At 39.1% G+C, this 228,685-nt stretch overlaps 5 protein-coding genes and 1 long non-coding RNA gene across 23 annotated transcripts in view; 2 read left to right on the top strand and 4 right to left on the bottom strand.

Moving 5' to 3' along the window:
- Positions 1-794, bottom strand: part of LOC139814146 (uncharacterized) — a 17,401-nt gene extending 16,607 nt beyond the window's left edge. For 3 of the 4 annotated variants that reach the window (XR_011732344.1, XR_011732343.1, XM_071780216.1), the window contains exon 1: positions 483-762. Coding sequence is in view for 1 of the 4 variants with exons in the window: in XM_071780216.1 (XP_071636317.1) it covers positions 483-491 (9 nt within the window). In the remaining 3 variants the exon portion in view is untranslated. Of the gene's footprint in view, positions 123-482 lie in introns of all 4 variants that reach the window. The other variant, XR_011732345.1, reaches the window with a different exon arrangement.
- A 19,203-nt stretch (positions 795-19,997) lies between these two features.
- LOC139814144 (uncharacterized) lies at positions 19,998-159,745 on the bottom strand. 14 transcript variants are annotated; one of them, XM_071780203.1, is made up of 13 exons: positions 159,310-159,745; positions 140,203-140,266; positions 135,140-135,179; positions 103,534-103,663; positions 45,803-45,902; positions 28,799-28,966; positions 28,442-28,597; positions 27,963-28,196; positions 27,323-27,552; positions 27,048-27,200; positions 26,346-26,858; positions 25,851-26,225; positions 19,998-25,774 (listed from the first exon to the last, which is right to left on the bottom strand). In XM_071780203.1, the coding sequence occupies exons 4-13, from the start codon at positions 103,630-103,632 to the stop codon at positions 24,404-24,406; spliced, it is 3,399 nt and encodes a 1,132-aa protein (XP_071636304.1). In that variant the 5' UTR covers positions 103,633-103,663; positions 135,140-135,179; positions 140,203-140,266; positions 159,310-159,745; the 3' UTR covers positions 19,998-24,403. The 14 variants fall into 14 exon arrangements, with proteins under 14 accessions (XP_071636304.1, XP_071636305.1, XP_071636307.1 ...); XM_071780204.1 differs by lacking the exon at positions 140,203-140,266; XM_071780206.1 differs by lacking the exon at positions 135,140-135,179.
- On the top strand, positions 138,407-139,651 carry LOC139814148 (uncharacterized). The gene is made up of 2 exons (XR_011732346.1): positions 138,407-138,784; positions 139,064-139,651. It is a non-coding gene; the product is annotated as an uncharacterized lncRNA (long non-coding RNA).
- A 693-nt stretch (positions 159,746-160,438) lies between the features above and the next one.
- On the bottom strand, positions 160,439-162,018 carry LOC139815440 (uncharacterized). Its single transcript, XM_071782369.1, has 3 exons — positions 161,881-162,018; positions 161,237-161,449; positions 160,439-160,858 (listed from the first exon to the last, which is right to left on the bottom strand). The coding sequence occupies exons 1-3, from the start codon at positions 162,016-162,018 to the stop codon at positions 160,439-160,441; spliced, it is 771 nt and encodes a 256-aa protein (XP_071638470.1).
- A 588-nt stretch (positions 162,019-162,606) lies between these two features.
- On the bottom strand, positions 162,607-175,008 carry LOC139814525 (carboxylic ester hydrolase). Of its 2 annotated transcripts, XM_071780838.1 has the most exons (10): positions 174,884-174,981; positions 173,947-174,163; positions 172,689-172,960; positions 167,807-168,126; positions 167,377-167,576; positions 165,988-166,184; positions 164,515-164,680; positions 164,067-164,266; positions 163,563-163,849; positions 162,607-163,276 (listed from the first exon to the last, which is right to left on the bottom strand). In XM_071780838.1, the coding sequence occupies exons 3-10, from the start codon at positions 172,899-172,901 to the stop codon at positions 163,066-163,068; spliced, it is 1,794 nt and encodes a 597-aa protein (XP_071636939.1). In that variant the 5' UTR covers positions 172,902-172,960; positions 173,947-174,163; positions 174,884-174,981; the 3' UTR covers positions 162,607-163,065. The 2 variants fall into 2 exon arrangements, with proteins under 2 accessions (XP_071636939.1, XP_071636940.1); XM_071780839.1 differs by lacking the exon at positions 173,947-174,163 and having other exon boundaries at positions 174,884-175,008.
- Positions 175,009-198,899: 23,891 nt separating this feature from the next.
- Positions 198,900-220,229, top strand: LOC139814090 (insulin-like growth factor 2 mRNA-binding protein 3-A). Its single transcript, XM_071780073.1, has 2 exons — positions 198,900-199,222; positions 219,956-220,229. The coding sequence occupies exons 1-2, from the start codon at positions 199,048-199,050 to the stop codon at positions 220,021-220,023; spliced, it is 243 nt and encodes an 80-aa protein (XP_071636174.1). The 5' UTR covers positions 198,900-199,047; the 3' UTR covers positions 220,024-220,229.
- Positions 220,230-228,685: the final 8,456 nt, after the last annotated feature.

Consider the following 228,685-nt stretch of genomic DNA (forward strand, 5'->3'; position numbering starts at 1 on the left):
GTCAATCACGCAGACTACCTATGTTGCGCAGATCGATGACTTGCACGACGCAAGATAAAGTCATAATGCAACAGAGCGTTCGGCTATTTCGCTCTTGTTTTCCGAATAGCTGCGTCGCACGGCTGCAACAGATGATTCAGCGAAAATCTTACGTTAAAAGAATATGTTAACATTAATTGTACGCTTTCGACATTCCAAGCGATGTCCGCAGAACTTTATTTATAATCGTAATGCACTTAATAATTAAAAGAGAGCGCATGAAATAAATGACAATAAATTAAACCAATATATGTGCCACTGCATCGCAATAAATTTTATTCTAACGTTGCTACGTAATTTAATGGTGGTTTTTTTTATGAGAAATTAATTTATATATTTAAAACTTATACAAACGCTGCAATTAATTACTATTATATAATTACCAAATCGTGATCTGTTTAAAATCAATAACTTAAAACGTATCACCGAAGAACATTACATACGTGATTCATTCTTTTCGTTCACCAGCAAAAGACACACGGGCTTTTATTAACTTTTATTGGCTTTTTTTCGTTGTCGACAGGTCAATGTCGACAGTTGATCGACGTGCGGGGTGGTTCCAATGAGAGCGACATCGGCGCGCGATAGCTTTACGCACCTCACCACCGATAAACCGGTCGATACCGGAGACGGAAACCGAACGGGAGAGAACGATGCACGGGGTCGGTCAAAAAATGAGGGTTGCTTCGCGAGTCACGTCTGAGCACGGACTGGCGTGCTCGGCCTTCGGTGTGCGGCCACCCTCGCCCGAGCTCGTATTATCGAATGGTCTCTGTGTGCACACCTGCCTGGCATTTCGATATACCTATATATCCCGCCTGTACACGAATGCCGTTTACACGACCACAAACACTCGGGAGATTGACAAGGAAACTCTCAGACTCGCCCATTTGTGAAACTCCACGTTGCGCGCAATTTAAGAAATTAATGACATATCACACTATCTATTTACTTGTTCTCCATGCGCTGAAAAAAATGTCCCATTTAGTCTTGCTGAAGCGTCCTTGTATAAATCTACGTAATTCGTTTATTATTAATTATTACACGGTAAATGAAACGTTTATCTCCGTCAAATCATTCGTGAAAAAAGTACGAGAGTTTATTGATAGCCATCGCCGCCTCGGCGATACTTGAATTGAGAGATTGTCACGTCGCCTGGAACCTCGCGGGTCATTTGCCGGCGATGCCTTCCGTGTTGTCGACCATAAAACATAGCCACGACATCACGAAACCCGGCCGACTTCTCGGTCTCCCCTCGTCATCCGGCAGCGGGATAATAATTAGCACAATTAGGGGTGCAGGGTGGGACGCGTGCGCGCGTGCTGCAGCGGACCCTGTAAACTTTCGGCAATAATTTACGGGGCTTTTAGCGACTTGGCAGGAAACAAGCCGCTACCTTGAGACTTACGAAGCCAGGCTTTTCCCAAATTGCACGAGAGTCCATCGCACGATAGCCCTTTAATATTCCAGAATTAGCTTTGCATTATTCATGGCACCGTGATTTTTACTCGTCAACAATTTCTGACGTCTCGGACGTTTATTTGAGTTGTGCCGCAAAGAAATGCAACAAAGAAACGATAAAATTATATTAAATGTAATATGAACTTGGAAATGAAAGAACTTTTTTATTTGTATAAGAAAATTAAATAATTCTCTCTTTATCTTCTAGCAACAGATTAATACATAGCATTTAAAAAAATTATTTTTATTATTGAGACATTTTGAGTTAATATCCGATGTCAATTATTTTCCTATATTTTAAGTATCGTTGCGTACAGATACATAAAATGTGTTTTAAAAATTAATAACGTATGCACGTTAAAGAGCTGAAATTTGTCAGATTCCGCAGAGATTCGCAACCGGCGCGCAATGTGCGCATACGCACGTGAGCGGCGTCTCGTGTTCGCGAAGAGAAGGTCCCTGTACTGCTGTCTGCCACCGCATTATATATGTACGTATACACGATATTATGATACCCCGGACCCCCGGCAGACGTTGTTATGCCGAGAGACTGAGAGGGTAACTACCGTGCTTCGTGTTCCGCGTTTTTAGAACGCGGGACTCGAATACGCTGAAACACGAGTCGCGTGAGACGCCTTTCCTTCTTTCAATTCGATCGGTTAATTATAATCGCGCGAATGAGGGTCGGCGATGTTACTGTCGGAATGTCCGAGATGAGCAAGGAGAGAGGAGTGATTATGGCGCGCGTAATTGCGAAACTGAAGAAAATTAATGCCGACGTATGGTGTATACGTTCCTTGACGGAAACGGACTTAATTCCTTTTACTCTGTATGCGTTCTCGGTTGTTGGCGAATTAAATGAGCATAATGATAGCGTGAGAAAAACATTGACTTGTAAAGTTTCTCATTTCCCTTCACAGAAGTCAATTTACCGTAAATTTATGTTTAATTTAATTTAATATGATAATTTAATGTACCTACGCTATAACTAGAAAATATAATACGTTTATTTTCTCGCTTGTAATTTTCAAAAAAAAAAACTGCCTTTTGAAGGAACTATGTTTCAAGAAAATCTCAACTGTTCAGAAATTATCTCAGGCATCCTTTATTAAGGTGTATGGTGAAACATTTACAAGAATGAATGTGGAGGATAAAGGTAAAGGATGTGGAGGAATCGCAGCTAAAGGAGCGAGATAAAGGTCTTGGTTAGCGGGCTCTTATCATCGATCGTGCCGCAAAGTTGAACCGCGAAATGAGCTAAATGAGATCGATATAGCTAACGCCAGGCAATCTACGTGCTGCCAAGTGGCGCGATTCGCGCGATAATTGCTTGCGAACTGGCGAACCTTACCTCCCTTTCACCCACCTCCTCCCTTCCCTCGGCCGCCGCCAGCTCATTCGGAACAGCTTTTCGCTCACCCATCACTCACGCGCTCGTTCGCGACTGCTCGTTCTACTGACAATCCGAGCCCTCAAGAACCAGAGCCTGGCACGAAGAGCTCCATAACCCAAATCGCTTTCTTCTGAAGCACAGTTTGCTAACACGTCCGCGCGCGGATCCTTCTTGTCCCGATGCTCGGCGGAAACTTCGCCCCCGACAACAATCGATAATACCTAACGAACCGACGCGACGTGGCTTTTACTTAATTTGAAACAACAGTAGTATTGTTTGAGTTTTAACTAGAGTTTTGACTAGAGATTCCATCGGAAATTTTTTAGCTTGTAAAAATCCAATTGTGAGACGTTATAGTATATAATATTAGAATAGCAATACAACGATAATATTAAAATGATTGTAATGACATAATAACAACTCGTAATTCTCTCTAGGAGATATTCTTGTTATTTTACTAATTTGAAAAATCTGGAGAACTTCCAAGGATCCCTAATCTTCCTAGGGTCTACTAAGTTCTTTTCGAAAATGAGCGATTCGTATAATACAGTTACAGGCCATTAAATGACCGTAATCGTTGAAACGCCCTTGCTATCTCGTCGTAAATCACGGAAACGACATCGGATAGCCGGCCGGCTGTCGTTTCCGACGAACTCGCGAGTCCGTCGCTCGCGCTTCGTGCGAGTCGCGTGCTCGCCGATCGTAACGACGAGCGAAACGTTTTCAGCCGTGACGCGAAGTTATGGCTCGGCGCACGCGACGAGACTTCAGCGCGGCGATTTTCTTTTGTCACTCGTTATTACTCCGTGTCGTGCCGTCGTTAAAAGTGACGTGGGTGTCGGCCGTTGGGTGACTTTCTGCGTTCCTCTGGCTCTCCGTTTCTCCTAAACTTTTCAGACAATACGACGAAATCGATACCGGAACGCGACAATGGTGATAAACACCGGAAGAAAAGGGGAGGTCTCGTTTCCGCTGAGATAACGTGGAAAAATTGCAGAGAGCTATCGCAAAATTAAGAGTATTTAATTTTACTGTAAACATTTAGAATTTTCCCGTTCTCATCAAAATAGAATGGCGATGTTCTCATATACGCTTTTATTCTGATCGGCGATTTGTCGGCATTACTTTTTGCACGGAAAAGTGCAAGTTTGGCTGATAGTTTCTACCTTTTATCTTATTCGGAAAGAAGTACATTACGTCACGACGACAGAGGTACGATTTACATTCGCTAAACGCCGCATCAATTTTAATTATTCAGTCGAAGCCGAAGACATTTCTTCTTCTGCGGTGGTATCGAAACGAAGTCTCGAAACGAGAGGTCGTAAAGTCGTCCACGCGGTCTCGAGACATTTCACATGAAACTCTATGCGCCCATTAAAGACCAATTCCCAGAACGCGTTTTAACTAACGAACGAACGGACTGATCTCCCTGACATAAACTATTTTTAATAACTGATAATTTTCATTTTTTGTGCGCATATTGAGTGGCCGCGCCATCGGAATAAAGAAGTGCCACTTTCGGCCCAAATTCGAAACGCGCGTCGTTAAAAGCCGTTGTCATAAGAGTGAAGTGAATATTTTACCGTTCGCGCTTTTATGGCTCATCCTGTCCGAATAATTACCCGATCTATGTATCTGTCCGATAAGTGTATCATGACATTTATTGGTAACGCCCTCGAGAGTGATATAGCGATATCAGGCGTTGTGAGAAACGGAGAGACATAAAATTCAAAGTCTTTAATAATAAATCCCTTCTTAATGATGTATTATAACACAATACAGTCGTTTAATTAATCGATACTATTTTCATATTAAAAAAAATAATTAACTAACGTAAAGAAGTTCACAAAGAATCAAACTCAAAGAATATAAACTTATGTTAACGGCCCATGAAGCCTAATAATTAAGCTTCATGGCCCGTTAACATAAGTTTTTATTCTTTATATGTTTTACCATCGGATAATTTGGATTCTGTTTTTATATTTGTTACGGATCAACGTAGATCCGCTTTTAGCACTCACAAGTTAAGATACGAGACTTCAATAATTTGATGCTCATTTCTAAAATTTACTTGAATTATCTTCTTCGCAGGTAGCGTCGTTTCTCAAAACTTTCGATAAGAATTATTAAAATACGGATTTTATACGAATTACTCAATCCCAGGGCCGTGCAATTATTTTCTCGCACGTTAAAAAGTGACCGCTTGTTTCATATATTAACACAACCTCTTGACACATTTCGTTCGTAACTTCGACATTAGAATGACAGAAAGTGTTGCTGGTGCAAACACCCTGCCTTTTTTTTCGATCTTCCTGCTCCAATAATGTCGCAATTCTCTTCTAGATACGCAGACACATCGACACGTATTTCACATACGTGAAATAAAATCAATCAGCTTCAAAGAGGAAAGCGACACGAAAAAAATTACGTATATCGAGTCTTGTTTGTCCAAATAAACAGGATTGTATCTAATTCTTTAATAAAATCTCTCTCATCTTTTTATCTTCTTTTATTATCTGCAGTAATTCATCGTAAAAGAAAATTGTCGCAAACGTATAAAAAAAAAAAGAACGAGATTTAAATCGCAAATATTTCTGAATGTTTGACAAGCTACCGACACCGAGGCCCGAGGTTTCTCCCTTCACCGTGACTGAAATACGATTATGTAACTGTCGCATTACATTGACGCGATTTATTGGGCAAATTTATTAAGGAACGGGACACACGTGCGCTCAGGCGTTTATTGGATTATCGCGCGCGTGTGCATTTACGTAACGCGGGGGAGGAGTGAATTATGTTCGCTCTCAGCGAACAGCTTATGGCATTTATTAGAAGTCCGAGGGGTGCTTCAGAATTACGAGCTTCCAGTCGCGGTGCGCGGGACTCTCGCTTTTTCATTTATACGCCCGGTAAACGGCCGGCCGTTATCGGCCGACACCTTGGTCGGTTCTCAAGAATTTACTACCAACGAGGGGGCTGACGGGACTGTAACGATTACGGGGGATAATTTCCTACATAGATACCAGATTCTCCGGGATTGTCCGAGAGAGAGCTCCACGAAATAATCGTAGTACCATGTAACGCCGTTTTGTAAAGTTATCTTCTGTGACGACATCATTTCTTGCAGTTCTTTATATATATTTTTTGGAATGTATAAGTAAATAAAATATCTTGAAGAAAATATTAAGAAATAATAAGCAAGTCAAAGATGATAGACAGGGATATTTAATTTTACTAATAATATATGTATGATCATAATTATCAAAGTAATATGATTATTAATTAGAAATGAGATATTTATGACAAACAAGAAGGTTAATAAAAATAATGCAATAATTTGAATAAGGAAATTATTCACTGCAGTTAAATAACAAGTAGATAGTCGAATGGAAAAGTAGTCAAAGCTGAACTTATGAGTTCATACGAATTTGTCATAATTTATAACAATAATCGATCTCATTAATTAGAAAATTTCGCATATAAAACGAATCGCAGAACGACTCCGCGCATCGAGGACGTTCAAACGAAAAGTTGGCCATCGAGTGTAATGCTTTTGATCTGCCAAGACTTCGAGAGGGCGAAGAGGGCCGTTATCACAAAGAGCATATCCCTCCCTGTGTTTCCTTCCCTTTACTTCCTCTCTCCCTCGCGAGATCTCGCACAGAGAGAACCGTCTATAGTCAGCGATCGGATTGGCTCATTGAATTTTAAAATCTCAAATAGAGTTAGCGCAGACATCAGACGATTCGAGAGAGCTCGCGGTTGCATCAAAATGCAGAATGTCTTTTAAACGATTTACGGCGCGCACATTTTAAGGTCCTCGGATGTAGATTGTAAATACAAAGTAAAAAATCATATAATTTTATTCGACCTTTCTTTTATACTATTTTAATTATTATAATAAATTAAAAGAAAGCTTAGAACAGTAAGTCGATGCATTTTATTAAACGTAGTAACGACCGATACTATTCAGGCATATTTGTCGAAGTCGAAGCTGATTGTATAAACGAAATACTTAAATTTAAACGAAGAAACTTTTTTAAAAACGTTTCGCTTAAATTTTCTTTTAAAAGAATATTTATATAGAACTGTTTTCTTCGTAATAACTTGATAATTCCGATATAAATTATACAGTCTTCTTTTTGTATGCTATCCGTTTGTAACTTTCACGTTATTATTATAATTATTATTACTCATTAGTCATCACTACGAATTAACATAATTTGTATGGAAAGGAAATGCTTGGAATTAAAATTCATCGTGGTATCTGGAACATCGGTCTCGTAAACCCAGCCGTGAAAGCGTACCTGAAGTCACAATTATAGGGGTCAGTCCGGGATTCGTGATGTTGAAGAGTTTACCTCGTTAACCACGCAGTAGTAACGCATCACCATCGGCCAGACGGCATCAAATAAATCTCCCATCGACCTAGCTAACGACGCCCCAAACATATCTCTCGTTGGGGTAGGGTAGGTTCTCCTCCCTTTTTCTGCCGGTGTCAGGAGCGAGGGTGGCCTAATTCGTCATAACGTTCTTCCTATCCCGACAACCTCGGGACGCCATCAGGAAGCCTTATCTATCCCCCACCGCCGTCGCCGGACTTTATCGGCTGTTAAATTGCCGTTCCGTTAACGGCCGCGCCGCGCCGGAAGAAGAAGAAGAAGAAGAAGTAGAAGAAACAACGGGGCGCCCGGCGGGACGAAGGCGGGACGCTGCCAATGGATTTTACGACGCGATCAAACGCGTCCGACGCTAATTGCCTTCTTTTTTTTAACGATCGCCGACGACCCACCGCCGAACGAGTCGGCGGAATTCGCGACGCGGGCGCGAGTATCACGACGGTGCGATTCCTCCAACCGGAAGTGGCGGGCCGACTTTGTAGAATTTCCACTGAAATTCGGTTATTAATCGATCTTGTAATATTAACGAGCGAGTGTATTTAACCGCTGTCCGCGCCAAATGTTACTTTGTGCTCGAAACGGACCATCTACCTGCTGGATCGACGATCATCGTCGAGCAGTAAAACCAGCTAATGAATTCAGTAGTATCTCTAATATCGGTACTTCATAATATTTAGAGTGCGATCGTTAACCATTGAATAGTTCTTAATAGATTCTTAATGAGTTTCTAAAAATAATTATAGACGATTTAATTATTTGAGATTATGTAGATTACGACGAATTTTGTTCAAGTACACAAACTTACTACTATTAGATCACACTCATCCCCCGATTTATGCGAAACGTTATTCTTCTCCATCGCATTTGCTACTTGTGCCAAAAATCATACAAGGTAGTCAGATTTCAACAAAATTCACGGAATAATCCTTATCCTGACTATTTACACGAGAAATTTCGAACCGAATAAAGATAAAACCGAAAGAAAAGATAGCGTGTAATCCTTGTCACGTAAATAAACGTCGCGTATTCGTTTTAACACGAGATCTTTAAACAAATTTGACGTCAATAAAGCGCAGAAGAGAGATTTCTTTTCAGTCTTTCTTATAATTGAGAAACTTTTTGCCATTGTAGCACACAATGTTGCTAATACTATAAATGACGAAGAATCCAGGACAAAGTTACGACGTTTACGTTTGCGACATTCTCTCGATTCCGTCGTTAAAATCGACGCCGCTGCATTCCTAACATTCACGCGCGTATTTTGAGACCACAAGTGAGAAGTCTGGGCGCCGATGAAAGGGCGCTCGGCAAACCTCGCATGATTCGCCCCAATTATCCCAACATTTACCCGAACTACCACCGCATAGCCATACGCGCAACTTGCAGATGTTGGTTGGCCACACGCGAAAATTCGCGCGAAAGTGGCCCGCAACGCCGTTTAATTGCTTGCTAGAAGCAGCCTGCAACGAGAACACTCGCGGCTGCTTGCTCATGAATTTGTATATCTGCAGAGAAGTATACAAGTTCGCGCGATACAAGTGTGCGCGTTTCCCGGTTACAATGCACGTCACGAATACAGCAAAAGTTGGTGAATGAGGCTACGGAATTTGAATTAGATGGAATTGGATTACGATTCACGGGTTGGAAAGTATAATAATTATGCATATGGACTGCTGCCTGTTCATCGTATAAGTGGATAGAACAAGTTCAAATGAGTCGAAAATGATTAGTAAAATTCTTCGCAATTAATTTTTATCCAATTTTCACGTAATAGTTATACATCGAGAAAAATTGCATTTGAAACATTATATGTAGATCATCATTTTTTAAATAATATTTTTAATTGTTCATATGTCAAATAATGTTAGAATATGACAAGTAATATTATTATTACAATATAATAAGTCGATGTAATATTAGTATTATAGAAATTTTGCAAAGTTATATATTTTTTTCTTTCCGATATATTATGATTGTTACTTCCTGATTTCCAATTATTTCCGGTGTCCTGACTGGATTCTTTTTTTAATTTTAATCATTGCTTTTTTATAATACAATTGCAATTCTGAAGATTTAATAGAAGAAATAGTTTCTTGTAGAGAAACCGCTTAGTAAAAAAGAAGTACTGTGATGTATCCTGAGCTAAAGGAATCGAAACTGCCGATCTTCCGTGCCTTCCTTGAAATCTCAGGGGTGGTCGGTGGCCGAGAAAGAGAACGAGAGCCACGGGGTGGTTTTAGGTGGCGCTCTCTAGCGTTGTTTCTGCCAATCGATACGGGGTTTCGAGGGTAGACGTATCTTCGAGATGGGGATTAGGGTGCGGCGACGTGCGGAGAAGTCGTCGTCGTCGTCGGCGGTGGCAACGGGGATGGAGGAGCGACGAGGGTGGAAAGGAAGGAACGAACGGCCGTGGAATCGCGAGGGTGAGCGCGGAGCCAGGCGGAGGTTGCAAAGAGGGTCGATTCAGCGCTGGACCAAGGTCCACTCTCACTTGCCGGCAAGGGAGGGGAGAAGACGCCGGGACGAAGCGAGGGTTGATGTAGAAGGGTGCAACGCGGGGTGGCCTTAGCGGAGTCGTAGGGTGGCAAGGCAGGGGGAGGTGAGTGAGAGCGAATCGAGAGCGAGAGTGAGTCGGGCTGCCGAGCCGAGCCAAAGGGGATGAGACGCCAAAGGGTTCTCTCGCCCGGAGAAAGTGAACAGTGGTGGTCAATCCCCCGATATTGCCGAGAAAGTTACTCCCCCGCAAAACCAATTTTATTACTCAAATAAATAAATTTAATGTTTCTAAAATTCATAACAATGATAATAATAATAATAGAAATTATACCGCGTCATGCAATTATTTGCGAAATTTACGTTTATATTGTTATATTGGAGAACATCACATATTACATATATGTATTACTTAATGATATAGTTTATTTATTGCTTAAAAAAAATGGAATAGTTACTATTTCTATTTTACAAAATAATTTGATTAATATTTTTCAAACCGGTTATTTATATTTACTCTCAAGTCTTCTACAACCAGATTCAACGAGGAATGCGCGACTTCTCTGCTATTGGCTTGTCAGTATAAATTACAGAGACTCTTTTAATTTTCAAATGTGACTCGGAACGTGCAATTGCACGTCGCATAAATTGCACAAGTGCTGCAGTAACGGCGCGTTGCACGCAATTATGCTGCTCACGCCAGACACGCAAATATTCAGGGAATAGCAATCAACCTTTAGTTTTTCTCTACTGACAGTCGATTTTCACACTTTTTACTGTACGGAACAAACAAGTGTATCAGCGACCGGATTCTTATTTAGATGTTCTTATTTTTTATAAGTATATACTCGTATATATATATTTCTTGCTCATCTTAGCATGTCTACAATAAACAAAAGCAATTGCAATTTGCATTGCATTTACTCCTATTGAAACATCTTCCATAAATGATAAATATGCAAAATAACATATTACTAAAGTTAATATATATATATAATAATTATTCAAAATATCTTATTAAAATGTAATCAAACTTCAGAGTAAATTTGAGGTTAATCTCTTCTGAATAAAGATTTAGAATAAAAGATCTAGAAAGATTTTTATTTATATATCACCTTTTTGATATTTTAGTTCGCCAACTTCATGCGAGAAATTATTCAAGAAGCTATTTTCAGAATTAAATCTTTTCAGGTTCAAAAAGCGCGATGTAGCTCTTTGAAAGGAACGACTTCATAAAGACGTTTTCAGAATATAAGACATCAGCGTTCCAAAGAATTGACGATCTACAATTAAGCTTAATTGAAGTGGAAGGGATTGAGCTTTGGCGGAGAAAGTCCAACGAGAGAATCCGATGCTTTTATCGGGTGTGAATAATATTCGAGCACAGAACTACGCGGAGTGAATATCGGGACCTCGAATAAGCTCTCCGCCGCGAAACGAAGCTAAGGGTAAGGGGTGGTGAGAAATTTTTTGGTTATTGGACGACCACATCGTAGGCGGAATCCAAAAGGAGGGAATATCCGAGAGGGATCGGGAAAAGACGAGCATGCAAATGGACCGACCGACCGACCGACCGGTCGAATTTTCTCGAGGCACGTTCTCGGAGTACACACACGCGTGTGTCGCAGGCGTGTGTATGTGTACGTAAACACGCAGGGGGTGCGCGAACGCGAGTCTTTTTCTCTCTCTCTTTCCCTCTCTCTCTGTTTCTCTCTTTCGCGCTTCTTGCTCGGTCCTATCGTCCGCTCTCCCTCTTTTGTATTCGTTTGCGAACACGTAGAGCAGCGTATTCGAGGAGGCGAGCGAGCGGCCATCCTTCCTGTGCGAGGCGAAACTAAGGGGAAATTGACCGACGTGCAGTGGTTCTCCGTGGTCCAGGAAACTGCAAAGTGACCGGCTTTAGTACTTCCAAAGATACAGGGAGGGTAGTTAATTTAATCCTACATTCCGCCGAACGATATGGAAATTGTCGTATATGTCTTAAAAAGTGTCTTAAAACGTTCAACACAAATAAAGGAAATTTCGTGATACATTTTACTATAACAGCACATCTGTAATAATTAATAATGTTAAGATTCAATAATGTTAAGATTTTGTAAACTACATTACGTGAAAAATTAGGAAAAGATTGCTAAATCTTATCTTAAAAAAAAAGACGGATGACATTTAAAATTAAAATAGTAATTAGCACAGTACATTAATCTAAAAAAGCATTTTACGATTGACGTTGATATAATAATTTTCTTTATATTTTTAGATTAGAATATACATATAGTTAAAATCTCGGAATTTTATAAAAATATCCCCCATATATAGAATCAATAAATACAGATCTTTTTTTTACAAATGTTTTTGTTTTTTTAATCATTATTTATCAATACTATTTCGCACTTTGCTAAAACAACATTGGATCAATCGAAAAACGTAAGAACGCCTTCAGAGCGGAACAAAAAATTTTCTTTCCTGCGAAAGCCTCAGCTCCTCTCGACGGATGCAAATCGCGAGGGTTTGCCGAGAGGACTAGCCAAGAGGCCGCGGCGGGACGAAAGGAAGGAAGAAGGATGGACCAGCCGAGGGGGTGCAGGGTGTAGAATGGCTCGGTAGGGTAGGGTGGCTTGATATCGGCGAGAAGGTGAGCTTCGGAACGCGATGTCCGGCCTGGTCCAGCCGGCAGGAGATGCGAGTATTGATCTAGGCTCAGACCTAACCCCCGCGGCCCCCCCTTCTTCCGCCCTCCTCCTCGGCGAACCCCGACTACCTCCTTCGTCTCCTCTAGCCTCGTCGCGAAGCCACCCCTGCCTGTTCCTGGAGGTCGCCGAGACCGAGGGAGGAAGAGAAAGTGCGGGAAGACAGAGGGGTTGGGTGTGAGGAATGGTGGTAAGGTAGACACGAGGAGGGCCGAGGGGGCGGCACGAAGGAGGGTGGAGGACCTCGAAGTCCGGCTTGCCCGAGCTGGCCCCCTCGGCTACGCACGTTCACTCTCACCTCCTCCACCTCCGGCCGCCTCCTCTTACATTAGACACGCTGCAGTGGTGCTCATCCTCCCGTCTTAATCCTCGCAGGACAAGCTTGGAGGTCTTATGAAAATGGATTGCCAAAAGCATAAATAATTTTTAAAATGTTGGTAACTTTGTAAGTCGCGAGCTACAGAATTTTTAATACTGAAGAATAAATTTTGATGAAGTACCTTTACAAATTAATCCCTGTTTTCTTCGTTATCTTTTATAATTCTAGAATTTCTGTGCAGTTAATAACAAGATTTTATACGATTTTACTATATAGGTATATGAACAAATACTCTTCTTAACATTTCTTAATTCCTCTGAAGAATTATTCAAATTATCTGCTTGAAAATTGCAACATCAGCTTCTACATCGATATAAGATTTGCCGGGCTATAGAATGCTTTTAGCACGACCTTGAACGTGACTCTACAACTCGGAAGCACGATTAGCGACGGCGTTTATGGTCGGTGCACCAGTGGAGCGAGCGACGATAACGTCGCAGCGAGTTACTCGAATCCCAATAAATCCAACCCGCCCTTCGCGGCCTAGGAAGCCTGCATGAGCTCGCTCCGAGATTAGTATTAATTTATAGCGCTGGCAGATAGGATAGAATGCGGTGTTGGTGGCCGGCGCTGGCCGAGAATGGAAAGGGTGGAAAGTGAAATTTCGTGGGCGCCGGAACAGGACCGGGCCGCCATTTCCATTTTCCGCGCTGATAATTGCAAGCTGAGGATTCCGCTCTCGCGCGAATAGACCAAGTTTACCCTGCTTGCTCAACCGTGTATCGCGCGCAGGTTTCGTCGAAGTGATAAAGTAATCGAGATAATCGCGGCGTTCGTTATTGTTAATTAACGTTGATAATTTGGAAATTGCCCCAAGAAATTCTCTGTCGAAAAATCGCGCGTACTTGTCGGGGTAAAAGATAACTGACCGACAATGCACTCCTGTCGGTCGCGTGACATTTTCTATCCTTTGCGATTTCGTGGGTTAAAAGATTGCTTCCCCTAAGGTTGAGACGGGCTATAGTTGGCTTGCGGCTTTATCTTATTAAAGACGTAACAGAGACGCCTGTTAGGGATGGCACGCGGCGAGGGAGAAAAATGAAGAAAAGGCGACAACCTACCCCACGAACCATCGGTCATCGCCCAAAACCTCCCCTGTCGTTTCTACCCACCCTCTGCTCCGCGATATCACCCTGTAATGAATCTGTCTCAGAACTACGAGATTTCATTTCCTTCTTCCCTCTTCCTGGAGAGAATACAACGAAATCATTTTCGCGACTCTAGACTTTGCAAGATAAATGATACTAACTTTTAATATGTTTATCGATAATATAATATATATATTAGAATTTTATTTCTACTTGTTGCATAAGATTAATTGTAGCTCGGTACATTCGTGCTTTATGACATTTTTGACAAATTACTATATACAGAACATTATGAATCATCTTTCTTAATCAATGGAATTTTTTGAACAACAAAAACTTTAAGCATGAATACAGGAATCTTATCCTGACACAGGAATCTTGTCCTGACGTATCCGCTTGTCTCTAATCGCTGAGAGAGTGAAGTGGCATTCGCTTTCTCGTACGGCGATAAGAGAGAACTTGCTATCCCATTAATCGAATTACGACGAGTACATCCTCGAAACTTCCGGCCGCGGCATTCGGGAGGAGTATCGGAAGTCCGAAGTCGTCGTGGGAATTGAAACCTCTCCTGGGCGGGCGGCGGCGAGCCGTGGTCGATCCCGAAGAAGCTTGCAAGGGACTCCCGACCCACGAAGGAACCCAACGATGGCGACCCAGTCCCGAAGACTTTGACCCACATCATATCGCTCGTTTTTGCTTCTCCGCCTCCACCACCTTCCGAGTTCCTTCCCTCTCGAGACTATTATCTTAATCCCATACATCCTCTTTAAGAGACCCCGCTCTCTCAAAGACCGTCTTCTCGCCTCAGTGCTGATCTTACCGTCTCGCGTGATGTATGACACTCTGATTTTTCTTCATTTCTTCGCGGATCTTTAATTGAAATATGAGAAGAGGAAAAGATAGATCGATAAAGCAACCGTGCTAAACAACCGATAACTATTGATAAGTTAATTTAACCGTAATGATTTTATAATAACTAATAACTTTATTATTGAACACAACCACTCAGTTAATTCTCCGTTAATTTCGATTAATCCACTCGGAAATGTGTTTATTGTTAATTTTACAAACACAAACACTTGATGAATAATTAATGTTGTTTTCAACAAAGATTGGTGAATTAATGATTATTATTTCCACGGTAAACAAAATAATAACGCCGGGCTACAAACAGGTTCTCGAAACACGTGTTAAATTCGAAGTGCTGCATTACGCACCGGAATGGCATCCACCGTGAAATTTACATTCACACGATATCGTAGGCGGTAAAGAGGAAGTTACCGCAACGAGCGGTGTCGTTTTCAAGGTCGCGAAGTACGGGCCCCGAGAGCGATAGTCGGGGACCACCAGCGGTCCGCCAGGGGGCATGCACACTGACCGACATTCCTGCGGTCGCCGAGGTCCTTGATGGAGGAACCTAGATCAGAAATCACGGTCGTTTCACACGCGATGAGATCAAAAAAGACGGCAACAATTCGTGGTATTTGACAGTGGCGCCATTGTCGAAAGAATTTTTAATTTTTTTTTTTTACATCCGAATTATATCCGAAAGATTGGATTTGATCTCCAGACGATGAATAGTTTGTCCGTCGTTAAAATAACTTCTTATCTTAATACGTAAAGATTCATTGACGAAGGGACTCTGAAACCCGTCCGTCATTAATACTTGACATTTATATGCCGCTTATTGAAATGTTCACATGTTATATGTATAAAGAACGCAACAACTACCCCGCGCTTTCACATTTTTCTCGCGAAATGCGACTGAATATATGTATCCGCAAGTTTTATGACGGAATAATGCAAAACGTTATACATGCCCACTGTAAAATCGGCCTATATGTAAATGGAAACGTTTATAAGAAGCGACGTGCGTCGCGCCCGAATAATTTACGCGTTCTCCCGCGGACTTACGAGACGCTTAAAGTGTCAGACAAGCTCGGGGTGCGAGCGTCTTCCCCCCTTTTCTCCTTTCCGCCTCGGAATCTTAATTCCGGTAAAACGTCTCTCGTATCGGCGATCGTAAAGCCGGTGGCACTTCCGCCGTAAGGATGAAGGAGGCGCCGGCAGAGAAAGAGGGAAGAGAAAGAGGACGGAAACGAGAAGTGGCAAGTCGAAACTCCACATGGACGAAGATGTGCGATCGCGACGTCGGGAGTCGGGGGTGCCACGAATTTATGCTGATTCGGCTCTCACCGAACTTTCGGGTAATCAAACTTAATTGACTCCCGCTTGCCGGATATACAAACTCGTTCGCGAAGTCGATAAAATCCGGCGGAAAAATAGCCCGGGGCTCCTCCTCAGGTCTTTCCTAATTTCGTTATTTTGTTTTTATTAATGTAGACCCCGAGGGCTCTTTTAAACCCATGATTTATACAACTTGACAATTGAGTCCGGAGTAATTGGAGAAGTGTTTTGACGAATCAAGCTGTGCAGAAAAAGATATGTTGGAGTGAACATCAATCAAGGGAATGTTAATCCTCATATCCTGTACTAAATATTTGCTTTTGAAAGGATTATAGGATTAATGAAGAAAAAAACGTCAAATTTCTTATGACAGTTCATGATGTACAAGGCACTTCTTCAAGATTAGCAAGATTATACCTAATATCCTTCAAAACGCAAAATGGAATTCTTCAAAAATTACAATCCATAAATACCTGCGTAAACCTTTGTTATTTCTTTACTCGATTTTACTTGTTATTTTAAAAGACACTTATAAATTCCTAGCTATATCAGCTCTCAATTTTTTGTCAATGTTGTACATTCCGAGTATTCGGAAATAGGCTTTCAAGAAATGCGCCTAACTTTTTTCTTCAAAGCATACACCTCAAATATTCTAAAGAAGTAGAAATATGACCAAATTACTGCACCTTTCGTTCCCGATTTTTTTCAATATAAGAAACAAGAAATCGTTTTCCACTTCTTTTTCCGCTTGGAATATTTAGCGGAGATCACCTCGGTCCGCTGTTTCGCTAACGATCTTTCGCGGCGCGACGAGTTTGGCACGTTCTTGAGCAAGTGGCGCGATTACCAGTTTAAAGTAGCTAACTCGGCGTCGTCGTCGTCGTCGTCGTCGACGGCGGCAGCGGCGACGGCGGCGGCAACGGCGGTGTCGGCGAGCTCTACTCCTCGTAAAATTATCTGTAATAAAATCATGATTTACGCCCGCGTTCCTGGAAAGCGGGCCGCTCAAACGCTTCATTCCGCGCTGCGCTCCTCGTCCTCCTCGTTCTCCCGTCCACTCTTGTAGTTCGCGGATACGCCGAGGTCGAAGACGACGGGAACGACGTCGCCGTCAACGCCTTTCGGCGCACTTTGACCTTTCTCGAGGATTATATTATCTCTGTGAATTCATCGCATCGAGAAGCATATGGGGGCATCGCGTATCGTATTCACAGTTCATTTATAGTGATTTACGAAAAAAATTCGTTTATACTATCGTTATATAGCATCTTTCCTTATCTTTATGCGCAATAAAGTTTGAAATTTCATTTCCTCGAGTTTGTCAAGTTTGCGGTTTACTCGTTCAAAGCTCGTTTCGGCTCCTAGATTACTGCCCTTAAAATTAATTGCGCCGTAATACTTTTATTAATATCGGAATTCGCATCGGCGGATTTGATAGACTATAATAATATTTTATTAACGCAATTTCGACGCGCTGTGCGTCGCGGGGGTCGCGCCGAAGTTACAGCTCTCGAAAACGCCGGACGCAGTGACGCAACGAGGAGAAGGAGGAAGGGAGGGACATTTTATGCGCGCACGTGGGACACTTTTACAGAATTTGGAAAGCAAGGAAGACCGGGAATTTCGGAGGGAGCACACTCGATACCGACCGAGAAACGTATAACATCCTCCACCTCGAGCCCCCTCGATTCCTCCTTGCTCGCAACAGCGACGCGCGTAAACGCTCGAGGGTCGCGCATGACGTAAACGCAAAGTAGAACGCAGGACTGCCGTAAGTCGTAAAAAGAATCCCATAAAACTGTAACCCCCTTTCCTTCCTCGCTCCCGGCAATTTCATATATTTACGTCAATCTTCCTTATGTTATGAAGTAAAACGCAGCAATTCAGCAAATGTAATATGTACGTGCGATTGCCGTAATTTCACGGAAAAGCCGCCCCACATGCTGCGAATAATTGTCCATCGATTATTTATTACTTACAATATTGTTCGTCGAGTCCCTCGGTTTGACAGGCGATGCTTCATCGATAATACTCTCGCACATTCTTGAGTTGAGAAATATTTGGAGACTTGAATGTGAAACTCGACATGTTTGACACGTGGCACATTCGTAAGCGAGATAAGACGCATGTTAATTACATCGCTAATCCGGAAGATGATTGATATAGCCATCACGATTTAGCGAGGGTACCTAATTACTTCTGTAACTTATGAAATAGTTCAGCGTACGCATGCATGCAGATGTTCCTCGTCTTCCATTGAATCGCGACATTGAATCATTTTTATCGGAAACTGACCCAATGATAAGACGCGTTGCGAGAAGAAGGCCAGACTGTTGAAGGAAACATCAAACGTGACTTACCAGTTTTCTTGTTTTCGCGACTTACTTTTTTAAAAAGTTGAATTCAATTAGAGTACGCACAAGACGAATTTATATTATAGATCTTTTATATTTAGTCACCCAGTCGTTTTTCTTTTGTTCTTTCTTTCTTAAAAGAGTAAATATATAATTGTTTTATTCAAAGTGTAGAAAGAATAAAGATATATACAAGACTGAAAGTAATAGACTGTAAATCGAAACAAAAACCGAATGTAGCTTCAATCTCGTGTATTGAGCACCCAGTGATCTCATCCTTTTTTTAGAGACGACTTTATCCGCTTTACATGTATAGCAATGAGTATCTCATTTATACGAGCGAAATATTCCGTTTGCTAATCGATTTTTCTACGAAGCGACGTCAAGTGATTCAACATGGTGGCTCTTATCACGAACTTTTATCGGGCCAACTTAATTGCGGGCCGGTCGCGACAAAGAATCGCCAACAAAGAACGCGACAGATGAATTATGAATCATGCTCGGTGACGCGAGGGCTATCGTTAATGTATTAGAATAAAAAAGAGGAAAGAGAGAGAGGAAGAGAAAAAATATCGAAGCGAATATTCGTGCCGGCAGCCACAGCTTTACGGTGAACCTTGGCTTACGCGGCGAGAAAAGCTGGAAAATTCAATACCGCGCAAGTTTATGTGTATCTACGAGCGCGTCCCTCACACACGGCTTGAGAATATTAAAAACGAGGGCTTTTTATTAAGGCGCTTTTATGACCGGAAGCGCGCATCTTTTTGCCACTTATATGCCCGCTGGCAGAAGGGTAAGCATTCGGTTTGAAATTTTAAAGGAGAGAAGGAAGGAAAGAGAGAAAAAGAGAATCATGCTAAAAGAGTTTGCGCAAAAGACGAAAAAGACAAGATATGTAAAAAATAATAATCCTATATAAAATACGTATATATAATAGAAAATCTTTTAAACTAAAGAAGCAAAATTATTTCTCGGCAATCGTGCGCGTTATCTTGTAACGTAATAAGGAACTTATTCAGATATGATTTTAAAAATATAGTCAGATTAGAATTGACAAAAGCCATTAAGTATTGCAACGTGCAATTTTTATAAATATAAATATTTTTCGTAATATTTTATCATTGTTATATTTATAATTAAAATTAAGAAGCTTCTTTCTACTTCTCATGACCAACGGTTAGTATTACCGATGGTTAATAAAATTGGAAAATATTTTAAATTATATGAAAATATAAAATAATAAATACAATTTTTCTTTTTCATATGTAATATTATGAAATTATTGTGACGAAACGTTGCAACTTTTATGAAAAAGTTTCTACGAAATCTTTGCTCACACTGTCGGTAATTGAAAACTTACAGAATATTACAAAAATTATAATGAATAAAATTATAAGTATAATGAATAAAAATTGTGGTCTATCAACAATAAATTAAATTTCTATAATATAAACTTCAATAATAAATATCAAGCGTCAGATACGGCACAAGGGAGAGAAAAAATGGTCGTCGACCATTGAAATATACCAAAAATTTATTTACATAAAAACATGAATATAATACCTATAATATTTCAACTGCTGCGCATTTCTTTGTTCGCTCGGTACGCGTTATACCTAAACAACTGGCGTCGGGTCACGAAATAATGTCAGTATTGTCACAATTTTTTTAAACACACCTGCACAGAGCGTATCCGAAACAACCTGCAATACGACCTAGAGTCTAACTGTTAAGCTACATCGAATCGATCTGATAGCGATGAGAACGCAGCGTTCGAGGTCTCTCATCTTCGAGATAACTGACCGAAGCGATTTTCTCGAGGCGAAACAATTGATTGAACCAAACGAAACGCAGTGAAACTTCGTCTTTCGCAAGATTCGTTTCCCTTCCAAAACCTTCGAAGGCTCACACTTGCCTCACTCACTTCACTTCTCCTACGCAACAATGTATGTAAAACACGTTTGTATCATTGTTCGGCAGTGCGAACATCACCGACAATAATTTTCCCTCGTGGTGTACCACAATATTTACAGAATTATACGAACAACTTAGAGTATGCAATCGAAATAGGGCCGACTCAAAAAAGCTCCCTCCTATCTTCTACAAATATTCTTCGATGCGAAAAAGAAACATTTTTCTCGTTCGCTACTCGTGAAAATTGTTGTAATGAAGAAAAACGCGTTTCGCAATGAACGACTTCTTTGTTCCGCTTGTTCTTAACTTGGCAGATTTCGACATCGTTGATTAATCTTCTAAGCCGACCCCGTATACCATAATCAAAATGTTATAATTTCTGTTAGTAACCAATAAATCATTGTTATGCTTTCTCGCTTTCTTCGTTCCCTACAGATTCCTATTGCCAATTGCACTAATCTCAACGCGAAAGCTTCAATCAAATTATTGTTCACTGGAAATGGACGATCGATTAATTCATCCATCCCGAAAATTAAGCGATGGCCAGCACGCGTACATCGAATACTAAAGCTACCTACACAGATTGCCTGGAGTGTTCAGCTCGGCGAAAGTTCCTTAAGGAGTACGGATACAAAAGAAGTTTTTATCTCGGCACGCGCCAGCATTCCGAACAAGTCCCGTACCAGTCCCTCTTTCAATTTACTTGGAATAAGTCGGCGACGTGACCGCGCAGCGAATTCACGACAACGTAAAAAAAAAAAATCCATCAAAATAAAAAATAAAATTATTAGAACGCTAGTAAATCCATCTCAGATCACGATGGAAATACAATCAAGTCTAAAAACACAAAATGAAACCGAAATATGAAATCTTAATTCATATAAAATTAATATAAAATGTACTGACTGTCGAAATGTCTTCGACAAATTGCTTGAAAAATAAGATTTCGCGAGTCGCATTCCAAGCGCTGATTCCAAGAGGCACTGATACTCGCACTCGCGGGAAATATATTTTAGAAATTCGTATGAAAAAGATCATTAGTCTCTGTAAAGTCGACATATTAGTCTCAAAAATGCATTTATATTATTGGTTCAGTTTGATTAAACCGCGCGTAAGGCGGGGATATAGTTAAATCGACATCGACGGTTCCACTTTAAGTTAGTCTTTAGCTATTATTATTAAGTAATTCGATTGTGTTACAGTACGCAGATTCGTGCTCGTTTTCGGCGCTCGCTCGAGGGAGCACGTCCGGTGCGAGATCGTGCGGATCTCCTTGAAAATTGGGAAAATTTTCGCGCACAGGCACGGCGTGAAAAACCGTAAAAAATTGTATGGTTGCACATTAAAAAACGCAACCCTTTATAAAACTGGAAAATCCTCACGCACATACACACACGGCATTTTTTAGAAAATTTGAAAAATTCTCGCGCGCAGGCACGATCTGTCAAAAGTGATCTGTCGACCAAAGACTGGTCGATAAGTCACTTACATTAGTATCCCGCACACATACGCAGCATGAACTTTAGAAAAATTGTTTATTATAGATTATCGTGGATATGATCTTCTCGGAAATATCGAAGGATTAAAAATTAGAAATGGTTCGTTGGCTCGAAAAACTGGTCGATGAACTACTCGTAACGTTGAGTCCTGTAGTTCCCTATCCATATATTCGCGTATATAACTACGGCGAAATATATTTGTATCAAAATTTGTTGATCTTACAAAATACTTTCTACGTGTTGAATATCGCACGAACGGGCTTTCTCGAGCGGCTACCGATCTTCGTATATAAAAATTCGACGATACAGAATGCTCCGTAAGTCCGAAGAGTCGTTAACTTTCACATGTAAGTCATGCAAACGTGATACAAATCGAGATATAAAACTACATCAGCTACGCGACCTTCAAAAAGGCTCGGCTAGTCGTTGCTGAAGATTCCATTCGTGATCACAAACGGGAAGCTACGCACGATATTGTTCCTCGTCATTGGCTAGCGCGACGATCGTCGCGATCGCTCCGACGCATATTTCGCTTTCTCTCCGGTCGGCGACGTGAGACAATCGCACGTACCTAGATCGCATTTTTCTTCGTCTAATTCTAGGAATCGGATACTTGAAATAAGATAAAGAGAGTTAGTTAAATCGCCCACCCAACAGGTCCAGCGGATAACTAACACTTGTTAAATGCGTGTTCCTCTCAGCAGCTTCATTTAAAGAGTTATCCAAAGAATTTGTTATTATCTATCTAGCCTCCAGAGTTAATCGGTTCATCAAAGACTCGCGCGAATTTCGGCAATTCTTCTCATTTGATCCACCTGGATCCGTCAGAATGACGTCGTCAGTTTTCCTTCGTTATCCAACGAAAAAGAAACGGAAAATGGCATAAACGAGATCTCGCATCACGCGCAGTTCACTCTGACGACGGGCGAGTAAAGTTATCGTCACGTAGTTCTATTGGGTACAACCGATGAACGTACGGATAACCGTAAATCTCGTCATCGTGTCCACATCGTGAAGCGTGTTCCGATTGTATAATACAACTACACATACAGTATCCAAGTTGATATAACGATGTAAACGCGCGTACATAATCAGTTTATATACATATATACCTATGCACAAGGATGTGATCGAAAAAGACGCTCTAGTCGCATAGAAGATAAAGTTGTCTTCTTTACCGTTGAAATACTTGCGCTGCGAAAAGTCGGGTCGCTTCCAGTTCGAGCTGAGATCAATTTCGCTTCGCGGCGACTTTCTTCCTCGGCGTATCTTCGAGCGTTGCGGTTTACGCGTTATAGATTATGCGTTCCCTTCGTTATATTCTTTGGGAATACAGTTCGAATCATCAAGCCTTTTATTTTGAAAAATTCAAGAAGCGAAAACTTGAGACAAAAAAATATATATATAATATATAATATATTACATTTTTATTCAAATTTTTATTATTAAAGCACGTAAAATATTTTCGCGATACTCTTGAAGCAATATTCTCCCGAAGTGAATGCCAAATCAGCTTTTTTTTTAAGTGTTGGACAAAATTATTAAAAATTATATTCGGACACGATTATTCTTTGACCGATAATTATTTCATTGAATGAAACTTGAGAATACTTCAACAGATCATATTCGCACATATATATTTTTTATTTTATATTATTTATCACATCCAAGTATATTTGAGAAAATCGCAGACGAGGCAGTTAGCGGTTATAAAATTTACGCACAAGCAGAACTCCTTGATTCTGCATAAAATCATCGGTTAGTCCCTACGTCCTGCCTAAAAAAATCGTGCGTTCCGTCGCGTTGCTTCTCATCGTCTCCTCTCTTTTTCCCCCGCGATCCTTAGATCAAAAGCGCGTGGGCATAGTGCTTATGATTTATATCACATCCTTCGTATGTGCGGCAGTGTTCCTTATGTGTTGATCGGCCATGACGCCATCGAATCTCTGTCGCGGGCTCGAATTCAAGATTCAAAGGAGCGTTTACATCATTCATCTTTCGGTTCGTGTTCAGCTCTAAACGGCAGTTACGTTACGCGGGTCAAGAAAAACTTCCGGTAAGGACGGTTCGTCGACATTCATCCTCTTGGACTTGTAATTTGTCATAATAATCTCAAACTTCTTATAATTTTGTTGCTGGTAATTTGAACGGTTTCTTCTCATTAACATCCATATAAATAGATTCTGTCAATTCAGTTCTTTCCAAAACTGAAAGAGCCGTTCAGAACCGAAACTGACGAATATATTTTCCTTTTAAACTTCCGTGTGCGTGTCCGAACGATTTCTTCTCTCTCGTTTTTTCATTCGATTCTCCAGCACAGAGCCCGGCAACGAAACCATACAATCTATTCTTTACCGGAGAGACGTTTCTCTTCTCCCATTGACGATTCTCTCTAGCAGCAGCGATGGACTCGATGTACCGACATTCGCCTCCGTTCTCATTCCTTCCACCAGCCGCAGAGACAGCAGTACCATCGCCTCTCGGGATGGGGCTGAATTATCTGCTATTGTCAGTGCATCGCTCTGGTAGTTGTCAGATGCGTGGTCTCGGCCCTTTTGGGCGGCGGCGGTGGCGGTCGCCTCTTCCCGGCAATCGCGTTGACGATGTTCATGCTGCGATTCTCGTCGGCAAATCTCACTGTCGTCTGCCGGGCCGGGCTGGACGCGTACTCGACCGGCGCGTGAGGATCCGTCGCGTATACATTCTCATACAGATTATCCGCACCGTAGTGTTCCTGCACCCAGTTAGACACATTGGTTTCCCTGTAATCGGCCACGGCGGGCGGCGGGTCCCGAAAACCGAGCACCTCGTGCGGCGTCGTCGTCGAATCTAGCTTGCACTTCTGCGCAACCTGCCACTTTTTCCTCATTACCCTCTGGAGGTCCTTGAGGAAATCGCCTGGCGGCGCCTGGTCGGACGCCGCCAGCTTCTTCGGCGACGTGAGCCTAGTGCTGTCGGATCTTCTAGGCGGCGTCGGCTTTCGTTGCGGTAACGCAGGACTGCCGGGTTCCTGTTGAGGTGGTAGATTAAATGAGATCTTCTTTCCGGTTCCGGTCTTCGACTTGGGCGACGTCGGTGGTTCTTGAATGGTCACTCGTCGTTGCGGCTGCGGACTGGAAGCGGCCTTCAATTCGGCCAGATAAGGCGGCGCCGCGTAATGACCGGTTCCTTGTTTCATAGCGCTACGTCGGACGGTGTCCATATTGGGATTTGGCCTGATCGTCTGGATCGTGTTGTGATGACCGGACTGGTATATCGATTCGACCTTGGAATTTTGCCGGCCGAGACTCTGGGAATTGGTGTGTGGCGGCTGAGTGCCATAAGCCGGCGGTGGCACGAAGGGCGGTGGCGATGTGAAATTAGGCGAGTTCGGAGTGTAGGTCGGCGTGCTCGCCGTCGATCCTGGATAGGAACTGTGCGGTGAAGATACGGAATTGGCGGTGTTGTTCGCATTATGAACATTCGGAGATGCATTCGAATTGTAATTCTGGACCGAGTTGCTGTTCAGCGCGATACTATTTGTATATACTTGATTGGACTGCGACCTGGGATTGGGAGTGTGCGTAGGAGTGCTCTCAGGAGTCACAGAGTTCGTAGGGGTGGACTGCTTGGGTCTGGCACGACGTATCGTTCCGGTCTCGCCGACGAGCGGGCTGGGCGGTGGCGGTAGAGACGCGAGACTTAACGAGGAGCCCGTGAGCTCCGGCGTATTGCAAACCGGAAGTTCACCGGGTGCCGGCGGCGGCGGCAGAGAGTCTAGTGAGAGATTCGAGCGGAACATCTCGGGGGGTGGCGGCGGAAGCGACTCGCTGTCAGACTCGACTTCCTCGGCGACTCTTGATGGCGACGGTGGCGGTGGCAGTGAGGTAATTGAATCCATCTATAGGACACAAACTTGTTCGTTACATATCGGATAAATCTTAGGCTATGTTAAATTCTTTAGTAATATAAATTACCATGCACGCTTGTATCGGGCTCGTCGGTGTCTTCGACTCTTGACTTTCCGATCTGCTGTATCCCATAGGGCTCGCTCTTTCCCTCACCGGCGTGCCGGGAGGTACTGGACTAACGGGCGTCGCGTTTCCAGATCTATGATGTCTCTTCAACGTTCCGGATCCGTCGGAATCAGTGCCGCTTCGCCGACGACTGTGCCTCCTAGTCAGCGTACCGGATCCCGAGCTCGTCGGACTTGGACAGGAGTCCGGCTCGTCTCGAACGGTTTCGCCGACCTCTTTCAATTGCCTCGTAATCGACGTGAGGGGCAACTTCGGATTCATAGACGGCTTCCGCTTTATCGTGCCGGTTGGAAACTCACCGCATTCGAAAGCCACCTGCCAAACAATTAATAATTGAATGAGAATTAAATAATTGGAATTATGACGCAACAGTAACAGTCGCATATAATAATATTTTTTAATAAATTTATTTTAGCAATCAAAGTATTTAATCACCTCACAACTACTCGGTGCCCCATCAGACAGGCATCCGCTAGAGCTGGAGCTGCTCGCTCTGCTCAGCCTGCCGTCATTGTTGTAGCTCTGCCGTTGTTCCGGATTATAACTCTGTCTTTGTCCGTCGTATTGCCTCGTCGTAGCGACTACCGTTTCGTTGCTGTGCCTCACATTCTCCGCAAACTGCCTAGCGTTGTCATTCGTCGTGTTATACTGGGTCTGATTTGGCGGGGTAGCGATAGAACTGACCGAACACGATCTGGCGTGTGCTAACAAGTCCAGATCTTCCTGCGCCAGTTCGTCTACGAGCGCCCGATAGTTCTCCATCAGCTGCCTGCCGTACTTTGCCACGCGGATGCCAACCATCCATCGCTCCAAGGACGCGTTATCCTCCGCGCAGAGGAATTTGATGTACTTGGTGGATTTAGGCTGTTGCAGCCGTGGATGCTTCACGGCGAAGCAGAAATCTGTGGGCGCCTTGTATTTCTTTCGCCAACCAACGCCATAATAAACCTGGTTAACAGTTAGCGACATTCTTTATGGAATCGACTTGCATAATTCATGGCTGAAGAATTTTATAGTAAATAATTTAAAGAAGGAGATCATACAATCTTAAGGTAGAACGAGATATAATGGATATAGGATGCAACTTGTACAACCGCTAAAAATTATTGAGAAAGAATATATAAAAGTATGGCAAACCTGATTAACGTCGAAAGTCGCCAGGCAGATGAGATCTCGAGCGGTGCGCGCTTTTTCCTTGGGCCAATAATAAAGACCAGAAGCTCGTAGAATGAAGTGATACCTCTTCCAGCCCTTCTTGCTGTCCGATTTCAAGTACAGCGGACCCTCGACCTGGAACCGAATGGTAATCGATGCAGAAGAGAAGTGGGATGTATGTCAACGAACTCGTTACCATCGCTCAGTCCGGTTGCCAAGACGCAACGAGATCGTAAACACGTCATCCCGCCGCTTACCTCGGGCACGCCGACGTTGCTGCTCGAGAAGAACTCCTCCAGTAGGATATTTCTCGAGTGGTCGTCGTACTCGCCGCCGCCGCGATCTGTGGGACCGAGAAGGAATCGCTCGGGCGTGAGGAATAGCTGTGTTTTATCCGGTCTCTCGACGAAAAGCAACTTGTTTTTGGAATCCCTGGTCCACAGCAGTAGATTCTCCACCAACAATTCGTGGTCCTCGTAAACCCTCTCTGAAAGTTTTAATAATATCTCGTTCATTACGTATTCTGTTCTGCAAGTCAACGTCGATAGTGCAATAAAATCGTTTCTTGAAGCTTGCGATGGATTCTTTTCAGAAAAAGTTCCAATAACATGAAGAAAAAATTATAGATGTTATGTGTTGGATGTAATAACGCGCTGCTTGTCATTTAAAGTTACATAATACATATATTATATATAAAATATATCTATTCAATGCTATTTTTAGTAATAATACATAAATATAAGAAAGGCTTTTTTCAAGCTCTAGTAAATATCGATTAAAAATAAGAATGTCGGCATTAAAAATTAATGTTGCATGTAAATATTATCCAGCAGAGAATAATTGTTGCGCCACCAGTCTAGCAATTAGCAGTCGACAAATAGAAGATAATAGACTCACCCATGAAGAGATCGGGCAAGTGCTCGACCACGGCCCACTTTGGATCCATTGGCACGTGGTTTTTGTCCGCGAGCAACCTACACACGTGCGCGACGCTCATCCCTTCGTCGACCAGGAGGCTTTTACCGCTGCCGTCCAACGTAAACGCTTTGATGAAGAGCTTCTGTACGCTCGCCTCGCGCATCTTCTCCAGTGCCAGGCGGATCTTCTCTGCCTTCGCTCTACTCGCTGCATCTCAAGAGATAATTGCAAACAAATTTACTCATGATGCACGATCCCATCTGACATAGATATAAATACAAGTAAAAATAGAATATTTGCCGTTCAAGTATTTTAAACAGATAAAATAGCGCACGTAAAACGAACGAATTTAAAGAAATGGGATTAACAAAATTTAAATTGGTCTCAGTTAAATCGATGACTCAATTAACGATCTGTAATTATCGATCACGGCGTAAAGTAATAAAATAAAGACTCACCGACAAGTTGGTGTGGTTGTTGCTGAGGAGCTGTGTGCATGGCGGTCTGAGGTGGCTTGTGTCCGGAACCGCTACTACTTGCCGAACTTTCGCTGGACAGCATGGACACCGTGTCCGAAAACGCACTGTCGTTATCGGGACTATCAGTGCGCATACCTATAATAACAAGATCAAACATAAATGAGTATAAAGATAAAATATTTTAAGCTTTATTATGCACTATACATAATATAATATAATTTATAAAATTGCAAGTAATATAAAGTAGGTTGCTATATATAATTTAAGCAACAAATCAAATACAATAAATGCGAATAATATATCGCAAGAAAATTTCACTGATATTCAAGCCCGTACCTCCTTCATTTTTGATGTCAGTGCTGTCGCCCGGATTGATCCTTGCGCTGGTGGGTCGTCCTGGCCTTTGTGAATCTGCCGCAGGAGTGGCGGCGATGTCGCCGTCGCAACGTCGCTCCAAAGCGCACAATTCACCGAGAATCGCGTCCAGGTCGACATCCTGTGAATCTGTAAAAGTACCATTGACGTGTGTTACATATTTTACATTGGAAAAAAAGTTAAAAAATACACAGCACATTACTCTGCACAAAGAGAGCGATATATAAAATTTTCATCGCTAAATTACTAAATTAGCAATATATACATATTTACAATTTAAAAATTTATACGTTATTGGAAATAATGTGATATCTAAAGTCTTTGTTTACATATTTTCAATATATTCTGAGATTGCATTGTTAAATCTATGTTTAGAAGCATAAATTACGCAAGATACAACATTAAAATATTTTAATTCCTGTTCGTTATCATCTTATCTTAAATCTACATTTACATTAGCTTTTTACGATTATTAATCAAAGACTTCGCCACGGTTTCTTAGGAAACGGTAAAGGTAAATTCGAGTCCCCCCGAGTGTCTGTCCTTATGCAAGCTCATGTCATGTACACGTCATAATTATACCACGTATCACTATCAATATGTGATAGCACGCATACATGGAACTCTTCGCAGCAATTAGCGAAATTAGCAGTCGGCAATTCAGCGGAGTATCTCACACGTGAATGTTCCAGTGTATAATGCGACATATACACTGCTCGAAAAAACGGTGGGTATAATAATCGCAAAGTTTCTATCGAGCTTTTCATCCACATGATAACGTTATATCAGTTGAGCTCTTTTTTTAAATGCTAATTATTCATTACCGATGGTAACTTATAATGTAGAGACTAATTATAATTATCGATATAACAAAGAAAACAATGCAATTTAAATTTGCATATAATTACGGTCAACTGCCCAGTGGGGCAGTTGTGCAAATATTAAAATGTAAAATCGTAAAACACTTGAAAAAAGAAAAGAAAAATAAGAAATGAATATAAAAATCCAAAGAATTATTTTCTGATGATTTTCTCTGAACTGAAACCAAAACGCACGTAATCGTACTTACTTCGCGGAACGTTTCGTAATCACGTTGGATCTGAGTAGTAATATGAATTTGTACAATTCACGGTAGGCGTGACACTCCGTCGGGTCGCAAAAGAGCGAGCGAGGACACTGTTGGAGATGCCTCTCTTTCGCTTTGCTGATACCGTAAGTGAGTTTCAGGTCGCTAGGAAAAAGTGCGGCGCGACGTGATTAATTGATAATGTGCGAATTAGTGTCAAGACTGCTTTCATGACCAACATAAAGCGACGAGGCTTCTCAAACTTATCAAGAAAACTATAAGCATATCAGAATCTGTGTGTAATTTTATAACGATTAGTAGTCCAGACGATAAAAGATTTACGTGATATCGTAAAATTAATGACACAAAATATTTAAAGGCATTGTGAGAAAGTGCACGTTGCTGCAACTTTGATGACATTCTATTAGATAACAATACGATAATATAAAGTACAATTATACTATATTTTAATCGAATTATATATTTATGTTTGATAGTGAAATAAACTTCTTCTCTCAGCTTCGACTTGATTTCTTACTCTTCTTATTTAAATCCCTTTTAGTCTGAACATTCGAGATATCAAACAATGGCAACTTCTTGCTCTTTGACCGTACGTTCTATTGCGTTTTAATGATTACACGCGATTGTATAGGCGCATGCAATTTAGCACGCAGTTTTCTGCAACTTTTCAGAACGCGACTCCTCGGCCGACGACGCCGCGTCGGTGAGTGACGTGCACCCCGCGGAATGCGAACGATATCGCCGCGCGAATCGTCACCGCGAAACCGCCGACGTTGACGTTGCGCGAATGCGAAAGAGAAGCCGAGGAATCTCGCGAACGTTTATCATGCAGATTCGTGTGCCTCGCCGTCCGCCTCGAATTTCTCACGCGTTGCCCGCGGTGTCCGCGTTGTTCACGACGGAGAACCGCCGAGGGAACTTCGAATTAATTATGGGATGTAATATTCCAGCTGATTTGCATTGCATAGACGCGTATTTGTCATAGATATAGGAGAAGTTTCTTACTCCAATATGACGAACGGATTATACATGTTAAAATTAATATCAGTTTAATCCGCTTTAAATTTGCATCTTAGTTAAGTACAAGAACGGATGCATGCAGCCGTCACGCTTAAAGTTGTATCAGATAATCTTTATGTAGACTTTTTGCATTCGTGACGGTGAAGTTGCAATCGCAGTCGTATTGTAATACGAGGCTGTAAATGTGTCAACTTTGGAGAATTAATGGGATTGCAGAGATGATATACATGCATACACGCCGGGGATCGCGGTACGTGCTGTTCCTCAAACGAGTTACGTCGAATGAAAATGAAACCGGGGTGTGCGTGCATCGCACTTTCCACGAGGCGCGAACAACGCGCTAGTTGCAAGTAGCACCCGGCGACTACCGTTACGGCGAAGTTACGCGTACGCATCGTAACTTCATCGTGGCAAGCGAGCACCTCGACGATAAACCTAACCGGTCATCCGCATTCGGAAGACAACATGGACGGGAACGTGTGAGTCACGACTTTCCGACATGACCGATCTTCCAACGCTTCTAGCGATCGCTTTCGATAGCGGAATTCACGACGGAATAAAAAGAAAGTGGCGAAATCCGCAAGCAAAAGTTTTATCCGATACTTAACGTAAAGTTCAAAAAACAGACTTAAAAAAATGCAGAAGTACAAAAAGTTAGCCATTTTCTTTAATAATGCCAACTTTCCGTTAGGAAGTGACTAATTTGAATTGATAATAAAGGAATTATGCAAATTTTTTATAACTAATCTGTCGGAGTGTAAAGAGCGCGAAATTGTGTGTTAACTTCAGACTAACAAGTTCGTCTCAGGAAAAATTTAAGTCTTGGCTTAATTGCCAAGGTTCACCGTAGAAGGCGGACCGTCCTAGATAACCAGACTACATTCTCAGCTTGTGACGTTGTATTCGCGTGTAAAATAAAACAGAATCAAGTAAAGATAATCATCATTTCTTTCCTAATTATATGCCTATTATCAAGAATATTTATTTATTATTCTTTGTTCTTCATTACTAAATAAAATTGAAAGTAATTAAATAAAAATAACGTATTGACAAATAAAATGTGAGACTTAAATTAAAAAAGTTTCAAACCATGTCTCTCCCATAAATGAATTTTTCTGTTGTCTCAAAGGGCATTGAACTTAGTTCACGGACTTTGCCATATGCTATATATACTTATAAAACGCCCTGTAATCGTTTTTCACGGCGATAAGACGTGGCTCTTGTCGTTTTTTCAGATTTGTTTACACGATGGTGAGATTTGTAGTGGTAAGTCTGTTCAAAAAGAAATTCAGACACGTATCGATCTCCTTCTCTGCGATATGACAAGAGGATAAAGAAAAATGAGAAATAAAGGATTAGGGAAAGGCACAATGCCGGCTTTTACGAGTCTCGTGGCTATGCCATTATCGGAAGGGGTCGTCGGAAAAAGATAAATGTTGGGTAAACACGGGAATGGTGCGCAACGTATCTATCGGATTTACCTTATACTATATAATACACATATTCCGTGGAAAGAGACGAAAAAATTTGTAATAAAAGCGCTTTATGGTGTAGTAATAATTCACTTATATAATCTGAACTTAATATATAAATATCCTAAAGGGTCTCTGTAAAATTTCGAGTTTAAAAAGTTAACGAGAAACCTGCGGAATAGATTAATATTTCGAAGTTACGGAAAATAAATTAACAATTAATTAAAGCTTTCATACGCGAACTGCAGATTTTGCAAAGTTTAATTCGTTACGTAAGCTCAAAAAAAGAGATTAATAGCTCCCAATTATGAACAATGCAGTTTTAATCTAAACTACCAGCGAAATTTATGCGACTTTGATTTAATCATGAAGAGCTTATATATCGCTACGGAAGGTAAATCTCGGAAGTTAATTATATAAAATTTTAGTTGCTATTTAAAATTAAAGGATTATGGTGGTTCCAAGCGTTATCGCGCCAAAATGTTTCTTTGTCGAGATTTGCTTAAAAGAAAATGGATAGTTTCATATAAAATTCATGTTAAAATTCATGTATATTTAAACATCTCGATTATATGCAAAATATGTAAATGCAAATGGTTGTAAAAACTTAAAAATAAATAGATTATCGAAATCGCAACGAGCAAAATAGCAGTCCTGAAATTTTGCTCGCATCTGATGTTGTTTCTGCTGTAACAAGAATTGTTATAAAAGGCAACTTTCCACTGACTTTCGAAGTAAATTATCACATAGACGAATGCGTAAGTGTGACTCGGCTCGCCGCTAATTTACGAATTCTCGTCCGAGCGCGGCGCTAAATTACTGTAATTTTAAGTCGAGCACATTGTCATGGCGCGGTTGTTGAAGGCTGCGCTTTCCTTCGATCTGCCGAGCACCGTTTATCAAGCATCGTATAAATTTTTACAATACAACAAACGCTCAATCACCCTCCGCGTAATGAAATTGATAATGCGAAGAACACACGGATTGCTCAAATTCTCGCCATTATATATAATTAAGACAACTCAGGCCTTATCAACATTGTTGATATGATATAAGAAGCATCATTAATTTTACTGTTATTATTTTCTTTGCTGACCTCGAAAGTACATATCTTGCATTCTTGTTAAGAACTACAAGTCGATTATTAATCTATCTTCATTTGTTTCAAATTGTGAAGTTCAGAGATAATTTTGTTATCTGTACCTTTGACTGTGAGGTAGCCCAATATGCTCTCGTTACTACCGAAATGCCCGAGCATCTTCCACCCTGCCTGCCGAACGGGGCGTCGATCCTTTCGAGTACAATCCCGTTTCCCGTGCGATCGTCAATTAGCATCGCACCCCGATGAGCCTCTCATCGGAGCGAGAGAGCGTCGTCATCCGACCATCGCCATGAGCGATTACAACATTCGCGTTTTGCATAATCACTTTTCCATTTAAGTGGAAATCAATTTGCCGAATTATCACTTCATAATCGTAGACGAGTTCAGTTCAGCATAACGTAAACCTTTTGCAGCTACATCGAAGTCTCTACTTTGAAATGTCGATCGTTCGAGCGATCAAAGACGTCACTTTTAATCACTTTCCCACTATTATAGCAAAGTAATTATTGAATAAAATATCAATCGTTGAAAAAAGTTACATCGCGATGAGAAAGTCAGGTGGACGCGGATTTTTATAGGATAAATACTTTCGCGTCATGTTTAATTGACACCTAAACAATATCAAGTAAGTTTCCTACTCTATCTATATAATTACGATAGGGAAAATTCTTAATCAAAATTAATTAACCTTCTGACGAAAATTTTTATCTTGAATAATCTCGCAATGTCGCATAGGATACAGAAAAACAAAGATATTCCCGTGACTATATTTGTTTTTGTGAGAGCAGCCCAGAATAAAATAAATAAAGAGAATTTATATATGATAAGCAAACCGCACGACGTACGGGAAAAATTCAAAGCGCACGGTGGTTTTGACCTCCCGAAGGTGCATCGGAGGGTTAATCCCGGACCCCCGATCGGCTAGGCTTGCAACGATGCACTGTCGACAAAGGGATACGAGCCACACGGTGAACACGACGCGCACATCGCGTGCGACGGCACTAGACTAAAGGCCTTAAGGTGAATATACTCGCCTCTCGCCGCGAGTTTTCCGCGCGGACGCGCGTTGCGCCTGCGTGTGGGTGCCTCGTGTCTTTGTATACCGTGCATGCGAGACTTATGCACGTTAAAAAGGGTTGAGAGTGCACCAGTTGACTTACGCAAACGTCTATTGACTATAAATAAAGCCCCCCTTCGAAACCGTGGCGCCATTTCGCTGTTAAAAACGTTCCATCAATCTGATCGTGCTAGGTTGTGCTTTTTAATCTTCTCAAACATGCAACGATAAAATCGACGTCAAATTAACACCTCTTGTATTGGCTATTTTGCACGATAAAGGGTCGTCGATGCCTGAAGTATGAGAACCTCTGTAAAAACTTCAGGGAATTTGTGGAATTCCTTTGATCGGTGGAGATCCTGTAGATAGTACAGGATGAGTCATCAGAAATAGTGTCTAAATATTTTTACATAGATTTATAAAAATCCATCATTTCCGTACGTCGTGTAGTTTGCTTATCGTAGATAAATTCTAGAAATTTATTTATTCTGAACTACTCTCGCAAAAACAAATATAGTCACGAATCACGATCTAAATGACTCAGAATATTTCCGACATAAAACTTTATTCTCCTTAAAATTAATTGACGATATCTTGCCTCTTTGTTAGTTTAATTATCACTTGCGGACGAATTTTGTCGTCAACGGCCAGCAAAGTTTACTCGCTTTAATTAACCACCTCGCACTTTAAGTGTCGCATTTATGTCACGCGGTAGGTGCGTACGCACAATTATGCGTGCGAAAGGGTTGAACGCGCCATTGACTTACGCAAGCTTTTATAACGCCATAAATAACACAATATATCCCTCCGGGTAGTAAAAACGTAATTTTATATAACAATATTACGACGTTGCACATTGCACGCATATAAAAATAATATTTTAAATAATATTCTCAAAACGTATTCTCGAAACGTAATCGTGCGTATAATAATTGTGTTGAACTGTAATAATAGTCGAGCTTCGATTACGAAACATTGTTTAACGAGTTCAGCACAAATCGAGCATCGAGCCTATAACGCGATATCAGGAGGCGAGTATACACACGGAGCAGAGAGAGTTCGTATTGATTAAAGTCTGGGCGCCAGAGTGACGATTTGATAAATGGTAAAGACGACGTCGGCATATGAGAGTACACCAAGGCGTCCACTCCACTGATCCGCGTGTCACCGAAATGGGGGGAAAGGTTTGTCCATTAGGAGCAACGTATTACGCAGAAAAATAATGAATTAACGTCAATATATTTATCGGCGCCTCGCCAAAACATGATCATGTTAGTCTTGTATTCTGCGAGGGGATATTAAATGCGAAAGATACCGGATATCTATTGTGCGACAGACATTTCTATTGTTTATTTAACAACCCACTTTGCCGTATTACATTATATTATCATGCTATATCGTTAATACATCGCAACTTCGATACGAAGTCGTAAGTCCCAGAGGCGATGCAATGTCACTTTATAAATATGCATTATTTCAGTTCTCCCGAACAGCTTTAATTTCCATCTTTCAGCACTCGTTTCAACGTGTCGAAAAATCCTAATTTATGCACAAAACAACAGCCGCCGATCAACTGCGATTGGACGATCTGACACGCCGCAATTAGTCGAGTAGAACGAATCTCTCGCTTTTTACCGCAGGCGAGTTTCGCGCGCGCGGTGAACCTTTTTTACTTTCCCCGATCGCGATCGCGAACGAGGAAGGAAGGAAGGTTCGTTCACCCTGCCGATTATGCGAATACGCAAACGCGGCTCGATAACGCAGTAACCTAGATTAATCGAACTGCATAAATCAGCCGAGCCGTCGCGGCGCGACGCGGCCGCGGCGCGCTTCTTCGGTTGCAAATATATTTTCGCGCTATTTTCGCAAACGCCTCTCTCGCTCCGATAAGCTCGTGCATAAACGCCAGCTTAACCATATAAATCATACTTAACCTCTCCCCCTCTGACCCGCGTGTATGATGTAATATGATCGGCAGGTTCCGTCGGCGTTCAACGTATTAATTATAAATTGATCCTTACGCCGTATACTTTCTCGAGGTAGAATTACGCCCGTTTAATTCTTTGGATTATGCGCCTGTACTTTAGACGTGTATCAAAGGGTCAAAACAAGACTCAAGAGTTAGGTATAAAAAAGAGATACGTCAAACATTAGATCAATTAATCAATCGATTATGATATCGGCGTTTTGTTTCAATAATGCTTAATTAAACGAGTGATATCCTGTTCTCTTCTGCACCTCGTGGGAAATATGTATTTCAACGTTGTTGGGCTCCAGCGCGATTGTTAATTAAAATAGTTACTGTTTTCCATCGCGAACGTGATGACTAATAAATGTCCGCACTCCTGAGAATATTTCTGCAAAGTTCAACGAATGTACTCGATCGGAAATTTCTCATAATTAATATAATGTTTAAAATTATATTAACTAGCAAAACCATTTGCTTTTCCTCCAGCGATAGCAGAGATGTTAGAAAGATGTATTAGTGACTTCACGTTTACACGTGCTGTGTGCAGTAACTTTTTGCACGTAACCGATTGCACTGTAGCTGTTGCAGTCATTGCGCAACTTTACTTTCATTGCGTGCTTTCATCTCAGATTGCGATCTTCGCGATAACGCATCGCGAGAGATATTTCTCTACTTTCTGAAATTTATTATTAATTTCCAACTTTCAAACAAAGTTTCGTTCTCCCGTAAAAATTTAATTGCATGCGCAGAACCAGTTTCGAAAGGCTTTTGCAATCGCGAAGCTGCAAAGAAAAGAATAATATATTCCTCGTCCTCCGATTTAATCACTCCGTAATGCATCCGAAATACATCAAGATCAAACCGGGACACTTTCGAGCGCCTCCTTCTCCGCAATTAAATGTATAAGCGTAATTACTAAATTAATTATCCGGCGCGTCGGACACGAATTTAATCGATCGCCCCGACGTGTCTCGATCGAGTTTTCTGGACTGCGAAGAAAAAAGTGGAATCGATTGATTAACGCTCGCGCGTACACGTGAGAAAATGTAAGTGCGAGTGTTAATGAAAGTGCAGGGGGAGACGGGGGTAACCCTTGCGTATCTTTTATTGGCAGAGAATCCGATCGATGCGACGTTCGTATAGTTGCCTCGCATTTAACCCGATTCCGATGGTAGCTGGAAACCGGCCGCCGCGTCGTCCGAACGAGATGACGGATAAAAGCGATTAACCACTCGCGCGCGCGCTGCACCGGTTCGTTTTCCGCTCAGGCTGTTTTCCACGCGGCGTGAAATCGGAAAAGTGCCGGACGCCGATGCACGCACTCGCCTGTGGCTAATACATATTTACGCACTTCGTAAGCCTCGCACTTTCTACGAGATAGCGACCGCGCGCGAGTATAGTCGCTGTTTGCAGCGAATTATTATACCGCGACGCCCAGTGGAAAATACAACGTAAAGATTTGTGGAGAGATTCCACGAGGAGTCATAAATTTAGAAACTTTATACTTTGCAATTTGCAGTTTACACATATTGATTTCGCTGAAACAAATTGCGAAAAGATTGGCTGTATTTAATTTGTTACAATTAATGTAACGATGCCCCCGCATGTAATATTTTCAAAGTTCTAGCCTACAATTAATATCCTAATTTTTTTCGCGAGTAACTGGTCGACTTTGTATCTTCTCTTCTTTTTTGTATGTAAAACGCCCACGGTGAGATTTCTGCTCGTTCCTAATTGGCAGTTGATACATCGCGCGAAACGAATGACACTCGCAATGGACCTCGCGTGTCGTAATTACCGCGGCAATTTGTCCGAGCTGCCGGCGGGCAGATTGATTTCCGCCAATGTCGATGACGGTTCAATCGGCGTTTTGCCAGCAACATTTGTGATTGTATGAAGACAATCCTGTTTGCGCCCTGGATTCTACGTTACCTGCTTATCCGCGTCCATTCTTTAATGCACTTTTTTTGCATTTCTACACACAAAATGATATTATAAAAATATGTATTGTAGTCCCATTTACAAATCTGACATGGTTGATTATCTTGCAATTTCATGAATTTTCTTCTAACAATAAGTTAAATTTTATTCCAACTCACGCCAGTTTGATTTCTCCTTTTATTTAGCCATTCGTCTAAAATTGACTTAAATTAATTATTAAGAAACGACGATGTATTTTTATGTTTGAAAAAGGCACAGAAATTTCTACGACATGAAGCCGCATAAAAATGGAAAATATGAAAAAATAATAAAAGGGAAAGATAAAGAGGGGGAATCCAAGGTCGAACTACGATTGCGTGTCTAAACGAGCTTTGTTTAATTAACTAATGAGCCTCGCCTTTCGTGACGTGACTTGGCTTTGGTTCGGCAGATGCACCCTTCGTTGCGTGTCAAGTTTTGTCGGGACACGTGGATGCGCCGGAATGGAAAATCGCCAGTTAAACACGAAAGAATTATGGTAATTGAACCATTTGCATCTTTAACCCGCGGTCATTGCCGAGAGCATTACAATCTAAAGAAATATTAATAGATGACAAAAATTCTTCAATCAATATAAAGTAAAAGCTTTTATCACATTATTAATTAAAATTTCTATTAATTTATTGTTACATATATTAATAATCTTTTTTATTATTTATTATAATAAAAAGTTAACAAATTTTAAAACTTTAAGTTAGATCATATAACGCATGTCAACATACACAGAAAGATAGAATAAAACTGGGAACATTAATGGTCGGTATATGCCTAATTGCTTAATTTCAGCGAGAATTAATTGCGTGGTCTTAATAATTAAAGAAATTATCACGAAAATGTGTGTCGAACGCCAATAAAGAGAAGAGACATAATTAGCTAAACGTCAAGTAACAATTACTGCTGCGCGACGTACAGCTGAAGGCGCAGCTGTACACAAGCGTATTGCAATTATTAGAACTGTACCGTCGTGCGACTTCGAACCGTAATGGCAGTCGTTTGGTCTGTCGGGTCTGTCGTAATAATGATCTAATCTTCTAATCTACTGTAAGCATTTTTCACAATACGTTATTACTCTACTCTCTCGATAGAAAGAGAATAGCAAAGACATTAAACAGAAATATGAAGTACATTCTTGTTCTTAAAAGGAAGGCAGTTATTAAGAGGAGAGCATGAACGTATTTCATTATTTTCATGCATAACTATCTTCCGCTGGAAATATCTCAGAGTAAATCTTGTAAGTAAAAGCTACGCCGTCCTGCCGTTTCCGCGATGTCTATCTCGGGCGGAAGGACGTTCTCGGATTAGAAGAAACAATTTCTCGGAGAGAATATATTTAAGCGTTGAAAGGGAGTCTTCTCTCTCCATGGTAACGAATATTGCGGAGACGCGGCACTGAAACGGAGAGTGAATTCAACGGGCACTCGAGGAGGAGCCATCACGACAGCTCGAGCCGCGGCGAGATCCAAACAGGGGCATTAACGTAGATGTTGAATGGGGGAAACGAAACATTCGCTGTAACATTCGCAATCTCAAGGAAATCGACGGCGCCGTCGAGACGCTGAATTTTCTCGCGTACTTAATAAAATTTTGACAGGCGTGGATAACATGCCGTTGGATTAAATAAGAACATGATGAAAGAGGCACTGTTTTTTTTCCAGCGAGAATTTATGAGACCTTATTAATTTAAGAGGAGAAACTATCGATCAAGTTTATGAACTACGAAACGAAGTGGTAATAAACGATTTTCTTCAAGTTTTAATATTTCCAGAACTGAATTGAATAATTTCATTGAATCCATTATTCTATTATAAAATCTTACTTGAGCATTTCACTTAATTTCACATAATTTACATATTTCATTCTCATATTATTTCTGGTATAAATGTATTTATTCCTATAATATTAACATATTATATTATGTACATGTTCTCGATTAATAAGTAGCAAAATTGCTTAAAGCTTTATCGTTCAAAAAAGAAAGAATGCTGACAGGACAAAGAAGCTCAAGTCTCTTTCTTTTCCTCTTGAATTTTAAATCAAGTCTCACATGAATACTTAATCGTTCCGCACTTCTCAGTGGAAGAATCTCTTAAAGAATAAGTTATGCTTTAATCAAAAAATGACTACTGAACCGTTTGTTTCGTAAAATATGGATCTTTATTTTGAGTATTTTAACTGATACGCTCTTAAGACAAGATTCAGGTAACGTCTACAAATACTTGAATATCTTTTGACGAAAATAGTAAAAGAAGTAGCACGGTGAAGTCATCAAGGCGTCATACAAAGGAAGCGAGAAGGAAAGAACGAAAGGAGAAGAGAAGACGGAAAGTCTCGGTGAATATTCAGTGAGCTGCACAAGGAAGCGGATGATGCGGGGGTGGCTTAAAGAGAGATGACATTAAATGGGAACATTAGTAGGGATGTCAAACGAGGCAATGACATTCTCTGACTCGCCTATAATTTTCATGCCATCCGCTCTGGGTCTTATGAATTTATTTGTGACTTATTTACGCCCATCTCATTATATATTAATGTTTTCTGCTCATCTATATCGTTCATTGGCGTAAGAAATATTTATGTATAAATTTTAAGCTATTCTGTCATCGCTCGAAATAAGAAGCGTAGACTTTATTAATTATAAAATTATGTATATGCAAAATTAATTTAAAAATTCGTGTACCTAATATAAAATCGGAATATAAAATCGATTATTCAATTCATTAATAGATCTTATACTTACAATTTTAAATTAATTTATAATATTAATTCTTTTATGTTATAAAGTATAAATAAAAAAAATTCTATAAGAAATAGCAAGTAATAAGAAGGATTATATTTCAAAATTAGTTTCATCAAACGCCTCTAGCAGCATCGCGTTCAATCGACGAGAATTATCATCGCGTTGAATACCCTACGCTCGAATGAGATCGGAGACGTTTGACAGTCCGATATGATGATTTATGGGCGAGCGAGGAGGATTGATGCGTCCGTCGACATTGATCCCGTTAACAACAACGGTCGTTTCTATCCTACGAATTCCTGCAAATCGGCAGGAGCCGTTAAAATAACATCCGGTTGCGCTCAACACGACTGTGCGAGATGAAACAGCGGGTCGTTTCAATGGCGATCGCAAGCGACGTATAAAATTACGGAGCACCGAGACAGAATCGTGAATCTCCGTGGAATAATCGAGCGAACAAGATGGTTAGCTGGGTGAGTGAAGCTGCTTATTAGAGATCTATAATTTCAGCATGAATTTCAAATGTCGAGCCATAGACGACGAAGGAAATTGTAAGGAAGCGCAATCCTTTGCATTCTTGAAGGAGAGTTCAATTAAAATTCGCTGTTATATTAATTTTATTATCAATATTCAGCAGGAATTTTATAACGTCGAGCAAGTAAAATAATTATAACGAAGATATCTTATAATAATGGCGATAAATATAAAGAGAAAAAGATATGGTGAAAAAACATTGCATAATGGACAAGAGATTTTAAAATGAATTGACTAACTTACTTAACCGACACACTTTGCCTACTTTTACGATCAGAGACTGCTATCTCATTATCTTCGCATAATTCAAGATAACCGTTTCCTATTCCTACCTCATTCTGGATTTAATTTTTCTTTTCCTTTTTTTTGTCGGTGATGCACTCCGCCAGCTTTGTGGCCATTGATACTCTCGGCGAAGCCTCATAAATAATTAAATATTCCGCGCAGCACACCGCATAAATTACTCTTAGCGCGTTTAACGGATAATTAAGTCTTTCTGCGCGAATAAATTACTTGTCGCGCTTGAATTCGAGTTACCGAGTAGAGGCTAGAAAACCTGGAAAATATATCGTTTAAAATTCATTCAATTAATTAATTAATAACGAGAGATATAAAATGAATTCTACTGCAGATTTAAAAAAAAAACGGAGAAATTTCGCAGCAAATTTTGCAACAATCTTTTTAGGTATTGATAAACGGTGCAAATTGAATTTTTATAGAGGCGAGCGTTAAAAGCGCGAGTTAACGGCCGGCAGTTAACATAGCGCGGCCGCGGAATGCGCAGCGGTTTCATACGGCCGTCCGAGAGAGGAAACGTTGAAACGTGCACGAGCAATAAAACCCCCGGGCTGCGCCCGAGGTAAAACCAGCGAAAAGGAACCGTGAATGGCCCCGGTAATGCATTAAACATTCCCACCTCGTTTCCCGACGGCGCGGCGTCGTTCACTTTGTCGACGATTCGTACCACTAGCCCGCGCCCGTGCCCGTGCCCGACGCCTTATTGATATTCTCTCCCTAACGACGGTCAAAACTCTGGCAAATAGATTGAGATCCGATTACGCTAATGCACGCATTACCATTAATTTAACGACGTTACGTGGCCGGCTTCGTTCCGTCGTATCACTTCGCGAAGTCGCACGCGATACGCTCGTGCCGATTGTATGTATCTTCGCAACAATCGGAATTAAAATTCCACGTTGCAATTAAAACGATTTAATACGGTCGGTGATGCCGGTGGAACTCGCCTGATAACTAAATCTTTGCTGAAACTTCGTTTCCCGATCAATTTCGAACTTGAAGGAAAGTCGGATTTTAGACAGCGGGAAAATCTGTTCCAACGCTAATTTCTCAGATTTTGCGTAAAACCGCGCGACAATGCAATCACATCACGCTAGATCCTTCGGATTTTCTATTGCGAGCGAACGGTCGTTAGGATTTCGCACCCTTCGACGACGCTTTACGGTCGTCTGCGCGATCTCGTCTCTTGGATTCGCCGCGCCGGTGCTACCGTAATCGTAATGTTGCGCTTTACGGGCGCTTTATTGTGCGCGCGTGACTTCGCGTCGATTCGCCGTGATTTAAGGATGGCACTCGCGAGAGAATATTGCCGGTGGATCCCGGCCGTCTAGACTCGGTGTTGCTCACCCAGGATGCACGGGCTTGCAATATCGGTTTAACGATGGCAAGGTGGAGCGGAAGAATGTTCTCTTCGAGCTTGCGAAAGCACCGTCCACGATGGAGACCATAAAGAACGACGAGCGAAATTTCGTATTTGAAATCCGTGCGATGCAGCTGCGCTTGCCTCAGGTTGACGAAATTTTTATTTTTGTTCAACATATAAAATAATTGTTCTCTGATAGATATACGAAATATTTGGATAAAACTGAACGCGAATATTTTTTTAATAGAGAGATGGACCTCACAATATTAGTAAACAAATCGCAAAAATAGGAAAGACATCGTAGTTTCGCAGCGCGGATTGAAGCGACGCCCGTCTGGCGTGCTATTTTAATGCGGGAGATGATCGATTAAGTATTCCACGTGCGGCAAGGCGCGTGGCCGTAATTGAATGCACGTCTCAGGATTTTTCACGCATCGCGAAACCCGAGCATCACGCCCTGAAAATACCGTAACGAGAATTCCGATGGCTTGGGGTAGGGGTTTGTTTCATCGTGCTTTACGATCTACCGACCGTCAGCAGCTCTCAAATCGTCAGAGACAAGAATATTTCTTGAAAAACAAGAACGTCGCAATTTACAAACTTCTGAAACTTTAAATATAAAACTCCAATTTTTATTCATAATTAACTTTTCAGCAAATTTATTTCATAATAGGTATATTTATAATTTCTTGATAGAAAAAATATCTAATTTTTCTTATTTTAGTAGATTAAAGTTTAATTTTATATAATAACATTATAAATCCTTTTTTTGTGGCATGTACACCAAAGAAATAGATCAGTTTTCACAGATATTTTTATTAAATTGCAAATTTACGAAGATAAATTATTCGGTGAAAAAACGGAGTTAACTAAATTTTATACAAATTCTGGATATATAAATAGAATTGCAGCTCAGCGTATTAGTGTAAGCTCCCAAATGTTTAATGCGAAAACGGCTGATGAGCACCTCTATCGTACAATGTGTGAAATACTAAGGCCGTACGCGTGTCTCGCTTAGGGGCCGACAGTTCCCAGATGAATCATTAGCCGGGGAGGCAAAAATAATAATCCCACCTCTACGATAAATTCGCCGCATTATATATAACTCTCGATCTTTGCATCGCGCAACAACAATATATCACCGTATCGATTGTCCGCCCCCAGGTTCTGCATCGAGCGAGTCGAGTCGAGAGCTTGCAGGCGGCAGCAACGATGGAGAGATGAAGAGATGAAGAGAGATCGCTGTGGCCATCGCACGCACGCTCTTTCGAGAATCTTCCGGCGCGAGCCGGCCCGCCCGTTCCTCCGCTTATAATCGCGTTTCGCGCAGTTATACTCGTATGCGTGAGTGGGCGAGGGTAAGGTATATGAGAACAGAGACCGAGAGGGAGAATCGTGACTGTAACGGCGTGTATAATGAGAGGGCAATATTCATAACGATCACTATGAGGTGCATAAAGCAGAATATTCATAAATATCTTATATAAAAGTCAAACAAAATATGTATACACGTTTTATTTAATATCGTGGTTATATTTGTGTATAAATGCAAGATATTACAGAGAATATTCAGTTCGCGTGAGCTCAAATTATTTTCCAAATGAACAATCGGGTGAATGTTATTATCGGAACTGGAAATACCTCAAAGGAACGTATTGGATCATATGGACGATCAAAGTCGACCGCAAATTAATTTCCTACCGCTCGAGAAAGCAGCAGTCAATCGACCAAGAGGCGGCATAGAGTCGAGTCCCGGTAGTGGCCGCCTAAATCGGAAATAAATGGCCGAAATAAATTTTTGCGACAAGGAGATATGTATCGCGTCTCGTTAGCCGTCTCGTCGATCGATCTTTGTCACGCGATTAATGTCTCGACGCGACGGAGCGAAATCCGCGTAGGGGCCGCGCAGGAGAGAGCCGCACAGGAAGCGCCTGAAAAATTCACGCACTACGGGAGACGGCCGCTTCCTGCCTTTGCGAAATCGAGGAGGAACGAACGATAGAACTAGAACGCGCGTGTATCCGGGGCGACGAGATCGCGAGAGGAGCTGCCGATCGATTGAGAGGGAACGTCAGCGAGATTCCATCATTTCTACTTGACGGGGTGAGGAAAATCGGGCGTATGTGGAGAGAAGAAAAACGGCGGAAAATCGGGGAAAAATCATCAGGCAGGCCGGACGGCCACGAGTGGTCGACACACGTCGTTCAAAGCGACTTTTTTGCCCCACGCACTCGGGGAAACATCTCGAGTCTGGCACGTGTTAAGATCGCCGACAGATCGAGTGACTTTTCTGGGTGAAAAGCGAGGTCGATAAACTCGTGCGGGAGCGAGTGGTACGCGAGCTTACCTTCGAGATTCGCCATGGAGAATCTGTAGCTGTCGATCCTCGGCGTGTTGATGTCCGAGTTAAAGGGCCTGAGGGTCGCCGAGCTCACATTGTCAAGACCCTGCAACACGAAAGATAGCAAACACGTTAGCTTTACTCCCATTGCAATCGAGGAATGCGGGTTGCTGTAACGTGTTAAGCAAACAAGGGCAACGACCTGTCGCAGCCATCTGTCTTCTCAAAGGATTCCTGAGTTGATAGAGAAGATTAAAAGTCTCATTTCTATCCAAACGATTTAATGAATTTAATAGTAAATGTAAGATAGTAAAAGACTGCACGAATATTGAAACAATAATATTATAATAATTACACAATTATTGTAAATGATATTTTTCTAGATAAATTATGAATGTATAAGAAAAGTTTTATAAATATGCTATCTCTTCTTCTCTTATGATCAACACCGATTTTGATTTCTTTTAACACGTACAAATTTCGTGTGTGGATTAGATAAAGCAGACATGCCAATATATTCTTGAATATCTGAGTTGCCAGCCACGAAAAACGTGGTGTCACGTAACGCAAAAAGGTAATATTCAAATCGAATCCGCACTGAGAAGTAACTCCGGCATTTCTTCGACCTTAGAAACCCAAGTCGATCCGTAATCCGTTCGAAATCCTTTTACGTTTCCAATCCCCGATTGCGGATGAGATTTGTAAAATCGGAAGCACCCACAACGAAACTTCGTAATACATGAAATTTTCTCCGTTCTCCCACAGAACAAAATAGTTGAGCTATACTATTAATTACGAAAAAATACATTGTTTGCATATTATAGAGAAAAGTATTCAATTTTTTTTACATTTTTAGTTTTAATATTCTGCGGAATTATTTTACTATGCACAAATAATAGAAACGTTAGTATAACATATTAAAGTGTTAGTATAATCAAATTCATAGATTTGATTTTTTTTATGTATGGACATTGACTTGCAACCTATTTTTCATCGATATCGAGTAATATACAGAACATTTTCCATTACAGAAAACATCCGTGATATGTTCTGGTTGTCACTGTAGATCATCAGAAGATTAATCGAGAAAGAAGAGAAGAGAGACGAGATGTAATCTGTTTCGAAATTAGTCCCTGCCAATCGTGATAATTAATCTTAAGAAACTGGCTGCTCGGAATGTAAATTATTGATATCCTCGCGATAATGTGCCTGCAATGAATTTTTTAAAACAATAATAGTAAAATTAGTTGATTACACCAATTATGTAATAATATGTTATGCGTCTGTCCGCCAATTTTTATATATGTATGTATTTAAACACCTAACATAAATATTCCGCATTTTAATAAAAATAAAAGAACAGCGTTTATTCTCAAAACTGTTGTTACGGAAAATGTCCCACTTTAGATCTTATTATAATCTTTTAGTACTTTTATTAGGAGTAACTCTCTTATTAGAGGCAGAAACTTTATTTTTAACAGCAGCTTCCGTAAGATAAAAATAAGTAGCCTTTGTGTTATCGTTAAGTCGGTGATACGAAGTTGATTAAGCCTCTTCCTTTCAACATTTTGCGCGATAAAATCATGCCAGCGACGAGCGGAGAACGTTGCTCCTCAGCTTTTGAGGATAGGATCAACGAATAAGGTGCCTTCTATAATCGTGCGCGCGCGCGCGCGCGTGCTTTTACATGGGCAACCTGACTGGCACGCATCGATAACCCTAGAGAGGTACGGGTTATGGTGAACGACCTGGTGGTCACTACTGGGTCACTGAAGTTTAATGCGCGAACTAGGTAGCTCGATACAATGTAAATAGACCGCACGACCACCTTGATGTCAAAAGGAAACTGGCGCGCCGTAAATTGTCTAGAAGGATTTATAAACAGCGGCGATATAGAAGCGTGAATGCACAAGTACTCATTGTTCTCTGAGCGTTGCGAAATTATAGTTAGCAGTCCGGGAGTTCATCTAGGTGTAGATGTCCCTGAAGCTACGTGTGTGTTCGTCGCATATTTCAGTTATAGAATATTTGTTCCAATATGTGACCGCAGAGATATATTATTCGCGATATTATATTATTACAAATTACACGCGCAGTGCCACACGACCTCAACTGCGGTTTGCAACAGCATTGCACTTGACGTAATTCATAAAATATAGAGATGCACTGAGAGAGCGAGAGGGAAAGAGAGACTCTTTGGGTTAAATTTTCCAAATTATTAATCACGATTGTTTGTTACTGATATATACATAAATTTCACAAAGCTTTCTTTATGAGAAACAGTTACAAAAGAATTACAAAGAGAAACTTTTTAATGTCTTCCGTCAAAAAATTGCATTACTATTTCCGATGCGATCTCTCTCGAACTTCCAAATTTTTTACCGCATTCACGCACGGTCCGCGTTCGCTGGATGCTTCCTATCCGATACTCGTACCGTATCGGCGATGAACTCGGTGTGGGTGTGGTGAACGACCCGTTAACCATCATTCGGCCGACCGACGCAACAATTAGATCCGCACGGATAATGCCGGCTCTTCCTGTAACGCGAAACCCCGCGGACGTTACGCCCGTGTCTCGTTTCGTGCGTATTCCCGTATTCCGTATTATCAGCATAGTTGCATTAAACCCCGGAACACCGAGCTCGACATGAAAGCTATATTTGGTAGATTTTAACCGTAACATTTTATCGCGCCCTTATCTTAAGGCTCATTGACCTTTATTCCAACCTTCTTCCGACATAAATAAAATTGTATACATGTAAATGTATTATAATAGCAATAAATTTGAGTTTCCTGATACAAAATATTATCTGTACGTATTATTATAGTGTTGTAATTGTCATAAATAGGAAAAGTTTTAACGAGGTGTGCAATTAAAGAATTTCGTCGAATAATAAAAAAATCCACGAAGAACGTGAAAGAGGACCACACGGAAGGTTAAGACATTTTTCGAATGCTTTAAATATTTCATTTTCTAAGCATCGATTTCAATTTATCGCAATATTATTCAGCAGGAATAGGTGAGAACGAGGCGTCGTTTAACTTCAGTGAAACTTCAGCCAGGATCCTTCGGGAGCTTTTATTGCCGCACAGCGGTTTGCATAGCCAAGTGTGTAAATTCCGTGGGACGCACGTTGTTCGCATATTCCGGTGCGTACTCACATCTTCCTGAGCCTTATGGCTCTTCCATCGAAATAGCCTGTCCATTTGGCAGGTGGCGGAAGCTCAACGATTCCCTCAAACTTTGCGGAAGATCACTTGGCTCCCATCTCGCGCGACTTCATCGACACCCGGATGTCGCACGTGGACGGCTTCATTAACACTCGACATATTTCGATTCTGGACGGATCGAAACGCCCGAACGTACCGTCCTGCGGTCACCCTCTTTCAACACTATAAGAAATTAGCATGTGTTTCCAAGGGCAACAAGATAACAGCGCTATTATACCTAAACTGCCAAAAAATCGAAGACGGTGTTGCTAACACCGCACTGTTTGCAGTTTTTCTTAAAAAAAAAAGGAACTGATTCAAGTGCCTCATTATTTTTTAATCTATTAATAATGGCACTCATTATAATTTTCCATCGGTTTCGTAAATCTTTTCATAACAGACTTCTTCCGGTATATAAATATATCTAGACGTCTGAAATTGTAAAAAATATCTTTCTTGTGTTTCTTTTTTATGTTAGAGAATTGTCTTGCAGTCAAAAGCAATCGGGATCGATTAATAACAGTTTTGTGAAAAAAATCGCCTTTGAGCTACAATCTAAACCATACTGTCTACAGTTGCTATTATAGCTATAGTCGCTGCTGCAGTATTAATTAGATCGCAACGCACAGATTGAGGGGAACGGACGGTTGGGAACGCGCGGACGGACGCGGTATCGCGGCTGTCGTTGTGATACGAGCACTGGATGCTGATCCGCGAGGGATTCAACGTGGAGGCCGGTCGGTCCACATCCCACTCGCCCTCCCGATTCCCTCCGCCGCATAGAGGACGGCGCCGAGGACCTCTCTTTCTCTCTCTCTCTTTCTCGTTCTCGTTCTCTCAATTCCTGGCACCAGAAGCGCCTGCGCGTCTATCGATTCCGTCGGTTCCCGCAGGAACACCGGACGCAACGCCTTGCTTCCTGCGTATCGTTCTAGTCAGGATACTAAAGTGTCCTTGGTCAGCGATCCCTTTGCCGTAGATCGTGGAACTTTTTCTTAATCGACTCGAGAGATAGCTTTCCGAGAGCTCTGAATTGCAAAAGTTCTTCAAAAATTCATAGAGATATGAAACTTTCGATGAGAGTAAAGCTACTTCCGGTTTGTCGAAAAACAAAATGTGGAATAATATGAGCTTTAAAAAATCTTTGATTTTGTCAAGCTATCAGTATAATGAAAACAATATTGTTATTAATTTTAGATTATTTCTAAATTACACACAAGTTGTAGCTTTTATTTTATATTATACCTTAAATAAAAGAATATAAAAAGCTCTCGTCATTTAAATCATATATTATTCTAAAGGAATTAAATTCTTGAAATAAATTCATTAATTTCGTTCATTCATGAATATTATTATTAGATTAAATATATAATCAATTGGGCAAAAGAGGTTTTTTATAGCTGCTGTTAATTTACGTTTAAAACTCCATTAATATTGACTTTTAAATTTACAATTTTTAAATTACATATTAAGAATTCAATTTTCTCACCATTCAAAAATTGCTGTAATCCTCTACTCTATTAAATAACAAATGTTTTAGTATCATAGCCATGTATTTTATCTGCTATTTTATCCTGCAATGGCGCGTCGATGAACAAGCCGGTCGTCTTGTTTGCAACCACGATTGCGTGGATTCGCAGCCCCTGCAGCAATCGCGTTACAAGAAGGTATATGGGACTCGCGAGTTAATCCCCGCCGAGCTTGGATCGAGAGGGATGATGACATGTCGAACGAGGCGATTCGACAGTCAATCAAATGCAGCTTTGCCAATTAATACGATTAATAATACATATGATAACACATCACATATACATTTATTATTAAAATATGCGCTATACTTTTACATAATGTATATTTTTCTAAATTTTATACTGCACGATAAATTGTAACTTCCTAATTAATTTTTTGATGAAAGAACAACGTTTTTACTATCGATCGATTATTGATGAACTTCCGATTTTATTGTATAATTTGCACAATTAATATATTTGAGTTGCATGTTTATGCATGTATAATTTTAATTCTTTTTTTAGATGTTGGAAAACATTCTTGCTTTATTCTCTTTTGCTTTCCCGGATTATAAAACAATTTAATTGTCTCTAACAATACACCAAGGTTTGATTTTAAAAGAATGGTCGCATTGTGGAGACCATCCGCATGCATGCAGGCATCCACATGTACTCGATAAATGCGTTCATGGAAGTGTACGAACTCTCTCGCGTTGATCGCCAACGTGCAATCCGATTCTTCCACCCCGAAAAACACCGCTCGTCTCGCCAACATTTAACAGAACAAATCGCTTAAACTCGTGGCAAATTCGACGAAATCAACACAACATAAAATCGCTATTAAACTTCACGTTTAAATCTTTGAACGAAGTTAAAATTTGCTTATTGTTAGTTGAAAAGTTTGCGGAGCTTGCAAAGTTCGCGACTTTTCGCGTAATTTCGCAAAGTGGCTGAGAACGCGGTGGCGCGTATTCTGGTCTAGAAATCCCAGAAACGTGGCAGAAGCAGAGGATGCAAAGGGAAAGGGTAATTATAGACTCGTTGCCGAGGCCGGCGGTGCTCCCTACGGGACTCTCACACTCTTCGTTTTGCGAGCGACGAGAAAAACGAGTTCGATTCGAAACCGAGGCCGCATGTATCTTCCTCGCGCCTTTAATGCTAAATGTAGCTCTGATTTTTCCCGCATTGAAATCGAAATAATTCAAGGAGAAACTTTATTACCGTTTCTTTAAATATCTTTTAAATATAGGAAATGAAAAGGTTCTTTATCTTCGAATCGAATAAAAAGGATCTCATATCTTGCGACGACGTAAAATAACATTTTTAATTTGTACGCTATCGAATACCTAAAATATATATATATATATTATCATTTAACAATATTTTATTTTAAAAATTAAAATGTATATTTCGAAAATCTCAAATGTGCGCAAAGTCCGATTTAAAAGTAATACTGAATCTCATATCACATTTGTTAACCGCTGTCTAAGAGTAATTCATATTGAATACATACAATAACTTTGCCACAGAAGCCGTTGAACGGTTCGAGTGTACCTCGCGATCCAGGAAATCATCTTGTCGAACGTCGTTCTTCGACAGAGAAATATTCACCACGTCCAAGGGACGTCGTTGACCGACTACGAGACACGTTGAAGAATAAATATGCGTCGCGACGACACACTTGTGCTACCTCCCATCACGTGTTTGCATATCCGGTACGAAGATGCGTTCGCGGATCTACAAGACATCTCAAAGCTACTTGCGTAAATTTTTATCCAAGAATTTTTATTATAATAGATTCGAGATTGAAAAATCAGTTTACGTTTGTTCGAATTTGCGAGCAACCCTGAACTTAATCTATCTCCTATATAAACCGTAGAATTAAAAAATGATTGAAGAGAAAGATAATACATTTTTTTTCATGTTCCCGAGTCACATCGCATTGCTTTTAGCTCATCCATCATAATGAGGCTTTATTGATTTCTTCAGATTAGTATTAAGTTCAGAATTGAAATCCAACGCGGCGAAAACGGATCGTCCTGTATAACGATGTGCGCACACATATACACACACGCGTGTATTGATGGAGAAAACCGATCGTTATTTACTGGTCTCTCGCACAATGCGCGATGCACTAGAGACATGCACGTGCACGGACGATGTCATCGCGCCTCCTCGAAGATAAGATGTTACTCACGGCGCTTTTCAGCGCGCGTGGTCCTCCGCGCGGACGAGCGTGAAATCTCGACAGGCATCGCGAACAATACTCGCGTAATATATAGCGATGCCGTCCTCTCCGAGACGCCCGCCGGGAAATAAGCATTGGAAGAAATTCCGAGGTCATCTGTACGTGAAAAAAAAGAAAAAAAGAAGAGAACTGGTTGTCCTCCATGCTAAAGAGCGAAAACAAATTTCTTTCATTAAAAATGATAACAAAAGCAACCAAATTATTCGCGATGCTACAATTTAAGCAAATGACGAATTCAATTAGTACAATAGATGAAAAGGTATACAAGATTTTAAAATATTCTATTATCACTAAAAATTTATCGTTTATTGACGAAATTTACACTTTCCAGTCAAGTGTCTTTCAGATTAATTTCACTATTGTTTTATTACAGTATCTTTTAGATTAAATATTTCGAAATTATAATTTTACTTTTTTATAGCTTTCTTATTCCTTCAGTTTATCAGGCTGTGAATTACAGAATTGCTAAGTAGCAATTAGATGATCCTAATCACATAATTCTAATCGACCACCCTAGCGTCAAATTCACAGGAAGTTACGGTCCGGAAGAAGCGCTCCTTTCAAGTTCGCCGCTTATCACCGTGCGATCCTTGCGAGGGAACGAGAAACATCCTGCTAGTTTGTGCGGCAAATTAGATCGACCTAGTCCCTAAAACCGTCGCCCCGATGCTGGTCGAGACTTAACCGTACTGTTCACTTCCCTTAGTTGTACGTGGGTACCAGCAGAGATTCCGACGAGTCCCAATCAAAATAATTTGTTAACATCCGCATTCGTATGAGCGGCTAACTTTTTCGTCAGTACGCATTGCAGTGCCGACAACAGCTATGTTACTTTGCTACGTTACATTACTTTGCTCATTAAAGATCTCGTTTCGGAAACGGGACGTCGACACACCGACCAACATCTTTGCAACGATAAGTATCTTTGCTTTTGGTTATCGACTAAATAGAGATTATTAAAAAGCGCATTTGAAATAGCGTTATACATTTTGCTGTTACGCTAATACCATAACGTAAAAAATATGAATTATAAATTAAAAGTATAAATTAAAAGAACTAATAAATAAAAGCTAACAATAGTAATATAGCTAAGATACAGTTTATTTCTATCTTTTAAATTAATTGTGCCATTTTTAGTTTTATTCCTGATTACTTTACAATCTACTATTGATAACGACTTCCTTTTAATGGTGCTCGATAATGATTTTTTTATAGAACAACTTTATCGACATTTCTCTATTTCCATCCATTATCTCTAACGTTTCCTTTTCTATGTGTGGGGAGACCGGTTCTGAAGAATGAGATTGGATCTTCAGTTCCGGTAAAAGTACTACCCTAATATTCATCGAGCTGACTCGATGTCGTCTTCTGTTATCTGTCGCGACGAGGGTACCCGCAGTATCATCAATCGCGGGTACTCTATCAAGTGTATCAATAGCGAAAGGGCGGGCTTATGTGGATCATATTTTACAAAAGCGCTTGCTAGCAATATCGGATGTCATTAGCATGGCTTAATGATTATATCTAGATAAAGAATTATAATCATTTATTACCATTAATCGTGAAAATTATGTACTAATTAAACATGCCTGTTTATTAAATAGGAAACTAAATAAGAAGATATACGATACACTATAATAATTTACACTATAATATTGCATTTTGTGACGTAAAAATGCAAAATAATCTCAACGTGCGTCGCATTTAATTAAAAAATTTTTCAAAGTTTATAAGAATTGATAATACACGATAACCTGACAATTAATTAATTCGTTAAGAGAATCAGTAGATAAGTAAAAGAGATACTTTGTATCTATAAGGTTATCGAACGTAAAATTCAACATGTAAAGTTCAATAAAACACTAAGCATGTAATTTAATATCGCGCGTTGGCTAATTTCTTTCATCTATTTATATTTCTATACCTATTTTACTTGTGCTGACTACTTTTTATCGCTGATAAAAATGTCTTTCAAAATAACAAATGTTTACAATCAGCGATTTGTAATTTGAAAGTGGGCAGTGCAATATATACACAATTTAAGATCTCGTGTAGCGAAAAGATACTTTATGATGAATGCTTTGCACACGCATTTCTCGACTGGCGTGTGCCTTCTTGAAATGGCATCCGAATTTGTTCGATCACTCGCGATAACATGCGTTTCGGTCGAGCTCGTACTCGTTGATTCGTGCTTTATCTTTCGATTCACCGCCGCGACCGACCAGCCCGTCGAGTTCGCTCGGGTCGGGCATTCGTTCTGATAAAACGGTGTTTGAAGAACCGGAACGTACAGTTCCGGTAACTCCGGTTTCTGGATTTATCGGTCGTACCGGTAGCGGGCGATCAACGCGTTCTGCGTTTGTAAAATGTATCGGCAAGATTCACATCCGACATCGTGTATAAAAGTTTGCGAGCTCTCGAGCTTCCGTGACTTTATTTCAATGAGAAAATACCGTATTTCCTATTTCCTACTCGCGCGCATGTTAATAAAATATAGTTTTCATAATAAGATAAAGTTATACCATGTTGAATAAGCGATAATCTTACTGAAGCTAATTAATTTAGACAACGAGGCAATTAATTAATTTATTTTTATATAATAAAATTATGTCTACTTTTAATTTAAATATGTATTCAATTACGTGATTTCCGGATTCAAGGAATATGGCTGCTCAGATCGTCGACTTTTTGCTGTGTTTTGATACAAAAATTTACATTCAACGAGTAAAGCGTAGTTTAGTTTGACCGGATGCAATCATGGCCGATACGGAACCTTAATAATGCTAATGGACACGCGAATCCACCCACGTCGGGAAGAGATATAAAAAAATGACGGAAAAAAGAGGAGAACTCGGCGAAGTCAATGATACCGCTATGTTATTAAAACCATGCGAGAAGCTGTTTTTTGCCAATCCGCTGAAATATCTAACGGCGGGATATGTGAAGATAAATGCACTTACTAATCATGCCGTTCGCTATCATATATCCGCCTTTCACGATTGTACTCAATCGCACGAATTATTAATCTGATCCAGTTTGCTTACTCGAGCGTTCAAATCTTTGAGTTAATCTATTTAAATTCAAATTTCATCTAACGATTGAAATAATTTAACGATCATTAAATCGTAAAAGATGTTTGAGAATCTCGAGGGTCCTTAGCATGATTTTTAGCACCACTTTCGATCGTTCGCAAAAATATTGTCTCTTCTTCAAAGACCGAGACTTATACTGTTAGATTCTTGTTAAATTTTGTAACTGTTTCCCGCGATATCTCTTCGCCTGATTTTTACCAATCGTCCATTTGATACATGGGACGCAATTAAAACAAGATATATCAAGACGATATTTTTTTTCCAGAGAATAATTCACGCGATCGGCGATATTGCGCCGCTTCGACGATAGTCGACCGCGATAAAAAGCCGACGGAATCGTCTCGTTATAGAACGGCGTGATAAAGGGCCCGGTTGTCCCTTGAACCGGCAAACCGCCACGTCCCTTCGCTACGATTTAACGAGCCGAGCGTTAAGATTGGCTTCGTTGGACGCCGCTTTGCAGCCGCTGCATTTCTCGGTGCGGCGCGGCTATGCGCGAACCGTCGGACGCATCGAAAGAAAAAGTGCAAGCCGTAGTGCTATCCGACAACTCGCGTCCGTGTGCGCCTTCCCCCGATCCTTCTATAAAAAAGCGGAAAATACAGTCGGAAGATAGAAGCGCCGTTATGCCTAGCGATGGCCGACGGCTGCTCCGGCGTAACAATGGGCAAACAGGATGCCGGTTATCTAAGTACGCAGCGTAGTCCGCTGTGATAAAAATGTCTGCGAGTCATTGCGTCTACGCTCTAGGTCCGAAAGCGCACCCTGATAATCGATATTAATATTTATGTAAAAGGATGGTATCACAGCTGGGGAAGACAGGTGGAGATATTGGCGAGAAAAGTGCTCTGCGTGTTATCAACAGGAAGATGCAGAAGTAGAAAGCCAAAAGACAGTTAATTTCATAAAGACGTATAATTATAGCTAACGAGCTGCGTAGATATTTGCAATGAATGTATGTGTAAGATATCTCACAATATACGCAAGTATCCTGTAATGATATCAAATTCTTCGCATCGCGGTTTTAATGTCATCGTATATTAGAATTTAATATTGAGTATTCGATATCAATATTAATGTCGTCGTTCATCAAAATTCAATATTGGTATCACGCACAAATAATTTATGTGCATCCAAAATAGTAATATTAAATTGTATGCATTTCGTGATGTATCGACAATAAGTACTTTCAAAAATTTATGTTGCAATTTTTACATACGCACAACACTTTTTTTTAGAGCATTTGTTTCGCAGAGTATTGATTTTCTTTTATTACCGTTGAGTCTCTGCTCCCTAATATAAAAACTGAGTAACGTCGAGTAATAACGACAAAAAATGTCTCGGTTAATGCTGTTGATGTTAGCATTAGAAGGGTGGATTTATGACGGTTGTTTAATTAGCAGTGACCCGGTAATTAAGTAGATCGCTCGGGGCGAGTCGAAAGTTTTGCGATTCATAATAAGGGATACCGTTATAAAGCCTGTAGCTTCGGGGTATTCGTTGGAAATTAAACCCGCGTCTCCACGCCTATAACGTTGCACGTGGGTGTACCCCGTGGGTGCGCACATTTACGTAAACAGGGCCCTTCTTCGCTTCGTCGGAATAGGGGGCATCTCCGTAATCGCATCTCCCCCGCGCGCAGGCACAACAAAGGTGCCATTACCGCGGTAATTGAAGTCGTTAATTATTTTATAAACTACGTCAAACTGATTACCCGGGACCCCCGCCGCTTCCCTCGCGGTTATTCTCTCCGTCGCATTCAGGATCAACGGCACAAACCGCGGAGTGTAGACTCGCGCAAGCGAGGGCTGTAAGTTTGTCGAACTTACGCCGGCTTCGCTGGCACGCTAAGATAAAGCCGTGTTTTAGTTGTCGGACAGTTCTAATTTCAACGCCTAAAATCCTGCGGAGCAGCCGGAACGTCGCGGCGTCGCTCCCAACGAAGCCGTCTACAGAAATACTCTATTTTCGATCATGAACACTCGGGGGAAGATTTCTTCTGCCAATTAAAACTTAGATCTGATTTTGTCCGACAGTACCATGTAGCCACATTGTTTCCACGAAAGGTCAACAGGCGCGAACCTACATAATGACGCAAACGGTCTCTCGCAATTTCCCGTAGCTCTTCTCGCGACCGCCTTCGGCAATTGGACGATATTGGATCCGTGCAGGGCGTAGAATTGACTCGTTTCGCGGAAGTGGGTATTTCGCTTGCGACGGACTCGCGCTCGCGCATAGATGCTCCAATTCACTCGTGATTGCCTCGAACGTCAAGCAGCAAACCGTTTTTCGCCCGTACGATCTCCTCCAGCTTGCCGGCGGTGGTCTCGATGGACGCGCGCGTACTCGTTTTCGTACTCACGAAATGTCATTTGACATAGCGTGTTTCAGAGGAAGCGTGTAATAGAAAACTAACTCGCTTTCTCACGTTTCTGCGGAAAGTTAATTTTATATCGCGTTGCTAGATTCCAAATTGACGCCGAGAAATGTCCCACTTTATGCATTTGAAATTTTATGTACGTCGCGATTCCGTAACGCTAATGTAATCTCGAGCGACTGTTCCGTTCTCATTATCTTCATTTTTATAATGTAAAAATTACCATTTAATTTGTGATTATGAGCAATATGGAGTTAAAAATAACGGTACGGTCTTGTATCGAAGATTCGCGGAAAAAGTAAATCACTTCGAGTCGTGTCACCCACGACTCCCTGTCGCCTCCGCGACGCAATAGCTTACCGTCCCCCTCGCTGCAGCTTGCAATGAACTTCCGTTCGTCAGGCACGTCCCATCGCGTATCCACGCATCCCAATCATAGGTCTGTGGCCCGACGTTGGTTTAAATATAGCCGACTCCTCTATAGCGTCGCCTTACAAAAGATCGGACTTGTCGGAATACGACAGGAAGCGGAGAAAGACCTTACGACATGCTCACAGTTCCAATAATCGCAAAATGTTTTTCGAAAAATAGAGAAAACTCATTTTTATTGTGAATTAATTGCAATACTTAGATAAAATTTTATAGGCAAATTAATGTGACACTTTGACTATAAAAAGGCAAAATTTGTAAATATAGATAATTATAATTAACTGTGAATTGATGTAATAAAAATCATAGTTATTATTACATTTTGAAAATTGAGAAAAAACAATTTATTAATTTTTGCCATGCTTTAGGTTTCTTTCATTGAATAATTTTTGTATCCATGTATACATATAATGATACATGAGAAACGGTACAGCTGTTGGTCATACATACATAAAAATAGAAAAGGGAGATTATATATACTTTGTTCCCAATATACAAGGGACATATATTGAACTTATCCCTTAAAAACCAGGTGCCGGAACCAAAAGCGGAAGCAAAAGTATTGGCAGACTGATCTCGAATTAGGTTCACCGACGGGTGTGTGTCACGTGTCGTTTGTCACACGAAAAAAAAAAATTCAACCTACAAGCCGTCACGAAAATACGAGCGGATGGATTACAAAAATATCGAGGAGATGGTTTTCCATTTCATTAAAGAACGTTACTCTTTGGTGCAGCGGGGATTGTTATTTTTCCATTCGAAGTGCGCCTATATTTTTTCCTGTTATTACAAACGCGCCATTCTTCCTAAATATCGCGAAAACATTTCAAATGCATATTCACGTCTTTTTATTTAGCGAGCACCACGTTCAATAGTGTAAATGCGGATTGTAGAAAAGGCGCGACTAAATTCTCGCTCCTATCGAATCCAACGCTAGACCGGCTGGGCGATGCAATTACACAGAAGTTACAGTTTTGCGTACAATTACGGCAACAATTACGAGTCTTACATGTCGATCGAGGAGAGAACTCGCGAGGAGAACGAGAGAAAGAGAGATCAAAGTCACTGATTATAAATAGATCGTGGAGAGGAAAGAGACCGGCGGGAGAGTCGGCTTCTATTCTAGGCCGACCATAGGTTGGTCACCTCGCCGCCACCCACCGGCCCTGACCGTCAAAGAAACTCTGCATCCGTCATGGCGCGTTGCGTTTTTGCAAAAGAGACGAGGGAGAGAGAGGGAGAGAGAGAAAAACAGAGAAATTGCGTTTTTACGAGGAGATATAAAAAGAATGGGATGCTATACTTGTTTACGGCTCTCATAACTCGGGCATACGCAATAATGAAGATAAGACCGCTACACGAAGGACATTCATTCTGGGTCATCCAAGATAAATCGTCGCGGCTGGATTAAATATGACGATCTGTCCTGTGGACTTTATAGCAAGAAGATAAAGAAATAACAGTCACGGAAGCAATGATTAAACACATAAACAAATAAAGTTACAAAGTCACAAATAATTAAACACATAAACAAATAAAGTTACAGTCACAATCATAAAAATTTAAATGCGAAATATGCTTACAGCTATGATATAAATGTTTGTATCATTACTCAGCTTCGTTACAATTGACATTTCCACGATAAAAAAAAAATCGCCGCAATATAGATGAAGGTTCCAGCCGTTCCAGGTACACTATTCTATTCTAATACGGATTCTATCTCTATTCCATTCTATTCTAATGTTCCGTAGCGACGTCTTGAAATAAAGCGACGACCGTGCGCGTGGAGAAAGGGTGACGCAGCGCAGCGTCGCGAACGCGGATAAATCTTGGCACGGATCCGCGTAAATGTCCACGCGACGATGCGGCGTCTGGACGCTCAATGGCGGACTTCGCGCTTGAATCATCCTGGGCCCGAGAAAACGCCTACCTCGGCGATGATGCACCGTCCGGGAGTTGCAGAACGCACCTCTCGAGAGAGAGCGACTGTACGTATGTAAATAAGCGTCGGCACTCTTATATACCTTCGCCGAATAATAGACCAAACGCAAAAGGCGCGTTAAATAAGAAGTAAAAAATAAATAAAAGACCTTTACGAGAGTTGAATATCTTTTCTGCCAACTCCTTATTTCATATCGCGACTTCTTAATTTAAATTTCATATTTCCTTTTATCGCCGTTTCAGCTCTCCTAATTGCTTTTTTTTATCATTAAATTTTATTCCGCGCATAACGTGTTCTCAGAATTACAATTATTTCTCATTTATGAATTCTACGTGACTTAATTAATCAACCAACTGTCGTCTATCTTAAAAAAAAAACTTATGAAAATCTTTTACGTTTCTCAGAAATGCAGCTTGATTTACTTGTAAAGTTTCACGTGCCGCGTTTGACTTTGATGGCCGGAAATTACATTTATAATCGTCAGCTTCACCCTCTCTCTCTCTCTCTCTCTCTCTCTCTCTCTCTTTAAAAATATTTCCCCGGTTATCGTACGACGAAAACTCCTCAAAGAAAGTTTGTTTCCTTTTAACACTGCGGTATACGCCGTCTTACGTTGCTCGACCTTTGAGACCTGCCATAAGTTTCGCCAAGATACACCCTTAATTAGCTTTCTAAGAACTTCAGTATCATGTAGCAGGCGCACTCGAACGACGTAGCGTAATTTCTATGTCTGGGATAAGCGACATATACGAAAGTTATTAATATGCGAAAGGAGATACTTCAGAAATAACACTCGTTAGTTTTGAGAAAGTTGATAAGAACTATTTTCCCAGACCCTGTAGAGCAAGTGAGAAATTTATCAATGCGTTGTAGAATGTAAATATATGGCACGTGTTAGGTAGCGTTGTTAAACATTTATAATCGATTATTCTACTGGTACCTCGGGATTGTCGGATCGTAGACACGTATAATCATTTCCGCGCGTAACAAATGGTTCTGGCGTCGCGTCGTCAGGCTCCTGCAGCTTTCGCCGGTCTTCAGAACAGGGCCCGAATTCATTATCCAAAATAGCGAGAAACGACTCCCCGCGACGGACCCCCGACGAATCGTCCGAAAAAACCGTGAGGTTTCTCGAAAGTCGGCTCGCACAAAGCGCGAACCTTAAAAGCCGCGTGAATAAAACCACGGCGATGTAACCGGTGAAGCTACCGCTGAGTCATCGGAAGCGGTAGAAAGGATCGACAAAGCGGCATTTAACGAAAACGCGCGGGTGGCCGTCCATTTGCCGCGGAATCCGACAGTCTTCCTAGTAAGGAATCGATCGTATTCTGATGATGAGGAAGCGATTGACCGCAAAGACCTCCCGTGTCACCAGCCATTGTGGACCACCGCATGAATTCTTGTGTTATATTCTTAGTCCTTTGGCCACAAAAGGTAGAATAAAGATTTTGTATAATATGACGTAAATCTTGCAAATAAAATATCGCCTTACGAACAATATCGGTCTTTAAATGCTGCGACGACAGTGATTCAAGCAAAAGTATTTTTACTGTAACATTTAGAGGTGTCAACAGAGTAAAAGAATAAAAAATTGATATTTGTGTGATATCTGAAAAATATCTTTACAGCACAAATTGTACTTCGTCTGATCGTAAATCATTGTATCATGTTATACTCTTGGAGAGTGAAGTTGAAGTATAACATGATATATTGCGAGATAGATTGTCGGCGTCTTGAAATACCGCGCCTTTTTATTACCACGGCCCGCAGTGTTTTCAGCCGAGAACGTAAAATCGAGTGTTACGTAAAGCGATGCATCGAGTTTATATGCCCCGTCGTCGTTGAGCCGAGTGCATGGGTGGTGGACGTTTTTACTGCCACCGTGAAGGGCGAGGCCCCCCAAGGGTTCTACGAGCGGCGAAGGGTCCGGAAAAGCGCGATGTACCATCGCGTAAACGACCAGAAGGGACTTTCAAGCACTCGATTGTCTGATCGTTCCCCGAGATTCACGCCGAAAAAAAGCGCAACGTAAAAGGTGACGGAAAAGGGTTATGAAGAAGCACTAAATAAATCAGTATTTTTTATTCTCACGAAAAAAATGTTTCTTTATGCTTGTATTTTAAAACCTGCAATTTGTCGCATCACAGGCGTTTATGAAAATAAATAAATATATAGGTCTCAAAATCACATGAAGAATTTAAATTGCACTCTAGAGAAATATATAATAGTACGGCGGCAGTATATATGCGTGTGTGTATCTGTATTCTCATCGAAGCCATTAACGGAAAAATCCATTAACGTCGGGACGAAGTTACTGTAAAATGTATATCTTGCGTCCGCAGAATACAAACTGCGTTATATATGTGTAGCAGTAATATCGAGAATGAGAATAATAATGTCGCGAAAGTACTTTTTTATACGATGCGTAGTATCTGTGATCATCTTCCTTGAATAAAATGCATTGAATATTCAAAGAAGTGTCTGCGCTCGCTACTGCAACGTGACCGAGCTATCGATAAGGTCTATTATTACTTTCGATATTGAAACCCCATTTAATACCTCGTTGTCTTCTCTTGCATTGTATTTCAGGATCTTTTTCTCTCGTTCTTTAAACAAAACTTGAAAAAGAGAGATTCTATCACGCGTGCAAATAATACTCGATGGAATAAAATTAAAATATATAAGCTTTTATTTACACACTGCGTGTAATTGTAACCAGCGATTTTTCAATTTTCCGAAGCAGTCGACAAATAAATCAAAGAGTATTCTTTACGCAAGGGACTCTACAAATTTATTTCTTTAGAAACACTTATATATTCTGAATAGAAGAGATTGCGGGAGACACTTGCTCGGCACGATCCAGACGAGCCACTCTATTCATTTTCATTCTGATCGCACGCGCAGCACGGAGGCGACAAAAGCACACCTCGAAGAGGAAACAGCGACGGACTGTCTGGACAAGCGGAAGTGACCGCTGGCTGATGCGATACGGTCCTCTATCCGTTTAAACCGAGACCGTGCGATACAATCGCTGGCTCCCATCTCCATTAATCTTAACTCAACTATCTTAAGACAGTGTGTTGCAGTAAAAAAAAGCTAAAGATAAATTTTGTATGTGTAAACAAATTCAAAATTTTCATGTACAAATGTTGCAATGTAACTTTTGTAAAAGACAATATTCATAAAATGAAAAATTATTGCGAAAAACTGTAAGAGACGAGAAGTATGTAAAATTTATTCCAATCTTGAAAGTCGAGGTATATTTTAATTGTAAGAAAGAATCCGCGAGTCTATATGCGACGAGAAAATAAATACCATTTGACTGTTTAACTTGAATGTACTCGGGTGCTAATTTAGTGCTCCGTTATTTCAACTTGGCTCTTCTCTTCTACTTACACGCACGGAATAAAACCACGTGGCGCATTTCCCGCGAGGGACATACTAATATTGTCGCATGCCTAGCCGATGCTTACGGCTGCCGTAAAACCCGATATACCTCCTCTCACATGTTGCTCGCGCTCACTCCACACGACGCCGGGGACAAGAGACTCCGGTATTCATCGTCTCGTTTTCGAGGACTACTAGACGAGGAGCTGGCTCGCACGCCCACGGCCCTTTGATATTTTTACGCGGTTAGGCGTGGCCCTCCCGTCCGATCCCCTCGCCACCCTCGTCGTGACCCTCTTATGCGAGTCCACACGACGAGGAACGAGCAAGTAGAGATGCCGTTTGTTATAACTTATTGTGCCGATGCGCGTGGCTCGTCCCTCCGTGTTTACGTTGGCCGTCTCGCCCACACGCTGCCCTCTTCGCATTTTTCACCCAATACATACCGCCCCGTGTTGTTGTAACGAGGGTTGTTGGCCTGGACACAGCCCCGTTTCCCTGTCCCTCTCTCCTTTCACTCGAATTTCGATGTCCAGTTTTTATTTTCAGCGTTGATGATTTAAACGGTTCTAATGCCGAACCGTCTTGTTTATTTTTTAGGAGCGCACTGCCATTTTCGAGGAAAAAATTTTTAGCGAGTCGCTTTATCGGAAAATTTTATAATTCCATATTGTTAAAAGTAAATGGTTTTTGAAAGCCTTTCTTATGTAATATTTCAATACGGATATTTATTGCCCAATACTAAAAAATAGAAACTGATACTGACTAAAAATTTTCTAATCGTGAATTTTACTAAGTTTATTTTAATTTTATTTAATTTAAGACAAATAAAATATGTTAAAAATATATAAAAATTTCAAAATTCCTCCTTAATTGTGTGTGTGTGAATTAAAACAAACATCATCAATATTTTATTAGATTTATGTGACATAACTAAACAATTCCAAAATAAATCAATCGGCTCGACAACGTCTGATTATATTGATCGTCTCTTTTCGAGAGCCGCGTGAAACGGCCATGTTTCTCCTAAATTTCCAATTAATCTCGGGCACACGGGGGACACACGTCGACGATAAACTCGCATTATCTACCCCCGACAGAGACGCGAATTTATTCCGCCCGACGTGGTCACTTTAACGTCGCACCCGCACGCAGTCACCGAGGGAACGTTACAGACTAATCGCACTATCCTGCGTGCGCAGAGAAGTTGCGTGCCACCGGAATTTATGCACGAGCACGCACCAATGTCGCCGTCGTGCATACTGTCCCAACAAATTTCCAGAAACATGTTGTCCCTTATTTTTGTTGTGGAAAAGCTTTCTTCCCGCAGAACCAACAACCGTGCTGCTTCAAAGATGAGAAAGGGTGTACGTGTAGGATAAAATTTATAAAAATATTACATAAATTTGTATTTAAATTTGTCGTTTGCTTTGCGATAATCGTATTTTTATATCGAAATTGCCTCTTAGAGAATCAAAGGGTAAGGTAATTCAAGTAATACGCAATAGTTAAGTGCCTAAGAGTGAAACGTGCTCCTCGCGTGTCAACGCTCTCGCCGTCTAACAATACCGGATTATTTTCAGGAAACGTCGAATAATTATTCGCTCTTGAATTGTAAAGACCCCGGCGAGTCGTCTGTAAACAGACACCGTCTCGCTTCGAGTTCTCTATGCGCGAGCCTAACAGAATGACTCGTGACATGCCTGGAAGGCACTCCAGACCTTCGTTATGCGCCTCTAAACCCGCCTAATCCGAATATAAGATATTGTACTTTATGGCGTAATCCAGCGGACAATGCGAGCCTCGGACCGGCGCGGCGCCATTGTGAGAAATGACTCTAAGCCCGAAGAGAAAACTTTGTGGTGGAAGTGAAATAAAACGCGCGTCGTTCGTCTTAGAGAACTGGCTTCGCGCTAATAGCGTCATCGGCTCTCCTTACAATTCCTTCGCGCTCGAACGCGCCGCAACGAGATGCGAATCGGCCGAGCCGAACGTTAAAATCGCGAGAGCACAAGGGTGTGCCGAGATAACATAATCATGCATGGCACGCTCAATTATAATAAACCGAAGTATTCGCGCGTAACCGTTTCTGACTTTTATCTTACGATATGCAGAATCATGTATCGAACGTCAATTTCGCGTGATTGAACGATGTAGAAGATTCTTCGCAACTCTTTCCTCGTAATAAATTTCAAATAGATTTAATTGGTGCTTTAGCAAAAACGTCAAAGCACCAATAACTGTTGAATTGCAAAATGCGAAAAGCTTTGCAAAAACCTCGGAGGGGAAAATGGAATAGTACAATCTTCTGATAGGATTACATCAGGGTTACATAAATGAGGACGTTCAATAAAATTTTTGCTAAAAGATTCTGGATCGATCAAACGATTCTGCGAAAGCATCTTGTATACGTAGTGATTGATTAAACTATTGACGGGTGTACTAAATGAACGAAAATTAGATCTTCGCGCAAGACAGTTCCTGATGAGGTCAATAGGCAAAAACTGTGTCGACCATTGTCAACCCTGTTCCGAGACAGCTGCGAGACTTTCGGATAGAGCTCAGCCGATGGGGTTTAGAGCGAAGACAACCGATCACGAATTAAATGCAAGCCACGAAGGCAATTTGCCGCGGCAGCTGCTCGACATCTGCCGAGTGCATTCTGCTTGTAACCTTCGCGATCTAAGCGCGCAAATAGTTCTAGTTGGATGAGGCCGAGTGAGCTTGGTGCTCAAAAGGATCGTGCGTGAGGATCGTGTCTCAGCGGTGATCTTATGGCTATAAATAGACAGAAACAATCAAGATGAGCTAGTCAGAATTAACGATTAAATCTCTATCATTTCAATAAAGTCTCTCGTTACTGTTAGAGATTTTTTAATTAAATTTTAATTAAACTGCGCGGATCATTTATCGATTATATTGCATTGAGTTTACAAAGCCACTCATTTATATTGAGGACGCATAGTATAGATCAGAGAGAGATCTAACGAACGATAATCTGTGGATCTGTACATTCTCTTCCAGCTTACGGAGCTTGTAATTCTAGTAATCTATTGATCTACGAACAACGCCATAATAATTTATGGATCAACAAGTTTTTAGATCTATAAATTTACATATCTGTAGATAGTTATCTGTAGATCATACATATAGCATCTTCGAATTTATCGCCATATGTCTATAGATCCATGAACAAGCCGACCTAATAATCCACGAATATGTCGTCTATTACTTGCATATATAACCTTCTATTATATGCAAATATATAGGCAAAACCAATTTGATAGGCCAGCAATTAGGCAATCAATATTAAAGAGACTTACTTTCGTCTAGAATTCTTAAATTTACTATCCAAAAACAATGCAAATTTTATTTCTATTATAAAGAAAAATTTCTATTACTGTCAATTTTTCAGGATCATTTTAAACGGATAATTTCGAAATCGAAAATTGATTATGTTAGCGCATATAATGACATGGTTGACAACGATCGTGAAATCGACCGCGCCTACGGGCACGATAATGTAGTCGAAAGCATGAAAAGATCAATCGACGTTATGTAAGATATCATCAACGCGGACGATGAATATTTTGATATGAGGGGGAGACCTTTTTTAATTAGCAATGAGCGCGCGGATATCTTCACGCGTATCTACGATCGTAACGCGTCTGTAATGACATCAGACGATCTTGAGCTCGATGTCGGTCGGCAATAATTACTTTTTTATCTTTCTTTTAATTAAAGGATATAAATAAGAAACGAGCTTCAGCTTTCGCTATCCTGCACCGTTTACATCAAACGGTCCTGTTCTTATTCTTCTTAAATTAGCTGGTATCTTATTGCCAATTTTCCTGAAATGTTTATTGCGCTATCGCTCACATAAACATATGTATGTGGATGTGCTTGATGTACAAATACATGTGAGTCCGCAATGTGTTGAGCTCGGGTCCATGAGTTTGCTAAGCCCAAATGACGATCAGTCATCCCTGCGGGAAGGCAATAATTATGCCGTAAAGACAGCGCCGAGGGGCCAAGGGGCCCCCCGGTTTCGTGTCAATGAAACCGTCTCGCCGCCGAAAATAAAAATGCCCGCCGGCGATATATAGAGCGAGGACGATAAAAATAAATGCAGCCGGAGGGTGCCCGAGGTCCTTCGCGACGACAACAGATTGAGCAGTAAAGACAATCGCCAACGACTACGAAAAATAGATTTCATAAATAAAACAGTGTGAGTGGACGATATAATCTCGCGATATTTCAAACGTATCGGCAAATAATCGGGAAATATCGATGTTTTAAAAAATTCTAGAGAAAATTTGCGGAACGGATAAAAAACATTAATATTGGCTTTTAATTTAATATCCCGAAGCTGTGACCAAAGTAAATATATTTTGGTCCATCCTGTATATTCTCCCACAGGCCTACAATCTTTCCGGGTCGCGATCGGCCGGGCATCGAGGATAGCGATAGCTTATCGATCGTTCGATCTGCCCGAATCGATTAGTCAGGCTTGCGCTTGCGACAGCAGGAAGTAAGAGAGCGTGGGAAGCGAAAGCGAGCGGGATTGAAAACGCAAGCTGGCGTGCGGGAGCTTCGTGACTCTGTGCGAAAAGCTCGGCCCGCGGCAGCTTCACGTGACCGAGCATGGTCGACCAGATCGGTTGACCATGACCTCGCAAACCTTTCTATCTCCCGTCCGGCTACCTCGTTCGCTGTCTGCCCTTCCCTTCTTCTTTTTTATTCATTAGTTTTTATTTACCTCCGATGATAAATGCCACAGAATTTTTAATTTCCATTTAAATTTCCAAAATCCCGAAAACTATGAAAACTACTAGTTTCTTTTTACTTTTTTTTCAATAGTTGAACAACAAAATAGAATTTCGCGCAATTTTCTAATATTCTACGTGTCACAAACATGTCGGATAAAGTATTACACAAGTGCCTACTCTGTCACTCAAATACATAAATATACTTTCAGAAACAGATGCGCGGTATCAGTGGATCTGAACAATAGACGAACTGCGATATGTTAAATATCAAAGTGCCTTCGCTTGTACGGCACCCACGGGACGCGATTCGTCCTGGCACCCCGCGGAAAAACGCATCATGTAGAATGACGAGCGATCCGCGAGTTCATCGAGTGCCTCGCACCACTCGTTTCGGTCGATTAATCCGGCTTGAGTGCGGTACGTCGTCGGTATTTCCGTGCGAAAAAGCACCCCTTTGTCGAGTATGAGCACAGCGGCGGTTTGAATGACGGGCAGGAGGAGATCCTGTAATCCTCTCATTGTCTCTTCGTCGTCGTCTTCTTCATCTTTGTCTCCTCGCGATAATGTCGTCCTAAATTGAGCGATTATTCTGTCGAAGATGTTCGAGTCACCGAGTACGGGAAATGTTCGTGTATGAAACTCACTCCACATTCGCAAGTGATACCAAACTAATTTCGCCACGATAACATTTACTATACGGAATTAATCGCAGTAAAACGCAAAAAAAAAAACTTTGAGTGCCTTTCGTCGAATGAATCAGTCATTTAAGCGAAATGTGATATTTATAGTGGTTTAATTTAAACAGAGTTTTTAACGCAGTTTTTTTTGTCAATCGAAACAGATGTTTATTACGCCGGCCCTGGACTCGCGTCGGCGATGCAGAGGGACACGAGAGGGATCCCGGCGAGAGGAATCACACAAAAGAGCAGAGGGCTACGGAGAGATAAGTACTGCCCGTCCGTCGGCGCACCCATTAGAGCACATGTGGCTTTTCTGAACAACGGGTTCCGGGGCCCTCCGTAATGTTCCCGGAATAAGAAGAGACGACTCGAGAAGGATTACCGCTCCCAAAAACGCGTAGCGTGATCATGCGGAACAGCGCGTCGGTCAGCATTCTAGCGGTCCATTTAACAATAAACGCAACCCTTTAAGAATAAGAAAAAATAGCCTTTTCAAAAATGGACATACTTTTGTACTAATCAAATTCGTTAACTTTTAATGTGATTATCAGTTCAACATGTTCAACATGTATGATGATTAATATATTCTTTTAACGTGCTTGATATACAAATGGAAATTAATTATGTACATTTTTAGTATAAACTCAGAGGAAGATAGAGCACACATGGTTTCAAGAAGAATCGTTATCTCCGAAGAAACCTCGCGCTTCTTTTGCTGACAAATGCAGAAACGCAGAACGGCGAATGCAGAGAGCTAATGTATTCCAATGATACGCGCATTTTCATAGTTCGCGTTTTCATTTACGCTGGCGCGGCGTCTCGCGTTACGCTCTTATTCCGCGTCGGGGTTACAATGAGAAAGATGATACCCCCGACCAGCGAGGTTATCTTGGCGATTGTGCCGCACAATGGGGAGAGCACGGGCGCGAAGTGGCGCCCGTTAAATGCGAAATAGCAATACCGGAAAGAGAGACGACGGCGTTTAGCGTAAATTCTGTTAGGCTGTTTACGACACGCTCCTCGCCTTATCGGTGAATAACACTCTCGACGTATGTACATACGTAGAATCATGAATTTCGCGCGTAAGTGCGATGGACAGATTTGTAAAGAAGACTTTAGTTACTCTCATAAAATCCAGGAAGCTATAACAATTTCTCGTCCGCACCTGATTATTCTTGCGTGACAGTTCCGAATTACACCCTAGCTAGTTAACGTTAAGATAATCCTATAATTGCCAAAGATGATCCTATAATTATAAGCGGGCTTTCGGCCAGGTTCAATGTTACGGATTTTAATTGACATTAACGAGATCATTGGCATCAGCGAGAGATAATCACGAGGGCGAAGTTTTGCGACTCGGCTTCGCTAATGCGACATTTTTAATTGACCGCGATCGTTCGAAGAAACCTTGCGGGAGTCTTTGTGACGGTGTGGTCTTATATTGGGTCTCCTTGGGCATCGGTTCCTTGGGCCTCGGAGCAGTCTTCGCTTGGTGATAAATGGCATTCCGGAGCGAGGGGACCTAATCAGCTCAGGTAAAGGTTCTCCCGTTCTATATACGAATTCCTGAATAAAGCGACAACGGTACCTGTGATTGAATTTACGGCTTGTCGTTGTAAATTAGTCACCTAATGCACGAGTCGTCTGCATATGTATAAGGTAGAATCTTACTTCTCTGTTACGTCAACGCGCTATTACAGCTTTCGTCAATTATTTTTGATCGATTGGATCTGTCGCCATATAATATCTAATAAAACTAGTAAAATTATAAAACCCGCGAGAAACATTAGAGTGCGCTTCTTTCAAACCTGGTTATAATATGCGTGATGTGTTTAATAGGAAATTAGCGTTTTCGATATTGCGCTCACGTTCAAATGCAACAGACAGATGTTCGTTTAAGTGATCCGCCAGGCGAGAACAGCGTACGTGGAATCGATTCCCTGACTCGCTCGCATACATTTTGCGAGGCCCGCTCGGGAACTCTGCGAGGCTACTACGATGGTGCAAAAACTTCGTCGACTTGGCGTGGGTGAACGGTTATTATTGCCCGGCGCCAGACTTGAGGGATCCCCACGCCAAGAATGATTTCAAATGAAAGAGTACCAGAGCCGCGGAAGATATACGAATTACGGAACATCATACAATTCGCGAGACATGTAAGATGGGAGGAAGGAAACATTCTTCGTCAGTTCCATACGAATAATACGAAATACTCTTCTTTAGAGTTCGTCGTCTTCAGCGACAATAAAAATATTTTAATGGGCGAAATATAGCGAATAAACGCAGAAAGTATATTTCATGATTTCTGTTTTATTGAAAAAATAGTATAAAGAATAAAAATCAAACACCAAATCATTATTTATCGAAATTTTTCATCAATTGTCTCTATTTATATTAGGTACTTAAATAGATTATATTTATAGATATTTAAGTAGATTAATATTACACATGTGTGCGTCATATTAAGCTTTCAGTTATATAAGATCTTAATTATAAAACAACATATGTATTTAGATACTGGAATAAAAGAAATATTATATCCACGATCAGAAATATTTAAAATAAATAAATAACATGCACAAAAGACGAATGGGTCTCATTACGAGCTTACGAGAAGCTCGTGCCAATTCCCTATTATAGAAAATAAGATAAAAGCATGGGAGTTCCTCGAGGGGTAGCGGTAATTCCGGTCGTGCAACATCGATCGGTTAGACAATGACGGTAGATAACCTACGCCCCCGCGATTGCGAAGGGGTGGGCCCGAATCTCGGTCCCCTCACTGTCTCTGCAATAATGATCACCTGAAAGTGCATTCCCTCATCTATACGCGCAGCCGACACGAAGACATAAATCCGCCTTCGAGGGGACCGAGCCACGTAATCTCGTTGGAAAAATAATCTAAAGCCGTTCGTCAAATCGCACGAGGCAGATGTGACATTATGTTTTCTAGACATAATATTGAATAGAAAATATTTCATGACGAAATTCAGAATCGTACTTCAGCGATGAAAAATTGAATTCTCCTCGATGACAGTTTAATCGGACGCTGTCACGTCTTTGTAACTTTTAAGAATTCCTCTTTAAGTAATTCCAATCCGTAAATTAAATTTTGAATAAAAAATAAGTACAATTTTAAAATTACAAATTAAAAATTACAATTGAAGTAATATTCGTTTGAAATCGTGAAAAGTAAAATCTTGTTATTTATATCCTTGGAGTCCCGCTGAGAAAGAGCTGGCTCTCCAATTCTAGAACGCGTCACGTATGTGATGAAATACACATCCTCTTGCGAAGATGAAGGATGAGGTAAAAAGAATAAAAATAATGGGATTAATTCGTTCGCCAAGCGACCGTGATGACACCCGTGCCACCACATGTGGATTAGATCTTTTTCTTGTCTGCACCACGTGTGGATTAGATTGTGTTCTTTTTATTTCGATGCCAGCCAGTGACGCTGTCTATCCCATTTACCATGCTAACGAGGGATCTAACTATGGTGGAGAATACGAGAAATACGAATTTTTTACTTCCCAAACACAAGACAAAAGTGCAATGTGAATAAATAGAAGAAAGAAGAAAATTTCTATTTATACTTTGAGATTAACTTTAGTCTTTGTTGGAAAAATCATACTCGTATTTTTAAAATACGTCTTCATACAAGATTTACTTTAATTTTATACAACAAGAACTTCTCGTAAATTGTAAAAAAAAAACTAATATACTTTTACTTTTCAAGATTTGCAAAATTAGAGTTACTTGAAAACTAAAGAGTCTATATTAATCTGATAATTGAAAGAATCTGAGATAATAGAGAGTCTGATAATTTTAAAACTCTCGATTGAAAAACCAGTAAATTTTTACGCGTTTATAATGTAAAGTAAGTAAGTAAGTAAAGTTTATAATGTAAAGTAAATAATAAAATTGGAAATAAGAAATGTGCAATAAGAAAATAAAAGCAATAAAAGACACAAAATAGAAAATAAACATTTTTTACAGTCAACTCACCATTATTCCCAGGCACGTCGCAAAGTGCGACCTATCACCCATAACTCTTCGCCACCCAAAACACACAATACGTTCTTTCTTTTCTAAAATTCGACCGTGGCGGCACTGATCGTCCGTAACGACTCGTTGTCCTCGAAAGGTAATGGCGATTCGACTGTGGGATCATATTGAGCACGAAAAGTTACGAACAATGATGATCGGGCACCTGAACCGCACGCGCCTGATGGTGCATCTTTCTTCCCGCTGTCGCTACGGATTATGATAATGCTCGTTTACTCGCTGGCAACACGGTAGGGTCGACAAACAGATTCGGCGACCAGAGGGGAGTCAACGGGTGGCGAATTTCCCGACGCGAGAGACGGCCGAAAAACAGGGGTGGTGGCACCCGGATGAGTCATACTTCATCCCCGACGTGGCCACGGCCGGTGGGGTGAAATGGTGACTAGTCGCCTATCATCCCCCCCGTTTTCTGCCTGCGGACGAGCTCCGAGCAACAGACACCCTCGCTCTAGTCTCCTCTCTCTCTCTTTCTCTTTCCCTCTTTTCGACTCACCATCGATTCTATCTTGATATCGTTTTATCTCCACCTCTTTCTATTTCTGTCTACCTTTCCGATTGAAATTATATTTCAATCTCCGGGCAACCCCATTGTTTCGGTACGCACTGCTATTTGGCGACCAGAACAACTTCGCGTTCTGTGCAACGAGATACACAAACTTTCATTAGTTAATGTAAACTTCCAAAGGGTAAACTTTACGAATTTTGTTGAGTTCGATGTTGAGATAAACTTAGATTAACGCAGGAGGGGACTCAGATGTACGAGCTTTTGATACTTTGAGTATGCTTAAGGAAACTTCCAGATTGGTTTTCTTGTCTCCAAAAATTTGATGGATTGAATCATTTATTTAATATTGGCTTTTCAAAAAACTATCATTATTAACAAGAAGTTAATTATTGCGTCATGACGCAATGCTAGCATCCGTTGTAATTTAATACATAATTGCATTAGTGAGTATTTCTTGACACGATGTCACCGAATTTTACGTGATGCACGCGCTTGATAAGTCCAATCTTCGTAATAAACTTTTGAGGAAGCAATTTGCGATGTGTATCGCGCACGAAGCGTTAAAACGCTCGTGTTATACGGCGTATTATTCCCCGCTTTTGACAGCAAATATTCGTAACTATTTAGTCTACCGAGCTTATCTGCCGCTGCCTACGCTACCGCCTGTCCCCTGCGCCTTCGGCCGCGAGTCACTTCCGGCCGATACGATCGTCCAATAAGATAACAGGAAGCGGATTGACGAGATACCGACGAACACGCAGCGGAAGGCAAGGTGGAAAACCTCGTCGAGTATTCCGCTCAGGAGACATGTACATTTAATCCTGCCGAGGCGAGGGATCGATGTTTCGGTTTTGACTAACAAATTTCGAGCGCTACAGCCGATCCTCCTTTTCCTCCTCCTCCACTACCTCTTTCTCCTTCGAGGGCGCAGCTGGCGCTGAATCATCGTAGCCCCTCGAAAGCACCTCGGCGTTGCCAAGGTTTCCGAAGTAGCTTCGAGTAACTTATCACCTGCTCTTATCAAGACCGGGAAGGTAGAGAGAAGGAAAGGCGGTCACCGGCGATCATCGGAAAATGCGGAATTCGCGCGAGTTCCGCAAATGCCATCCAAACGCGATCCCGATAATCGCTGGACGAATCGACCGGCAACTTCTCCTTCTTCCCTTAATTTCCGGCCGAGTCGGCATGTCGCCAGGATCCGTCAGAAATTGCCCTAGACCGAGTGCCATTATCGCGTCCCCTTTCAGTCGCGGATTCTTTAAAGAGGACGAAGTTCGGTTTTCTTTGAGAGAAAGTTTAAAGAGAAGTCTGTCCGGTGTGACTTTTAATTTCTTGCAGTCAAATATATGAGTAAGTTAAAATTGCAAATTAAAAAATTCTCCCAGTCTGAAATCGTCAATATTAATCAATTTGTACTTGTTCCAGTTAAGCGATAAAAGCTAAAAATTTGTCAAAATGTTTGGCGATGTCCTATAAATAGATTAAATGTACTAATTACAAGCAGTTTGATAAGGATTATACGTGGCCCTAGCGATCCTTCGTGTCTCGATTTTCTCGCATAATTATCTGATTTATCGCCGCGGGCGGCTTTTTGTCCCCGTTAAATGTTTGCGCGTAGCGCACGCACGTTGGTTCGCATGCAATTTCGCCCCGAGCGAGCGGAATGACTCCGCCAGCGGTTAGTAATTCAAGCGGTCACTTTGGAGGCAACAATGGACGTAACAGTAGATTCGCCGTAATTTTACACTCGAGCCCATTTTCTCGAGCCCGGTTAAGTCCGATTCACGCAACGTTATATGTTCGTTAACGACACGTTACGCGAAGTATCCATATGTGAAGCAGCAGCTACATCTGTTTATACATGGCATATAGAAAAGTATCAACGTAATGTAAGTCAAAATAATTATAATTGCTAAAAAGAATGCTCAATTACTTTCGTTACATAATTTAGAATTGTGGACTTTAATATTTCCAAACGATTCTAATTCACGAATTTGTTTTCAAATAAGACAACATTTTTGATGTCAGTATAATATATAAACGATATAATAATAAATAAATAAATAAATATACGTATGTACAATATTAAAATTGTATTATAATGTTATAATAATATAAAATAATATCAAGATAACGTTGAAAAGTTATTGCGTAATATAAGCTTTAGACCTCATGCAGGCTCGAAACGAATGACAGGGGTTGGGGAAAGGGATAGCGGCGACACGTAACTGAATGCCCTAACGGTCAGCATCCGCCCCGGCAATTACCTGGAGAAAATTCGATGCTCTCTCGGAAACGCGATGCAATTCGAGGGCGCAGCCCTCGTGACAGATGCTGCGATAGAATTCGCGGAGAGAGCCCGGCAATCTCGCGGGGAGAATTCGCAAAAAACCGCGAGCGCAATGATTGTTCGCGTAATCGAAAGGACGCACGATATGATTGCGAAATTACCACGGACTCACGTACTATCGATATTCGCGAACGTCGGACGCGATATACGCATTAAACCAACCGCCGCCAACGATTATTGTGACCACGGCGAGCGGCCGATAACGGCGTTGTTATATTAACATTCATGGACGCGTCGGGAGATACGGCGAAGATCACGATGCTCGTTCGTGTACAACCGTTATTAAAGGAGAGTGCATCTCGAATGAGGGAGACCTCGTACTCTCCAAACCGGGATATGCAAATTTCTACCTTGACCGATGCAACGCCAAGCGGGGAGAAGTGACGATATTCGGCGATGTATCTTTAACCAATTTGCATTGTGCAATTGCTATAAATACTAATTTTACCCCGCCCTGATTGCTGTTTTGATCATGCGGTACATTTATATTTCAATAAGTGCGCATATATAATATACAATATAATTAATACATACATCAAGTCTCATTATATAAACAGCCCGATAAATATGTATGTATATTGACGCCGTTACCTCTATGCATACAAAGTGCCCGTGTTGCACGATGATTTATGTTAAAATTAAAACAGCGATACTTTTCAACAAGATGACTAAATCAATCCTTCAAACGATCGCAAATCGAATAAACGCAACGTGAAGTCTCACGTACCATTCCCTCGTCTATCGACACGTCTTCCTCGAAGTAACACTCGTCGTCGTCTTCCGGCGTCAAAGTGTTAGGAGCTTCTTGCGGCTCGTCCTTGACGTCCTGCCTCCTCATCCAATCCATGACGAGATATCGTCGCTTTCTTGGAATCCCAGGAATCGAAGACGTCGAGTCTTTTTAGCTTACAATCTGTCCTCAGAATCACGTGTCTCGAGCCATCGCTCTCGACGCGTCCGTCACTTTCGATACGTCGCGGAAGAAAGGGAACGAGAAACGGAATATGGCACGGTTTCGGCACGGAAAGCACGAATTGGTCTCTTATCGTCCATCAGCCACGCTCCGATTACGCGGAAGTTACGCCAGCGAGCGCGGTTGACATTTGCGAAATGTCAGGTCTCCTCCTATGCCGGCCGGCTGAATATCGCGCTAACGAGAAGGACACGCTCCTCGAGATTGGACGCGATCGATAGTCACTTCTCTTGGCCTCGCGGTTCGCACGTGCTCCGCGCAGTGCGGCTTGCCGGGGAAACAGCAGAAAAACAGCAAACACGCGCCGATCGCCGATACTCCGGTTTGCCGTGTTTGCACTCTCGTCTCTACGCTATCTCAAACTCGTCTTACAATTAGCTATCTCAGGGACCACGAGCTCGTCGGCGTCGATTCGAAGACCGCGTGAACCCGGATTGGAAAGGAATCTTGATCGATCTCCGAGAGCCCTTCCGCCTGCGAATTCAACGTCAGCGAGTTCGTCGACACTCGTCAATGTCAGTTCGTGAACTTCGGTAACTCGACACTCCCGCGGAGCTAAACGTTGCACGAAAGACGGGGTCGAAATCGATTTACGACTCATCTAATTACGAATTTACGTCGGCGAAAGTGTCGTACGTTTCTAATTGTGATTCACTACGATGAATTCGCTGTTTCCTTCAGCGATCTTCGAAAATCCAGCTGGAGCTTAATATCAGAAGTGATGGTAGATCCAATCTCGTCCAATGGAGGGATAAGCGAAGAAGCGAAGGAAACGGCGTCGTTAAAACTGCATGGCGACGACGTTGTTGCGCGTCACGCAGTATAGTTATATATTAAATATACGTATATATACATATATATACGTAGATACACACATACACACACGAGAGAATCGCGAGATTATGCGAGTGACGCGCGCGCAGTCTCGCATGTGCACACGAGCGAGCCACGGCCGCGGTGCAGCTGCAACTGTGTGTGCAGGCTGGGAATGCTGGAGGTGGTATGGAGGCGGCTCAGTGGGCGCACTCGCTGCCTGGTCTCTCTGTTCTCTTTCCCTGTCTCTCTTATTCCATTTCGCTCCCTTTCTCTCTCTCTGTCTCTCTTTCTCTCTCTCCCTTTCTCGTTCTCCCTCTCTCTATTCCGTTCACTCTTCTCCCCATCCCTCGTCTGTTCCACCGAATAGTCCCCCTTTCTTCTTTCTCCCTCTAACTCACCTCATCTGTCTGCTGCCTGCCCTGGCTTCTCTCTATTCACGTCTCTGTGTCTCTCTCTCGTTCTGCCTTCAAAACCCCCGCTGGGTCTCTCCTTCTCTTCCCTATGGGACCCTAACTCCGTCTCTATCGCTGTCACTCCAGAAAACCAGGCACTCGTTTTCTCCCCTTTGCCCTCTTCCCTCTCCTTCTTCTCGAAACGCCACGATTGTATTTTTAATCTTGGAAGATTAAGTTTCCCCCACCTTAAAATGACACCATCTCGTTACTTCTTTCTTTCCTTGATTCCTCTTGGCGATCTTCCCGCTTCTGCTTTTCTTTCTTTTTTGAAATCAGCGTCTTTCTCATGTATTTTGTAAAACTTCATTTTCCACTGATTTTTTTATTCATCTCCTTTACACCTCCATCCGACTCGCGTTCTCAGATTCAATCGTCTCCCAGTCATCGTTACAATCAGAATTACTCATTCTCATCTCCCTCTCTCTCTCTTTCTTTCTTTCTTTATTCGCCACCTTCTCTCTCACATCTGCGTCACGACTTTCTCTTTCCTTCTTCTTAAACACTCGCATTATCTCATTCCTTCTCGTTCCAACTTGCATTCCAACATTCCTCTTTCCTAGATCTATCTTCTCGCTCTACGCCTCTTTGTTCTTTCTCTCTCTTTGTTCGAAGCTAGTCGGAAAGCAGTGGACAGCAGATAAAGCTAAACAGAAAAGAGAGGAGAACGTAAAAGAAGAGTAAGGAAAAGAGAACGTCCCAATGAGGGGGTGATGGTCGAAGGTTCGTCGCGATTCTTCGTCTCTCTTTACGCAGCCAGCATCCCTTGTAGAAACCTCTCTCTCTCTCTCTCTCTCTCTCTCTCTCTCTCTCTCTCTCTCTCTCTCTCTCTTTTGGTGCCTCATCCACCTCCACCATGACGCGCTGCCCCTCTCTGCGAGTTCCATGACCCCTTCTCTTCCGCACGTCGCTGCCATGGGTTCAGGGACGATCCCTCTTCAGTGGAGACCCATGCGCTATCCTGGGAGATCCCACAAGCGGCGGCTTTGTTTTTACAGATTCACCCAGATTCGCATCGCTTGGGATCTAGTTAACTCGTTGATTTTAATCTTAAATATATAAACGGAGGGTTCTGATCGAGTAAACAACCGAGTAGTTTTTTTGAGAAGACATGTCAAGGATACTACACTTCAAATATTGTTATCTCACAAAATAATTTTGATAAAGTGATAGAGACTTCAATTTCATCACTTGATCAAGAGATAGATTATCTCTTCTAACACTGTATAATATCTTATATACCGTTATTTTCAGATAGACAAATTTCATGAAGACAAATTCTAATTAAAGAGTCAATAAATAGTTTTGTTAACTTCGGATGATTAAACATGCGTGCACAGCTACAAGCTACAAGAAATTTTTTATTCTTTCAAAATTCAGGTAGCGTTCTAAAATGGTATTAGATAATCGGCCTCGGAGACACGCCGGTAATTAATTACGCCGGAGTATGCAGCGTAGTATGCGTAGCTCTATCATCACGGTAGGTCGAGAAATTCTCTCTCGCACGGGAGACTATACAGCGTGTAGATACCATCTCGATGTCGCTCTTGTACACACGATACGTCGACATCGGAGATGCACGCGAATGTGCCTATCGTAAAATCGATAATCGACGTCGCTTCAGAGAAACATTGCGTAAGCGACGTTTCGGCGGTCACGCGTCGTTGCACCGTAATGAAGTGCGGTACATCCCTGAACTTGCTGAGAGAAAAGGAGCAGGGATGAACGTTGACTTCTGCCTGTTCCGTTTATCTTTGAAGAATCCCGATAGGACCATAAACGGGCGAGAGAAGTGTCTCATCAGTTCTCACGCTGTACAGTTTTTTAAAAATTGATAAATTTTTTCGGGCAAGATTACCACGCAGTCTTTTGAGGGATCAAGTCTCGTTAGTTTCCATAGAGATCCACTCCTGAAGGGGAGAGGACCAGCAAGCACGATGAGAACGTAAAGCGCTAACCTAGGGTACAAGGCATGTGAGAGAAAGACGGTAAGAGAGAAAGGAGGAGAGAACGGACGAGTGTCCCTGAGAAGGATAAACGTGTCGCATGAAACGAAGAGAGATGGTTTACAGTAACGTATCAAGTAATTTGTGGAAAATGCACTTTTAGGAAATAATTAGATGTAATGTTCCATTAACCGTCTGTGATATCCACTGATCTCTACATTTCTTATTTTCGAACTACTATTAGACAGAGAAAATATTCGCATATTTTTCTTCCTCAATTTAATGACTAATATGATAATATGTATACAATTTGACCGACATATGTAAAATTAGTTTATAAATTTCAACCGTGCTCCAAATATTCACACAAAATTCCACATAATTGCTCGAAAGCATTTCTCGTATTGTTACAGATGAAAAGAGACAGAATAAACTCATCATTCACAACTTAACAGTCTTTTCCTAATCGTGCAATCATGTGATGACGTGACGCTATGTGTGAAACCCGAAATTTTTCTCCCTCAAAATCGATCATTAGTTCTTGAGTTCCATCGCGGTGACTGTTACGTCACTGAATCCGATGCAAGACAGAAAGAGAAGAAACGACAAAAGGGAGATCGACGTGGAAAGAGAAAGAGAGAGAAAAACAAACAGAGGAGAGAGAGAGAGAGAGAGAGAGAGAGAGAGAGAGAGAAAGGAAAAGAGAAAAGAGTGAGAGAAAGGAAGGAGAAAAGGAGAGATAGGGTGAGACGAGAAGGGTGAGAGACGTGATGCTGGAACGTGTGTTAGTCACGGGTTGCCCATAGCAACCCACGCGGCAAATGCACGCGTTATAAGCGCCTCATACAGGCCACAATATACAGGGTGTCTCAGAAGTTAGTTTCTCTGAATAGCAGATAGCGAAAAAGCTATTTAAAAAAATGCGTCGATATCGCCGATATATATTTCTTTAATTATACGTGATTAAAAATAAATTTTTTTTCAATCGGAAAAAGAATCAAGATTTATCGAGAGATCGAAGAAAGGCCCACAATTTCTGTCGCACCTTATATACGTTGCGTATTACGCATACTACGCGCGTACGTCGCAAGCGCGCGTGCGAGACGCACTCGTATGTTACGCACGCATGTGTTGCCGAAGTTAATTGATTTCGCCTCCGTCAGGCGGACACGACGTTACCACTCGACCTGGCTACGCAACGAAACCGCGTTATCTACCAGATGCCCGCGAAACATATCTGTTCACTAGCTAAGGCTGCAGAGGGTGAGATCTTACGCCCATTCGATAATCCATTCTTTAGATCCGACAGGACAAGACACTTTTCGAAAGGAGCAACTAACCCACGTTATATCTTCCAATCTTAACGGTCAAAATTTTTACCTAGTTATGTTTTTCTCTAAAAATATTCAAAGAATGTTAAGTCCTCCTTCCGGCGAACGGTGTGTGAAACATTTCGATTGCGATTTCACTCGATATTGATAGATATGTACGAACGTCTGCGATATGGTGAAAATTTTACTGGTATAAACCCTTCGATACCCGCATGACCAGTACACTTAATGATTATGCATTTAGATATGAAAGAAACAGTATATGAAATATTTCGAATCTTCTTACCGTCTTCACTATGTTTCACTATGTTTCTTCCTAACGATCGGGTATCCCGCAGAAACGTGCGATTGACTTTCAACCGATTTTTCTACGGCAAATCGGTCGACTAATAACTAACATTATAAGTGAACGCAGCGTGAAGTCCGAGGTGACTGAAGTATAGTGAACGTATCAATGCACGCATTATGTTAAGCAGGCTCAGGTAATGCAGCGTTTTTTTGCCTTATCCCTTTTGCAAGCGAATCCCTTGCGTAATACAACTCGCTCGGTGAGCCTATATCGTTGGACAAAGGTTGATATGGTCGCAAGAAGTAATAAAATGACTGGTTAATTTCCATACCGCTGCATCTCGGTACCTTCTGTATTACGCGTGTTGTCGCGATATCTCGAAAATATCTCAAATTTTTAAAGAGAGAAATATATTATTTCTTTCATCGAACTGGCCGAGAATCATATTTCATTCCGCCAATAAAAATACACCGATACCTACGCGATATCAATCGTGCAACGAAAGTGTACAAAATATTTCAAGATACAAAAGTTCAGATTATAAAATTCTATTTGAATAAAGCCCACTTTGATCTAATAAATTGAGCAATTTTATGTAATCCTAAACAATTGTTCCTAAATTCAAACAATTTTAAACTCATTAGCAATTAACATATCTTTCCAGTCGCTCGACAGTTAAAACTTATTGATGACTCGTAAAATTTCATTCGACTTTTAACATCTAAAATGAGCAACGATTTTGGTATACTCTTTAGAATAAGAAACGCGAAGGCGGTAGCCGGAAGTTGAAAGACAATCCCGTTGCTTGGGGAACGGGAAAGTACGTATAACGAATCCGACAAAAATTTCCGAAGCCACGCATAACTTAAGTATACAATGGCTGTATTCGGCTCAACGTCTTCACGCTGACATTTCGGAGGAGGAAGTTTATGTCGCGTATAAAACTCCTTCAGATACTTCTCACTCGTATGAGTAAGATAGAGCTAGAGAGAAAGAGAGCTAGAATATCTAGCTGTTATTAACGTGGCGCGCAGCGAGTTGTCGATCGATCAAGCTCGAACCAAGGAAATGCATTAGGCGTTTCGAAAACCCGCGAACTCGTCGGAGAGAGGGAAAAGGCGGGGGGTCGTGCGGGTGGGCCCTCCTTTTCGACATATTGTTCTCATTCGCACCTATATGGGGCCTTGTACCACGAATCGTCTCGTTAGCTCCCACGTTAGCTTGCGAAAGAATTTCGAGGCTTTCGTATACCGGGCCCATTCTCATCCCACATTCGACGCTGCATCCGCATTTACATACGAAGTTAAAGTGTGTAATGTTATGTAGATATAAGATACTGTTGTTTTGGTAAAATATAAGAGGTCAACGGCACCTCGAATACGCTCGCTCGCACGCGTTTTGTACGCGTGTTTTATTTCTCAACCATTCTCAACCGTTATTTCGTTAAAATGAATAAATATATCAAATATATCAAAATATTATTGTCTTCAAAATACGCTGCGCGAGTTAATCAATCTATAATCAGCCCAAAAAATTATATTTAATATTTATTATTAATTATTTAATATTTTAAGATAACGTAGAAATTTTTAAAAATCCTATAAATAACATCACACAAATAATAAATCATAAATAGTTAAAATAAATTATAACATCAACGACGGTTAATGTTTGATTAACTGTTCATAGCTGGATCTAGGAAGACATATGGAATCAGTTAATTAAAGCTATCGATGCAACCAGAAACGAGAGATGCTCACTGTACTACGATGCTTATGTTATTCAAAATGCACAATTAATCAGGTCGTACCATAAGAAGCTTATGCAATGCGTTGCACCATCGACGATTATTTCGCCGTTATTGAACGCGCGAAAGCGTCTCATATCCCGCGAGGTACGAGCGTTATTTCATCAGTGTGTGATGACACTTGTACCCGTTTTCTCGTCTGGGCCCAATTCGGCGTTCGTCGCAATAAAATCGCCGAGTCAGTATCGCATTCGCGCCGATGCAAATTTTCCACGCATCAACTTGAAAAATGATTTCGTACGCAATTTTTAATTCTTTTACTATTAGCAGAAAATTAATAAAATTATTTCAGTATAATTAACAGATTTTTTTCTATATTCTTCGCGGTTACCTTAAACAGACTTTAATACTTTTAATCTGAGAATTTCTTTCCGCTTAAAAAAAATATGTTTTTCTTATTTCTACTTTTCTCAAGTTCTTAGAGGCGTGTCGAAACATAAATAAGGATTGCAATAAATTGCTCTTTTCGCAATAGTCCGTACGGAGCAAAATTGGTTCAAAAGACCGCTTATCTTGACGCATTGGCCGACTAGCAATTTCATTTCTCGGTCGACGATTTGTTTTAATCAGACCGTTATACCCACTCTCGTCTCCCCCGCCCCCGTTGTTCTGTCGTTCACACCGGTTTGCGCCGCCTTCAATTTGCTTCGCCGTCTCTCTACGGAATGTCTTCTAATAATCGCTAATTAGAGTTAATAGCGTACACGCCAGCCGCCCGCCGCGTCGTCGAGAACGATTCGCGATCGTCTAGTTTCCAAGAAAATCGACGGCAATTTAATAATAAGAAAGGAGATAATACGAGAAAGAGGGAGAAAGAAAAAGAGAAGGAGACTAAAATTATGGCAAATTTACGATCAAATAATGATATAAAATAATGATAGACTGTATTTGTGCAGCAACAACGTTTATAACTTCATCTCGTAAATATTTAAGTCTATAGGTAAGCGTAAAAAACAAAAAAGATAACTCATTATATCTGCTATGTAAAGAGATGGATATTTATAGGTGGATTGTAGGTAAAGTGTACTTTGTTTAACTTTTTATAACATTAACTAGTAAGCTATATTAGATAATAAAAGTGCAGAGTTTATCCATTATCGAGTCGTCTACTCATTTTTATTTCAAAAATAAATGTGCGATTTTTCGTGCGTTGGCTGCGTATTTTGCACTTCACATATAAATCGATATGCAACTCGTTATTACATAGCAAGTATGACGAGTTACCCTTTTTGTTCGTGACGTGGCGATACATGATACCCTGATGGTTATTTGGCTGATTAGCTGGAAAGCGGAATATAGCGAGTAAAATTATCAAATTAATTGCAATAAATACGAACGAAAGTAAATCGAGCCGTCGCGTCGGGCTGTAAATTACATCTGGCGATCGCTCACAGATTAATAATATAGTAACAACGTATTTATCGAAACATACCCGCCGTCAGGTGTAATTATAACAAAATTAACATACTAGATGCAGAACTAATTGCGCAATTCGGAGGAAATGTTTCGTATGAATGCAGTATGATTTTAATAGGAGGTTTCCAGCCCCGATAACCGGAAGGTGAAAAAAAGCGCGTTAAAAACGAATTGCGTAACGTTACGCTTAGATGTACAGGATGCTTTTTGCAAGACTCGATAAACCTAGAAATAATGTTTCCTGGACAAAAGTCTATTTCCTCCAACTTTCTAATTTCAGTCATTAAATACCTATATTTCGATTTTACTAATACTTCGCACGTAGCTTGCCGAGTGGGTCCTAACAAGGGCCTAAGGGCAAGGGCTATTGACTGGGAGGGGGGAGGCCTAAATCGCAGTGGCACGATACGCAGGAATGCGCCGGGATATCTCGCGAGAGACGAAGAGGATAGTGGAGGAGGATGAGAATCTCGCGGCGGCGCGGGAGGACGAAGAAGACGAGAGAGAACAGAAGGAGGAGCGGGTTGAAAACAAAAAAAAAGAGACGCGAACAAAGGGCGGCGGAGGTACACAAATTGCAGCGGCGAAAAAAACGCATGCACGCGCGTTCTCTCCGCAGCTCCAATTCTTTTTCTCTTCGTTCCGTCTCTTTCCTCGAAATCTCGAAGCGAAATTATTGTCTTTATGCGAACATCCTTAAAAATTTCTCGCGATTTGTCTAAAGGCCTCGCCGATTACAACCTCGCGGACGACCTGGTTTTCGCGAATGGCAGGATGTAAACCGCGCTGATTAACGCGCTGCTTCGCGATATTTTCCCTCGAGGAGGCAAAATTACGCTTGACAAACGGGCAAACGACTGAAAAGTAACTACTTGTCGATTTTTTATTATCAGTCAGAAAAAACTGGTTCGTTTAACAGTGCTACACAAATATTTTAGAGTCGAGGGTAATGACCATGAATTTAACAAGAACAGAATATTGCGAAGAATATGTAATGATAGAATAAAATATGATAAATATATAAATATATACAGTAAAATATTTCTCATTTCTTTTGATTCATAATTGATATAGAGATAAAGACTTCCGTATCTTCCGATGATAAAATTAAAATTCATCGCATACATAATTAGCGAAAAACATGGTTATAAGTCTTATCGGAGTTGCGTAGTATTATCATAATTACCGTGATTAATTCTAAACGAGCGAATTATAATCTATATTGATATTTCTAGTACATGATGTCAGGATTAAATATGTAAATCCTATCGATGCATTCTGAATATTGTCCGTATTACTTGCAGACTTGAACAAGTTCAACCGTGTACCCGTCAAATTCCTGCGAACTCCACGATGTCCTTGACCGCGGACAAAATTTCTTCCCTCGGCAAGGAAGGCGCGCTCGGTCCGGCGCAAACCGCGCAACGAATATTTTCGCGTTAACGTTCGAGAGTCCCGCAAAAAAGGCACCTCGCGCCCGTGCTCGTTCTCTATATTTATGTGCATATTCATGAACTCATCCTCGCCAGTTATGCATTAAAAATTAAAATTCTCTCTACCCGGAAAAAAAAAACCCCGTCTATGGATAACGGCCAATCAGCGGCTGGTAAAGAGGCTACTCGGATAATAGGAGTGAACGACATCGAATTACCGTGTTTACCGGCCATAATATTGATCGCAATTAATTATTTCTATGGATTTTGCGGCTACTATACTCTACGTTAATGGAATTAGTTTCGATTAAATTTTTACAGACTCCCCGCAATATCCAAATGTATCTTTGATCCGAGAGTAAAGTGATATTAGATTTTAGAGACAATTAAATATTTCCGGAAGAAAAGTTTCAATTCATCGAGCCACCGCTACGTCAGTTTTATTATGCTCGACAAGTCAATGTTAAAATTCGTTCTTTCACGTTTGGTATACTTTAAGAATACGATACGGTCCTTCTCGAAAAACGACACGCACCTTTTTCCGAATGATTCCGAAGGAACGAATGCCGCAGCGGTGAGGTGGCCCCTCGAGAGAATCCGCCGGAAAAAGAGATCGGATCCGACAAAAGGATTTCTAATGGACGCTGGGCATCCCGCGGAACACCTTATAAGGCGAACTTCGAGAGTCGGTCTCTGCCTTTCGGTCCAGGCAGGCACCACGGGAGAATCCGAGGTGGCGGCGCCGAGGCGCCTCGCCGATGCCGGATTTAGATCGAAAAAAGAAGCAACGCGATGCTTTCGGGAAGAACGAAAAGAACGAGAGGAAGCGTGAGACCCATCGCGGGATCGAACGTATCGATTACCAGAAGATTCGATGCAGCGATCTCTCAGCGCATTTGAATTCAAGATAAGTGAATTTTTATAAGACCTCGCAAATAATCGACCAAAAACGGTCGAATATCAGGTGCAATCGGGTTGCTGTCCTTGTCATCGGAGGTCTCCCAACGAGACAAGCACTAAAAATCTTATCTAATCAGTCACGCTATTGTTACGAGCTTTACTGTCGAAAAAAGAACACGAAATCGCTAATTAATCGGCTAAAGATGTACCCCTGGCGCATGACGTTTACGTCCGAGTTAAAGTCATGCGGCGTCGTAAATTATACGGACAAATGCATGCATACGAATACGGCGCGACGCCGTAGCCGACATACATATGCAAACTCCATGACGCATTCGTATTCATGTATGTAGATTTGAGACGGTCCGAATCCTTTGAGGATCAATCGGCTGACTAGTCTATGCGACGCGACGTTCTTAAGTCGATACGGTTAACAAGCTGTACATTTGTGTTTGCATTTTCAACATGTTATCGATTTTCGTAAATGTTATTTGGTATAAAAATTGTTAATGCACGACTGAAACCGTTATAAAACAAATGTAAAAAAAGAAAATAACAATCGTGCAATCACAGGCCTTGGGTCCCTGATTTTACTCATAGACATCATAAAATATATATATATCTGTTTCATTTCTTTACCAAATCTACGAACATAAGCGTCAATGCAGAGTTCTATATCTGTATCCCAAAACTGTCTTATTTTTTATAAAAATTCCGCGCGCAGCACATTCGATATAAATTTTCATGCAGCAGACAATCTCAATAGTTTTATCATCATTTTATCTGTTCCTGCCTTACCGTATGCAATAGGTCCTTGATCAAGGGTCGAGCGGCGGTCCTCGTAGACTTTGTTCTCCGCACAGACATCAAGTTGACGTCTCTCGGCCCCGACACTACTCTCGGCATGGTGTTCGATCTAACCAACCGATACTCGTCCCCCAGATGTCTGCTCCTCTTCTTAAACGTGCCGCACAACATATTCGTGATGTCGTCCCGTTTAAGCTACCGAAACCTTGTTAGATCCCCGCCAATGTCATCCAAGCGAGACCGAATGTGTTCAAACTATCGCACGAGTCTCAGATCGAAATCCCTCGATCGTGAAAATTGTAAACACTAATACGTTTTAAATATATTCGATTATTTGCGAATATATTATTGCTTAAATCACTATAGGATATCATGTACGAGACTATCGAGCACTGTAAAATTTAAGAAGGTCCTTCAGCGAGTCTTTAAGCGGGAGAATCAATTAGTAATCAATCTCGATAAGATTTGTCAATCACGAGATAAAAGACACTTTATTTTGTGAGCACTCGCGAATATCTGTCTTGATTTTCAGACGTGTTGTAATTGTTATTGGCGGCGATTAATTAGATAAAAGCTTCCAGCAAGTTGAATCAATACTTCTTCGCTAGTTTTCTTGTGGAAAAAAGATTATCCCTTATCGACGTTATAAAAACAATCGGAATTCACGAGCACAATCTGTTCGATCAGGAAACGTCCTTCGGGCACGTTCACGCGAGTTCCTTCGAGCATAGATATCTGATGTTTTTTCTCGGCGGAGTACGACGGCGCTGTCTGCAAATTCCTGCATCTATTTAACCCTTCCGGCCCCAGCCGCACCCTCTGCAAATCGACTGGTTCCCCCTTGCTTCGATTGTCCGTTCTCTTTCTTTCGCTTCTAGTCGCTCGGTTTTTGACGATTTTTTTTAGATCCTTTTCTCTTTTCCGATCCTGCAACCACGTTATTAACTATAATCGTGGGTACAGCACGTGGTGGGCTCCAAAATCGTGGAGGTGATCGACCTGAATCGGAGTAACCGGACTATTGGTCAGTCGCGATCGGTTCGAGGTTGTCGACTCGCGCCAAGTCCCGATCGCACTGCTCGAAGACTCGCGGGCAGGATACTTCTTTCCCCACTACTCCCTCGATTCCCTTTACTTCCCCTCGATAAGCCTTTTCGACGCAATTTTTTATCTTCTACGAGATTTTATCAGATCCCACGCAGTTTACTTCCCCGAGTTGCCAAGTATGTGACGTAATTGGAAAACTGCGAACCTTCTCTCTTTCTCTTCTTCTTCTGTCGTTGTTGTTGCTATTATTGCTGCTGTTCCTTCTGCTGAATGTGACGGATAGCCCCGCACCTGAAGCGAAGCGTCCAGGCGCGTTTTCGGGCTGCTCGATACTCAATTAATGGAATCTCAGTCGGCTCGAGTCGCAGTGAGAGCCGAGAGTCGACTGAAGGCATAAGGCTCCGGTTGTAGGCTCGTCGAAGGAACCCCACCACGTTGATTTCAACAACACCCGGCACCCGGCCCGACCGGACGACCCGGTCGCGTGGCGCTCGGCACAGATACGCAGTGTCTCTCAAAATCGTCTTTCGATTTTCGATCCTGCACGCTTCGTCCTCGTTCGTAGCAATCTATTTCCAAGCGCTTTATCGAGGATCTCAACAGCTTTTTTAAATAACATTTAGAGCTAATTAGATATGTGCTGATTGATTATATTAGTTCTTCAGTATTGGCCTGAGTAATTAGATAAAAAGTAGATTGTATACAAGAGAATTGTTTATCAATTTTTATGCTTCTAGAATATTGAGAAAAATTGTGTTTTAAGTATATATATATGTGTATTAAGTATATATATATATTGTGTTTTAAGTATAAATATGATTTCTTTCAAAGTAACAGAAGAATGAATCTAATTTGCTTGCATTTCATACAATAATATAAGATTAAAATAATTATTCTAAAGATTTAAAAAAATGTAACATCAAGAAAAAACACCTGTTATTAAAAAAAATAAATTAAATAAAAAATTTTCTAACATTATTCGCACTTTTTCGTTTGTATTTGCGAAAGAAATTCCGTAGTTGCTCACAAACATAATTTCATTGAGTACGGAAGTTAATTATAGTTTCTATTTCCCACGAAGGATTCTTCGTTGTATAATGTTCTCAGAGGTCTCAAGTATAAATAAGTGAACCTTGAAAGACTTGTTTTACGCGCGAGAATAATAGTTTAAACTATCGAAGCGTCTTACTTCCGCCCTTATCGAATTTCCAAATCGGAAGTTTCGCTCGAAACATTAAAGACCTTGACAACTAGCAAAACGAGACAGGCCAGCTGAAGAAACTCGATACCTATCGGTGCATCTGCCTTCTCTACTACGAAGCCGCATTTTTATACGACGAACACGAACCTCGGGATAGAGATAATAAATATCGAGGGTCCGGCTTTCTGAGAATAAAGCATGTTATAGATTATATTATAGATATATAATCTATAACAATACTGTTAAATGTAACATCATTACCTAACAAAAAACACGAAAATAATGTTAGAGTAATGCAATCATTGATAAAAGCACGTTTTAAATGTTAAATTTGGAAACTGATTGCGATATTATCTGTTTCGTAACAAAAACAGCCGCGTTGCGGAAACGAGAAAAATCTGTCGGTTGATTAAATTGCCGACGAGTAACCACGGATTCAAAGGGAAGCAAAAAAATACACCTGTCTACTTATGTAAGTTCGCAGAACTTTGTACATAATCCTCGAAGGTTCTTTTCGTAAAGTATGAATATATTGCGGTTTGCTCGGCCTAACTCGTTTCTCGTCGCGGCGAAGACGTGTCATTTTCTCGGTTTCTGCGTTTGATCACGAGTTCCGAACGTTGTGGAACTCGCGCGATTATCTGATGGCCTAATGGCATTGACACACGTATAAGTATTCAGCCGCAAGCATTTACACACACCTAAATGGAAACGTAAAAAGTTTGCTAACCATAAAAATTTAACTTTTTTAAAATCATGTTTAAACATAATCTTTTCCATTTTGAATCAATGGAATATAATAAAAAATACATTACGCACATATCATCGTTAACCATTTAAGAAACATTAAAATTTTTGTTCTATAATTTGTTTAAATACTTATATAAAAGAATATATATACAGCTTAAAATAAAATAAGAAGGTTATATTATTCGCTTAATCAAAAGTGCTAATCACTAATAGCTTAACCAAAAATGACGAGCAATTCATGATAGGAATAATAATAATGTTTCTACGTCTATTAATATTATTATTTAATAAAATAAGTAAGCTTCAACTTAATTGAGCGACAAAGGAAGAACTAAAATTACGAACTGGCTATATTATCTATTTGATAATATAGCCGGCTTTGATCGGGTTGAGTACCGTGTTTATGACTAACAAAAAACTCAGGTGAACGGTACATTTACATTAGAATCGATACAAGACCGTGCGATTATACGTATAGCGCGGCCGATGTGCATAATGAAGGGTGTTTCGCGGCATGGCACCCTTCGCCTGCGAAAATGGATGTGTAATTTCGGCATGAGTCATGCGAGGCCCTCAAGATGGCTAAATAAATGACGCGGCATAAGTTAGCCTGAACTTTCTCAACCGGTACTTGTCGAACAAACTTTTCAACATACATGTCTCGCAGATGTCAAGAAGTTCGGGAGGAAATGCCCTGAGAAGTACGAAGCGGTAAATTGTGCATGTAAATTATAAGGTTTGTATAAGTGCGAGAAAATTTAATTTTAATGTGCGTAATTATAATGGAATACTTTTAACCAGTTTTTAAAATACATTTCAGCATTTTCTAATTTTAATTGTTACAAAATATCTATCGAATATTAAACAGGAATGTACTGTCTATATTTTACTGCTCTTCTATTTCATTTTTACAATGTAATAAACATCAACTGACAAAAATAGATATCTCATCACCAGATTCCTTATAGCGTCGTAATTCGACGAATGTGAATTAACGGAACACATCGTTTTCCACGGCAAGAAATCGTTCTATGGCGGCAAATACGACGCATTTCAACCATCTCCGTTACGCTGGTCGAAAATCCAAAGTGCCGCACTTCGTCGACATCATCCGGTCTTAATTCTTGAGCGTGTCGTTTCTAAAGTTACATCGCTGGATATAGACGAAGGGAATTCTAATAAAACACCACAACGAGCTGAGTACGGGAACAGACAGCCTAATTTTCCACGTTTTGAAATGTTTTGCGCGCATCGCGTGTTTTACCATGTTATAGTTTCATTTTCCTAATCTTCAGATTCAACACCTCAAAGTTTAAAAAAAATATATGATGTCTCTCTATATTTGTAATATAAATTTTCCCCAATTTAATTTTAAATTGCAATAAATTATATATCTACTTTAAATTTATCTTTTTCCTCTCCTTTTCTATATAACGTAGTTGCATCGTACGTTTAGTTTTTTCTTTTTGTTAAAAGTATTAGCTCCATTTTTTATATGATCCAATATTCGCGAATTCAATTTCCGAAAATTTGAGAATCCCTGAACCCCTATCCTTCAGGTTTTTACCTGAAGGATACGCATGCGCTGCAACCGACAGATGTTTCCTCCTCGCCAACTGTTGCTCTTCGCGTTCGGGAGAGGTGAGAGGCGAGGCTGCATCTGATTTACCGAAAGAAAAGAAAGAAAAGAAAGAAAAGAAGAGAAACGGGAGAAAAAAGAAAGACGGAAAACTTCATTGCCCCCGCGTCCTACATCAGCTCGTGCTCGCCCTTTTTTTGTCGGAGAGCCTTCGAAGGGATGCCCAGTCATGCGTGGGGTTGGTCCACTCTTATCCAACCCACATTCAGCTCACATGTCATTAGGCTCGATAACGAGTCGCCGATAACGCGTACTCGACGCACTCGCGTATGAAACTGAAACTTATCACATCTTCGCGATAATCAAAGAGAGTATTTTCGACTTGACAAGATTCAAAATGATCGAACATTATTAAAAATTTAAAACAGCGATAAAAGATAAAGTCGTTTCTTAAAGTTTGCAATAACATCGAAAAAGTAATATGCAATGGCGTTGCAATCTTGTTAATTATCAACTTTGTGCGAATTGTGAAAAGATATTGCTAATGAAATGTTGCTGTGAAAACCTCCCTGTTTATCAAAATTCAACTTTAATCTCGAGACACGTGGTTCTTCCGATATTTTTCCATCTATCCTTTTTTAGAAGAAATATATAGTTTTATTTTAAAATTATGTTTTATAATTCCCTTAACTGATATTCTCTGCTCTCGTAGTTCTGTTTCTTTTTTCTTCAGTGTATTAAGCTATGAGACTCGAGAAAATGTTAGCAAATTGTTTTAGGTAAAAATTTTTGTATCTTCCTGAATTGAAGTATAAAATGCGAAAGGTGACCATACGCTCGATGTGACCTTCGTTTACTCCGTAAGAAGCCACGAGTCCGGAGGAGCCGCGGCCACCACCTGCTCGATCGCGTCGCAGATCCAGGCAATCGCGCAATTCGCATGTAACGTCGCCGTCGCGCGCGTTGCGCTACGAGATTTATTGCGCACGCAGTTAGGGCCCGACGGTAGGTCCTCCTCGTAGCGGCTTATTAAGCGGCGGTAAACCGCACGGCGGAGATTCACGCCGATCTTGGAACCAGTCACGACGCGCGCGTATATCAGCAGCGCACCTCTCGGCACCACCTGCCGGTCGTTTCGCCCTCTTCCCCCTCGCGTTCGCTTCACCTGATCGCGGTCCTCCTGCAGCGGGCATTCGCAGACGAACGGACACCTTCACCGTCCCTCTTTCGTGGCCCGGACCACATTATCCTCTCGTTATACTCTTTTTTTCGCGATTGGCCCCTTAACGACATCACGCGGATTGTTCATTATATTTGACAATCAACAGATATCAATTCTTAGAACACCTAGTAAGCCTCTTGTTTTTTGTCATATCGTCACACGATGGCAAAAAATGATCAATAATAGAATTTATTTATTAGATATTATAAGTGACAAAAAAAAAGGTAAAGAAACATGAAAAATATTTTATGTATTCCTGATATCACTTGCAAAATAAACGTAACTTATAAAAATTAAATGTTTCTTTAAACAGAAAATTCTATGTGCATTCTACAAATATTATCATCAATTGTATAGATTATTATGTATTCTCAATTTTTAGATTTTTCCATAAATAAAAAGTATACTTTGTTAGAAAAAATTCTGCTCTATATTTCCCCTTTCATCCCTATGTTTGACTGGTGACGAATCAATAACAAAATTAATTAAATTTTAATTTAATAAAGTCGTAATCGATCTTCTCCCTTGGACCCTTTTTCATACTCGATATGTTATCGTCCTCGTGACATATTTTCGAGAAAAAAATTCATATTTAAATATATGCACGATTATTGATTACCACGAACGGTTTTGCAAAAGGTGCAATAATCCTTTCCCTTCTCATCCCTTTCCCCTTCCCCATATTCTCTGGCAAAAGTACCACGAGTCCGCTTATAGTCACGAGCCTCGTGCCTGTCAGGCCTGTCCTTCTTTCTCGCTTTTTTTCTTCTTGCTCCTCGTCATCCTCTCCGTTCGCCCGCCGACGGGCTATACGGCGTTCAAATCTCGGTCCTCGTCGAGGAGGAGGCGATTGCTTAACGACGCCAACCACCTGCCCCGAAAAGAGGAACACGTGCTGCTACTACGAGACAGCTGCAACCCATAGGACGACGGATATATGCGCCAGGACGAAGCTTAAGCTGTTCGAGGTGTTGAGAGAGCGAAGCTAAAGGAGGGACCAGGCGGACGTAGTTCCTCTATCTCCAGCTTGATCAATAAATTTTCATTATGTCCTATGGCTATCTATTAAAGCAATTTGTCTAAAAAATTACAAATACAATGTTTTCTACTCCATTCTATTGTCTTGTGACAATTATGAATCATATATGCGAGCAATACTCAACTATAGAACCCTAAGTACGACTTTTACATTAACAAAGTTAATTAATAAATATATGGTTTTTATGTACAATATAATATGTAATGAAATATTTTGAAATAAAATTAAAGATCTTTTTTTTGTTCATTCTTCGAACAATCCAATGATATTGTAAAAATTCTTTATCTCTAAAAAAGCACTAACTTTTCGACAAATATGCTTGCATTATACGCAGACCTACTTACGAGGGTACAGAAATTAAATTTATTCATCCACACGGAAAGTGGTGTGTCAAAGATAATAACTCACGTCGCATGAGATTTATCTGACAAGATTAGAGACTAGCTCAACAGATGGCAAGCAGGACGCGTGGCTGAACCGCAAAATTTTTGTATTTCGCTCGCTTACCTCCACTCGAGATGTAAAAGAAAGTTAGAAAATTAATTTTAGTATCTACTACATTAATTAATTATAATGTTGTAATAATTTGTTCATTATCATGTTATTAATGAGATATAATACATTCAGATCATATTATTATACAATATAATAAATCAAAAGCAGATATTTATTATTAATAATTTTTAATCTCATGGTGTTCTCAATGCAGTTAATTGTTTTATACAATCATGTATCAGTTAACATTTCAGTTTTTTAAATATAAATTAACTTATTAATTAAAACGTTGAGAGAATAATCAAAAGTATTTTTTTTACGCGTCATTTTGTAGAAGATTCATTCTCTATTCTAAATTTTATTTAAAATTGTCTCTCCTATTGTTTCTCCTTACATACGCGTGAAGCATTGTTAAAAACGTATTTTCAAATCTCTCGGCAATATTTCGTCATCACCGTGCATAAAGATCCACAAGATACGAAACAATTTTTTTCCGTCTTTTTCTCGGTGCTCGCTTTTCTTCTTATTTTGCGAATTGCGAGTTTGATAACGGTTCATCTGACCCCGAGAGAGAAACCGAAACGAAAACAGAAGCCCCGAAGAGAAGACGCGGAAATGAGGATCGCTTTACGGCACACGATGCTCGAGAATGGACGAGCGGGAAGAAGGTCGGCGAAACTACAGCTGCCCTTAGGCACGTGCAGCGCGCTGCTACCTGAACGATCTCCCATTTCCCGCTCTCTTGGGGCTACCTGAAGAGGGCGAGCTAGTTTTCTCAATAGACAGGAAGAAAAGCGCGAGTGGTGTGCACTGCATGTCGGAATAGGCCATTGTCATTCATAATTTTACAGCCGAGAGAACACATCTAACACAGAACTATACAATTTCAACGAGCAAACAAGAAAACTAATTTAACTAATTTTTTTCGTGTATTAACGTTTGTTTAATGAAGTTCTGTTATATACGTAGTACAATTGCACAGTATTGTTTAAGTAAAAAAGCATTGGTCTATTTTTTAAAATTAAAATTATACTTTGAGAGAGAGAGAGAGAGAGAGAGAGAACAAATTCAGATTCATAAAATAATACTATTCTTCATAAAGACAAACCATGTTTTACAAGCTCGCAATTTTGCCACTTAACGATTGCGATTCGTAAACCTTTAATGAGGATGGAACACGATCTTCCGAATGCATAAACGGATCTAAAATAGAGAACATTTTGTTTTAATGTAATCCTCTTTCACTAATTTAATGGCATCGATAAGTGCTACTTATTCGTTTCACCGAAACAAGTTACTCGAATCGATCCTATAGCGAAGTATATTCGTTATCATATATGATGGAGTCTTGGAAGCACCAAGATCAAGAGGTCACCTAATTACCTTCTCCAGGTGATGTTTAGGTTGCTCGAAAGGCATAATTGCGGCCAAGGGTCATCGCTGAAGGATCTGTACGATTTGAAATTGACGATAATCTCGTAGGCCGCTCGTAATACACATCCCCGATTAATAATCTGATAATTAGTCTTTATCTTCTTAAATGGATGATCTTTCGCGTGTGCTTAAACCTTCGCCCCATAAGTGGGCAATTATTAAGAATTCAAAAATGTAACGGAAAAATTATGGTCTAAAGCAATACGCACTACACAATAGAAAAATTATTTAGGTTAACATACTACGAGATTGTTAAGAGCAGGATTAAATTAAAAGATCCGTTATAACAATTGACAAAAATAGCTGCAGACTCTAAACTAGGTATTCTAAATGCAACGCGCGCACGAATCCCTAAAGTTTCTCTCGATCAACGAAAGAATGGTGAACAAGTACCATACCGGATACAGCAATATTACGGAACAAAAACTCTCATTAGCCCCGGTCACGATTAAAGATGGCCACGAAGTCCCGGCGCGGATGTGGATACTACGAAGCCCGCATGTTAATAGCCACCGGAAGCTCTTAACCATTTGTCTATTTCGCCGCGAGGCAGGGCTCGCCGTTCGCGCTCGCTCCGATTTGCCCTCATTATACGAACGATCAAATGATATAATGAACGATTTAGCCTCTTGAGCCTTATCAGTCTCCGTAATGGGACGTAGCTTGTCATGTCGTACCGTGAATTCGATAATTACAAGTTTGGCATGGCTGCCGCGGGATTGTGAGACTTCAATCAAATTAGTGACTAAAGAGCAATCATATTGCGAATCTCTATGGGTTTCTGATAAAGATACATTTTTCGTTTGTGATACGTTATGTAAAAAATAAATAAATAAATTACTTCTACGTTCTTTTCATGAAAAGTTCGTATTTGTGCGATATTTTCCACATCATCAGAATGATCTCATCAGAATCTTGCCCATTTTTCAACATTTTAACGCACAAAATGTCAATTCTGCGAATCCTTTAATAAATATTAATTACTTTTCATTTGAATACTCGACATTATTACAATCTCGATAATCTTTGTATTAAAATATTTATCCTAAAACGCCTCTTTAAAAAATATCTGACGATTTTGAAATATTTTGATTAATTAAAAAAATGTATAAAAAGTTAGCCTTAGTTTTTCCTTCATCTTATTTTATCTAAAAAAATTAGTATAGGATCTAGTTTTCATTTTTATTCTTCTTATTATTCTTAAAAAGTTTGGTTTTATCTTCCGCAATATTTATTACGTTATTATTCATAAAAGATTCTATGTGTCTGATGTGTAAATGTATGTAAGTGTCCACAGTATTAAATTCGGGTTCATATAGGTTCACTAAGCCCAAATGACTGTGTGAATCAGTCATGCTTGCGGGACCATCAAGAATCCAATTCTATAATGAACATTTCTTCTCTGATGAAGACATATCAGCTCCACACGTGTTCCAACCATGAAACTATAATGAAAGAGACACGTTAAGGCTGAAACCTGCATTACCAATGTTGAAGCAAGGAACCGCCTGTTGTCGGTAACGTATGCAGCAAAGATAGCATAGTTCTCAAGATAATCGTTCTTCATGAGAACTAGATGACGTAAGAGATAATTTACACAATCGTCGAAGATAAAGCGAATAATTTTTAAAAATTATTTTACGACATATACCGCCAGAAAGTCTATACAATCAATTAACTCTAGGCTAAATAATTTCAGCTGTTTATTTAATTTATTGATTGAAAAGAGATGAGCAAAAGCTTTTTGCAAAATTAAAAAATAAATTTAAAAATAAAAAATATTCATTGTCGCAGAAATAATTTTTAGTAATAAAAAATTCATGAAACAAATTTCAAGTTAATTAATAAATCTGAAACTTCACTCTTAATATTCGTTGCAAAGGAGTGTTGCAATTAAAAATACATTATAATAAAAATATACTAAAACACTTTCATAAAAGAAGAAATAAAAGTTAGTTATTCGTTATCTTCATTGTCTTCTAGATCGTTACAAAAATCCAAATAACACTATTTTTAATCATTGCCAAGTTACTATCTATTTAAAATAAAAGAAATTCATAGATTCTTCTAATTAAAAAATCAACCAATTATCTAGAGGAAAATGCCATGTATCAGGAATAATTATAAATTCGTGGACAGATGAGTAAGAGACAACACGATTGCGCTGTGCGCGTATTCTGAGAAAAGCTATTATGTAATTTAGCGGGGCAGACACACAGTAATTTCGTGTGTGACGCCCCGCGCAAAATGCTCCGGTCCCCGAGCGGAATCTGCCTGCAAATTGGACACTTCGGTGCTCGCGCTACAGTACGTCCGCGACACGCGAATCATCCCGACGCGCGTTTCGCGTCTCGATGGAACGGCCTGCCAATGTGCACGATGATGCTCAGCACCGTAACGCCCTAATCATCGCGAATAATTCACGGAGTGTAATTACGTAGCAAAAAAAAATAACGAAAAAAACATTATTTCCGTAAATAGGAGAAGGAAAAAGATAGGTATTCTGTATTTTATGAACCTTTTCCTTCCGTCTAGTCTAGCGCATTCTATTCGATTTAAATGCACATAGTTTAATAGTTAATTCTTAATGCCACTGAACTTTCCGTCTTTATTGGAAGTAGAAAATGGCTAGCTATATTGTTTACTCTTCTGCTGGCCTTTACTGAATTTTTTTATTTTATATTAAAGATGCGCAAAGACGTAGCTATACATTTTACGTTCTTACATTAGTTCGAAATTTTCGAAGATTAATTTTGCTTCTCGGGTTGGTTAGAGGTACTTTATCAAAAGCGCAAGACAAACGTGACGGTGACCCGGATTTGACTAATAATATTTCGCAAGATGTTTCAGCGTTCTGTTCCAGCGCTCTCTCGAATGTTCTGTGGCCACGTAGGGGTCAGCGACCACAGTTGCAACGTTATCCGTTCCGCGTTGCCAGGCTATCGATCTGTACACAGGCGCCTTGACCGACCTCCGATGCATCGCCAAGTGCAAGTGCAAGCAAAAGCTCCCTTTCTCCCTCTCTCTTTCTCTCTTTCTCTCCTTCTCTCTCGCCTCTTGCGTTATATCCCGGAACGATCTCGAAATAAAAGTGAAAGAAATAAGAAGAAAGCAACAGGGTGAAGAGAAAGCCCAGAACGGGCGATTGCTTGTTTATCGTTCTCAACGCGATGCAACTCGTGAAACGCCACGCGTTTACGCGCGAATAAGACCCATAGGAATTTCATATCTCGTATATCGATAAAGACTTAGCGCTGCAAGCGTCATTACTCATCGAAATGAGCGTTCAGCGATCATATGATCGCGATGACAGTTCAGCTAACAAACTACGGAAATACCAAACAAGTAACATATCATCTTTCTAAAGATTGCTTCAACCATCTTCTTCTATGAATTTTTAGCAACTTGTTCGTAAACGACTCGATTTAAATCTCGAGGAACGTCGACGAGCGATAGATGCAAATATGTATGAAGATGAGGCATACGTCAGAATTTACTGAGAGGCGTTATTACCTGTCAATATCTTCTAATCGGTCATTCACTTTACATTTGCCCGATCGTCGCGATTTCGACTTCCTGTCCTCGTGAAGTAAACATCGCGTGATGGCGGGGCAATGACATCCAATTGCTCTGCTATCGATTCGCCGAACGTTCGCCGCGAAACGGCCAAGTAGAAGTGCTCGTGCATTTCTACTCATCCATCTTTCACTGACTAGACTCGATTCTCGAGTGTCCATTCGTCGTGCCGGCGGCTTGTAGAAAGGTTCAAGGTTACTCGTCACGGTTTCACTTTCAGTGAAGACTTTTACTCCTCGAGAACGTCGCGTTTGCAATCAGATCTACTGCGATTGTAATTAAGACTCGTCCCGGTTCGTCAGAAATCGCGGGTGTCGTGGTAAGATTTAATTAAGATATAATTCGTACCAGGAATTATTCTATTTTTATTTTTAAATCACGTTAAATTAAACTAAGCCGTTGATCCTGACTGCGTTTAAACTCTGTTCGAGAATATTATCAAAGATATCAAGAGATAGCGACTTAAACTGACTAGCTCCAAATTTAAAATAGATGAAAAAAACAGTTTATCTAATAAAATATTTATTAGAACACCGCCGTCTAATAAATCTGACGCACGTGACATTTCCAATTTAATAATTTCCCCATTTCGTGAAATGGAGTTGTAGTCTTTAAAATACAAACTATGCTCGAGAAGACCTATAAACTCATCTGTATGCAAAATAGGAGATACTCAACAGGTATCTCGAGAAACCCCGAGAAAAAACGGACCCGCTATACAAGTTGACAATATTAAAGTTTTTAAGACAAGGTAATATGACAAAGATTTATTTCAAGTTCCTGAAAATCTTGTTACGGCAAACAGCAAAAAGAAAACGATGTCGAAAAAAAAGAGGTATCCGTGGAATAACTTGCCAGTTTTTACAGATTAATCTAAAAATTTCGCTATTGCTTCGACAAAGCCAACCAGGGGAAAGTTCTACAAAGTAAATGCGTGAACTTTTACCGGAACGAACGACAAAGGGGATTCTCGAACTTCGTAATGACGTTTCGCGGATCGCGCAGATCCGTAGACTGTCCAGTAAAATCGTGCCTGTAAGCGCGCTGAAAGTCGCTAACACAACTAACAATGTAACAGAGGATCCGTCAGGAAAGCGATTATCCGCGATTTAATGAAATTACAGATAACCACGCGTCAGACCGCGAGCCTCTGGGCAGGAAGTGCTAAAAGCACTCAGCAAGAACGAACATTGGTCTATTCGCTGGACAAAGTTCGCATCGCAATCACTCGGACACGTCAATTGTCGAGAATTCTGTCGTTTCGCTTTCGTTATTGCGCAAATCGCGAAAGTCACGAGTCAGAAAGATAAAATTAAAATTTTTACGATTAAATTTTTAAATATTGAATATTGCAGTAAAGTGTGATATTACTGTAGTAATAAATAAGTATGTCGCAAAAATTATGCGTAATTATATAATAAATTAAACTGGAATGACGGTTGTAAATATAAATAATGATATAATACGATTTCGTTCAGATTTATTCATAAAATTTATATTTTTCGATTTTATTTATGACCCGATTTTATTGATAATATGGTTCATTAATACGTGAGACCGTTATTATTAATGAACCGTGTTTTTATTACGTAAAACTGACTTGCCGGTATATACTCCATAGTCGTTGACGGTATTTAAGGCCTCAAATGTAGAAACACACACGCATGGAGACACGTGCACGCTTTTCAAGGAAGTAAACTCGCGTCAGCGGCTTCTCGTGCGACTAGCGAATCATTTAGACCACGCGTTAATTGACACCAATTGAGAAGCGCGTACTCAAGAGAGGCAGTTAGTCAGCTGCCTCTTCATTGGATCGCCTCGTCTTTCAAACTAATCAGATCGAAATTTCTTGCCTGACATCGATTCTACTTCAGTCTTTAGATGTCGTCTCGTATGAGAGACGTCTAATTAAAGACATCAAATTTATATCACCGTCTACCGCTTTATTTAACGTTTAGTCATTGCTTAAATTAGATCCGGCACGGTATATTTGTTGTGAACATAGATATTGTAACTACTCTCATCGTATAGCCTAAGATCGTGTTATTTATAATTTCAAAGCATATTTAGTTGTATATTGCTCTATATATCGTTTACGATTAATATTGTGCCGTAACATACAATATTATTTGCAATGTCGAGTAACTTAGGTAGGTATATGTGTACTGTCTATAATTAATTGGCAGTATTACTTCAATATGCCGTCTATGTTTACATGCAGCGTGTTTGACAATGCTCCGATGAATTAATATTACTGCTATAGGAGTCCGTTCTTCAGCTCCTATTATTGTACAAACCGTTCGTGAAAAGATAAAATTTATTTTTCCAGTTTTCTTCAGACATTTGGAATATTTACGATTGTTCGATTACGATGGAGCGATTGGCTGCCTTATAGCTGCCTTATATTATCAATAAAATCGGGTCATAAATAAAATCGAAAAATATAAATTTTATGAATAAATCTGAACGAAATCGTATTATATCATTATTTATATCTACAACCGTCATTCCAATTTAATTTATTATATAATTACGCATAATTTTTGCGACATACTTATTTATTACTACAGTAATGTCACACTTTACTGCAATATTCAACATTTAAAAATTTAATCGTAGAACAGCTAACGAAGAAACCACGTGAAGAGAAATATAAACTCACCACAGTCAGGTTGTCCAATTCGCCCAGCCACTCGTTCAGAAGCTGTTCAGGATCTGTCTCGTTGTCGCTGTCCTCGGCTTCTTCCTCGTATCGCTCCATGGCGAGCCAATCGTCCGTCGAATCGTTTTACCTGCACAGAAAAATTGTATAATCGTCAAATTTTCTATCGAAGAATTTTTATCAAGATATTACTTTATATTTTAGAATATAAACGATTTCTTATGCATATACCTACAGAGAGAGCGATAAACAAGAAATTATATATCGCAGTAATTTAATTGCATCAGTTTAAAATCAAATGCGATTGCAAAATATCGCCACAGTAAATTTGTGGAAATTAAAGCAACTGCGAGAAATTCGATAAATGTAATAGGAAATCGCTGATAAACGCGACGCTTTCACCAAAATTGGATTTATTTTATGAAACAAAGAGTTCTAATAAATTTGGGTTCTTTTATTTCTTCAAAGCGTACAAATACGTTATCGGCATATATATACCCAATACCAGATACGTACCCAATTAGTGAATATAGGAATAAGTATAAAAAATTATAGAATTGAAGAAATAATTATAGAATTATGAAAATCTAGGAAATAGCGTCTCTCGCATAATTCTACGTCGATGCCATATGTCGCCTTCGCTTTGCATGCAAGTATGTCATCGACAAATATGTACCGTCTACGTAATATAGCTTTGTTCGCTCGAGGGTAACTTGCGGTTACCAGCTGCGATGGCGCAGAAATGTTGACGAAACATTTAGTAGTAGTGTTGAACGGGCCTTGGCCCGAAATTCCCATTAATGGAACCGCGAAACTGTGATCGTAGAAACGCGAGCAGCGTAAATGTCGGCGTTTGTCACAATTCCTTTTCATTAACTCGAATAATTGGATATACTCGTGTCGCAAATTGAAACGTGGAGTTCCGCTTCGTTGTAATTAGTTAACCCCGGAGCGCGCTTTGCTTAAGTTCGGTAAAACGTATCTTACATCTAAACATGGTACTAATTAAATATACAGGTTATCCAGTTAAATAATAGTCAAATTTAATTAGGTATATATAAAAGCAAATAATAAGTAAATAAAAATATTTCATAATTGCCTGAATATAGAAATATGAATTTAATAATGTATGTACATAAGTGTTGCAACAAAAAATATACAACATAATTCATAAAGAAATAATGTTTTGTTACTATTAATCGCTATAGCAAAATCAGATGTATTTTGCAGTAATAAACAGTAGGCATATTATTTTCTACCGAGTGCGATACAAATGTGCAAAATAGGTTAAGGTAGCATATGTATTCCGGGATTAAAAACAGCAATCGCGTTAAATGTCAAGAATTAAGCCGTAATTACAGACGGTGCTAACGAGACATTAGATTAATTTGTCGCCGTACATCGCGGTCAAGTGCGCACGATGCCATTACCGGTAATGAAAATTAATTTAATCGCTCGATTGTCTCGAGAGAAATCAACTCGTTGTACCGCGTCCTCTTTCCATTTTGCACTATTCCGACAAAACTCATCCCCGGTTGCGGCATGCACTTGCGCACAGACCGGTCCACCCCTGCGTTGCAACGATTGCAGGTGGACCGTATCGATTCCATTAATTCGATTCTCGTTAGGCATCACTCCGGGTAAATGCACGCGCGCGATTGTTAATTATTTCGATACCGTCACGCCGCAGTAATGCAACCGTTTGCCTCCGCCGTCTCCCGTTGAAGGACCTTCGGTGAGCAGCGAGATCTTAGCTCAGCGGCATAGTTCTGTGATTAGCCAATCGCAGTTCCGCGATTAACTGATAATCAATAAGAATGTCTATCGCGGAATACACTTCCTATGAAGGACTTCAGACTAGAGAAGTTTATAAAAATATTCTTGTTGTGAAAACGCAAAATTTCACGACAAGAACGTGTTTGGACCATTTATAATTATATTACACTTTGGCTGACAAACGGCTAATAATGTAATCTATAATTCTTTACTTCTTGGATATACGTGTTAGAGATTGATGCTGATATAAAATTGTTCGCTACAGCGGAATTCTCATTTCTAGCGTGCCGTCATCACGTGACAGCTTGGAAAAAGGCTGATACTTCAAGTTCTCGTGGTAACGCGTGTGGGAAAGTAGCAGCAATCCGTGCGGGTCACTTTTAGATAGAGCAGAACACCCGTGGGTGCGTACCCGAGCTGAAAGCGCATCGCCGGACAGCTTTACATAAACACGCCACGCCATGCCACGCAGGTGCGGTGTAATCGTCTCGCGGTCGGGACGGAATAGCGTTGCATTCCACCGAAGTAGCGCGAAACTGCGCTGCTAATTGCGGCAGGGAGAAGGAGGAGACGGGAGCGAGAGAGGAACGGGTTTACGGTGCACTGGACGAGGTGTCCTTGCAAGGTTTACATCGCGATAGAGCGAACATGGTAGCGCGGATCGCGGAACACGCGTAGCAAGGATGGAAAATGCCTTGCGACGCGTCAGCTTGTCAGACGATGCAACTTTCTTGCCGCCGCCGGAACAAGCGTAGAAAATGTCATGCTCGTGGCACTGTGCATTCGTTTCGTATTTTTTATTCCGAAGACATGTAAACGCTAATACGATTTAATAATGACTTCCTCTTCTGATATACTATCTGGTAACAGTAATAAATCATCTAACTATCGCTCCTTATTTACATAATAGGGAGGATGAAATAAGACACGTGAGAGGAACGAATCCTTCAATAAAGTGTTGAAACATGTTATAATATGTATAATATCGCATGAATAAATTTTTTAAGACTTTTAAAATTCTATTATAGTAATGCATCTGAATTTTATACATTTATATTAACAATTTATATATAAGTGCAATAAGAAATTTAATAAATTTTATCATGTTTTTTATTGTTTTTTCGTAATATCGTAATTCCTTCGAATTGTTATAAAAGTATAAAACATAGAAATAACGTAGATCACGCTGTTAAATTATCAAAAATTAGAAAAATTTCAACTTCCTGATCTTGTCCATAGAAAGATTACAGAAATTCCAGTTGTACAGAAGGGAAAATATCGAATAAAGCTGAAAAGTTGAGAAAGTAATACACGTTGATGGAATAACGTAATACGTCCAGCGACAGGCTAGCGTCATGGTGTGCGCGCATGAAACATAGACCGAGATATCGATTGCTCGATTAATAATGCAACGAGCAGACAAAGCTCTCCCGTTTCTCCAGCAGCGGCGACATAACCGATGTTGCAGCTAGACGGCTCACGACGGCTTGTCTTTCAGCCGAAGAAACGGGTTCCTACATCGATAACGAGGCGCCTCTTTGACTATGCACGGTTCATCCCTCATGCGACCAGAGTGATCGATCGTGTCAGAGCAGCAAACAACTTTATTCAGACTCCAATGAAGTAATCATGGAATGGTTGAATCTCTAACGCAACTCGCACACTTTTCCTCTTATCACATACGATTCTGTGAAAGAATGACAAATGACAGCTATAATAACACCAAGAGTTCAATTATAGATATTCTGATTCCACAACAGTATAGAGTAATTCAGGTTAAAAAAAGATAACGTCAGTACCCAGGATTCCCTTGAACCGTCCAGATACGACGGCGTTATCAATAAATATAAATAAAAACCAAGATATCGCCGCGATGCTTGTAAGCCGCGCCGCTAGCAGCTCGACACTCGGAGCGTTTATCGTCGAATTAACGATATCTCCTCGTTCGCGAAGGGTGCAGCAGATATGAGTTACCAGAGATCCCTTCACGAAAGTATACTCGAGATATCGTGAGGATCAACGCGAGGGATGAGCTTCTTGGCGAAAATGCCTCAGGGACTTACAGGCAAGCGAGGCAGTAAGGAAAGGAAGAGACTGTCGTCGAGTCGACATGTCGGCATGCGATGAATCATAATCGAGTTTATAGCAAAGCCGATGCAACACGGAAACATATCGATATTGATCAAGTTAAAAGATATCCGAGCCGATACCATGGAACTGGAACAGCCTGCAGTATCATTTAGCCTGAAGGTAAGAAGGAAATACGATATGACGAGATATGGAACGTTTCGTTATTCATCTTCATTCACAAAATGCGCAACTTCTTTTAGCTGTAAAAGGTATGTGATACAGCATAAAACTGAAATAATTATTATGTGCTCCGACATATAACAATCGAAAATATGTATATCTAGATTATGCAAATATGCTGAGTTATAAAATAGATAAAAAATTTGGTGATAAAGTTCATTCCTCATGTAATTTGATTAAAATTATATCTACGTAAATAAAGCGCACAAATTATATATAACGTATAAATTATTAAGGTATATGATTAAATGATAATTCTATCGCGAATTGATGAACAATTATATTAGGCGATAAAAATACAAGCGGTGTTTGTAGAAAGATTGCGAGCGTCTCGCGTTCCTGTCGGCAATGGCGGAAGTCACCCTCGGGAAGGATGCACCGTCTTTCCTCGAACCTTATCTCCTCTTTCACGCAGAGTCCTCTCCGTGCAACGCCCTGATTCGATCGATCCTCACCTTCTAGCGTTCGCGTTCAGATCTGCCTTATGGAACACAAGCTTGCCCCGCCGCAAAGAAATTCCGCGGACACGGAAACGAGGGTCGAGAAAACCCGGAACGATGGATTCAACGGATCTCCTTCTGAGGGTGCTCGAAGGGTGTCCGATGACTCACGTGTATACTCGGGGAAACCCTCCACCGCCCATTCAAAAGTTTCTCCGAAAAAGGATTCTTCGGGAGGGATGTGCGAAGCCCCGACAAACTGCATGGTCGCAAAATTAGAAAAGTGAAATAACGCACCAAAAATGCTGTCATTGCTAAATTGCTATTAAATATCTTAGTCTTAAATAACTAAGTTTAAAATTAAAATCATATTAGACCAAGTTTACTTGAAATAAAAATTTTGATTATATGCACCCTTACAGCCACTAAATCACTTTTAATTATTTATAACTTGAAATTTAATTATATCACAACATTCTCATTAAGGAAAACTTTATTGCGAACCATTTCGCACAGCTTGTTTTACTTTCAGTCGTTATTCTTGGAGTCGCAGCTCTGTAGTGAAACTTCGCATGTGCGTCATCCCAGAATAAAACGTTGACGACGCTATCGTTTTTATCCGGTGGGCCGAATCAATAGCCGCCGCGCTCCGGAATAGCAGCGTAAGCACCAGTTATGCCATTGCTAAAATATTCACGACCAACTCTTTACCGTTCAGACGCAGAAACTTCTAAAAATTCGTTTACTCAGCAAATACATATATACATATACATACGTAAAAACTCGAGCAATGCACTATGGGCGCTATTTCGACGACAGTGTTGCTCGGTAAGCACCGTCGTTGCCCATGGCGATGCTAAATAATACCCCAGCGCAGTTTCGTACCACCTTCGAGAAGCTACCGTGGTCCGCGTCGGGAGAGCGATTAAAGACAATTTGCACGGAGCGACGCGATTGTCTCAGCACGCGAGGCACGCGCCCGGAAACAGATATTAAACCTTCCGGATTGTTGCGTGCCGTCCGCAAGAAAAGGGACGCGTAGTTCAACGTAAATTAACAAATGATTTCGTTTCTATCTATTGGATCATTAAAACGGCGTCAGTTTTACGGCAAAAAGTTCAAAGAGTTTATATAAATAATCTGTTAAAGGAAATAATTCAATTATTATTATAAAGATATTATTATTTCTCTTATCAACTTTTCTTTATCAAAAAATAAAAGTTGTTTCTTTTCCTTAATATTATAGAAATCTGCTTGCTACTTTTTCTAATACTTCTAATATCTTTACAAAGAAATATCTAACATCTTTGCATCGTACTTGCGAATATACGTGGCTTTTGGAACATCCTATACAACAGCATCACCGTAGAGTAGACAATGACGGTATCCTTAATACGATAATGCCATCTTATGCACAACTAGTACTATATATTCAATATTTCACCTCACGCAAACGACGAGCGAAAGATTCTGGCGTGTTAATCCACGAACAATGTTGCGATATTTGAATTACAAATGCGCGACGCATGCAATTTGGCTAGGAGGTATCTCCTCGCATCTCATTCGCATTTTCGCTAACAACAAAGATATATCGTTTATTCCGGGGTTATACATCAGCGTTCATCGCGGAAGTATTGCCGCTAATTATTTCCAGGTAATTATCAAGCATTGTAATGATGTTTTTTATTATCATCGTTTATTCTAGCAAATAGGCTAATTAGGTACTGCGGGCATCCACAAATTATATCCCTAATACATATTTATACACGGAAAAAATGATATACCAACAGCATTAGCTAACAGCAGTCTAATTAAAAATAATCTTATTAATTTAATAATAGTATTAATAAAACAAATATCATTTTATTAAAACAAGAGCATAACGTATTTCTTTCATTAAAAATGGTGTTAAATTAACAAGATTGTTTTTAATTAGTCTCTTGTTAGCTAATCCGTGTATGTGGAAATACTAAGTACAAAAAAAGAAATAGAAACTGTGCATTATATTAATTTAACAAACCAAGCTTCAAAATGTATTAGCATATAACATGAAAAACTGGAAATATTTTTTGAAAAAATTATAGGCAATTATATAACAAAAAATAAATATTTGCTACTGTTTTTGCTGCGATCCATGTGCGCCAAAATATAAAAATGTACCGAACAGTGAAAGTAAACAGTGAGGATATAGCTTCCTCCTTCTTTTGCCCAAAAACGATTAATAACGTCACGTTTTTTAGGCCTTGGAAACTTTAAATGGCGATAAATACATTGAAAACTCTCAAGCGTCATGCATCATCGACAATCTTGGCTGAACGAGACATTTGTCGTTTATCAAATTCACACCAAGAATAGTCAGTTATGATGTAATACGTACATAATAAATATAAAATAATTAATAATGTTAACAGAGATACATTGAATAATATTAATGGCAATATTGAAAGTTATTAATTTTTTATTAATAATTATTTAGAAAAGTTTTAAACTTCTTAGAATTATTTTAATGCTTAGTAAACTACAATACTTAATTGGAAAGTTTATTATTAACGATGACGACGTTGTTTATCAAGAATACATCCATCACTTGTTACAGTATTTCTATGTGTGCGTGGAGTAGAAATGATATGTGCAATTCTTGCGCAATGTAAGAAAGTGCATTAATTCCAGAATTGAATAGAAAAGTTGCAACTCTAGACTTTTACAGTTACAGGAGGTAATAGAACATTGATATAAATAAAGATATGTGAGATTTTCGTGAGAAATCAAAACGCGTTAAAATTTCATCGATGTGTCAAACTGTTCGTGGATACATATTTCTTTAGGTATAAAACTTTTTTAGGATTTTCTTTCACAGAACTTTTACATACAAAACTGTTTCCATATACAGACAGAATTAAGAGGGAAAAAGAACTAAACAATTAAACGTCAATTAATGTCCATCTAATTAAAGTTTACGAATAAAGACGGTCCTAAATAAATTTTATACAGATTATACACGTCTCTCGTACACTCTCTTCCGTTCTCCCGTCGTTTCGTTTCGATGCACTCCATATTCGTTCGTTCTCCGCCGACTTGTTACGCTCTTCTTCCTTTTGTGGCGCCTTCGACGCCGCGTTACGCACTTTCGCGATTCTCCTCCTCGACGGAGGACGATCTCGAAAGAGAAAGAACTCTGCCAAGTTCGGTAACGAGAGTGGGACAGCGATGAAGTGAAAGGAGGAACTACGGGAACAAAGGGACAGAACAACAGACTTAACTCACGGAAGTACAACGGAATAAACGTTGGTTGCGAAAAAATCGACCTCGAACTGCTTTAAGTCCCAGATTGAGGACACGCAGTGTTTTGGACTGCCTGCACGATCGATGCAAATTGCAAGAAAATTAGCAGATATAAATTTCCCACGACTGATACGCTAAATTTTAAGCCACTTTTTTTACATAAGCAATACTTACTATAATAAAATAGCTATGAATTTTTTTGAGCAAGTAATCCGATATAAAACAAAATAATTTTCCTTAACAATATACTTATTAGATATTATTTTTCCTTTAATTTCTTTATAAAAACCATTAAGCGAACCTTTCAACAATTGTTAATTATAATAGTGATTATTAATTACAACGTAGGGAAGAGTTTGCGACGTTGAAATTATTCGATGCGAGACTCGTGTGTTTTTTCAACATGGCAATGGCTGATATAAAGTTGCTTTCGTGCATCACTTCCGAAAGGCACGACTCATTCATATTTCCTCTTGTTAATAAGTCAGCGGGTATCTGGCTCATCGGAATCGGCATGAATGCCAAGACTGTTCTACATCGCGCGTTCCGGCTCGCCAGGCGATGACGTCGAATAACGGCGGCGTCATGTTTGCGCTCATGCTGCACCGCAAAGCGCGCTCTCGCAAAATGCGACGCATACGATATCCGGTTTCAAGGATCGATTGCATTCAAGCGTTTTTCCCTTCAGATTTGCTTGTATTCTGTCATTAATAATCGTACGTACAAACTCCAGACCTTTTTCATATTTAAGTAAAATATTATTGACAAAGTTTTGAAAAAAGCTTTCCAAACTATTGACCGCGCGAAACTGAACGAAAACTAACTACAAAGTGTAGAAAATTATCGAAATAATGATACATAATAAAATCGTAACTGTAAAGTAAAACGAACACTTTATACTCTCTCTATTTTTGTGATTCCATAGTCACACGGCAAAAAAAATCTTCTATAGACATTATTCGGGTGTCTCAAACCGACGAATGAATACCTATCTCGATTTCCGTGATTCATTTGAAAAATAATCCGGTCAGGCGGTTGCAAGGCGTTTCGCGGAAAAATCACACCGTTGCAGACGGTTTTTCAGCAGCCATGCCTAAACGTCGATCCAGAATAAGGCACATGCGATATTTCCACGAAGAATAAATCACAGATCCGATCCAGCCTTTACTGAGAAAAGCGTGCGAGATTCTATAACGAGAGCAGCGCTTTACGTTACGCAAGAGCGACGAAATAATCGCGCTAACTGTCATCGCCGGACTTCCCATCACGTCACCATTGATAGGGATCATATAGTTTTAAATGAGCTGTAGTGGCATATATAATTCCAAAATTTGACAAAAACTTAAAGTGAGATGGAATCAGACTATAACAAGATAAAACAACTCTAGACAGTTATTGCACTATTTTTACATGTATACAGATCTAAACGTAGCAAATTTATTTATTTTCAGCGAGATATTATCCTGACTTATTCTATAAAAAGCTGAAACACATGGCGACGAAAATTATTTACATATACATCGCTTTCCACGGCTCATCTGCGTTTGAAGATGGAAAGTGGTAAATCTTTCACGAGCTTCAAAGCAGATGCGATAGTGGCGGGTCGAAAGAAGTCACGCATAAGGCGAAATAAACGTAAAGTACGAATACACGACTCAGCAGGTCGTGAATGAACGATTGTCGAGACACATCGCGCGCGCGCGGGTAACTCAATATACGGACAATCGAGATATAACGCGCCGAGACGCGCCGCCAATCGTGAATGACTCTTTGTTCGAGGTAGAGGATCGTTCTGATCAGCGATTAATTTCTAGGAGGAACGATAGAAATATTTCTATATGATTACTTTATCGTTGTGCAGCATTTGTGGAATAATCACCGCGCGTTTCCACCTTTCGGTATAAAAATCTTTTCAACTTTTCAAAATAAATCATATATAGATGCATTCGTAAACAAATGTTTTCAAAACGACACGTTGAAAGAAATTCATTCGTGATATCAGTCCACTATTACAAAATTTGATTACAGAATCAGTGCAAACACTAAGTATGCATATTATAGTTACCAAGATAGTTAAACCGACTTTTAAGTGCGAGATAGCTTTGTGAGAGGAACGTACCATCAGAGGCAGCGTGAATATTTAATCCCTCGAGGGGGTTAAATATCGCGAGAACGATGCCCCAGCTCGCGGAAAGCCGCGGCTGTATTTAATTGCGAGCAGGGACCCGCGGGAGATAAAGGAAATATCTCAAAGCGCGCCAGCGCGGCGGGTCCAATGTCGCGGGGAACGCGATTCTGCATTCGCTCGGCGCATCCGTCCGCCCTCGAAGAATTTCCCCAGGCGGAGCGCGGCGCGGCAGACGAAAAACGAAGAGAGCGATGGCGCGGGCGAAGGAGAAGATCGTGGAATACAGGAATAGCTGCGCCATACGCGGACTACCGTCCGCGCTGTACCGGGTGTTACCGCTTCTAAATATAGAATTTCGATCGCGTTACCCGCGACTTGACGAGAACCGCACATCCGGCCCGCGGGTATCCTGCGCACGATTGCCTGTTCTCGAGAACTCCCGACTCCTAGCTAAGATGTAAACGGGGATCTAAATCTTATCGGGGATATGGGGGACTGCGGCACTGAGTGTATCTGATGTGAGTATATAAAACACGATTTGTACTGGATTTCTCGGAGAGCACGACTACTGATACTCTCGGAAACGTCGGTTTTTCATCGTTACTCCGATATCTCGTCATACATACGTATTTAGCGATATCAGGTAGATACCCGATTGCTTTTATTGCCAGTATCGATAACGAAAGCTACACGAATAGTATTCTCTTATTTCAGGAAAGTTACTCGTAAGAGAGTTAAGTCTCTTCGTAAGAAGCCATTTAATTCATTTGTAAAACATTCCGTGTTCGTTCTCATCTTTAATGAGACCAGAAGTTCTCATCGACTCGTTCTTATTTAATCGACTTATACGTGCATGGAGATGCAATAGATAGTATCAAAAGTAACCGTATTACTTTAATTTTTATTTCTAATGAACTTCTAGGTATAACTAATGATCCTTCCCATGCAGTATCCACATTTTTCAATTATCTCAAATAGCTCCAAAGGTAAAAGCAAAAGAAATCTAAAGCATAATCAATTCTTGCTTCTTTGTGACCAAATTTTCTCGAAAGGGAAAAAAAAAAAGAAAATCCTCTTTCAGTGCTTATCGTATGCGACCGCGACGATGTTCTTTAAGAAGAATTATGCACGAAGTACAGAGGTATCGCCGCGAGGTGCGTTGACCCTCGAAATCGATATTTCTATTAGGCTCTGTATCAGCGTCCGTCCGTAAAGCCGACGTTTGTAGTCCTGCTCTTCTCCTTTTCCGTTTCCCCTATCGTTTCATCTATCTCTTTCCTCCTTCCCTCTCTCTCTCTTTCCCTCTTTCTCTCTTTCTCTCTCTCTCTCTCCGCTCGTCTGTCTCTCGGTCTCTCGCTCGCCGTATGCGGTGCGTTTGCACGAATGCCCGTGTTGCGTGACGAGCCGGCTTTGACGCAGCCGCAGAATCATAGCCGCCGTAGAAAACTCTTCGGCCAAGACCACTGACCTTTCCTCTCCCCGCGAGATTCAGGATATGGAAACGTTTCGAGATCGAGGACTTTCTAATCCGCGGATATATCGCCCGCAATTTTCCAGCAGCCATAGAAAACAATCGATTCTCGATCAATATCGAGGTAATAAACTCTTATAGACGTTCTCCTTTCGACCGAACTCTACGTAACGATAAACATCTAATGTAAAATTTTAAAAAATATTTTTTTAATATCTTCGAAACAAATTTCACTAAATGATAGTTTGACACCAAACTGTTGAATTTACCGTATCTCTCTGCACTTCATCGTACTCAGTCATGCGATGCCAATATTTCCTATTCCTTTACGAGCGCGCATTGCATATAAGTACTTCGTGCTTCGAAACGCGATTGATTAGCAATATGCGGAGTGCACACGCATAATACGCACTAATATACGTAAATAAAATCTGACTGTGTAGGTACGCGCACCGCGGAAATGACCTCGTGTATAACCGGCAATATTATCCTAGAGCCGCATTTTCACGCACTCACACACGAGAATGCACGATACGCACGGCGCGGCGCCAGGCACTCTTAATGCATGTACGATTTTCGAAGCGTATCAATCCTGCTTCGCGTCCAGAGCCGCGTACATACACCTCTTCACCAGATAATGGAATCGACATTCGATCCGTACTCGAGAATGGACGCTCCTCGAATCTGCGATACATTTTTATCTAACACGATTCAATGAGCTGAGATCTGATTCGAAAGTGTTGAAGAGTTCGATATACACTATTTAGATAGCGTTATCTATAACTCCCTTTCTCGAATTTTTTTATACACACATACGTTATATGATTCTATATCGCCGTGATCTATATATATTATGTAAATTTACGATAAAGTCGTAAACTTGGAAGAGCTTTTTGAAATACAGAATTGTTAATGTTGCCTGTGCTCTCGCTGATTTATATTTATGATGATAATATAAATTGCTATAAAATTATACATGTATACAGCAACGCATTTTTTATTTTCGTATTCGAATCTAAAAAGTTTCACTATCGAATTTTCTGCTACGAAGAAACATAGGAGAAAATTTTGTTAACTTTCCTTGTACACACTTGCATCAAAATAATATTTATTTTCAGAATATATTGACACGAATTACTCGTAATCTTCAGCGTATCAAAATATGCGCGAAGAAATTCGGTTTGCGAGAGATCGTCCTGCGGGAATCCTGCGACTGCATAGAGGCACGTTCTTTCAGTTTCAATCAATGTTCGGGTGCATTCCTGGCCTTATTTGGCCATCATTGCGTCTCCCAAGGGGTTCTACGGTACAAATAATATATCCTCGTGAAAATTCCACGCAACTTCTCTTAAATAAATTATTTCTTCGTTCAAGAAGAAATGGAATACAAATAAATGAATCATGACAAATTGATTTTGAAAAGAGCTCACTATTATTATAGTCTTCGTTTTCCATCTTTTATCATCCAACGTTTAATCATTTTATAGTTATCATTTAATTTTCATTAAAAACTAATCGATACCAAATTGATAGAAGAAAATGCATGCAATTTGTATGCAATTGTATGTAAAGTTGCAAGACTTTTGACACATTTTATCTATTGTGACTGACAATTCCGTGAGCATCCTATAAACTATACAAACTGACACTCTAATTCTTCGTATGGAAGTAACAGTGGAGATCCTCATCGAAATGTGAGTGTCAAGCAAACGCGAAGTGGGTCATTGTTATAAAACGAAGAGGCGCTCATACAACGGAGAGTCAGGGTCGCGTAAAAGATCGAGGGGATCGTCGATCTCTCCTCGAGCGAGCATTTACGCACGGACGAACCTGTAATAGCGTGGAACGTTCTCGGGCAACCTGCGGCGATCGGAGTGGAAGACAAGAGGAACCTGGGAGACAGTGAGAAAGAGCGGGATGAATAGATATACGTACATATCTGTACATTTAAGAAGAGAGAGAAAGGGAGTGATAGCAGGCAGGGAGGCACCGTTATATACGTAACCGCTCTCCGAGTGCATCGATTGCGGTGCAAACGTCATAATCGGATTCCCACGCAAATCACAACTGCCTCGGATATTACGTGAATGGAATTAGCAACGCAAACGATCACACAGCGTTTCCGCCGGTGCGAGAGCACGCATGATGTTAAGGATCTCTTTACGCGATAAACGAGACGCGTAAACACAATCCGATTCTCGGCTGCCACGTAACATAAAAATAAATACTTAAAACTCGTAAGCGATTCGCAGACTTTGCTTTCTTGCATACAACTCCTGGATAGTTGAATACGCATTTCTACAATCTAAATCTTACTAATTTCTTCAGAAATTCTATAGGATTATAGTCTTCGATTTTTAACTATTATTTCACGTATCTTGAATTATATAACAGTTTATTTTAATGCAATAGATAATACTTATTTTCTCTACACATGAATTATTTTTATACTGACTTTAATTATACAAAAACATATGAAAATGAGTAAAAAGTGACTTTGCTTGTTAGCAAACTTTTTAAATATGGAGATTCTTCTCTCCATATTTATCATTTTATTTAAAGACTGCAGCTGATGCTAAAAGATGCTCATTCTAACTCATAATATATTCACAAACTGACATGATAGTACTAATGACTCTAAAGTTACGCATTTGCATATTAAATGCAAAAATTTAACGTGGAAAGAGAGAGTAAAAAAATTAAAGTAAACCTTGATAAATTATAATTTCCTTGAAATTTGCGTTCCCTAGAAAGTTGACATAGGAAAACTGCGAAAGCTTCGTCAAGATCATAGACTTGCAAATCCCGGCTATTGCATTACGTGCTCATTAATTCCATCGTGCTCGTGGCAGATTTTCCGCTTAATTCACTTCATTAATCTCGCTACGATCGAACAAACGGTATAATTAATATACTACTACATGTATTATTCATTGTTGTAGATCGCCGAATCGTATACTCATGTCTACACGCTCAGTCGCATCGATCATAGACACGAAAAGTTTTATAATCCATTGTATACAAGTTTTTGCGATATGTATATTTTACGAAAATAAAGTGTTTTATTATAAGCACATGTAATCAAGTGTCGTTTTCTCAAATAACTTTTTCTTTAAACAAAAGGAAATCATTCTAAATAAAGACTTAAATATCTTTTACGATTATTGCTCAATCACCCTCGTTGAGTCTTCTCGATTTCCGGTGTAAAAGTTGCAAAATATAAATATCACTCGAAGCTAAATGTCGCGCGTTCGGATATTTATTCTTCGAATGAGTCAAATGTGGCACCGAGGGTGATCGAACTTATAACGACCGTCTGGTCGATGATGTCAGAGCGAGATACCCCGAGCGAGAAACAAGAGAGCGCTGTCGCGACGGTAAGTGATCGCGATTCCGGACGGGGAAAGCGCCGCTACCTGCGGCGAAACGCGCGGTGCAACCGCGGTTGCAAGTGTACTCAAGATAAGCGCCATGGATACAGAAAATAGTCGTCGAGCGACGACCTTTATCAGTCGCGACATCGTACGCGGCAGGTTCGACGAGGAATCGAATGTGAACCGAACCGGTACGCCAACTTTTAAAGGTGCGCTTGTAAAGTTTGATTCGTGTTATAAACAAGAAAATATAATAAGCTCAATGATGTCATAAAATGTCACGAATACGTCCAGAAGACATAGATTTGCTGATAAAGAAATTCATTCGCATCGATCTAAACTATTCTGCCAGCGGTGCGAAAAGGAGGAATATATAGCGTTCATTCATAGACCTCGATATATCGTTCGTTCTCGCAGCGTAAGTGCATCTTAACGGCGAACGCTCCGGTACCCGAGTACTCGTTTTACGCGCGCACCTGATCCACGTGGGCGCCGTAATCGTTTCACTGATCGGTTTCCGCCCACGCTTTCTACATCTTGTTAAAAATAAGACCCGAACGACTCGCGCGCGTGTCGTGTACGATCACCATGCCAAAATTGGCGGGAGGCCAGATTTCTAATTTTGAAAGCACATGGACTCCGGTGTTCTCGCAGATTAACAAGTGACCTAAATAATGTATATTAATATGATATTATATTTTATATAAATTTTAATACTCCTTGCGTTTGTCTGCCTATCAATTCGCTAGTTTTTAAATCAAATAGTTTACTAATCGAGAAATTAAGAATTTTCTATTTCTTATTTCTGCAAGATTTCTTATTATGATCGCAAGATTTACTTTAGATTCCTTTCGTAACGTGAAACTTCGCATTATGAGGAAAGGTGTGGTTCTCTGGAATGACGGTCGGTGAAATGAGCCGCTTTGTGGCGTGTACGAAGCCAATTTCTGAATAAGGATGAGCACGCACTCAAAACACTGATCTTCGCAATAACGATGAGTACGTGTTCCCAGATTTTCCAACTACGGTTGTATTGCATTCTGCATGTTGGTAGTTAGAAAAACTGAGGATCGGGATGAAACTATTTCCTCTCCTCTTTTACTCTTCATATAAATGTAGATTTCTCTATTACAAACATGCGGAAATATGATCCCTAAATTTAATCATAATACTATCAATGTAGTATTTTTAAGATAAGAATTATTTCACGATGTCTGAAAATAAAACTGGAATTATAAAAATTTCGTCGTTGTCTTTTTTTAAATTTCGATTCTAGAAAAAAACAAGATAACTTTTCCATTGAAAAAATGTTTTTCCACCTCTCAATCATTCCATCTCTCAACCTGGAATTTCGAAATCAATATATACCTGCCGGCGGCGTGACGAATGTCCAGCGATGTAACACAACGCGTACCATTGACCTTTTACACCGGCACCAAACCGGCGCGGCGGGAGTGAAGTAACGACGAAGCGAATCGCCGTCACGGCTCCAATTCAGCCGATAACGAAGCACTGATTATCGTGGGACGGAATGCACATCGCCAATTGTAAATCCCTTCCCCGCAATATATACATATAATGCATGTATTACATGAGAAATCGATGTGTATAATCATGAATGAATATTATACTAATCTAATTTACCCTGTCAAAACGTTTGTGACGTCGATCAAACAAATTTTAGTTTAAAAGATGTAGAATTGATCAACAAATTATATACGAAATGTATTATAATTCGGAAATACAACATTTAATAAATTACATTTTTTCTTTTATACTTTTCTATAAATCCTTTCTTAACCCGTTATTATTAAAAAACAATTATTATTTTTGACGTCATTATTATGCCAAAAACCGTTCCGAGTATCGCAATCATGCTATTAGACGACGCTTAATTTCGTGTGTTTATTGAGATAGGAACATTTATTTACTGATCGCAATGTTCACAATCGGTAGAACTGGAATATTAAGTGCGGTCGTCCCGGTTAGCCGCAGTCACTACGTGTGCAAAGAAAACAAATAAACTCAAAAGCCATAAGGCAATCGTTACTGGTGTGCATTGTTAGCTGACGTGATCTGTCTGTCGCCTCTGAGAACGTTTGCATTATGATAGCAGTCGCATTCTCATGCTTGGAATATTGTAATCCGGGGGATAAACCATGCCGGAATTTTCGCATATAAGCTTGAGGTATTAGCAGGACTTAGTATACGTGCTGCTTAATGGAAAATCAGAATACAGATAACTGCATATAATTACATTTCAATCTTAAGCGAAAAGTTAATTAAAATAGAAAATACATATAATAAAAATGTTAAAAAAATCATACTACTATTATTATAAACATTAACGCATAAAAATCAGGATATACTTATGATCTAGCTAAGAATTGCTAGGTTCAATTTCTCAACATTTCAATACCGACTCTTGCAGAATATGATCATCTTTTTATGATTGAGACTGATTAGAAAATTATCGTCATTCATATCTGAAATATCTGTCTCTTACTTCTATATACTAACGACCTATAGTTACTAAAGAATAACAAATTTCGACCACTTTTTTGTACGCTTATTTGATAAATTTGATGTCGATTTTTGTTCCGTAAAAAAAACTAAATTTTGCTGAACTATATAAGTAGAGGAAAAAATAGCATTAGGAACCACTCTATGATTTCCACTATTCCCTGTGATAGTTAGATATATCATTACGTATTTGCGTGTTTGTTATTGACGGATTATTTGCACGTGGCGGACAACGCGCGACCGAGAAAGCGACGTGTTTGACGATCCGATCGATGAAAGACCGGCCACCATAAATGGTTTAACATCGGTACGGCAAACAAATCACCGTCGGAAGTCCGATAATGCCGATTGACGGCATCGGCGCAGCAAACATTCGTTCCGCGGCTAATGGTCGCCCGTCGACGAACGTCGGGGCATGAAACGCGCGCGCGTTTGTCGCCCGCGATATTTAATCACTGCTTCAATTTAACATTGCGCTTAATTATTCCTGAACGACCTGCGTGAAGTATGAACGTATTTTACGTTCGGCTTTCTAAACGCATTCAACCTCCGGCTGCAACGTTTCGAAACTCCAGTCGCGCGTACGCCAAAAGATAAAAAGACAACAAACCAATTAATTAATCCCGCGTCGCACGCGATCCGTTTGACAGATATACGACATTGCGCGTTTCTCTGCCCCGATAACTTGAAAAATATCTGAAAATTAATTCATTTATCTGAGTGGTTTACTAAATATTGTCGCGCTGTCATATCAACGTCATTATAGTGAGAAGAAAGTTGGCGTGTTTGTTAAAAGCGTATAATACGATTAAATTCCTTTTCAGACTTCATATACGGGAACACTTTCGAAACTAATGCGGATCACCGTCATCGGGAATAAGTGTTTGAGAATTTTCAAGATTTTAAGTTTAGAATTTGACGAATGTATGTTTTAATCGTATAAATTATATTTTTTTATTGTCACTAATCTATCAATAATTCATTCGAGAAGTGCGAGAATTTCAGCCTACATGCATATTTCACTGGACGAAGGGAATGCAGGTAATGCGAAGATAGAAATATCGTTTACTACGTGGATGCGTCGTGACATATGCAACCGAAATAGAAATACGAATATGAGGCGTCACGTTAATTACGTTAATTGGAGGTGGCATCGTTCCGCATCGACATTTCGCACATTTTGTTTCATTAGACGCTGGCGCGATCCTTCCCGAGTCTATAAATGCAAATGCGACCTAGCTCAGTCGAGCTCACGTCAAAGAGGACAATCTCAATTTGAATTCTCCGGCGTGAACTCACGTAGTTTCGCGCTTACGCGTGCGGAACATTAATTTCGCTTGCAATACAGCGTTTCCCACGCACAGCTGACTACGGGCATTACACTTGTCATACAATGGTACGAATTGAAACTCGCTAAATGTAAAAAACGACGCTGCGTCTCTCTGCAAAAATAAATTGTATTTGACTCATCCACTTCCTGCTACCATTTTTGGGAGTACGGGTATAATTGTGACATCACCGGGTATGTCAAAAATTCAGAGAAAACCTAATGGCAGGCCTTTGAAATCCTACCGTTCACAATCAACGAAGCCTTCGTAACGAAGATATATCATGCGACATGGTACGTCATATATTGCATTAGGGTAACTTTATTAATTAAGCGCTAGGGATAGACGGTGTGTGTGGGAGACACGTATTTTCCCTACGTCCATTTGTTCCCTCGCTCATTCGCGCGGCCGAGGAATGTCATCGGATATCCCTATATATCATCGTAAGCTTCCAATTTACCGGAAACGGAGATGACACGCGATACCATCGGAATTTCTCATTCCATTTTCACTCATCGATATCGGACCTATTACTTCCGGTGAAAAATTTCAATTTTTCCGTGAGAAACGTGGTATTCGATATTAATTCGGGAGCTCCTTAATTTATTGGATATTACGAAATCGAATTTATAGTCCGATGTGAACGAGAAACTGTAACGTGAGCAACTGAAAGCACAAGGCTTCGAAGTAAAAAAATAAGATTTCTTTCTTCGAGAGTTTACACAATAAATTCTCTCAAAACAGTATTTCATCGAAAATACGAACTTCCTCAAAATATTTTCTCGGTTGAATAATAGCGATGGCGAAACTTTCACCGAACGAAAACGAGTCCACATTGTCAGTAAAGATGACGTGTGTTCTATGTCGTAGATGCACGTTTTACGAATATTAACGTTACTATCTCGTCTCAGCATGCAAAACAGCAATCGTCTTAAGGTACACGTGTACATACGCATGTGTAGTCACCGCTCGTCCGAAACGACTTCCCCTCTCGGCCCTTTGAAATGCAGATATACAGGCGCGCGCCGTATGAACCCGTTCCTACACACATTTTACGCAGAAGCGCGCTTTTGGCGCGAGCAGACGTCTTTGATGTAGCGAGCAACTTTTCTTTTTTTGATTGAAGAATATAAACAATTTTTCCTATTCTGCGCTATCTACATTATGTATACATATATGGGTCCTGTTTTTATTCTCCTTCCTGTCCTTATTCTTATTCTTAAATTAGGTTTCATTTTGCTACCACTTTTCCTCAAATATTTTATCACTCGCAAAAACGTATATACATGTGGATGTACGTGATATGTATAAATGTATGTGAGGGTCCATAATATATTGAGCTCGGGTCCATGGGTTCGCTAAGCCCAAATGACTGTGCGGATCAGTCATCCCTGCGGGACAGCGAGTAACATAAAAAGCGATATTAACTCTATCTTCAACAAAAGTTATATTAACAATTTTCACAGTCGCGAAAAAATATATCGCTTTTTCTTTAAATTATGTCAAAAAATGTAACTCTCCTCAAAATATCAAACAAATTTTTATAATACAGATGAGAAATATTAGGTTGGCCAATAAGTCCGTGCGGTTTTTTACTTATAAATGTTACTTATAAATAACCGCACGAACTTATTGGCCAACCTAATACATACAAGAGGATGGAAAATTCTTACTACGCTTTTGTCAAAATGTATATTTTATATTTATGTTAGTGCCATTATATTTTAAATTAGATGCTCGGATTTTCTTTAGTGCTTTCCTCTTGAAATTAATAAATTTCTGACAACTGAGAAAAGGCGAAAATATTTCATTTTACTCATTTTACATAAACCACACAAACACACTGGCCGAGTTATACAGGCGTGAACCTTTTTACTTGTCAGCGTCAACGTCGCGCGACGACTTGAGTGCAATTGCATCGCTCGACTCGTGCGGGCGTCACGATGTTTGCACACCGCATTCCGGCGTTCTTTCAACACTTCGTCGACTAACGAGCGGCGAAGGGAAACCGATAATTCAACGAGGGCGATATATCCCGATTTACCTACTAACCATGGCCGGTTTTTTCCATATTAAGAAATCGTCGCTTTCACGTCATCACGATGTGTGCATCAACTATCAATTGGTGTGAGAATTCAGAGTATGATTCTTACTTTAAAGAAATCTTAGAATGTAAGATATCGATTGTTAATTTGCTCAAAATCTAATGTTTAAGTAGTTGAAAAATTTTGCTTTTGTTAAGTTCCATATATTCTTAATTTTAAAATATTATAGAATTAAAGACTTCACAAATTAATAAATTTATTTTTTTTTATATTTCAAAAACATTAAAACCAGATTAAGAAAATGTTATATTTGGAATATCTTATCTCGGGATTACCAATCGCGAAAATGGACCGTTATGAGAATTTTTGATGGAAAAAGCTATCGACTAAAAAGATCAAGAGGTTAATCTCCCAGTCATCCAGACGGGGACGGAACTTGGTCTTTTATATAGCTGATAAAACGTCGTCGGGCAGCTTCAGCCCTCCGATCGTTCCCTGAAGCGTAAAGATCTCTTTGACTCCTGCTAATCTCGTTAATTGTCGCATAGACTTAACGCATCGGCGAGATTTCCCATGGAAAGTATTATCGCCCGCTTTCACGCAATGATACGCCGAGTATCTTTTGCTATCACCGCGTCGACATGTCATTAACTCTGTCTCGCAATTTAGTTATGACTGTCTATACACTGCAAAGTCTTGTCGTTTGATATGAAAGTAAATCACATAAAATGAATTCTTATAATATTCGATATATCTATACATAATTTTTATAGATGAAGATAAAACGTTTCCATTTACCGAATTAATTTATTAAAATATTATTTAAATATATTAATTATATTATTGTAACATATTAAATATATTATTGTAGCTTCTTTCTCACGATAATTTCTTTTAATCTCAATCTATTTTTTATCGATATATCTTAGAAACTCTGTTGATTTAACATCATGAAACACAAAGATACAGATTACAGAAGACCGAGAATCAAAAAATAAAACCATCAAGTACAAAAGCGCGACCCGTATAGAGTTAAATCATCCGGAAGAGTAGGTTATCTCTCAAAGAATAAAACATTGATCGCGTACGACGGCGCTTATACTCTGCCCTTGTGCCCTTCGTTTGGAGAGCTCCGTGGTACCTAATTGGTCGAAAGGGAAGAAGGCACTCGAAGCTCGGGGTACTCGATCGCGATTTGCGGTAGCAATCGTTTTAATTAAGCCCGATAATCGCGTTCCTTGAGAACGACGAGAGCTCGCGCTTTCTTCCTTCGCATACTCGACCTTCCTCCCTTCTCCCGAGTCGTTATCACAGTGCGAACATTGCTTCATTCCAGAATAGAAATACGTATGACTGTATGTCGGCCTGAGACCGGAAGGGACAGCCGATAAAAAATGATTATGCGTCAGCGTCATGATTATTAAAACGACACTTCATCGTCGCTTGACATTATATCGTTCTAGAAATAGAACAGATCTTAAGGAACTTATCGGCGATTTTTTAAAACTGTATAATTATTTTGTTGAACTTAATTAATGCATTATTACGCTATTAAATTTACACGACACAAAACATCATTGAACTGTTTTCTTTAACCGAATATATGTTTCTTTTTCACGTTTCATAATTTTTATTTCAATTATGATTGAAAATGGACGGCGATAAGTTTGAAACGCTCTCTAGATGAAATGATTGTGCATCTCTAGCTTGCAACATGACCAAAGCTGGTCATGTTCCCTAGGATTTACGATTTGTTCAGCTAGTCACCCTAATCATACGTAACGTTTATGAACTCCGACCCGCGTTTCCATAAATTGTGCAGGGCGATGTTAACTCTGGACACAAGATATTCCTCTCAACATCGTAATAACGGTTCATGAATCTACCTGTACACACCTACGCAAGCGCAGACGTGTGGGCCCGCAAGTTTCCGCCTCTGCGTTTCCTTATCAGGCAAACTGTATAAGTTACGATACGTTAAAAACGTATTTCTTTTACATTGAATAAGGAGAAAAACGAAGTTCAAATAACGAAATAAATCTAAAAGAAGAAAGATAACTCTTTTCCAGATCCATATCTTTATATATTACAGGAATCAAATATCGAATTTAGTATTTACTAAACAGACTAATAATAATTGAAATTATTTCCAAAGCATAAAGATTTTTAAAGTATGTTTAATTAAAAGTTAATTAAAAATAATTTTTAATTCCTTTAATATAAAAGAGCTGAAAAAACTAATATTCAATTCTCTTTCTTCAATCTATTATTAATCAAGAAAAAATGTTTGATAACGAAAAATTCCCTCTTTAATCCTTCTACAATTTCTAATTATTTAAAAAAAAATACATGTTGTTATACGTATAACTTATCCACAGTGTTTATGATCACTTGTAAAAATTAAGAACTAAAACACGGAATAGAATAATGCGAAAGTATATGACTGATGTAGTGGGAAATCTTGGACAGTGACTGACAATTAAAATATCACGATGCCGAATTAAAGCTTAATTAACGAGCCGTCGTCGATAAAAGCGAATAAAAGTGAAAGTGGCAACGGAAGTGGAGATGTCGAAACGTCGATGTGGAGTGCCTGTCAATCGGAATTAAATGGCTTAATACCGCCTCCGATGCGCCTACCCATGTACACACGAGTGCAGAAATAACGTCCCCATGTGCTTATACTAAACAATTTTTTTTATTAATACTTAAGATTACGTACTTTTTCATTTACATAATTAATTGCATGGCATAATTGCTTTATACTCGCAAAGAATAACGAAAGAAATCGGCAAGCTCTGAAACGTTGCTGCTTGTGAATGCAGACGCAGAGAGAACGTCGTTAATAAACCCGACTGTACTGTCGAGCAATACGTGCAACATTTAGTCTCAGAGCTATAACTGATGCTTTTTGTTCGCGACTGCGGCGAGCATTTGGTATTGTCTCTCTGTCAACGTAAAATAATTACGAGTACCATACAACCATTCCCTCTAAACGTATAAAATATGATTAAATAACTTTCAGCTCTAGCTTACGTATAATTAAAATTGCTTTTGATGAAGATAATTTTGAGTTTTGAGTAATTAAGATAATATATATTGTTGTACACGTCAAAGTGGGCGCCTTTGAATTAACTCGCGCGTGGCAGATGTTAATTCTATATCATGTATCCTACTCGTAGCTATCTTTATTTCATCACGTTGGCAGAACGTGAATAAATAAGGAAAAACGTGGGTGAATTAATGTGCCAAGAACTTCCGGTCGTTGCGGAAGATTTTTAACACCGGAAAAAATATTAAAAGTTTCCAGGGCAATACTCTCACACTACACAAAATAACAAATTTTTCAGTTAAAGAAAAAATTGTGACTGCTAATAAAAAAAAAACACTTTATTTTCACATAGCTCTTAGTATAATTAAAAATTAATATTAAAAATATTTATTACACTATGTCGCATAATTTTCCGTTGCATCCTTAACGTGACTCAAGTTTCGAGCAAACATCTATCCGAGGTTAATCTACCTTCACACTCTTCGTTATCGCAGCTTCCGGACAAACAACGCTTAAGCGACTACGATCATAAACGCGATAATAATTGCGACAAGCAAATGGTAATTTGCTCGTGCACCTTCATCCTTATCAAGGGAATAACAGGACGACAGCGCTACTATCTCAGGCGGCGTTTCCGCGCAGAAATGATTCTTCGTTTCCACGCTGTTACACGTTGCATTTCGCGGCAGACAACGGGCGGGACAAAAACGCCGGTGCAGCAATCATCGCCGCACAAGGGAACCACGCGAAAATGGCACGTCCTACCTCCGCCAGCTTTGTTTCGAGCCCTCGCCTCGAGTTTTAGTACCGACCGCTTACCAAGGGCAAAGGAAAGAGCCACCGAGTCAGAGAAGTAGCTAGCTAAGACAGCGAGAGAGACTAAAGAATATCTCGCTCGGGTAGTCTCGCTTTTTATACACTTTCTACATGAAAAAATAAATCTGTCACTTTGCTATGATAATTTATCATTGTGTATTATTATATCTCACATTTTAATGTGAGAATTGATTGTTGTCTAGTCACGAAGTTATAAAGTAGAAACTCTTTGTTCGTCAATTTAATCACAATTATCTAAACTAAACGTAATTCAACGATCACTAAGCGGATTAAATTGAACCCATTTGTATGATTTATACGATCTCGCTCTATGGATGAAATATTCCGATCACTCAAAGCAAACGGAGCTAAGTATCGACTTGTTTTACCGCGGACGATCATTTTGATGGGGCATTGTTTACTTGTCCACTCCTCTTTCACTGTGAACGACTCGTCGAGAGCGAACCCGTGTAAACTCGCCTTTAATGGAATAAGGAGGAACGATCCTGCTTCCTCTCGCTACCTCTCCTCGTGTTCTCTCTCCTCACCTTTCTCTTCGAGCGACCACGGGGGCGAAGCATTGTGCTATCGATCGTTTTCTCATTCCCGAGGCACGGGAGAGCTCGAATCGCGGCACGACGTGAATTCGTGACTCTCGCGCGAGGATCGATCGATCTCGGTTCCACAAGACGCAAAGGCACGCGGGTGGACAGGGGAGAAAAATCGATCGGGAGATCGCGACTGAAGGAACGAACGAACGAACGAACGAAAAGAGCGAGCGAGACGATCTAATAATAGGGCAGGCATGTACATTAACGTACTTCCGTGAGAGCGTCGTTAAGGGCGCCGAGAAACCGGAAAGTCGACAACAGCAGAGACAGACGGAGGGGTGGGAGAGATGTGGAAAGAGGGCGAGGAAGGGCGTGAAAGAGGAGGCTCATGAGTAAATTTAGACGGGCGCCTTCTGGTCGCGGCAGCTGTGGAAACGCATCGATGAATCGACACTCTAAACGCACGCCTCCAACGCGAGCGAGATATCGAGATATTTAACCCTTTCGCGGAAAATTAATTGAGTTTGTTAATTTCGCGTGCTTAGCACGGGAATTTGTGAAACTGTCTTCTGTTTGCTTAAAAATCCGTGACCTAAAAATTGGGATCTAATTATGTAAATCTGTACAGAAGGGAGAACTAAGAAGTAGTCGTCTAAAACACAGTTTCTATTTTTGTCTTCTCGGAATAAACTTGTAAAGACACACAGCGTGGAATAAATATATAATTTTCCTAAAATAGGAACTTCGCGGAATACGAACGATTTAATAAATGTTTTCTGGTGTTATTGAATTCGTTGAAGGTATCCCTACTGACATTATTATTCGCGAATAAGATCGCGAGAGAAATTTATACCTCCATTAAATATCATGAATACTTTATATCCTCCATTAAATATCATGAATACTTTATATCACGTTTTCACACTTCGAGAAAAGATCGAGAACGAATGCAGACGACACCGCTGAAATCATGCTTTTACAACCATGCGGCCGATATAATCGCATTCCATTTTCACCGCGACAAGCGTTCGCCGAGTGCAACATCGACGCGAGTGCATAATAATCGCCTCACCTCCCGTTGCGAACAACCCTATCTGACGGTAATTTCGCAGAATGAGGTGCATCATTATGGAGCGCGCGACGCAGCCGTGCGCATTGTATAATTCAATACAAGCTCCGAGTGCACAAACTCCGAACGGCGTTCGTGAAGTTTCCAAATTACCGAGCCGACGGACGTGACGAGAGCAGAAGTGATTCAGATGAGAGCGTGCGGTGCGCACCGACGTTTGCAAAATGGAATTTTGCTGAAGCCTATCAAACGCAAATTACCTTATCACGATTAAAACAAAAAATGATTTATGCAACGGTTATAACATTTGGATAGAAACTCTTTTTGTTAAATGCTTGCAATCTCTTAAATAACTTTGCAACGTAATTTTAACATTATAAAGGATTAAAGTTATTATAATTTCGACGTTAACAAACACAGAAAAATATCTAGCAATAATTATATTAGCGACAATTAACGAAAAATAAATTTTTTGCAACTGTACAATATCGACAAGATTAAACTTATCAAAATTTTAATTTTTCTAAGCATCTTTTACGAAGCCACATTTTGTACTTAAGCTAATTTCTTATACATTCTATCTAAGATTGATCTTGTTGAAAAGATTAGAAATTTATGTATCGCGCGTTTGAATCTTTTCATAAATCCTAAAACCGTACTTTAATAAATTCCTGAAGAGACATTTCTGTTTGCGTGGGAAACACAGCAAGGTAACCGTTTCTGATATTACTTATTCATTTCTCCAAATATATAGTTCGAATATTGTTGAAGCTAACAGCTATATAATTTCGTGATTTAAAAAAATTTTTTTATTTATTACAAAATTTGATTTTAACAATGCGAGATAATAACGACCAAGAGTAATTAAAATTAGCTTAGTGTATAGAGCGTAAGTAACAAGTGTAAGTAATTTAATTAGTTCAAAAATTAATTTAAAAATATGTAATCATAAATTCAAAGTAAACCGAATTAAATTCTACAAACTTTAAAAATAAACAATGTTTAAATTTACGCTCTATTGTTTATCTGGAAAATTTCGAAGAATGGTGATTAATAAAATATAAATTTAGACACGATTCATCGGAATGCTGATCGGACCTGGCGATTTTCCAAGCGTAAAGTTAGCGACAAGTTCATGAAGACACATGGCAAATTATAACTCGCTTACCTAAATGACGCGATTAAGGAAAAATATGGAAACAGTGCACGCAAATGCAGGGGGTCGTGGAAAGCCGGGCACGCGAAATAGGAGGGGGATACGTCAGCAGAAGTTATCGCGGCACGCGTGCGACGTGAAATTAATGTCGGGATCGCGTGCAGACCGCCGAAACACGAGGGTTGCACCTGCACGTCACAGGTCTAAAAAGCAGTGAAGGCACGCGCTCTGAACGAACGCCCCTTATTTCTTTATCTCCGTCGTCCTTTACAAGAACAACTACGGTCGTTTCTATCCTCGTGAAGCGCGAATTACATACTTACAGCAATCAGGGGTTTCCGACTAAATTATCATCATGTTAGACAAACTAGCGCTTGGACTAGCGGCGATAAATTAAATGGTCCCGAACAATGTCCTGAAAATTGTATCTCGTAAATGCGCAATTTTGAAATGCAACAGAATCTAAACTGCTTTTATCGCGTCAAATTCAAAGACTAATTCTATACAAGTGTACGAGTTTTCAGGCAAGAATTAGTTTTCATAAAGTGTCCTCAATCTCCCGTTGCTCTTTATTTGTCACTCACAGGCAAGAGTCAAAATTCTTTTCATGAATAGGACTTCTCTCAAAGGGGCGTGCATTTTCTTCAAAGAAAACCTTTTAGTCCTGGACCTCGAAGAAATAAAAAACGCCACACGAAAAATCTCGTGCTTCGCAGGGGTGCAACATACGCGTTGCATGCCGGGTACGTTACCGAGGGTTGCAAACGTAAAGTGACTCTGGTGGCAGAAAGGGTGCGCAGATAAACCCTGTAAACATTCGCGATAAAAGCGTCCCCTGGGAAGAAACCGGACGGGAAAGACGAGTGCCGCGAGATTGCCGTCGACAGCAATATTGTCTCAAGATTCAAGACAACCGAAAGAAAAAGAGAAAGCAGTCAGGGATTTTGCTTTGCTCGATATATAAGCCCGTATGGAGGGTTCGGTCGAATAACAGCGAAGATAAAGAGGCCGAGTTTTGCGAATCCTTAATGCGGAGAATGCTCAATTAATCCTTTAATCTCACAAGGAGGCTTTAATCAAGGGTTCACCGAAAGAGGGTAGCATTACGCACATCACGGAATAGAAGGATCAATAGACAATGGGAGTAATGACGAATAACGTATATATATTGTATATATACACACACACACACACACACACATACACATGCATATAGTATGGAGCTTCGTACAGCACGTGTTTGGGTCATTCACGCCAGAGAAATATCTTTATATAAAAATCACCGATGAAAAAAAATTAATTCTTAATCAATTGTTTAATATTCAACCGCGTATTATTTTGCAAAAATATTATTAAATTATTTTCGATAAACACTTCAAAAATTTCGATCAGAAATAAATTCTTGTAACATATAAAACACATGATACATTTGCGTGTTAAAAATCGAAGCGCTACGCAACGATGCAGGAATTATTACTGTACATTGAACTACGTATGTGTGATGTATTTGATATGTTACAATATAGAGAGGTAACACCGGGATGAAACAATAATCTGCTGTCGAAAATACAAGGAATCGTTATATCGGCGATAGAATAATCGGTGCGTTTATCATCGTGTGCAGCAGTTGTGCGATTCATCCGATATATGTTTACGTATTTCATGTGTGTGTATGTGTCGGTGTGTTTTACAATCCTGATAAAGTAATATTTGCAAACGCAGTGCACGATAAGAGCCAGAATCCTCGTCGTGCTGATCGTTCACTTTGTATATTCCAAGGTTTACATGACGCGACCATGACTCAAAATTGATTAATAAATGATTTTATCTAATCAATTAGCTTTAACCTTTCAACTAACTTTTTGTCTTCTCATAAACTAAAAGAAATAAAAGATCGTTGAATTAACAAAATTAAAATTAATATTAACTGCCGAATCGCAACTATATATCAAGAAATATGAATTAAAAAATCTAAATAATTTAAATAAATTTAAATAAATAAATTTTCTTTTTTAGTAATAACAAAGATTCTATACAGATTTTTTTCTAAAGATTAAATTGCTGTAAAGTGTAGCATCCGTCAAGGAAATATGCGACGCGAAGAATACGTATCCGATTATCATTCATATGCCATTTTTTACTTATTCTGCTCACGGAGACAGCTTTCCTAACCGTAATAAATTAGACTTTTCAGTCAAAAAGCTGACAAGAGACGAAACGAGACTGTTGGAACCGCTTTAAGAGTTATTTTTATTGGGCATTTTTTTTCTTTCTGTCTGGGTGCTGAACCAAGCGCCGCAGAAAAGGGTGTGTATATCCTACACATGCATTCACACGCTCATTCGCAAATACATATATGTTACTTTTACACAGCCAAGCCAAATAGAGTTTCGTACAAATGTACGTACATAAGACGTACCGAATTTCACGCACAGAAAATAAGTCAGTTTATATACACAGAAAGCAAGAGAGCGAATTTCATACACACGTTCACGTGTAAATGTGTACGTGTGTGAAGGAGCGCAAGTATTCGCGATAAAAAGGTCCTTTCTCGTTTCCGCACCCGAACCGAAGTATTTCGTTGCTAAAGAGCATCGTCGCGGAAAGAGTGAACTCTATTAATAGACGATGTACTTATATAGTGTGTCTCGTGTACGAGAAACAAGCCAAGAGAAATGAGAAAAGTTACGGTAAAAAATGTACAGCCATCGATATATGTCGATCCGCAAATGGTTCAAAATTACAAGACTGCGGCAAATTGAACTTTGGCAGTAGACATATGAGTAGGGATTTCTCAATTCCAACTTGAGAAAATTTTAATTTATAACGTAATTGACAAAATATTTAAGTTGCAATGTTCATAAAATCATTTGCCAATCTATTAAGACATCTAAAAAAAGATGTTCAATGAATTCGACATCCCGCATAATTCCGAAGAGAAAGGAGAATGCAACGACCGCGATGGAATTTTTTGATGAACTACGAATATCGGAGCATCGAGAAAAGCGAGAAAAATGAAAAATAAAAAAGACGCCGCGAGAACTTCATCGATCGGCGGTAACTCAATATCCTTGAAGAGCGCACAATGCATCGTAATTGCGAAAATCGTCATGGGGATCACGAGCAAGTTCAATGACCGCGTGCAATCCATGTCAAAATGGTATATTTGTAATTTTTTTTAATTACACTTAAACAAAGAGATATATAACGTAAAATGTCTCATAAAAAATTAAAAACAAGATCTCATTAAAAAGACATGAGATAATATTTCGGGACAACTTCAATATAGCTAATTTAAATAAATATATAAAGTGATCTACCCGTATTTATATCGTTATTATATATTGTTACTTGAAGTCTGAGTTAGTCTGATTTCAAAAGCATCAGCTGACAATGAGACACTCAGAGTGAAATTTCATATCTGATGACAATGAGATTGCGAGCGGTTAAATAACTACGTTCTGATTTGAAAGCAACTGAGAATCAAAATAATTATTCACGTATAGCATTGTGAAATCAAGTTAGCAATAAATATAAAAAATATTAAATAGGCTATAATAGATTCAGAATTTGCGCGTTATAAAGATAAGTATATTATGTGTATAATATATATAATAACTAATAACATGCTTTTAATAGATAAATTGTAATACGGATATCTTGTAGTACATTCTACGTAAATATGTACGACAGAACTTCTATAAATCTATTATAATACAGTCCAATTCCAATTATAACACAATACGATTTGTCACTCATCGATCCGTTGCGCAGCGGCGGCGACGGAATTGCGATGCAAATTTCGTTGAACTTTATACAAAATACAAATACGTCGAAATTATAGCGATGTTCCAAAGTAATTAACATTTCGGAAAATAAATGTTGTACGCACGAAATAACTATAAACCACTAAACGAGCGCCAGGCTAAGCGCGATTCGTGATTCGTGATTCACAGCGGATTCACAGAAATTCATCGTTCGCTAGAACAAACACCTCTTCTAAGCTAGCAGGACCAAATCGGCAGAATCAAACCGGACCTATCAGAATATTTAGTACCCATTTTGTACTAATTTGTACCACGAATAACAATTTTGTATCCCGTGCCATTTCGGAGAAAATCGTGGCGGTGCTACCTTAGCATTAAGCTAGAAAGACCACAAGAAAAAAAAAGAAAAAAAGAAAATTAAATACAGAAATTTGAAGGACTGAATTTGTACTAATTTGTACCATACAAATAAACTTAATATACATATATTTATCCCTTCTGCTCAAAAAATAACTCACCGGCCGATGCGCAACAGCGGAGTTGTAATTCTGCGTTGATCTGTAACAAAAGAAATATTTTTATATTAAAGCTACGTCCAAGATAATCGACAGTAAATAATTATCGAAGTAAATAATTATTGCCCGTTTTTAAAACATTATTTTAACAAATATCTGATTTTAAAATGTAAAAAACAATCGCGGCCGCCGGCGCCGCAATAAGCGGCTGGATATTTCCGTGTTAACTAGTTCGCATAATTCATCCGCGAAAAATTGTGCAAATAATACTGCGACCGTGCGAATAAGAGAGAGACGCGACGTTCGCGACGTAATATCTCGCATACGCCGGAGATCAGACTCGACCCGAAATTGCACCGTAGTTAAAAACCACGAAAGTGGCGGAGTCCACCACAGAACTGACAGGACGGCAAAATATAATATATAAGAAAATTAACAACTACTCACCCCACGGTCGCTCCGCCGTCGCCCGATGCCTCCCAGGCCCCGTTCTCCTCTCCTAGATCGTCCTCCGTTACTCCGTTGGTCCATTGTCGCACTCACTCACAACGCGACGACGTTCACGAGCGAAAATCGACGATATCGTCGATATCGTCTCCTCTTATGATCGCGCGACACTAAAGGCACACGGCACTCCCGGTATTAATCTCGCGACGCGGTACTAAGAAACTTAGTTACACGGCGACAGAAGAATTACGTCGCGGTCGAAGAAACTACGAACGAAACTATACGATCCGCTTGACGCCCATGACGCCATGACGCCGCACCGTGACATCCCGCGATTCCCGCGCGCAGGTAGACACGACAAGTGAAGCGAAGGTGGCGGAGAGAATTTCGTAAATCGCGCATGGCCAACTTCACTCGCCCGGAGCAACTGTCTCGAGAACGCGATTACGCGACTTTGATTAACTACGGATTATCCGAAAAAATGTAATCGAATGCGATATACCTCGGTATCCGTATAAATTCCTCGAAGCACATGAATTAAATGAACTTTCGATATATGTATCACAGTTTTTCGCAAGCTAAACAATCGGACCCGGCGACTCGGGTATTTACTCCGCGATATATGCGATATGGGAACATTGGGAACGGGAACTGGGGCGCGTCTGACGTCAGAACAGGTCACAAGCGTCGCGGTAAACATGAGTAGTGGGGATAGAGTGGGGGTAAGGTGAATACACACGGTGCGCGCCGCGCGGTCGCCGCCTCGCCGCGCCGCGGTCGGTTAGTTCGGTATGCCGGGTATGCGTATCGCATAAAGCCTACCCCTCTCTATTCCCACTGCTCATGTTACCAAGGCGCCCGCGGCCCGTTCTGATTTCTGATGTCGTTGCTCGCGGATCGCACATCGCAGAGTAATATAAGTACGAATCGCCAGGTCCGATTATTCAGATTACAGAAAAATGTGATACATCGAATGTTCATTTAAGGCCGGTTCTAATACAATCAGTCGGATGGCCCAATGAGAGAATTTCTTTTTCGATAACGAATTTTTCTCATTGGACCATCGGTTACGTTCCGACATCCGAGGTATAATGCTAAGACTCCATAGACGCGGAAACGCCATGCGGCAGAGTGCGTTGACCAATCACAAATTTTGATTTTGCCGCAGGCGACTTGCGGCAGCCTTCTGATTGGTCAACGCACTCTACCGCACGGCGTTTCCGCGTCTATGGAGTCTTAGCATAAATCGCATTCGATTATACATTCATTCGGATACGCGGTCTCACTTTTCTCTACCGTCAACTTGACTCGCGTCTTGCGTTGTGTCGCGCAGCTTCAGAATAGAATTTCCGTCGTTTTCGGAACGGATAAAGAACCCGAAATCAAGGCAATCACACACAAAATGCATAGCTTAGCATAAGACCAATGAGCATCCAGCATAAAGTCGCCATATTGATTTACATAAGATGTTCATTGGTCCGTCCAGCGCGACGCGCCCTAATATCATATATGTCGAATGTTTATTTAATACATGTGCTTCGCGGAATTAGATACGGATGCCGAGGTATATATCGCATTCGATAATAGTGACTTTCGCCGGGGACGTTAAAGCGCGGTCGTGCGCGCCGCGGTAAACACGAGTAGTGGGGGTAGAGGAGTGGTATCGAGGCGTGCTGACGTCACGCATACCGTGCGCGCACCGTGCCTGGACACTTGTAGCCCCCACTTTGTCCCTACCAATCGCGTTGACGAGAAGCCGTTAGCCGCGGCGCGGCGCCCGCGTCTCGCGACTCCCGCGCTCCATGCATCAGTGCAGAGTGCAGAGCGCGGCTTCTTCGTCATAATCAGTCGTAGTTTTTCCGTTGCCGTGTAACTAAGTAGGTACGTGCCGCGTCGCGAGATTAATGCCGGGAGTGTCGTGCGAAGTGTTGGAAAATATCGCGGAGATCGCGCGATCATAAGCGACGATATCGGTCGATTTTCATGAATGTCGTGAGTGAGTGGACGCGACGCCACGGTTGCTTTTGGCGAGTGAAGTTGGCCGTGCGATTTACGAAATTCCGCCATGTTCGTCTACCTGCGGGACATCGCGGATCGCGGCACGGGTGCGGCGTCGAGCGGATCGTACAGCTTCTTTGCCGTAATTTTTCCGTCGCCGTGTAATCAAGTACTCGCCGCGAGATTAATGCCGGGAGTGTCGTGCAAAGTGTCGAAAATATCGCGCGATCTTATCGTCGATTTTCGTGAAAGTCGCGAGTGAGTAGTGACGCGACGCCATGGTTGCTGTTGGCGAGTCCGCGAGTGAACCGTGCGATTTACGAAATTCTCTCCGCCATATTGTCGTCTCCCTGCGGGACATCGCGGCACGGCGTCGAGCAGATCGTATAGTTTCGTTCGTAGCTGCTCCGCCGTAATTTTTCCGTTGCCGTGCAACCAAGTACGCGCCGCGAGATTAATGCCGGGAGTGTCGTGCAAAGTGTCGAAAATATCGCGCGATCATAAGCGACGCGATCTTATCGTCGATTTTCGTGAAAGTCGCGGTTGCTGTTGGCGAGTCCGCGAGTCAAGTTAACCGTGCGATTTACGAAATTCTCTCCGTCATATTGTCGTCTCCCTGCGGGACATCGCGGCACGGCGTCAAGCAGATCGTATAGTTTCGTTCGTAGCTGCTCCGCCGTAATTTTTCCGTTGCCGTGCAACCAAGTACGCGCCGCGAGATTAATGCCGGGAGTGTCGTGCAAAGTGTCGAAAATATCGCGCGATCATAAGCGACGCGATCTTATCGTCGATTTTCGTGAAAGTCGCGGTTGCTGTTGGCGAGTCCGCGAGTCAAGTTAACCGTGCGATTTACGAAATTCTCTCCGTCATATTGTCGTCTCCCTGCGGGACATCGCGGCACGGCGTCGAGCAGATCGTATAGTTTCGTTCGTAGCTTCTCCGCCGTAATTTTTCCGTTGCCGTGTAATTAAGTACGTCGCGAGATTAATGCCGGGAGTGTCGTGCAAAGTGTCGAAAATATCGCGCGATCATAAGCTACGCGATCTTATCATCGATTTTCGTGAACGTTCGTGAATGAGTGCGGAGTGCGCCAACCGGCCAACGGAGTACGGATTAACGCTGCAACGGAGAAGGACCTGGCGAATCGTGGAGAGGAGGAGGAGGCCTGGCAAAGGCATCGGGCCCCGACGGAGCAACCTTGGGGTAAGTGTTATTTCTCATTTTTAAAATTAATTGTTCTTTTCTATTTATTCGCGTCGATTTATCTCGGATAAGCAAGAAATAATTTGAGAAACCGAACGTTTATCTGAAATTTTATAAAAGTTTATATTCTCATAAAGGTTTTTCTCAGGAAATAAGTAAATTATATATTAGTAAATCTAATTAAAAGACGACGTAGACGTGACGTTTAAAAATTATTTTTTGAAACATTGATTATTTTGAGCGTCTATTTAATATGAATCTTTCATTTTTGTGTTACAGAATCATCGGAGCAACGTGGCTGACTAACTCCGTCCGTTGCGCATCGGTCGGTGAGTGACTTTTTTTATAATGATCACTTGATATCTGAGGTGAGATTGGGTGAGATCAAATAATGTTTGCGATTTATTTCGCGGTTCGGTTCGTGGTTCGCGGTTCGCGATTCGGATTGTACTAATTTTTTTCCAACATTGATTTATTTACCTATTGATTTATTCATCGTTTGATTTTTTAATTTCGGTTACATATATATATATATATATGTCTCTTTTTTTCTTTTTTATTTTTTGAATTGATAGCAAAGCAAAGAATACAACGACCATACCTACCGGTCCGACAAAGATCAAGGGAATGAGTTCCACTGCGACGATGCGATTTAATCCCGGCGATTTTTGAACAAGATTTTAATTTCTATTATAATTAATCATAATTGTTGCAAACGTACAAACTTGTTAGCCATGATAATTCGATCGTATAAAACTATTTGAAATTTTTTTTTTTTTTTTTTTATAAATAGTTCCCAAGACTGCTGGCGTTCGGTTCTTTTTTGTAAAGATTACATATTTGGAATTTTTTCTTTTTTCTTTCTCTCTCTCAACGTATCTAAAAGCCATGCTTTCGTCGCATTTTTAATGGCGAAATTTTCGTAACTTACCGTTTCTTTGCTGCGCTGGCTACAGACGGCTCTACAACGAGCGAGGATCCGAGATAGGTATATTTATCTCGTTTGCTATACAAGATTAATCTTCTAACATTGTTTCCTTTAAAGTGTGCTCTTTTAGTAGCCGTGTAAATTGATCGTCAATTAACGATAGGTATAATTGAAAGAAAAGACAAGTCTTGAAGACTTTGAAGAAAATATCATGCATTAAAATTCACTGACACAATTGTATAATGTGCTTAGGAAAATTTATTCTCAGGTTTTTTTATAACGTGTAAAAAACCATGTCCTTTATTAAAATATAATTTGAAAATATCTGTATCGGATATACGCACAATTAAACGATTTTTTATTACGCTACATACTACATTGTAAAGATTACATATTTGGAATTTTTTCTTCTTTCTCTCTCTCTCTCTCTCAACGTATCTAAAAGCCATGCTTTCGTCGCACTTTTAATGGCGAAATTTTCGTAACTTACCGTTTCTTTGCTGCGCTGGCTACAGACGGCTCTACAACGAGCGAGGATCCGAGATAGGTATATCCTGTAACGAAAACGAAGGAGCTGGTTTTTAGGTGTGTCTTTAAAGAGGCGCACGAAATTCATGGACACGTAACAACACAACGGCGCGGCCAGTAAATAGAGCGATTACCAATCTCGCGGTCCAGGCCTTGTTATTGTAAAGGGTGTCCTTTCATCTATTCACATACTATAGAAACCGAACTGACGAAAGTTAAGACGAAAGTGCCGACCTTAAAATATTTAATAAAGGTTTCGGTTTCTCTGTTTCGGTTTTCTAGCTAACAAAAGTATCGGTATTGCGCAAATTAGTTTTTTCGGTTCCGGTTTATCAAAATTTTTTTATTTGAAATTTGTATTAAATTAAATTATTTACATATTATCAGTTTTTTATTTAATGATTTACTTTTAATACGTAATTAGGATAATAATTGTATCAATATTTATGTGCAAAGCATTAATGGACTTTAATTTAAAATTATAGATCTATTTTTCACATATATGTTTTGTATTTTGACAATTAGTAGTCCTGAGAAATGAGGAGGGGAGGGAAGTCGCTGACCACTTTCATTTACATAAATTACAAAAATATTTTCTATTAGGCTCTAGAATCTATCCATTTCCGAGCCTATTCTTTTCAAGGCAATAGATTATAATATATGCGCAACTTAGTTTTTTTCCGGTTCCGTTTTGTTAAAATTTTCTTGAAATTTTTATTAAATTAAATTATTTACATATGCATACTGCGTGTGCCACTGTAAAGTTGGCACCGCATTTTCAAAAATCGTCTGGATGTATCTTTTCCAGAAGAAACCTTTCCCCAGCTTTTTTTCTTTATTTGAATGAATGAATAATTCTTTAAATGAATTTTTGACTCAATGTGTTCCGTACAGAACATTGCCAGCTTTTTTTATCCGCGGTTCTATAGTACTATAGTTTCGTGATTCATGTCTTTTATGTTTACGTGGCTTGTTCGTTTTTCCGTCATGTTTGTCTCAAGCATTGCCGGGAAGGCGCGGTTTTGTTCGGCGGGAGTGCGCTTGTGCGCCTGAGTCTCCCTTCCATCAACGGAGGTCGTCACGTCGAAAAATTTCGAATTTTTAAAGGACCGTTTAGGGACATCAGCGGGTTTACATTCCGGTGCTTCGTGTCGACGTGGTGTCTTGGATGTTGCATTGTTCAGTGTGACTTTGACTTCGCAGAGTATCGTGAGTTCGTCTGGCGGCGGGTCGTTGACCTGGTCCGGAGAAGGGTCTCTCCTGGCGAAATTTCGACATCCCCAATTCTTATTTTTGAGGGTGTTTCTGTATTAGTGCTCTCCATTATATGTTTTTTCCTTTTTGGCATTGGTGATACCGGATTGGAGTGTTGCATTTGGCATTTGTGACTCCCTGCACGAGGTGGGAGTGAGAGGTGGCGACGGGTAGTTTTTGGTTTCTTCTGTGCCCTTGGTGTGCGGTTCTGGGCGCCACCTTACTTTTTGGTTGGCGCCTTCTGAGAGGGGTGGAGGCTTTGATTTTGTATTTGATTCGCAGCTTGGGGTTTTCGATTGTCCGTTCATGCGACGGTTTTCGTATTTGGGATTTCGTGCGGCTTCTTGTAGCGTTCGACGCGCCGATACTGCGGGTGACCGACGGTCCAGCAGACATTTTTCACACTGATTACACACTTGTGTTAATTTCTCGACATTTTATGAAGTTGAAATTATCGCAGCTTGACGAAATTATCGCAGCTTATTGTACAATAGCCTTTGGGCTAAAGCACAAGGATTGTCATAACCGTTTACGACAATCTTTGTGCATGGGCTCTTTCATGACTTACTTTTACTCTGGCTGCGTTCTGATTTTCAGTACTTGCAGTGACTCTCTGCAATGCTCTCCATTATATGTGTCTTTTTTTTAGCATTAATGATACCAAATTGGAATATTGCATTTAACATTTGTGACTCCCTGCACGAAATAACTTACGCAAAGCTTATACGCAAAAACCCAATCATATCCGCGTATAACGCGGCGGGAGAAAAATAGCGTCACGTAGCGAGCTCTCGGGTGTCGCATAAAATTCCGGATCGACGACAGGGATTTTCGTCCGATCGAATGACTGAGTCGCGGATTTATATGTTATAACTTAATGGTGACAACGAAGCAAGCATCGATCGCTCGCTCTTTATTGCTTTATTTTAATCAGGTGTTTCTGAGACGCGACGAGCGCGTGATTCATCTACACGCGTCGTTGTGCGATTATAAAATTGTTCTCAACACTTTCAAGCAGAAACCCGGACCGGATGAAAATATCGGTTCGATTTCGGTTTCGGTAGGCATTAAAATACTTAATAAAGGTTTCGGTTTCTGTTTCGGTTTTCTAGCTAACACAAGTATCGATATTGCGCAAATTACAGTTTTTTCGGTTTCGGTTTATTAAAATTTTTTTATTTGAAATTTGTATTAAATTATTTACATATTATCAGCTTTTTATTTAATGATTTACTTTTAATACGTAATTATGATAATAATTGTATCAATAATTATGTGCAAAGCATTAATGGACTTTAATTTGAAATTATAGATCTATTTTTCACATATATTTTGTATTTTGACAATTAGTAGTCCTGAGTGATGAGGGAGGGGAGGGAAGTGGCTGACCACTTTTATTTACATAAATTACAAAAATATTTTTTAGGCTCTAGTAGAATCTATCCATTTCCGAGCCTATATCCTTTTCAAGGCAATAGATTATAATATATGCGCAACTTACAGTTTTTTTCCGGTTCCGTTTTCTTAAAATTTTCTTGAAATTTTTATTAAATTAAATTATTTACATATGCATACTGCGTGTGCCACTGTAAAGTTGGCACCTCCATTTTCAAAAATCGTCTGAATGTATCTTTTCCAGAAGAAACCTTTCCCCAACTTTTTTTTCTTTATTTTAATGAATTTTTGACTCAATGTGTTCCGTACAGAACATTGCCAGCTTTTTTTATCCGCGGTTCTATAGTACGGGTAATGCTCAATGATATACGAATAGATGCCATTCAATACTGAATAAAGGTTTCGGTTTTCTAGCTAACAAAAGTATCGGAATTGGGCAAATTACAGTCTTTTCGGTATTGATTTAAAAAAAATTTTTAATTTGAAATTTGTATTAAATTAAATTATTTACATTTAGATTTATATTTAGAATCGGTATTTTATTTGCCCCAAGGGGCCTTAAAGGGCGTTTTTAAGGAACGTACCCAAATTTTTACATATTCTCTATTCCCATAAAAGAAACACCTGGCCATTGTGCGACCTCACAAATTAACACCCACCCTCCCTTTCCCTTTATATATTTCTAGGACCTAGACCGAACGAAAATATCGGTTCGGTTCCGGTTTTGGTCCATTAAAATACTTATTTATAAAGGTTTCGTTTTCGATTTCGGTTTTGTAGCTAATAAAAGTATCGGTATTACGCAAATTAGTTTTTTTGGTTCCGATTTATTAAAATTTTCTTAATGAAATTTTTATTAAATTGAATTGTTTATATAATAAGTGATGATATTTCGACTTTATTGTTTTCTATGTTTTCATCTTCGGGTCTTAATTTTTTTAAGATATAATGATTTTTAACGGTACTGGTTTCGATTCCAGTCTTATTGGCTTTACAAAATTTCCATACGGTTTTTGTTTCAGACAATGCGTTTTCATTATTTTAATTATTTTTATAACTTGATTTACACGATGCAACACAAATAAAATATTTTATAAAATTATTTATTTAATAATTGTAGTTGTTCACCAATCAATTCCGATTATTATGATGTAATGGTATCAAAATATTAAATATGCAAACAATTAATTATATAATGTAATAAAAAAAATTTACTCACCAGCCGTTGTTTCGTCGCAGTCGGTTGGTTCCGCCACTGCTTCAACACCACACGGCTAACCATATTCGTAATGTTGTCACTTACGACAGTCTATAGTCGATTTCACGACACTTCTAAATTTCACAAACACGTTATACTTTCACAAGTGCAAAGTACGATTATTCCGATCGAATGATTCTGATCGTGACGAGCGCGAAATAAAATTTTACGAGACGGTTTTGTCGAAAAAACTCGACGTTGGTTCGACGGGACGCCGCATATTTTTTCGAGAGAAAACGACGTCGCGTTTTACGGCGCTGGTTTTGATTTTTTGCACAGTCTTCTCTTCTCGTCTTTCCAGTATTTGGCGAACACGAAGCAGTTCAGATTTTCTGTGCTTTCATCTAAATCTGACTGATAGCTTGCGATCATTACATTTTATTTTTTCGAAATAATATAATTTGACCCAATTTTATGACCAATGGCAAAAGTGGTTTTCAAAAACTCAAATAATAACTTAAAAAACAGAAATCTACAATAATATCATTTATCTAAATTATTCTAATATCACTCTTAAGCATGTGTCGCCAAAAATTGGAGGTACACGTTGAAATAAAAACCCTACGTAATTACGAGGGACATAATTACCATAAAAAAAAATAGAAGGGAAGATGGTACCTCGAAATACATTACGTACCTACAATTTTTGGCGACACATGCTTAAGAGTTTACATACCTGCATTACTTGTATCTTCCAGTTTTTTATCAAATACGGATACATGTTTTGTCGGTGGATGACCACATTATATACACAAAATAAACGATTCTGCTGCTGCTGCTGCTGCTGTATCACTGTCTAATTTGCGAATGTATTCCATGCATTCGCACTGTGACTTCCGGCACGCACCGCGAAATACTCCGCGAATGTCACTGCTTGTGAATATATTCATATTTATGTTAGTTGCGTAAATAATATAACAGTCGTATAAAACGGTCTAAGAATCCTTTGTTCGAGCAACGATATGACACGTCCGCGTCGATGCCACCTAGTGGCTATGCCACTGCTATTCGCGAATGTTTTTTGTTCAACAAATGTCGCGATCATGCATGGTTGACGCCGAGTACCTCGTATACGAGGTACGTATGTAGGAGGTACATTTGTACGAGGTACATATGCACGTACGAGGTATGTATGTACGGGGTACATACGGGAAGCCCCCTAAAAAACTGTACCTCCTAAAAAATTGTACCGTGAATTTATAAGTGCGGTGCCTCCAATCGGTACCTCCTCCTTTATCAGTACCTCGTGTGTATTCCGTACCTTGTGCTACTGTACCGGGAAAAGTATCTCCTAGCAGTATGTAACTCGAAATGTCATTTCCATTTAGAAATTAGTACCTCGAATTTGGAGATACTACGCGGTACATGCTTAAGAGTGTAATTTTGTGAGGTCTCTGAGATCCCATCCACATTTGTCATCGTAACTTCAGCAAAAATTCAATTTATTTATTTATTTATTTTTTTAATCGATTGAGAATCGATCCATGAATAGGCCCATAATGTATAAAAGTCGATAGAATTAAATCGATGCGTTCCGTTTCACGCATGATGCGCATAATGCATCATTTATCCTTGTTGTTCACCGAACGCACTCCTAAGAGTTTCAAGATATACGAGTAAAAAGAAAAGAATATAGGGGACAAAAGTGCAGAAACGCGAAAAAAGGAAGTTGAGCTGGGGTCTTGGAGACTTCACTGTGTATACCTAGGGTTAACAAGCAGCATTGCGCTGCTGCATTCTCGATGCTGCATAACAAGGAAGAAATTGATATAATTCATATTTTTATTTAAAAAACCGTATATATGCAGCACACGGAAAGAATGGTTTTGCTGAAGTGTCTAAAAATTTAGCTAAATACAGATCTAAAAGAAATTTTGTTGGATCATCAAAATAATTATGTAGAACACCTAAACTGATTGCTAAAATGTCAAAATTTTTTACAGCATTATCATATTTTAGCGACTTACTGTAATTATTTTGATGGTGCAACAAAATTATTTTTAGATCTGTATCTAGCTAAATTTTTAGATACCTACAGTCGTTTTGGTTCGACCCAACTGGCTAAATTAATATTTTTACATATAATAATAATTTGGCCAGTTGGGTCGAACCAAAACGACTGTTGTTTTGAATTATTTACTGGCGACGAAGTTACTTGTTTTGTTTTTAGATACCTACTTCAGCAAAATCGTTCTTTCCGTGTACATATTTTTATCAAGGTCTAAATATTGTTAATATATATCACTAATGTAAAATGTATATAAAATAATTTTTTTATCTGCGAAAGTTGTTGGAATATTATCGAATCATTAGAGAATTATAAAATCTTGAGTTTAAATTTTTCACGATCTAATAAATAAAACTGTACGTATGAATTTACAATCATCCACAGTAGTATTTAAAGGGGTAAAACGTTTTGAAGACTCGACCATTGAATTTGAGTCTAAGGATGAGAAATCAGTGAAATTTATGGAGAAGAACAGTATGTTATATCAAAAGATTTGTTGTACGTCACCAACAGTAACTATTTTAAGAATAATATATTTTACACATGAGGGAAAAGAGAAAGTTATGATAAATGGATTAATGACGCGAAATGAGTTAAGGGGATCCTAAAGTGAAGGCTGAACTTCCTCGACGTCGGTAATGTCAACATTTCTGATTCTGTTTTCTTGTCATATATCTATATCTGTCCTTGTCTAACGAGAGGCATCTGTCTTTGTTCGATTATTGCGCCATCTCTTGCCACACGCAATATTGCTTATCCTGTCAACCTGAATGTGCTTTTGCACATATAAAAGTTATATAAAGTAATCTTTTTTTCTAGGTTTTTAATCTTAGATCTAATTGCACGATATTGTTCTTAAATGTTGTCCCTAGGTCATGCCGGTCTAATTTTGTGGATATTTATCGTGGAATTTTTGTACAAAGCAAATATTGTCGTCACGTATACCAAAAATTAACAAAAATATTAATTTTTTTTCGTTTTCGATATAAATTTGACCACCATGACCTAGATTTTGATGCGTACTTTAATTCTAGACCAGAATTTTGCATTTCTATAAAGTCAATTAAAAGATTAGTGCTAAGAAAAAAAGCCGGTATTACAGACAGCTTTAGGATCCCCTTAATATTTATTTTAAAGTAGATTAGTGTAAAGTAGATTATGGCATTTAAAATTATCATGTGAACATTATTTGTTACACTTTGTGAATCGCTTATTACCTTTTGTGAATTATGGCAGAAAGGATAAAAGGTTTATAGACATATTATAGTTATCTCACGAATCTCACGTGTTGGCGCTGAACGACCCTTCCAAGCTCATTGAAGCATGCGATTATCTATCACTTTAGCCGGGGTGTCGAAGTTGGCCGGCCTTGCAACGTGGGAGAAGCGGACGCGATTCCCGCCACCGTTGCGAATCGAGCCCCGGCGCCGGGTATGCTTGAAACGCAATGCCAGTGCACTACGTTTAACACACATGGATATCCATTCACGAAATAACTTATTACTATTTATTTCTAATTTAATTTGACACGGCTACTGGGGGCAAATCTCGTGGAGACCGTGGACATATTCGGACGTGTTTTTTCCTGAATAATTTTTGAAGATTGCTAATGCAATCAGCGCCGAGATTAGATTGAATCTTTCGAGTCTGTATTTATTATCTTTGACTTGTTCTTGGCCGTTATGTGATCCCGAGGAGGATTAGGTGCCATAAAATTAAAGAAGAAGAAGAAGGCTACTGGGGGCTACGGCACGAGTCTCGTGCGTCAAGAGGCGTAATTGTTTCTATACCCGATAACTGGCTCCTACTCTCGAGGGACCAGCTATGCACTCACTGGGTGTCTCCGTACTAATCGAGTCACCACTCTCGCATCGTGCGTGCAGCATCCGAGAACCCGGGCATGAAGATTCATTCTTGACTTTTTTATATTTACTACGTGTTGGAGAGCAAACGGATTGACAACCGAGAGCTCCCTAGATAACCGTGCCCTTTCTTGGCCCCACAACTCACCATGGACAGTGGTACTTGGGCCCGTATCACTACAGGACCTTAGTGGCGCGTTCAGATCGCCATTGACGTCGCTTAGTTACTGCAGAGCGCGCCGACTAGTCGACATCAGATCTTGTGATCGAGCCGTACTGAATCAGAACAGCCCCATTGCAACGTTCCAGTAAGACCACTGGGAGGTGGGCGCATGACCTGACTGGGAGAGGCTATATATTCGCGTCACCAGACCAATTTAAGCATGCGATTATTTTTTACTTTAGCCGGGGTGTCGAAGTTGGCTGGCCTTGCAACGTGGGAGAAGCGGACGCGATTCCCGCCACCGCTGCGAGTCGAGCCCCGGCGCCGGGTATGCTTGAAACGCAATGCCAGTGCACTACGTTTGACACACATGGATATCCATTCACGAAATAAATTATTACTATTTGTTTCTATTTTAATTTGACACGGCTACTGGGGGCAAATCTCGTGGAGACCGTGGACATATTCGGACGAGTCTGTATTTATTATCTTCGACTTGTTCTTGGCCGTTATGTGATCCCGAGGAGGATTAGGTGCCATAAAATCAAAGAAGAAGAAGAAGAAGGCTACTGGGGGCCACGGCACGAGTCTCGTGCATCAAGAGGCGTAATCGTTTCTATACCCGATAACTGGCTCCTACTCTCAAGGGACCAGCTATGCACTCACTGGGTGTCTCCGTACTAACCGAGTCACCACTCTCGCATCGCTTGCACGTGACCATCCGAGAACCCGGGCATGAAGATTCATTCTTGACTTTTTCATATTTACTACGTGTTGGAGAGCAAACGGATTGACAGCCGAGAGCTCCCCAGATAACCGTGCTCTTTCTTGGCCCCACAACTCACCATGGACAGCGGTACTTGGGCCTGTATCACTACAGGCCCTTAGTGGCGCATTCAGATCGCCATTGACGTCGCTTGGTTACTGCAGAGCGCGCCGACCAGCCGACATCAGATCTTGCGACCGAGCCGTACTGAATCAGAACAGCCCCATTGCAACGTTCCAGCGAGACCACTGGGAGGTGGGCGCATGACTTGACTGGGAGAGGCTATATATTCGCATCACCAGATTAATTGACTTTAACCCTAGGCCCAAAGGAACTCGTGCAGAGAATCAAAGGCCTAAGACAGCCTAACTCGGTCGATACAATACGACAGTGCTCGCACCAGCGCAGTTTTCGAGCCACTCGGATCGCCGGATCCTAACACGGATCCGCCACTTTTTTCGCGCTCCTTTTTGCTACGATTCACAAAAGGTAGTAGCCTTGCCACTGTTAACAATGTGGACGGGAGCGAGGCCGCCGTGGCCAGCGTGATTACCGGTAGTAGGTCCGACGCACGTTGCACGTAACTTTTAACTTTTTAATTCGTCATGATTATTTGTACTTAATGCATTAAATTATGCGTTTTACTCATTAATATTGTTTAACAATAATCTTATCGTTGCTTATTAAAAATGCAACGATAATTTTATCATTGCATCTTTAATACGCGTATATATCGATGCTGTGAGATTTATATCAATATTACTCGTATAAAGCCGGGTACTCACTAGGACCGTGCAACGTGCAACGCAACGGTTGCTACAATTTTTTCACAATGTGTTTGTTCCGGAATAAGACGTATTCACTAGTTGCAGCAACCGTTGCGTTGCACGTTGTACGGTTCTAGTGAGTATCCGGCATAACAAACTCCCTCCGTGATTATATCTCCGATTTAAGATGAGCTTAGTGTACTCTCAACGCAAATACGTGTGTTAGAAATTCGCGGTTGACTTATGGCCGCTGGACATTAGTATACTCTGCCTGTTGCGTTTCGCCGCAAAACCTAAGGCCGGGTACTCACTAGGACCGTGCAACGTGCAACGCAACGGTTGCTACAATTTTTTCACAATGTGTTCCGAAATAAGACGTACTCACTAGTTGCAGCAATCGTTGTGTTGCACGTTGCACGGTCTTAGTGAGTACCCGGCATAAGATGGCTAATAGAATGGCTGGCAAAAAATGATGTTGTTGATACATCATTTTTTTTCCGTGTATATTTCCCTTATTACCTGTAGCATAGCGTGACCTTGCGATCTCGTAATATCAGGAATTGAGCGCTAGTCAAGCGAAAAGCATTAGAACTCGTCAACATAAATCGTGTAGATACTCTTCGAAAAGAAGCTGAAACTCTCTAATCAGAACTATCGAATTTTAAAGTAGGAGTGCCAGCTTCACACACCCGTCAGATTATATCCTTTCGCGAATTTTTAGAGCTATGTCAACGACAGGAAAAATAAAATGAAATAATTGCAAGCGATCGGTTCCGATCGGTCAGATTCAGATGAAAGCACAGTAAATCTGAACTGCTTCGTGTTCGCCCCAAATACTGGTAAAACCCCTGTTAAGCTGGCCCCCCCCACCTTGCAGAAATTAAAAAAAAAAGCGCAAAATTACAAGCTATTTGTGAGCTTTTATATCCTGCAGATTAAAATTTTTGAGCTCGTCACACTGAACAGGAATTTAATATTTTTTATGGGGGGCTGAGTCAACGTTTAAAAATAGATATTGAATTGATTTTTACGGCAGAATTAGGAGCTATTTATGAGTTTTCAAAATGATATAGTTTCGATTTTTGATCTCATCCTCTTAACCCCGAAACAACCTTTTAATTGATTCAACTCAAGAGAAAAATGTTGAGAAAAATTTAAATATATTGTATCGCGGATATAATTCGTATAGCGTATAAACTCTAAGAATAAATTCTTAAAATACGCGCATTTTGATTATTGAGCTACAACCCCTTCGCAAGAAAACCATCCCATCTTCCTGGCTTAAGAGAGAACTGTACTTAAAATGAATAAAATTATTTTACGACTAAATATTGTTTACTAAATTTTGAACACTAAAATAAAAAGAAAGAGTACTTTACTCTTGAGACTGTTAGGGATCGGGGGTAGTTTTCCATCAAACGGCTAGGGTACAAAATCTGAAACTTCATATTTTTGTGATACAAATTATCCTGAATCGAGTCTACAAGTAGCAATTGATTCTGCTGATGAGAACGAGTACTTTACTCTTGAGACTAATAGGACTGAGTTCTATTAGGAGCTGTTTGAAGCAGAAGGGATGAATATATTAAGTTTATTTGTATGGTACAAATTAGTACAAATTCAGTCCTTCAAATTTCTGTATTTAATTTTCTTTTTTTTTTCTTGTGGTCTTTCTAGCTTAATGCTAAGGTAGCACCGCCACGATTTTCTCCGAAATGGCACAGGATACAAAATTGTTATTAGTGGTACAAAATAGTACAAAATGGGTACTAAATATTCTGATAGGTCCGGTTTGATTCTGCCGATTTGGTCCTGCTAGCTTAGAAGAGGTAGAACAAACTCTCCACGCTGTTCGCAATTCGTTCATCGTTTGTATGATGCAACTCTATACGAACCGACACGGATTGACTGATTTGTGGTGATTCGCGCTCTTTGATCTCGTTGAAAAACTGTTCCGCTCGCGTTGGCACAAATGATAAACGACAAATGTGACGACGGATCCGCTGTTATTCGCGAATTTTATATACGAAATGGCGAAGAGCGAATCACGCGTATAATCTAACTTCAATTCCACGATCACACATGTCAAATACAATAACAAATAATATAATAAATGTATGTGTTTTTTTCCCCGAAAAATCATTCAAATTAATGTAGAAGTTATTTAAATTTCTATAATGAATTCAGTTTTGTTAATAGATTTAAATCTCAGCTACAATTTATTATTTTACATATCGTGTTTAATTAATTGAAAATTGCCTCATTTTACAAAAATAACAGCACGAAACTTTCACAATTCGCTCTTCTGATGCCCCGGGGTGCGCGAATTCCGCCCTGTTCGTGAAATGAATTCAGATCCAAGATCGACCGTGACGCGACAGCAAAATATCGCGCGGAAGAATGTATATATTCGCGTTTATTTATTAAATATTTGGTTAAACAAAGTCTTAGATCTTTTGCACTCTTACCGGGAGTGCCGTGCAAAGTGTCGCGCGCCGCGGTCATAAGCGACGACGATATCGTCCATTTTCGCGAGCGTATTGGTAATTGGTATTTCGAGAAATGATAACGACACACGGAGCGGCCCGCGTCGCTGCCTGCCAGCACGACTGCCGTGGTATACGAATTACGAATGCGGCAAGGGCGACCGAGTGTAAACAGCGCACGGTGACGTCAACACCTAACGGTCGCAACCAAGTATTTGTTGTAAATAAACGCGAATGCTTTATAGCTTGTGTTTCAAATTGATATTGACGAGCGGGCATATAGCAACTTAATCTTGTTTTTAATTTATTAAAGTTTTAAAGTAAATAAAATAATCATGTACATTAATTTTTATAAATATATTTCTCAAATCCAATTTCAGATAATTTTCAATTAAACATTAGATTTACGTCTGTCATATTTAAAAAAGATTAAATTTTAAACAGGCGCGTATCGCTGCCTAATATTAATTAATGTGAAGTACAAAAAAATTATTGCCCAGAAAATTATCATTTAAAATACAAATATAAACATTATATTATATAACTAAATACTTAAATTATTAAAAGGCGAGTGTAAATAACAGCGCGCGTTGTTAAGGCTAAACGACTGCAAGAATTTAAAGGCGTATTCGAATTCTTTTGTATTTAAATTATTAAACGCAATCTCTTCTCGTGTTGTTATCTTCAAGGTATACTTAAGAGATATACAATTGTTCTCGACTCAATAGACACTCGACTGATATTAGATTAAAAAATTACCAGTACATAACATATACAATTTTCTTTCAAGAATTGATCATTAAATGTCGAAAATTTAATATAAAAATTCCAAATGTCAAAAACAATAAAATTAGGCTAACTCTTAAAATCCTTATGTCCAAAAAATGTAAACTTGTATATTTCTAAATGAGAAACATTGATTAAAATATCGAAATTCTTTGCATACAAGTATTTTCTTTTTTTTTTTACGGGAAAATTCGCACGGATACCTCCTCCTCCGGGGCGGGGAGGGCGGTTATGTGGGACTCCAACCCACTAAAAACCCCCCGGTTATCTCTCTCGGCACGTTTTACCTGACGATGGGGGGGCAGCGGGAAACGCGCTGATTCGTCCGCCACCCCCCCCCCCGCAAGTTTTTCCTGATGTGCATAAAAGTAATTTGATGTTTTTACCGTTAGAAATTATTGAGATACCAAGTCAACAACATTCTATATCGAATAAGAAATGTCTCTTAAAAATGTCTATCGGTAACGATAAAGCGAGGGCGAGGAATCGGGACACTTCACTATGTTACTTGTCGGTATTTTATCGCTAACTTTCGTAATTCACTACTTGAGTGACCGTTCTCCACACGAGAGTATTCTCACATAAATATGCTACTCGATGCACATAAATACACTACTGTTCTCTCATCTCTCGAAGCGTGAGAGAACACACGCGTATACATATATGATTTGCCGCGTGAAATTAACTTTCAAGCAGTCGCACCTTAAAAGCGACACCGCTTAGATATATTGGTGTATATACTATATACCATAAATACAGCGTATTACTACCAATATTAGTAATAATATTTATTAGTAATTAATAAAATTAATACTTCTTATATATTTATCGAAATAGTATCGATATATACATTAATTTGAATAAAAATATAAGGATTTATCTATCTACTTAATTTGGCAAAAACACTTAAGTTTTATCTAGTCAAAGGATTATCGAATAAACTAATCATATAATTGTATTTTATTACAATTAGGTAGGTTTTAAATAAAGGATCAAACGCGTTTCGTCTCTATGTATTATCGAGCAATGTAACCACCCATTGCCACGCAATAATTGGAACAGAGCCATATTGAAGTCCGCTTCGAAATCGCGTTTTGTACCCACGATTATTACGAACCCGCCCAGCGCTATCGTTATTAATATGATTATCATTATCGTCATTAGCGCGGATGCTCCATGCAGCGCACGAACGCGCAATCTCTTCGCGAAACCATCGACGACGCATGATCGTGCCTCGGTAGTGACTTTCCGCTTCCGGTATACGACCGTAATCGGCAACAAAGATTCTCCCCGGGTTACCGTTCCAAGCACGAACCCGCGCGATAAACAGCTACATATATCTAATGGCTCTCGATAAAAAGCGTTTGGTAACATGAGGGGATGATTTCCGGGTCGACCTTGCTCACGTTACTGACACTCCAATATGAACTTGGAGTTTAAAGAAATTTTTCAGTTAATATTGGATATAAAAATTATTTTTGCCGAGACGTATAATTTTACGTCGCGGTACTTGAAAACATAAAATTTTAAATCGAAATTATATAATTAATATATTTTATTATCAAATGCATAAATGCAAGTGTCTGGATATTCTAATATGTTCCAGGTATCTTTTCATCTTTATACGTGAGCATAATTAAATACCAATTTTTCTACATCTATATCAAAATGTAAAGAAACTTGTGCGTTCTACTACCTGTTGTATCCGCGAGTCTTACACACACGCTCGCGTATTTGTAAAATTTTATTCTTGATCGACTTATTTTTTCGCTCGAATCTTTCACGAATTGCTTCCCCGAACATTTTCGTAATTCCCGGCGACTGGATTATATCGTACTCCAAAACAGCTTGACATACCTTTTCCGTACATCGACTTCTGTACACTATACACGTCATCGCGCACGTCTGTCGCACATGTGGCAATGTCAAAGTTAGCCTTGTCCATTTACACTAACCTTCATGCCCGATTGGCTGAACGTGGCAACGCGAAGGAATCGCGGTCGCAGGTTAAGGAAATATACAATACTTTACGACTTTAAAACATATGATTTTACTCAGACCCCGATACTTATAATTTCCATCCACTTTTCAACAAAATTCCGTAAAGTCTTATTTATTAAAATATTAAAATTGCGCGGTTTAGCTCAAGATAATCTTCGCTTCAATTTTCAACATTAAATACGGCTTAAATTTTCAATTTTATTTCACGTAAAACTTACGTAAAACCAAGTAAAAACCAGGAACTAAAATTATTTATTAATCGTTTATTCAGACTTCAACGACTTATTCCCGAGATGAGTAAAAAAATAAAACGGTGAGTAAAAAAAGAATAGAAAAGTTCTTTATATCGGAGTGTTATTCAGCGCTAGGTGGCACATTGGACCGAGACAGTTTTCACTACGATTATAAAGAAGTTAATGACGAAATAAAGACATGGGCATAGATACACTCCACAGGCTGTCGCCTTGCAAGTAAATCCCCCCCGAGCGTTTTCCGGATCGTTAAACATCGTGTCGAGCAAGCGTGTCGCTCATTGACCCTCGTGTTCCAAGGATAGTCGATGGAAATCGACTAGCGGACAGACGTCATCGCGCAAAACGATCCCGTGAAATAATTGCCGTTTCGAAATAATGATTCGAGGACTCTCGGGACCTTTTCTCAGTAAAAATTAAATAACGTGCCACTGTCAACTGGACTGCTATTTTAGACCTCGGATATATTCCGCCAAATCTTTCTCCTCTTCGCAAAAGGAGCAAGTTAAGTGCGCGTTAGCCGATTCTCCCGAAAATCCAGCATCGCTGCTTGACAAAATTTCTACAAAGATATGAATGTCCCTCGTTATACTCGGAGGCACGCGCGAGTGTCACTTGAGACAAGATGAAAAACTCGGCGATTTCCTCGCGATGATACACGGACTAGACGTGCAACAAAGTCCTGTAATTTCGTTACGCTTACATGAAATTTACTCATTATTCAATAATTAAGTTATAAATTCTCCAATGTCCATTTCTACCAACGCAGATTAACTTTAATCTCGGTTTAACTTATTTTTATCTTTTTTCAATTAGAAAAAGAAGCAAGTTAAACCGAGATTAAAGTTGATTTACTTTCGTGGAAATGTAATTTATTTGTAATTTCCTAATTTTAAATATATTTGACTTGAATTTTTTGGAACCTATGTACGCGTAATATCTGTTTTATTACGCGATTATTAATTAAATAATCCGAATTTTGCAGAAAATAATTAGTTACCAGTAAAACATCGTTACGTTCCTTTTCTGCAATTACGCGATCCAATATTATTAACTCTAATTCTTTTTAAACAGACAACGTCCTAAATATTTTCCGCGACCTTTAAGCATTTTTTTTCTAGATTATTATTGTCGTGACTGACGTTCCAATCCATTTACCTCTATTTTCGTAGAGAATTCCAATATTATTCTCGATATCAGATAACACAAATATCTCTCAGACGTCCTAATCTCCCAAATACTTTTAAACGTTCAGATAGCGAGGCGCACAAATAAAACACATCGAGAGAGTGAAACACATCTCTCTCTCTCTCCGTCTTCGTTACGGAGTCGAAGCGGGGGACGAGGCGAGTAATAATAATTAAAACTTGAGCATATAACGAATATAATCAGATTACATATTCGAGTAATTTTTTAGTCACGCTATACCGCTGCCGAGCTTCTTCTAATCGAGAAGAGACCATGTTTGTCTTTTACTTCATGCAAATTCGCAGAAAAACGGGATGTGCGACGGGATGTTGCTATATTTCTTGCGACAATTCAATCTGATTGTCTCGATATATGAAAATCATACCCTTCTCTTTGATAGAGTAAAAATTTGGAAAAAATTATCATTAATTTACATAAGGATATTTTCTATTTTAAGACGAAAGTACTTTTTATTCTTTACATTAAATTTAATAATTCTGTTCAAACGGAGTAATTAATTAATTAATTATTCGCATAAAAGAATGAAATGTGTATAATACGCTCGAGCGTAATCGTTCATCGATCGACTTGCTCCTTTCGCAAGCATGCGGAGCTGCGCTTTTCGCGATTTGCAAAAAGTTCACGAGGCCGCGCGAGAGCGAGAGCGAGAGGTCTCTGTGAAGTTGGCACCTCACTTTCAAAAATCGAAAGATTTATCAACAGTTCTATTTGCACCCGCAATAGTTCTACAGTTCCTGCTAATTTTTAGAAATAGTTCCGTTGATTTAGTTAAAAAAAATGAATTTTGAAAATATGAGGTGCTAACTTCCCGTAGCACCTCATGTTTCGAAAAAAATAATTTTAACCATGACATTTTATAGTTCTCGAAAAGTTTTACAGTTCCTGATAGGTTTTAGCAATAGTTCCGGTCAATAAGTATTTTTAAACAAATTTTTAATCTGACCACGAGCACCTCAAGTTCCAAAAAAATTGATTTTTACCATGAAATTCTATAGTTCTCAAAGAGTTCTACAGTTCCTGATAGATTTTAGCAACAGTTCCGGCCTCCAAATATTTTTTTAACAATTTTTTACTGTTACCGCTGGCACCGCACACAAGAGTAAAGTCATGAATCGCAGGCAGTTCCGATCGACTTCTTGACAGTTCTCGATAGTTCTCGCATAGTTCCAACAGTTTTTATAGGTTTTGGCAACAGTTCCGGCCTCCAAATATTTTTTAAACAATTTTTTACTGTTACCGCTGGCACCGCACACAAGAGTAAAGTCATGAATCGCAGGCAGTTCCGATCAACTTCTTGACAGTTCTCGATAGTTCTCGCATAGTTCCAACAGTTTTTATCGGTTTTGGCAACAGTTCCGGCCTCCAAATATTTTTTTAACAATTTTTTACCGTTGGCACCGCACACAAGAGTAAAGTCATGAATCGCAGGCAGTTCCGATCGACTTCTTGACAGTTCTCGATAGTTCTCGCATAGTTCCAACAGTTTTTATAGGTTTTGGCAACAGTTCCGGCCTCCAAATATTTTTTTAACAATTTTTTACCGCTGGCACCGCACACAAGAGTAAAGTCATGAATCGCAGGCAGTTCCGATCGACTTCTTGACAGTTCTTGATAGTTCTCGCATAGTTCCAACAGTTTTTATAGGTTTTAGCAACAGTTCCGGCCTCCAAATATTTTTTAAACAATTTTTTACTTTTGCCGCTGGCACCGCACACAAGAGTAAAGTCATGAATCGCAGGCAGTTCCGATCGACTTCTTGACAGTTCTCGATAGTTCTCGCATAGTTCCAACAGTTTTTATAGGTTTTGGCAACAGTTCCGGCCTCCAAATATTTTTTAAACAATTTTTTACTTTTACCGCTGGCACCGCACACAAGAGTAAAGTCATGAATCGCAGGCAGTTCCGATCGACTTCTTGACAGTTCTCGATAGTTCTCGCATAGTTCCAACAGTTTTTATAGGTTTTGGCAACAGTTCCGGCCTCCAAATATTTTTTTAACAATTTTTTACCGTTGGCACCGCACACAAGAGTAAAGTCATGAATCGCAGGCAGTTCCGATCGACTTCTTGACAGTTCTCGATAGTTCTCGCATAGTTCCAACAGTTTTTATAGGTTTTAGCAACAGTTCCAGCCTCCAAATATTTTTTTAACAATTTTTTACTGTTACCGGAAAAAATTGTTTAAAAAATATTTGGAGGCTGGAACTGTTGCTAAAACCTATAAAAACTGTTGGAACTATGCGAGAACTATCGAGAACTGTCAAGAAGTCGATCGGAACTGCCTGCGATTCATGACTTTACTCTTGTGTGCGGTGCCAGCGGTAACAGTAAAAAATTGTTAAAAAAATATTTGGAGGCCGGAACTGTTGCTAAAATCTATCAGGAACTGTAGAACTCTTTGAGAACTATAGAATTTCATGGTAAAAATCAATTTTTTTGAAACTTGAGGTGCTTGTGGTCAGATTAAAAATTTGTTTAAAAATATTTATTGACCGGAACTATTGCTAAAACCTATCAGGAACTGTAGAACTTTTCGAGAACTATAAAATGTCATGGTTAAAATTATTTTTTTCGAAACATGAGATGCTACGGGAAGTTAGCACCTCATATTTTCAAAATTCATTTTTTTTAACTAAATCAACGGAACTATTTCTAAAAATTAGCAGGAACTGTAGAACTATTGCGGGTGCAAATAGAACTATTGATAAATCTTTCGATTTTTGAAAGTGAGGTGCCAACTTCACAGAGACGAGCGAGAGCGACATCGACATCGACATCGACATCCTAAGGTCAGCCGCCTCGTGAACCTCTCGCGCGAGCCGAGTGCGTACAGAGATGAATTCGAAGGTCCACACGTTACTCACCGGGATGACTCGTCGCGCGCTCCCTCGTCCTCTCTTCCTCTCCTCCCTCACTCTCCTGCCGGATGTAGCTCCGCCGAATCCGTCTGGCGTCGTAAATTCGGCGATACCTCCGTCACACACCTCTCCGTCACGGCCACTGCGCGTCCCGCGTCCCGTGCGTTCCTTCTTCCGCGAAACGGCGCGAATTTTCGGGGCGCGCGGGGACGACACGGCCACGAGTCACGACGAACCACAACGATCCGCTCGCGTCGTAATTCGTAATATCGTCGCGGAGTCGCGCGGCCCCCGGGAACCGTCTCTATCTCCCTTTCTCCCCTTTCCCTCACGCGAGAGCAAGCGGACCGTGCGCGGAGATACGATATCGATACAAACCTCGGGCCGTCATGCACTGACTGCCGGCGCCCGCCGCCGTGCCGCCTGCCGCCACCGCCGCCGTGCCGCGCGACCGCGACGGCCTTTCCTCGCGTCTCGCGAGTCGCGCTCCCCGCGCATGTCGTCATCGGCGCGCACACATCCACCAAGTTCAAACGCTCGTGCCGCGCCAGCGAACCCTGCCGCCGCGTCGCCCAAAGATTTGAATTTCAACGTCGATCAAAGCGTTTACCGAACTTTTTCCTCGACCCTCCGTCTTCGGCCTGAGCAGATAAACGCTTGTGTATTGCTATTCGTCACGGTAAATGTATTTTCATTTCGGAAACTATAAATAGAAATGTCACAATCTTTCTATCTTTTTTGTAATATCTGCGAATTATCGAGCAAAACTTATTGCGTTGGATACGTTATATTAATATTAGTAACAATAACTTATTATTACTTATTAATAATAATTTATTATATTAATATTTTTATTAAATTTATGTATAATTAATAATATAATTAATAATAATAATTTATTATATCGTGAGCTCTTGGAAATACAAGCTTTATTTGGATAGCAATGCGTTTTTCAAATTGCAGGGTGTCTTTTCAAGACGCAAACGTTCGGATTTTCTATTTTATCTTCATGAGGTACTCTCGCGTCTCTCTCGCGAGAATTTTACCATCAGAAACGTACATACAATGTAACTGCAGTCGTTATCCGTGACTTCGTACCGCGATATTATCGACGCACGATGTATGGTCGCCATCGTTATTTCCCGTCTCCGAGCTCGTTACGCGATTCCTCGCAGTCCTCGCGAGGTATTCGCATTCCCATGAAAGCGGCCGAGTAATTTCCCTTGCCGGAATCGTCGAACACGACTCTGTCGTCGACGACCCAGCGACTGTAGCGGACCTCCGCGACGAGACGAAATCCCAATTTCAGGGCTAACGACTGGCTCGAACCCGACGTGAAGACGCCACCGATCGCCGGCATGCCCAACGTGGATGCGACTTGAACGCAGGCCTTCAGCAGGGCCGCGCCGACGCCTTTCTTCTGATGGGACGGATGAACGCAGAGAACGTGAACCCGAAGATACACGTCGCAGTCGAGCTCCCTGTACGCGTCCGTCCCCATTATCAGGGCGTTGATCAGACTCATGATTTTCTCCAAGGCGTCGCCCTCGAAATTCTGAACCAACCGAGCACACGTTCCTAACGTTGCGCAATTTACTATATACTCGATCCAATTTATATAGAACGAAGCTGCTTATCTTGGGACGGTACTATTTCGACTTTATAAGATCGTCTTAAGCACGATCTCGAGATACTACTACAATCGCTTCTAGATGAAATCTTAATTCGGGAACGGGCTTGAAATAATCTTAAATATATCGGAATCGGAGTATGAATGCTGCCTTCAGATTTTCCGTTTGTACATAAAAAGAAAAATCTCTGTGTACAATATGTAATTGCAACATCAGAGCATATGTCGAAAGATTTAATTGCTCGCTATTCTCGTTACATCGAGCTCTCAGAATTTGATACTGCAACGAAGTGCCACACGTACTTGGACTCGATTATACGTGTCGCTCTTGTCCGAATCGCTGTTGATTCGCGTAACGGCAACTCCAACGACTCGTCCCGATGCCAAACTAAGCGCGACCAAACTAGTGGTGTCCTTCATCCACGTTCTCAGAAGATTTAGGTACTCGCTGACGGATGTCTGATCTTCCAATAGAGCAACTGCTCGGCACATCGGCTCCTCCCGGAAAAAATGATGCTGCGAAAGAGTCAATAACCTTGATTTTTATGTAACATTCGGGGGAAATGATTGAATCTTTAACTTTCTACTATTCTGTGATCTTTAAAATTAAATTATTGCTAGAAAGTGAGCCAGAGTGAGCTGAAATGAAATTACGAATCCATTTGATATCTCACGAGAGTTCTCTGAAATAGTTTCAATCGAGCTTGAGTAATCATGTTACAATCGCATGACGATAACACGCGAGCGATAAATGAGATAAGCGTGATTTCCTAACCGGATTTCGTCGGAAAAACATTTTGCAAATGAGAGGAATAGATAAAGACGGAATGAGGAAAAGTCAAAATAAACGTTGTTGATGCGTTTTCGCAAAATCAATGGTTGTGATTAATTGCTGTTGAACTATTCAACGCAGGCGTGTACGTTCACAGGTTTTCCCACTGCTGAACTTTTATCAGACGTAGAGCTTCCTCGTACTGCGCTTCCTTGAGATCCTGTATTTTGCATATCGCCGGTGAATCCCACTCCAAAGGCGCGTACATTCTCGCTTCCATCCCAATAAAATCGTTCTTTTTTTCCTCATCCATGACGATACTTTCAACTAAAGATTAAAACTCTTCAGTCTTGTGAAGTTCGTAACAATAATTTATTTTATTTGCAATAAATGGACATAACCGTTAACTAAACAACGTCTCGAAATTTCTTCTGTCAATCCGCAGTTTGAAGTGAGTTGAAATGAGGTTTTCGTATCACACTCACATCTTTTTAAAAAAGTTTAAAAATCGATTAGTGTATTTTGATGATCGTATACCTTAATTGGATTAATATCAAAATCATATTAATCAGACTCCGTGTTTAACTGAAGAAGTTTAAATAAACATGTAAATATCGCGCATTCGAGAAAATGGAAAGTTGTAATCTGTTTTATATAATCTCACTTTTATATAATCAACTTTTTTTTATCATATCAGAAATATCCTGCAGGTACTATAAATACTATGCAACATAGTGATAGTCTTACGTGAAAAGTTTCGTACGTCAAGTTAATGATATTTAATATTGAATTAGATAACTGAAAGATTGCTATACGGAATTGCGTAGGGGAATTTCGTAATATGGAAAGGTAAGGAGAAACTCGGTGAAATTCTGAACTATGTTACTTTATAGCTTGTATATTAATATTACCGATCGTAATCTTTATTATTGAATCCACGCTCATCTTAACCGTGAGATAAAAATATATTTTTAACTAAAGTTATCTAAAAAATTTATTGTTATATTATGTCAACACTAAAATAATTATTGCAAATTATACAATCCCGTAGCGTAGTGTTATTTTGACGCTATACTTTGTGTATTACATATACGTATTTATATAATATAAATATATTATAGGTACTCATCTTGTTTATATTAAAATATTGCGCGTTTCGTGAATTTTACATGTTATTAAAATAAAGTTTGCGCAATTTATTGCTATAATTTAAAAAGTTTTTGGAATAACTAAAATTAAACTATTATTAATTAATTCTATAAAATGAATGAAAAATAACCTCTTAAAATTTCAGCATTTTAAGATTCTTGCAGTCACATTCAAATATCTTTGTCTTATGCGCAAATTACAAATGTACAAGTTACAACTCATCCTTCAAACGTCTAAAAGTATTGTCATGGCACTTCAACTGGTGTGTTAAGGAATCCCAAAATAACATTCTTTTTAAAAGAAGACTATGATCCATAGCAATCTTCGTTGAGCTTTTTATGCGCAGGTATTCCGGTGCTTCCTCTGTTTTCACAGGTTTCCACTTCAATGGAACCACGTTTGTCACTTTTGGCGTAGGATTTCTAAAAAAATATTTATTTATATATTATGTTGGTGAATTTTATGGTTTTGTTTTATCAAAAAAATCCATAATCGCGAGAATAAAAATAATATCCAATGTAAAAAATGCAGTCTAACAAAGATCATTGAATGAAGTAGTTAATTTAATAAATAAATAGCTAAACCAATTTTGCATTAATTATTATTCCAATGTTAATTATAATTAAATTTTATTATAATTCAAATTTTCAATATTTTGTATGGATTTTATTTATAGTTTCTTATCTTCGATTTGACATTAACACTTACCCGGAATTTGCAAAATTATACCAAAGATAAGTCATGAGATCGATCATTTCTTGATCTTTCTCGGACAATGGCGTGTCCGGAAACAACTCTTCTCCCACAGGGAACAAGTACTGCAAATCATCCGCGTGCGATACTCCATAATCTTTTACGGGATCGCCGAATATCGAACTGAAGGAGGCACTTCCTCTGTACGCGAAGTAATAATAAAAGACTGGTGAAGTTCGGTTTACAATAAAATCTTGCACAGCTTTGTGGGTACCGTGATTAAACCACGAGTCACTATACATCTATAAAATCACATTATTGTATAATTCACTTCATTTTGTTACATTAATTAAGTTATAAAATTTACTAAAACAATTCAAATATTAAAATTAAATTGACATTGATTATTTAGAACATTCTTATGACATGTCGATTTTAGTTGAATTAAAATGTAAATTCGTATAATAATTTCTACTTCAAATATTAATTGTTTCAAATAATACAATTGTTTAAACTCACGTTGACGACTTTGACCCTGGAATCCTCGGTGTGGTCGATAGAATTATAACCGAAATAGAAATTGCGAATGGAAGTGCTTATCTCATTTAGCAAATTCTCATTCGTGATGTTATATCTCTCGTCATAAAATAAGCTTATAGGCGCAATTTTGTTGAAGTTATTATCCAATTCCTTCACACGGTTCTCCCGTCCGTAAATACCTGAGAAATATAATGCACATATAAATTGGCATCTTATTTGCTTACATAATTTATAGAGAATTATTAAATCTAAAGTCTTTATTGACGGATTTTTGGGACTTCTATCTAAAAATTACTTTATAAGAAATTGATAAATATTTTGAAAACAAAATTATCTTACAGAACGTTCTGATAGTTGGAATCTTAAAATTGTTACATAGATTTGCTTCTATTGTTACTCAAACTGAATTCGAGCATATAACCCCTACCTGCTACTCTCAAAGCTCCTTCGTCCGAAGTAATTCCCGTCATCCAGGGTATGTCGAGAAGGCGGCCTTCTCGTACGGAAATTAGAGGATCCTCCGTCAGGAAAGCACCTGGATGCTTGGGTTCGATTACCGGTCGGAATGGTATCATCGGGCAGTAACCAAATTTCTATGATAAAGCAATTAATAAATTAAATTATGGAAAACATATGGCTGCATTGAAAACATATATAACTCATGGAAAAACAAGAGCAAATTATTTTATTAAATGATAATTATAAAAAATGTATGATCACAAAATACAAAATCAAATGGTGTATTAAATGCGTAAAAATTCGAAAAACAGCACAAAGGCATTCAAACGCTTTCTCATCGATATCATGATCATCAGCTATTACAACGATTAATTTTGTAGAAAATCCGTGCTTGTGGTACATGCGTCTTGTTGCTCGCTATATTTTAATATCAGCTGATAGAGATACGTGATACACACGCGGAAAGCACGTAATCGGCACGTTCAAATCTTCAAATATGCACGCGCATATTTACAAAACTGGTTTTTCTTATATTATCATCAGAACTTCGATGAATGTTTATCCATTATCTCAATCCAATATTTATCTTCGAAACATAACACGTTTTAAAATTATCTATCGTGGCGCTGTTTTAAATGAAACATTATTATTTCTTTATCAGAAAGATGTTTATATCTAAATTTTTACCGTAATTAACAAATCTGGTGAACAATTTTATTATTAGAAAATGAAATAGAAGATAAGAGAGTTTTACAGTATTCGTTGATCACCTTTTAACCTCGTCTTAATTCTTAATTTTACATAAGACACACCTATTCTAAAGTGGTAAGCGAAACTATTGCGTGACTGTTCATGGGCAACTTACATGCACCCGTATCGATAAAATGTCCACCTGTCAGTGCACATAATTTCTGATACTGATGCACGCGCAGATACGGAATTTATCTTGCGGTTACACTTTTAGTCGCGCATGAATGCATTCAATATATTTTGAGTAAGGAGTTAATGTAAAACGTGACTACTGTAAACCAGGCGTGAAGCTTTTTAAATACCGAGATTACATCAGAGATGATAAGTGACCCACATACATAAATATACCTCAGACACACCGAGTTCCCTTTCACATAAATTTATTAATTTCACGCGATTTGACGCGACGAATAACGTTTCCACATCAATTTACGATCGATTGAGCACTGATTGGCAGTCAAATGGATCCTTTTAGATAGATGTCAAAATAGATACGTAATAAAATACATAAGAAACGTGCACACGGCACACAAGAAATCATTTAATTGACAACATTTGAAATAATTTAGCATTTAGATCGAATAGCAGCAACTATTTCACTATTGCAAAATGCCATCAATTAAATGCGATTGCAAATTTGTCAATAAGTTGATTATTTACGTATCTTTTGATATCAGATGAATTTCATTACCTGGAAAAGATGGTCAGTGCCAATAATCTCCTCCGCACTCTTTGTTCGTAGACATTCAATGAGTTCCTTCGAATTCTCGGAGCTACATCCTATATGCTTACCCAAAGTCAGGGCTCTCTTTCTGGCAAATCCTGGTGACGTTAAAGTCCACGGGTTGTAAAAGTTGCCACTCTGCGAAATACCGCGATGGAAAAGTCCTGCGTGATTGAGAAAAACGTAAACAGTTCCCGGTCGTAAAAACGAGTTATGCCAATTAAAGCATGATGCTGCAAAAGATCACATTACTAATACCCATTGCACCATTAGTAATACAAATAATACACGCGGAATATATTGTCTGCAATAATATTGTCTGCGGAAATGTATAAGTTAGTAGTTTTTAATAATTAAAACTTTTGGAAAGTATTTTTTGGAAAGTATATTTTGTAAAATATGATATTCTCGATTTGACAACTTTCGTTATATTTTGCAAGAAAACTTAAATTAACAACATGTCATAATAATTTGATAATCAACTTGATATACGAGTATTAACTTTCATTTACATTACGATACACCTTTTATATTTCTATTATTTAATCAGCTCCGAATTCATCTAATTTAATTACATATAATACTTTTTACTGATGCTGCATGAAACATGTAATGTCAACAAACGTTAAAAATTTATTGGAGCTCTTTTTAGATTACATATAGATATCTTATTTCAGTGATAAAAAATGATAAAATATTAATTGATCTTGAATGCGATTCGTCGGGCTTTAGATTTGCAGTTCAACTTGATTTTATTAACATTATTAATCACTTTCAGGAAAAAGATATGCCAATACTGTGAAACACATTTCTTTGTACACTGATTGAAAATTCGCGTTGTGATTAATTCGAGTTGTGATGTAAATTGAAACTGATATTATGCATGCACATCAGCACGTGTATGAAATAATATTATGCATGCGATTACGAATCACTTAATGACGGTGAAACACCCGATGAGTCGCAGAATCGAGAATTAGTTTTTGCAATAAATCCTGCCAGCACTTGCTACACACTCCGTATCAGGAAAAATTCGTAATAATCCATGTTTTCCGAGATAAATAATGCAAATCAGATTAACCTCATATTTCAGCTGCAATAATAAGAAATATAACAATCTATTTTCTTTTATTTATTTCAGATAAGTTACTTTCATCTATACCTGCTTTCTAATTTTTTGCTGCAAAATATCTCTACATTCTAATTAGCACTTATTTTATAGTTTATACGTAGTACTTACATTTTTCAGCATATATATATTTACAATTATGATTTGTAATACCGCGTTTATTTGCAAACTAATGTGATTTACTTCAAGAAACGTGATTTATCGTAAAGATATTGCTAAAACTTTACCTGCTGAAAGAGGGCTGACCATATGATAGTGAACACTTGCACCGCCTGCGCTTTCACCGAAAAGGGTCACTCTATTCGGGTCACCGTTAAAGTAAACAATATTCTCTTGCACCCATCGGATAGCTTGCTGTTGATCTTTTAATCCTAGATTTCCTGGACATTCCAGATCCTCCGTACTCAAGAAGCCCAGCGGTCCAAGTCTAAAATAAGAAATCTATGTAATATCGTTACGCAACTACAACGCAATCGTAAAGCTTTTACTTCTACGTGTATAAAAATAAGTGTATCATTTATACAATATTTCTACCTGTAATATTTATAATATAAAAAAATCAAATTGCATCTGCGCGTACGAAAGATAAGATTTGCACAGGGAATAAAAAATGTGATGCCCAACATCAGACTTAAATTATCAATCAAGCTTTATTACCGATAGTTCACGGTGACGAGGATGAGGTCGAAGTCCAGCAGGAACTTGGACCCGTAATATTCAGAGTGGCCGGCTCCGGCGATCCATCCGCCGCCGTGGAACCAAATCATGACCGGGAAGGCTTTCCGTTGTTTCAAATTATGATTAGAATTCGAGTGTTCTTCGGTGCACTCTATGCAAGGCGTATAGACGTTCAGGTAAAGACAATCCTCGCTGCCGACAATCTCTTCCTGATGGACGTAAATGTTCCGTTGCGTGCATATCTCGGCGTTTGTCGTAGCATCTAGGGTACCGTTCCAAGCGATCGGAGGTTGCGGGGGCTTTGAAGGAAACATATCGAGCAATTAATTGCGTGTATTTAATTCGCAATGACTTTAAGTCATTGAGACATTTGTAAAACTGACCGTGCAGCTTCGACTAAGCGGAGGCTTATTCGAAACGACAGATTGACGACGTATGACGAACAAAACGAATGACGTACTCTTTAGATAATGTACAGTTGCGATATAGCGAATTTCCGAAATGTTTTATCAAACAGATATTTGTCGATTTATTTAATAAAAGTAGACAGAAACAACGATTTAATAAAAATGGCATCTGACAAATTTGAACAAGAGATCCAGAAATTTTTTTAATTATTATGTGCACAATTTAATAATAATTTGTTTTTATTAACAATTTGTTTAAATAATGTGAATTACATTTATATAAATTACACAAGAAACATGAATTATAGAACCATAAAACTAAGATCAATCAGGTATCTTTATAAAAGAGTAATAGCATTTACAATATTATTCTTAAAAAATTAGATATTCTTTTATCTTTAACAATTTTCAAGTTACTCGATAAAATCTCTATTAGAAAACTAGTGTTTAAAAACCGACGCTTCGTCTAAAAATGTATTGATAAAAATTATAAAAAATTATAAACATACAAAACGAAATTAAAAGTACTAATTGCAAGATTGTTTGAAAATTCTGCTTACAAGCAATAGCGAATTATCGAACGAGCCATGTATTAATCGCAATTATTAATCAGATATTAATTAAGGCTCAAATTAATCAACAGGATACTGTTAATCGCATAAAATGACGTCATCAAACGGCATGTAGAGTTTCTAACAATTATTATAAAGAAAACGCTAAATTAATGTACGATCCTGAAGGGCGATTCAGGCGTGGTTCGTACCAGGTGCGTTCAGGTTCGTTCAGGTGCACACGGAACGACGGCGACGCCGTCTTGCTGAAAATGGACGGGCGAGCCGCGAGCGAGCGTCGTCGCTCCGTGCTGTCTCGTAAGTAATCGCGTCGATCGTGCGATCAATCTCTTTCCGGGAATCCACGAGACGCCGGTAACGAGCTGCGAACTGTCGGGCATGTATTCGATCAAAAAGCGTTGCCCCTTGCCCCGTCGTTCGTCAAGGTATCAAATATATCCCGCGACATGTGTGTCTCGCACAGATCGTTTCGCTGGGCGAGTCCATTCCGGCCCTTTTTGCATTGCGAATGGCGAACTGCATATATTGGGAATATTGAGCATCGAGAGGGAACGAATTATCGGGAAGTATCGAGGAAAAATATGCGTGGATAGCGCATGGCGCGTCGGCGAAGCGCGATAGTTTTGCTAATTTCCGAAAATCCGCATAATTCCGCGTTAGTCGCGATCGAGCGTCGATCGTGACGAATCAAGTATCTCGCGAATATCGCGAATTTGTTAACGACTGGCAACGATAATTATCATAAGATCTTATTCGCGTTATATTCGCATTCGCATTATGATATATGTGTATCATTTCGTGAACGTCGAGTTTGACGAAAGCAGCGCCCGATCGACGCGCGACGTGATAACCATATTTAATTCGCGCTACAACGTGAACTCGCCCCGTTTGACTCGCACGGTACGACGCGACGGCCATATTTGATTCGCGTAGTACAAATTCGCGGAAACGGTAACGGACTCGTGGGCCGTGACCCGTGACCAGTGCACAGTGGATAGTGGATGCCTGGAGGACCAGGAGGACGCGACGCAGGGCGTTCTTCCCTCTCTGCACTCACGCATACAAAGACGCTCTGTCTATTCGTGTGACGACTACTCCCGCAGGGGCAATTCCTTGGGCCTAAGGCCCGGTCTACAATGGATGTCGAAAGTCGGAGTCGTAAGAAATTGACCAATCACAATCTATTATATTCTCCTTGCGGTCGAAGAATAATGAACTGTGATTGGTCAATTTCTTACGATTCCGACTTCCGACATCCATTGTAGATCGGGCATATGTGCCGCGTCTATTGTATATCTACAACGACACTGTTCTCCGTAAACCGCGTCCGCAGTCTAACATACGTGACGTAAATGGAGTTGGCAGTTATTAAGTGTTTCACGATCTTCGCTTGTTCACAAGTGCATAATCCGCGATTATTTGTGATCATACGGACACCCGTGGTGCGGATAACCCGATCGAGCATCGTGAGCATCGTGAAGTGTAAATCAGTCGAACGCTACGATCAGTGCTGTGATTGTTATACGGTCAGGATGTCAGGACTACTTGTCGCATCCTATTTGAATCATAACTTGATCGGCCGAAGTAAGATTGAGTAAAAGCGTAATATTGAGAAAAAAGTATCGGGTGACTGATCGGCGAATGGAAAATTCGTCAGCGTGCAGGGTTGCGTTCCAAAATTCACTCTGGGTAACTAAAATCTATAGTTTACGTCACGTACACTATAGCATTTTAGTTAACTAGAGTGAATTTTGGAACGCAACCCAGGACGACCAGCGACTGGTGAGTGAATCTATTCATATCATATACTCGTGTACTTGTTCTATGTGATTAAATTGAAATCATTTTACTTGGCAAGCTTTAGTGCGCTAAATTGATTTGAGAAAGATGATAATATGAAAGATTTCTTAAAGATTTCATATTAAGTAAAGGATTTTAAAATATCGGTTAGTACAGTTTTTAATTCAAATAAAATATTAAAATAGTTATATATTTTAATCGTAAATAAGACATTATTTAATTGGTGAACGTCGAAACGTATATTGTGCTAAATTGAAAATAAACGTTCCATTTAATTACATAGGGCAAGAATAATTATTAAGTAATTAAATTGATTGATGTACTTTGATTTTCTTCTATTTCTGTCACTGGTTTATAAGTACGTTATAATTTGTTCTATATATTTATCGGAGATAAGTGTCATATTTTCTGAACTCGAAAAATTAGCGAAATAAAATAAAATTATACGCATCGTTGGACATGCGTGATATTACGAAATAGACATCCAATAAAATGCAAGAAGCATTTTCTCGTTAAATGACGATAGCGGTCGACTAGCAGAATATCTAATGCAAGCCAAGTATGATTAGCATGATTTCTGTGATACGTCTCGCTTGAATTCAAAATTAAATTCCAACGATTATTAGTTCCGCATGATTTCCCGACACATTGCAGCATTATAAAATCTATATAAACTTCCACAAAGCAATCTTTTACCACATACACTTTCTCAGTTATAATTAAACCAATTACGTTTACGTTTGCCTTATCTCTCAGTTTCGTCAAATTTTCTTACTTCTATTAATTAAATACAAGATGATTTTTTGGTATTCTGTATTTTATCCAATGTAGGATAGTTTAATATTGAATCAACAAAGCAAGCTGTTTTAAATATAGAACAATTTTAAAAACATTTTTAACTACGCTCAGTTTTGTGTGGAAGACTTTCTAATTTAAATTTATTTTTTCATTTGTTTTTATAAACATTTTTAAACAATTTTCTGGTCGAATAATAAATGTGACTGAATTATCTCTTATTTATTATCGTTTCTAAAGAATATAATCTATAATGTCAAAAATTTACACATATTATAATGTAAAATTGATTTGATGTAAAATAATATTAGCAACGCGCGCAAAGCTAAGCGCAAAATACACACACGGTGACATAACGTCACGCGAATACAAAGCGTCAATAAAAATGCGCTCTCGTGGCATCCTGATGTATCTATTTGCCGAGGCTGAGGCTCCTTTTTTATAGTGAATTCGTGCTCGGAAAGAATTATCACGTTTATCCGATTGTAACGCAGTTTTTTTACTTCCGCGAAACAAAAACACAAAGTATGTCACGTACAATAATATTCAGAATTGACTTAGGAAAGCGGAATGCCGACGTTCGAATTAGTTGCAACAGCGGCGGCGCGCGTAATTGCATGGAAAAAAAGTGAACGATGCGTAAACTCAAAGGAAAAGGAAATTTTTGTTATTACGATGCGTAATTGTTGCATACTAATTGCCGCGAAAGTCCCTGATGCCTCTTTTTAAGTGATTGCGCGAGGCGCGTAGCCCATTAGGAATCATTAAGGACACAGCAGGCAGGATTAGTTAATTAACTCCGGATTCTAATTCCATACTCTCTTCTAAATTATAAGCCATAACTCAGCTAGCTATGATGCGCTAACCGAGCTAGCTCAGCTCACACGATTTAGGCAATTACTTTTTTATAAACTATTAACATAAATACTCGATACCACTTATCTCTTTGACGTGTGTTGCAAGCACCTATTTCATACCTATCATACGTATCATATTTCAAAGATGATTTCTTAAATAACACATTTATCAGATGAAATATTTTAACCGGATATTTATCTCCACTCGTGGAAAATATACTTCGAATTGACTAGAAATATGTCTGTCTACAGATTCCAATCAACTACTTCAAAAATATTTCCCCCTCGTTTGCGTAATAAACGCAGCATAAAAATAAACGTTTACAAATTCCGCAAATTCAGATTACAAATTAATCGAATTAAATTTAAGGATGGAATCACTTAATCACTTCGCGTTTATGTCTCACAAAAAAAAACAGGATAATTTTACCTTGAATCTGAGTTCTCCAATTGGCGGTGCAGCATAAGGAATTCCCAGGAATGCATAAATATTTTTTCCAAATCGGGTGGGCATTGTCTTCCCAAACAACGTACCATTTGGAATTTTTGTAACTGGTGAATCACCACAGACAATATTCGCATTAAGCGTGGTGATGCAAATAAAGCTTAGCTGGATCAATACGTTATTTCGATATTCCCTCATTTTGAACACTCTTGAAGTACCATACAGCGTCAGATTTTTGAGAGATTTCGCGACGATCTCTGTAATGTTGTTAATATAATATTAATTATAAAAAAGTGCAGATATGCGAAATAGAAATTATTTAGTTGGTACAGATGCAAATATAATTATGGACGCGTGTATCTAAATAACTACATATATTATAATTAAATTATATTATAATTAAAAAACAATATTAAATTTATTATAGCTTTCATATAAAAATTTCTATTGCATATTGCTATATTGATGCGGTTATATAATAGGTACATAATAATTGATTATTACATTATATGTATATAACTGCCTTTGCATTTTTTTAATAATAACCTGCAAAAGTATCTTTTATCTATGAAATAGCAATAGTCGTTCTGTTGATGATAGAACTTTTGTTTCGACAATTTAGAACATTAATGTGGAAATAATCGCGTTTACATTAGACTTAATTTATGGTCAAGAACATGATTACAGAGGAAGTGAAATTGTATGTCTACATTACGTTTGAGAGATTTATCATTTTTTATTAGCCGTGACTAGGTATAGATAAACTACGGCACGCATTAAAAAAACACGAAACTGGTTTCACGTCGTAAATGTAAAGTAGTGTTATGTAAAAAGAAAAAATTTCAAGATCAATGACGAAATCTAGAATTATGAAATATAATGAGAGCAACGCGTATAATTGTAAATGCCACGTTACAGAGACTTCAAAAGTTTTATTTTTCAATTTTATTAATAAAAATAGTAAATAAACAAAATATTACAGTTGTGCATGCATTCACATTTTGTGACATTGTAAATAATTTCTAAAATGATATTTTGCAAAAAGATTTCTCTTGACAATCTTACATGGAAAAAACCAGTTATTTTCGTATAATGTCACCAATGTCCAAATGGTGCTAAGACAAAATGTCGTAACAGCAAAAAGCTATTGGCAGATTATGAGAATTACGGTGTCAATAATAGCTCACTAAACTCTAGACAATGGACCGTGAAGCTGATGTAATGATAATGACAGGGTATATACCGTGCGGTTTCGTGAGTGCCGAAGAACGTGTTCGTTTGGCGAAGGTAGGATTAAGACTGTCGCAGGAGAGAGTCGCTCGTTGGATTATTATCGATGATGGTAATTGACGTCACTGACAAACGGCACAAATGTTTCTGGCTAGCTTATCCTTTTCGATTTAACCTGTTTATCTCGAACGACTATATTTCTTTCGTTGATCACGTCTTTCGGAATTATGCTGATTAAAACGAAACACGTTTAAGTGGATAGGTAAATAATGTTGCACTTCTCAACGTCGTAATTAATATAAAATAAATTACAATTTTTCAAGCTTTAAGAGTACGTAAGAATTTACGAACACTTATTTCACAACTTTAGCAAAATATTAGAAAAAAATAATTAAAATGTTACAATTAAACAAATAGATTTTGATCACGTTTTCTTATATTTTTAGATAAAACATGGTATGAGGAATATGTAAAGAAATGAATCGCAATTAGAAACGTTGTCCAACGACAATCTGGATATTTTCATGACCAATATTTTCATTATCCCTCTCTAATATTAATAAAAATACATCTTTTGATATGTATTTTTGTGCATTTTTAAAAGCTTATTTTGCATGCATGCAGCTTTTAGTAAATTTTTTTTATAATATGTTAAATAAAAATTTATATCACTATAAAATTTACATTAATGTAAACAGATTATATTATATATTGTTGAATTTGTTTTAATCTTGACTAAATGAATTTTATTAGAAAAAGTCTAGCTCTATTTAAGGAAAATATAGTTATCACAATTTTTCGAAAGTGATGGTGACATTATTATTACTATAAAATAATTACTTAAAAAAATTTATCACAAACTTTATATTATGTAGTAGGATGGCTTTTTAATGATTCGATAATATCAAGAGTACTGTTACTTTATTTCGCGGAAATAATGAACAATGTACTTAATGTAGGGACGGACGCCGGACGCTCCGCTCCTCAGGTCAACTCCGTATCGCTCGTCTTCAGGTCCGTGTCTCGATGCTCTTCTCAGGCGTTCTCGCTTCTCTGCTTACTGAGAGGATTCTATTCTCGCTCGGCAATTAACGTTCTTATATATTATCTCGCAACGTCCTGGTGCGTTCGTCTTATTCGAATTCGTAAACACTGGATAGGTCTAAAACTCGTCAAAAACAAACAGGACCGAATCAACGATATCGCCCACTCTACTCTCTCTCTCTCTACCGACGTCTCTCCAAATATATATTATTACAATTCTACAATTAAATTATCGCTTACAATTAAAAAAAAGTGTTTCTTTTAAAATTAAAAGAGAAACTAATGTATCATGCCTTACATGTTTTATCTTATGATGAACTACTTTTAAACACATGAGAAATATAAATAACTTGCAGATTTATACAACGATGTGAAATCTTCTTTAATTTAAAGATCGTCCTGAACAATTAAAATAAATAATTAACGTCCAAACATTCTGTAAACCAACCGATATATTCTAAGATATCCCCAAATACAGAATTATAAAAATTTCAATTGTTTGGTGTGTTTTTAACTATTTAAATTAAATCTTTACTTTAAAACATGCAATTATAACACGCAATTGAACGCAATACAATATAGCCTCATCAGTGCAAATGCGATGTTGGAAACGGAACCAGCGATCACCTCTACCGATTGATTTTTCCAACAGCACGTTTGCATTTCACGTTGCCAATCCGTTAGTACCATCGGTCGGTTTCAGTACTTTCTACCTACCTATGTATATTATCACAGTTGCGTTAACAGTCTACGGTATTCTAAAATAGCATTATTGGTTACCGACGAAAATTGGTAGATGGTACTACAAATCATAGTGAAACAATTTTCCAGAAATTTTCCGAGGAGACCCTTTGAATAGAACTTTACCTTTGATATTGTACCTACTCCCACAAGGATGACTGATCCGCATTTCGGCTTACAATTAGCAAACCCACAGGCAAGCTCAATATACTGCAGATTGTGAGAATATTTACGTGCAGCCATTATATGTATATACTCATACTCACATTTTTGCGAGTGATAGTAATAAACATTTTAAGAAAAAATGGAAGATGCAATATGAATAAGACTTACATATACATGAAATTGAAATAGATGGAGAAAGCTAAAGCTCATTTTTTATTTACATCTTTTAATTAAAAAGAAGTTTCATCTCGTACCCTAAAGTTATTTTCGAATTCACCGTATCGGAAGCTGACCCTATATGAAGGGAGGCTTTGTGGAATGGGGCTTTACCCCTTATACAGAGGGGTGGAGGATACCATGATGCCGTCCAAACTTGGACGCGCCATTTTGTAAAGAGGCGAAATAACGCAATAGATATTCTTAAAATTTTGTAACCGTCAAATTGTTAAAAAATCGAGAATAAATAAAATATATTCCAATAAATTCTGCGTTTTTAGATGTACAAAAATAAATAAGGAAAAAGTACGTAAAGGTGTTACATTAACAATATTGAATCAATCTTGCATATAAAATATCGAATACCGAAAGGTTTAGTTTTATGGATTATTTTTATAAAATATGATTTTAATAACCTCTCTCATAAATATTCCATCTTATATTAAATAAATTTAGGTTTTTAAATTACATTTTAGTTGGTAGATATCTAAAGAATATATTAATTATACATAAAAAGAAATTTTTGTTTTTTGATATAAAAGTAAGCAGCAATTATTTCCCTTTTTTCGAAGTTCTTCCAATAATTTATCGCTAATATTTTAAAAAATCTTTGATATGGATAATTACGGATACACTTTATAATTTATAATATACTAGATTAGAGTATAATTTACTTTACTAGGAAGACTAATTACATGTAAATTATTAATATTCCCATTAAAAATCAAAATGTCTTATGCAATATTATAATAAATTAAACATTTGCAATTTTTGTGTCCCAATCGGTGGCGCCGTCTGCAGTTCGCAAGATTGCATTCCTTCCCACCATTTTCCCTATTGCATGATATGAACTTACTATCGGCACTTCAATAACAGATAATAAAACATAAGATACATATTTGTAAAATTTTTCTATCTGGTTATCTTATCGAATATGTCTACTCTGTGTGCAAAGTCATGTGTTTAGTCTTCTTTAAAATAATTAATGTTAATTCTGACATTAAGAAGTACGTCAAGATATATCATTGCATTTGGATTAACGTCCGATTCTATAATTTAATTTTTATAAACTTTAATGAGTCTATTTTTTTTTGGAATACTAAATAAGAAATGTATTAATTACATGCATTTGTTATCCGTTCTTATACTTTAGAGCATTAGAATTTAAAATTATTGTAGTTGCGTTTTAAATTTAATGAATGTTTTATTTTTTTACAAATAAATAGAAAGAATAACAAGAAAATAGAATTAATAATCGTCTTCACTATAATTAACGTACCTATGTATACATACACGGAAAAAGCGGTTTTATTGAAGTATCTAAAAATTTAGCTAGATACGGATCTGAAAATAATATGGTGCAACAAAATTATTTTCAGATTTGTATCTAGCAAAATTTTTAGATACTTCAGCAAAACCGTTCTTTCCGTGTAACAATTATCCAGCAATTTCTTTTTTTTTTGTTTTTTAAATGTTTTTTTGCAAGTGCATTAAACTGTGCCAAGTTAAACGCTTAAGTGAATTTTAATTAGACGACTTTTATTGCATTTCTGGGCAGGATTACATATGCTTGTCGGTATCGGCTTCGAAATACCATAGAACATCGCGGCGGCCATATACGATGCCAGCAAAACGCAAAGAACATTATAGCTTTTATGTATAGAATTACAATTTACAATGCAATAAATTTTTATAACTGTAAATTAATTAATATAAATTAAGGGCCGGTTGTTTCAACCTATTGGTAAGCTACCTGATAGTTAAATCACATGTCTATCTTTGTCCAATAGTAAAGGATAAACAAAGACATACATATGATTTAACTATTAGGTAGTTTACCAACAGGCTGGAACAACCAGCCCTAAGAGAAATAGATTTTTTTACTGCAAGTCGGATTTAAATATTATATAATAATAAATAATATATATGTATATACAAATTAAGATGAGATAAAGAAGATCATATATATAGCATAAAAATTGCTTATTTAACACAAAGAACACTAAAAATTTTCGAACTCTTTGTAATTGTTATAATAGTTTTTGTGAAAACAAAAAGTTTCCCATTTGTTATAATTCCTCAATAAAAAAAATTGCACTTGAATTTTAAATTAAAAATTAATAAAAAATCTAATAATACTTTTTAAATATAAATTTTTATATTTATTTTATTCGCATACTTCGAAATTTATATACTGTGATACTTTCTTTACAATATATAAAGAAATTTAAAAAGATAAAAAAAGAAAATTTCTTTTAATATATAAAATTCTATTGAAATTTTCAATCGTATTGCAGTTTTTCTATAACACACAATATGGAAATTTTTAAAATTTCTAAAATAACTTATTGTTGATAGATTGGATGAACATTTACCTTACCGGAAACTTCATAAAATTTAAAATAATTTTAGAAAAGATATTCTTATAATAGGAAAACTTTTATTAGTTTTATCTTTATTTCATTTTCTGTCAAATTATGTTGCACTAAAAAAAATATATTTCGAATGATAAGCCGATTATATCTCATATATAATTTCACAATTATTTTTAGAAAAAGTTATGTAGAATCCGGATCGGTTTTCTAGGTCTCCTTTAAAGCTAATCCTACGCCTATGAATTCCTAGAAGCCGACATGCCTGGGATTGGTTGGACACGTGTACGTGTGCATGCATATATGCGTGTATGAATGCGTATTTCAGCCTTTAAGTTAACAGCACTTTAGAATAGTGTTGTAGATATGCGCCGTTTTCTTTTCTTTTTCAGAACCGAGTTTCCAGGGCCTCGTCAAACAATAGTTGGAATTTTCTAATACCGTCTATTTTACAGCTTTTCTTTTTCGACAATTAAAGTAGTCCGTCGCTACCTGAGCGATTTGTAAGTATAAGCTTTGGCCGTACTGTGTGACGTGCTTAGAAATTACAATCCAGTCTTGAAAGAAAAGCTGATCAATAGTATGAGATAACAAAAATTTCTAGAAAAACTGATTTATATTTAAAATCAGGTAGTAAACGTAGTCGAGCGAGTAAAACTAATGTTTAAAATCATAGATAAGTTTTTATTAAAGTATTCAATGATGAAATTATAAAACAAAATTTATAGGATACGGGCAATAAAGATAACGAAGAAAAGTTTCTACTTAAAAAAAAATAAAATGAGTATTCTTTTATATAAAAATTAAATAATTTAATTCTCTCCTATCTTCTTTATAGTGACAATTAAAAACGCATTTTAGTTTGTTTTTTATTCTATTAAAAAAATTCGGTTTTTCTCTCGAGTTTGAATTCTAGTTTCGATGCCGCATATACTATGCTTTTAAAATTTTGTTATATATCTTCTAATAAATCATTGCTTAAATAGCAAAGTTAATTATTTTACTGAAAAAAATCAAATAAAGTAAACGGTATTAGAAAATTGCACTTATTATTTTATTATAATGCTATTATTTCTTTCAGGGGAAATTAAGAGAAAAATATTTATCTAATCGTTTGTAAAGAATACAAAATAATGCTACGTCGATACTAAAAGATTTAGGAAAGGCTATATTGTAATCTCTGATTTCCAAAAGAAGTTTAATTTTACGGAGAAATTGTCTGTTAATCTCAACCTATTGTTTATTTCTTGCAGGCATGTGTGATAAATTTACTGTGATCCTATGAGAATAGAGAGTATGTAAATAAGTAAGTAGACGGTTATTTTTGATTTCTCAACGGTTCAGCAAGTTAGTTTCCAACCCGGAAGTACTCTATGAGGAACTTTCTTTGAAGGTATTGGTGAGGGGGATGAATGGGCGTGCCAAAGAGAGAGAGAGAGAGAGAGAGAGAGAGAGAGAGAGAAGTACAGCTGAATGGCTAACAAGATCTTCTCTAGTTTCACAGGCACTTGCACGTGTGTTACGCCAGCCGTGTGCCTATATCTACGTGCACGCGATTTATTATCGTGTGCTGGAAATGCTCTAAACATGCGCGTACGGCAACAGGATCGTATTTAGGTCATCCAAGATTCTGCGGTGTGAATTAAGTATGGATGAATAATATCATCTAAAAACTGCAAGAATGAATGGCTAAAATTGTAAATTAAATTAAAAAATATATTGAGAAAAGAGAAAGAGAGGGAAAGAGAGAATTTAAATCATCTTTCAATATTTGAATTTACTCGTTAGATTTTATTGACAATGTTACTTACAAAACTCGATTTCTATTGGATAGTTTTCGAACGTATTTGGCTGCCCCTGCTAGATATGACTAATATATCCTTATGAGTCACGTTATGAATTAAAGCCTCATAGCGGGAAAATAATAATAGTTCTCACGATTATAATTCACCATCTCGCTCGCGTGGGAGAATCACTAAAAATCCGGGACACGCGTTCATAAACGAACGAATTTTCCCATCGATGATACGGAAGCACTCTTGGGGCGGCGACCTAAATCCGAAAAGGGGTAACGACCCCGAAGAGCGGGGAATCGCTCCTGCACGCATCGCGCCGCGGATCCGTTTGTTCGTCATTCGTTCCCTTCTCCTTTTTTTATGTTCGATTGTAAATGGCGTGCCTTCTCTTTGAATTTCGACTCTATATGCTCACTGCACGCACGGTGGATGTGTCCTTCCTGAACTCGGGGATACGTTTCGGGAATGAGACATGTGAAACCTATCGCTAGTGGCGCGGCGCGACGTTGACATTTATAGATTATCGGCCAAATCTTGGTAATAATGTTGTAAAATTCGACATTATTAACGTAACTATGATCAGGAGAATGAATTTTATAAAGTGTATAAGTGATGTCAACTAGCTATAAAACCATAATAAAGCATGAGCTTTATAGTTTTATTTTAAAGGTATATATGTATATTTGTGTACGAATTAATTATTATATTACTGTATAACAAAAAAATTTTACACCCTTATGATTTGTTTCGCCAATAAAATTTAGTGTAATGACTCTATAAGAATAGTTTCTTCGCGTTCCTGTTTCGGTCGCGAAATTTTTGTGATTATGTTCACGTCCCTCGTGGAAAACTCACGAGACATATTAGATCGGGGAGTTAGTCCCCTTTCCTTCTCAATATCGACCCCGTTTGTATTTTCCCGACCCACTGCAAGGGGTCGATGGCTGCCCTTCTGATGCTTCCGGGAATCGTGGTTTATGTCTTTCGAAAGCGACTATCACACTGAGAAAAAAAATTTGTTAAGCCCAAAAAATATTTAGTCCGATACGTTCAACTAAACATTTTAGTTGGTTAGCTAAACATTAGTTAAATAAATTAATTCTTGATTAAAGAAACTAAATAAATTGTTGTAACAACTAATATTTGGTTAACTAACTAAAATGTTTAGTTGAACGTATCGGACTAAATATTTCTTGGGATTAACAATTTTTCTTCTCAGTGTACAAATTAAAAAAAAGTACTAACAGTTCTAATAGCACTTTTTATAGTTCTACAGTTCCTGATAAAAATTAAAGAACTCTGCATTTTTTATATTAAAAAATTAAAATTGAAAAAATGTGCTAATTTCGCGAATCTAGCACGACACTCTCTTTTCTAAAGTACCAAAACACGTTGAATAATATAATATTTGACAAGAGTTCCCGATAGTTCTAATCGAATTCATATACAATTTCAGATCTCGATATTTCACCCATTAACAATTTTTTAACAATTTTTATCCGCATTCAGCACGACGCGACGCTTAGCGAGAATAAGTGTCGTGCTGAGCGCGGATAAATATTTATTGTTAAAAAATTGTAATTAAAATATCGATCTGAAATTGTGTACATATGTGGAATTCGATTAGAACTATCGGCAACTCTTGTCAAATATTATAATATTCAACGCGTACTTTAGTAGAGAAGAGAGTGTCGTGCTATATAGATTCGTGTAGTTATATAGCACGAAATTTTTTCAATTTTGATTTTTTAATATAAGGAATGTGGAACTCTTTTTAATTTTTATCAAGAACTGGTAGATCTATATGAAAAGTGCTATTAAAACTCTTATGGCTCGTCTACAATAGCCGTAAAAGTATACAGTAAAACGTGGCAGTAAACTATTGACTAACCACAATCGATTATTCTTGAATTGTAAAAATCCCATTATAGTCAACAGCTTACTGCAATGCTTACGTCTTACTGCATACTGTTGCGGTTATTGTAGACGAGCCATTAGTATTTTTTTGAATTTTGTAGAATGTCGTGTCAACTTCACAGATCCATACGCAATTGAATAACAACATTTCATTATGTCTAAGTTTGTTTTTCGAAGAATATTTATTGTGTGTTGCATGTTTGAATAAATATGTGAATTAGAAAAAAAGATTGGCACTTTTATTACTAAAATTTAACACTATGAAGTACGAATTTAATTTTCTTAATTATTGCTAAATTTAAATTAATTAATTGATAACACACCTATACTTTACTACACTTTAGAAGTAGATATTTTAAATAAAAAATAGGTATTTTGAAAAACATTCCGGAAACATACGCATCTATAAAAAAATTCTTTTACTTTTTTTGCGGTAAAAACAGAAAAGGGGAAAGCCATTTTCGTCGATATGTTTTTAGCGATTCTAACGGTGTTCGATCGTTCTTAATAAGCTCGCTCAATAACTGGGCTGATCGGGAGAAATTCCTGGCAAGTTTCTTTGAAAGGGGATCAGGAGGGTCTTCCGCAGTTTTATCGGTTGCCACTGGCAACGCCTTGAGCAACCTTTGCCGTTCAGAGGACCCGCGTGCCGGCTTTCCCGACGTGCTGGAGAGACGCTTATAGCAAGAAGAAAGGAAAAGGGGGGGTTTACGCAAGTGGGGTGGGGACGAACCCTCCTGGATAATGGAGCCGACACTTTCCCTCTCCTTTGCTTAAAGTCGAAAGAAAACTATGGAAAGAAACGAACATTCAATTGTAAACTATATATGAACATATCGCGTAAGATATACATATTAACTTTTCGTTGCTCAAACTTGGAATTTTTCAATTATAGTGATTACAATGAGTTTCTTTTTAATTTATATGATTTATATAAAGAAAATAATACATCTTGTTTCTAATTTATTATTACAATTATTTCCTTATGGACGGCAAAAGTTAGAAAAGTTATATTAAAAATGGTAGAAGTGGTAATTCTTTAGCTGCATTAAGAAATACGGTCTATCTGCTTTATACAAAAAACTTGTAGAAAAATTATCATCGTGCTGATTGCACAATAAATTAGAATAAAAATAAGAATAATATTTAAAGTTTATATTGTCCACTATACGTAGTATATTTTTGGGTAAATTTATATTTATTTTTGTTTCTGCCTATCTAATCTCTTTCAATCATTATTCTATCTACTCTTATCTATAATGTACTTTGTTCTCTCGATTAGTTTTCTTCGCACAGCCATTATTTGCACAACCATCTTTTTTGAACGATTTAAAATTATGCTTTATATAAAACAGATGTCTATAATAAAAGAAAATTACTTTGGCAACTACCATTCTACGATATTAATGGTTGCTCTAATGACCTCCGTTAAAAGTTAAAAATGAAAAGACAGAATATCGTTAAGTATCATGCAACAATACATTATGTTAAACTGGTCAGCTTGAAGCTGTGTGCTTTTGGGAAATGAGTCTTTTTTAAAGAATCTCTTAAATTTTTCATAAGGTGTTGAAGGTTTCATACGATGCGGCGTTTTCGCTCAGTTTAACACAAAAAACATTGTCGCACAACACTGGAAAAATGTTCTATTTTAGCGGTAACAAATAGATATAAAAAATTAAAAAATTATGTAAAGTTTCATATGCTTTTCTAGTTTTTAGTATTTTTCAAGTACTTTTAGTATTTTTCGTCAAGAGACGTCTTTCTCGTGTAGCTTCGCCCGTATAATTAAATAATAAAGCTCGTTTTGAACATCGCGATACGGGTCCTCTCTCTTATTTACCGAGCACGGCAAACCGATATTTTCATTTAACGCGGGCGTCAAATCCGATCGACGTTTTTACGAGTTATAGCTCGCAGGTCGTAAACGTTAAAACGGCCGACCGTAGTTATGAGACTCGACTCGAGCCGGGCGCCTTAAGGATATTTCGGCATGTTGCTGCCTGCAGACGGTCTCCGATAATTGAAGGCCGAGAACCCTCGTTTAACCTTTACAGCCAGCAGAATTATACTATTTCTGCGAAATAGTCGCTCAACAGGCGCTAGCGTCCCCTAGAATTCGGGCCCAGGCCCTATATGAATATTCCGCGGGGCCGCTCTTATAAATATAATTTTTTATTTAATTCTTTTTATTGCAAAAAGCTAACACTCTACGACCTACATAAATATTATTATACCTATTAAAAATATATTATGTACACAAATTACATATTATATATACGATTAGGAGATTTATAAAATTTATAAAAATTGTTTCTTCAATAAATCAGGGTTAGACAGGAAACTTTTGGTTTCTATTAATTTTGCATCTATTATTGCATCGTGACTAGGATTATATTATCGGGAATGAAGTCTGCGTTTCCCGCGTCGAGTTTTCATGACGAGGAAAAAATGTGGGGAGCTGATGGAAGGAAAAAGAAGAGTCAGAAAGAGGAGACGTGCAAGGGTGGGGGAGCGGGGAAAAATTTTTTCACGATTTGGACGTTGTGTGGCAGAGCAGAAGCCGAGAGAGAAGGTAGACGAGTGAGAAGCTGGGAGGGACAGAGGGGTTGAAGTTTAGGAAAAAAAGGAGAAATAAATAAAACCCCTCCTCGGTGACGTTCTTCGAGGGGTGGTCAGATGGAGGGTGCGTTAGCCCGCGCTTTTTCGGCACGAGCTACCTCGCAGGTTCTAATTGGTCGATAGGTAGGCAGCCATCTTCCAAATGGGCGTAGCCGACGGTTAATGCGGGGTGATTCACCCTGCACACCGAAAAGTGCCTATGCCTCTCGACCAACAACTCCCTCTCGCTCCGTCTATTTGTCTCTCTATCTAAACCTTTCCCGCAAATAACGCCTCCTCCTTTTCCACGCTTGTCTTTCTCTTTCTGTCTCTCTTGATTTTGTTAACGTTTCGATCTCTGTCCAATCTGACTGATGTTTATCTCTTTATTTATCTTTATTTATCTCAAAACACCGATCTATTTTCAATTGAATTACATTTCGTATTTTAATTTTAGTTAGTATTAATCACCTCTCTTTCTTATCGTCCACGATTAAGTTTTCACGAAGTAGTTTCCGATTAAAAATAAAAGTAATTCTTTTCACTGTACACAGATATACGTCTTTATTTATTCATATTATTTCAGAAATATTTAACTGTTAAAGTTTTTAATTTATTACCTATTTTATAGTTTTACTGAAAAATACTTTTACTCCGTTTTTATTTTTTTCTCATTACATTATATCTATTATCAGAAAATTCAAATGACTTAATGCTATAGTTTTCTTGTGACATATGTGATTTCTTACACAAAAGCAAATTTACTAGCACTAAGATTTTTTTAATAGTATTCTGTTACTTCGAGATTTTATTTTTATATCTATATCGGATGTATAGATATATTAATATCGTTTCGTACTCGCAAATACTCTTTTCCAAACTTCTTTTCCATTTATCATCTTTCTTCTTTATATTTTATTCTCATTTTTATTACTTTTTTTTTTTACTTCCCCATTTCACCTAATTTTCCTTAATTGTTCTTTAACCGCGCTGTACTGCCCGACTTTCCATCGGATATTTCGACACTTTCGCCTATGATTCAGCGCTTTTCCCTTTCTGCTTCGATGTCTCCTTTGTCGTCCCTGTTCTTCATCTGTCTCACTCGACTCATTGCCTTCCGTCCCCTGCTATCTCCTGCTACCCTCCTTCGGCGCTCACGCTGTGCTCACTCCCTGAGACTTTCACGGTCGCCACCACCCTTGAAACATCTACACGACCGTGATCGACGCGCGGGAAGGAGGGTCGCGTACCCAGAACAACTTTCCCTCGCCGATTTTCAGCATGTGCATGGATAGGGATGGGAACATAGGACTGGCTTACAACGCCACCGATTCTCGCGACTGTCGACTACGATCTGAGTTTTTCTATAGTTACGCCGTATTTGCTGTCCCTCATTTTCGGATAAATCTTTTCCGGGATTGTAATTTCGGGAGGGATACACAAATCTTGTTTTAATTGTTTTTAACGACATTAGTCGATGAAGTTACGGTTTGCTCGTTTCGTATGCCATTTCCATTCGTTAATTAATAACCACCTTTTCGAATAATATGCTATATATCAAATAGAATACAAGAAATAAAATAGAACAATAGAAGAAATACAAAAAAATATCTTCTAATAATATTTAGTATTATTTCGATATCGTATTTATTATTTATATTCGTCTCGCACATACCAACGCAATGCGTAACATTAAAGAAACGTTATTTAATCGTGCTTCTCTTATGCATGTATATATTTATGGAACGTGCAAATGTCGATTGCACTCCGAATGCATCATGCGTGAACTGCATTATCCCTAAACGAGGCGGTATCGCTCCACCACGAGGCAGTATCTCACCAATACGGTAACAACCATGTACGCCGCACACGATGCTCAGTATACGTGTGCAGTATACATGAATGTGCATTGCCCTCCCCTCTTTCCCACCACGAGTGCATCCGCCAATGGATGGAGGCAGCAAATGAGCGATCCATACAGGTTCAGGATGTCCACCGCGTCTCGGAATATTGCATGACCGATTTAACGCAACATAATTTTTATTTTATGCATAAATACGAATAGATAGATTAATTCTTGTAAACGGGAAATGTCTTATTACATTTCCACTATTTTATTAGGGAGTATTTATGATTAGAAACGCTTGATTTAATTTATTTTGTTAAATAAATTTACTGTATTACGTATATTTAAATTATACGAGATCGAGCTTAAAGTTAGATTTTTGTTACAATTTAACTAACGTAAAAGGAATCACGTACATAATTTTTAATGAAATATTTGAGAGAATAGTTATTTAAATATATCTAAAATATAAAAAGAAAAGAGTGAGATCAAAATTATACGCGTATAAACAATTTTATACATAATCTCGAACTACAAAATAAAGATGTCACTTTTTATTCATCTACAAATCTACATTGATAGCACGTGAAACGATAGAACTTCACGTAAATATTCTATAGGCAATTAACGCCCCGATTACATTAGTTCTCATCTCCTAGAAAGCAGAACAACTTTCGCGCAATAATAAAGCAATGAAAGACATAATAAAACAATAAAACAGAAAATAACTGAAGCCCATTACTATTTATCTCTGCGTAAATGTATAGATAATCCGATAGGGACGAATATAGCCTACACGTGGCTGATGCACTGATGCCCGGCACTGCTATAAAGTGCATTATCCCCCTTCTATCCCCACTCGTGCACACCATCTCCCTCTCCCGATGCAGCCCCTCCAATGATCATGAAACCACCACCATCGCTATCGTTGCACGGCGCTTGTTGGCTCCCCTCGCGGTGCCAGCAACGACGAGTTGCATGCGACATGCAATTTACCGATGCACGCCGTCGATTCGAGGACAAAAGAGGGGACCGCCGCGAGGGCGCCTCCCCTACTCACTCCCTCTTTTTAAAGCGCACTGTCGAACAACTACAACTTCCGGGGAGATGGAGGATTATGTCCGTCTCCTCGCCGCGATTTCCACCAATCAAACAACGCGATATGTAACGATAATTCGACGTGTGTGCGCGTGCATCACGTTGCATCACCCGGCATCGGGTGCATTTTGCGGATTGGCGCTATTAGTCTTGATCAAAATCGGTTACAATTTACATTGTGAATTATGAAGAGGGAAATGATATTTTTCATCAGATTTTTCCACATAACAATAAGAAAATATTGTATACAAAGACAAGGCTATGATACTATATTCTCTTTTACATTTTATTTATAATAATTATAATAAATGAGAAAAATATTTATACATTAAAAAAGGTCATACATTTTTGTAAATTTAATTTTATTTAAAAAAAGTAAAAAAAATTATATTTAATAATAGATTTCTGGGAAGATATATGTATATCACACACAATAGAAACTCACATCTTAATTTTTGAATATAAAGTTAACATTTGTGATTAAAAAATAGCGAAAGAATAAACAATCTATTCCTTTTGACATTGATCCCTTTTAATGATACAAGATACAATGCATAATTTATGTCCATATAAAAAAATACTTCTAGCATTCTGAAAAAAATCACACATAACAAAATCATATTCCACTTTTAGTACAACAGTACAGTTTTACTTCTAGTGTTTTATAAAAATTTATAGTATTCTATAGAATAATTTTAATTATTAATAAACTTGGAAAAATCAAGATACTTTTGAAAATTATATTATATTTCTATGGTGAAAATTACCAGCCTTTATATAATAGAAAATAGAACTTTTTTACAAACAATCTTTATTGAATCACAATGACTTTGTTAGTAAAAAATTATATATAACGATTTGTATGAATCATGCAAGTATTTCTACGCAATTTCCTTGTGTTCGTGTTCTTTATTCCTGCACTTTCTGCAGTTATTATCTCCTTTTTTCTCTCTAAAGCATCGGTCTTTCTGAAGCATGGACAGTTTATACATTGAAAGTATAAATAAATATAACTGAGAAATAAATTCGTTGAATATATTTCATTGTAGTAATCTTTAAATTTTCAATTTGCATTTTTTTAATTTCTCAGGTTTGATAAATTAATAATACAGCAAGTTTTTAATAAGATCTTGGTAAAGTAACATTCGCGATCGCGAATTTTAAGCCGCCATTCGTACGCTGCATCCATAACTGGCGCTCCAATCTGCCCCTTTGCTTAACATATGCACAGAAGCGCATGTACGTGCATATACTCACACATAAAATCGCCGGATATAACGCCATAACCACAGTACATGTTATTTTAAAATCGCTTTTTTTATCAACTAAAAATCTTTCAACTAAATCTTATATCACTTTCTATTCTTTGTATCAGTTGTACATGACGCATTAATTTTAATATATATGATTAAGAATAATGATATAATAGGTATAAGCTTTTCCGCCCAAGTCCCAACAATTAATATGCAAACAATTTGAATTATACAGGAAAATGTATTAGAAATAATAAAATAATAGAGGTATTAAAATTAATACATGATCAGAAGACATGCGATCCAAATAGTCGATTTAATTTTTGCAATGCAGTTATGTCAGTAAATGCAAATCTATTTTTATTCGATATCTCTTATTTCAACGGAAAGAAAAAAGGAGAAGCAACAAAAAAAAAGAATTTACAAAAAAAGAGATATTTCCCAGAGAATTATATTATTATTTAAATAATAATATATTTTAATATACCTCGAAAAATCTTAAAAAAATATTTTTCTTTTAATATTCTCTATCGCGGATATGGATGTCGCATAGATATTTATTTCAAATGTGAGTTCAATCTTTTGCTCCACACGCAAAATCAAGAAACGTTAACCGTCGGAATCGCAAATTGCCCCAATCACGTGATTATGTCGTTTTAACACAGCGCGACCACAGAATAGATTACAAAAGTCTAGCCATTCTCCATCTGGTATAGGACATTCAGGAAAGGTGGCTAGGAGCAACGGCTATGGGATGCAACGGTCTGGCAAAAAGAATTCAAATGGATGCAATAAAAGTTCGAATTAAGAGGCATTAGCAACGCGAGTCTCACGCAAGGAAAGATTAACTGTCGAGAGACAGAAGCGCATCGTCGCAAAAGCGTCGTCATTAAATTGAAACGTCCCTTCCGCACGTATGAGTAACAAAACCTTAAGGGTTAAGATTTTTGCTAATAAAGATGCCCCTTCAGAGTGAAATAAAAAAAAAGAGATGTCACTGTTTCTGAAGGAGAGGACAATGATTAAATTTAAATACGCTCAGAATGTAACTTATTTAAAATTTACATTACAATTGTTCTTTTATTACATTTATGTTATCTAATTTATATCGACAGTTATAATAAGTAGTTAACTGTCATTATTATACAGAATACCAGTAAAAATAATGGAAATATGTAAATGTAATATATTTAACATCTAAACATAGTGATGATAACATAATAACTAAAATATTAATTATAAAAATGCAATTAAAAATATTAATACCTATAATTATCTATATACGTAAATTATTCTATAAAATTTTTATTTGATTTTATTACTATTACTACAAATTATACTATATTAAAATCAATATTTGTATTATTAGTACAAATATTTATTTTAATTTAAAATACATTTTATTACAATCATAAAAAGATGCAATACTTACAGTTAGAGGCTACAGAAGGGAATTAAAAACATTTATTACATATTTAACCGTTTATTAGTATATTCTTATATTCTTGTAAATCTTCTGAAATGTTTTTTTGGATTCAGACATTTAGCTTCAGACATTTATATTTATTAAATGCTATGGAAACATTGTATAATACTGCAGTAGAGAGAGTTCATTGAAGAAATAAAAAAAGAAACTTCTTCGCCAAGTGCAACGACCGTCCAATAAAACTCTAATAAAACTTAGTAGGTAGCTTGTTTTCGCGAGTCCTTCCTCATCCTTGGATGAGTGCCTTCACGGTAGTCGAAGACAAGGTGGCGGTACCTTCGCTCGTAGAAAAAGGGCGAAGTAAAAAAAGGACGCAGAGGCGAAGCGAAGTATAAAGGAGCGAGCAAGAGAGAAAAAGAGAAATAGAGAATAAAAGTGAGAAGGAGAGAGAAGTAGATAGGAGTAGGTCCTTCAAAAAGGGAACTCCCGGCAGCCTCTCTGAATATTGTCATCGCGGGATCCATCCGTGAGATCCGCTTCTTTTGTGCACCGCCAACTTTTTTCTTCCGATTTCACGGCGGCATAATGGATTCCCCGATCCTTTGGATGCGCTCGTTACCACGGCATTCGTAACGGCCGCAGCTGCCTGGCTAGAACGCGATAGCGCAATATGTATATATAAATACATAGATCTTTGGTCATGTATCTATTACTTTGGCGTACATGAAGTTTCGGATTGACGATTGCGTGTTCATCTTCATTGCGAGAAAATTAAATGCTGCTGTAATAAGGAGAATCAAATCTATTGAAATTCTATCGTTTTCGTTTGCCAAAGAGAATTTTATATTCGTTTTTCAAATTTTATAGGTTTGTAATCTCATCGCGATAAAATCTATTTCAAAGATGAAATCAATCAAATATTTTACAAAGAATGCATAAATGTTACGATCTTCTTTAACAAAATTAATCGACAAATCGAATTAGTCCATATTTAATCGATAAATTTTCTGTTTAATCACTCAATTTTGTTGAAACGAATATTTCGAAACTTCAATGACATATAGATTGTACAATAAAATGCATGGATATTTGTACTTTAATATATAATAAGTTAAACATGGAAATTTCTATTTCACATAATTTACCTTTTTAATTCAAAACAAAAATCAATAACGTCATCCTACTCGCGACATTTTTTCTTTCATTAATATATTCATAATCTTATTATACTAATTGTTTTCTTATGTACAAATCGTATTGTGTACATTCGTAACGTACAAGTCATAATTTAATTTGTGAATTGTGCAATATATGCACAAACGAGTCTGTTACAATTACTTCTGCAATATCCAACTCGCACTGCTTTATTCATGAAGATTTCAAAAATTACAATCATTAAGTGAATGTTGCAAAAATCGATAAGTTCAGTTTGACATGAACTTCGTGAAGCAAAATGATGAACTCCAAGGTAGGGGCGGCTTCCATAAATAATGTAGGACGGTTTCTGCGTATATACGGAAAGAGAAAAATGCATCGACATACGCGTGCTACGGCATATTTTGCTAGGGCTAGATCCGCTAGAGAAATAGGCAGGGACACGATGGTCGTTTAGGAAAAAGGGGTGTAGGAGAGAAAGAGACAGAGAGAGAGAGAAAGAGAGAGAGAGAGAGAGAGAGAGAGAGAGAGAAGGAAGGAAACCGAGGCAATGCCAGCTGCGCTACCATAACATAGCGAAAGGTCTAAGCACAGGAACCTACTACCAATAGGAGCCAACTGTTCATTAGTCTGTTGGTACAGGCTGTTCCAAATTGTCCCCGTCGTTGAGCCTGCGAGGGTGTGCTTAAGTCATGCTACGTTTAAAAATCGTAGAAACGCCCGCGTACCGACAATTTTGCGGTGAAACCGAGTTCCGAGGTGACGTAAAGATGCTACTCCCTTAATACATTTGTGGTCACGCTGCACGCCACTATACAAATTGTCCTCGAAAACGATTAAAGTTCATCATCGGTAGCGTCGTGCTAGGACGACTTCTGTCTCGTTGAACGTTGGTAAATTTTTAGTGCTCGCTTTTAAAGCGACGGTCTTAAATATATATTCTAAAAGAAATGCACAAGAATTTTCCAATGGTCAATGAAAAATGAGATTTGCTTTCAATTGATATAGATAGATAAGTGATTTAACTCGAAGTTAAAAAAGAAATAAGAAAAATAAAGTCTTGTTTATAAAGAGAAAATAATTTTCTTATTTAAAAGGGCACATTTGTTCATTATGAATAAATATTGCGTTCGAATAAAAACTGATTTGGATAATTCGCGCGCAAAAACTAAAATCGCTAAAATCTGCAAGATAAAAAAATTTGTTTGTTTATCATGGCAAATTTGTAAAGCAGTTTTAAAACATTTGAACAATTTTGACTCTTGTGGTGTAATTGCAAGTAAAATGTATAGATTTATTCTCAATGTTTTAAAAACGACAAGTTTAACAGCGAAATATTAACTCGTTAATTCATTAATATACTTATTGTCGTAGACAAGAAGGTAAAAAATATACTAATATCAATTATCATTGCTGTAATCATAAATATTCGATATGAGCAAATCGCATCAGCGATGATAATTATGATGACAAACGCGGAATTTCTTCGCTTTCGAGTTGGATTTAATTCTCTCGATATCGTATTTAATGTTTTGCTGCGATCAAGTAGAAGTGAAGTAGAAGTTTAATGGACTGATTTCTTTCTCCGCTGTAGCCGGAACGAAAAACGTTATTAGCGCGACAATACGGACGCGAACTTGTGCTAAAAAAGCCTCTAGCGACAGATGCGAGACGAAATTGCGTTCGCTGGAAACTGCTATAGAAACGGCAGCTGCTTCGCTGGCAAGTTAGAAATCTCCTAAACTCTGTCTTACCGATTGCTACAGCGTACTCCAATAATTTATTTTAAAGAATATAAAAAATGAAAAAAACGATATTTCAGAAAATTATTTCAATTACAAGTTTAGTTTGTCATGGCGCGATGCCATGATAGTTAACAATCGTTCATTCAATCTATCGAAATTTGCATTACAAGACAATAAACTTATTTTTATATAAACATAAAATAGTTATCTCTTTATAATTAAAGTTTCGATGTCAGTTAATAAATGTCATCTTCATGATTGCGAAAAATCTTGCGAGATATTTGGAAGTTAATTCAATTAAAAAGACATTTTACCGATCGGTACATTAAAAGTTACGATATGAAAAATTAATAATTAATAATTCTTTGTTTACAAATATACATATAATACTTACTTGTTAAGTAACACTTAACAAGAATATTATTGCATGTGTATAATATCGCCATAAGTTTATAAAGTTACTTTATTCAAAAAATTTGAATGCTACAAGATTATACACAAATTATACTTTTAAATTATTCTCACAATATAAAAATAACAAAATAATTAATAATTCAGCCTTTAAAACATTATTTATTATGTTTTAACGAATATATTAATTTGATACAACCTGCATTTAGAAGTTCTATTTGACTAGAAAACGCGAATTAGTAAAGCCGCCTTCAAAAATCAATGTATCAGCAAATAGAAATCGCCATCAGGAATCAGTACTGCTTTTCAATACTGTTTGAACAGTTTTTCAAAGGATCATTTCCCGAATTTTCTTTCTTTTCCGAATCTTTCGGGAAATAGCTACTCCCTAGGTGCATTTTGTCGAGAGCAGCCGGCCTATCGTGGGGGCAGATTGCACTCTTCGGAAGACTCGGCTGGAAACATTTGCCACATGGCGCAGCTGCACGACCCACGAGACCGCATTGCCGGTTTTCAATTCATTTTCCGTTGGTTTTTCCCTCGTCTCTTTCATTTGATCGATCGAAGACAGAGGACGAATAATATATGCTGCAATGCGGCCTTCGAAAAGCAAAATAGATGGGCCAACAAGTAAATACAGATAAATGAGTATAATTCGTTAAAAAGATTTATTTGGAAAGAAGAAATTACAGCTATTTTTTAACATTCCTCTTATACATTCTTGAAATTTGTTTCATTTCGTCATTAAGTTTTGGATACCATTTTTGGGACTAACGCGCACAATTTTTTGAAGATTTAAATATTTCGTATAGATATTTTTGTGCACTGTTTCAACATCATACTTACAGCATCCGAAAATATCAATAATGATGCTGCGATACAAAAATTATCTCTTCAACACGTTTTTTCCAAATCTGATGATATCTCGATAAATCTCCCTCTACACGGTTTATCGTCGGTGCAACTACTTTTTAATTTTTCTACTCACACATAAAAATTCGTACAATTCATATAATTTATATTATATTCAGCACATATTCTTTAAAAAATTTCAACGGGTTTCGTATCATTAGCTAAAAAAAGATACAAATGATAGCACGCTATTCTACTATGCAAAATCTTCCAATAAAGCGTCCACTTTTACAAATAAACTACCAGAAACATGTGCAACAATAAGTCTTAAAGTAAACGGTGTTTAATAGTCAACTGACATTACTGTATAATGACAGCACACGCGCAGCCTGTGTATAGATATAATATTACATATAGTTGTTCGCCCTCTACTCATATTTACTTACTGAACCATCCTCGTGTATAAGGAATCGATCAAATTCGTCAAATCGCCTCTGTAAAGTCGTATATAACTGTTGCAAATCCGGAGAATCAAAGAGAAAATTGAGAAAACTAGTTACGGGGTAAAAATTACTAAATATTTCTAAAACATCATAGTAATTTTTAATAGATATAGAATATAAGATTTATTTAAATGATTTATTTGCAATATCCAATTTGTATGTTTACAAAGTCACTATTAAATCCTTAAAATTTACTATATGTTGTTTCGATCATTAGTTTCGATAAAAATTACAGAATTAAATGAAGAAAGATGGAACGATAAATTGAGATCTTGTGTTAAAATTCAATAAACGGAAGAAAATTGAATTTTGAATCTTGCATGAAAGCTCTTATTGGATAAAGTTAATGAAACGATTTCTATCGAAAATCATTACAGGCAAAATAAATTATTTCAAAATTTAGTAATATACAAAAAGGTTTCTTACAGCGCATATTTGTCAAGATAGAGAAAGTATTTTTCTAATAAAATACTTTAATAGATAATTAAAATATTTAACATTTATTTTTTGGTTTATAAATTTACAACATAAATATACAAATAAAAAGAAAGAATATAAATAAAATATAGAATATAAAATGTATATGAAAATTTATAATATAGGTAAAACGTTTATTACACAGAAAGAGAAAGAGAGAGGACGATAGTTTACAAATAATATTATTTTTCGACTCTCTCATGTGTTTATTAATAATAATTACTTTATATTAACTAAATAGAGATGAAAAAGCATTCAATAGTAACCGCAGGGATAACTGATCTGCACAGTCATCTGACTTACAATTAGCAAACCCATATAGACCTGAGCTCAACATGTGGACACTCACAAATATCTCTACTCCACGCACACTTATACACATATACTTTTGCGAATGATACAGCATAATAACACATGTGAAAAAGTAAAGATAAAATATAACCTGAGAACGAGAATAAAGATTGCAGGAAAAAACGTCGAGAAAACATGTGCCGTGTAATGTTATTCCGTTGACGTTGGAGTTGAAGGGATTTTTCCCGAAAAAAAAGCTCATTGCTATTACCTAACTCTGATAGTAAGATAAATGTACCGAGACACTTAAGACCTACGTCTGGACACCTTTATTATTTTAGTTCTTAAATAAGTATAACGCGAATTAAAATCAAAAATAAAAATATAATACAAGAAAAATGTTTTTATCTTTGATTCTTTGATTTTAATTCGCGTCATAACTTATTTAAAGACTAAAATGATAAAAATGTTCAGACATAGGTACGTGTCCAGGCATTGGTATGTACATTTACCTTACTGCGAGCACATGACGTTATGACGCGTGCGAATGTAAATTGTACAATACGGACGTGTCGTTGACATCGCAGTAATTAAACCGCGGTCGCTAGCGGCTTCGCGTTCTCGCTTCTCGCTAATTAATCGTAATTTATTAACGACGTCTTTGCTCGGCGCTCGAGCACGGGCAGGTGAATAGAAACAACATGGGCGCGGTTTCTTCCTTTTTTCGTCCTCTTCCATGGCTTCGAGCACAGCACCCTGACCCTGGGTACACGGCCAGCTGTCTCACTCCACCCCTTTTGTAAGAGGCACACACTACTCTAAGAGTGGGATTTGTCTATCCCTGCTCAGGCAAAGAAGGAGAAAGAAAGAGACAAAGAGAGAAAAGGAGAGAGAGAGAGAAAGAGAGAGAGAGAAAGCTGTATGGTGCGCAAGGACGGCGGGATCGTCGGGCGAGAGAACCAGGGCGAAAGAACTTTTGTGGAGCCCGCGGAATAATTAGCATGCTCTCCTCGGCAGCCTAATTTTAATGGAACACCGACATACGGCGTTTCATATTGTAATTCGTCCTACATTGTAGCACGCTCGCACGGTCTTGAATATTATTATCTACCGCGTTTCCTCCAGAGAAATTCTTACACACGTCGAAGAGTATCGTGGTGTATCATGTACATGCACTACTGCTCGAGTAAATCCGAACACCCTGAAGAAACTTTGACGAAAATCCCTTCCGTGAAACATTAATTTCGTTTACGTCTTTACATTACTGATTAGAAGGTTTTCGAGATATTGTAACACTTATATATTAAAATTAATTTATGCGGCATTGAAATGAAGAATGTCGTGAAAAGTATTTATAGAGAAAAATCTTTCGTGAGACTTAATAAGATATTTTGAATATTTCTTTTGAAATGCTTAACGAAATATGCGTTCTAGTATTTAGAAAAATATTAGATGTACCTGCACTATTTCTCACAGTTTTTCAAGCGACGATTTTGCATGCGACAGACCTGCGTAAAATCTGTCAAGGATCTTACAGTTTTCCAAAAACACCCGGTAGATTTCTGCAGGCTTAGCGTGGAGGCACGAGTGAGTACACACATGCGTAACGCATCAGTATAAACGCGCGTTCGCGGTGTGTGCGCGATTGGCGCGAGGCGAGAGGGAATGAGAGAGAAAGGAAGAGGAAAGCCGCGAGAGGAAACGAGCGAACGAGCACGCATGCACGTCACGCGCTCGCGTGCACGCATGGTAGGTATATGGCATATGCATGCACGCAGAGAGACGGAGCGCGTACTCGTCTGCGAAACCGGCGTGCGAAAAGTAGCCAATAGCGAGCAGAGGCGGGAATCGGTGGGGTCACCCACGTGGTTAACGAACGGCCAATCCGCGCTCCATCACCGGCGGATTTCGAGTTGGTTTCCCGCTCGGTACGCCGCGTTGCGTTCACGCTCACGCACGAGAGAGACGAACGAGGGAAAGAGAGAGAGGAAAAAAAGCAGGAGAGTGCACGCGCGAGCAAAGAAAGAGCTACGAATTCGCGAAAGAAGGAGAGAGAAAGGCTAGCGATGGCAGAAGAAAAAAAGAAGAAGAGAGACGAGTTTGCATCGCGTCTCAACTGCCTCCCCCCTACCCTGAGAGGCAAAGGGGTGAAGGAGAAAGACAGAAAGAGGGGCACAACATGCCGAACGAGAGAGCCCCTTGGACGTTGCGTTGTGGTCTAGCCGAAGAGAGGAGAGCCTGGAAGGAAGGTGCGTCGCAAGGAGAAAGAGAAAGAGAGAGAGAGTGAGGAGGGGGGAATTCCTTGGACACGCCGCGAGTCGACGCGAGGGAGAGAGACAGACTTGGCGAACGCGCGCGTCCCTTAAACTTGGAGCAATCGGGGAGAGCCATTTCTGCGAGGACACGCCGGCCGGTCTCCATCGTCGTCGGTTTCTGCGATCGAGCTGCTGACGGACAGCCACCGGAAGCGCGTCAGATTCGCGCAACAGCGCCGCGTTTGAGTCGTCGGAGAGACAGACGGAGAAAAGTAGAGAGAGAGAGAGAGAGAGAGAGGGAGAGAGAGAGAGAGAAAGAGAGACCGCACACACAGTCGTCGCCTATCCGCGGATCGAGCGGCTCGCAGTCGGCCAGTTGAGGCGCGAGGAAGCCAGCAGCGGAAAACAAAAGAAGGTGCCAAGCCCGTCGAGGACCGATCTCGTCGCAGAAGTCGTCCAAGGACCCCGTGCTCTCTCACCCCGTGCATTTTGTCTCTCGCGTGTGCAGCCCGTGACCCACACGCGATTCTGATCCACGTCGTGTCCGGGATCCAGCCAAGAGTTACACCCGCGTGCCGTCCTACCAAGGATATACCATCGGACGCCTCCAGGTCCCATCCAAAACCGATCTAACCCGCGCGATTTTCTCCACTTATCGCCGGTACCACATACCTTTTTCCCTCCCGCTCGTCGTCCACGTCGTTCAACCGCTCTGTGATCGTCGCGATCTCCGTCGTGATCCCGTCGTGTCGTGTCCGCGTTCAAACCAAACTTTCCACCGGGTCCACGTAGACCCCGAGTCTACGACGAGGTCAGTACTCGGGGAATCGGGTACGCGAGTCCGCGCGCACGCGCACCGAAACGTCGTTTTCGTCGAGCCTGCTACACGTGACCGAGCCGCGTACTCGGTGAAAGCCGGCATCATAGCGTCGAGAAGCGAGCAGCCAGCCACCATGTCAAAGCTCTACGTGGGCAATCTGCCATCAGATTGCAACGAGAACGCTCTCAGGCAACTCTTCCAGGAGCATAGCCTGGCATGCACCACGATTCTGGTGAAACGCGGCGGTTATGCCTTCGTCGACTGCGCCGATCAATCCACGGCCGATCGGGCGATCGACAAGCTAAACGGTGAGTTGCCAACATAAAATGAATTATGCTAACGCTGCCTTTAATGCTTCTGATAATGCTTTATACATCGCTTCCCATCACAACGACGACGACGACGGCGACGACCGGGAGAGGAGAAAGGAAGAGATTGGAGAGGAATGTCCATCCGCTTCGTGCCGCTTTGCCAATTATTTGTATAATAATAAAACTATTTTACGCTTTGCCATCTATGCTACTGCTTTTTTTCCCAAGCTTATGCAACTTATGAGCTTATAAACCTTTCTCATAAATATTAGTCGACCGATTAATCAACTAATATTTACAATACTGGCTTTATAAAAATCTCAGCGCAAAGATGAAGGTTTTAGTGAGATCTTCAGGAGTCGTCTGGATGATCGAATTAATGTTGAATCCTCCGCTTTATTAATCAAGCTATCCTGATCCTAAACATCCATATCTTCCTGTTTGCTTAATACTTGTACTGCTGAAAATAAAGCTTTGTTTTTACAATGGTATGTAACACGCTATGCTTCATTTAGACGCTTTTTGCTAGATCATAAGAACGCCGAGTAGATGTAAGAATCTGCGTAGCATGCTTCCAACAGATTTTCTAAATGCTAGAGCGAGTGTTTCGTTAAGCGTTTCGAAGGAATAGCCAATATATCTTGACAAATCCTTCGAGAGATTTTTTTGTGAAATTATCTGTCAGGTTACTCTGTCACATCGATAGTTGATCGTCAATTGTTTCCTTTTTTCCGCCGACGCACTTTGATGTGAAATTGGAGAATATCGAATGTTTTTCCGGTGTATATAACAAAATAATGACTATCGATATGACAAATAAAACTGTCGATATTACCATCATATAATTATTTAAAGATAAAATTTCTTATGTGCAAATTGTAAAATTCCACTTACTTAAGAAACATCCGACATATATTAAATTCGCAAAATAATTAGCACGACACTAGAGTGATCAACAATTGACAGCTGTTTGTAGGAATAACCTCTTGTATGTAAAAAAAAATTAAGGGGCGGGATCATTATTTAATCATTAATATTTAAAAATACATAAAAATATAAATTTCGTGATTAGTGAGAAAAGATTTAATTTAAACGACTACCTATAGGTCGTGCTGGTGATAAAATGGATAAACAGTGATGTGTAAACGAGAAAAATGTTCTTCGATGACACTGGACATATTTAAACCTCTTCAGCTTCAGTCGTCGACCGGAGGAGATTGAAGCTCGTGCGACGAGCGAATTTATGGTCGTGCAGAATCAGGATATCGCCGCGGACACGCGCGAAATTGACGTTATATCTCGCACGGCCACTCACTTCCTCCGTGGCTCAAAGATTGCTCCATTCACGTATGACGAACGCGAGATTAGGTTCACCGAGAGTCGCTGTGTCACCGATTTCGGTTTCCGCCAAAAAAAAGGCAGTTTCTGTCACAACCATGAAATTTGAGCTCCTCAATATGCGGCACTCAAATTCCTTTTACTTTCAAATCACGTCATGTGCTCCGGCTCGCGCTAAAAAATTCCATGAGAGTAGTTGTCAGATATAGAAAACGTGATGTACCTTATCTCGTTAAAGCTTATTCCGAAATTCAGCTGCCTACGATTAGGACTAGTGATAGCATTCCAAAAGTCAACTCTCTGAAAACATTGCTACGAACGTTCTCTCTCTCTATATATATAAAATATGTATTAATATCAAATATAATCTCGAGAAGCTCGAGAATCAAAACAGCAAAGTTACACAAAATAATCTCATTGAATTACATAAAAATTACTTTTAGAGAATATATGTAATGTAATACACAGTGATTATATATTTCGATATTTATTTAATTCTGCTTCTGAATCAAATCGGAGAGAATTGTCGAATTGAGATAATTTGTCAGTTATCTTAATTTTTCCCAAAGTAGAGCGGGACAATTTCGTCTGCTCCACTTTCGTGGAAAACTTATCCACGTGGTAGATATCGCATCGCAAAATGGCGCCAGTTACGACAAGGTCACGTTTGTGTGCTCGCCTTCGCGATAAGTCGCTGATAATCGCCTGCGTCGACCAACCGTTGTCGATCGCTCCGATTACGGGACTGGCTCTTCCCGCCAAAACGGAGGCTACGTGCACACTCGAGGAGTGCCTATCGCCGGCAAGACAATCATTCTCGGGCTGCACAACGCTTGACGATCATAGAAAAACGCTTTCTACTTTGTATCTAAAATTTTTGTCTAGAACAATTGTCTCCAGGAAGCCACAACTCGAATCTATACCTGAAAGAAATTCCGTAAAATTTCTTTCGTATGCCACGTTGAAAAAAATATTTATTTGAATTTTAAACACTGAGAATAGCTTGTTTCGACGCGCTTGTCGCTTATACTTTACCATAGCAAATTTCTATAAAGAAATCTAATAAAATATGTAGAATATTAGAAACAAAAATTGAGAACTTCGTTAAAACTTCTTGAAATAAGACTAATGTCTTGGCTTCTGTCCATCGATGTTACTTTTCGAGACATACGACGCGCAAAAATTGTCTGCCGAGTGGAAGTTAACTATGCGTGACGAAACGTCAGGCGGCTGAACGCGTCCGTTAATCGTTAGACTGTCGGCGACTATACTAGCCAAAACGACTATTCTACACCCCCGCATTCGTTCAGACCTAAATGGTCAATTTCAGTATGGTATAACTTTGTACAAAAATATTCTCCATCAAAAATCATTTTAAAAAATTTAACTCGTAACAGCTATTTTTAATATTTCTTATTGAAAAACATCACTTTTCCATGCAAGAATTTATTGACAAAGAAATAAATTAATAATATAGTGATATTTTGTGGACAACCAGTTTAAAGGATTAAAATTTCAGAAAATTTCTTACTTAAGGATGTACAAAAGGTATACGTGTTGACGTGGTCCAAGAGAGAAACGTTTCTCTGAAAATTATCCTGAACAATTAGAAATGAGAAGTAGACATTGTATACGTTTGGCAATCTATACGTTTCGTATTTTCGCATCGACCTCTTCTCGTTATCTCGGTATGGTCCTGACCTAACGTTCCCGACTTATCCCGTCGATCGTGAGAATTTGGACCGGCACTTGACTTCGAGGCTCCGACTCACGCCCGTACGAGTAGTAGTCAGTTGGCGGGTTCTCCCGCAGCCGAAGAGAAGAAATGTGGTCAAGGTCGCGAATGGTCGTGCGCGCGCCCGAGCACGCGTGACGTATGGAGCTGCCTCGATCGCCCCCGCCGCCTCCACCGCCATCGCGACCGCCTGCCGCCGTCGTCTCCTCCGAGGTTGAAATTTACATCGCGAATAGCCGCCGATCTCATCTTCTCGGCTCTCCTTCGCCTCGCCAGCCGAAAAATCGGTTAGTCACACTCGTCACGTTCCGGCAGCCATGCCTGGTATCCAGATCATAAATTCCATTGACAACTCTGTAGTTCTCGTGCGCTCTCGCGCCCATATCAGCTACCTCATTAGAGCGTGTTAATGCACGCACGTGCACGCATCGCACCGAAGCGCCGTTTGAGGCCACGTTTCATCCTTGAACTTCTCTGATGAGGAAACAATCGAAACTAATCCTCGTCGACACGAGAGAGCTTCGAATACGTTGGAAAAAAACTTAAAATCACATTTTTTTTTTTTTTTTTTTTTTAAACAGTCTTGCGAAGTTAACATGTTCGATTCTGACCGAATATCTATTGGAAGAATAAGATATTGGAAAGACGATTATTACTGCCAAATAGAATTTTTATGGTTATTATTAGGTGGAACTGTTTTAGAGGGGGGGGGGGGAAGAAAATCTTTAAGAAATCTAGAAAATTTGTGCAACAAGTTGTTTGTAGATAGATTTTATTCTTGTTGGGGAAAGAAGAGCGTTTTTCTTGGTGCATATAATCGTACTCTTAGCCGTATAAAGCGTGCAAGAGCTACTTAGAAGTGAGCTACAGGAAGGAGAGTCGGGAGAGCCTCTTGGAGCGATTCATGGCGAACGCTTTCTCTCTCCCTCTATATTTCGTTAGCAATACGGTCGTTGCTTCTGCAACGTAAGGGCCGATCCTCGGATACAATGCCGCGCGAAGAACGTTACCGACGAGCCGAGGCCAGAACTAGTTTGGTGGGTTGTTGAGTTAGGTTTTAGAGAGAACTCTACCAAAGCCGCGGTCTAATCGGGCTTTAGGAGGCTCGCACGCCGCTCTGTCTACCGAACGATTGAGCTGTGTGCTCATTCGCGTCGTTTCAGAGTTGCTAGTATACCGAAACGCGAATTATAGATATTTGGAATCCATGTTTCGAAGTGTCTCAGCACGGCCATTATTATATCAGATATATGAATATATACGTTATAAAATTTGATTTTCAGTCTGATTACATACATATGTAATAATCAGAAGAACAAGAGATGTTGTTATAATAATATATAATTATAAATAATGTGAAATTAATACAAATTAATTAATAAATTAAACAAATTTACTTTTTACATTTATTCGGCCGTTTTTTGGAAATTATGATTATCTCAAAATTATTATCGACAGTGTATTTTTATATTTTAAACGCAAAGATACATGCAGTATTATAACATGGAGAAATTAATTTTTTCTAACATTAATATATATTTTCAATTATTTGCCATAATCTACAAATATCATCTCGTTTAGTTTCTCTTATGCAATAGTCTTCTGGCAAACACGAAAATCTTATCGAGAATTTTCTCAAAGGTCGCATTTTCCTTAAATTCCACAGACGACGCAGTAACGTGCTATGCCTGTTTGTGCGTGCACAGCATGCGTCTTCCTCTTTCACAGCCGGCGTTCGTGCACGCCATTCTCTTCAGCACGATCTCGAAGATACGAAGCCTAAAAGTCGGTGCCGAGACGCCAACAGGAAGCTGCCACATTCTTCCATTCTGGCTGCCTCCTATCGCTTTCTTCTTTCCTCGTAACACGCCGGCTTGTACCGAATTGATCAGCCGCTATCCATTATATCTTCTAACCCTTGCCACGAGATTCATTATTTATTAAGAAGACTCAAAAACCACACTCGAAATCATCTTATGAACTAAATATTTTATTCTGTATTTATTTCTGTACGTACATATTTTGCTTACTATATTCACGCTGAACATCTCACCGCAGTATATCTTAATTTCATAAAAAGAAAAAAGTATAGGATAATTTGAGAAAATTCAATTTTTTGAATTTGATAAAGTTTATATAGGTATGTTTAAACGAGAATACGCCGCAGTTGCTAGGATGGGGTGCGAGCGGCCGCCAAGTGCGAGGGTTTACACCCACCAGTGCAATTCTCGACAGCTAGAACGAGCAGATGCTCCTAGGAATACATTATTCGCATCCAAAACTGCCTGTACTTAATACGCTCCCTTTTCAAACGTCTGTAGGAGACGTCCCATTTGCTCGAGATGTTTCGCATTTCTCTTCCTTCTATCGAGACCGTATCTTAAACAGGATTGCCTCAGTCATTTCAATATTTGTACTATAATTTGTACTATACTTTATGCCGTTCCCAAATATACAAGTTGATAAAAATCTGAAATATGTTTGATAAAAACTTAAAATGCATACGTTTATAACAAACTATCATAAAATATCTACACTTCATAAATAAGAGAAATCTATGAAAAATTTATGAAATATATGAAATATACGAGCTCTCTATTTTTTCTGGAAGTTATTTCCATTTTGAGTCACGTTTTTAAAATTGTTATTAAGATACATCACATCAATTCGTATCCGTGTCCTGCTTGATTTCAGCGTCACGCAAAAAGCCCATCATACGCATACCGTAATTCGACGCACCTCGCTTCGAAAATAAGTCGCTTAAACGTCTCCTCGCCTCGCCTCTTCGTGGAAGCGAGGATTTCTCGAATGAGAAAAAAGTGCAGTGACTCCGTATTATTTCTCGCACCTTTTCTCCCAAGCGTACCGCGTACCTCCGCGTACGTGCGTATGTTTATGCGGCCGAATAAACATGTCCGCGCAATCTCTTCCTTTTTTTGTAATCGCTGCCCGCGGCCCGGCCGGCTTGATTTGTCGCGTGCCTGCTCGGGACCACCTGCCCCCGAAAAAAGTTACCTGTTAACAGTGCACCGGTAACCGACACTGATGGGGCCTTACGATTCGCCTCTCCTCTTCGCACAAGCCCGGGCAGCCCACGGGCGACTGATTCCACCGATCGCAACTCATACAGCGGAGTAGCCGCGACCGTCGTAAGCCGAAAACACGACGGAGGCAGAAAGGAGAGTGCCAATTATTATAATAAGGGTTTTTCCAACGGTGACGAGCGCGATCATTATTATTTACCGTTTTAATCTGCTGCACCTGATCGATGTATATCAATTATTATATCTTGGAAAATAAAACCTCTTTAAGAGCGCCTTTTAATCTCATCTAGAAAAATGGCAGATTCAGATCGATTAGCGATATTAAATACGCCAGGAACTTATCTTCTCGAATAAGCGGTTCAAGTAAAGTGAACATTTTGGAACTCACAATCATCAGATTTAATCTCTCAGATAGCTCTCTCTTTCTCTCCTCTTTTTAATTGTTTCTCTCATAATCGTGAAAACTTGTGCTTGCATTGCGGTGCAACGCGCTTCTCGACGGTGACTTTGCCACGTGTCGTTATCTCGGCGGTGCATAGGAATTGGTGCGGGCAAGGTGCAACCGTGACCGGCCGCGCGTTTGTCCACGAGGCTTCTTGTACAATGTGTCACCGAGACAGAGCCGCCCGGGCACGCGATATCGACTAGTATAAACTGGTATCAGCCAGCTGCGGCATTACTTCGAAATCTGAATAGAGCAGCCGAAAGTCTGCTAACTTGTCGCTCTCCTGCGATATGTCTAGAGACACATTCCTCCGAACTTTTTTATTGCATCGACATAATACGCGCCTTTATCGGATCTTTCTTATTCGCACAAATACCTAACACAAAATGTTCTATCTAAGAAACCATTATGTGATATCTCAGGTGTTTGCGATAACTTATTTCTTGAGAAGAATATGTCATACTTAGAAAACATTTTATTTCTTTACTTAATCGCAAGTGGAAAGTTACCGCAGATTTTATACCTAATCAGAATTGGAACAGAGTTGCAGATATTATTTCAGGAATTAAAGAACTGTATTCAATTTTAATATAGAGTTTTCGTAGAAGAAACCTCAGCGTATTTGAAAAGAGAAACAAAGCGCTATCTTTAGCCCCATGTACAAAGACTGCGATAGTATATCTTTCTTTACTTGTCTTTCTTTTCATCATTCCTCTGTCACAAAGTGACTTCACTTCATGGTATTATGGAGAAGCCTGATAAAAATTCTAAACGATATTTATCGACGATATCCATCGCTTTAAGTTTGCTTAAAAGAAAATTTGATAAGGAAATATTTTGAGACATTAAAGGACTTTCTTAGAAATGTTTCTTTCCAGAGATTCATGCTCCAGATGTTCGATCTCTTACTCGTCAACGCTCATTCTGTATTTGCTTCTTGGTCTCCCGCTTTTTTTCCTTTTTTTCTCTTATCACATTTATTTTAAGAACTTCATGGCTGTCTCAAATACAGTTTTAACTCAAAATCGCACTTATAGTCATATGATATGTTAGTTTACATGATTTCTGACCGTTTGTACGTGATTTAATCGACTAAGGTCGAGAGACCTAAAAAGTCTCTCTTTCTCTTTGTCTTTCTCTCATTATCTTTGGCAGAAATAATTATTTCTTAATTTCATATCATTCTTAATTTCTTACAACTCTTTTATAATCAACTTTTATATTTTCATAAATTGTATTTTTTTCCCTTATCTTTTCAGGGATTTTTTCCGAAATACATTTCTCGTTCCTCTCTTTTTCTTTCGTACACACAACTCTCTCACACTGTCGCGGTCTTTCTCTCGAATCTGAATTTTACTGTCTTTGTCTACGTGACCTCTGCCCGACTGCTCGGAGACACGTGTTTGTTTTAGATACTCGGCCATTGACTTCCCAAGCGCGCAGCGTCACTGTCGGAGTTTTTGGCGGAACGAAAGCACCTCGCGTCGCGATCGAAGCCGCTTCCTGTCCTACGTTTCTACTCGTCGTCCCCACGGCCCACATTTAACGTTAAATATAGCCAGCCAATTCTGAGTTTCGGTTAAACGAGAGACCGCGAACGTCTTCTCAATGAAGCGAGTTCCATTGAATTCTATTAACCCTGGTCGACCCGGCTCTACCACGTTATTGCTTTGAATTTCATATACATGCAAAATATCGGCTATTAATTTTATTATTGCAGCATTGTTATCTAATTATCATTTACGCAGTTCTTTCCATTATCTTAATTGCAGTATTTCTTATTTTGAAATTATATACATATAAATATTAAAAATTTATGATAACACATAAATAATTGTGTCACTACAAAAGAATTAACGGAGAGACACGTGTCGACAAAAAAAAATTATTTTAATATTTTTCGCAAATGTTGAGATTTTAGAGTTTATCGAGAAATTGAAATGGAATTTCGGCATCACACGAATCGACACGGCTGTTACGTGTGTCCCGTTAATTCCTAATCGCCCGCGCCGCAACGGCGCTCATCGTCGATGAGATCTGTCAATTAGCATCCAGAATAGCGTCTATGAATTCTAACAGATTTGTGTGACCTCAGACGTTAATGAGACTCTTTCATATCTTTTGTATTCTCTTTATCTCATCAGAGTTTATTGATAAATTCTCTAAAAAAGTTTTTTTACCAAAATTTAGAGAGAGAGAGAGAGAGAGAGAGAGCATACGAACTTTGTTGAAAATGTTAAAAGAAACCTCATCGTCGGTTTCTTTAAGGTGTTAATATGAAAGATTAAGTGTGGCCCTTGTGCGTGCGTATGCGTGTATGGAGAACGTAAGTGGACAATGAAATCTCGTTTCTCGGTCAATTTTAACTGGACATCGGTTTGACAGAAATTTCATTTAAGACTTAATGATCACGGCATTGAATGCGGAGGGATGAAAGCTCGCGATAAATGATAACGGTTACGGGGTTAAGGGCGAAAGAGAGGTGGAGCGCACAATGTCTGGCCCACGTGCGCATAATTGTTAGGTACACGCGGAGAGAAACTCGGGTCTCTTTCGACAGGTGTCAATGAACCGGTCAACGACGTATCCGTCGGAGGATAAGCGACGAAGAGAAGGTGATAGCCCCGGCGAAGGGAGAACGGGCGGGAAAAAAATACGAGCGAGGCTCGTTCGCACCTGCCTCGGTCGTGCGAGCCGAGCTCACGGTGATTTCACATTTCGTGGTTCGCGAGGCAGACGTGCCTCCGAATGCGGCACGAAAACCGATTTTCCACACACGAGGAAGGGCGGGTGAAAACTTGGTACCGCAGTTTGACAGGAATAGGGAGGGAAATGAGAACATTTACGGGGTTAACAAACCTAAAGCTTTTTTAAAGGGGCGAGAAAATTAAATTATAAATTAAATAAAATTAAATCATGTTTTTAATTCTCTGGTGAAAATAAATACAAAGCATTCACTACTAATTACCATTAATTAGTAATTAATAATATAGAACAATTATCTAAACTAAAAAGGAGATAAATGTAATATGTGAAGTGAAGAAATATCATGTTCTAATGGGTGTGCAGGAGAAAATGTTGTTCTTGACAGACATTCATTCATAATGTATTATAGACACTTACACTTACAATAGAATCTGCCGCTCATTTTAGGAAGCAGCGCTCTTTCTTCATGCGTATTTTGCGATTTCACGGGGAGAGGGAGACGAGACGAAAGAATTATCTTCCGTGACTGATATATTCGGGAAAATTATGATTTCGTGGAATTTTACGTTTCTCAAACGTAAAATGGACCTATCTACCTTCAACCAAAGAATTGTAACAATTAGATATGCCTATCTCAAGACTGTATTTCATTTATTTTCAAGCGCAAATTTCAATTTTTCTTGGTAGTTGTTTTATTATATTTGATTACAAGTCATTCTAGTTGTAGTAGTAAACGAGAGTGCGATGACAATTATATTTTATAAATACTTAATTATTATTCTTCGCTATTTATTTTGTTTTTTTAATTAATTTGTGTGTGCTTATTCCATATTTATATACATGCTATTTTGCCCTTGTTTACGTTAATCGTGAAATTTTATTTTACGCGTATTGTATTAATTTTACAGCATCAGATTCTAGTGACGGAAGAATCGACCGGGAAATTTTTTTAAATTTATTTACAAGGAATAGAATAACAATATAAAAAAAGTTGTAGAAAAACGATTTGCGTCACGACACTCTTAACGATTTGTTTTAAAAAGCGACAAGGTTTTTTTCCGTTCAAAATCGAAAGTAAATCACAAGGACTTTATCGTAATTTAATCCTCGGTTAACGATAAGAAAACAAGTTGACTGCCTTGAGAACATACGAGAATAAAAATTATGGAAGTTTATGGGAAGAGAACAAGGAAACCGGCAAAAATCTAATAAGCCACACATGTGTCTTTGCACTCGCTCTATGTATAGTTCTTTCTGCAAAAAGACCCTTCTTACATTACATTAAATTTCAGTAAAATATCATACAACTCATATGTGAAAAAGAAATCACAAATAAAATATCTGCAAATTTAAGTATCCTATGATAGTTTATTAGGAACTTAATATCATATAAATACAAAATATAATAATTGACAGTAGTAAAATAAACTTAGGTATGGCTAATCTGAAATTAAAATATATTGAATCGGAAACGTATCAGCTGATAATCAGGCATAAAAGATTATCACGTAATCTTAGTAGATAAGTGATAAAGAATTACGCGGAACTCATTATTTGTCTAATTAGATTAAAGATATAACTCAGACATTTCGTATGTTACGCGTCGCTGAATCAAGATACAAGTTAAGAAATCGATTTATCCGCCGGTGAAAATCGCGTATGGCACACCCGAACTATTAAACTGTCGTGACGTGGGCGATACGGTGATGCCCGATGCTGAGCAGAAAGCTTCGTTCCCCGATGCGAGAGGAGGACGGCAGTCCGCACGTCGAGAAAAATTACATCGGCACACCGCCATTAATCTCCGAACGAGCGGATATTATTTTAATTCTCAAGTCTCGAGCCCAGTCTCTTCCGAGAAACGCCGGCCTTTGTCCCAGCCGGCTGCCCAGAAAGAAAAGTGACCGAGTGATTTAATCTACGAACGAACGAATAGCGCGACCCTGGGCTCCTCTTCTGATGCTCGTGCTCGCTGTTTCCTCCTCTCCTATCCTCTCCTCTCCTCTCGTCCGCCCGCCATCGGCGAGATTCGTTTTTGCTCGCCGAATTTGCGACGGCGGCGACTGCGTGCTCGAAGCTCGAACTCGGGACCGTTTCTCGGGAAAAGTCGCGACGAACTTCCTCCGGTTATTAAGAGTCTCTCGGCGACATTGCACTTAATGTCAAGGAGCGTGGAATATTGAACCTGCTGTAATCCCATTCAATAATTCAGCTATTAGATAGGTAAACTGACATAAAACTTTCTGGATAATGAAACGTTGCTTTCGAGCTAAAACGCGTAAACTTACTATTGTAAAATAAAATTATATTATTACATAATGTTACATAAAATATCTGCTAGATTAAATCCACCTAAACCTAAGCAATAAGATGCTATATTTTATTATATATTTTCTAAAACTCAATTCACAAAGACTATAATTATCAAATTATCTCAAAATTAGAAAGGCAACCATTTATTTTCATGCCATTGAAAGAGAAGCTATTAATCAGAAATGTCTTCAGAGAGAAGGAAACCGAAATAATCTCCGGATTTCTGATTTGTTCAATCAAATGTAGGAAACGGTGTTGTTTACGCACGTTTACGGGGTGTTGTTCATGCGTATGCCCTTTCCATTTTCGATAGTCGTAAAATGTCATCGGCCGGACAGATAAGACCGCAACTTTTGCTCCAAAAAGTCGCCGTCTTACTATATTCAGATAATGGATTCAAAAACCGAGAGCGATACCACTGATTGTTGAGAGATAAGCGTCCATGTGCGTATACGCGTGTGCGTGCTTGTCTTCCCTTCATTCTCCGCAGCGTGACCGTGAAACGCACACGGCCCGGCATTCGTAACAGCTCGAAACTCTGAACTTTGTACACCGCCAGATAATGGCCGTTATCTGCGCCTCCGCGCACAACTTTCATTGACGAACGTACTTTAGATGCCACGAGCGCGCGAGGAATCTAAAAATGCGTATTATGTTCCGACGTTGTAAGAGGCAGGTAAACAGAGTAAAACGCTCGAGGAAAAAAATTTTTTATTTTATTTAATTTTTTTAGCGTTTTACGTATGTCGAAATTTATTCAGATTATTATGATGGAAAAATTAAACATTAAAAATTGCCCGTTTAATAAGATAGAAAAATCCGATTAATTTTTATTTAGAACCCGGAACTTCAGTCGTCAATTGACAATTTTTCATTGACAGTAATAAAGCTTCTTTTATTCGCTGAAAATAACGAAAGAGTCTGGCGCAAGAAAATGGTCAGATTGCATTCAACGAGACCTTTTTCGAGTGCGCGATGCACTCGCAGTAACATATTTTCGAACGATGACTCGTGCAATCCGGAATAGCGTAATCAGTTAACGATGCAATGTTCTTCGTATTACCACGCGTATATTATTTATCGCATGACGCAACATTTCTCTTAATTTCATCGAAATTAATCGCCGACAAAAACATCTCTCGCGCGGTTGTCGGTGTTTCAATACAATAACGTTCAATTAGGAAAGCGCATCGTATATAAATGCGTTTGCATATCCATCGAACTCTCCTTCTGCGCCTCTAACACAGCAACTTTCTCAGAGAGTATGCAAACGTAAATTAGAGTATGATTGTCCTCAGCCCTGCATTATCCCATTTTGAGGAAAGAAATTATAAAATATAATTAATATTAATAGATAATATAGGGAAAATTATCTTTAATGACAATTTTCTTACAGAGAAATAAAAAGAACCAATATTAATATTACATTATTTTCAATTCTAGATTGCTTTTTGTAAATTGAATACGTTTTATTAATTAAATAATTGAACTAAACTTTGACTCTATAAATTCAAGTTTTGTATATTTACTATATTAAGGTGTAGAAAAATATAAAACCGTCGTTTCTAGCGGAATATCGAAACTACGTTCGATAATGCGTGCTGCTTAAGAGCCGGATGTGTGTGCAGCTCGTTTTTGATCGATAGAACCAAGGACGACCTGTCAGGCTCGCACGTTTAGAACATCCTAAATTTGCTTTGCGCCAGGGATCCCCGTTCATATACAACCCCTTCAGTATTAGTTTTAATTCAAAAATTCCATTTTTATGGAGCTTTATCTTATTTAAGACAAAATTTAAACAAACTATTAAAAAATCAATTATTTTACAGTCAATGAATCAAAATATATAAAAATTTATATATTATAGATTATATTATGTTTACATATTATTATAATTTTAAACGAGATAAAAGAATTGAAGAGCCTGGGAGGGTTAACGTGCAACCCCGCATACATAATCAGTCACGAAAGAGGAAGTAATTAGTCCACCAAAGCAGAGAGAATGTAGACTTGGCTTAGTAGACCATGGCACGTATTCATATTCCACATTAAACACTAAAAGTGGGATATGAATATACAGTGTTACAGTTATTCGGATAATTCTTGCGTTTCAACCTATAGAATAAATTCTCTTAGAGTACATGAATAATGTAGTAAAAAAACTGCCAGGTGCCATGCAATAACTGTATAAATTATGAGTTACAAATATCGAAAGTGAGCAAAAGTACCGTTCCAATATATATTGGCACGAACAAATTATAGATTTAACACTGTAAAATTCTATAGCAGTATTACAAATGAATTAATATATATAAATAATGTGACTATAAAGTACAATGAGGATCATTCTGGCTACGGCAGTTGGTCGAGGACGAAGTTGGGCATCTCGCGCTTTGGCGCGCTTTTCTGCACGGATTCTCAGTCAGGACCTATCTTAACGTGCGTGGGCCCGCTCGCTTCATTCGGCAAACTAACCTACCCGTCTAAGTAATCCATTGTGCTCCTCGTGTTCTCTTTGTGTGGCCGCTCTCACGGTGAGGGATCGGCGTGAGGGTTAGAGGGACAGAACGATGGAAAGAGAGAGAGGCAGGAAAAGATGGACAGAGGGGGAGAGAGAAAAAAAGAGTGAGTGAGAGGGTGTGAGGATGCGGGAGATAGAGCAAAGAGGCGGGATCGAAGACGAAGGAACGAGAAAGAGGAGCCACACAAGGCCAACCGAGTTCTAAACGATTCCTTGTTGCCTTACGCTTCTACCGCGCCATGGAGATTGACTAACTGGTCCAATTTTATTTACCGAGAAATTGTCGGTAAATACGCGCAATATTTTTTTCAAATACGAAGTTCTAATTCATTCTTTTGGAGCATGACAAGAGTGACTGATTTTTCATGCATCTAAGGGAAATTGTAATCTTTTAATAACATGAGATAGGAATGACTGCAAGTATATACATTTTAAAATTAAAATAAACATGTGCACGTACATTGCATTGCCTCTAAAAAGCTTACAATTAATGCAAAATTATTCACGATTTTACTGAAAACACCGGGGAACACATATACATATATGATACATGCAGACGGCGATAAATGCAGGCAAGGCTCTCGTATTTGTTCCTGTTGCCTGTTACCTTTCGACGTTTTCCACCGCGTTTGATTATGTCTCTGATGATTCTCGTTGCGCCAGAGGCTCCACTGATATTCGTCACGATACGACACGACCTCGGAAAGATATATTACCTGGAATCACGCGACCGGTTGTACAACTTTATCCTCGAGTAAACCTCATTCAGATCGCACAACGTTTCCGCGCTGATCTTAAAGACAACCTTCGAGTTAATTACTCCACCCCTTCCACACACCGTCGCTTTTTATAACGATTATTACTTTGTCATTTTTCTCGCATGCTTGCCTTCCCCGGAACAGACCTGCACCAGTCAAACAATTACGTAATGCATTAATTATTTCCAAATACGTTATGATAAAACCGTAATAATAAAACCATAATACGTCCGGATACGCCTCGGTTCAAAGTAATAGAACATGAAAGTCGCGCATCCAAAGCAGTTGCTTCGAGATGCAACAATTCTTGCGTTTATTTCCAATAAGTTGAAATTAAATTGGAATCCGATAGATTCAATTATTGACTTAACCGCGTCAGTTTCCACCGTTTTCTCGATATGCTGCTCTTATCAGCTCGTGTTACGTGGTACGTCGCGTGAGTCACGGCTCCGTGGGACTGAGGAGACAAGTCGAGCGGTAACCCAATAGTAATTTATGTACCTAACCGTGCCAACCGCCGTGTCCACGGCATCGGTATTCAGCATCGGCCTGGAATGCGCAACAGGAACCTGTTCTCATTCCCATTCCCATTCTCGTTCCCGACGCAGCGCTACCCAAATATTTCATTACTTCCCCGTGGAGCCGATGTACTCTGGGCCCTCTTCGCCCCTATCTCCCTTCGTCTGTGACACCTCCTTGCCTTTCCCCAGTAAGAACATTGTCAATGTTATGTCATTCAATAATCGTGTTCTTTAATGTATCGATAATAAATTCTGAAATACGAGTATATGAGATATTAACGTGTGAAAATTAATGAGTAGTAATAAAGAAATGAATAAGTGACTAATAAAACTTAATGTAAACCATATCAACAAAAATCTTAAGCGATACGGAAATAATTTCCACAAAATTAAATAATCATTGCGATTTTACCAAAAATATATTTTGAGAAAAAATAATCATCTAAGTGTCTTCTTTTTTAAGAAACGTAGAAATAATTTTTGAATAAAATTCAAAAGTGGATAGTTAGGCATAGAGATGAATGAATACAGGAGAAGCTTCTCGCCATATCAGTCAACGAGATAGGAAACCGCTAACGCTGCACTTCGAATGCACTTTCGGGATCTACCTTCGTCGGCCGACTGATCTTCATCTCTTAGAATCGTGTCCCTTACGAATAACCGATATACTGCGGGTAAGGAACGGTGCATAATAGCTGATATTTAATATCGTGGATACGGTGATCCTGTTTGTCACTCTACACTTGCGTTTACATTGGGCTGCAGCCATAATATTATCTTTTAGCGATAATTCCGGGACGGTATGTGGCTTTTTATAATTGATAGATTCGACAAATAGCTTTATTCGCATATAGTAAAAATTGAACGTTACATATATCTCAATTTGGTATTTAATTTTATAAAAAGATATGTATGTATACATTTGTATATATTGTATATAATACTATTTTTTATATATTTATATTTCCTTAATTATAAATTCTGCGAAATCTAATAAGTTCCAAAAGTTTTAATTCGAGTGAGGTTTATTTCATACTCCATCTTCATAGGTCTTTTTTTTATACCGCATAAAAAACCTGAAGCATCGCGTGTTCCGTTCTTCAGAAGTACTTGAGAAGGTTTGCTCGTTTCAAGATACGAAGGCGACAAGGAAGATTAAAAAAAAAAAGAGAGAGAAAATGAATGAATATATATTAAGTAGGTTGCACGGCGATTCTACTACGTCCGGATAACGCGCCCAAATTCGCTGCTAGCTCGCTTTAGCCTAACCCTAACTGGCAAAGAAGAAGACGAAGAAGAAGAAGAAGCGAGCTCGCCTACCTGACGGCTCCGCTACGCGTTGTAGGGAAAAGAAGGGCAGGCGGACAGGCAGTGCGGGATGAAAGAGAGAGGGGTAGGGTAGGGTAGAAGGGAGAGACAGCGTGTACTAAGGAGACCTTGAAGGCTGCTGGCCGGGTGCCCAGGTCTAGTGCTGACCCACTATAAAGGCACTTGCCGTCCTGCTCAAACGTCAGGACCGCCGCCTAGCACCCTCTCCCTCGGGAGAGAGCGCCTGCTAACCTACTACTCTCCTGCCCGCGCTCTCGCTTCGTTCACCGCATATACATACACCGGCTCGGCTCCGGCGGCTCGACTCGACTACGAAACTCGCTTCCAGACCCGGACCACGAGAGTTTAGAAGCTCTCTGAAACGAGGGCCCCGCGCTCCATCTCGCTTCCATCTTTCTGGCCCTTCCTCGTTCCTTCTTTCACTCGTCGTCTCGTACTCCGTGATCCCCTGCGCCCGCTCGCTACCTTCACGATCTCGTTTTCACTCCCTCTTTTTAGCCCCCGCCCCCTCTCTTTTCTCTCTCTTTCTCTCTTTCTCCACTCGTACAATCCTCCTTCCCTCCCGTTTCATCTCCCCGTGGCCCTTCTCCGAATACCCGTCTGCTCTCTTCACGTCGTGTCGTCACTACCACGTGTAACTCGCCCCTTCTGTGTAGTGTTTCTTCTTAGTTCGTCTCTTACTCTCTCGTCACTCTCTTTCTTTCTCTCTTTCGCTTCAACGCCGATGCTCTCTTTCTTCATCTCTTTTCCTCGCTTTCTCTCCCTTTTCTGTCGCTCTCTTTCATCTACTCTAACACAACACGTGCGTCGAGGAAAGAGGGAAGAAGAGAGAGAGAGAGAGAGGGTGTGTACGTTTTGGAGGGAGTAGTACCATCTAGCATAGCAACTGCTGTTTCTGCATTTCTTCGCAGCGCGCCCCATGCGAGATGCCGGTATATTTTAAGCGTATAACGGGTGTCCCATCGCCGAAACGAAGCGCCGGAGCTTTCCCGGAAGCTCGCGGACGTTTACAAACCAGTTCGGCTCCCGTAATGATTCTTATCGTCGTCGAAGGAAACTCTCATATTTATTACATGACCCAATTTAATTTGCCTAAATGTATATACAAACAAAGGAATCATTTTTTATATTACAGTCTTTTTGATGCAGCACATTAATGAACGAGATAAATGGAAAAAATTTATTGCATCTAAGAATTACAAAATTTTAGGGTCAGGTAGAATATACTGCACGTATATATTGTAATTTAATATTGTAACTATATAATTACAGTGGAGATAGACAATAAGTTAATATTACATAATTTTATTTTAAAAAACATCAAAATGCTTTGCAAATATTCACTAAGAAAGTTTATTAATAATAACTACATATATTTTATTAAATTATATTTTTTTTTTATATATTATATGATATTTTCCACGCATATAATAAACTAATAATATAAAAGAAGATTGTTTATATCTAATATTACATCAATGTTGACAGATACTCCAATATCGACAATCATGTAAAATCTTTAATTGCATCGCTCTACTAATTATAGTACTGAAGTACGTCATCTGCTTCTTGTCAAACAGTACTGAAAATTTCTACCTTGCTTCATTTTAGCGTCTATCTGTTAGCCATTGTTACCGCTGTTGTTATACCTGCATTGTCGTCAGTGCCGTCGCGTTTTGTTGTACCGAGGCGCTTCTCAAGCCCCACTTTAGCGAGTGTAATGGCAAAGTTAACCCCGCTGGTGCAATCTCGTCCCATCTTTACGGCTCGTGAAATCGGGCGTAAAATGCGCGGCGTATTTAACGCGGCATAAGAATCGAATTAAAGCCTCGTCAGGACGTACCCCGGGCTCTGTACCTCTCTCATTCTCTCGCCACCGAATTGGCTTTCGCATGAAACCTGTTGGCTACGCGGTCGAGCACACTCGTCTATATAGGTACACTTACGAATATTATTACTGACGGGGCAGAGCTCGCGAGGGGAGAGACCTGACACGAGACATACTAAGTAGCCATTTAGATGGCCACTCCTTTCCTCTCGTCCATCTACCGCTCTTTATTCCGTTCTATCCCGCTGTCGAACGAATGACTGTGAAGGAGAGAGACACGCGAGCACGCTATTTTTCTGCTGCCTTGCGCATTCTCCTTATTTCGTTTCATATTCGTACTTCTAATTCATTCGCATTCCCAAGCCGGCTCGTCCAGCCACGATGTATGCATACCCTCATTGTATTGAGCGTATAGCATCTAATAGAATCTACGTGAACGAGTTTACCACTTGACCCACGCCGTTCTACCACAAGAAAATCTAGTCTTGAAAATCTTCGTTTAAAATCGAGGAAACATGCCTATTTATTTACACAAGTCGCGAGAAATTGCCCTTGATTAGAAGACAATTCGTAATCATATAAAAATCTCGAATATTTATCATTTTAATAGTAATTAAATGATATCATATTATAATAATTAATTATGTAGGTATATATAATTGACGAGATGACAACGAGTATTGAGGGTATGACAAACGAAGCGGTAGTTCGATTCTAACAAGCCTCGCTCGCGCTCGATTAAAATTTAAATGGGCACAATCACAAGAGCTGACACCGAAGGCACAGCACTCGTACCTCAACGGATCCGCTTAACGAGCGGTATGCCGAATGACCGTTCGGCGCGAGAATGATTCGCGAATCTATTCTTCTCGCGATTCGCGCGGCGAGGAACCGGTCATGGGAAATTAGATGGGCTTGACCGGTAAACGACACCTGGCACGTAGAAAACGAAAGGAAATACTTGGTGTGCCATATATACACGTTTCTCTATTATCTACCTTCTCTTTTTCTCTTTCTCTTTTTCTCTTTTTCTTTTTCTTTTTCACTTCTCTTTTTTTCCCTCTTCCCTGCCACCTTCTCGTTCTCTCTTTCTCTCTCTTTTCTAACTATCTCTCCCATTCTCTTTTGTCGCGAGCTACGAAATGTCAGTTCACATAACCTTTTGATCCTGATTAGAATATGAGTGAGGTGTAGCTGTGGTGATAGCTTTCGGTCGGGTTAATGCCGGCCGCGATTTTTGCGCCGTTACCGCACACGTGCACACCGGAACCCGGAAGCGACCGCGCGGAACCGGTGCAGTGTCCGGCCGCATGTGTTTTTCCATGGGAAAAGTCTCCCATCTCTCCTCGTTTCATCCCTGGGGTCAGAGGTCGTGGCTCAAACAGGTTGTACGCTGACCCATTGATCCAATTCTGCCGTTCGACTTGAGACGCATGAGAAAATCGCGATGAAAATATCTACTTGTGATCTCGTCAAACTTTATAGTGATAGAGAATTGAAGCTTAATTAGAAACAGAATACCAAAATAATAACAGTGAAAGTTTGTTCAACATCGACGAAATTCTTCTTAATACGATATAATGAAGCTGCATGCAGATACACGATGTTGGGGAAGTTCAAAAATTAAATCGTGCTCTTATTATATAACAAGCTTATTAACAATTTTTTTCGACAATCCTAAAATTTTTTCGCTAAATTAAATCAACAAAGTGAAGTAAATTATTCTAATATTCTAAATATTTTTTATAATATACATTACGTTATATATTAATGAAATATAGATATAAAATATATTTCAATAAATAAAAGTACATTTAATATTAATATTTGCAAATTAATAAATGTATACGACAAAGATATCGATTCGGAAAAGCTAAATTATTTACACTAAAGGGAAAAGTTCAAAAGTGTTAGTACAATTACACAAGTGTATATTATAATATTAATTTTTATTATTGGATAACTACGGATTGTTTACGCCACGACAATGAAACAACCGTTAACTTTCGTCGGTTCGGTTTCTATAGTATGTGAATAGATGAAAGGACACCCTTTACAATAACAAGGCCTGGACCGCGAGATTGGTAATCGCTCTATTTACTGGCCGCGCCGTTGTGTTGTTACGTGTCCATGAATTTCGTGCGCCTCTTTAAAGACACACCTAAAAACCAGCTCCTTCGTTTTCGTTACAGGATATACCTATCTCGGATCCTCGCTCGTTGTAGAGCCGTCTGTAGCCAGCGCAGCAAAGAAACGGTAAGTTACGAAAATTTCGCCATTAAAAGTGCGACGAAAGCATGGCTTTTAGATACGTTGAGAGAGAGAGAGAGAGAGAGAGAGAGAGAGAGAGAGAGAGAAAGAAGAAAAAATTCCAAATATGTAATCTTTACAATGTAGTATGTAGCGTAATAAAAAATCGTTTAATTGTGCGTATATCCGATACAGATATTTTCAAATTATATTTTAATAAAGGACATGGTTTTTTACACGTTATAAAAAAACCTGAGAATAAATTTTCCTAAGCACATTATACAATTGTGTCAGTGAATTTTAATGCATGATATTTTCTTCAAAGTCTTCAAGACTTGTCTTTTTTTTCAATTATACCTATCGTTAATTGACGATCAATTTACACGGCTACTAAAAGAGCACACTTTAAAGGAAACAATGTTAGAAGATTAATCTTGTATAGCAAACGAGATAAATGTTTCTCTTTTTACTAATTAGTTCCAGCAAACTCCAGATAAAGAATAGGGGGTACACAAGTCCCTTTTTAAATCTCGCAACGAGTGAGCTCGGAAGACAAGCGCGGCGGGAATGAGTTCCACTGCGACGATGCGATTTAATCCCGGCGATTTTTGCCCGGGCACGTTCGGGCACGAGTTCAAACTCTTGTGCATGCGCACACGCGCGCATTTACTCGCGTGCGGCCAATTACGCACCTTGTTACGCGCGGTATTACGCGCGGCCCGATCTCTCCTGCGATCTCGCCTGCGTGCAACCGGGCGCGGGTTAACGAACCTTTTAAAGTTCCGCTTGCGCTCGCGAACGTAGTGTAGAACGAGAGAGAGAAAGAGAGAGAAAAAATAAGAGAGATAAAGAGCGAGGGAAAGAGAAAAATTAAATGTGAAATATGTGTGAGGAGACGCGCGATCGGCACGCGTATTAGCGAGAACGCTCGGTAATCGCCAAAAATAATGACTGAATAATTTGCTCGATGCCCGATCGCGGCTTTAATAAATAAAAAATCGCGGTGGGACGGTCAATGCCGCTTCCTGCATTGCGCGAATTTACGGCGATCAGTTAAGGAATGGTGCAGCGGCAGCAGTTTTAACGGCTTTATTAACATGGCCGAGCGAGGGTCTGCAACGCGAGCACGACACGAGATCGGTTTATTTTACCAAGCCTCTCTAAATGGCGACAGGTTAAGCCGTGCGACACACGCAATCAGAATTTTTCATTATCACACACCACCGGCCAGGTGTCCGCGACATGAAATACTTGACTCTCTCTCTCTTCAACAGATCAAATAAAATAAAATAAAATAAAATAATATTAATTCAATAAAATCCATCTTAGTGACATGTGAATAAGAAATTGAACAAGATTTTAATTCCTATTATAATTAATCATAATTCTTGCAAACGTACAAACTTGTTAACCATGATAATTCGATCGTATAAAACTATCAGAATTTTTTTTTTTTTTTATAAATAGTTCCCAAGGCTGCTGGCGTTTGGTTTTTTACTACATTTCGAAAACTTTCTGTAAAATTATACGAATCCTCGTATCTCCGATTAATGCTTTACTTTAAATTTACAATTCTTGTCGTGTCAAATGTGGATAAGACGTTAAATTTATTGCAGATTGTCATAAATCATCGAGGTATATCAGAATGCCTCACCGAATTCGTTCAAATTGGATCGTATTAAACGCGCGAATGATACCACTTCGAGTAGAGACAGCAGATACAATTTAATGCGTCAGCATGCGTATTGCAAATTTTTTGCAATCCTCTGCAGCGGTTTGCAAAAATTAATTCGCCCGACGATTCTCAACGCAAAAAAGATAATCCAAAAATATTTTACCGGATTTAATTGCTGATAGTTACGCTAGCGCTAGCGTAGTGTTGCTCTAGCCCTTAGATAACACTGTGTGTTCGTGTTATCGTGCATGTAATATACTTAGACCGCTATTTACATTCTTCACTATTCTCCTCACATGCTCACGTGTACACGGATCGATGGTACGTATCTACATTATAAATAGCAGCACGGCTTCATGTACGTCGCCGATAACGAAGCGCCAAGAATCGTGATACCATCACATCAATCCGATATCATAAAGCGGTCGGCACTTTCGTCTGCCATAAATCGTGAGTTTTCATGCCTCGCACGGTATAGATTGCTTGTTTGACAAGCCAATATAATAGCGATAATCAGATATAACTCGCTGTTTATCACTGAATATTTCGGTGCACGTAACCTGCATCATTATTAACGTAAATGACATAATAAATGTCCTCTAATAAGTTTGCATTAAGGTACGAAATTCATATTTTAAGATCCCTTCGATACAATATCGATGAATCTGAAATATCGACATTAACATGAAACTCTTAATTATTATGGTAATATCTTTTATTAATACCTAACAATCGATATCGTTGTAATTTACTTCTGCTCTATTAAGTATCGAAGAAATGTCGACGAAGCTATTTGTGTAAATACTTTTCTGCTGTTATCGTACTGCCCAAGCCAATGCACAATACCGAGTTTCTCAAAAAATTTCCCAAGTTTTCGCCAGAGTCACGTAGAAGAAACAGCACACAAAAAAATCCAGGTCTTTCTTTTCTCAATAAACAATGATTCGGTGCCGGAAGGATTAACCTAAATACTCGACGCGACGCGTTTTTGCGAGGCGCAGTTTGGGACTCGGTTTGGGAGTCTCTACACAACGCCGCGCCGCAGAGGCAGCCTCTTTCCCGACGATGAGGCGAGCAATTCGAAAAAAAATGTGGCACCTGCCACTTCTGCTCGCGAGCTACGAACCGAGAGAGCTCAGGCTGTTCGCTCGCTCGCTCGTGCCACAACTGCAATCTGTTATTTCACCATCCCACGGACTCGCGCGCTCGCTTTTCGTTTCTTATTCCATCCGTTCATCCCTTACGCACCGATACCGGCCGCCTCCTCTTTCTCCTTCTTCGCCACGTAAGCAGCTTGGAGCAACCTTATCGATGGGCCTCGGGGACGTGCCGCCGCATAAACTGAGAATTTGTCGCTCGGCCAAATCAATACTCGGCCGAAGAGATAACGCCAATTAAAAAACGTATGATGGATTATTTTGTCGAATACGATGAATATAACGTACACTCACGGAGCGATATTTTCTGATATTCCGTCTTAAGAACGTATTGATATACAACTGATAAATTCTACAAGGCATTGCTTTCTATTTTTTTTTTTTTATTTGAAAAAAAATAGAGAACATATATGATTAATTTACTGCAATTTTAGAAGATCTAATTAAATCAGATGAAAAAACTTTGAAATGTATTAGATTCCAACATAGAATTTTTTTAATTAATAATAATAAGAGATTTTTAATTAAGCTCTCAACGTGACATTTTTGCAATTAGAAAAGGAAAGTGTAGCGTTTTTTGTCTTTAATTAATCAAAAATTAAAAATTCGCGCAAATAAACATTAAAACTCGATTAAAACTCGATTATCTTGAAACATGATTTTATTCTATCTTCTTCATATGCTTACCTGTTTGTTATCTCGAAACATGTTTTACTCTATCTTCTTCATATACTTAACCTGTTTGAACGATCCTTCCGAGTAACAATTATAAATATATATATGAGTGTGAATTAAATTCTAGCATTGCCATTGTAATACTGCCCGAATTTTAATATGAAAAGCACAGATAACACAACGATCTTCGCACGATCGTTTCGCGATCGTTATTACTACGCGCCGTGGGAGATCGTTATTCAAGGATGGACGAGCGGATGCCCGGCGAGGGAAGAGTAGAAGTTTATTATACACTCTATAGAAAGGGACGGAGACAGGGAAACGGGTATCACTTCCGAGTTGTCTTCTGCAATAGGTCGAAGACGCGGCTTCCAGCGGCGAGCTCGCTCGCCGTTTTTTGATGTTTAGGAGCCGATGCATGGCTAAACATTCATTTCCATATAAGCCGATATGTTTCAAATGTAAAGCGACGTCCGCGCACACCGGAGAGGTGGAGAAAGAAAGGACGAGGGATGGAGGGAGGGTTAGAGGGGGTGAAAAAGAGAGAGAGAGGAGGAAGACCGCGTGGAAGAGCGGCGAACTGGTACGAGCGGAAACTAGTTTAAGCCCGCGGGTTGTCTCTCAACCCTCGGTCGAGCCCTCGACAATGCCCTCCATGGGATCTACCGTGCTCCCAATTCCGTCCACTTTAACTGCCTCTGCCCCGTCGTCGATTCCCTCTCTCTTTCTTTCCTTTACGCCCGTAAGTAGCCCCCGCGAGTGTGAGAACCGACCGGAAAATGCCTAACCTTGTGATAAACGCGTGTAAACCTCGAACCTTGGTTTGCCTTCAATCCCTTTGCGCGTAAATTTTACTGAAAGCGATTGAGAGAATTTTAAAAAATTACTCACATTAAAATATATATATATATATATGATAAGTTGTAATATAAGAAATGATTTGTCCTAATAAAAATGCGATCGTGTTTACTTGAGGGATGCTTCAGCTGTTTTGTACATATTACGCTTATACATATATCGAACATGAGAAAGTATACCTCTAATTCCGGTTTTTTTTCTATTATTTTAGCTTTGGAGAGCGAAAGAGAGAGTCAAAGCTTTGGAGTTAAATATCTTATATTTACAAGAATATTACGTGTTGGAAGATTGATGAGAAAGTTTGTTAGACAGTCGTAATAAAATTAGAGAAATTTTATTGCTGGTTTCTCCTTCCGTAATAGGTATATATCGAATGTGGTAATTTATTTAAAAAATGATCCTTTCGATTCACTATATATCTGCCTGCGATATAATTTGATGAAAACAGCGGGATATCGCAGGTTTTCTTTTCTCCGGAGCCTCAAAGTACTTCAAAATTCGCGTGTCCACTCAAGAAAGTCCTCAGAACCGTGTCCGCTGGACACATTTGTAGCCTGTTGACGTATTACATTGTCGTTGACAACCGCACGTTACGATTCTCCAACTCGGCGCGTGGAATCATTCGGTGCTATCATTTGCTGCATATGCCAGACGAAAGTGCGACCGCAGAACTCGCCCCCATGCACCGGCCGCGAGAAAGCACGTTCCACTTTGCGGTGCATCCGTGCACGTGCATTGCGCATTATAGTGTCCTTGCGTGCGATACTCATTCATCGCGCCAGACAGAAGCCGGCCTCAATTACGAGTGGTCGACAGCTTGAAAACATGTAACGAAACTATTAGTCAACACCGGACGGACTTATTCTGTGTTCTTCTCTAGTTATTCCTCTCTCATCGGAATCATACTAATTTTTTTATCCCATCCTCTTATAACTTTTAGAAGAAAATAGATCACGTTGTGTGTGGATCTCCTAATGATAAAGTTATATACAATATAAATGAAAAAAGTTGAACATTTCCTTCTTTTGCTCAAAATAATTGTATACGAAATAGAAAGATATTATTACAAAATCTTCTTATTAGAGTATATCGATCCTATTTTTATAAAAATTATCCCGAAAAAAGTGTGATGTTTTTTACTCCAACTACATATGACATGTTACTTAGTGTGTTGTATACTTAAATATATTTTAAAGTTATTATTTTTAAATGTAAAAAAATATCTTTAGCATGTCTTAAAATTAGCCTAACCAATTTCCGAAATTTCTGAGGATGATGATGCACTGTTCTCCTCGCAAATCGGACTGATTAATAACGAAATACAAAAAAGAAATTTAATTTGCACAACGACATGTTTTTGTGTGGTATATCTTGCTTATGATGTTAATTAATTCCGTGTGTGTCGACATTACACCTCGGACAAATGTACCACTCGTTGACCCCAGGAGACATATCTAACGCTTTTAAAAGAGTCATTCGAGCATACCGGTCGTCAACATGATGACCGAAAGCACGTGTACACCGCTTGCATTTCCGCATAACTTCGCGCGCGCGTACGAGGTCGACTGCACTTTTCTCATTTACATGACAAGGCCGCTGCACCTCGCGGCGTATGAGGTCGACGCAGGTTGCACGATATGTATACATACACCAGGGGGGGAGAAAAGGGGTAGCGGGCCCCCCTGCGGCCGGTGCAGTCCGGTAAGCAGCCCGAATGCACTTTGCACGATGCACCCCGGGCACTCTCTTGCGCAATGCACGTCGGTCGGCCAGGCGACTCTCCACCTCCTGCCATAAATTCGATCGCGAACATGTTCGCGAAATAAAAAGGGAGACGGGGGGAGGAAGCACGTCGTCCTGAGGCGCATCTCTCGCCCTCTTTACGGTGCATCTCGGTCGATTTCTCTTGTTCTTTTCATCCTTCCACCCTTTTTTGTCTCTCTCTCTTTCTTTCTCCTTCTTCCTCACGTGAATCGTTGCACTCGGCGCGTGCCGATCTCGTGCCCTCTCCATCTGATGTATCCCCTCCTTCACCATGCATTTAATTCCATCGTTTCTCTCGTCCTTCTCCACCCCTTTCTTCGACCCACCCCAACTCCTCACCAGCCGGCTTCGAGCGACCAAAGTGCATCCTGCATGCACTTGTTGCGCCGATGCACACAGCCGGCTCTGTTACTAATCTCTTTTGTTTTTTACCGAGTGCGAGTTCCTCGACCTGCTTTGTTGTTTCTAATTTCACTATCGCTCTTCATTATTTTTGTTTGTATAACTATATTTTTAATTATTTCATCAATTCAGCATTTATCTTCCCTTTGTGTTTTAGGACATCATAAATTGCAAAATTATTTCTTCTCTTTTGTATCATCTATTATATCAAGCAAGTTTAATTAGAAAGGAGATTTTAATTGATGAAATGTGTATTATTATGCGTTACGATGTATTTCATGCGTTAACTATATTTTTCATTATTTATTATCCAGAGTTCTAAAATTAAAAAGGAGAGAGAGAGAGAGAGAGAGAGAGAGAGAGAGAGAGAGAGAGAGAGAGAGTTTTGCGACTAATCAAAATATTAGAAACATATTCCATTTAATTTTCAATGTAAGAAAGAAAAGTGAGAGAAAGACTTGCTATTATTATATATTTTAAATTAATCGACGTGATCTCTTAGTATAACATTTCTGTAGAGATTGAAATAAATCAAGATTTAGAAATAACAACACTACACCATCGAAATTTACATTCAGAGATTTATCTTTCTTTTTCCATAGTAAAAGAAGAAAATTATTTCTTTTTTTCTTTGTCTTGCCTCCTCTCTCAGCATGCGAGGAGCAATGGCGGGGCCATGTCACGATAAAGCGAAAGTAAAACGATACGCGCGGTTCCGCCCGGTAGGATCTCTTCTTCCAACGTGTTTGCTCAAGGTATATCTTCCTACGAGCCTCGAGGGACGACGTCCCGATGAGAGGAGGAGCTCTCCCGATACGCGAGAAGGCCCTGTACGTGCAGCTGCGTCCACACGCACGCCGTCAGCACGCGCTTATCTCGTTGCGCTCTCATAAGCGAGGCATCGTCCGCGACGCTTAACGAATTGCCAATTACGCGCGTAATTAATCAGGATCGTGATTCAGACCGACGACTCGTGAAAAATATACATAATGCAAACGCGACGCTCGATTTATCGAAGGTAAATCTCGAATCGAGCGTCATGTTTGTACCAAATACTGTCACGTTAAGTGCCTCTTTCAGCAATAGATTTTACAATCTAGCACATAATTCAAGTGTGCCTAAATTAATATTTTAAAATTTTTTAATATGTGGAACCTTGTTTAATTGTGAAATTTTATTTACTTAAATTTATTAATGTCTACTTTCGTTATACGATTAAGAACAATATCTAAATATATTACTGGCTAAACGATCTGTTTTTATTGAAAAAATGATTTTAAAAAATTATATAAACTTTTTATTATACATATACTCGCAATAACAGAAACGCGAAATCGTAAAATGTAAGATGAAATGTGTGCATCGTGGAAGCACCTTTAAACTTTAAACGTAACACCGGCAGCTTCGATCCGAATTATCGATCGGATGCTCCGGGGTGCAATGTAATTTGCGCTCTTAAGTAAGGCGCGATCGACGAAAACGCGATTATCGTTGCCGAGACCCCAAGAAGGCGTGAAGCGAGGTGCGAGGTCTGAAGATTCGCTTCTCCGAGATCTCGTCGCTTAATGATTCTTTCGCCCTCACGATAACGAACCTGGCAGATGAGTTTGAAACTCTCCATTAATAGTCGGATTAAAGTGTGAACGATGTACACCGTCGCGGTCGCGAAATCCGTCGAATCCAATGCAAATCATTGTGAAAAGAACGGGAAAATATATCATTTTTCCATCAAATCTAATTGAATATTTCTGGCGAATTGAAATTGCATAAAAACAAATTTTACAGTTTTATTAAATCATATATAAAAATTCTATGTGTATATTATTAAAATAAAGCTTGATATTTTTCAAGCTAAAACATGAAAATAATTATAAGATAAGCATTATTTTCGGACACAGAAATTAGGATCCCTTGATCTAACAACGGTATTAGGACAGTCAAATATATTTTATATACCTTTTTTCAATATTTTATATCTTTCTCAAATTTAATATAAGTAAAAGCTGCACACGCCTCGGGCTCGACGGCCGCCTTACGCGATAAATCCTTTTTGTTTGGAAATGCGATGATGACCGCGCGTATCCTCTTCATTAATAATTAATAACAGCGCGAGCGTGCGTCCCGTGAAGGGGGGAGAAGGC

The sequence above is a fragment of the Temnothorax longispinosus genome, chromosome 6, assembly GCF_030848805.1.
Source record: "Temnothorax longispinosus isolate EJ_2023e chromosome 6, Tlon_JGU_v1, whole genome shotgun sequence".
In the NCBI taxonomy this organism is placed as follows: domain Eukaryota; kingdom Metazoa; phylum Arthropoda; class Insecta; order Hymenoptera; family Formicidae; genus Temnothorax; species Temnothorax longispinosus.

Bases quoted from the DNA above. Each gene is read 5' to 3' on its own strand.
- LOC139814144 (XM_071780200.1), bottom strand. From the start codon at position 77,205: ATGGATTGGATGAGGAGGCAGGACGTCAAGGACGAGCCGCAAGAAGCT. The intron at 26,859-27,047 runs GTTTGCCATACT...ACTGTTAACCAG, and splicing joins CGACTTTCGACGTTAATCAG to GTTTATTATGGCGTTGGTTG. The intron at 26,226-26,345 runs GTGATTAAATAC...ATTGTTTGGCAG, and splicing joins GGGCACCGAGTAGTTGTGAG to GTGGCTTTCGAATGCGGTGA.
- LOC139814090 (XM_071780073.1), top strand. From the start codon at position 199,048: ATGTCAAAGCTCTACGTGGGCAATCTGCCATCAGATTGCAACGAGAAC. The intron at 199,223-219,955 runs GTGAGTTGCCAA...TTTTCGTTACAG, and splicing joins GGCGATCGACAAGCTAAACG to GATATACCTATCTCGGATCC.
- LOC139814525 (XM_071780839.1), bottom strand. From the start codon at position 172,901: ATGAGGGAATATCGAAATAACGTATTGATCCAGCTAAGCTTTATTTGC. The intron at 166,185-167,376 runs GTAAAGTTTTAG...TCAATCACGCAG, and splicing joins GGTCAGCCCTCTTTCAGCAG to GACTTTTCCATCGCGGTATT. The intron at 164,681-165,987 runs GTAATGAAATTC...GCTTTATCATAG, and splicing joins GCACTGACCATCTTTTCCAG to AAATTTGGTTACTGCCCGAT.
- LOC139815440 (XM_071782369.1), bottom strand. From the start codon at position 162,018: ATGGATGAGGAAAAAAAGAACGATTTTATTGGGATGGAAGCGAGAATG. The intron at 161,450-161,880 runs GTTCAGCAGTGG...ACTCTTTCGCAG, and splicing joins AAGCTCTACGTCTGATAAAA to CATCATTTTTTCCGGGAGGA. The intron at 160,859-161,236 runs GTACGTGTGGCA...CGGTTGGTTCAG, and splicing joins ACACGTATAATCGAGTCCAA to AATTTCGAGGGCGACGCCTT.